The sequence below is a fragment of the Furipterus horrens genome, unplaced genomic scaffold (genome assembly GCF_987537825.1).
Source record: "Furipterus horrens unplaced genomic scaffold, mFurHor1.1.pri manual_scaffold_11, whole genome shotgun sequence".
Taxonomy (NCBI): Eukaryota; Metazoa; Chordata; class Mammalia; order Chiroptera; family Furipteridae; genus Furipterus; species Furipterus horrens.
In genome coordinates this window covers 14,710,160-14,944,388 of record NW_028327181.1, presented here as the reverse complement: position 1 = coordinate 14,944,388, position 234,229 = coordinate 14,710,160, and the positions used below count along the sequence as shown (strand labels likewise).

At 44.4% G+C, this 234,229-nt stretch overlaps 3 protein-coding genes and 1 non-coding gene across 5 annotated transcripts; 1 reads left to right on the top strand and 3 right to left on the bottom strand.

Moving 5' to 3' along the window:
- Positions 1-23,291: 23,291 nt before the first annotated feature.
- Positions 23,292-76,261, bottom strand: KREMEN1 (kringle containing transmembrane protein 1). Of its 2 annotated transcripts, none has more exons than XM_090291773.1 (9): positions 76,111-76,261; positions 60,134-60,296; positions 56,524-56,615; positions 41,155-41,279; positions 36,279-36,432; positions 28,314-28,646; positions 27,291-27,452; positions 26,094-26,178; positions 23,292-24,632 (listed from the first exon to the last, which is right to left on the bottom strand). In XM_090291773.1, exons 1-9 carry the CDS (start codon positions 76,205-76,207, stop codon positions 24,464-24,466), a joined length of 1,380 nt encoding a protein of 459 aa, XP_090147899.1. In that variant the 5' UTR covers positions 76,208-76,261; the 3' UTR covers positions 23,292-24,463. The 2 variants fall into 2 exon arrangements, with proteins under 2 accessions (XP_090147899.1, XP_090147900.1); XM_090291774.1 differs by having other exon boundaries at positions 27,294-27,452; positions 76,111-76,260.
- A 6,299-nt stretch (positions 76,262-82,560) lies between these two features.
- Positions 82,561-86,047, top strand: CUNH22orf31 (chromosome unknown C22orf31 homolog). Its single transcript, XM_090292482.1, has 4 exons — positions 82,561-82,566; positions 82,612-82,665; positions 84,236-84,685; positions 85,602-86,047. The coding sequence occupies exons 1-4, from the start codon at positions 82,561-82,563 to the stop codon at positions 86,034-86,036; spliced, it is 945 nt and encodes a 314-aa protein (XP_090148608.1). The 3' UTR covers positions 86,037-86,047.
- Positions 86,048-90,165: 4,118 nt separating this feature from the next.
- ZNRF3 (zinc and ring finger 3) lies at positions 90,166-223,604 on the bottom strand. Its single transcript, XM_090292115.1, has 9 exons — positions 223,314-223,604; positions 143,299-143,424; positions 98,790-98,864; positions 98,232-98,363; positions 96,779-96,889; positions 95,716-95,883; positions 94,016-94,118; positions 91,583-93,331; positions 90,166-90,283 (listed from the first exon to the last, which is right to left on the bottom strand). Exons 1-9 carry the CDS (start codon positions 223,602-223,604, stop codon positions 90,240-90,242), a joined length of 2,799 nt encoding a protein of 932 aa, XP_090148241.1. The 3' UTR covers positions 90,166-90,239.
- On the bottom strand, positions 105,961-106,128 carry LOC149996986 (U1 spliceosomal RNA). The gene has a single exon (XR_016507317.1). It is a non-coding gene; the product is annotated as a U1 spliceosomal RNA (small nuclear RNA).
- Positions 223,605-234,229: the final 10,625 nt, after the last annotated feature.

Sequence of the window (234,229 nt, the reverse complement as noted above, 5' to 3'; positions counted from 1 at the left end):
CTGGCAAAAAAAAAAATTAGGGTTTGGGGGGGGCAGGGGGCGCGGCGGCTCTGATCCATTCCTAGAAGCTGCCTTTTGAGAAGAATAAACAAGGAAGCAGAGATAGTCTTCAGATTGGTGGGACAGAGTTAGAAATGTCTGCCCAGGATAAATGAGTAGAAAATAGCTTCTAAGCCAGGCATCCAGCCACCTTCTAGACTGTGCTCCTGAGGATACACGTATGTTTCTATTTAATGCTACTTTTTAGAATAAGTAGGACTCTTTGAAAAACGCTTGAGCATAAATATCAAAATTACTAATTACTGTTTAAGAAGAGATGGTTATCAGAATTATTTTTTTGTAATAAAAGACATATAATTTAGGAATGGAGAGGCAGCAAGATACTTAAGAAAGCAACTGGCCTTTCTTACAGTCATGAATGGTTGAGAATTTCTATTCTTTCCACAATATGTTTGAAAAGAGAAACATGCAATACCTTTTTTCTTTTCTTTTCTTACACTGGCTTTTTGCTGTGTGTTCATAAGCAACTCATGTTCTTGCAGCTGAGATGCTCACGACTTCACTCCGGTCTGTAGCTGTCTGCTTGCTTGGCCTCTGTCTCAGTGAGCCAGTTCTTGGAAGAAACTATAAAGGAGCAAGAGAGCCTTTCTGGCTGCATTCTTCTTATGAATTGCTGAGATATCTAAAATCATTCTTTTTCATCAGTAATCCCTCAAAGGCTTCTTCGACTCTCTTTAGTGGTAAAATGCTATAATAATATAGTATCATTAAACATTTTTTTAAAAGAAAAGAAATCAGGTATGTTGTTTCCTGAGCCCACGCAGCCCAGCTGGCACACTTCTCCCACGGCTCACTCCTTTTATCTCTGTGACTTTCTAAAGAAACTTTTGCCCAGGTTTTTGTTTGGGGGGTTTTGCCTCCTTTCTTTTTAGTGCTTCCCCCACCCCCACAAAGAAATAGAGGTTTCACCGCTCCCTCCTTGAAAATCTTTCTCCCTACCTCCAAGAATCTGAAAATCCTCCTTCTCTCTCTTACTCTTAGCTGTTTGTCCTTTGAAGTCAAAGCTGGTTTCATTCCTAATCTGCACTGAATATTTTTTTTCTTTTTCTAAGTATATTTTATTGATTATGTTGTTACAGTAGTCCCCATTTTTTCCCCTTTGCTCCCCTCTGCCCAGTACCTCCCTTCTCTCTAGCAATCGAACCCCCCCTTAGTTCATGTCCATGGGTCGTGCATATAAGTTCTTTGGCTTCACCCTTTCCTATATTATTCTTAACTTCCCTCTGTTTATTTTGTACCAACCAATTACACTTCTTAATCCCTGCACCTTTTCCTCATTTCTCCCCTTTCCCCTTCCCAGCTGATAACCCTCCAAATGATCCCCATACTTATGATTCTGTTCCTATTCTGGTTTGCTTAGTTGGGTTTTGTTTTTATTTTTTAGATTTAGTTGATGATAGTTGTGAGTTGGTTGTCATTTTAGTGTTCATAGTTTTGATCTTTTTCTTAAATAAGTCCCTTTAACATTTCATATAATAATGGCGTGATGATGATGAACTACTTTAGCTTTAACTTGTCTGGGGAGCACTTTATCTGCCCTTCCATTCTAAAAGATAGCTTTGCTGGATAGAGTAATCTTGGTTGTAGGTCCTTGCTTTTCATCACCTTGAATGCTTCTTGCCTGCAAAGTTTCTTTTGAGACATCAGTTGATAGTTTTATAGGCACCCTTTTGTAGGTAACTCTCTTCTTTTCTCTTGCTGCTTTTAGATTCTTCCTTTATCTTTAACCTTTGGCATTTTCTTTATGATGTGTCTTGGTGTGGTCCTCTTTGGGTCTAGCTTGTTTGGGACTTTCTGTGCTTCCTGGACTTGTATGTCTATTTCCTTCACCAAATTAGGGAAGTTTTCCTTCATTATTTTTTCACATAAGCTTTCCATTTCTTGCTCTTCATCTTCTCCTTCTGGCACCCCTAAGATTCGAATATTGGCATGTTTAAAGTTGTCCCAGAGGTTTCTAAGCCTCTCCTCATGTTTTTCAATTCTTGTTTCCTCATTCTGTACTGGTTGACTGTTTTTTTCTTCCTTATGTTACAAATCATTGATTTGAACCCCAGTTTCCTTCCCTTCACCATTGGTTTTGTGTCGATTTTTCTTCATTTCATTTAGCATAGCCTTCACTTCTTTCCTTATACGTTTGCCATACTTAAGCATATCTGTCAAGCCTGTGAGCATCTTTATCACCAGTATTTTGAACTCTACATCTATTAGGTTGGCCATCTCCTCGTCACTTAGTTCTCCTACTGGAACCTTGATCCGTTCCCTCTTTTGGGCCATACTTCTCTGTCTCCTCATCTTGACAGGCTCCTGTGTTTGTTTGCCTCTGTGTCTTAGGTAGAGCTGTTGCACCTGTTACGTTGTAAGGGGTGGAGCTTTAGGTACTTGTGAATACAGGGCAAGCCATTTCACCACGTTGTGGTGCTGTGTGGGGAGGAGGGGCCTGAAAAGGAACAATGCTGCTTGCTCAGCACTCATCCATTTTGCAGGCATTTCTTCCACTTCCGTATGGGACTGGTGCCTCTCTAGCTGTTGCCCTGGCCATTGTTCCCAGAGTGGGTGGGTCTGCGGACATTCTAGGACCGTGGGGGCTCTTTAAACAAGCGGACTCTGCTGAGAGACAGGCAGTTTCTTTCTTCGCCCCAACCCCCCACTGGTTTGCACAGTCAGAAGCAATGAGGCTTTGTTTTCCCTGGCGCTGGAACCGTGAGCTGTGTGGTCTGGTCTCGTGCTGGGAGCGCTGCCCAGGTGTTTCTCCCTACTTTTTAAAATGTGTGACTGCACTTTCCACCAGCCTGCCACTGCTGCCGCTGCTGCCACCACCACACCATGTCCTCTCCGCTCTGGCTCCACGCCTCCTACCTGTCTGGATCAGTATTTCTTCTTTATATTTTTGTTTGTTAGACTTCCATGCAGCTCGGTTTTCTGGAACTTCTGGTTGTCTCTAGTTTTGAGGTATTGTAGTTGTATATCTTCTTAGTTGTGGAGGGAGATGCGGTGTGTCTGTTCATGCCTCCATCTTGGCTAGAAGTCCCTGAATGTTTCTTTATTAATAGTCACATGCGGGATGGAGGAAGCCAGACACAGGCTGTCTTCTGCAAGGGGAGGGTGTTCCCCATGCACTGCTACCTGTTCATGCTCCACTTAAATAAACATGTGCAAATTGATGTCTACAGGGCCAGACACCAGATATCTTTGGTGGGAATTATGTATGTGTCTATATATTCTTGTTTTTAATTTGTCACTTTGGTGATCTCTAATGTATCACGTTTGTAACTTAAAATATAGCTTATTTGCAATTTAAAAACCACATTCACCACTCCGAGGTATATACCCAAAAACAAAGGTTCACAAAAAAGCTTGCATGTGACTGTTCATAGCAGCATTATTCATCATAGCCAAAAAGTGAAAACTTCCAAATTTCCATCAACAGATCAATGGATAAATAAAGTGTAGTCTATTCGTACAATGGAATATTATCCAGCCATAAAAAGGAATGAAGTACTGCTACATGCTACAATGAGGGTGAATCTCAAAACCATTATGCTAAGTGAAAGAAGCTGATCCCAAAAGGCTACATGCTGCATGAATTCATTGATATGAAATGTTCAGAATAAGGAAATCTATAGATATGGAAAGCAGATTAGTGGCTGTTGAGGGTTGGGGAGGGGGCACAGTGAGAGGGAAATGGGAAGTGGCTGCTAATACGTATAGAATTTCTTTTGGGGATGATGAAAATGTTCTAAAGTTGATCGTAGTGATGGTTGCATAGCTCTGAATACATTAAAAACCACTGACTTGTGCACTTTAAGTGGGCGAATTGTATGGTAGGTAAATGATATCTCAATAAAGTTGCTATATAAAACACAAACACATTCAAACAGAACCTAAGATTTTAAAGGTGAGAAAAAGTGTCCCCAAGACTCCGAGGAAGGAAGATGCGCAGGAATGGGAGGTGGAAGAAAAGGTTCAACCATGTCCAACTTTCATGCCCCAACCCCCTCGTCCCCTGAAGACACACTACATGACACCGACTGTGCCCTTACAGTGGGTGGTGCCATTCTGTGGTGAACAAGACGGACGTGGAGACATGGGCCCTGCCCTGGCTGAGCTTCCAGTCCAGAGAGCAAAGACAGGTGAACCCAGATTATAATTCATTAGGCTTAGTTAGTCCCCTAACTAAGCCTAAGCTGTCAAGGAATGGGGAGGAAAGGGACAGCTAAACTGTGGCTTGGCAGATGAGCAGGTCATCCAGGTGAAGCCCAGGGGAAGGGTGCCAGGTAGAGGGAATAGCAGGAACAGCAGGGGGAGAACAGAGAGACCAGCAGAGACAGGCCATGGGAGCTCTGGGGGCCAAGTCTGGGCTGTGCACCGAGGCCCTGGGAACCACTGTGAGACATTAAGGGGAGAGGAACGTAGATCTGGCTTTTGCTTTTGAAAGATCCCTCTTTCACAAAGAGACAGGGGTAGTTGCAGTGGCTCAGGTTGGACTAGGGTGGCTAGGGCTATAAGGAGGGGTTGAATGATAGTCCCCAAAATGTATGTACCTGTCCTGGAATCTATGAGTGTGTCCTTCTTTGGAAAAAGACTTTGCAGATGTAATTAAGGATCTTGAGATGAGAACATCCTGGATTACCTGGCTGAGGACTAAATCCAACTACAAATGTCCCTGTAAAAGATACCCAGAGGAGAGACAGGGAACGCCATGTGAAGACAGAGGCAGAGTTTGGAATGATGCAGCCACAAAGCGAGGAACACCTGGAGCCACCAGAAGCCTTCAGAGAGAGCCCAGTACTGCTGACATCTTGACTTCAGATTTCTGACCTCCAGAAGTAGGGAAGAAGTTTCTATTGTTTTAAGCCACCAAGTTTCTGGTAATTTGTTATGCCAGCCCCGGGGCACTAATACAGGAAGTCACCATGGGGATGCAGAGAAATCACCAGATTCCAGCAATTTTTAGGCAGTAAAAATAAACCTCCCCACACACATCTCCTCTCCTGCCAGAATTCCCAGGCATTGTCTCTTACTCCAGCGGCAATAATTTGAGCCTCATTCCTCCAACTGAGAACTGCCAGTCACATATAAAATGCGACCGGAGAGAGTGTATGCCTAGTGCCTGGTACACAGGAAGAACTCAGATGGCGATGGTTATAAATTCATAAAACCTTAGGGAGTATTGAAATGACATTTCACTTTGTTAACATCGGGGGTGCTCAGAACCTTCCCCACCGGCCTCCTGGGAGGCTGAGTGGAGTGGTAGCATCGTGGAATGGGAGTTATGGGTTGAACTGTGTCCTCCCAAAAGGTTGAAGTCCTGATCCTGGGTGCCTCTTATTTAGAAATAGTCTTTGCAGGTGATCGAGTTAAGATGAGATCATGAGGTCATGTGGGCCCTAATCTAACATGACTGTGTCTTTATAAAAGGGGAAATGTGGACACACAGAGGGTTGCAAGCCAAGGAACTCGGGAGGCCATGAAAAACTAGGAGAGGGCCAAGGGAACCACCTACCTTCCCTGCCCTCAGAAGGAACTAACCCAGCTGACACCTTGATTTCAGACTTGCAGCCTCCCAAATCGAGACAATCCATTGTCGTTGTTTAAGCACCCCCAGTCTGTGTTCCATTGTTACGGCAACCCCGTAGCACTAATATGAGCAGAAGTAGGATGAGTCTCACCAGGCGAGGGAACTGGGCATTCCAGGGCTTGGCTGCCTCTCTGCCCCCCACTGCTCTGGCAGGAGGGCACCAGACACTTCCAGGACAGAAGTCTGGGATGCATTAGGAAATCCTGGCAGAGGGGTTTCAAGTTCAGCTCCATCTCGGTCAGCGGGAGAGCCACCATCTGGATCCTGTTTGCTGTCCTTTGGCAGGGAAGTCTGAGCAGAACTGTGGAAAATGGTCAGGGAGGGGGTGGCTCCCTCTGTGGCCTGGGCCTCGAGTGGGGAGCCAGAGGCCCTGCGGTCAGGCCCTGGGTTGGGCCCTGGCCCTGCCACTTACTTGCTGGGTGACATCAAGGCTGCTCTGTCACCTCCCTCATCTTGGTTTTCTCACCTATAAAATGAAGACAATAGTAGAATTTATTTAAGTGTTGCTGCTAGAATTCAGTGAGCTAATGTGAATAGGAGGAGGCTTGATGGAGACTTTACATAATCTTTATTATTTTTTTTTTAAATTGTGGTAAAATATACATAACATTAAATCGACCATTTTCACCATTTTAAAGCATGCCATTCAGTGGCGTTAAGTACACTCACATTGTTGTGAAATATCACCACCATCCACCTCCAGAACTCTCTTCCCTGTCCCCATTTAACACTAACTCCCCAGTCTCCCCCACCCAGAGCCCGGCAACCAGCATTCCTCCGTCTGCCTCGGTCAGCATGACCACTCTAGGTACTGCATGTGAGTGGAATCACATAGTATTCATCCTTTTGTGACTGGCTTCTCACTTAGCACAATGTTCGTGTCTTAGCACGTGTCAGAACTTTAGATTTCTTTTTTCTTTAATGAGAACTATATTCGTAGCTGCTTTGTGCTGTGGAGGCTCCCAGTCACCTTGGGTGGAGGCACTGAGCAGCCCCTCTGTTCATATGGCAGAGGCACAAGCGGGTGACGTGGGCCTGGAGGAAGGAAGACCTGTCACGGTGTCTACTCTGAGGCCACCTACCACCCTTCTGGGGAGCTAGAGGGAACATTTTATGAGAGGTTCTGGGGCTCCTGACCAACTTCCTTTCAAGTTTCTAAAGTTTCTAGAAGGAGATCCCAGGATTCTAGGAACCCACATTGGGCTGCCCAGGGATGGGATTGGGGTGGGAATGGCTGTGTGCGCAAATGTTATGAATATAAACCATTATAAATATAAACCTGTGTGAACTAAAAAGGGGGAGTGTCTAAAATGCTGGGTGTGGGGGACCCAGGCTAACGTGGGATGGCTCAGCTAACGTCTGATGGGGCCCTGGAAAACCCCCTCCTGGGCTACAGCTGAATCAGGTTCGGCCCTAAATGCACCAGGATAGAACATGTCTGAGAAAACCCTGAGGTCCCCTGATACAGGATGGAGCCCCTGGCCCCTGCCTCACCCTCTGCCTCACACACGGCTGGGCTCCCACGGCTCCCTCCTGGTTCTCCGGGGCTCAGTGGAGTCTCGTTCCGTGGAGGCAGCCCCAAGATGGAATGGTTCTGGGATGGATGGTGGACTCAAAGGCCTTGGGGTAATCCTTCCGCACGGCGATCTTTGTTGTCCAGGGAGAAGGGGACGCAGTGGAAGGCAGGGCCAAGTATGGCACCTGGGGGTCATTGATGTGAGCCACCCACTGGCCTGTGCAGGATGACTCCCCTCTCTTCACAGCTGCAGTGTTCCCACCTGTCAGTTAGGGGAAACGACAACTGTGGCCACCTGATGGGGTGGGCGAGGGGTCAGCGGGTGATGTACAATGTCACCCCTGCACCCAGTGGGCGATGAGTAAATAAATGGTTGTTGCCATTAAGGGGAGGATGGCTGTCTGAACTGAATGTGCATCGGGGTGCCCCCTGGAATTTTTTTTTTTTTTTTGATGTGTCAGCTCACTTTCTAGCCACTGGCCTCTTCTAGAAGTTGCACACAGATAAAAGGTCCCAGTTAATGAGGCTCTTGGTTAAAGTTTTAAAATTCACAGCAAGCCCACTCTGCATAATAATGTATCAGAAACACAACAATCCTTTAATCTAGAAGGAATTAATTGCTGGGCCCAGAAATTCAGGGCACACTGACAGAATCCTTAATTTCTCGAGCTGATGGTTTCAAAAAGCGACTGATTTAGACTGGCTTTTCTCTCCGCATAAGTAAGACTCCCACAGTTCTGACAAAGGGCGAGCTTGTCTCCATGCCTCCCTCAGTAAGATTCATGTATGTGGCGTCTGAATTAACGTCAGCTCTGAATTTTGCCTGCTGGGCGGAACGTGGCAGACTTGAATCCCCAGGAGATCCAGTGCCAGCTCTGTAGCCAGGCATACCCGACACCATACGGAGAATGTCCTCACTCGTCCCACACAAGTTTGCTGAGCCCACCTGGAGCCCAGGTCAGGTTTGGTGTTGGGATGCAGAAACAGGCATGGCCAGCCGCGAAGACAGACCACTGGGAAATTCATGGTCAGATAACTGTAACTGCATAGGGTGACAGGGAAACGATGGGGAGGAATGAGTCAGGGTATATGAAGGAACAACATGGACCTAATCTAGATGTCAGGGCTTGGTGGGGGTTGGGGGTGCAGGTCAAAGAAAATCGAAGTTGCTGAAGGATGAGGGGAATTAACTGGTGAAGAGGGAAGACATTGATGAAAGACCCTGTGCAAAGGCCCTGAGGTAGGAATCTGCTATCACAGAGCTGGGAGCTGTTCTCAAAGAGCTTGCAGTGACGGAGGCACAGGGGACAAGAAAAGAGAGGCTATCATTTTCATAGTAGTCAGATGAAGGGGAAGCAGAAAGGCTTCATACGGGCTCTGGGGGCCCGCCATGCCTAGGGGAACCTGAGCTCTGTTAAGATCCCAAAAAGGACCTCATTGGTGCAAATTGGAGGTGGAAGACAGTTAAGGCTACAGGCTTTGGGCCATGTGTCCCGGCTTTGCCTCCTGACTCCCCTCTTAAGACAGGAGAGAAGGCCTCCAACTCTGAGCACAGCAGATTCTCTATTTTAAAGTTTGTTTTATATTATGTCACATAGTATATGCTATTACTTATTTTAAAGTTTTAATGAGGTGCAATTAACACTTAGAGTGTCCAATTTGATCATGTTTGACATATGTCTGCATCTAGGAAATCCCCTTCACAGTCAAGACAACGAATCTATCAACCTCCCCACCCCGAAGTTTCCTTGTTCCCTTCATAATCCCTTCCTCCCACCCCTCCCACACCTCCGGGCAACCACCGATCTGCTTTCTGTCACTATAGACTATTTGCATTTTCTAGAATTTTATATAAATAAAATCATACCATCTGAAAAAAAGATTTCTTTTTTTTTCTTTTTTTACTTCTGAGTAATATTCCACTGTGTATATAGATCCTACATCTTCTTTATCCATTCCTCTATCGATGAACTCCTAGGTTGCTTTCATAACTTGGCTATTATAAATAATGCTGCAGCGAACATAGGGGCGCAGAAATCTTTTTGAATTAGTGTCTCGAATTTCTTCAAATAAATACTCAGAAGAAGAATTTCTGGATTGTATGGCAGCTCTATTTTTAATTTTTTGAGACTCTCCCTACTGTTGTCCCACCGATGTACAATTCTTTCCTCTCTCTCTCTAAGATCAATAAACATATCCTCAAGTGAGGATTAAAAAACAAAAAAGAATTTCTGTTTCTGGGTGAAAAGGTGAAGGAATTAAGAAGTACAAATTGGTAGTTGCAGAATAGTCAGGGGGACATACATTACAACACAGGAAATACAGTGAATAATATCGTAACACCTATGTGTGGTGTCACATGGCTACTAGATTTATCAGGGTGATCACTTGGTCAGTTATCTAAATGTCTCACCACTATGCTGTACATCTGAAACTAATATAAAATTATATTGAATGTCAACTGCAATTGAAGAATAAAATTAAAAGAATAGAACTACCAAAAAATAAAAAGAATTTTTGTTTCTGTGTTCATGAGGGATATTGAATTATAATTTTTTTATTCTTATAATACTCTTATCTAGTTTTGGTATCAGTGAAATAATGGCCTCATAGAATAAATTGGGATCTATTTCTTCCTCTTCAATTTTCTGGGAGTTTGTATAGAATTGGTATTATTTCTTCCTTAAATGTTTGATAGAACTCCCAGGCCCAGTGAAGCCATTTGTGCTTGAAGTTTTGTTGGTAGGAAAGTTGTTTTTTTGTTTTTAAATATTTTATTTATTTTTAGAGAGACTGGAAGAGAGGGAGGAAGAGAGAGAGAGAAACATCAATGTGCAAGAGATACATCAATCAGTTGCTTCTCACATGCCCCCAACTGGGGACCTGGCCTGCAACCCAGGCATGTGACCTGACTGGGAATCGAACTGGTGACCTTTTGGTTCACAGGCTGGTGCTCAATCCACTGAGTCACACCAGGCAGGGCTGTAGGAAAGTTTCTAACTACAAATTCAATGTCTTTAATAGATAGGGAGCTATTCAGGTTATCTCTTGGTTCTTGAATGAACTTGAGTAAATTATGTTTTTCAAGGAACTTGCCCATTTCATCTAATTCCCAGTTTTATTACCAAAAGTTATTTAAAATATTCCCTTTTTGTTTTTTAAGTATTTGTAGAATCTATAGTGATGGCACCTCTGTAGAATGTCTTTTTCTACTGGTCAGTCTGTCTAGAGGTGAATTAATTTTCTTGATTTTCTCAGAGACCCACCTTTGGTTTCGGCGATTTTTTCTCTCTCTCTCTTTTTCATTTATTTGACTTCCACTCTGATTTTTATGCCTTTCTTTAACTTACTTTGGGTCTTCCTAATTTCTTCCTCCTCCTCCTCCTCCTCCTCCTAGTTTCTTAAGGTGGAAATGCACTTCAATCCTCTCAAATTAACTGAGGTTTCTTTTATGGCTCAGAATAGGGTCTATTGATATGCAGTCTTCCATTGAATAGGGAGTTGTATAAATGTCAATTAGGTTGAAAGAATGTGGAGAAACCCTGAGACAGTCCAGGTAGTGAAGAGAAGTCTGGGGGTTGTTCAAGAAGCTGCAGGAATGTTCCTCAGCCACAGTGAAGGCTGAGGCCCTGCAGGATGGTCCGTCCAGGGCCTGAGGGCAAACAGCTGGCTCTGACAGGAGGGAGGTGCAGGTTCAATATCATTTTGGCCTGGCGTCTGTTTATGTAGTGGCCTCCCTGGCTGCTCGCATTATAGGTCCCCTTGGATGGGCTGGGCTGGTTCCCAACTTACAGTTTCCACCCCCTAAAGGCCGCAGACCTCGACATAGTGACTGGGCCTACCAATGAAGCTCTGGCCCAGAGACCCCCACTGGGTTTGATGACCACTCAAGGGGGGCGGTGCAGGCACTGTATGTTTGGGTCTCAGCTCCTCTATTTCCCAGAAAGGTGACCATGGCAGACAGCCTACCCTGAGCCATACTCTTTTCTGATTATGGGTCCTGTTCCCACACGCAGTTCTGTCTCCTTCATGCTCCCTCTTACTGCCTGCAGCCCCTTGACTCAGGCAAGACTAAACTGCTATGACCTGTTAGGAGCTGAATTGTGTCCGCCCCCAAATTCATACGTTAACATCCTAACCCCTAGCCCCTAACTTCTATTTGGAGATAAGGCCTTGAAAGAGGTGATTAAGTCAGAATAAAGCCATTAGGGTGGGCCCTAATCCAATATGGCTGGTATCCTTAGAAGAAGAGAAAATTTAGACACACAAGGACAACCATGTTTAGAGGCAGCAAACCCCGATCAAGTAGCTCAGTCGGTTAGAGCATTGTCCTGATACGTTACGGTTGCAGGTTTGATCCCCAGTCAGGGGACTTACAGGAATCAACCAATGAATGCATAAGTAAGTGAAGCAACACATCAATGCCTCTCTCTAAAAACCAATCAACAAATAAATAAAATTAAAAATGAAAATAGAGGTAGCGAGAGGGTGGCCATCTGCAAGCCAAGGAGAGAGGCCTCAGGAGAAACCAAATCTGCTGGCACCCTGATCTTGGACTTCTAGCCTTCAAAACTGTGAGAAAATAAGTCTCTGTTTAAGCCATCCAGTCTCTGGCATTTTGTCAGGGTACCCCTAGCAAATTAACACACGCCCTCATCCCCTCCTCACACACAACACAAGCCCTTCTTGTTCATTGAGGCAGATAGCTCAGCTGTAACCTCAGCCTGTCTTCAGAGCTGGGCACAGACTTTTCTTGCTCCTGGCAGGGCCAAGGGGCCACACGACAAGTATCATACAGAATATTTTCACTGACCTCTGTGCTTTGCCTAGTCATTCCCCTCCCCCCAAACCCCTGGACACCACCGACTCTTTTGCTGTCTCCATAATTTTGCCTTTTCCAAATGTCATATATTTGGAATCATACAGTATGTAGCCTTTTCAGGTTGGCTTCTTTCACTTAGTAATGTCCATTTAAGTTTCTTCCATGTCTTTTCATTGTTGGTAGCTCATTTCTTTTTAGTGCTGAATAATATTCCATTGTTTGGATGTACTACAATTTGTCCAGGGACCTACTGAAGAACATTCTGGTTACTTCCAAGTTCTGGCATCTAGGAATAAAGCTGCTATATAGATCTGTATGCAGGTTTTTGTGTACATAAGTTTTCAACCCCTTTTGGTAAATACCAAGGAGCTGAGTCTTATAGTAAGAGTATGCTTAGTTTTGTAAATCACCGAACTACCTTCTGCGGAGCTTGGCATTGCTTCTGGAAGTCTGAAAGGTGATAACTGCCATTTGTGTTTGTGAACACAAGTGGAATGGGACAGCTGGATGTGACTTTGAAGGCATAAAGCCCTGGGTTTCAGTTCTAGCTAGGTCATCACTCAACAGCTTAATGACCTCAGGTGAGGGACATATTCTGTTTGAAGAATAGAATATACCAAGCTGGGATTAAATTATGTCAGTAGTAGACTTTGTTTCTCTGAGACTCAAGTTCCTTGTCTGTAAAGTATGAATATAACCGTTCCCACCTCACAGGGTTGCTGAAGTACCGAATGAAATAACACACAGTGTGTAGAGTTTAGCAGAGAGGCTGGTCCTTAGGCATTTCATAGATGTTCATGATTAATACGACCAAGTACCTCCTCTTCAGCAAATGTTAGTCTGGCAGGGTTGGCTCCTCCTGACTCTGTGTGCCCACCCATCCCCGGGGGGTTCTGCCCAGAGTGGTTTGAATGCTGTGGCTACTCACAACCCATCACCTGTAGTGAGTGCTGGGGAGTCAGAGGCTTTTTGGGGATGAGTCCCTAGTGCCTAATGCAGAGTTTTGAAGAGGTAGCAGGTGCCCTTTCCAGAGAGCATTCCAAGGTCTCAAAGGCCCAGCAAATGCAAAGTTATAGCATAAGCCGGCATCAGCCACTCTGCCAACCTGCTGCAGACCCATTGGCGGAAGATCAGACCCAATTGCTGAGGGTTAATTACTTACTTGGCACCCATCTGCTCAGGGAGAACTTGAAAGTCTTTTTTCTCTTTCCAAAGGCATAAACATTTGTACGGCAAGTAGCCCAGGGGACTTGGAGATATTCATTTTGTAGGTAACAAAGAGAAGGACCTTTTTGTTTGGGGACCAAGGGGAGAGGCCTTTGGGAGACCCCCCACTGCACTAGCAGGTGTCTCTCAGGGTGATTCAAGGTGGGGTGGGACAGCTTCATTACCTGCTGATGGAAGAAGTTCCTTCTATCAGAAGAAAGATCTTCCTGTTGCCTGGTCCCATGGGGTCAGAGCCCAGAGGACTCACCTTCCTGCAGAGTTAGCAGGTCGGAGAGCTTCTAGGTGCCATGGTGAGAGTGAGTCTTGTGCGGAAGACCAGGCTTAAGGCTTGGAGTCGGTGGTTCAGGGCCAACCTTCTTCCGCAGCTCTCTGTGCCTACCACTAGGCGGCGCTAGTGAGCCAGGCTGCACGGGGATGGCTCCCGCGGCGGGAGCAAGGGTCTGGGGTCTGTGCGGAGGGGGAATCTCGCTGGCTGACAGCTCCTGGCTGCCTTCCCTCTGCGAGCTAGGCCTGGGGGCTTAACCTGCCTGTTTGCCCACTTGGGACCAGGGAAATATGAGAACATCCAATTTCTATTATTTGTTCCTGACCTGAAGCAACAGATAAAGAAATCCACTGCAGATGGAAGCCAGCAAGGAAGAGTATTTTCACCCCATAGATATGTCCCTGAGAAGGTGAAGGTCATTAGGTACTTTCATAAAATAGGGCCACATAATGGATGTATGATACCATGAAGGGAACTGAGTCAGAATTACTTTTTCTTTTCTTTTTTCTTTTTAAAGATTTTATTTATTTTTAGAAAGAGGGGAAAGGAGGGAGAAAGAGAGGGAGAGTAACATGTGTGGTTGCCTCTCACATGCCCGCAACTGAGGACTTGGTCCACATCCCACACATGTGCCCTGACTGGGAATTGAACCAGTGACCCTTTGGACCGCAAGCCAGCACTCAATCCACTAAGCCACACCAGCCAGGGCAGGAATTATTTTCTAAGGAGAGGAGCTGCCCTTCCTTTGTGCACTGTGTGCTTAGAGTTTGATAAATGGGTTCTCAAGCCCAAAGGCTGAGAGCATCCGAGATCCCCATGCTTTTGGGGGTCCCTGTGAGGTCTGGTGAGAACCATGTGATTCAACTCCCATTTGCAAAGCCAGAACTATGAGCCAAGCCCCTGAGATATTCACTCCTCTCCAGACCTTTGTGGTTAGGACTACCACGGCCCTTAGTTTACTAATAAAAATAATCAAAATGCCAGTGACAGAGCTAAACACTACATTTATTTAACCTTCACAACAACTCTGTTACACCTATTTTATAGATGAGTAGACTGAGGTTAGAAAGGTAAGTAACTTGCCTGAGGTCCAGGGACTAGTGACGGTAGAACCTGCATTGATCTCAGGTCCCTGAGTCTAGAGCTCAGAGTCTCAAGGCTCCTCTGATGAGGAACTGAAGTTTCCTAAGTGAAGCCAGGTTGCTTGGCCAAGGTCACCCACACAGGGTATGACATCAAGTCTGCCTCCTCCTCTGGCCCCTCGGGCTCCCACCTTCCTCAGCTCCAGCTTCCAGGCCCTGTCACCCTAAGCAATACACAGGTACAGCCTGGTGTGTGTTTCTGACATAGAGAGTTTGTTCCAAAGCCTTGGGCCTAAGTTGCAAATTAGTAAAGTGGGAATGGAGAAATGGTGAAGTGCACCCAGAAGAAAAGACCACCCTTGGCCATCTTCCTGAGCCTGGGTCAGCCAGGAAGGCAAGGAAGGAAGGCAAGGAGTTGGAGAAAGTTAAGCAGACCCTCTCTCCCCCTTTGCTAAGAGATTTGGATGGCAAATCTCAGCCAAGCAAGGCAGCATGCGAAAAGGCGGCCTATCCTGCCTCACAGGACTGAGAAGAAAGGCAAGTTTCTGAGACTGGGCTCCCTACATGGGAAAGGGAAGTGATTTTAGGGAAACTTTTGGCTGGGAGTCTGGCTCATGGTTCCAACTCATGGGTATTAGCAAAGGAGAACAAGGAATTGCTGAGGATGGCAAATTGCTTATAATTAAGAGGACCTGGGAGATGCAAAACAATGTCAGGGCCACCAGCTGTCCTGGATCTGGGTCTCTGTCTGGAGGAACAGCTCAGGAAACAAGCCGCCCTCCCCTGCAGTGCAGGCCATTCAAGCAAAGAGCCTCTTCCCTACCCTCCCTGATGCTCCCAGGGCCCAGAGAGCTGCTTGCCATGTGTTAGGGTCCCTGTTTCTGCTCCACCAGCACCTTTTCTTTTCCTTTCTCCACATTTTAAACTCACTGGGTCTTGCCTCTCAGGACAGCAAACAGGCTCTGGGGTGGGTCAAAGTCCTGACTCCAATGGTTCCTGCATGAGTTATATAATGTCTTTGAGCTTTAGTGTCCTCATCTGACAAATGGGGACAATAACGATGCTTAATGCATAGAGTTGTTGTGAGCATTACGTACGATGTGTGGAAGTGACTGGCATGGTGCAGGGGGCAGCCAGCCCAGGCCTGTGGGCTTGCCCCCTATGTTTGTATGGTGCATGAGCTAAGAATGGTTTTTACAGGTTTTAATTTTGGGGGTGAAAATCAAAAGAAGAGTAATGTTTGGTGACATGTGAATGGATATAAAATTGAAGTTTTAGTGTCCATAAATTAAGTTTTATCAGAATACACCCCACCGTTTGTTTAGATATTGTCTGTGGCTGCTTATGTGTGGGCCCTGATGCCCCCTCCCAATGCCCATCAGCTACCTCTCTTGGACTTACCTGGATGGCTCCAGGACTTGCAGTGATGGGGTCCTTGAGGGTCCCAGTGGGTGGGAACTGGTTCTAGTGGTTGGCCCCCAACAACCAGTGTGGGCAGAGTTGAGTAGCTGTTACAGAGATCAGAGGCTATATGGTTCACAAAGGGTAAAATAGTTACTATTAACCTTTTGCATAAAAAAGCTACCAAATCCAGGAATAAGTGCCTAACACTTAAGTGATCAGTTAAATGTATCAGTAATTACTATTATTATATCAATACTCTTGTTATTGTCCTTTTTGGGTTTAGTTTTAACTTTCAGGTACCAATGCTTAATGGAGAGATTCTAAACCTGAAGTCTCTGGGAGGGTTTGGGGGGTGGGTTGTCTTTAAATCTGCAGAATTTCTATGCAGATTTTTGTAGGTGGGATCTTTTTGAGGGTGGGGCTTGATAATATTTATCTGATTCTCAAAGGCATTTGTGTTTTCAAATAAGAAGTGTAGGTTTGATGCCTTCCTTGCCACAGGCAAACTGATCTGCAAGTTTCCTGGGCTGAATGGAGGCAATACTTGTGAGAGTAAGATATTTGGGGGCTTTGGGGCCTCCCTCAGAGCCCACCTGCCTGCCCTGAGGGGCCTGAAGTGCAACAGGAGTAAGGAACCCTGGCTGTGAAGCAGACTGAGTCCTGGCCTCACCTTCCACCGGCTGCACCCCTGCTCTGAGCCTCCGTTTCCAGCTGGGCTGTCACGAGTAATGTCCGTTGAGTGTTCAATACAGTGTCTCACACACACATAGGTCCTGCAGAAATGTTAGCTGCTGTTATTATTATCACCATCCTTGCATGTTTAAAAACTCTTTGCTCAGTTCACCTGGGGCCCATAAAAAGCTTCGGCATATTTGATTAAGTATGAGGTTTGAATACACCTCGAGCGCTCTTGATCTGATTCCTCTGTGGTACTAGCAACTAAGGCAAATCCATTAAACATATTCACATGATCAATGTGCAAAATACCAGGCCCCCAGTTGAGTTTTTAAGAGTTCAGTGGCCTCATTTGAACAGGGACAATGGTAAACGTTCCTCAGAGTGTAATAAGTGAAATCTGAAACTTTTGCTGTTGCAAAAGCCTTGGCTGTTTCAGACCTTTCTGGGTTTTTTTTCCCCTGAGGAGTTAGCCTGGACCTCAAACTTGGATCTATTTTCCTCCTAAAATGCTTCTCAGTGCAGCCTGGTTCACCAGCTCAGTCATGCACAGCTAGCAGGTTCATTCCAGACCAGCGACCACCATCAGGAGGGCCGAGGGTGTTCTTTCTGCCAGGCTGTCCTGGAGACGGGCCTCCTGGACACAGGCTGGTCCATGGCCAGCCCTGCCCGGTGCCGCCTGCTCCCAGGTGCCAGGTGTAGCCCCATTCAGCAGGGGCCTGGTGGCGCCAGACAATAGCTGGAGACCAGAAACGAAGACTTCCAGCTACAAGCAAATGTTGCTGCTTCTTGAGGCTGAAATGTTTTGTCCCCCAAGTGCCCCTTTCCGCCAAGCAAAAACGATCCCCCATAGGGACCCGACTCCATCAGAGAGGAACAAAAGCTCTCCAGTTCTGAGTCCCAGAGCCTGTCTGCAGTTTCAGGCACGCAAGGCCCAGTGGGGAGAGGAGATGATCATGTGATTGCCAAGCTTGGAGACAAGGTCACTCTTGTCCGGCCCTTTTTCATCTCCCCAGGACCCACAGGAAGAAGAGCCTTTGGTTGCCTGACAAAGGATGAGGCTGATGCTGACCTGCTGTTGGCTCCCAGGTAGGTGGGTTTTGCAACGTCCACATCGCTCAGGTTTGGGAAAACGAGATTAGGTCAGGGTCAGCAGTCCCCAAAGTCCAGTTGCATTTATTTATTTTTCTGCTGCAGGCTAATCTGTTTCTAGGAAATTTCACCAGTGACATTACCCCATTTGTCTTCCACAAGTCACTAAAAATATTTTCCCTCAGAATATATTCACAAATGACATATCTGATAAGGAGCTGATAACCAAAATATATAAGGAACTCATTAACAAGATGAACAATCCAATCAAAAATGGTTAGAGGACATGCAGGGACATGTCTCCAAAGAGGACACAGAAATGGCCAATAGACCTATGAAAAGATGCTCAAAGTCACTAATCACCAGGGAATGCAAATCAAAGCCATAAAGGGATATCACTGCACACCTGTCAGAATAGCCATTATCAAGAAGCCACGGGTTGGCAAAAATGTGGAGAAAAGGGAACGCTTGTGCACTGTTAGTGGGACTGCAAATCGGTGTAGTCACTTTGTCAAACAGTATGGAGATTCCTTAAAAGACTAAAAAACAGATCTATCATATGACCTAGCAATTTTACTTCTGGGTTTTTATCAAAAACAAAAACAAAAAGACACTAATTTGAAAAGATGTACATACCCCTATGTTCGTTGCAGAATTATTGACAATCGCCAAGCTATGGAAGCAGCCCAAGTGTCCACCAGTAGCTGAGCAGATAAAGAAGATGTGAGATATGTGGACTATGACTCAGCCATAAAAAAGAATGAAATCTTGCCATTTGAGACAACATGGATAGACCTAGAAAGTATTATGCTCAGTGAAATAAGTCAAATAAAGAAAGGCAAATACCATATGGTATCATTTATATGTGAAATCTAAAACACACATACAAAGGAACAAATAAAACAAAACAAAAACAGACTCAGGAACAGATCAAACTGATGGTTGCCAGAAGGGAGGAGGGCGGCAGGAATGAGTGGAAAAGGTGAAGGGAGCCTAGTCAGTAACGTTGCAGTAACTTCCCATGGTGACAGTTGGTGACTAGACTTAGTACATTGTAAGGTATATAGATGTTGAATCACTCTATTGTACACCTGAAACTAATATAATATTTTATACCAACTATTCCCAAATTTTTAAAAAGTCAAAAATAATTTTCCTTCAGGGAAGCAAAGAGCTTTTGGGACAGAGGGAAGGAAAGCTCAGAGAAGAGAAACAGTCATGTGAAGCGGGCCTTTCAGGGGCTGTCACCTTGCGATAGCCACAGCAGCATTAGGCTGGCTGCCGTGCGTGCAGGCCAAGGTCAGCTGGAGAGGGGGGCACAGCTCCATGCCAAGGTAACGGGCCTGCCGGAGAACTAGTCCGTCCTCACTTGTGTCGTTAATAGGGTCTTGGAAACTGCAACTTTACATGAAATGACATATAATGAAACCACTTTTACCACAGGGTAATCGATACAAACAAGAGTGAAGTTCCCTTGGCATATCACTGGTCACAAAAACAAAAAACAAAAAAAAAAAAATCACCAAATGTCTAAATAAAGGCCTTTCAAAACACTTCTAATGTAAACATTGAAATACCTGTGAGCTATACCCTAGACACTTCCTTGTTCTTAACCCCCACCTCTGCTCTAGAGTAACAAGGAGCAGCTACCACTGAAGGCAACCGTACTACAGGTAATAACTCCTCACAACCTGTGGGCAGGAACTGTAATCGCCCCCATCTGACAGATGAGAAAGTAGGCGCACGGGGTTGAGTCACTCGCCTGTGGTCACGTATGTGGTGGGGCTGGGCTGTGAGCCTAGGCAGTTGGTCCCACGCACCTGCCCCTGGCATATGGGTGTATAGCCAGCTTTCTCTCACTTAGGCCCTCCCTGCCCTCCACAGTGCTAGTTGGGGGTCCTAGTCAGGCCCCCTGAAATGTGTGATCGGCCTCCTCACCCACGGTCTTCCTCCACTCCGATCTGTCTTCCCTAATGCCAAGTAGGAAATCCTTCTAGACTAGGAATCAGATGTCACTCCTGCACCGAAACTGTTCAAAGTCTCCATTTTACACCTGCTGGCATCTCAGCAAATAAATGGTGGGAGACGAATCCTGCAGCCCGACTATCCTGATGCTCTTCTCTGAGCCTCAGTTTCCTTACTGGCAAAATAGGGGCGACAGTGTCTGCTGAAAGGGCTCTTAGGGAATCCACAGTGCCTGCAGGAGAGCACCTGGCACAGAGCAGGCAACTCACACGGCGCTCCCATTAGCATTAGGAAAAAGGAGAGGAAGAACTGCTTGCTCTGAACAGCAAGATGAATTCCACGTTGGATAATAATTACATTAGTGTTTTGGATACATTTTTCTCACTTAGTCTTCATCACCTCCGGAGGCACAGGTACTATTACATTCTGCAGGGAGTAGAAACTGAAGTGGAGAAGTGGACTGACCAACTCAAGGTCAGTGCAGACCCAGGTCTTTCTGAGTGCACAGCCACACGCTTGTCCCCCGGCTCCACTGTATGGTGTGTTGATTTGGAATTCCAACTTTTTCAGATCTTACCAGCTGAAGATCAACTGTGGGTCAAAGCCGTGATGAGACCCAAGGAAGCCTGGAGACACTTGGGGTGAGGCCTGGCATGAGCACAGAGGTAAAAAAAGCAGACGGTCTCCCAGCACGCGATGCCTTCCTGGTCCCGGGGCTCTGGGAGCGCGCCCAGCTACACAACAACAAGCCAGGGCCCATCACCTTGTTTCTACAACAATGAGAATATTTATTTTCTCCAGTAAAAATAACATTTTTCTCTCTTTTGTAAAAGTTAAGTACCATTACATTCCATTTTCTTAAATAACAAAAATCCTAAAAATATATATTAAATTGTATACAGTGCATCACACTTCATCTTATATTTTAAAATACATGATGTTTCAATTTTATTCTCAAAGTTGCATATTAAGAGCGTATTTACAAATAAAGCCTTGTCACCCGAAGTCAAGATCCCCACGGGACGTCGAGGCTGGACGTGGGCGGGTCTGGATGTGGTGTGAACCCCGCGGCGGCAGCTCCCCACTCTGTGCTCCTGAAGACACCTCCTTCTGAAGCAGATTTGCCTTGGACTTCCCTCCACACCCCATTTCTGTCTCACTGAGTATGCTGGACTCAGCAAGACAGAAGCCCATGCGATGGGCACCCCCTGGGGTCTGCAGGCAGAGGGTGAGGCCCTGTCACCCCTGAGCCGGCCAGCCTGAGGGGCGGCAGCTGCGGCTGGAAGGTTTGAGAAACACCCCACGCCAGGGCAGCTAAGCTGAGAGACCTGGCCAGGAGGTAGAAGAGTGAGGAAGGTAAACAAAGACACCAGAGGAAATAATCAAAAGGTTAAAATCCCCCAGGTCGTAACAAAAGCAGGCATCAAACACCAAATAGGAGACTGGAAACCCAGGAGGGTGCCCGTTGACTGGGCTATGGAGTGGGGAGCTGCCTGGCTCTGTGGGAGACCTGGGGTGGCCTCCTCAGGCAGGGCGGCCGGGATCTGGGAGGCCGTCCACTAAGTGCTCGTGAGGATTAAGTGCCCAGGACGCACAGAGGCTCGAAGGCCTGCGTGCCCCGCTGGTGTTGGGACGGCCTGGCCAGATCCTCAGCTGAGTCAGGCCGACTCCTGCCTTGGGCTGACAATGGGGCGTGTGGGTGAGGCCTTTCCCCGCAGGCTTGGCCTCAGGTCCAGGATGTCTGTATCACTAGTGCTTTGATCTTTGGGGGTTTCTGGCCGATTGGAGTCCTGAACCAGAGCCCACACTTCAGAAGTTACAGTAAGCAAGCAGGTTACCTTGCTTACACCCAGAGAGGCCTTGCCCTGCTCTGACATGGGGGCTGTGGGGAAGGTACCGGGGTTCACTCCTACTCTTTCTCTGCTCTGTAAGCAATGACACGTGGGGAAGAACACGGGGCACCGAGTGCCGTCTAGGCGGCAAAAGCCACTGTGAAGCATGGCTAAGAGAAGGTGCAACCAGCACGGGAGGCACAGGAGCAGCTGTGCGAGGGACCCCCCATGACCTGGGACACACGCTGAGAAGGCAGAGCCTGGGCACTGGCGGTGAACAGGGTGAGGCGGGCGCACAGGTCCCGAGGGAGGCGCAAGCTTGCAGTCCCCTGGGGCCAAGGCTCGGCATAGAATGCTTTCAGGGCCGCCGTCCATGGTGGTCCCCAGGGCCCCCACCCTCCTTCAGGATCTTCTGCTGTGTGATCTGTAATGAACTTTCCTCAGGATCACCTTTCCAATCGCTTCCAACCCCCACTTTCTCTCTTCTAAAGTAGTTTCTTAAAAGATCAAGTGCTTCCTCCTTCAATGCTCCTGAAAGCACAGCTCCCTTCTTCTGGGACAATTTATTTCGCAGGTGTTTACTTAGCCACAGGGGACCCTCTGCGGCATGTTGCTGACAGGTTCCAACCAAGACCGTGGCCAGATGGTGGCCGAGGAGTTTATGGAGGTTTGGCCTGGGACAATTTACGGTTATCTCCCCCTAGCTGTCTTGAGGCTGGTTTGGGTTACCCGTGGTCACTCCATGGACTGTAAGTTGATCCTGGTGGCACTGGGCTGCTCTAGGACCAGCAGGAAGGAGAGTACTGGGGTGTCGCCAGCACTTCCAGGATCTCTGAGAAAGGGCTGATCCGGCTGCAGGCTCAGGCAGCGCCCTGGCTCGGGGCTTGGCCCCTGTGACCAGAGGTAGGAGGTGAGCAGGGCAGGCAGTGGCCCTGAAGGCCAGTGGTCAGAATAGCCTTCGGCAGCTGAGCTACTGCCTCCGGGCTGGGCGGACCCTTTGCCGAATTCCAGTCCCTTTGTGCTGCGAGGGGATCTATTCACAGCGCAGGGCCCTTTGTGACTGCACACCTGACTCTTGTGTTTGAGGGGAGATCCCACAAAAGCCAAGAATAGCTCAGAGGGAGACTGCACATGTCAGTATATTTCCAGCGGTCCCTGCATGTGACAGACCTCTGTCTCCAGACTCAGGGGCCTGCAGACAGGACAGCTGCTCCAAGGTTACCAGCCTCTCCGGATCAAAGCATGAAGAGAGCACCACGCGGCTCCGTGCACGGGGCAGGCCTCCCAGGCGCCAGGGGTAGTACCCCCGCCCTTCTATGGACACCCTGCACCACCCCCCTCCTCTGGATGCCCCTCTGCCTGCCAGCTCCTAGCGTTTCCTGGTGTCAGGCGTTACCGCTCCCTGCAGACGCCTCCCAACCATCCCCACACGGCTGTCGGTTTTTCTGGCAGCAGCCGCTTTCAGACGGGTCGCCGATACGGCAAACCTGCAGGAAGGGCTGGGACAGGCAGTGGCTTATGGACTTGGGGAAGGCAGGCCAAGTGCTCCCAAGAGCGAGCCCATAAGGCCAGCAGCACAGCAAGGCCCGAGGCCCCAGTGCCTCTGGAGAGTCATGTTCCGACCAAGGCTCAGGCGGTTCTTCTCAGCTGCTGCTGACGGAGGCTGCTGTGGACGGCGGGGGCTCCTGACCTGGAGAGGGCACTGACCCTGCCTTCGCCGCTCTCAGGCCTCAGAGGCCGGTCCTCAGGAGGTCGCCAGTTCCCAGGCCCTCCCCCTCACTCCTCATGCCATCGCTGCGATTCACCTCCCCACTCGAGGGGCAGGGTAATGTGGGAGTGAGGATGAGAGCCCTTTCCTTCCCCACCAAGCCGTTCCAAACCCCACTCGGTCCCCATACGAAGGGGCGGAGAGGGCCGCAGAGAACACTGACTGTGGGGTGTTTTTCCTCTTCTTCTAAAATGAGGGACAGCTAAAGGAGGGGCTGCTGGCACCCTGTCTCACATGATGGTGCCTAAGCGCTAACCATGATCTTTACATGCCCTGTTCTGAATGGAGAGTCAGCTTAGGGCCTCACAGAGAGGTGAGGGCCTGGCTCAGGTTCCACCAGACCACAAGCTGTTCGGGGGTGAGGCCAGACAAATTCAACCCAACAAGGAGTTATTGAGCACCTATAAAAGCTTTCAGTCAAGTCTGTCATCTGTCATGAGAATAAATCAATGGATGTTTTATATGGCCACTCCACAAGCTTGCTTTGTTGGTCACCAAGCTATGGAGAGAAGCTCAGATGTGGAAGGTTTCGGGTTCAACATGAATTGGGGGCCAGCGGACCTAATTCTCAGGCCGTGCCAGGTGGCAGGAGGCCTGTTCTCATCCAGCGCCCAGAGAACAAAGCCCCAGAGTCGGCACAGAGCATGGGCCCTCTTTAGGGCTTTGGGATGCTACTGAGGAGTACAGGGCCAGGCCAACCATCAAGAAAACCTCACAATTCTCTGCCCGGCACTCTTCCAAACCGTAAAGACCAGGAGAGGGTGATCTGTGTGTGCACAACACAGAGAAGAAGCAAGCAAGACCCAGCATACACTACACTTACCCACCACCTGACAGTCATCTAGGATGTACCCGAACCCAGTGCCGGACACAACCATCTTTGTCATCTCAGCGCCAGTGCCCTGACACCCCTATTCCTAGGTCAGAGAGAGAGAAACACAGGAGGCCCTGGACCCTGGGACCTTGAGTCTCTCTCTGTGAAGTGCAGCCGATGAAGCAGGATGAATCCAGGCTACGCCTGCCCCTGCAGCAGGGTGCCCCTTCCCAGTCCGCTGGCAGGTGCCTCTGAAGAGGCTGAGGGAGAGGCAGGGAAGAGTTCATCAGAGGAAACCAGAGGAGAGGTGGTCCCCTGTGACTTTGTGCTCAGAGGACCCTCATGTCCCAGGCATGGGGAGCTTTAGTCACTCACAAGAGGATTACGGTCATCTTGTTGACTCTGACCCTTGAGCTTCTTCTTAAAGATGGAAATTGAAGTAGACGGCTTATAAAAAATGCTCCAGATTTCCCCTGATGTCCCTGGTTGATGACAATCTCTAAGGTCCCCTGAAGCAGGAACACGATGCGATCTGTCAAACAAAAATAACTTAAGAGTTCTTCATGCACAGTACCCCAAACAAGTTCCCACCTCATGAAATGGGACACTTGGTGAGGTGAGGTCATGGGCAAGACCTCAATGCTGCCTTTAGGGACCCGAAGGACTACTGGGCCAATGACAATGTGTCCTGTGGGATGGGAGTGCAGTGGGGCAGGCTCCAGTTCAGTATAACAGAGGACTTTCTAACTTGTAGAATTACTTAAATCTGGAAAGGGCTATCCTGAGGAATTATGAGTTTTCAATTTTTTTAAATAGAAGAACTCTTTTTTCAAATGACATTTACCTAGAAGCCAACCCAGTTAAAATGGGATAAAGGCAAAACCACTCTGCCTGAAGTGGGTCCTGCCTTCCCCCAGCGCTGCCTGGCAGGGCAGCTGCAGAGCGGATCCAGCATCAGACCTCAGCTGTGAGCCGCTGGGCCTGGGGGCAGGCCGCCTGCCTTCCTGCTGCTGGAGGAGACACATGGTCGGCACTGTGCCTGAGAGGCTTCCAGAACATGTGAATTGTGACTAAAAAGTATGTATGTGGCATGTGAGTGGGCTCAGTAAACAATAATGACATTGTTTTCACTGAAAAATGTAAAGCGCAGGGTGGAGAGGCCTCTGGGTGGTCCCAGTGTGGCCAAGGGCAGTGGCAGCGAAGGAGCTGTCTGTCAATGTATTAAAAAGTCCGTGGCAGAGGGCTAGTGGGAAGGTCGGGGGACACCCATGTTCAGGAAGGCCCTGAAATGGAGATCACTTATATATCAGTTGTATCTCAATAAAACTGGAGGAAAAAAGGGAACCATAGGAAAGGTAGAGTTGAAGTTTAGAAAAAATGAGAAAGAACCCCCCCTCTGTAAATACAAACTTCAGTAGCCCCTTTCCTGGAAGAAAAACTGTTAAACCTGGGCAGCAAAATAAAGCAAGGAAATGTTTTTTTCCAAATGGTCAGAATTGAAGGACGAAGCTTCTATACACTTCCTAAATAACTGCCTTAAAATGACTATTAAACATTGTATTAAACGACTGTTAAGCAGTAGTTAATAAAATGTTAGAATTCTCTTCCTAAGGATGCTTCCCAGTTTCTAGAAAGCACCCGGAACACACAAACGGTATTGTCCTAGCAATCTCTGCTCCTGCGTCAAAGTCTCTTTTAGGGGCCAGCACAAGGCAAAAAACAGAAATTGTTGCTTTTTATGCCCAGACTGTTTCAATCCTCCTTGAAATTGCATCCTTTGGACACAAGAGCAAACACAATTCCTCAAACTTTAGTGAAATGTGTCCAGGTGTACATTTCACTCTGTAAAGAATGAGGAATGTCTACTGTCTCATGCACTAAGGGCTTTGGAAGCATGTTCTGATGTTACACTTTTACCCAGGCAAACGAGGCAGAGCAGAAAAGGCGCTCTGAGCCTTCCACTCCTGGAAATAGGAAGCTCTGCTGTACTCACTTGAAGGTGACGTGCAGAAGTATCTTCGCTACAATGGCTGTGACTGTGAGGATGAGGAGAGTTGCCAGGCCATACACAGTCCATCCTGTAAGTGCAAAAGATGGGGTTTATCAGACCTGTTTGAGCTCAGCTTTCAGAAGGAAGAGCTTAGTGCACACTGGCAGCTCAGAGATGAAGGTCTGGCTAAGGAACTCCCTGCAGGTGGTAAGAGCCAGCAAATGCAGCTAAGAGCTAGGCTGGCATGGAGTCCTGGCCTTCTGCACACCTTGCCTGGCTTTAGAGGGGCAGGTGGTGTGGTCCAAAATGCGCTGGACTCAGAGGCAAAAGGGGTGGTGTACATTCTGTCTCTACTATGCAACCACAGATGAACTCTGGGCCTCAGTTTCCTCATCTGAGGAATGAGATGTGAGATCGTGAAATCCTATCGGGATACACCAACAAATAATGCAGGGCACCCGCTGGACAGACTCTCATCCCTGGCTTTCTGTGAAGGGTCCTTCAGGGGACCTGGAAAATAGTCTGAAAATCTCCCGAGGCTTGGTCATTGCTAACAGTACATGACAGCTCTATCAGCTCATAAAGGCTCCAGCGTCCTTGGCAGAAAAGAGAGAAAATGGAAGTCTGTACCCACCTAAGTTAGCCAGCTTAAACCACGAGGCCATCACCCACTCCCTGTCCTTCTCCTGCGGGTCTTTTCTTCATAGCTCTTACCACTATCTGACTTTTTATTTTGCTTCTTGTCTTTCTCTTCCCACCTATAAACCACTCACTGGAAGGCAGATTCTTTTGTTCCTTGTATATATACTCCAGTGTCTACAACAGTGCCTGGTACCCTTAGAGCACTTATGTATCTTTTGAATGAATGAATGAATACAGCTCTTAAAGTGTCTAGTGAATTTAGGGAGCTACAACTTGGAGCTCTACAAACATATTCTCAATGTGAAGAAACACTGGATTAGCTGATTAATCACAATGTGCAAAAGGTTCCCATGCTGGATCTATGGAGGTGAGCACTTTTTTCCTAAGGGCTAAAGAATCAAGCTGATGATAAAAATGTCCTTCAAAGGCCAGGAAAAATAGTGACAGAGCCAGGACCCTCAACTTGCCCTGAACCCCAAGAGCACTCTGGTTCTGTAAGTGCCAAGAGCTCTGCCCTCAAGCTCTGTGGCTTCCCCTTTGATGGTGTCTGGGAACTGCTACCTGGGATGGTCTGTGGAGGGCGGCTGGGGCTGGTGGTCATGACGTAGAGGACTTTGGAAGACCGGGCGGCACTGACGCTGAGGTTGGCCTGCTCCGTGATCACCTCGGCCAGCGTCTGATTGGCAGTGGGTCTCTCCTGTGGCGGTTCTTCCTTGATGGCTGGAAGATCAAAAGGAATTAACTGGGGAAAAGCTGATAAAGACAATGAAGAGCTATGGAGAAGGAGGCCCTGGTTATGTGGGAAGACTTTTCTCTGATCTAATTCTGGGTGCAATTCTCTCCACTGGCCCCACTGGCCCCCAAGCAGAACCTGCCAGGCGCTGGCCCTGAGGGAGGCAGAAGGAATGAGCTGTTGACTTGCAATCATTTGACTGGTGTCTGGGCAGACACTTGAGCACACTTCACTGTTTACTGTTTTCCTACCCTTGTGCCTTTGTAGCTATGGTTCCTTCTGCCTGGAAGGCCCTCTTCTTTCCTATATATCAACCCAGATCCCACCTGTTCTTCAAAACTGTCCATCTGCAGGGAGGCGTCCTCCCTCTGACTCCCCTGTAGTACATACTGACTGAACGCTTCTTGAGACCCTTGACATCTAGGACACAGATTACATTTCAGACATCCCGTGTTTCTCATGTGCCCAGAACACATGTGTCCACATTAGAGGGGCAGCGTGGGGCTCCACCTTAGGAGGATTTTAGGGTTGGCTGAGATCCTGAGAGGCAGAAGGATGGACCAAATGACCTCCTGAGAGCCTTCCAATTCTACCAACCTCAGCTTTTTCTTCCAGTTGTTCCTTTAACCCTCCCACGAAAACTGTTATTAGAACTACTAACATGGCAAAACTGACATGTTTCACCTCTTTTCTGTATCATAAAATGTACACAACCTGTGAAGCGGGAGGTGGGAAAATCTGGAAGCTGAGTCAGTAGCCTCTGACTCAGACCACCTGGCAGGAACTGCCCAAGGTCCACAGGTCACAGGGTGTGCAAGGGGAGCCTGAGGCACACGAGCAAGTCCTACCTTGGTATAAGACAGCAAATCCCTGGGCCTGGTTGATGCGATCAGAGAAGAAATACAGAATGACAAAATCCCGAGAGATATTAAAGGACAGAGGAGGGCGGTTCCGTCCATTGAACCGGACCAGGACTCGGTGGGTGTAGCCATCCAGAAGCTCCACCATGTCAGCGGAATCCCTGATGTCAAACAAGGTGAAGTTGAAGTGGATGTGGGAGGCGCCCGGAACCCGGATGGTCCAGTAGCAGACCCTCCCTGTGGCGTAGGTGTCGGGAAAGTCCGGGGAGTAGATGACTGAAGTCATGGCCGAGTAATTCCCTCCACAGGCACCAACCAGAGCTGTGGAAGACAAAGGACACCGGCCCTCAGCACGGGGCTCACTTTCCAACCATTTACAAACAAAACTCTTCTTAACTAATGTGATCCGGTTTAGGATATTGTGTTTTTGTCTGTAAAACCAGATTGTCTTCTGTTTCAGGATCAAATCACAAAATGAATCACTTAAATCCTGGACAAATGACTGTGGAAGCTATTTTACTTTTTGCCCAGGAGACCTCAGAATTAGCACACGGCACAGTGGTGTGGCCCAGGTGGGGGCCAGGCTGGAGTCAGAGAGTCTGGGTTTGGGACCAGCTGGGCCATGTGATCCCTCACTTCCAGGCCTCTCGCTTCTCTCAGTTTGGAGGATGGAGAGACCACCATCTGCTCCTGTATCACATGAACGTGTGAGGACGGATGAGATAAAGCACATGAAAACACTGGGACTGCTTTGCAGGGGAGGCACCCATGAGGTCACGTTGTAAAAAGAGAAGGACCATGCCTGCACGAGGGTTCACATTTATTTTTCAAGTGGGAAACGCATAAGAAGTGGCTTTCTGCACGCAGGAGACTCACTTGATCCTGATCACTGTATTAGCACACTGATTTCTCTGGACTCCCGTTTCTGATCTGCAGGTTCTAGGAAGGGGATACAATCTGCTGACCGTATCTTACATGGTAAAGTATAAACAAGATCCTGGAAGTGAAAGTCTTTGAGAGGGAGTGTAGAGCTGGGATTTAAAAATCTTTGGGGGAGTTCCACTTCCCTTTAGGATGTAGAAAGCAGTAAGAGAATGCTGCTTCCATCCAAACAAGAGAAAGTTAAAAACTTTTATCAACCTGTCAGAAAGCTTAGGTCTGAAGACAGAGGGAATTTTATTCTAAAGAGTAAGAAGCCCCTCCAAGGAGAGTCAGGCCACACAAGCCTGTCGTCTTTGACAGAGCATGAGAGGAAGAGGTAGCCGCCATAAAAGCAAGAAGGAAGCAGCTAAAATTTTAACAGATTTGTAAAGGCTGAGGGTGAGCCGGCCTCTCCGCCTAGGATAAATAACCAGGAGCCCTTGACACAATAGGGGTCTGCACTCACTGGCAAGCAACTCCGGGCAGGCCTCCGCCCAGTGCCCACCAGAGTGGGTCAGGGCTTGGCGGTGCGGGCGTGGTGGTGTGATAGGCTGCTGCTTGTGGACAGGCATGAAACCTTGCTGTTTCCCAGACTTTCCTCCAAAAGAAGCAAAGCCTTCAGCTGCCGGGAGAGGGGCACCAAACCCTCTTGCTCCCAGAGCCAGGGTAGACACAAAACCTGTTTGCCCCTGCAGGGAGGGAGTAGAAAACACTCTCCTACCTGCCAAAGCAACCAGGCAAAGGTCTACTGCTTCTGGGGGAAGAGCAGAGGCCAAGGCCACCAACCCCCGGTTGCCCTGAGCCCCGGGATCCTGCAGGGGCAGGAGACCCTCTCCTTCCCAAGAGCCACCAGAGCCGCAAGGCAGTGGGGTTAGCTGCCAGGGAAAGTGGGGGGTCTGCAGGGCTGCTGAAGAGGCCCACCCCTGAAACACAATAACGTATCCTGTTTAATACTGAGGACGGATAGAAACAAGAGGCTCCCGCGCCCCACCCCTTGACCTCACAGAGCTTAGCACCAAGGAGCCAGCAACAGGTTGTACACAGACTACACAAAACTGAGGGAAGAATAAAAGCATTTGAAAACAGGTCATTAGAAATTATCCAAAACGAAACAGAGAAAAAAAGAAGGGAAAAAAACAAACAAAACAAAAACTGAGCATCCAGCGCCTATGGGACTATATCAAATGGTCTAACAATATGCAATTGGAGTCCCAGAAAAAGCAGAAAAAGAGAACAGGGCAGAAGAAATATTTGAGGAGAAAATGGCTAAGAATGCTCCAAAGTCAATGAAAAGTAATCTAAGAATCTCAGCATGAAAAGTAATCTAAGAATCTCAGCAAACACCAAGCAAATAAATTTTAAAATAAACAGTAAAAAAAGAAAACACACCTAGACACATCGTAGTTATACAAAATCCTAAAAGCAGGCAGAAGATGAGAAAGGATTACACACAGGGGAACACAGACAGAACAGACACCTCTAGAAACTATGCAAGCCACAAGACAAAGAAGAAATATTTCTTGAAGTACTAAAAGAAGAAACACTGTCAGTATAGAATTAAATATTCAGCAAAAACATTTTCAGAAATGAAGGTCAGTGAAGGCTTTCTCAGACAAAACCTGAGAGATGCCATTGACAGCAGACCTGCATTAGAGAAAATGCTAAAGAAAGTTCTTTAGGCCAAAAGAATATAATACCAGACGGCAAATAAGAACAACAACAACAAAAAGTTCAACATGCTAAGTAATCATGGACATGCAAATTAAAATCAATACACACCTGATAGAATAGCTAAAATTAAAATAAAAAAAAAAACAAATAGACAACACAGAGGTTCATGTGAGAATGTGGAGCAAAGCAATTGGAAGTCTCATATATTGTTTATTGGTCAGAATGCAAAGTGGTATCTATAGCCACTTTGAAAAACAGTTGGCAGTGTCTTATCCATATTAAACAGTCACTTAGCATATGACGCAGAAATCCTGGACTACTAGGTATTTACTCAGGATAAATGAAAACATATGCTCACACAAACACTTGTACGTCTCTGTTTTTAGCAGCTTTATAAGCATCTCTATCATAAACAGATCAATGTTTGTCAACTGTAAATGGATGAACAAACTGGGATATCTTTGTGCAAAGGTATGCTTTTTAGAATAAAAAGGAACTACTGAAAAAACATAGGTGAATCTCAGAATCATTATTCTAAGTGAAAGAAGCCAGACACAAATAGTTCAGTAATGTATGATTTCACTTATATGACATTCTGAAAAGACAGAACTATACAGATGGAATACAAGATCAGTGGTTGCTGAGGGCTGGGGTGGGGGAGAGGACTGACCACAAAGGGGCATGAGAGAACTTCTTCCTTCTCTCCTTCCTTTCTTTTTAGAGAGGGGAAGGGAGAAAGAGAGGGAGAGAAACATCAATGTGTGAAAGAAACACTGATCGGTTGCCTCTCTGCCTAGGGAGGCACCATCTCCAAAATGGATCATAAGGATTACCATGAGGCAGTACTCGAGCTATTTAAACTATTTTACTCTCCAATAGATGAAACTTTAGAGATTATTTTTACAGTGCTGTATTTTGTACTTTTTTGTAAAGTTGTGGGGTATGAGCTTGTAGAGTTGGCTACAGCCAGGGGCCCCTGCCAGTCAACACACATCAGGGCCTCGGAAGACTGAGCAGGCAGCCTGTCTGAATGCCAGTCTTTGCAGGCCTGAGAGAAAGGAAGCCAGAGAGGGCAGCTTCTGAAAAGCTACAGAAGGGGCCAGTCTGATAATAATCAGAACTACATAAACTTTGTTCATTAAATTAAATCTGTAATTATGAGCTATTTTATTATTGTTAATAAGAGAGATTCTAGCTGCTGAAAATAGAAAAACAAAAAATGTGGCAAACCTGGGTTTGAATCCTGGCTCTAGTACTGGTTAGCTTGGACAAAGTATTCTATCTTTTGATGCACAGATTTCTTACCAACAGGGCTGTTGCAAGGATTAAATAATAAAATAAGCAAAAGCACCCAACATTAAGTCTAGCAAGCACTCAACAGACAGCAATTATTTTCATCATAATTAATTCATTTTAGTGCACCTTGAGATCTAGTACTATCTCCTAGATATATTTCTAGTACCAAAAATAATACTTGATACATGACTGAATTTAAACCAGATTATTTCCATTTGATGCCTCCAGCAGAGGCACTATACTAAATTAAACATAATTTTGTCACACAGCAGATACTCCAATAACAATGCGCTACAAGCACAAAAGATTATCATATAAAAACCATTCTCTCTTTTTCTTAATAAAAATTCCCCACTTAACCAGTTGAAAGTGTGTAATTCAGTGGCATTAGCACATTCACAGCGTTGTGCAGCCACCACCAGAATCTAACCTCAGAAGATTTTCATAAGACCCAAAAGAAAACCGTATCTACCAAGCAGTCACTTCCCTGCCTCCCCTTCCCCCAGCCCTTGACAAGCACTGATCTGTTCTCTGTCTGCATAGATTTACCTATTCTAAACATTTCCTATAAATGGAATCATACAATATGTGGCCTGATGTGCCTGGTTCATCATGTTATAGCATGTGTCAGTACTTTTGTGTATGTGTGTGTGGCTCATTAATATTTCCTTGTATAAATACACTGGCATACCTCAGAGATACTGCGCGTTTGGTTCCAGACTACTGCAATGAAGCAAGTATCGCAGTAAAGTGAGTATCTCAATAAGGTTGAATTTCTGGTTTCCCAGTACACATAAAAGTTATGTTTAGCCCTGGTTGGTGTGGCTCAGTGGATTGAGCACTGGCCTGAGAATCGAGAGGTCATTGGTTTGATTTCCAGTTGGGGCACATGCCTGGGTTGCGGGCCAGGTCCCTGGCTGGGGGCATATGACTGGCAACCAATCGATACTTCTCTCCTTCTCTTTCTCTCTCCCTTCCCCCATCTCAAAAAATAAATAAATAAATAAAGTTATGTTTATACTACACTGTCATCAATTAACTATACAATAGCATTATGTCTAAAAAAAGTACATACCTTAATTTTAAAGCTTTATTGCTAAAAAATGCTAACCCCCACCTGAACCTTCTTCAGTAAGTCAATTGTTATGCTTTTAAACGGTCTTACCTTTAATTTGTAAAAGAAATGCAGTATCTGTGAAGTGCAAAAAGTGAAGTAGGATAAAATGAGGTCTGCCTGCACCACATTTTGTTTATCAGTTGATGGACAGTGGGTTGCCACTTTCGGTTATAATGAATAACGCTGCTAAAACCTTTCATGTACAAGCTTTTGTATGAACATATGTTTCAACTCTCTTGGGTATATGCCTAAGAGTGGAATTATTGGGTCATAGGTAAGTCTGTTTCATGTTTTAACAAACTGTCCGACTCTTTTCCAAGGCAGCTGGCGCCATTTAACGTTTCCACAGCAATGTACGAGGATTGCAATTTCTCCATATCCTTATCAACACTTACTTTCCATTGTTAAAAACTGACACAATACTCAAATAGTTCTTCGATGCATAGCTCACCTTCTAAAGCCAGTAGGGCATGAAGGAGAGGTAGGCGGGTTCAGCGCGTGGAAGCTGCAAGCAAGTAGGCTCTTTATTCCTCAATTCCTTTCTCCTGAATAATGGATTTTAAATCTATATGTACCTATTTGATTTCCCCCCCTAAAACTTCAGCTAAGCAGCTGTTTTCTCCCATGTAATGTTGCATATTCAATTGTGTATAGAAGCTAGCGCGTGCCCTGCTCCTACATAAGCAATTGCAGTGTTTTGCATGCAAAATTTAAAAAAATTTAAATTGTCCCTAAATGGAGAAACATATCTTTCTAAGCAGCATCAGAGGAAGACTAGTGCTTTGTGCATTTTGATATATTTGAGTTCATTTCTTTTCACAATGTAATACTTTTGATACAATTGGTTTCTCACATGATCCCAGTTCATGTACATCAGAATACTTAAATACTGTTTGAGTTTCATGCTGCAAGAACAAATGAAATGAGCTTGAATTGTGCTACAAAAAAATTAATACAAAATTCTGTTTAAAGTAAAAAAACAAGCAATGAACCCACACACCCTGCTTCTGTTTACTGGCTAGCACTGCACGTGGCCCGTTGGCAGTGTGAGCCTCAGCAAGCTATTCATCCTCTTTGCATCCTATGACTCTTCACCTTCTGAGTAAAATCAGAGTGATAATAGTAACACCTCCCTCAGATGGCTGCTGGGAGGACCTAATATAATAATTGCTATAAAGCCTTAATGCATACTATGTAGTCAATGTTTATCTCCTTTCTTTTTTCACTTAAGAGTATACCAGGCAAATTGTAAGCTCAGCGAACATACTCTCCTGGGTTACAGCGTCAAGGCAGAGGATTTTACAATAACGAACTCTGGAAATGAAAGGTTAAATATGCAGTGCATATTATTTGCCAACTAGTCTTCCTTTAACATTAGCCAAGGTTCAGTCTTTAGCTTTAACAGAGGTACTAAAACCAAGCATTTGTCTTGACACAAGATGTACAGGAAGTCACTGGCAGTCTCCAATGGGCACATTTAACTAAAAAGGCCAACAATTAACCACATGAGCTCTGCTTGCAAATCCTTCCCTTGCCCAGCCCCTAAAAAAAAAAACAACAACAAAAAAAAAACCCTACACACTATACAATGTCTAAGTTACAAACTGCTACACACTCAGTTATAAACTTGGGCTGGGTTTTCACAGTCATTCTATGTAATAGTTAAATTGTATGCTCCAAAAAGATATGTTCAAGTCCTAATGCCTGGTCTCTGTGAATGTGACCTTATTTAACGATAGGGTCTTTACAGATGCAATCAAGTTAAATGAGATGATACTAGATCATGGTGGGCCCTAAAGCCAATAATGAGGGTCCTCATAGGGAAATACAGAGAGACAGAGAGGAAAGACGAATATATGAAGGATGAAGCAGAGATTGGGGGTGACACAGCTCAAGCTGAAGAATGCCAAGGATTACCAGCAATGACTGGAAAAAGCAAAGAAGGGTTCTTTCCTGGAGCCTTTAGAGGAACCATGGGCCTGACAGCACCTTGATTTTGGACTTCTAGTCTCCCAGACTACGGGGGAGTATGTTTCTGTTGCTTTAAACCACACCGTTTGTGATAACTTGTCATGGCTGCCCTAGGAAACTGATACACCATATGACATTTTTGCCTAAAACAGCCACTCTGCCTAGTGGAGATGTCAAGAGTGTAACAAAAACCTTACAGACTCTATAGTATGTTTTAGTAATCTCAAGTCTTTCTTTTGTCTGCCTCATTTGTGACTGTTTCCTTTCTACCATCTTAAAATCTAGGACTATAGTACCAGACAGTGGTACTATGGCTCTCCAACGTCTCACCACCGATGAGTGGGTGTGGGTAGATTACTATGAGGATCAGGTGGCCCAGAGGTTAGCACACGTTGTTGGAGAGGTCAAGGTCCCAGATCCATACCCCAATCAGAACATACTCTGCCTCCAGCCAGCGTTTCACAAGTGTGGCAGGTCAGAGAGGAGGTGGGTCAGGGCACACTCAGTACTGGGCCTGAAAGATGACTCGAAGCTTATGCTCTTCTCAGCGGCACATCATAAGATATGAGATATAAATCCCAAGATGCCTAAGAAAACACTAAAAGGGCTTGGTGGTTATCTTAAAACAAGCGGATCTTTTTTTTTAAAGAGGATTGTAAAGCTGATACTGAACTATTATATCAGTGCCTACATCAAATTGGAAGGTCATCTTTTCTAGGCTAAGTATCTCAATAGGCCACGGCTTGGAATTAATTACTTGTTAAATGACTGTCTTCACTTCTAGAGGGTAGGGCTTGAGTCTTCGAGCTCAGCACTGTATCCCAGGGTCTGGTCAGTGCCTGGCCTGCAGAAGGTGCCTAATAAGTGTTGCCAAGTGAATGAAAAGACAAATAGAAGGAAGGGACGGGGAGCAGGCTTATTCCCCTGGCCCAAGGGTTCCTGTGTCTTCAACAGTAATGGGCGCAGGGCACACTCACTGTCGAAGAGGATGATCCGGCCATCGCCGCCGCAGGGCTGGCTGTGATCCCCAAAGCAGACGCTGTTGCACTCGGTACTGGCTGCCTCCCCATACTTCCAGTAATCAGGATTGTTTCCACAGAAGCAAGCATAGCCCGACTCCATCCCAGCAAACTGCCACAACAGAGAAGCAGTATTTGGTAAGTGTCAATCAGTGATGTCAAGTGACCTGAAGGAGCCTGACAAAGTTGGTCCCCCGCCAGCAACCAGCCTCTTCTTCCCAGCCCACCTTTCTCCTGGGACCTCTCCTTTGTCCCATTCTTGTAACACTTCATTACCCAACGATCAGTAACTATGTATTACCACAGTGTTTCCCCTTCAGTGAGCATGCCCTTTAAATGTTTGCAGTTTTCCTGACTTCAACTGCATTTTAAGGGGGGGAATCCCAAAAGCTTGAATCAGTAGTAACAATAATAATAGCTAACTTTTCCTTATAGCCAGTCCCCTCAGCAAACTCATTAGAGGCCCCATTTAAATTTTATTTTATCTTTTTATATTACCATATAGTAAAACTCTTTATATGGTATATAACTATGAATTTTAATCCATGTACAGATTTGTGTGACTATGCCTACAACCAGGATATAGAACAAGTGCATAACCCCAATAACCTTTGTCATGATATTACCTTATAGTTTCCCCTCCTGGCAACCACTGATGACTTTCCTATTCCTAGTTTTTTCTTTTCAAATATGTCATATGCTATAGACTAAATGTCTGTGTTCTCCCCCACCAAATTCCTGTGTTGAAAGCTGATTCCCGAAATGATAGTATTTGAAGGCAGGGCCTTTGGGAGGTGATTGGGTCACGAAGGCAAAGCCCTCAAGAATGGATTAGTGCCTTATAAAAAGAGACTCCAGAGACACACATACACCCCCGCCCCTTCTGCCACATGAGGACATAGTGAGAATATGGGCATCCATGAACCAGGAAATAGGTTCTCATCGGACACGAAATCTGCCAATGCCTTGACTTTGGACTTCTCAGCCTATAGACCAATGACATTGAGTACCTTTCATGTACTTATAGGCCACTTGAATATCTTCTATGGAGAAATGTCTATTCAAATCCTCTGCTCATTTTTTAGTTAGGTTGTTTTCTTATTGTAAGAATTCTTTGTATATTCTAGGCATTAGATCCTTAGTCAGATATATGATTTGCAAGTATTTTCTTCCATTCTGTGAGTTGTTTTTTCACTTCCTTAATAGTGTTCCTGGCACAAAAAGTTTTAAATTTTGATGTTCAATTTATTTATTTTTTCTTTGATTGCTTCTGCTTTTGGTATTGTAACTATAAAACCATTGCCGAATTCAAGATCATGCATGTTTATACCTATGCTTCTTTCTAAGAGCTTTATAGTTTTAGCTATTACATTTAGATTTTTGATCTATTTTTAGTTAATTCTTGTATATGATACAAAGTAGGGGACCCAAAGTCATTCTTTTGCGTGTAGATATCCACTTGTCCCAGCATCATTTGTTGAAAAGATTATTCTTTCCCCATTAAATGATATGGGACCCTTGTCAAAAATCAGTCGACCTTAAATAAATGTATGTATTAATTTTGGGACTCTGAATTCTACTCTATTGATCTGTATGTCCAGTACCATAGCTCTTTTTTCAGTACAACTTAAAGCTAATTTTGTCTATGGTGTGTTGTAAGGATAGAAGTTCATTTTTTTCTTCCATAAAGAGCTCCAGTTTTTCTCCAGAATCACTGCTGAAAGACTATCCTTTCTGCCTCTGAATTATCTTGCCATCTTTGTTGAAAACCAACCGCCCATGCAAGTGCATGTCTGTTTCTGAACTCTATTTAGTTCCATTGATCTATAGCAGAGATTGGTGCAGTTTTTCTATGAAAGATCACATAGTACAGCAAATATTTTCAGCTTTGTGGGCCACATGGTCTCTTTTCAACTACTCTGCTGCAGTAGAATGAAAGCAGGCATGGGCGGTATGTAGATTAACGAGTGACTATGTTTCAATAAAGTTTTATATACAGAAATAGGTGGGTGGTAGGATTGTCCCACATGCCATTGTTTGGTGACTCCTGACCTATGGGATTATTCTTACGCCAATATCACTTTCTTGATTACTATATCTTTATAGAAAGGTCAGACAGGGTTAGTCCTCCAAAGCTGATCTTTTTCAAAATTATTTTTGTTACTGTTAAGTTCTTTGCCTTTCCATATAAATTACAGGATCAGCTGTCAATTTTTTCAAAAATAAGTTCTGATTTTGATTGGGATTATATTGAATGTATAGGTCAGTTTGGGGAGAATCGACATTGTAACGATATTGAACCTTCTAATCCATGAACAATGCCTGCATCTACATTTATTTAAATTTTCCCTTGCAATGTTACATAGTATACGGTGTATGAGTCTTTAAAATCTTCTGTTAAACATATTCTTGTTATTTATGCTATTGTAAATGGAATTTAAAATTTTTGTTTAAATTTTTAAAGTAAAATTTTAAGTTAATTTTTATTATTTAAATTAAAAAAGCGACTAAGTTTTAACTTTGTTGCTCATTCCTGTTTTCATTCATTTCCCACAGGTAGTCCTTTTGCTCAGGAAATCCTTGGGGAAGTTACGGATCTCTGAAGCCGTGAAATGGGTGACCATGTTACTGGTATCTGTCAGCTGCCACAGAGGCCGGTAAATGGACTACCCAAAATAGTTACGGAAATACTGAGACAAAGCTTGTTTTTTCTCATATTTGAATTAATTTCTTCTGTTTGATTGGAAGAAGTTTTCGTATGACTGAAACCTCACTTCTCACACATTCCCTTCTCTTCCTGAAGAGAGGGCTGGCTCAGTTACTGAATAAAGCCCCTTCCAGGCATTAATTTCTCAATTTACAATAGTGTCTGATCACTCATGTCGCAGTAGTATGGAGCGTTAGAAAATCAAAGACTTTTAGTTGATAGAAAGCCAGCTGAAATATCATTGGTAGAATTTTAGTTTTAGGAAAAATTGGTTGGATTTCTAGCTTTATTACTATTAGATAGGTGAGCCTGGACAAATCTCTTAACCTTTGAGTCTAGTTTTCTCACAAAATGAGGATATCAGGCTAAACGATCTCTTTGTTTCCAGCTAGTCCTAGAGTTCTATATTTCAACAAAGTTGGACTATTTTATCATGCTGCTCTGCTGGGAAATATGACTAACACTTTGGAAGCTACATAATTTTATGTCAAGTTTTAAAGTCCATAATTGTTATCTTAGGAAAATATTATTTAAACTACAGTGAGTCCAAATCAATTTAATGAAATCATTTTATAACAGAAAAAATTTAATTGTTCACTGCTAGCATACAGAACTGCAACTAAGTTTTGTATATGATCTTATTAACCTACAATATTGCTAGATTTACTTATTAGTTCCAGTAGCTTTTTCTTGATTTCTTAGAATTATCTACATACATGATCATGTTGTCCATTAATAAAGAAAATCTTCCTTTCCAGCCTAAGTGCCTCTTATTTCCCTTCCTCATTTCATTGGCAAGGACCTCTGGTACAATGTTGAATAGAAGAGTAAGAGTTGGCATCGCTGTTCTTGATCTTAGGTAGAAGGCACTAAACCTTTCATCATTGAATATGAATTTAGCTTTAGGGTTTTTAAATGCTTTTTTAAAAAAGATTTTTATGCGTTTTTAGAGAGAGGGGAAGGGAGGGAGAAAGGGAGAGATACATCCATTGGTTGCCTCTCATACCCCCATCAACTGGGGACCTGGCCCACAACCCAGGCATGTGCCCTGCCTGGGAATCAAACCAGTGACCTTTTGGTTTGTAGGCAGGTGCTCAATCCACTGAGCCACACCAGCCAGGGCCCTAGTTCTTTTTAATGGAGAACAGTGTTTATAAACCAAGATCTCAGTGCTACATGTGCTCTCTACAACCACTGTGTCATTGTTCCCAGGCCCTCTAAGTGGACAGAGCTAAGAAAAATACGCGTACACACTTCTATATTTATTTCTGTATCTGTCTGTCTATATATCAAAAACTATGCATTATGCTAATAACTTCAATCCCTGCCCAGCACTATCTACTTCATTCTGGTTTTCCCTGGCTCCCTTCTTCAATAGTGAGAAACCTGGCTCCTGTTATACTCAATATATTTACTTAAATAATCAATCCTTTGCAAGCAACCAATCACTTGATCATGTTGGGCCAATTTCCTTGCTCAGTCACCTTTCTAACACAGGCCCTGAACTCTGCCAGGCTATTGTTGCTTGGGCCTGATTAATAGACTTTAGACTGAATTATTAAGGAGGGAAGGAAGAAAAGAAGGGAGGGAGGGAGGGAGAAAAGGAAGGGAGGAAGGAAGGAAGGAAGGAAGGAAGGAAGGAAGGAAGGAAGGGAAACAAGTTAGTTTACCTCTTTTTTGATATAACAAACAATAGCATTATTGAATTTTAGTGGTCAAAGAATGGATTTCAGATAGAGGAATGGATAGGAAGAAAAAACATTTTGAACTGGTGTCCAGGCTGGGCCACTGAAGGTATCAAGGAAGTAACCACGTCTTTGGCTTATTCCCAGACCTCCCACAGAGCCAGAGGTATCCCGGCTCATAACATACAGGGCACAAATAAATACGTAACTGTCAGAAGTCAAACAGGGATGCAGATATTGGGGATGTTCCCCAAGGCACTTTTATTTCAGTCTTCCAAATCCTAAGCCCCACTCTTCCTCCAGCTTCTCCTTGGCAGAAAAATAAAGCTGTATGGCTTCACGGGTTGTGTTACAAAAATGCCTAGATATTTTTAAGTTAGCTCAGCAGAATGCACTTACATCTTTATCTATTTCTATATACATACAGCCACAGAACAATTACCTTGAACCTCTGACTCCGACAAAAACTGATGCAGGTTTGTATGGTAAGTTTGTTAGATGTTTTACTGGCGCCAGTTAGAGGAGGTGGGTTTCCATGATCCTTGTAGCAGCCGAGGTTTCCAGGCACTGGAGAAAAAAGAAAAACAAAAGAATTTCACAACAGCTGGCTGTGAAACACCAAGGAGGAAAAGCATTTTGTGCCAGGTACTTTCATCTCAGTCAACCTTTCCACTCCTAAGGCACAAATAAATAACAAGCAACAAGCTGTAAAAATGGAAGCTAGTGTCCTCTGCTAAATGCCACGCTTCTGTTCTATTTTGAAGAGTACGTGAGGCCCATATAACTAACCCTAAGAAATTTTTTACCTGTTCACTATTGACAGAACTTAGTATTGAAGGGAACTAGGAACACTTTCCTAAAAATAGAAGCTACAATATGTAAATTGTTTCAGAGTCACTAGAGGGCAGGAAAATCCTTTGGAAGCCCATCATTCTACCCCTTGTTCCTTAAAAAGCTCCACAAGTGGGTTTCCCCAAGGCCCTTTGGTAAGTGTATTAGTTTCCTGTTGCAACTAGAACGAATTACTAGTGACTTAAGACAACATAAATTCTCTATCTCACAGTTCGGGAGGTCAGAAGTACTAAATGCATCTCACGAGACTAAAATTAAGGTGACAGCTGATTTCCTTCTGGAGGCTTAAGGGGAGAGCCTCTGTTCCTTGCCTTTTCCATCTCCTGGGAGCTTCCCCTGTCCCTTGGCTTGGGGCGGCTCCACTCTATGCTCTGCTTCCATCAGCACATGACCTTCTCTTACTCCGATCCTCTGGCTCTCTGTTACAAGGACCTGCGTGATTACACTTGGGCCTTACCTGGATAATTCAGGATAATCTCTCCATCCCAAAACCCTTAACTTAATTATACCTCCAAAGTCCCTTGTACCCTGTAAGGGATTACACAGACATTTTTTTAGGTGTTGGGGGATACATTTTTTGGCCTACTGTAGTAAACATATTTGTGTTTCACAATCGCACAATCAGATGTTTTAGTCTAGTACAAAAGGCTGTCTCTGAGAATAAAGAAACCTGAATATATATACCAACTGTGGTAGATGGCTTTCAAAGATGGCCCTCAAGGATCCCTGCCTCCTGGTGGTCATGCCCTTGTGCAATCTCCTCCTCTTGAGTGTAGGTTGGAGTAGTGACTTGCTTTTGACCAACAGAATGTGGCAAAGTTAATGAAATGTCACTTCCGTGATTAGGTTACAAGACACTGTGACTACTGTTTTGCTAATAGTAGACTCTCTCCATTGCTTTCCTGGCTTATGTAGTTTGATGAAGCAATATGTCATGTCAGAGAGGTCATGTGGCAAGGAACTGAGAATGGCCTTCAGCCAACAGCCAGCAAGAAACCAAGACTTTCAGTTTCTGCAAGACTGAGTTCTACCAATAATTATGTATGCTTGAAGTAGATCCTTCCCTAGTGGAGCCCTCACATGTGACTCCAGATCTGGCAGACACTTTGACTGCAGCCTTCTGAGACAGGTAGAAGCAGAGGACCCAGATAAGCTACTTGCAGATTTCCTGACACACAGAAAGTGTGAGACAATAAATGTATGCTGTTCTAAGTCACTATGTTTTAGGATAATGTGTTATACAGAAAGAGCTAACTAATACATCAATATAATACATACTAAATATAAGTTTATTGAATGAAGGAATGAATTTATTGTAGCCCATGGACAAATCAACCTCTCTGGACCTTAGTTTTCCATCTGTGTTATTAATTTATGAATTACTCTACTATTAGATAAAGCCATTTCCCTATTTTCTCTATTTTGCTCCTCACAGTTTATGTAACTGAAGCTATGACGGGACACGAACGAGGCTTGATTCTAAAAGTACTTCTAGGTTAGTTAGGAGTTATATGCTATTCAACTCGAAAGTAAGCCATATAGACTCTTATGTTTAAGGCTGGAAAACAGCACAGTCCAGTTTAATATAAAAGCTTTATATTCACATTAGTCTTCTGACATATAAAAATATACACATGTATATGTGTGTATGTACACACACACACTTTTAACCAGCTCTGCATCTAATCAGCTCATTTTAACTTGGCAGGAAGTACCTCTGCTAACCCAGAGAGTCCCCCTTCCCCCTCTAAGTCAAGTGGTTACCCTTCTCCCTTACGTCACACATGGTTCAAATATAACAAATGTGGCTCACCACACAAATGCTAAAATGCATTTTTCAGAAACAAACCAAGTCTCTATAGTAGCAAATGTAAACAGAAAAACTAGGCAGTAGGAGCCTAGTGTTCAAGGGGCCTGGCTTGGGAATGGCTGGGTTTCAGAATTTAAACAAATGCAGTGAGCTAAGCATCTCTAGTTGGGAGCGTATCATATAAGCCAAGTTTGTTAAAGGGACCTTGTATATGGAAATGCAGGCCATGTACTTAAACGTTTTTAATGAAAACTACTTGATCATGATCATCTTGGTCATTCACTTTGATTTTTGTCTCATTTATTCCTTTATGCTCACCAGTAAGCATGTTATTAGGTATTAGTTTACAGATAGCCCAAGGCACATAATCATAAATGTTAAGATTAGACATAAACAAGGCCATGGGTTGCATTAATGCAGCTGGAATCTATAAGCTTTATTCACAACAATTCAGGGAGCAAATCCAGGCAGCTCATGTTCCACTGGGGCAGTGAATTCCCAAAACACATCGTGAGGTAGATAGATCACTGGAAATCTGATCACACCATGCTGCTGCTCTACCATTTGAATATCAATGGCCTGAGGTATCATCCTTGCCATCCAAGTCAATCACTTGCCAGACACTGTCAATTCCACCTCCTAAAACACTGCTGACATCTGTGTCTCTTTCCACACTGCCACTTCCCCAGTTTGGAACACCATCTCCTTTCTGAGATTCACTGCTTCGGCCTCCTATTCCACCCCCATTTCTAGGCTAACCTTACTCTAATCTAATTAGTGCACTGCCACCAGGATAGTCTTGACAGTACATTCCAGGCAGAAATAAGGGCAAGGGCAGAGGCCTAAGGCAAGAATGAATGATCTTGGCCTTTGCAGGAACAAAGAAGTGAGTACAACCAGTGACAGAGAGAGAAAAGCCACAGGAGTTGCAGAGGTATGCTGGGGCCCTGCTCAAAACCCTCAAAGACCCCTGGCTGCCCCTCAGGGGGAAGTCCAAACTCTCACATGTTACACAAGACCTTGCCCCATCTGTGCTGCTCCCCTTCCCCTTTTCCTTCAGGATGACTCCTCTATCCCTGGGCTCACACTCTATACGTAGGTCAAGATACATCAGAGTGTATCTGCAAGTTTCCCAACTGCACACTGTACTCTGGCCTCTGGACTTTCTTATGTTATTCCCCGTGCTTGGAATATTTTTCACTACTTAAGATTGCAGCCCTCCCATCACTTCCCCTGGGAAGCCCCGTAGCCCTCCCATCATCCCCCCCCCCACCGCCTGCCCCCCACACAAAGGTTACATGCCTCTGCTGCATAGTCCTGTAGCAGCCTAGGCTGAACTTGATTCCAAACACCTGTTTATGTCTCTCTCCCCAGTCACCTACGAACCACTTAAGGGTAAGACCACATCTCTCACACGCCATTGTGTTCCCAGGGCTGGCATGGTCCCCGTCACACAGCAGGTGCTCTAATGAACAACTGTTCTGCATCGACAGCTAAAATCACGGAGTGAGTGGGTAAATGAGGACAGCAGAGTAGAAGGGAAAAGCCGAGCTGATCTGTAACAACGTTCACTTAAAGCAAGTGACCATGGGGTTTGAGACCTGCCTGCTCACCGTCCTCTTTGCCTATCCAGAAACACCGTTTTAGATGACTGAGTTTTCCATAAAGGTTAACTTTAAAACTTAAAATTTTATCTTTATTATTTTGGATGAAACCTTTCTAAAATGCATTAGCTATTTCTTAAAAAACAACAACAACAAACATCACTTAGTTTGACCTACTTGAAAGTTTTCTTGGTGGTTGGAGGTTATCAAGCGTACTTTACCAAATGACCCCAGACTGGTGTGCTATTTTAATGCTCTTGTGTCTGACTTTAATATTTAATCTGTCTCCTTGGTTACTGTCACGGCTGCTGAACCCTCAGAACATTTGAACTGGAAGGAGTCTTAGCACCTACTTCTTTCCACTGTCAGTGCCTGCAGTCTTTACTCATCCTCGTCTTCATATGCTGCTTCTTAGGCGTAGGACAAAACTATCGAGCTTGCTAGAATTGAGTGAAAAATAAGAATAGTTTTTAAAAGTGGAGGACCTTTGTGCTCCCCACCTTCTGCCATCCATGTTATGGCTCAGGAGTTGTGTTTCCTTGCTCACTTCCCAGAACGTGGCACTACTCTGAAGGCACTGGTGCTTCCTCCATCTGTCCAGAAGCAGTCAGCAGTGGTCACAAACGTGGGTTTGGGAGTCAGACAAACCACAGGGTGAACTGTGGCCTCTCCGCAGCAGCCTTTCCAAGCTTAGTTTTATCAACAGTGGAATGAGGAACAATACTGCCTCACGGGTAATTAAAAGATAATGTAAATAAGGTAAACACCACAAGGCCTAGCAAGATAGTATGTGCTGAATAAACAGTGCTATTACCATTATTTGGAATAAGGCTTTTATCATTCAGCACACAAACAGGAACAACCTGCTTAGTAATAGAACAATAAAATAGCATTGAATTAAAGGACAAAAATCAAAGGCAGCCCCCTCAGAACACTGGCTTTGATTCCAGATACTCAAATGTTAACCTCTTACATCCACCAGGCTAGCATACAATGCACTTGCGTGTAAGCACCTTGCATGAAACTCACAGCCCTTTTAGGAAGGCAGGAAAGACATATTATTGCTACCTGACAGAGAAGAAACCAGTTTAGCGAGGTTAAGGGCCTTGCATGGGGGCCTACAAGATGGAAACGGAGAGTAGGGTAGAGCTCTAGGGGTGCAGATTCTCACGCCACGGTTTTTTTCTTGGTGTCCCGGGCCCCTTTTCCTGATAGGGCCCGTCCGGGAAGCTAACTGAAGATGACGCATTAGTCCCTCCACGCTCTGTGCACCACAAGGCTAGCCTCTGAAGCAGCGGCCAGCCAGCCTCAGGGGTGCCACTGCCCTCTGAGTCGCACTGGAAAGTGTGGCTCCAAGTCTCGCCGGAGAAGACACGTCATGTAGTCTTCAAAAGCATTACTGGTCAATTGAGTGGATTTCCAGGCGGTAACCCACCCTTAGCTCTTCCCAGAAGCAGGGAGGAAAACTCAATTTGAAAAAGGATATTTGTTCTCAAATTCCTTTTCACTTTCAATGCTATTTTAAAGTCCTGTGGCTTGGTCATGCATTTTTTTGTCTTACCAAAGAGGCTTCATTATTTTCAATTAAAAAAATTTTTTTTAAAGATTTTTATTTATTTATTTATTTATTTATAGAGAGAGGGGAAGGGAGGGAGAAAGAGAGGAAGAGGAACATCAATGTGTGGTTGCTCTTTGCACGCCCCCAACTGGGAGCCTGGCCTGCAACCCAGGCGTGTGCCCTGACTGGGAGTCAGGGCCAGCGACCCTTTGGTTCGCAGACTGATGCTTAATCCACTGAGTCACACCAGCCAGGGCTATTTTCAAATTTTAAAAAATTATCTTAAAATACAAATGGACCCTTTGTTTATCATAGTTGATGCTATAAAACACATGATGGTAATTACCAACATTCTCTTCAGATGTTCAGAGTTCTTGACAGAGGGAAGTTTTAGAGGTGACTGAGGGGAGACGGCCCTCTATTCCGACTAATCCAGAAACTGTTGTTCTTTTACTGTCCCAGGGAATGGCTGGGAAGCAACCAGGCAGGCTTATTAAACACCTGTTACGCTTGGATTTAAATGTGGCTTCCTGGTGAAGGTGCTACACGCATCTCCATGGGGGTCTCCATGGCTGACAGCCCTCTTCTGAGGACCACCTATGGCCCATGGCACCTTCTCAGGCGGTCTGCTCCCACAACTGCTGCTTGCTGGGGACAGGCCAAAGGACTTGCTCCTCTGGCCACAGCTGACTCCCACTAGGGCCACCAGGTTCTCTCTCCCAGGAAGGTGGAATTGGGATCCAGTTATTCAGTTGTAGGCACTGGACCTGTAAGGTTCTGTCAAGTAGGCATTAAGGCGACCAGCCAGGTTTGAACCACGTGAGTTGATGAGTGAGCTGATTCTGCCAGTCCACAAGCAGGAGGAAGAGTGAAAGCCATGCTGAGAGAGGCAGAGGTGGGAGTCATGTGGCCCCAAAGAGAGTTGGCAAGAGTAGAAACTTTCCAGGTTCTCGGGACACTGGAGTGGGGTTTTGTGATCTACTCCTAAAGTCCTTCCAATAAATCCCTCCTGTTCAAGTCAGCTTGAGTGAGTTCTACTCCTGGCAATCAAACAATTCCTTACAAAGACTGAAAGCATGCCCATTATGGTAAAAGCTCAATTTGAATGTGCATCTTCAGATGGGAATTTGCATAAGAATAAATCCTTACTGTGTTTTCTATTCCAGTGCTCTGGCCAGATATGGGATATTTGTTTAAGAAACTAAAAGCAAAGTTTTTGTCCTGCATTTTAGAAAATTCTTCCCTGGGTCTGCAGAACATCTTTTATTTTTTCTGGTAAGTTAAATCTGCTTCTTCAGAAATGATGCAGAGACTGCTTATTTTAAGTGTCATTTAACTATGTGTGGCAGAGACTATCTTTTGCCCCAGGCACTCAGCATTGGTGCCTGGGTAGCTGATGTCTCCTGTCTGTGGTATGCAGTTAGACAGACAGGAGCAGAGCAAGGAAGACAGGCCAGGTACAGAAGGTCACCGGGGCAGAAAGCCCCAGGTGCCTAGCAACTGGCAAAACTGGGAAAACAAGGACCTCACCCCCAGGGCAACCTTTCCTCCCCTAGCATATCCATGGTCATGCGCTTCAGATCCTCCCCTGAACTTTCCTTTCCTGGCATGTTGTTGTCATGTGGCAACCCCCCCCCCGCCCCCACCCCCTGAGGAGAAACAAGGGGTGAAGACTGGCCTCATGCGAAGTGGCCCTTGCATGACCACTCCCTTAAGCATTAACCCCTAGAGATAACATCAAGGCCTCAGTTCTGTTTCAGCTCCAGGCCCAAAAAAGCAGCAAAACCTGACAAGTGATGCCATGGCTGACATCAGGACCAGCTGCATTCACTGATGACTCCCTGCCCTGGTGCCAGCTAATCAGTGGAGACCATGGCCCTGAAAGGACACACCTGGAAAGCTGATGAATATTCTATTGAGATCCTCCCCTGCGACCTCCCCTAAAATTCTCACCCTTAAAAGGCCTTATGACAGAGGACCCAGAGCACTCTTCCTTCCAGAAGTGCACCCACCTACACCTTCCCCTCTCCTTCCTCTTCCCTTCTCCCCAAGGCCCGTGCCTTTACCCTTCTCTTCCCTAAGCTCCAAGGGCACCTTTCTTTTCTTTTTTTGTCTCTGTAATTTGTTTCCTGAGTCCATTTCTTCTACCACTCACTTCTACCTCTGTGACTTTCTAAATAGACTTTATCTTATAGTTTGAGTTTGGGCTCTAAAATCTCTCCTAATCAGAACTCAAGTACCAAAGTTGCTGAACCAAGGTCAGGTCTGACATCACTGTTCTCACACCTGGTGTCTTCTCACCGCCACCACTTCCGTGAGAACGAGGACTAAGTACACATGAAATTTTTGCCATGGAGTCCTATCAGAGGACCGATGATCTAGAATACTTTCATCAGAGAATTAATGGGGTAAGTGTAGATTCATCCACACTCTCAGCCTATGACCATAAGCATACTGTACCCAATCCTGTCTGCCTAAAACCGTTTCAAATCTGATAGCTGCCATCTTGGTCCAAGTCCTATCACAATATGGCCCCACCTTACCTCCATGAATTTATTTCTAAACACCAACTCTCCTTTTCAGTCACTCTGAGTCTTCAAGTAGTCCCAAATGTGTCTCTGAGTCTATAACAACTCACCCATATAAATAAGTAAACAGCCTTTTTTCACCTATGAAATTTTACCTCTAGGGGAAGGTAGTAAGAGATCCTAAGGATCCTGACCCCCATACAGCCCTGATGTATTACAGCAGTAGTTTTCTTCTGGTGGGAGTTCCTTCTCTGAAATGTAACTTCTGGTTATTTAATGTGATAGACAGTCTCCAAAGGAGACTCTAATATAATTTCTCCCCTCCTCTGTCCATACAAGTGTGTCGTTCCCTACTTTAATAGTTGGAATCAATTTCATCTACACTTGAATCTGAGCTGGCTTTTTGACTTGCTTTGATCAATAGAATGTGGTGGACTTCTGAGTTCATGCCTTACTTAAGAGGACTGGCAGCTTTTGCTTCCTCTTCTTTGAAACCAGCCAGGCACCATACAAGAGGTCTGAATATGTTGCTAAAAAGAACAGTCACCCAGATAGAGTCCTAAAGCCATCCTGAATGTCCTGCCCCAGCAGAGCCCCAGCTGAATGCAGCCACGGGACTGAGCCCACAGGAGAGTAACAGAAGAGCAGGCTGGATGAAACTCAGCCAACCCAGGGAATCAGGAGACACGATAATCTGTTGTTGTTTTAAGCTACCAGGGTTTGGGGTGGCTTGTTAGGCATCAGCAGATAACTGAAACACCTTACTCCACAAAAGTTCAGTCCAAGTTCAAGAGGAATGATAAAGCTGTGCCTCTGGGAAGAAGAGCTCAGTTTGTTGAGTTGAACTTTTTTTTCAGGGACACCACAAATACCCCAGGCAAGGAACCACAGAGTCATCTTTTACTTTTTTCTGCTGTTTCATCCCTTATATATTCCACTTGTCATCAAGTTCAGTCTTCTTTCTAAATATCTTAGATTTAACCCTTCCTGACTTATTTCACTGCTGCCATCATAGCCGAGGCCCTTATCCTTTGGATTTAGAAATCTGCACCCACCCTCTCCTCCCCAGACTTCCTTCCTCTGATCCGTCCTATAAAATGGACACCGGCTCATCTTCCTAAGCGAGGGCTTTCAGCACGTCAGGTCCCCATCTAATCAACTCTGGCTACCAAGGTCTGATCTGGTTCCTCTTTGTCCACTCTTCTACGTGGGCAGATTGGTTCCCAACCCACAAGCACAACAATCCTGTGCCCTCCCTCCAGGTCCTTGTCAGGCTGTTCACTGACCCATCCAGCTCCAACCACCTTTCTCTGTGATGATGACTCTAGTTTCCACAACTCATCCCGAGCCCTTTCATCTTCAAAACCTCACAGCACTCTACCTCATAATTCAACCTTATTTATTTAATTGATGGGCTGCTCCCCAATTTTCTCCTATGTTTATAACTCAGATTCCTAATTACATCGTAATACTGATGGTATGGACTATTTCATATATATATATTGCTTACTGTATATATCTGTCACTGAGGAAAATGTCTATTTGGTTCAGAAAGTCTATTTTTTTATAATTTATTTATCCTTTCTATTACAGTTGTCCCACTCCCCCCCCCCCACAGCTTCCCCTACCCTGCCCACCCAGAAAGTCGATATTTTTAATGGAAAATTAAATAACAGTCACTGCCAAAAACAAAGACTAATTGAGTATATGCCAGATATAAAGCCACAGAGCTGCCCTGTAAGAACAAATGCAGGGCCTCTTGTGTTCCCTGAGTGCAGTGCCACGTCAGTCCCCAGAGGAACAGCCACCACAGACACTGAGGCACCTCACTGAGCCCCATGGTCAATTAGATAAGAAGGGAATGGATAGAAATAACACGCAGGTTAGGCATGACCTACTCAGGAATCGGATGACAGGAACATGCCAATGGTAGTCTGTTTCTTGGAGGAAAGCACAGGTCACCACAATACCCGCCGATACTTTCTTGCCTACTGTGTGCTAGGTCCTGGACTGAGGATCGTTTGTATTTTACTCATTAATCTTCGAATTCCTGGAAGGCACAGATGAAGAAACCAAGGCCCAGGGGAGAGTCATTTTGCCATAAGCTATTAAATCAGTAGTGATTCAAACCTAAGCTAGTGTGACTCTCAAGTCCACATTCTTTTCACAAGTTTGTGTTTTCTCTTATTGGAAGACACACAATTTTATGTAATCAGAAGTACCGATGAGCACCTATTACGGCCCCCCCCACTGTGCTAGGAGTTATGGAAAATTGTTAAGAAATATGGCTTGATGGGGAAAAGCCCCCATAAATTCCATCAGCACCCCTCCATAAATAACAGACAATCCAAGTAAAATTAGGGTGTCTGCTATGTAAATACAGTTTTAAGAGAAATCCTTGAGTCCCCCTTTCTACCTTAAGCTTCTCCTTCACAGAAATTCCAGAGCTACCCCTGCTCCTATCATTGAAAAGCTTAGTCTAGTTGGCAAAACAAAACTACTCATATAAAGCAAGAATAAACAACAAAAAGCAGGACTCTGACATGGCTAACTTAGGCAGTCTAAAGGGTTCAATTAAAAACATAACCTAATTGTAATGGAAAGACAGAAGAGGTGAAAAAAATTAGTGTGCATAATTTATATTCACTTCAATATTGCTTTGGCTATGGGCTGAGTTTGAGGTTTCGTTTTAGCTGTAAAGGGTTAACAATGCACAGAGTTGTGTTTTTTTCAAGGTGAACTTCATGCGATGAAGAATGGAGAGACCCTGAGGCCGGGACAAGGCTGCCTGATGCAGCGTTTCATGCACAGGGTCCAACTCTGGGAGCCGGTTCCCAGCTGAGAACAGCTGGGCTGGGAACACCCGCGGAGACAGGAGACAGCGCAACATTCTACAGGGCCACTCTGCTGTGCGACAAATGCTTCCTGGATACCACTGTAGCCTGCTTTCCTCCTGGGGCCTGGGATTTCCCAAACCCAGAGAAGAAAAGAAAATGACTTAGAGCTAACAGCTTGAACTGCAGACCTTCTGTCGCCACTGAGTTAATCCTTTGGTTTCCACAATGTTAAAAAAGCAATCTTAATACTTCAGCATACTATCAGAATTTCAAACTCTAATTCCCAAACAATCCACAAAGAGAATTCTCAAGAATGACCTCAACAGTAGCCGGGATCCATCCCAGAATCCCGGTTTTCATGGAAATAAAAGAAATGGGGCTGTTCTCAAGTACTGGAAGGAAAGGCACTGGCCTTGCCATTGGGAGTCCGAGACTCAAATCCTGTTGGCTCAGAGTGGAATCCTCTTCAAACCACTCAACTACTCTAGCCTCATTTTCTCTTTAGAACAACGGGTAACGGGTGGTTAGAAGAGGACATACCACTGCTTCATAGGGTTATCAAAAAAGTTAAATAAGAAAATGGGAATATAAGTGCTTTGTACCCAGCAGATTCTCAGCAATAGCTCAAACAAAAGCTAAGACACACTAAAAATCAGTGCTGACATTACAATGCAGAAAATGTTAACAGAAACAAAACATTTTCTATAATTTAGACACTGTCCTGACCACCACTGCCAAAGTGCCCTTGGCTTTTTACTCAAGCCCTGAACACAGCTTTAAAAACTCTTATTAGGGTTCACAGTTGGAAGCTTTCAAATCCTGATTTTTGGGGCTCCATTTCTGTAAGGAACAGCAAACCCGTTTTAACAAGGTCAGGGTGTTATTTAATTAAAAGCAACTTGAGCCAGTAAGGTCATTGGCTGAAACTGACCAAAGGTCCCATATTGCTCAGGTGCTATCACTGGTACCCTTGTAGGGCTGGTCTGTGTGAACAATAAAATCTCCAGAAAACTTCTCACAGATAATAGAGTATCTTGCATATGCCTATCTGTTTATGTGTCTGTCCTTAGTTCTAGACTAGGGGCTCCCCCCGACAGGCTGCAGACCATGCCATCCTTGTGTTCCCCATGTTGTATAAGGTCTGGCTTATGATTGGAGCTTAAAAAATGTTGTCACAGCTAATTATCTCTAAAGTCCTTGTGATTCTAAACTTTAATAACTAACTTTAAATAACTATCTTTACTAGATAGCTTTAACTTTAATAATAACTAACTCAAATAACAGTTTTAATAACTTTAAAGGATACCTAATAGTTTTATTAACTTCAATAACAAAAACTCTAATCACTAATTTTAATAACTAACCCAGATACCTGTGAGCTACACGTAAAAGCATTACAATTTAGGTTACTCTTGTTACACATTTGAATCCAGGTACTCTGAATGCTGTATGTATGCATTTAATTTTTATAATATTTAAAATATTATAAAACTTTAAAATATTATAAAATTTATATTTCGCAATGGAAACTTTCAGATACACACAAAAGTAGGAAAGACTAATGAGCCTGTCACTCCACGTCAATAAATGTTCACTTTTTTAAAAAAAACATTCTCATTTCCTCTATTTCCCTTACCCCAACTTACTCACTTTTTGGAAGACTGGACCATTTTAAAACAAATCCCAGACATAATATTATTTCAACCACAAATATTTCAGTATACATCTGTCATTTAAAATAACTTTATTGTACCTAATAAAATTAACAGTGATTCCTTAATATAATCTAATAGTCTGTATTCAAACTTTGCTAATTATTTCAAAGATGAATTTTTATAGTTGAGTTTGTAGCAATCAAGTGAATGTTTTATAGCAAACAAACAATAGCTCTCGGGGACGAGAAGGGAAGTTTCTCACGCCTGTGGCCCAAATCAGCTATGTGTGAAGAAAATTATATTAGCCTTTACTACCATTTGTAGGTTCCTTCTCCCACTCACAACTAGATTATTTACTTAAAAAACAAAACAAAACACAACACCTGTTATAAAGAACCCATAGGTAAAATAGAGCAAAGCAAAAGCAACACTGAGGTCCACACAAGCATGTCCCTCAAAAGTAGTGAAATAAATGGGAATTAGAATGGTGAGGGTGGTTTTTTACAAAAGAGACAGAATTTGCTTTTAAAATCTGTGTTACTTCTGCCTGCACTAAAAACTTGGGGTTTCTGAGAAACGTACTGGTAGAGTAGTTTGAAGAGCAAATCCCATTACCTCAGAGCTGCTCTCCTTCTAACAGGAAGTTCTGATCCGTTCTCCATAGGTCAAGAGCACGGTTCAAATTTCTCTTGGCCCCCCTTTTGAGTCATACTTCATGTCCGCCTCCCTCCTTGTTTTAGTCCCTATGTAACGCGCCGAGGGGCAGAGATTCCGGTCTTCACACAATAGCCTACCATTCAACCACATTCTGCTTTGTCTCTAAACATTCATTCCCCCTGGCTCCTGCTGTGCCTGTTATATTCAGATATAAACTTTTCAAAACTCTGATCATGTCACAGGCCTTTTCCTGTATGACAAGTTCAGTGCTAATCATGAATAGTGGGCTTCACACAGAGGGTTAGTATTATTCATGAAAATTATGACTCTACTTCCAAAAATAGGGCAAAACTGGCTTAAAATAGGCAGGCTGTATCTCCGTTGAGTCCACTAGTCAATTACCAAGGTCTCTCGCTGCAAATGTCACAGGAGTTTTTCTCAACTATGTTAATCAGACAAACTGGATGCACAGTGTTCTGCCAGACTCAAGGCTTGAGGCTCGGCTTAATGGGGCACCCTGGTACCCACAGGGTGAACGTGAGGCTTTTCCGAAGAACCGAAGCCAGTCACTCCCTACCCCCTCAAACTCCAGTTCTTATTCCCAACTTCTGTAAGTCTCCCTACCCACACCATTTCAAGGCCAGCTTTAGAAGCTTTGAGAGGGTTACCAAAGGGCCATAAAAAAAGGAAATACCAGTAATATTAAATTTTCCCTTTTTTTTGGAACAGCAAGACACATCCAATAAATATTATGAATTAGAGGGGTACTAGGTGGCTTGTATAAGTTTTGCTCTAATTCTGTCTTTTGAAACTTAATTTCAGTGACCACATAAGTCAGCTCCCATTGGCCCAAATTATATTTTATAAAATGCAAGTTGAGGATTATCTTTCCAAATGAAAGCAACCAGATTGAAATCCCTTCTTTGCCGTTCCCGAGAGAATGACATAGGCTGGTACTAAAAGACTATCTTTGTGTAGAACAAATGGACCGAGAAAAATTTGCTTTCCTTTCCCCCTACCCCTTTCTTCTTTACATAACTAGAGCCAAATGAGATGTTTTTCATTTTAAAAATTTGATTAAGCAGACTGAGCAGAAGCCCTTTCTTCTGGTCTTTACTGTTTTCTCAGTTCTGGGACTGAATCAAGACATACTCAGGTTAGGAGGATAGTGAAGCTACGGCCTAACCGCCAGGCAGTGGTGAGATCCGGAAGTTTAACTTATAAAAGGTGAGGACTGGGCCTGCAGCCCCGGTTTAGAAGGTGCCCTTTCCCCATGAGGCATCAGAATCTGGACTGTTGGAGTGGGCGCGAGAAAGGGGGTCCCAGGTGCCATGCGAACCACTCTATATCCACAGGCTCCTGAACTGAGGAATGAGAAAAAAGGCAGGGCAAGGAGTAGGTTTAAATAACAAGGAAAAATAACCCGGAGGGAGTTTTTATGAATGAGCTGTCCTGCCTTCAGCTCTAGGAACTGAGAAACCCTGCTCCTTTGGCATATTTAGAAAGGTATTACAAACACTACATTAGTGAACTGCTTAGTACCATGTTTAGTTTTGGCTTCTGTACTTTAAATCTTCCTACAATATTTTGTACTTTGTTTTAGAGTATCTTTCTAAGAGTCTCTGTCACATCATTAATTTCCTGAGGGTCAGGGTATCTTCCTGCCTTTGCATCTGGCATAATGTAAACACTGAATATAGGAATAAATGAGTGAACTGTTAGAAAACAGGCCTCATAGTAAGAGACTGAGGAATTTTTTTTTTGGTAGTAGAAAGGGACAAGTTGTAAATTTTCATTAAAAAAATACCAGAACCTCTTTATGCTAATGTGAGGATAAAGGGTATCACATCAGCTTTGGGGGGTATTTAATTAGATATTTACTGAAAATCATTTTTTAGGGGACATAGCACATTAAATCCAAATAATAAGTAATGCCAAAACTTAGTTTTATTATCTTCATTCATTCTAAAACAAAGTCATTCACAAAAATACGAGGTGTCTCCCTGGCTTGCTATGGAGCTACTGTTGCCTTCTCTATTGATGGAAAAATAAGCATGAGGAAACTAAGTAGAAACAGAAATTCCGGTTGAGCTTATGCACCAAGGAAATGGGATCCTCAGGGAGCCAGGCATTTCCATTTCTGAAAATCCTCAACAAGAAAAGTGAAATCCTCAGGCCAGGGCGGCTTCTCCTTTTACCTGCTTCATGAAATCCACCTGCCTGAACTACGGGCCCTCTGGCAGTGGCCTTCCCACGCTCCACTCTGAGTGTTCAGTGTCCTGAAACCTACAGGTGGTGCATTAGTCTTACTCTGGCAAGCAGGTATCTCACAGTACTTCCAGTAGACGCCATCCTCATGCTCTGCCACGTAGCACCAGGGGCTCACATCTCCATCGGGGTTTCTGTTGGGGAAGAGGACACACCAGTAATATTTCCATCATTTTAAGTCAACAAGCTCATGGCTTTTCAGTTTTACCAAAAAGGAACGCTTCAGCTTCTGGTATTTTTCATAATTGGTATGTACCTCAATGCTACCTCTTACGAAGGAGAAATGCTAACACCTTTCTCCTCCAACATATACTTCAGAGCTTGGGGGCAGGAGGGGGTAGAAGGGGAGTAAGCAAAGGTGATATATGTTTATACAAAGACACTACAGTGTAACGGGGACAACTGACCGCTGAACAAATCATGACAAACAGCACTGGCACCTTAAGTGTGCATATGGAATTTCCATGGCTGGGAGAGCACAGGTACTCTTTCTGCTGTGGATAAGAATGTGAAGGATGTAAGTAGTCAGGATGGCTAAAAATGTGCAAACCCCCTTCACTTGGCAATTTCTCCTTTAGTACTTTATTCTACGGAAATCTTACAAAGGTGTTCATCACAGCATTTTTATAATACAAAAAGGTTACAAACAACAGTTAAGGATTGGTTAAATAAATATGGTATAGCCATATAACAGAATGCTAGGTGGTGTAGAGACACATTTTAGTAATATGGAAAATTTACATAATATAGGCTCCATTGACAAGCTTTTACCAGGATTGGGCTGGTCAACTTCTTTCAGGGAAATGGGTCCTATTCTTATTTTAAAATCCTAACTTCTAAGAGAATTCTGAAGAAAACTGGGCCAAAGAATTTCAGTCAGAAACTACAGTCTGGTAGCCCTGGTACCAACTTCTGATATAGCAATAATATTTTTAAAAGATTAGTTTCACATTTCTAAAAGCGCGCCTTGGAATAAATGCCCTGTAAGGTCTTTTCAGCTCAGCGATGCCATGACAATAATGGGCAATACCACAGAAACTAACAAAAAAATGGCAGGGGCTACTGGACACACAGAAAAGCCTCGCCTCTCTTCACTGCTTCCCAAGCTCCCTTTATTTAGACTCAGAACACTGGAAACCTGACACTCCAGTTAGGCCGGAAATGGGCATAAAGACCCAGCAGCAGGAGCTTTGGAGCAACCCCTATCAGGCTTGAGAGGGATAAGCCTATTGTGTGGCCCAGAAGATAAGACACCCTAAAGCACAAAGGGTCCTTTTATTTTTTGTGCCCAAAGGCAGGTGCCAGCGCCAATTCTGCTCCTCCCGTCTCCCTGTCTTCCCCTCTGATCCAGATATGCGGAGCCCAGAAAGTGCATTCCCTTCACTCGTCATCTCGCAGACCTCTCAGCTGTGATGGATCTGGAAACCTCACACAAGACAAACAGTGTCGGATGTCAGCCGAGAAATCAAAGTAGGAGAACTTGTACAAAGCCCTTCTTTAAACAGTACTTCACTGTCATCTTCCTCCCTCTATTCAGTGTTCGGCTTTGATGTAGTATTTGGTAAAGACCTTAGAAAACAACTGTTTGTTATCAATGTCAAAACCATTCTGAAAAGCATCAGAATAGCTTAATAAAGAACCAGCAAATTCATCTTTGACTTCACTGCAGTGCTAAAAGCAAAAGGCCCAGACTCTCCGATGTGATAACAATCAACAATTTCGGCCTCTCTTTTTGCAGTGTAAACTGGTAGTTCAGGCTGGGTGCGTTCCATCGAATCAATGCAGGGGAGGGCTGCAGCCAGCCGGGGCTGGGGGTGGGGGGGGAAGGTGGCCATCCCTGGCTCTCACTGGGCTCTTAATGAATCTTTACTAGTACATTTCTGGGAGCCTGTGGAGAGAACAGGGTGCTGACCTATGAGTAAATATTTTTCTTCATATAAATTAAACCTCAGTGGAAATTTCAAGTTTACCTTAAAGTCAGACTTAAAAACAGGCACTCTTCTGAGAAGACTTGCTTGATAGAAAGCAAGAGACACTTAGAACAAGAATGTAAGTAACTACGTAAAAACAAAAAACAAACACTGGTTTTTCTTCCTAAATACTCTTCCCAACCCAACTATTCCTATGAATAGAAAAACTAGGGGAAGGAAAATATCAGAAATGAAGTGGGATTAAATTTTTAATTATGCAAAAAATTTTAATGAACATGTATCGTTTTGAAAATAAATTGTAAAAGAATTGCTCAATGAGCTTGTATAACTTTAACAATAAAATATAAAAACCAGCAAAATGTGAAGTAGCATATATGCAAATTGTTACCTCTGGGAAGTGGGGCTTGGTGGGGGGATGGGTATTTGCCAGGAAAGAAGTAAAATGCAGCACTTTATATTTAAACAATATATGTCTGTAGTTTTGGGGAATTTTTTTGGAAAAGCTTTTAATACTATTTTTTTATAGTAACAAACTAAAAAATAATGCAACACAACCATGGGGAAATGGCTAGCTGGTACAGATTAGGACAGAGGTGAAGGAAAGAGCCCAGCAAATGGCAGGAGAAAAAAAAAAGAAAAGAGCTGAACGCACAGGGATAATAAATACAGACTATTGACCTGGTGACTTCAAGACAACCACAAGGGTCGTAGAGTGTTAACAAAAGCACTAGAGAGGGCAAAAGGTAAACAGTGTCACCTCTGCCATGCAGGTGTAAACATGGCGGCTCAGCTGGGTCAGCATGCCACGGTTTAATTTCCAACATACGGTGGGACCGGGGACACTCTGTGTGGCTCAAAGCGTAACTTAGGAATCATTTTGCCCTGTCCCAATGGCTCCAGAGGCTGTCTTTGCACCTGTCCTAATAATAATTAAATTCAACACATTGCTGAAATATGAGTCACATTACCAGGATCTTGGGTATAAATAGCTAAAACAAAGCTATAACCAAAAGTGCTTAGAACTGTTGCTCTGATCCCTACAGAACAGTAATTTTTTATTTGTCTTAGATCACTAATAACTGAGAATCTGGTCAAAGTCATGGATAATCTCCCCAGAAAACTGCAAGTACACATTTGAAGCATCATAGGCCTCAGGTTAAGAGCCCCTGCTAGAATCAGACAGGGGAAGAGCAAAGAAACACCTGTCTACTGAAAGGGAGCAAACAGCACAGATCTCGGCTGCCGCTGCTCCCAGAGAAGGTTATCCTGGGCTGGCAGAAAGTGGGTTAATGCGGGGCAGCTTTTTTTTTTTTTGCTCAGAAGCACAGGGAAGTATGGGACACAGATGGTGCTTTTGCTTGACCGCTACATTCACAGCAGCTTAAGAAGCTTTGCTGTCCGTGACTGTCCACTGGTGAAAGGGCCGGCTGACAACCTCCTCCCACAAAGAGACACACAAGTGAGCGGACAGGAAGGCAGAGCTCTGAAAACCAGCATCAAAGCAACCTGAGCTGAAAGGGTGGTAGATTGTGTGTGTGTGGGGGGGGGGGGTGCACACAAAGTGTGAGAGAAAGATTTTTAAAAATAATAACAAGGAAGGCCTTCTGAGTTGGCCAAAAGGAGACAAAGACGCTTTCCCTGGTTGTGAGCAAGGTTGGAAAAGACTGAAAGAGGAGACCGGAGATTTTTTTTTTTTTAAGTACTATGCAGCCCCATCTTACCTGCAATAGTTGTGCTCGCCCAGGCCCCCCTCCCCGTTGGGGTACTTCAGAGTGTTGTATGGGTGCTGGAAAGTCTCGTTCCAGAACAGACATGGCTTCCCGCTTTGTAGTGCGGTCCAGTTCTGCGTTCCCCTGTAATCTGCACCATTGGCTGTGAAACATTCTAGGAGAAAGAAAAGAGAGCAAACTAATTTTCTGGCAACATCTATGGTCTCCTCCCTCTCTGGTTGATGTTTTATTTGTTTTGCTTGGACCAAGCTGGAAATGGAGTGTCTTGGTAGATCGATCCCGGACACAGGAAAACTAACATTGTTAGGGCCGAGTAAATCTGAATCGAAATACCCTCCAAATGCTCATCTTGGCACTGGTTTGTCTATATACACTAGAACATCTTCCCTTAAAGCATACACAGCCCAACTAAGATATAAACAGGGAGCTGAAATGTATCGAAGCCCATGAAGTGAACCAGGAAACCCCCAAATCTGGTAACAGTTGGCAACAGCCACCCGTGAGGAGTTCTGGGTGCTCGGAGGGGGTCACTGCTCTTGCCAGTGTCTCTGTGTGGTAACTAGAACCAGGTCACCAGCTGTAACTGAGCTCTCCCCTACAGTCTGAAAGGCTGCACTGACACTTGGATTTAATAAGACCATCGGATACAGCAACGCTTTGGAATCCCAGTCGCACAAGTCTGGGAATGACTCACATTCCCTGGTAATGAAGAACAGTTTTCCCCATGCTGTTAAGAGATGGAGGTGCAACAAAACAGTCGACAGCAGGGAGGACAGGCTGAGCTGGCATTCTGTCTCACCTGTTTCTGGAATTTCTTCCTCCAAGACACACTGAACATGGTCTCAGCTACATTTTGTACTGTGGCAAAATCCGTGTAGGTGCAACGATGTGCTTCTAAAATCTCAGACTTTGGGGGGATGGGCACTGAGGCAGATAGCATTTCCCCCCACATATTGCACACATTGAATTCACAGAGGTTCATGAGAAAGGCACAGTACAAAGAGCAGTTTTTAAAAATTAGCTTAGCTAAAACAGAAGCACTTCAAACCCTTCTTTAAGATGTATCACTAGGAACCTGATGATCTGGAGGAGTTACACTAACATTCTGAACTTGACTTATTCCCTTCTCCTGGCATGCACTGACCTCTAACATCCGGTATCAAGGATCCCCTTGCAGTCCACGTGCCTACTCCAGCCGAGGCATGTGCACAATGTGAGCACATTTGTACTCTAGAAGATATTTCTTTTAATATTTAAAAGTCTATCTACAGACCACCTCTCTTCCTGTACCCCTTTCTCCCACTAGCTGGGCCCTGTGTTTTGTCTGGAAGAGCATGGTTTTATGGATAGCCAAAATAATCTGGAATTCCAGGCTGCACAGAACACTCTAGTGTTTGGTGGGACTTTCATATGTTACGATGTGTGACACTTCATGTACCATGGCAACCAAACCCTCTACCAAGAGTCTGAAAATATAAAAAAAATTCAAAGGTAATTGAAGGAGGCAGCTCAGTGTAGCATGAAATACACTGAACCAAGAAACTGAGCCCTGGCTTTTTATCCTGGACCTGCTGCTGACCAGCTGTGTGACCTTGGATGAATCACCACCATCCACATCACCACTAATGCTTACAGAGTGTTTTACCATGAGCCAAGCTCTGTCCTAAGTGCTTTACAAATATCAACTCACCACCGAGCCAGGCAGCAGGTCCCCTGACACCGCCATTTTACAGAGGAGGCAAGGGGCACTGAGCCCCATTCTGTACTGCCTCTAGTGGGAGCTCCTCAGCACCATCCCTGTTTTCTCTGTCTTCTCCCTCATGCCACTTTCAATCCTGTTGACTTCCTTCAAATATATATCCTGAAGCCACCCTCTCCTCTCCATCCTGGGTGCCACCTCTTCTGTCCCCTTCGCTGTCCAAGGACAGGACAGCCTTGTTCAGGTCTCACAGTTTCCGCTTTCCACTTCTGCAATCCATTCTCCACACCGGCCTCAAACGTCTCAGGAAGACAAGAGCACTGGGAACAAAGCCCAAACCCTCTGACCTTGTCTGCAAAGCTTCTGTGATGTGGCCCCAGCCCACCCTCCCAGCACACCCCAAGCTCTTCCCCGACTCACTCGCTGTGCTCCAGCGACGCTGGTCTGCTTTCGATTCTGTCAACACTCCACCCTAGGTCCTGCCCCAAAGGGTGCTCCATGGCACACTGAATGTTACCTCCTCAGAAGAACCTTCCCCAACATCTCCGCACCTATTTTTCTGCTTTTGTTTGTTTCATAGGATTATATATGATCTGCTAGAGAGAGAAAGAGAGAGGTGGGAAGAGTGAGACCGTGTGTACGAGTGTGTATACCACACTAGAGCCCTTTCCCACCAGCAGGGTTAGAGGGGGACCTGGGAACCTGAATTTCTATAAAGCTACCCAGGTGATTCTGTTAACTAATCAGGCATGAGAACCTCTAATCTTTGCCAGTTACTAGAATTTTAATTGCTATGTGTTATTATATCTCTTTCAACTCTGAGTGGTTGAGGAGGGGCCCAGGAGCCAGAACTGCAGGCCTTAGCAACAGACAGCAGCCTGTAGGGTGGTGGGTCAGTGTTCCCAGAGGCTCAGACGACTTGATTTGGAACACAAAAGAGTGTGGCGACCATCCACGCATGTGTCGGTCCTCATGAATGGGGATGAGGTGGCATCTGAGAGAGGGATGGGAAAGTGCAGGCTTGTTCGCTTTAGTCTGTTTCTCCCAGACTCAATCTTGTTCTCGTTACACTAGGGAAACTGAGGCAATGTACAAGATTTTATGATTATTTTTTGAACGGATTTGCCCAGGGCATGTCAATTTTGAAAAAGTGCAAGAAAAACAAACTTGAGTGGTGTAGATTACAGTTATGTGTGCATCTTGATTTCATCAGAATACTAGGTAGGGTGTGGTACTAGATAATGAGGACCCTGCCTTCCTTATTTTCTGCTGCTCTGAAACTGACATAAACTTTGGCTAGATAGGCAAGGAGTGGCTTAAACCAATAAAAAATAAAATATCACATGGCCAGCTGTATATTTATGCATTCAGTGAAAGCAAATGAGTAAAGGTAATAGGTATAATCTCTAGCGTATTATTCATTAATTCATTCAACAAATATATATTCAACACATACTACGCGCCTTGCGCTGCTCACAGCACTGGGTCTGCAGTGGTGGACACCGCATTCACGGAGGTTACACGCTGATGGCAGACACGCTCATCACAAACCAGTCAAAATTAACAGCACATAGTGAGAAGGGCTACAAGGAAAAATGAAGGGGATGGAGATCAACTGGTGGAGGTTTTCTTTTGGATAGAGTGGGTCAGGAAAGGCCTGGAGGAGGAGATGTTTGAGCAGAGATATGAGGGGATGAAGCAAACCATTTAAGTGATGTGGGAAGAGTGTTAACAGCAGAAGGCAAAGCAGAGGCAAAACCCCAGCAAGCAGCAATTTGCCTGGCAGGCGTGGAGAAATACAAGGCAGCTCCTCTGATCTGACTGAAGGAGGGCATGTGGTGGGGAAGGGTGGGTGGGAAATGAAGAGGAGGAGGCAGGCAAGGCCAGGACAGGTGAGGTCTTGAGGGCTGTTACGTAAATTAGGTTTTGGTTTTTGTTCTAAATGTGAGGGGAAGCCATTGGAGGGTTTTGAGCAGAGAAATGACATGATCTGACTTATCTTTTAATAGAACTGTCTAGCTGCTGAGTGGATGAAGAAGAGTAGAGAGACGAGAACTCAGCAGGGATACCAGTTAGGTGGCTGCTGCAGAAGACAGGCTAGAAAGAAGAACGGCCTAGACTAGGTTCTGGGTGTATTTTGAAGCTAGGGGTTTGAATACAGGGTCTGAGAGAAAGAAGAGTCAGGTAACAACATCAGGGGTTTGGGTCTGAGCAACTGGGTGAGTGCTGACACCATTTACTACAGTGGGGAGGACACAGGGGGGCGGAATACCTTGGTGTACAATGAAGGGTTTGGTTTGGATCAGTTAAGTTTGAGACACCTTTCAGGAAGTCGAGGGAGAGAGAGAGTAAGCAGAATGTTAAATAAGCCTGGAGCTGAGGAAAGAGGCTGAAGTTAGAGCTAGAAATGTGGTGGTAACAGCACTTACATGCAGAGAGAATAGGATTGCTGTGTGTGGAGAGAGAAGACACCTGGGCCTGAGCCCAGGGGCCCTCCACCATTTCAGGCTTAAAAAGAGGAAGCCTGGCAATGATCACTGAGAAAGTACAGCTGGAAAGGTAAGAGGAAAGGTAAGAGAGTGTGTGGGTCTTGGAAGTCAAGGGGGAAGGTGTTTTGAAAAGGAAGGAATCATAAACTGAGAAAGCTGAGGAACTTTTTTCCCCTCCCTGTCTTCTCTAGCTAGATACCAATTACTTCACAGAATTCATCTCTGTTCGACCTCACCTTTCCATTGAAAAACTCCAAATCTTTTGTATTGGGAATTGAATGAAAATAGTTCAATATAAGCCTGGCAGAAACTTAGTAATATACCAGAAAACTTCCCTGATAAAAACTTCCAAGGTCACCATCAAAGCACTCAGAAGATTAATTCTACCTTTCCAAGTTGGAAATTCTTGTCTTTTCCCTCATCACCAAAATCCTCTAAAGTATGGCAGGTGGCATTTATTTTAAAAATCAGAGATGCAAAGTTTTTTTAAAATTCTGAGATTAGTAGAATCACTGTAGGGTATACAAATCCTCAGTTGAGAATCTTAAGCAAATAGTTTTGTGCAGACCAATTGTTTTCTGAAGGACCTGCTACTGTATGAAGGCCTGAAGGTCATTCCCCTGGTAGTAATACCTGAGAGCAAAGACTACATTTGGGTGAAAGCTCAAACTCCTTCATGGCTAATAAAACCTAGCTGGAGTATTTTTATCATAGAACTATTATTGTTCATTCTGCTTGGAATTTAGAAGGGTTAGGTATAAAGAAAAGACCGACTGACGGCATATATGTTCTACACTTTAATACCTATACTGCAAATCCCATAGGATCTCACATACATGCTGTATGTAAAATTATTTGAAGATTTCAATTAATTTACAGGCACGGCATGCAGAAGACCTATAAATATTTCCAAACATATTTTACACATTATAATTCTCAAAGTCAGTCTATCTAATGATTTAATGGGCAATCATTTAACGTTTATAAATTGCACATACTGAACTAAATTGCAGCTAGTACCTCGTAAAGGCACCATGGTTGTTAAGCAGTGAAGGGGGCCTGGACTCACACTAATATGGCCGCCTGACTGCAGAGCTGAGCATTGCCTCTCTGTTAGGATAGGAAGAGCACTCATGGTCAGGGAAGAACACTGATAAGAAGAGCTTTGCTCCAACTCTGGCTTGGCCACTCTCTGCTGCCTTGGTGCGCAGCACATCCCTTTTGCAACTTGTGTTTCTTTATCTCTGAAATAAAGGGGTTGACTACATCAGGAGACCTAATTATTTTAGGAAGGTTATCAGGTCTAGACTAGAGAGAGGACCATTTTGAGACATGGGGGAGGGTTCCTCTATACATATAGTGCACTGAGAATCACTGGAATAAAGAGGAACACTAGTTAAGTAGCTTAAACTGTGTCATTTCAGGAAATCACCTAGACACCTTGGGCCTCAGTTTCTTCACCTGTGAAATGAGGGGATTTGAATCACATGTTCTCAATGTCTCTTTACTCTTAACTTCAAGATTCTAACGAAAAAGTCTGAGGTTATAATGACTAGAAAGGACTGATAGCTCAAAAGTCTGCTCAGGCTTAAAATCCTCCAATTCTACATGTTTCTCTAATGGAAGTGAGAATCCTACAGTAAAAAAAAGGTAACTCACTGCTCATATGGACCTTCCCTCTGAAAAGGTACTTAAGTACTCTTTTTGCTTAGAAGAAACTACATCTTCAACAAATAAATTGCAAAGAAAAAAGAAAAAGAGGGGAAACCTATAGCTTAATAGAGACTCAAGAGACACCTCACTTAAACACACCTTGCTTAGATCTTGATTTGAATGAAGAACACACTGATGAGGACAACCAGGGAAACCTGAACGCCGACTGACTGGGTATTTGATGATATTAAAGCATTATTGCGAATGTTTCTAGATGTAATAAGGGTAACAGTACTGTTACTATGTTTTTAAAAAGTTGTTATCATTTAGGGGTATATACTGAAATGTTTACAGATGAGATGATACAATATCTGAGATTTGCCATAAAATATTCTAGTTGAGGGAATGAAGGGGGTACAAATGAAATAATATTGGCCATGGTTGATCATCATGGAAGCTGAGAGATGGGCACATAGATTTCCTTATATTCTTCTATTTTTGTGTATGTTCTAAATTTCCTATAATAAAACTGTTGTAAAGGACATCTTGAAAATGGTTATTAACATGTTGTTTTACAATTAATCTACCTTTGTTTCTTTTCAAGAACTATAAACAAACTCAATCAGTCATCAATTCAGTCATCTAAAATGAAGGTAGACATTCACACAACATGTTCTTTGGCTACTTATTAACAGTTTAAATGACCACAGAAGAAGCCGTACTTTTGCCCAAAGTAAAACTGCCACAAAAATAATCACTGTAATTTTAAAGTTACTAGTAGTTTTTTCATTAAAATATCTTTGATATTCCTTTTCATTCAAGAAAACAGTGTCCTTAAAAACAGTAACAGGAAAAAAAGGCCAAGCTTTTCAAAGTTACTTTAACTAAAGAATTTATACTTTTGGAAGGGAACTTGAGATTTATCTCTTTGACTCTCCAGTTTATTTATCTCTATTATAAACAGATGAAATATTTAATTACTTAAAAGGCTATTCCAACAGTAAGCATAAAACCAGAAGTTTAAAATCAGAAGACCCATGAAAACACTTTAGAAAGGGGTCCTTATTAATTGTTATATAAAAATTTTTTAAAAACACATAATTATCGAGGCAGAGAGGTCCAGAATGCAGGGCTGCTTGGGTATCACTGTTTTCCCATCTGGCTCACATCTTAAATCTGCTTTACTCCTACCCAGGCAGGACCCACTGGACATGGTGAAGTACCAGTGTTTTTGCCAGGAAGTCACCATGAATATGCAGTAGTGCTTGAGGAATTTATATTTACCATTTAGGATATTATAAACACATACAGTCATCAAATTGAAAACCAAAAGGCAGTTCTTTGAGAAAGAATCTAGCTCTATAACATATACAAAGAGATTAGGCCAAGCCTCAGTTAAAGAATGGACTCAGCAGAACTCTTAATTAACCATGGATTTGACTGCCAATACCACCAGAACATTTTCTATCACACTTTGGTGATGGTACCTCTCTTGATACAATATTTGAGTACAAATAGATCTACTTCAATCTTGAAAAAAAAATTCACACTAGAAATAGTTTTCACATAAAGAAGCTGGAACCATAGATATTTTAAAGCTCAAAGTCCAGTTCTCTGGTGGACAGTAACTTAGTTCATTGTAAGTCAACTCTAAAGGAAACAAAGAACTAGACAAAAGATGGAGCACTATTTGGAAGCAAAGATCTAGAATAGTTAGCACTATACTCCGATAGAAACCAGGGGCTCTAAAACAAGCCCCCAATGCCTGCTGCCATAGCTCTTATAAGACTTGATAACCTTGACCTGTAATTGCTCAAGAAGAACCTGGCCCTGCTCCCATTAGCCCATGAGTTTCTTGAGCATCTCTCTCATCTCCATAGCCTTAAGAATTACAGACCACACAGACCATGCCTGGCAAATGCTAGTTTAATGAGGGAAGCAGGTGTATGGGGAGCTAGAGGATAGAAAAAAAAAAAAATTATAGACATATTCAGAGTGCCCCATCTTCCTTACCAATTTGTATCTCTATAGTAATCATGACTTACCTAGGGAAGTTTATGTAAATCAAGTATTTGAAAAGTGAAATACTTGCTATGTAAACTAGGGGAATCTGCTATTTTTAAAAAAGGCTATGGTGAAGCCAGTTGTAACAGGGAATAATCAACACATTTGCAATAAATGTAACATTTTTTATATTCTGAGTTTGCTTTAAGAGGAGATATCTGGCTCAAATCTACACTTGCTTCACCATCTCCTGAGCAACTGTATTTCACATTGTCTGAAGCTCTCAATCAGTCTAAAAGGAGATAAAATAAACTGACATAATCCAGCTTTCGGGCAAGTTCTATCAGTATTGCCAGTGCTCTATTTTTTTTTTAAAGCTTTTATTTATTTATTTTTAGAGAGAGGGGAAGTGAGGGAGAAAGAGAGGAAGAGAAACATTGATGTGTGAGAGACACACTGATCAGTTGCCTCTCACATGTCCCCAAGTTGGGACCTGGCCCTCAGTGCAGGCATGTGCCCTGACTGGGAATCAAACCGGTGACCCTTTGGTTCTCAGACTGGCACTCAATCCACTGACCACACCAGCTAGGGCTATTTTTAATTTCAGATGGCTAGAAATTTCTCCAATAATTGTGTCCTGGAGGGCAGGTAATGCTCCACGGAAGCCAGCCTTGGGGCTATTCAGCTTCCCCTGTTGGCATGAGACGGCCAAATAATACAAGAGTGCTTGGGTGGGAGCTGACTGCCAGGTAGACAGCATATCTCTAGAGCATGTCTTTAAAGTGAAACCTGAAGCAACAAAGTCGTAGTCTTCTGTGAAATGGCACAGAGATGAGTCCTACTTGATGATGTTGGGCATGCAGTAGGCATTTGATAAGCACTTGTTAGCTGATCTCAAGATAAAAATGACTTAAGTGACACATTTTGAAGTGCTGACCAGGGAGACAGTGTGGAGCAGAAGGAAAGACTCAGTAGTAGTGATGACTTGTTAACAGGAACAAGCGGTGCAGTCAGCTCTGGCCACTGGGAGCCATAAGGGCAGCAAGGGCCAACAGTTTGATTTGACAGTCAAAAGTTTAAAGTCTCATGTAATGTTTTATGGATGTAGAGTAGGGTTGCCAGATTTAGCAAATGAAATACAGGATGCCTAGTTAAATCTGAATTTCAGATAAACAAAGAATCATTTTTTAAGATACTTAAGTATTCATTGCATGAGACAGATTTACTTAAAAAAAAAAAAGATTCACTGTTTATCTGAAATTCAAATTTAACTGAGTGTCCTGTATTTAATCTGGCAATCTTAGTCTAGGATAGTAGAAACATACAGTGAATCACAGATCTCCTTATTTCATTAAGATTTCTGAAACACTGTTTACAAAAATCTTAAGGAGCTTTAATATGAAAAATAAAGAGTCTACTTTCTTGAGTTAAAAAAAAAAAAGATATTGATCAGAGTTGGGCTGTAATGAAAGGAAGAACAAAAGAATGACACAATTCCGACAGGGTTTCTCAACCTCTGCACTAGTGACATTTTGGGCAGGATAATTCTTTGCTGTGGGGCTGTCCTGTGCATTCCAGGGTGTTTAGGCAGCATCCCTGGCCTCTACTGGCTAGATGCCAGTAGTACATCCCACCCTACCCTGAATGTGACAACCAAAAATGTCCCAGATATTGCCAAATACCTCCTGGGAGCAAAATCTCCTCTAGCTGAAACCACTGAATTAGAAGAAACGGTCAAATAAACAGAAAGTGTCATATCCATTTACCAGTGGTCAGATAACAAACGATTCTTCTCAAGGGAGAGATTTTCAGCTTGCCCCAGGTCCCTTCAAGCCCCTAACAAGGATGAGAAGGCCTAGTCACTTCAGCTAAGACAATCAGAAACCCTTCATCTGCCAGAAGCGTCAAGAAGAATCTTTGGTGAGCCAAGCCAATGAGGCTCTGCATGGCAGTGTACACATCACAGCAAGCAGAGCGTCGCACCCAGCCTTTGAAGATGTTCCTTTTAAGTTAACCTCCCTTCCAACTAAACTTTTTCCAAATCTCTTCCTGCCGTTTGGAAGTTGAGTGATTCTCAGCTGAAAAGGCCTGTATATACGAGGTGCAGATGGCAGCAGTTACGGCCCTCACCAGATGCTGCAGTCTCTAATTTGATTGAAAGGATATAATTAGACAACAGAAACACTTTAATGAAAGAGCAAAACATGGAGGGAGGGAAGGATTGAAGGCCCTTAACTGATGCCAAAACACCACCAGTAATAGAGGCTTTGAGTCTGGGGAAAGGAAAGGGGAAAGCCCCTTAAAAGGACAGTCCCCATCCTGTTTATTTCCCCACAGAAATAGGAATAGGGATTTTATTATTGTAGATTTCCACTGTATTTTATGTGGGAACAATCTGATTAAAACCAGAAGGGTCTTCGGAAGAACATCAGAGAAAAACAAATATGGCTTCTGTGGTCATTATTAAAAATATTTTTACCAGCCCAATAATTTTCTTTGAAGATGAATTTTTATGGATTGCACAGCAGCAAGTAATTTACATACTGTGATGGCACTGGTTAACAAGCCCTACTATTCTAGAAGAGGACTACTTAGTCGCCATATTTTCATCCAACTTTAGGACCCCAAGGACCATGGACGGCCATTTAACAAATGATTGGGAGGGATAAAGAAACCACGTAGAGTGAGTCCTGTATGCTGATGCAGCAACTATTTTGAATCGTCTTTAAAAGCTGCCTATGCTGTTTTTACGATTTGTTAGCTTTCAAACTTCCAATGTGAGTATACCGTTCTGGTTCTAACCAAGACTCTGACCAAACTGAAAGAAATCCAGCCCTCAAAACCTGAAGTTTCTAATGTGGTGTGACACTGGAGTTCGAAGCGGCTGCAGCCTCCTCTGCCCACTAGAAGCAAGGCTCCACCCTTGTGGTAACTTGAACAATAAAAGTTTAATGCTTTGTCAGGGATTAAATCAGTGGCAAAAGAAACTAGACACTGGGCCCCGCAGAAGGGCAGCCCTGAGTGGGTCCTGTTATCACTGGGCGGGAGAGAGGCAACCCTGCACTCGAGGTGGCCCAAAACCTTTTGTCTGCTAGGTGCTTCCTAGCACCCAACTTCATTCCTCTTCAAACTGGTGCAAGTTCAGGCTAGGGAGATGTTCACCTAGAAAGAAGATTAAAAGTGGTGGCAGAGCCCTGGCTGAGTGGCTCAGTTGGTTAGAGCGTTGTCCAATATGCCAAGATTGCAGGTTTGATCCCCAGTTAGGGCACATACAAGAACCAACCAACGAATGCATAAATAAGTGGAACAACAAATTGATGTCTCTCTCTCCCTTCTCCCTTATGACATTTTTACAATGGCCTCCTTTCTTTCCTTGTTCAGTCCAAATCCAGGATACTATCTCAGAGGTGTGGTATGGAGAAGTACTGCCATCTTGACAGGAAGACATTAAAAAGGAGAGAGAGAGAGAGAGAGAGAGAGAGAGAGAGAGAGAGAGAGAGCGAGAACAGGCTGTTCCTCCTAGATTAGTACTTTCAGGTTCTAGCTGGATTCTCAAGGTCTTATATTGTTCTCAGGGACTGCAGAGTGGGCCAGCCAGGAACAGGGGCTTGAGGAGATCTCACTTCTAAACCTGTATAGGTAGTTTTCTAAGGGACAGATTCACTTCCTGCTCTGTTGTCTTTATTCAGGAGGCAAAAACTCAGAAAAAAGCTACAGATCCAAACTTCCGGCCTCTCTCAAGTGTTTTGCATTAACTGTTCCACAGTACAAACACAATCAACTTGGTATGTTTGAATGTTTCATTTTGTTTTTTCAAAAATGTTTTAATTAAAACAAAATAATCAGCCATGCTAAGCACATTGTTGTTTTTTAAAGGCCACTTTAAAAATGATGCTAGAATCATGGAAATAAAATTCAACTGTTTAGGAAAGTGATAGAAGCTTGTTTTCTTCTTCTTTTTTTTTTTTCCTGGCTGTTTTTCTAAGTCTCAGGGCTGGTGCCACCTGCTGCTTGGGCTTTCTCTGAGAAACAGATCTCAACCATTTGTTCCAAGCAACATCAGCATAGCTGAACAGACCATGGGCCACTTCCAAGGCAGGCACTATTTTCTTTATGTAGTGAACACTGAACCATACTGAATTTCTTTTTAAAGGCTTTTCTTTAAAAGTCTTTTTAAAGATCCAAATGTATGCACATGAACTTCCTCTCAATATGTACCTTTAAAAACTCGGTGGTAAAATGTACATCACATGAAGTTTACCATTTTAATTATTTCCCCCATATGTCTTTTAAAGTTAGTTAATAGTAAAAGGTTCACTCATGCACCAAAATCAAGCCTCCTTGTCACCTTTCCAGACCAGTGAAAAAAAATCAATACATATGGACCTAGAGCAAGACTTGGCAAAGTACAGCCTGCGGGCCAAATCTGGCCCACCACCTGTTTTTGTATAGCCCCCTGAGCTAAGAATGGTTTTTAAATTTTTAAATGGTTGAAAACAATCAAAAGAACAATTTGTGTGACATAAAAATTAACTAAAATTCAAATTTCAGTGTCCATAAAGTTTTATTGGAACACAGACATGCCAATTCATTTACATTTTGTCTGTGGCTGTTTCTGCCCTACAAAGTCAGTGTTGAGTAATTGCAACAGAGAGGGTATGTGTGGCCCACAAAGCCCAAATTATTTAGTCTGGCCCTTTATAAAAAATATTTGCCAACACCTGACTTAGAGCCTCAGATGGGATCATAGGCCCCAAAATTCAAAACTAAAGTTGGTATATTGCCCATCACCAAAAATCTCTAATCTGTATTATGAAGCTATTTAAAGCAATATATTTTATCTTCATTAATTGCTGTTGATCCAACTATGCTAAATCATACATAAGTGTATCAATAATATCTATATTAAGTGCACCAACTTGTTAATTAGTAATGAGACTAAATGGAACTTGTGTTAAGATTTATAAAAGGCCTCACTGCATATCTCAAACATTTAAATAGCTTTGTCTAGGGGCCAAACCAAATTGTCACAAAAAGACCAGGGTTCTTTGATACCAGGTGAGTTTTGACAGCTTTGTGTTTCTTAAAACAGTCAAAGCATAAAAATAACTGGTATGCATGTCAGTCCACTTCACTCCTCTTAGCCCCTTTGTTGCATACAAGCGACTATTTACATTAATGAAGTCCCCAAGAAGGATGAGGCTCTCTACAGTGTGAAGCTCTCACTGTTAACTGAACTCATAGGTTTTACGGTAAGATATACTACTGGCTCTGGCTAATGGGATGAATTCTAGATGAGGAGTTAGAGGAGAATGAGCAGCAACTATAAAATGCTGTTCACAGCATATGTTGCTGCACACCTGATAGCCAAATGTAGTGAAACACCTAAGCAGGTAGTTTGCCTTTGGCAGAAAACTCAAATAGCCAGAGTCTACCCAGGCTTCTCTGTTCTTCCTATCCCTTGGTTCTCCCCTGCAGGTCAATGAACTCCAGACGGGAGCTCACTCCGAAAAGTCCACCAGCCCCATCCATGGCCCTGGCTGCTTTCCTCTTTGAAAAGGGAGTCTAGATTCCACCATTAATCTCTATCTTCCTCCTATGAGTTGTGAAGGAAGGAGAGAATATTAAAGAAAGAATGGAGAGAAGGGAGATCATTTGGGGTTGGCTACACACTGTAATTAGAAGTAGCAATGATGGGGAATGAGCTAACTGTTTTTATAAAGTCAGCATTCAAAAACGCAAACCACCAGTAATTTAAATATTACAAAACTGTACAGAATATAAGTACTGAAATAATTTTTTCCATCCACAAAATTCTAGAGAAAAATACAGTATCAAAAAATATAAAATGGCAAGTTTGGCATATCCTCAGCATAAAACTTTTTTTTTTTTTAATTGGAAAGGATTTTTAAAAACTAGTGGGTAGGCTCTAGATAGGCTGTGCTGCTCAAGACCATGTGGTATCTTCCTAAAACTGCTTTCTGGAACTAAACAGTGAAAGTCACAAAAGCACTGATGTACCAGGACAGCAGAAAACAGAGCTAATGAGGCTCAATGAATTGAGATTTTGGGCCACTTATAATAAACCATTTCACAATGGTTATTTATTTGTCCCTTCTCAGACTCCCAAATAAAAGCACAGCAATGTTTGAGGTTCCAACTACATAAGAGATGCTGCTTTTGCCCCTTCCTAGGAAAGCAAAGGTGCCTGAGGAAAGGATGCTGCCTTCTAACAAGTGTAAGCATAGAGTGGTCCCATTTAACACTTTTCAGAGCTATTTCTCTGCCCTTTCCAGAAGGGGACCAGTTTCTTTCCACTAGTACCTTCCTCTCCTCAGAGGACATTAAATCCTGACCACCCGGATGGCAAAGTGGTGCTAAGGGGTTACTAGGTTACAGTTATGTTGACATAGCCTGGCTCTCAGAAAGTCCCTCCTTCATTCTTCACATTCGGCAAACAGTAGAAGTGATCAAACTTGTGTAGAAGTTCTTGTAGAGGTCCCCTAGAAGGCCACCACCAATCACTCAGAAACCGCTTCCTTAGCCTAAGGTTTAGTGTACTTGGAGACGCCCCTCCCCACCCCCCCAGCAACCCCTTCTACTGAACTAAAGCCAAGCTTTGCCTTTTACGGGGATTAATCAGACTGGACGCTCAGAGCATTCTCAAGGCAAATGAGTCTAGCACTTGGCGAACAGTGAAGCGCTATAAAAGTATCATTAAAATACGTTTACTGACCGCCCTCTCTATGTGGGTGTGTACCTGTGGTATATCATTTCACCTCCATAACACCCTGTAAGGGAGTTATTATCCCTCCTTTACAGACAGGGAAGTGCGGCTTACAAGGCTGAAAGCATGGCCAAAGTCACTGTAAGTGACAACGCCAAGTCCTATCTTTTCCACTGATCCAAGCTGGTAAGTAAACAAAGCAACTCGGAGCTTCCTGTAGCAGAAGCCTGTCTTGCCAACATCCCAGTTTGCGACTGTGGGTGGGGAGCCCCGGGGTCGGTCTTCACACTGGGGCCCACTGGTAATGGACTCTCCGCCTTCTTTTTCACGAATGCCCAGTTCTCACCACGCAAACAACCTGCACAGGAACGCAACCGGGCCGGACAACGCCCTCTCGCCGGCTCTTCCACTTGGAAAGAGTTCTGCTGCCAGGAAGGATGTGCATGGAAGCTGAGCAAAGTCCCAACTTCCATCCTGGTCCAGGGCCCCTCCTCGGGAAGCCCTGGCCTTGGCCGTGGCCTGGGGAGCGGGTGATCCTATCCAGAGCGTGGCGCTGCCCGGGGAACGGGGCTCTGCGCTGCACCCTCAGCTCCGCGGGGCAGGTTTCCCATCACTCCTTCCCTTCTTCCTCTCTCCGAGCTGGGCCGCACCTGAGTCCTGGGGAGGCCCAAAGCGGCCCGAGGGGGAGGGAGGGGGCGGTCCGGGGGAGTACAGCGGGTCGTCCGGGACCGGACCTGCCTCCCGCGGAGCGAGCAAGTCAAGCCGTTTCCTCTCCAGGCAGAAATTACAGGGTTGGGCCAGGGGAGCTGGGCGCCCGCTCCTCAGCGAGGAGGCGCTGGGGTTCCCGGGGTAGCGGGCGCGGGGGCGTCGTTGTGGGGCTTGCGGAGGGGACCCTGTCCCGGGAGGGAGGTGTCGCCGAGTGGCTCGGGGAGGGGGTGCAGCGTCCCGAGGCGGGGTGGGGGAGCGTCCCGGACCGAGGTGCGTTGCTGAGGGAGTCAAGGTCAGGATCCCGGGAGGTACAGAAGCCGAGGGGGGCTCCCTGCCCGGGGGAGGCACCGAGGGACTTGAGCAGGGATCCCGGGTCCTGAGACACAGAAGTCCCAGCCCGGGGGGCGTCGCTGTGAAGTTTGGTGAAGGGGTCTCGGGAGGTCCTGAGGCAGAGAGGGGGTCCCAGGTCCTAAGGCAGGTGGACACCAACCCGGCCCGGGGGCGTTGCTGAGGGGCCTGCGGAGAGTCCCGGGTCCTGAGGCGGGGTACTGGCCCGGCCCCAGGGGGCGTCGCCGAGGGGCTTGGAGAGGGAGCCCCGGAAGGTAGTGGCGAGGGGAATTGCGCCCCCCCGGGGGGCCCCACGGGCTCGTTCTGCACAGGGCCGGCGTCGGGGGTTACACTCACTCACCGGGTCCGGGGCCGAGGCCAGGGCTGGGTGCGGGCCGGGCCGCCAGCGTGAGCGCGGCGGCGGAGAGCAGGGCGAGGCGGGCGGCGGGCGGCGCCATGGGCCGTCAGTGCGGGGCCCCGGGGCGCGGCCCGGGGGAGAGGGGGCAGCGCGGGGAGCCGGGGGCGGCCATGGGAGCGGGACGCGGGGCTCGAACGTGGCCCCGCCCCGGCCCGCCCTCCCCAGCGCCGCCACCGCCCCGGCGGCCCCGGGCCCGCCCGGCTACTCTGCGAGGCCCGAGAGGCGGAGCCCACTGCGAACGCCCGCACCGCCCCACCCGCGCGCCGCTCCTGCCACTCACGCGCCAGACCCCGCCCACATCCTTCTCCTCACCTGAGCCCGCCCCCGCGGAGCATTTTATTGGTCCGAGCGAGGGGCGGGGCCAGCAGGTGAGGGCGCGGGGGTAGGACCCCGCCTTCCAGGGCCCTAGACGAGGTTTGGCCCGGCTGGACCGGGCTGGGCGCCCAGTGACCTCCGTTGCACCCTCAGTTGGGTCGTGACCCATACGCGGGTTCGACCGCAGGAGTAATACTCGGAGCAGCGGTTTGAAAACCGCGTAGCTCCTCGTAGTGGTTGAAAAAAGGGTGCTCTGGAGTCAGCCTGTCTCGGTTCATATACGGTTACCTGTTCATACCTTGGGCAAGTTTAAAAAGAAAAGAACTCCCTTATTTTTATGTCCTCCTCTGTTAAATGGGGGCGTTGATAGCAGCCTCTCCCGAAGCGGTGGTACGAAACGGGGCGACGCACGGAAACTTTTACACACTCACAGTAGGAGCTTGGAAAATGTTGAGCTCCGTTCACGTCCCAGTTCTTGCAGCCACAGAGGCAGCGTACGGACCCGGTTCCGAGTCCTATCGCACATCCTTTGTCAACTGGGGCAAGTTTCCTACTCTGAGTCTCAGCCGTCTGCAAAACGGGAATCGAAAAAGGCCTTCACAGTACTGGACGGCACAGAAGCAAGTAAAGCGCCCGACATAAAGTCCAGAAGCGGATGGGGCAATGATGCTTTCTTACAGGCTGGGGCTCAGAGAGCGCAGGCTTCTTTAAACTCTCCCCCGCCCGCCCCCCGCGTGGCAGGCCCTTTGCCCTTCTCACTCCCCCAGGTTTTCCCCAGCTGCTCTCGGGCCTGCGGTGGGCCTCCCTCCTCCCCCGCACTCCCCCAGGCAGAGAAGATTTTCCTTCAGCTCCCGCTTAAAGCGCCGCGGTGACGCCCCGCGAGGCAGGTCCGGGCGGCGCGCCGGGCCCTTTCAAGTCCCTGGTCCCGGACTTGCAAGTGCTGGCCTGCGCCCGGCGCAGCGGCAAGAACATCTGCCCCTGTGTGCCGACTCGCCGCGCCCAGAGTGGGGCCGGGCCGCTCCCGCCCCGCCTAGGTGCACCGGTCCCTATGCCCCTTCGCCACCCTGGAGCCACCCCCTCGCCCACTCCCAGGGTCCACCTCCCCCTATTCCACCCCCCAAGCTGTTCCCAGGGCTGGGCCTCAAAGGCGCAGCTCACCTCCCAAGAGGCCTCTCAATCTCCGTCCCTTTCCACCCACACAACCCAGAGCTGCGGCAAGAAGAATCTTGTCCAGTTATTGTTTTCATGGTATCATTCCCGAATTCAAGTATCCTCTGGGCTTCTTATTGGAGCGGGGGGACACCCCCCACCACGCGACACCTGGTCCCTGAGGACACACCCTCCACATCTCACCTGGCTCTCACCCTCTCTTCTCCACCATTTTGGGCCCTTCCCACTTCCAAAACCTCCTCCTCCGGTAGCACCTGGAACCCTTCACCTCTAACTTGTGCTGTCGCAGGCAGGCGCAGGCGCGACACAGAAGGAGCACGAAATAAGAACATGCAGGTGAGACTGTCAGCACAAAGTAAGCACTCAATAAAGGTAAACCTTTCCCCACTCAACAAATATTCAGTGAGGAGCAACGGAAGGAAAATAGGCTTTGGGTGGTGCACACGTGATAGAGTATACAGACAGGGAAATACAATGTTGTACACCTGAAATTTATGTTACCAATCAATGTTACCTGAATAAATTTAGTAATTAACAAAATATTCAGTGAGGAACATGCCAACAGCAGAAACAGCACAGCCTTACATTCTACCCAAGAGGAGAGAGCCAGCCAGCCAACATGAAAAGAACGTGAATTTCCCAGAGCAGCAAGTGCTACAAAGGAGAAAATGATGTTGACAGAGAAAGATGTGTGGATTGTTAAATAGAGAGTTGGGGAGAGGGTTCAGCAAAGCAGGGTACGGCTCTCAACAAGTTACCAGTTTCCTTCGTATCTTATTTCAGCATTTGAGGACATAGGAAGGGGCAGATAGGTCCAAAATCAGGGTTTTTTTGGCCAAATCTGCGGATTTGTGCCCTACGATAGTAGCTTTGGCCTGGCCTGCCTGCTGCAGGAAGGCACGCACCCCTGCTGGGTGGGTACCAGCCCCCCACCCCATTCCTTCACATGGCTCTCTTGGCCTGTGTACAGCCAGAATGGACTATGTGATTTGCAGGGCCCAGTGAGAAATGAAAATGTAGGGGGCCCTTGTTTAAAATGATTAAGAATTTTTAGATTGTGACCTCGGGGCATTAAACCAAGTGTGGGGTCCTTTCAAGTTTGGGCACCTGTGTCACTACACAGGTTGCATGCCCAATGAAGCTGGCTTGTCTAACAGACCTCAGAAATAGTGTGCAAGCCCCTGCCCCCACTCGCTGCTATGAGAAACATCCCTCATGCCTTCTCCAGGCCACCCTCCCCTCTTTTCAGGCTTAAAGCCCAGCACAGGTGATGGAAACAGTGCACAGAGGCTAAAAATACAGCTGAGCCAGTCCAGGTCAGGGCACTTAAAGGCTCAAGGTCTTTTGCTCAGTTATGTGGTCCTGGCCCCTGGCAAGGAGCAGTCTAAGATATTCATTTCAATGCTTCACATGCCTTGGTTGGTTAGCAGCTTTATTTCATGGAAAGAGTGAGGGCACTGACTGGAGCCCCTGGGCCTCCAGGAAGATGTTGGTGTTTGCCTATTTGCCTCTTGTGTTCTGCATTTGGACCCTTTGATTCCTCCATGGGCAGCAGGATTTGCCAAGAAGCTAGGAGATCGCGGCTAGTGGAGTCTGGATGATCTTGGTATCTTTGAAACTCTAGTTGGGGTGATTTCTGCTCAGAGGGCAGTCCTGTAGTAGTAAGCACTGAATGAGGAGCCTGATTATAATACTGTAACAACAACCACAGGAAACATGTATTAAGAATTCTACTAAACTCTGGGTAGGGTGCAGTGTTTGCCATTGCATTTCACATAATCCTCCCAACAGCCTCTATGAAGGAGGAGCCCTTACCACTCCCCTCATATATAGAAGTTAAATGGTTCATCCACAGGTCATATAGTAGTGGAGCTGGGCTTTGAACCCAGGCAGTAGAACTCTAGGACTACACTTCTAGTCACTGTGGTGAGTTGCCTTCTTGTCCTTAAAGGGTTCTGGTGACAAATGCTTACTGAGGTTTCCATGACCAAGATTAAGGTGAGGTGAGTGAGGCATTCACCTCAGGCACAAAATATCTGAAGGCCCCCAAAATTCAGTAATCAAGATAAAAAAATAAGTATTATTTAATAGGGTTTAACATATATTGACTTTATGTAATAAACAGTGCTTTAATGAAATATCTTTAAAAATCTAACCCTAACTAGTGTGGCTCAGTTGGTTGGGCATCATTCCGCAAAGTGAAGGATCGTCAATTCAATCCCTGGTCAGGGCACATGCCTGGGTTGTAGGTTTGATCCCTAGTTAGGGTGTGTACAAGAGGCGATCAATCCATGTTTCTCTCTCAAATTGATGTTTCTCTCCCTCTCTTTCTCCCTTCCTTCCTTCCTCTCTAAAAATAAATAAATAAAATATTTTAAAAAATCTAAATGGATGACAAAAAAATTCAAGATGAACAAAATATCAAAATTTTAAATAAAAACAAGATTTAGATTTCTGATTTTCCTTTAGCCTCAGGCTTGGCTCAACACAGGATTGATCCTGTCTCCCGGGTTTCTGAGCCAAGCAACGAGTGATAGAAAACTTAAGAGAAGTAGTAGTAGTTTACTTGTTCTGTTGGGGGTGAAGGGAGAGAGAATTTGGTTTGAACATAATGAGTTAGAGGGGTCTGTGGGACATTCAGGTCGTCATGTCTGAGAACTCAGAGTCAGGTGAAAAGGGGTGGCAGGGTGGGCAGGGCACCCTTATTTCTCATCCTTGGCCCATGATAGGTGCGTATTCAGTCCATGTGGTCTAAATCACTGGTCCTCAGAGTTTGCATCATTGTTCAGGAATGTTTTCGAATTCTCTCATCCAAAGTTTTTCTCTTGTTTCCTAAACCTTCTACATCACAAACCTCAGATATGTTCCCATATGGGTGTGGATGTTTACTGCTTGGGTGCTAAAATAAAAACATCTTCTGAGAAGGTTAAAAGCAACTAAACTCCACTAGAATTTGGGAGTGGGACAAAAGGGAAGAGACAAGAATTAACATAAATTGGCTCAATTTCCTCTTTATTAACTGATCCTCTAGAAAAAGAAGAGGAACTAAGAGAAATTAAAGAGGAGAAGGGTTGTAGGAAAGGAAAAAAGAAAGAAGAAACATTATAGGAGCTAAAAATACAGTGAGGAGAGTCTGGCTAAGCATCAAAGAAGGGCAGATGTGTTTCCAAATAGAAGTGGTGGTTTAGAGATGTCAGGAAGCACAGCTCCAAATGATGGGTGGAAAATAAAAGTTATTTAGACTGAGCTCAGCAGAATAAAAAAAGGTTCAATGGTGAATCCAACTGAGGAACAGGCCTTTGAACAATATGGAAGCCCTACTGCCTCAACCCCAAGTTCGTGAATCAAGTGTTGGCATCAACAATGGAAACTCTTGCCATGGTTTCAGGACCCTGAACCAAAGAGAGTCTTTCCATCTCGACTTTGTAATTCTGAACAATTGTTGATGGAACAATCTCTATTAAAGGTGAGTCACTTTCCTTAGGGTATCCTCAGGTACCTGCTTCCCATTCTGTCTAATGAAGCATGGGATGTTCTGAACCACTCCCACAACTAGGAGGAAATGTACTTCCTGTAAATATACCACTTCTGTGAAGTTGATGAATCTGACACATGCTTAGTGAAGATGGATTACAGGAAAAGAAATGTTGAGATACTCAAGTCAGATCAGAATCTTTCAAAAAGCTCGTTGTTTGGCCTCATAAACCATATGGATGCTCATGAAGGACCTGAGACAAAGTTCACATCAAATATTGGGTTATGTCACTCAGACCATGGGCAACAGGGGCTCAAGAAAGAGTCAGGTGGGCCAATGGGCCACAACATTAATATTGTTGAAAAGAACATTTATTGAGTGCTTATTATGTGCCAAGAGCCATGCCAAGTATTTCACATACATTGTCCCATTTCATTCTCCCAGTGATCCTGGAGTAGGCACTATTACTGTCTCCTTTTCACAGATGGGAAAATAAGGTTTCAGAGATGTGAATTCCCTTGCCAATGGAGAGATGGATCTGGGATGTCAACTTAGGCAGACTAACTCCTGAGCCCAGAGGACGTCTCGTGACCAGGGTAGGACTAGAACTGGGCCCAGGTGTAGTGTGTGGATGGGCTGACAAGATGAGAGGCAGAGCATCACAGCAATAGCTGGGGAAGAGCACAGCGGGAGCAAGGGTGGGGTGGTGTCCACCTTGGCTGCGTCCAGTGTTTGTTGGTTACTAGCTTTGGGGTATGGTTCTTGAGCAACTTGTGCCTCAATTTTTTTATCTGTAGAGTAGGGATGGCAATAGTATCCAAACTCATAAGACGGTTGATATCATTTCGTGAGATGATGCTTATAAAATGTCTAAAACAGTGCTTGGCCTATAGTAAGCATTCAATAAATACAGATTTTGCTGACATTGGAGAAATAGCACAGACCAAATTACGCTGGGTTAGTTCTAAGGAACGTGAGGGTGTCTTGCTGGGGTATAGTCCATTGATGGGACATAAGGTAAAATTTGATGGAGTGTGAAGAATATGTATCAGCTGCCATCCATGTGAACAGAAGGAGATTTAGAGTGCTTCTCGAAGTCAGGGCAACGTCACTTGGTCATTGAGTGAAAGGCCTAGGAAAGTAAATACAACAGATGAGTGTCTGGAAAAAGGATGTGTGGGAAGGCCAACCTCAACAGGGGGAAGGAGAGAAGAGAAACAGAAGAGCTCCTCCCAGGATACCTTTCTTGCCCAACTTTTCCCTTCTCTCTCCGCCATGCAGAGTAAAGGGAGACATTAGCCCAAGAGCCTGGTGCTGCCTCTGGGATTCACCGGCTTTGAAAGGATGATCGCCTGCTCAGTCTCCAGACGTTTGCAAACCCTTCCCAAAGACAAACCCTTTCCAACGCCCTGCTCTAAAATTGACCCACCTCCATGGAGGTGAGGCCAGGGCTCGCTGCTGAATGAGCCCCATTGTCCTCCCAGGCGTCGGTGGGTCCAGATGCCTTCGGCCTGGAGGTGGTTCTACCACGGCCTGTGGTGCGGTCTGCCTGCAGACTTTGATTCACTCCAGGGACAACACTTGAAAAAATCAAACAGGCAACACATGCGATTCCAGGAATGCCTGCCAGACTCATACTCTGTTTTTCCATCATTTTGCTCTCCTCCCCCTGGGGAGGGAGCCTCCTCTGGCATTTTGTGTATGAAAAATCAAAACCACCAACAAGACAAACACCTGATAAGGAGCTAGGCATTGCCCAAGAGTTCCCAGGAAGAGATGTCTTTGTTCTTGTTTCAAGCCCTTGACACTGCTAACAGCTCTAATTACTGCATTTGCCATGGGATGTAAAATAAAACCACATTCCAGAAACCATGTAGTCTTGGGGAGTGTGTGGGGTGGGGGTGGGGTGGGGAGGGGGGGGTGGAGAGACACAAGGGAGAGGTGCCCAGGGCTGCAGGAACGTGTTCTTTCATTTCTGGTCCCTAACCTTGGCAGCTAGTCTAAGAATTTAACAGTAAGTTCTTTATATGCACGAAGAAGGGCACTTTTGCACATGTAAGAATGCATCTCACTACCTGTATCCACAAATCTGGTCTGCATATTTGACTACATGGCGTGCAAAGCATACTTCTAAAGAATGGTGGGACCTTCAAAATTTACCCAAGCCATTTTGGGGGAAATAACAACTTCAGAAGTTTTTGAGACTATAAATACAACAAAATAAAACTTCTTCCAACATAATTTAACAACAAAATTCAGTGATGTAACACCTACCTACACCCACATCACAAAACAAAGTGACATCACAATACTAGGGACAGTGGTTCAAAACTGCCTGCCTGCGAGCCAAAAATCTAAACTGCAATCTGTCCATATGTGACTGAGGCAGAGAAAGATAGGTCACTAGAAATATTAAAACAAAATTTAAAAAGAGAGAGAAAAGGAAAATATATATTTCTTCCCCCCTACTAAGCTAGTTAAGATAAAATTTAAGGCAACCGAAATATGGTAAGGTGATTTAATTTTTATAGATAACATTTCTTAGGAGGCTAGCTCTCCCTGTAAGTATGATTCTGATCTATCCAGATTATTCTTATTCTTAGCTGATCCCGGGAAATGGAGACCAGCATCATTTACATTGTGTTTTTGCCTTTTTGGACCCCAGAGTGTATTTCCTTTTTTAGCAGCTTTTCTTGGCTCATGGCAGTCTGGTTAGAAAGTGTGCTCAGGGTTTGGCAGGACTTGACCTGCTGTCGTCTCTGTGAGGCAGCATGGTTGAGGAGTGACTATGGCTCCTACAGGAATCCTGAGTGATCCTGTCTCCCATCCTTGCTATGGATCCCCTTAGCTTTCCAGCAGATAGGAATTGTCTTTGATTCCTTGTAAAGCTCCCTGAGCTTTCACCTCTGGCCCAATATCATCGTGACCCTGGTACAAAAGGCTTTGGTGAGCAGGAGAGAGGATGTGTAGAAAGATTTCTAAGATGGGTGTGGAAGGAACGGTCTCTAAAAAGAAGTTAACACTGTGCCTCCCAAGTAGACCTGGTTTCTACTTGAGAACTGGTCTTTTTTTTGTTGTTGTTCCTTTTTACCCTCCTTATAATTCTAGCATCCAATCTACGTGAGACGAGACCCCAGCATCCCTACCTATGGACTCCGACAGTCTATCTTACCGAACACCAGACTTCGGGACTGCTATGTGGATTCGCCAGCTCTCACCAACAACTGGACGGCCAGAACACGTGCAAAGCAGAACATCGATTCCCCAGCACCAGGTACCACCTCTTCTTGGGAAGTTGTGAAGAACCCATTCACTGCTAGTTCATTCTCCCCGGTTAAGCTGGTGCTTAGGCGACAATCAAAGGATAAATGTTGTTCAGTACCAGGCAAGTTTGGAGAAGCAAAACCCTCAAAGAGATTCAAGCCCAAGGATGATTCCGCAGTAAAAGCCACTCAGCGGGGCAGGATAAGAAACCCCATCAGTCCCAAGAGCAAGCGGCCCATGGGGCAGCAGCTGGGCTCACCTCGGCGCAAGAGGCCTGCAGGAAGCACTGACGAGGTAGATTCTGGCTGGTGGTGGAGAAAATGTGATGGGGCAGGAAGAGGGAGATGTCAGCTAGAGAACAGTTAATGCTTAAGAGATTTGTACGAAGCGAAGGAAACCCTAAAGTTGAAGATAGTACTGTGGGGAGTGGGGGTGGGGGGCAGCATCATGATACAGTGGAGAGGGCACCAGATCTAGGGGCGTGAGGTTTGTACCCTGCCTAGTTCTACAGGATGAAGTGGCTTTTATGGACACAGATGAAAGGAACTTGACACGAAGGGAAAGTAAGGGTGGAAAAGGCCAGGATGAGGTTAGAGCATGCAGACACGCACACTGGCACAGCAGAGGTGGTATGAACTTCCACATGGAGTACTTGGCATCTAGAGGCTTGATGAGTCCGGCGCCATCACTCACGATGGCCAGCAAAGCTCAGAATACACCCTGGAGCTAGGATGTCGGGTTCAGATCCCAGCTTTGACTATAATTAAGGACAACGGTGGGCTTAGCCTTTTTCTGCCTTGGTTTTTGTCATTTACAAAGTGGGGGATAACAGCCCTTTCCTCATAGGGTTTCGTGTGGATTAAGTGAGTAACTACATGCAAAGGGCTTTTGAACAGAGCCTGGCACACTAAACGCTTAGGATCCTGTGTGGCATTCAATAGATGACAACTGTGGTTATTAACTTTCTAGCTGTGTGGCCTTGGGCAAACCAATTCCAGTTTCCTTGCCTTTAAAGCCGTCTCCCGCTGACCTTACAGGGTTACGGAGAACGCATGCAGTGGTACACATGAAGGAATTCAGTAAACTAGAACAGGCTAGACAAATGTTGGTTGTGGCTGTAACCAAGACTCTGGGACACAAATCCCAGATAATTATTCTGAGCTCCCTTCTCAAGTTTTAGCTTTGACTTCTCTGCTTTCTTCCTGGCTAGAGTAAAGAAAGTTCAAAGGAGAAAAAAGTAACAGTCAGCCAAGATCTTGGGAACAGATATGCTGAAAATGTGGCTGCCACCCAAGCGCTGTGCAGGGACATTGGGACAGAGGCCTGGGAGGGCCAGGCGTTGCTTCCTGAAGCCAGAGAGGGACCGCAGGTCTCAGACACGTTAACCATCCATGGCCTTCCCGTAGAGAGTTACCGAGCTCTGTACCACGCTGTGGTTGAGCCGATGCTGTGGAATCCTTCAGGGACCCGCAAGAGGTACAGCTTGGAGCTGGGCAGGGCCGTCAAACAAAAGCTCTGGGAGGCTCTGTGCAGCCAGACTGCCATCCGCGAAGGTGCTCAGAAGGACCCAGTGCCAGACAGGATGCGGCTGGAGGTCAACAAGGATCCTGTGCCCAAGAAACGGCCCAAGTTAAAGAGGGAGTAATAGAAACAGGAACTCACAGGATTAGGATATCCTCTGCTAGATATCTAAAAAATAAACACCACTTTGCATGTTATCTGAGTGCTTTACAAATTAGTAACTACCCTCCCTGGGAACATGATAAATGGGCGGGCACAAGGCTCATTTCAAACTGAGGTCCCCCTCCACTCTCACGAGAAGGTAATTTTGAGGGTTAGATACTTGGGGCTTTTTTCCTACACGTCCCTTTCCCTTGGGGCTTGAGGGTCCCTCAGTCCTCCAGGTAGGAAAAGTCCTAGCAGATGAAGCTGATGGTTACATCCAGCCTATAATCTCATTTTTTGTCATTTAAAAAATATTTTATTTTGGAAGAGGGAAACAGAGGGAGAGAGGGACAAACATCTATGTGCAAGAGAAACATTGATGGATTGCCTCTCAAACCTGCCCCAACCAGGGACCAAACCCCCAAACCAGGCATGTGCCCTGACTGGAATCGAACTGGCAACCTTTCAGTTTTCGAGATGACACTCCACTCACTGAGCCACACCAGTCAGTGCAGTTCCTACCTCTTAAAAGGTGGACTGCTAAGATTGAGTACCATTTCCCTCTCTCCACAAAGGGCTGAGCAGAAAAACTACCATCACCTCAAGGGCATAATCCCACACACTCGTCTATTGGATGCTCTCTCATGACACCACCTAAATCCCCAATAACAGGAACTCTATGTTAACCGGAGAGGGAATTATATGGATGCTCCCATGAGAGAGCTGAAGTTTTAAGGCACTGCTTCATGCAAACCTCTCCTCTGTGGAATGTGTAGAGCTTTTATCAAACAGAGCAAGGAGAACATAGAACATGTACTTGATAAAATTGTATTTTTTTTTTACAGTCATTTGTACAATTTGTTACAAAACCATAGAAGACTACAACTTGTTTTATATCATTTTTGGTCGGCAAAAATGTAAAATCTGTGTGCAATTATCATGTATTTACAGGGCCTCATGTTAGTCATTTTCAATGATTATTCCAACAATGTCACACTTTCAACATAAGACATGGCTTAAGATAAATATATTAGTAAATAAATATTCTGAGAACATATTTCCATAAATGAAATGTGCTGCTATACATATACAGAATATACATAAGTTGTTTTCTAGCCTTTAAAACATTTTTTTAAATGGTAATGTTGGAGGAGCCCTTAGACCACTTTATTACAAAATCTTTACAGCAAAGTCTTTACAAAATATCTTTTAAGTGCTATGGGAGAAAAATTTAAAAAACATTTTAAAATAGTGCCTTGTTAGACCAACACAATAGAATTTATATAAAGAATAGAAAAAGGCAGTTCTGTTTCAAAAATAATACTCTTGATTAGTAATTATTTTTTTAGACCTCATTTTAAAAGCATTAGTCCTGCATGAACTTGGAGTAGAAACTAGCAGCACAAAAGGGAGCGTCTGAGGAGGGGGGCAACAGATGGGGCTTTAAAAAATGGCTTGGGTTCGGGGGGCAGGGGGGGAGACTGAGTTAAATCCAGCATACTGGGGCTGTGTCTACAAAGAGGTACCTTGTTGGGCAGAACTCCCTACCCACCCCCCCATTTGAACTGGTTCCAGCACTCTTTAGTTTACTTGGCTGTCCCCCTACGAGAGCTAGACCATGAACCCCACCCAATAGTCATACCCTGACAAGGGGGCTGGGCAGGGATTCTCAATGGGAAATGTGACGCTCCCAGTTTCCACAGCTACATAAGCCCCGCACGCCACTGAGAGGTCACTGGAAAAGATACTTATCATTATTGGAGTCTTACAACTTCACAGGAGATATTTCTTTTGATTTTAATGGTGAGGCAATAGTAGAGCTGCTTACTATATTCTGGTGACCTCCCTGTCTGATAAGCCAACCACAGATTAAAGACAGTGGCTGATATTTAAGTTTGAATTTTCATTTTTCTGTTTCTACCACCCTGTAAACTACCAACTTTAAATGTGCTCTTTTGCCATCTGTAGTTATTGCTCTTTCAAATGGAATTTGGTCACATTTATTTTAATAAGCCCAGTTGAAGCCACATTCTCTACTCATCTATTCATTCTTAAGGCTGTTGAGGAGTGGTTTTCCAGCTAGGACCAAAGAAAGCCACTTTTGGGGTAGAGTTTCAGGCGAGGAAGATAATACACAATCAAAGGTATTAAAAACAAATAAAACCACAAACAATAAAAAGAAATCTCAACAATGAGAAGTTGCTTTTTGCAGTTCATGTTAAAAGCAACACCCCCGCCCCCACCTTCCCCAAAACTACTTAATGCAAGCTGTTGTCCTTCGCAGCTGCTAGTCCTGGCCCGAGAAATAAAGGCAGCCCAGATCACATGTCAACAGCTTAGGCGCTTCTCACACCCTCGCCAACAGGTGTGCTGGGCACAGGCCTGCGGGGAGCAACCCCTGAGGGACTGTACCTTAGAGGCTGCAGGACAAATCTTACTAAATGGCAAATGGATGAGTTCCTAAATGGCAAATGGCTCAATCATTTGACACTGGAATTTCCCTCTGTCAAATCCTGGCTAGAATTAAATAAATGTCCTCATCACAGGCTGAGGTTTTCAAGAAAAAAGGATTCTGATATGGTGAGATTCTCGTTCACAATTTTCTGGTCTGGACCCTGGGCTGACAACCCTACAGCCTTACTGGAGAAGAGTGATTATAGTCTCCTGGCAACCCAGGGTGGTCTCTATTTCCCCACCTACAGGGGCCTACCTCCTAGGTTTCCTATTTCACAAATGAGCTTTTCAGGTGGCACCAAATTATCTGAACAGACAAAAGGGACCAGAAGAATGGGCAAACATGGGGCTAATGTGATTAGTTTCTTTTTGAAGAACAAGAAATACATTGAACAAAAAGGATAACAATCCCTGATCTGAAATACCTTTACAAAGATTCTCCCTTTTATAATGGAAACATCTTTTAAAAAATGGCTGGCTTTTTAAACTCTCCCTCAATCAAAAACAAAACAAAACAAAATCACCAAAGGCTGGAAAGGTATACAAAAACTTGCCCTTTGGGTCTAAACTGTCTGATAGTCTTTCTCTGTCTCATGGAGAATCAATACACAATAGTGCATTAGGAAGGACAGTAGACACCGGCCGGGGAGATGAGCAACTTCAGCTGTGAGCAGAAAGCTGAATAACCCTGAAGCAGCGCTTCAGGGGGGAAATGGGATGGGAAACCTATCATTCAAAAGGAGCTTGGTGCAGACCAATGGGGTCCTGGCCATGCGCCCCCCAGGAAGGCAGCCCAAGGATGCAGCAGCCCCCGGGCACCCTCCGTGCCCAGTCCCTTCAAACACCAAAGCTGCAAACTACATTCCTCCTGGGTGTTTGTCCCCATATACCCCATCAAACCATTTCTGCAGCCAAAGGCAGGAAGCCCAAGACCATGACTGTGAACTCTCTCCTTTACCTTAGGATGACTCCAGGAAACAGACTGAGGACACTGGCAGAACTGTCCCTGGCACCCTGGGGCTTCTGTAGCAACGGCTTGTCCCAGATCCCCAGTGCGGCAGACCTCCTACCCTATTCCCAGCTGTCCCCACCTGCTGCCTGCAGGTATACGCTGGAGACGCGCGGCTTCTGAGCAGACCTGACATTTGTACGCTGGGACTTGCCGTGAGAAAGAGGCGGTATTGCATTGTTCCTCAGAGTCTGTACCCATATCGATTAGCTTTACTTCAAGTTTCTGGTTCATTTTCTAAGGCAGGTGTAGCCCTGAGCTTTTCAAAGGCCTGAGCTCCCTCCAGGGAGACAACAGTATCTACACATGATGTGGTTCAATTTATGCAGCAGTGATTTTCTTTTTTCAGCAAAAGTTGGCAGTTAGGGTTCTTTAAAATATATATTTAAATAACTTTTTACATTTACATATAATATCTTAAAAAACAAAGCCAAGAACTCAATCCCACACACCTCGGAACCCCAAGCACACACACTTTACAAAACAGAAGAATAACATGTTATCAAAAGAGGCAAAGACTCAAGAGAATTTTGTCTGTTGGTTTGTTAATGGGATAAGGGGTTGCCACGGGGGCTCACATTTTGGGCTGAGAAGGAGGGCTCTCTTTATTACCACTTTTGTGTTTGTCAAAGCTAAAAAAATTTTTCTTTTTTTTTCTGAATGAAGTCAAGAGTTTGGAGTCTCTGTACAGTTCCCATTTCCACAGAGTTCCTTCTGAGCTCAGGCTCCTATGCCACTGCTGTCTGCTGGCCGAGATCTCTGTCCTGGGAGAGAGAGAACAACCATCAGCGAGGAGCCAGCACCACAGGCTTCGGGGACAGTGCACGGGGGCCAGGCAAGGGACTTGGGTGCCCACCCCCAGCATGTGGCAGGCTCTCAGGAAGGGACAGGTCACAGCACTGGGCAAACAGTGCATAAGGTAAAAGGCTTAAACAGAGCTCCTCATTCTGTGCTGAGAGCACAGGTGCCTCCTAGAGAGCCGGCCTCCCTCATCTGGACCTAGAGGACCGTCTAGAGGCCCTTACGTAGCCTGAAGACACAGTGTGCAGAAGATGTGCATCAGGCACTGGGAAGAGCAGGGGAGAAGACCTCCCCCACAGACACAGAGCTTACAGACCTCAAAACAAAGCGATTTCAGGTTGTGAAAACCTGGGAAGGAAGCAGAGGGTGTGAGAGTAACTTGGGGCAGCTGCAGGGAGTCACTGAAGCTGAGGGCTGGGGGAGAGAAGCAACAGAGGCCTGCAGGCTGCAATGAGCTGCAGGAGTGTTGGAGGAACAGGATGGGGAGGCCACAGGCGGCTACATTTTCAAAATTCTAAAGGTCATGGCAAGTCATTAAAGAGTTCTCTAGTGTAAAGATGTAGACTCGTTCAAAAAAGACCACTTTGGCTCCCATGTGGAATAGAAGGGAGGACCAGTGGCAGGAGACCAGTGAGAAGGTTGCCACTTTCACCCTGGAGAGGAAATGAGCCGGACTGAGGGGACGGAGGTGGGGACCGGAGACCAATATGAGACAAAATTTGGAGGTGAAACATGTTGCAGTGCTACTCAAAGGTGCTGGTCTGCACTGTTACGAGACAGAATGTTTAGAAGCTTTATAGCAACCCCGACGATGTTGCTGAACCTAACAGGAATTCTGGACTTGGATTGCATGAGTCTTCCTAAATTATGCTTTTCTGGGAATTCAGTTTTCTAAACAATTCTCACAGACAGGTTGAGAAGCCCATGACCCAGTGTGAGAGGCATGGCAAGCTCAAGGACAGCTGGTACCTGGGCTATTGAGTGGGGAGCCTCGGAGAAGGGGAGTGCAGAGGGCGGAGTCTGAGAGGGCTGCTGTGGACGTGATAGGCTGGGTGCTTGTGTGACATCTGGGGGGACAGATCATGGAGGCAAAGGGCCCGAAGGGTCTGGAACTCAGAGGAAGGGGTGCGTTGTGGAATAACACTGGAAGTCATCAGGTATAGGTGCTGTCTCAAGTCAACGGCACAAAGGGCGTCTCAGAAAATGACCATGGAGAGGGAAGAGGACCCCGACTCCGGCCTACTGTCATCTCCCGCTCTCACCTGCAGCCTCAGTGGCTGTGGCGCTGGACTCCTGAGTGTCCTGGGAGGCACTGGGGAAGCTGGCCCTGGTGGGCCCTGCCTCCTCCAGAGGGCAGCCAGGCAGTAGTGGAGCCCTGGGCTGGCAGCGCAGAACCCGCTCTTCTTCCTGGGCTCCTCCCAGGCCCCTGTGGGGCTTTAGGGTGTCGGGGCCCAGCGTCCCACCCCAGGGGCCATGGCCATGGGTCCCCTGGCAATCCAAGGGCAGGCCCAAGTCACAGTCCACATCCTCCGGAATGATGGGGATGCGCTGGCTCAAGTCCCGGGCCCCAGGGTGGCAGCTGGGCAGGGGCTCCTGGGCAAGCGTGTACTGCACGCTCACTGAGCAGTCCTCGGTGTAGCAGCCGCTGCCCCCTCTGCCACCACGGGCCACCTGCTTCTCTTCATAGAAGCAGCAGGGCAGGCCCTCATATTTCATTCCATCTGTCCTGGGCAAATGGTCTGGGTGAAGGCCATACAGGGCCTGGGAGCTTCCTGGCTGTGACTCCACACCTGTGGGGCCACAGCCCTCACAGAGTGGGGGGCCCAGGAACAAAGCGCTGCCCCGGGCTGCTCCTACACCGGGCTCCAGTGCAGGGGGCTGGGGCTCACAGCAGCAGGCACAGGATGGCCCCTCGGGGCCCCCCTTCCAGGTCCTCCTGAGGTCTGGGGCGGCCCCAGAAGCCTCGAGCCCCACTTCTGAGGTAGAGCTGTTGGGCCCCCTGTGCTCCAGGGAGGAGTTGCTGCTGTAGTTCATCTCCAGGCTGCAGGTGGACAGCTGGTCCCCTGACGGAGAGGCAGGACCAGGCCAAGGCTCTTCCCGCCCAGCACCTTGACTGTGGGCTGCTGGGAGCTCCTCGGGCGACGGGGAGCCCTCGAGGTGCACGACAGGCCCCCGAACAGAGCTGCCTGAACCCCCCACGTCGCTGGTGCGACAGGGGCTCCGGCTGCGATAGATGAAGGGGTCATAGTCGCTGCTGAGGGAGCTGCGGAAGGTGGAGCAGCTCCCGTACACGCCCTGGTTGCTGACCTCCGTGCAGTCCACCACCGAGTCACTGGAAGAGCAGTGGCACTGGCCGGAGCTGCTGCTGCTGCTGCTGTCACTGCCCGGGCAGTCGGCCAGGTAGCCACTGCACACGGAGCGGTGGCCATGGTAGCAGCTGAAGCTGGACGTGCTGCCACTCTCCAGGTGGGAGGGCGGGGCCATGTGCACCACGGTGGGGAAGAGCAGGTTGCTACTGCCACTTGGGGGAAAGGCACGGGACGGGCCCCTGGGAACGAGGCTGGGTGGGGCCTGACCCTCCTGCTCAGGGTAGCTGAGGCCCTGGAAGTAGTAGTGTTGGAACATGGTCTCATACTGGGAGAAACAAGCTGCCTTGGAGAAGCTGCGGCCGCTGAATTTGGGCCTGCGGAAAGGGTGGGCTGGTGAGTAGGCCCTGTGCTCCAGGCCACAGCGGTGAGGGGCCAGGGTGTGGTCCTGGTGGAGGGGTGGGTAGCCTCGGATGTAGGTGGGGGTCTGTGGTGAATAGAGGCTCTGTTCCCCATGCCGGTCCATAGTCAGCAGGGTGACGGGGTTCCCGTGGGAGTCCATGCTTGTCCTTGTGGGATAGGCTGGGATGGCGTTGGTCCTGTGCACACGACCGGGGTAGTGCACCGGCAAGATCACCCTCTGCTGCCGGCTGCGTGCGAGGTTGCTGGTCTCCACGCATACAGCGCCTGGGTTTCCCTTTTGTTCTGGGCGAGTCAGAGGAAACAAAGTCAGCAGGGCTGAGCACACAGGTGACAAGGCTAGACAGACAGATGAATCAGGGAAGAACTGAAGCAGCGGAGTGCCTAGTCTCGTCCCCCGGACCTGCCCTAAGCTGTCACCGAGCTCAGCCGGCTGGCAGCTGCTGACCCACTTTTCTGTCTGAAAGGCAGTCACTGCTGCCTGGGCTCATCTCCCACCTCCCCGCGGCTCTGCCTGACAAAGGGACCATAGGAGTCTGTGGAGAGCAACAGGGCTACTGACACGAAAGGCACTGTCCCTCACGGAAAAGCGGTTCCATGGAGGGCACCATGCATTCCAGCCCCTCATCTAATACCCCGGGGCACAGGAGCAGCATCACAACCCTGCCACTCAGTCATCCCCACCTGTGGCCCTGGAACAACTCCGTGATACCGGGCATGGGCAAGCATCGTCATTGTCATTCCCTTTACAGGGATTGTAGGCCGGGATGCTGGTTCATGTGAAAGCCAAAACTCGAAATCAGGGCAATTCCTCATGCCAGGCCCTCCGAAGAGTTTGGAGGCCTGGTGACCTCCAAAATCTGAGACCCCCCCACCTCCAATTCCAGATGGCCATGCAGGTTACGCTCTTGCTAGGCACTTGGTAGAGACAGTGACTCCTCAGCAACAACCAAGGCAGGTGACAATTACCTATGATGTTGTGCCGACAATGGGGGCAGGTGTGGTGCTGCAGCAGCCATGGGTCCACGCACTTCCTGTGAAAGCGGTGAGTACAGGGGATAACCCGCAGCTCCTGGGAAGGGGGGTAAGACACGCAGCCTGAAGGGAGGGGCCAGGCAGGGGCAGTTCTGCCTTCAGCCTCGCATATGCTTCTTTCTGTGGGGCCCAGTGCGTACCTCGGAGCCCAGCTCACCACACCGGTGCCGGAGGCTCCCTCCCCACCTCCTCCATCTCTAGCTACAGGTGGACTCCGTTCCCAGGAGTCAGAGCCCGTGCATGGGTTCTAGGGAGAAGGAAAGAGCCCATCCATTGCCCTCAGTGTTAAGAGAGGAAGCACAGAGAAGTAGGCTCCTTTCTGGTTGCTGGAGGATGGCACGTTCATGGCGCACCTGAGGGAAGACCGAAGCCATGTGTTAATGCAGATAAGCAGCCTGGGAGTATGAGAGGGCTGGGTACGTCCCAGGACCTCGCGCATCTCTGGGATGGTGGCTGCCTCCATGTACTCCAATGGGGATGAGTAGAAAGGAAGAAGCCGGGGACTTGGGACTGACAGGTAGGGCAGCAAAGGGGCCAAGCTCTCTTGTCCTCTCCTTTGCTGGACCCTGAACACTCACCTGGGGCATGTGGTTTATAACAAAGCAGCCTATGTGGAGAGGAGGTGATGGGGTTTTCTTAGGCAGAACCACCTCTGGAGTTCCTGAGCCCAAGCACCCTCCAAATTTGCTATTTTTACTTCGTTTTTCCATTCTCTGACCAGCTCAATACAATAATATTCAAATTAATAACTAATGCTAAGCCTGACTTTGGCAAGAGTTCTAGCTGTATTTTCTCACAGAACCCTGTGATCACCTGGAATGCAGGTCAGTCTTGGGCCCATGTCACAAGCAATAGGCACAGAAAACTCAGTCATTTACCCAAGATCACAAAGCTAGAATCCAGTTGGGCAAGGAGTCTGCACCTAGAGACCATGCAAGACTATTAATGTAAAGGCCTCTGCAAAAACGCATTTTTCACCCAATAGTCTACATAACAATGGAACACTTTCATTAAAGGGGTGTCAAATGTTTGCAACTCTGAAGTGGTTTATTCCCCAAATGTGCAGGTATATATGCCTCTATCTAGAAAGAGATTAAGCAAACATGGCAAAATGTTGTTAACAATGGGAGATTCTAGGTGAATGATACAAGACTCATTGTATAATTCATGTAACTTTTCTGAAGGTTAGAAGTGTTCAGAATAAAAAGCTAGACGGATAAAAAGGGATATCACATCCCTTGACTCTTTAGAAGTAAAAACACCGAGTGTTCCACACAGCTTTCTAGGAGAGGTTTGTATCAAGTCAGGTTTCAGACTTTTCAGAAGAGCAATGCTACAACTAAGTCAACATGTGAGAATGTTCTCAAAACATTGTCTGGCCTCCCATATATTTCTGACCAATTTCCAATATCACCTACATTCAGCTGGGTCCTCTGTACCGTGGCCACCCCCTTCCAGGGGCAAAGAGCAGATAGGATGTCTCAGGCCATCCCCTTGAGACCTTGGTGTTGAAGCCCTTCTGCTCCTGCAAAGCTGGAGGGAAAGGACACAGGAACCTTCCCTCTGAGTCTTATGTTTCTCTGCTGACCTGCCTACTTCATCCCCGCCCAAGATGGCCCAGCCTCTGCTGTTACCTCTCCGTCGATGTACTTCTCAAGACAGATGGCACAGTCAGACGTGGAGCTGCTGCTGAGCGTGTCCAGGGCCCCACAGCTCCCCTCCCGGCGCCCCTTGTTCTTGGAGTTAAACTTTCTGGTTTCCATCTTCTCCAGAGCCTGCACAGCCAGCCTGTTCATGGAATTCTGTATGGCAGAATGAGGTTCGTGTTAGGGTCTGGCACATATTAACAGTGCTAGTCACCCCCAGGGCCATGACACTTGATAAATCAGGACAGGCAAATGCTGGTCTCTATCAGGCCAGAAAAGACTTTTGGGAAGTCCCTAAAAGTTCAGACTGCCACAGGACAGATGTGTTTGACTCCAGAATGGCCAGGACATCAACCCAGGGTTTTCCCAAGTGGCAGGAGCAGCAGGGGTCTACTTCAATTACTTGGCCAACTTTGCAAGACCCTGCCCTATTCCAAGGGTTCCTCTTCTTTACCCCGAAGAAAGTCGAGGGCAAATGAGATGGGGTGCATGAGGGCCCAGCACGCGGCAAATTGGACGTGCTTGGTAAACAACTGCACTGTTTTGCTGGTGGTGGCCACCCAACCCTTGTGGGAACGTGGTGATTCTCCTTTCAACAGATTGCCTGAGAAGGCCCCCCACCACTGTTCCGAGACATCACAGTGCTACCCATTTGAGAGTCTAGATTTCCGCTTATCGTCTGATCACCTCCACCTCCAAATCTTCGGAAGATATGGATTTAGGTTCAGCAGGTCTGGGGTGAGACCTGAGATTCTGCATTTCTACCAAGCTCCCCCAGGGGGAATTACTGATGCTGCTGGTCCCCAGATCAAGGCTCCAGGGCTCCATATTAACATTTAAGCATTTCTTTGGAAAAACAGCAGGCTGACAACACCCCCAATGTTCAGCCTTTGGAGGACTAGACCTTTTAGAACAGAGAAGACACAGTGCTATAAGCTTTGCTCTAGTTTTCCTCGATCTTTGCTGTTTCTAGGTCGCTGGTAACAGCCCTGATTTTCACCAACAGCAAGGCCGCTGGCATCAATGTTCACGGGCTACTCTGAGGTGTTACCTGACTGCGTCGCTGTTTCAGCTTGATTTTGACAAGGAGGATGAGGCAGACCAAGGAGACCACGACAAAGAAAGCCAGGAAAATCCCCATGTCGAAGTATTCCGTGGGTTGCTGGAACAGAACACAGACATGATGAGTCACAGCTCACTTGAGTCTAGGGATCGGCGCACGGGCTGTGTTGGTTGAGGTCTCTGGGTAAGGATGGGGCAGCTGGGGTGCACTCCCCCTCATGTGCAGGGAACACCTGGGGTTCTGCTAACATGCACACGGTGCTCTATTCAGGCCCAAGGTAGCACCAGGGAGAAGCTGCAGCAGTCTCAGCCAGGCCTCCTAACAGCCAACAAAACTCAGCTCAGAAAGCCTAGCTCCCGTGGAATACTGCAAAGTTCGCTATAACCGGTAGGAGAGGCCCTTCCAAATAAACACAAATATCACATTTTTGGGACAAAGGAATGAGTGTCATGTTTTGAGGGAACAGTGATTACTAACCATATAATTAATGGTTTTATAACAACTCAGAAAATTGTATGCTGCTTCCACAAATATCAGCTTCCACTATCGTGAGTCATATTTACCAAAGTGCTCTTTCCTTTAAAAATAAGCCAGCATGTCAGTTCTCCCTCTAGTTTTACTTCTTACCTTTTCTTCATGGCTCTCTGCCTCCTAAGACCTGGAAGTCACCTCATCTAGGTCATGCCTCCAGCCAATAGGAAGAGAGTTTTGCTAATTGACTACTGCAGACATGCAAATATTATGTGCAAGCAAAAGAATCATCCTAAATGTGAATATCCCAGTATTTGTGAGGAGAAAATAAACCATATATGGGGCACCTGTCCAAGGTTCCTAGAATCTTTAGCTTGAGCTTTGGGCAGAAGGTGCCAGACAAGAGTTATTGTTCAGCAGTGGCCCTTCAATTCACTTAAGAGAAGCCTTAAACACTACTCATTAACTGCCCAGAAGTCATGAACTTCAATCGCAGTTGAAAGTTTAACTTTTCGAGAATCAAATATCAATTAGGGATTTTGAATAATGCAATCGACCCTTTGAGAGGAAAGAAGTACTGGCTTTTTCCCCTAGTCCAGGTCTCATGGAAGGAGACATGAGAAGCCCAGTGCTGGGTATTGCCTCCTTTCAATCCTCCTCAGTTACAGGTAGCCTTTCAGAGGGAGATGGGACAGAAAAGAAGAGGTTCCCAAAAAAGAACACTGGGTGGAAGAGACCAGACAGAACTTGGCACAAATCATCTTTCTGGTAGGACTTTTCAAATTCCTGCTAAAGGGAAGTCTCTTCCTGGCCTCCAGATATTTATCTGACCGGAACCTATAGGAACCTGGGGTGCATCAGCATTTTATCAGAAAGAAGACAGGAACAAAAGCCCAAAGCCCAAAGGGAACAAAGGCTCAGGTAGCAGCCAAGAAGGTGTGGGGCATTGCCGGCCACAGTGGAGGCTCACTCGAGGTGGGCGATGCTGGATCCTTGCTCGGGCCACTTTCTGCTTGTTGACAATGTTCATCAGCTTGATGGCATCTGCACCCTTCACATACACCACCGGTCTCTTGAGCGGATCTTCTGAGCCCTGGTTTAGCTAAGGAAGAAGAGATGCTCTTGGTTAGAAGATGTGCTTAGTTTAAGAAATAGGGAAGAAGAAGAAAGGCCAGAGGAAAATAATACTAAATACCTGTTTGGAAATCATCAAACTCCTCAAGCATTACAGACTCGGAGCTCCCAGAATGAAAAGGATGAGAATGATCTTGCTTGTTTTAGGGTGGATGGGACAGAATGAAGGCCCAGAAGGGTCTCTGGAAATGTCCCCCAAGCCCCAACATTTCTGGCCCTTAACCCCTCTCTATAGTCTAGCCTTGGACTATGATGTCCAAACATGGATATCTAATGTCAGCAGACAAGTGCAAAGGCCCTGAGGTGAGGGTAACAGGACTGGGACAAGCCAAGTGAACTAAAGGCAGTGCTTGCTGCAGGAGAGCGCAGTGTTGACGTGGCCCGAGGAGGTTACCTGGTCGATAGCTTCTGGGTTTTCAGACACATCGAAGATGACTGCAGTGGCTCCCCGCTGCACGGCTCGCTTGGCCTGGCAGAATAATAAAGAGCACATTGGCACTCTGGACCTCTTACCTTTCCAAAGCTGGCCTTAGAAATCAGACCTATATTTGAATGTAGAATCTGACAGTTACCAACTTATGAGGCTTTGGGCAAGTTACTAATTTTCTTAAGCCTCGACTTTCCCACCTGTATAAAAAGGGGCAATGCCACCTGCCTTAGGGTTCTCCTAAGAACCAGGTGAGTTAGAATAGGCGAAGATAAATAACTGGGTACTCAAGTAACCTTTGTCTCCCTGTACAACCTAAACATTAAAAATAAACTACAAACTAACAACCTGCCCAGTCAGCATAAAGGTACACATTTCAGTATTTTCTACTATGAACGCAGAGCCACTGGCAACCAAAGCAAATATCTTTGGTCCTTCTCTCTTCCCATGTCACCCGGCACTGCAGTTAGAATAGCATACTGCATAGTCCTGAAGATATCTCAAAATGGTCAATTTTAATAACAGGCTGAAGACCATTGGAGAAGCTGTCAGAGGGAAAAGCTACGAGAAATCATTGTAAATGGGGATTGAGAGCAGTCGGCTGCCAAACCTGGCTGCGCATCAAAACCCACTTGGGAAGTTTGTAAAGCAGACTTTCTGGCTCAAACCACAGAGACTGATTCAGCAGGGCTGGAGTAAGGCCCAGGAAACTGAGTTCTGAAAGTTTTCTGAAGGATTCTGATGATTCAACCACTTGGGAGCTATTGATCAGAGAGATGAGATTAGAATGTTTTAGAAACAAATAAGAAGTGGTGAGATTCTTTTTTGGGGGGCGGGGAGGGATTCCTTTCCATCCCAATAAACCTTCTAATTTTATGTCCAGCTAAGTGGACGATGGGGTAGAAGTTATAGGAGAAAAAGACATAAGACATAACCCTTACTTTTAGGAACCCAAATCTTTTTAGGGAAGTAAGACAACCTCTATCATGGGGGGTGGAGAGGTGGACCAAAACCTCCTATAAGATGGGCAAATGATGGCCAGTGCTCAGAGGTCAAGATAAGTCTCTATGGCCAGGGTGCTTGAGAAAGTATATAATTTTAATTCTTTCCATAGAATAATCATTCTAGGCCCTGGCTGGGTAGCTTTAGAGCATCGGTCTCAGCGCACCTACAAGAATCAACTAATGAATGCATAAATAAGTGAAACGACAAATCAATATTTCTCTCTCTTTCCCTCCATCCCCCTCTCTAAAACCAATTAAAAAAAAAAAAAAACCACTTTACATGGATGTAGTAGTATTAGCAGGCAACACTGAACCTAAGTGGATGAGAATGTTGCTAGACCGATGGCTCCACCAGCCCACTGGAGGGCAGTCTTATCCCACTATTTTTACAACAAGCCCATTCCCTGTGCCTTGTACCAAACAGGCAGGTCAGTGAAGTCCTCAGGGATACGGCAGTCTTCTGCAACTTAATAAGCTTGGACACCCTGGGTGCTGTGCTGCAGAAGCTGTCCTATCTTTTGGGGACTCTTGTTGATTTGAGAATCAATGTGTTTAAAATCTCTTCTGCCACTTGTCTGTCCCTCCCCATTTCATCAACACCACGCCGCAGTCAGGAGTGACCCTTAAGGAGCTATTCCTGGCTCTGCCACTGAAAAGCTGCCAACAGTGGGGCAGTCACCGAATTGTTTTCAGCCTCAGTTTCCCCACCTGTAAAAGGACAGAGCCTATGTCATTAAGACCAAGGCCCCTTCCAATTCCAGTCTTGGAGACTCAGCTGTCTATCCAGAGCCACGGGGGAAGATCTGGAGGTCCCCTATCCCCTGACTCCAGCAGGAGAGGACGAGCTGCGTGCTGCACAGTGGCATCACTTTTCCTCAGTAAAGCTCTTCAGGGGCAGACTCCTTTGCCTGAGGCTCATAGCTCATGAACCCCGGAGTCAGCAGTAAAGTAGGTGCTGTATCTTCTGCTCAGTTTCACTCTCTTCTAAGATGGAGAAGTGCCGCAAGGAACAGCACGGAAAATGAGGTAATAAACAGGACCTCTCATTCCTTAAATTGGCCCTCATTCCACGATCAAGCACATCAAACGGCACCTGAGGGGAATGTGCCTTCAGAAGCATCTTGATTGTAAGCACCCAGCACTCCTGCTTTGATGCCGGCGCACCTGGGAAGTCTAATGGCCGTGGGATGAAAGCCTTCGAGACCAGGGGAATGTGATGCCTTCAGCCACGTGGCCTCCTCACGTTTCCAGCTCTCCCTGCTCCACAAGAACGTGGAGGCTTCCGGGTTCTGGAGGTGAGGCGTGACCCATTCAGGACAGGCACTCTTAAAAAGACATTTTAAACAAAATCTACAGGGTTGGTCAGTCTCCTGGTTTCTACAGTGAAGAGAGCAGGTGCTTAACTCCCATTTGTAGCCTGACTTCAGAAACAACCAGGCTCATGCACAGGATCCAAGCACAAATATTTAGTTTCAGAAAATGATAATTCTCACAGTTGACTTAACTTTAAGTATTACCGTTAATGTAAGCTGCTATTGAAATAAGGCTGCATTTCCTGCCAGGCTTGAGCAGGATCCTACTAGGAACTTGCCTGTTAGGAGCTGGCTTAGGATTTAAAATAGGTCACAAATAGTCTAAATTTAGAAAAGGACACTTTTTTTTTTTAGATTTTATTTATTTATTTTTAGAGAGAGGCAAAAGGAGGGAGAGAGGGAGAGAAACATCAATGTGTGGTTGCCTCTCGCACGCCCAACTGAGGACCTGGCCCGCAACACAGGCATGTGCCCTGACTGGGAGTCGAACCAGTGACCCTTTGGTTTGCAGGCCGGTGCTCAATCCACTGAGCCATACCAGCCAGGGCGAAAAGGAGACATTTTTTATACTATCCCCAAAGCAAATTAAAAAACACAGAACACTACTTGGTCACACTTTCCCCCTCGCCACACGCTTTCAGTTACATTGATGACACATATTCCTTAAACTAATCTTTGTATCTTAGATCGTTCACCATTTTACCTAGTCGTGCTTGGGCCAGACTATTCTAAAACCAATCTTAACCATAGCTGGGAGATTACCCAACTTTTGACTACCAGAATCACTATCTTTACAATGTCCAAATTTCTCAAGATAAGGCTGTTTCAAAGAAAGGATGGGAAAGAGGCAGCCTGGTGGATGTTGCTGGATGGTCACTGGTACACTGGGCTACAGTAGGGGAGGGCAGCTCCTCTTGCACTGTGCACAGAAGGGAACGGAAAGACGAGCATGAGAAGGGTGTGAGCAGCAGAAAACAGGGAGTGCCTCGGCAAGTCCTCCCAGAAGCAACCAAAGGCCTTGCCTTACTGACCTCTGCATGCTCTCCCCCTCGACCCCACCCACACAGATATTTTCACATCCTTCATCGCCTGTGCTGCTTTGATCAGGCCAGGACAGGTAGGCGCCAGCCAGCAGGTGACCAGAAGCCCAGCAGTAGAATGTGGAATAAAAGGTTGCCAAGCTTCTTTATTTACCTTTCCAGGCCTGCAGGCCGGGAGGCTAGACAATGCCCACAGCCATAGAAACAAGTATCAAAAGTGCAAACATCTGCACACTTATAGTTTGCAAAGTACACAATTTCAAGCCCTAGAAGATAGGGTTCTACTGTGGTTGGCAATTACTGCAATGCAAGACTCCTATGGTTATTCAATAAATGTTTACCCTAAATGAAAGAAAGCCTGCCTGGGACCATACTCGTGGGTTATTGCTCCCTGAATGTGGTGGATGTGGTTTTCTCCTAAGGCAGTGCTTCTAGCAATATGATTCTTGAATTTCCAGATGTGAATGGGCATTCTGATGAGAATATGCCCGTTATTACCTGTGGATGGGAAGACATAGTCTAGAGACTGCGTTAGTTATCTATTAAGTTCAGGAATTCCCATCAGGAACATATCTGGCATTCCCTGGGTATACTCAGACTTGGCTTGGGCTTGGGCCCACCCCATATTTACTCCCCGGAGGCCCTGGGCACAGACTTATTTATCTGTCAAGCGCTGGAGGTGGTGTCCTGAGTGCCTAATCTTTTATTGTAAGAAAACTTTTGGCAAAATACAACCTTAATGGAAAATAACCCAAAAGATGACTTTGTCCCAAACTCTTGACCATGGGACAACCAAGGAAGCTGCAGTGTTAGAGCTGAGGTCTTCAACCTCTTACAACAAGTTCTGACATATGGAGGCTCCAAGCAGATTTTTTTTTTTTTTTTGCCTCTATTGAATATAATTTTGCATTTTGAGTGTTTTTTTTTTTTTTGCACTTACCATAAGCTTCCAACAAGTCATTAAGTATTCTTTGTAAATATTTTTAAGGCTGTGATATATCCCTTCATATACTCTACTTACTCATGTGTTTTTGATATGTGGACTATTCCAGATTTTTATTATAATTAATGCTAGATTAAATAAATCTTGGTTTACATTTCCAATTTCCTTAGGATGGAGGTCCAGGGCCAAAGACTATAAAGATTATTAAGAATCTTAATATAACCCACATAGGATTTTAATGCCCCTCCTTATAAACCCATACAAATCAATGATTTGCAGTAATGACAGGATATGATGGTATAGACACTACAAGAGATTTAACTTCTGGGTAAACTGACCTGTTGGTAAGCTGGCTAGGAGAAGGAAGTCAGCTTGTTGGTAACTGCATGATACTTCACATGCAGAAAGACACTCCAGAGTGAACTATGAGGTGATCATACCTATCTTACTGATTCTTCAAGGTCAAGTTCATGTGTGACCCCCCCTCCCAAAAGACTGACAGGCGCTTCTCTTTACTTAAAACAGCTCTTACCCTTTCTGAGCTCTAATAAGTCTAACGATCTCTTCTGCTGCTTACCACTTTCTGTGATGCAATTTTCTCCCCAAATATGCCCATCTTTAGTGTTTTTGCTGCTTACAAAAGTAGTATGCACTCGATGTGAAAATTTTAATACAGAAGGTTCTTGAATAAAACTGTTTTGTTCTAGCGTTGATGAGAAGAACATTTTTTATTTTTGGCTGGGGCCGCTGTCTATGCAGAGTCTACGTGTTCTCCCTATTCTGCGGAAGTTTTCTCTGGGGATTCCAGTTTCCTACTACATCCCAAAAACGTGCATGGGAAATAAACTGGTGTGCCTACAATGTCCCCATCTGCCTGAGTATGTGTGAGTGTGTCCTGCAAAGCAAGGTGTCCTGTCCAGGGTGGGTTCCCACCTTGCACACCCTGAGCAGGCTCTGGCCACCTGCAATCCTGAACTGGAATAAGTGGGTTGGAAAATAATTCTCTTCTTGTTTTTATTCATCTTTCTTTCTTTTTTTATATTCATCTTTCTTAAATGTATGTATAAATGACATTTATTTCAATGTTTAATATTAGAAGTGCTTTGGGTCTTTATTTAGAAGTTGGGTGGTGTTTTGTGACCAGAACTATGTCATAGGAGCTTAACTTGTTTATATAAATTAGCCTATGGTCCAATTGATTTTGTTACGTTTTGCTTTAAGTTGCAGTTTCCAAGACCCTATGGATGACGTTAAGTGAGGACTTCTTGTGATTCTGAAATTAAAAACAAAAAATAACTCACCCATATCCCAGTTTTATAATGTAACAGTGTGGTTTATATCCTTCCATTTTTTAAAAAAAAACCTATACATTAGCAGGAATAACCCCCCCCCCACATGTATGTATATACTCATAGGTCAAAATAATACTTAAAAATAAATTGAATGTATATACTGTTCTATACTATGCTATTCTCCACCTTAACACAACAATTTACTCAACAATATTATATACGTTGATGTAGAAAAATGTTATTGGTCTTACCAGCTACACGTTATCCCATTATATGGTTGTACCAGAGTTTAAGACTGTCCCCTGACAGGGATTGGAGGATTTCTAATTTTTCTCTATTATAAACAACAATGTTATATTTATATTGTCATACTTACATTCTGATGAGCCCTGGCTGGTTTGGCTCAGTGGATTGAGCGTCGGCCTGCGAGCTAAGTGTCGCTGGTTCAATCTTCCAGTCAGGGCACATCAGAGAAGGAAAACTCTGATTCCAAAAAACCTCCGCTGCCTTGCGGCATACCTCTTCAGGGGAAAGGCTAAGGGAGTAAACCCCGACAGAAAATCCGGAGCCGGAGTCCCTAAGGCGGTTTGACGTTGTAGTCAACACCGGCAACTCCTGCGGCGCACCTGAAGCCAAGCTGTATTGACTCCGTCTTTCCCTTGGATCCTTCAGCTGCGAAGAGAGCGGGGGTCTGCTGCATGGGCAACAGCAGACCCTCCATATCACCCTGCCCAGGCTCTGTAGCTTCAGCTTCACTGGAGAGGACACTCCAGCGACATCGCAAGATGTCGATTTAACACGGGAGGAGACAGATACCGTGTCACTCCCGAGTCGGACTGCACAGCCATTCTCGGCAGTGCAGATAGACTCTTAAGAAGCTACACCATCGTCTCTCGAGACGGACGGCTGCCGACGACGACGACATTCTGATGGCATTCATCTTTAAAATAAATAGCCACAAGGGGTCCTGCTGAGTCAAAGGGCACAGACATCTTGCTGTGAATGCCTCACCCTGGTGCTAGGTGAACCCGCCCTGAGGGTCTAATTGAGCCAGGAGGTAGCTCTTACTGATGGATCTGTGTGCCTCATAAAGCCTACAAAGCAGACTGCCCCGGAATTGTCCATACTCAACCTATTAACATAGTAGGTGGGAACAGAGCTTAATTCGATTTGTAGTGCCATTTATGAATTTGTTTAACAGTAGTAATTAACCAGTTACTATGCGTATAGGCCCTGGGGATACACACAGCAGTGAGCAGCAGCGGGGCAGACCTCTGGAGAGGCCAGGGAGTCATCCAGAATAGTGTGAGAGGTTAGCTCCATGGGCAAATGAGTAGGATCTTCAACCATGGGATCCCTTAGCCCATGTCTCTGTAGCAGAATTCCCCAAGGTACGATCAGGGAATGACATTTTCTTGGCCACTGTCCTTTGAGAAATGCTGAATATTCTCGAGTTGCTACCCCTGACATTTACAGAGCACATTAGTATGCTAGAGGCTCTTTCAACCCGGCATCCCCAATTTTTTGTTGGACACAGATTTTTTTTCAGGGGAGAGCGTGAACACAGTCACCCACTATCACAAATGATGCAGCCGAGTTTCCCACGTTTGGGGAAATCGCAGGGGTCAGCAAACACACCCAGAGGGCAATGGGTGAGTCTCACCCTGGGAAAACCAGCCTCGTGATCGTGGCATCTCCCCTGCCAGGTAAGTATGGACACAGACGTGTTTTTACAGATACTCTCGTGGGAGATGTTTTGGGACCCAATGCTCCGTGGTGTATGGAACACTAACATAAGAGGGGAATCGTCCCCCAATCACTCTTATTTCTAACTCAAAGGTAGAAGGCTGAAAGATATGACACAGATCTACATTTTGATCTGGAAAACAACAATGTGTATAGAACATACACATTGCAATTTGAATGAGATGGTTATTGGTATGAAAACATTCAATTATACAGTTCAATCTGCCAAGTATCTAAGAGGGCCCCCTGTGTGCTGGGCACCCCAAGCAAGACACAAGCCAGGACCTTCTAGAAGTGGCTGTCATAACACAATTGCTGCTGTCCTGCAGGGAGAGCTCTTGCTCAGCAACGAGCAGGACGAGTGCGCTGAGAGGGCTCTTCCTTCTTATCCACCTGAGAGTTCACTTGCGGCTCTCCTGTGATGCGCAACTATAACAGCGTAACCCAAGGTCGCAGAAACCATGATTGTGGAGAATCCAAAATGGCACCAGAGTCCCAGGGCTTGGTTTCCATTACTTGGGATCAGCATTTTGCTTCAGTTTGGGTCCCCAAGTTCTTTCTGTGGCTATTCCCAGAGCACAACACACCGTCCCACCAGACATCTGTGGGTCATTTCTTGCTCAGGCTGATATGGATGCATGGGGTTTTGCAATGAGCCCACCCTTCACCCAGTCCTTACCTTCCTACAACGTGGGCTCCCTCCTCAGGAAAGTGTCCCTCCCCCTACTTCCTGGGGTAGAGGCTAAGCCAAACCAAAGCCCTTCGCCCTCACCCCCTATACCCAACTGCTTTCCATGTTTTGCTGATTCCATCTTCCAAATGCATCCATTTTCCCCCACCCCCACTGCTGCCACCCTGTCTAGGACACCAAACTGTTCACATGATCACAACATCCTCCCTTGGGGTTCCCCAGCCCATCCCGCCTGCCTTCCAGTACGGTCTCCCTGCAGCCACAGAGGGACCTTTCTAAGTCACTAATCTGGCCTGACCCACTCTCCTTGAATGACTCTGCACTACTCTTAGAATAAGATGTGCCTTCCCCACCGCTTACCACAAACTCTGCACTCCAGCCCCAAGTCTAACCAGGCTGAGCTTCTGTGATTCTCTGACCGCCTGTATCGTTTCCAATGAGGAATACACTACCTCACCCCCACCAACGCAGGCTACCTCTTCTCTCATTTGGCTCAGGTTTTATTCCCTCCACAATGTTAGTGCCTGTGGCCTGACCCTGTGTCCCACCATTGCAGCTCTTATGACATTACACTGTAATTGTTTACTTAAAGGGCCTCCCTCACTAGAGGGCAACCAATGTGTCAGACTTCTTTCCTGCCGAATCCCCAGAATCCAGCAAAGGGCCTGGCACAGGGTAAATGGTCAAGAAATGTTTGTTGATTAAACTAAAAAGGATCGGCTCTTGCCATTGGGATTAGCATCAAACACCCTGGGCCCTGGATTCTAAACAGACTATTACTCTTGGCCACCTGATCTCAGAAAGTCCATTTTCTATCAGACCTTCTCGTAGCTCAAGACTGTACTTTAGATTTCCAGGATTTGCTTTCTTATTAAGCATCGCAGGTCTTCTGCTATAGTGTTTGCTGACGGGCCTTTGATTGGTGATTGGTTCTAATGCAGATAATACTGTCTCTGGTCAACTTAGGCCCCAGCCACTATTAAGTGGCTCTGCCTGGTTGTGGATCTTTATCAGGCCCCAGGTCTCTGTGTGAGTGCATCTTTGATGTCAAAACTCTTAGAACACAAGTCCATGCACTTGCAGTGTTTGTTCCTTCCACTCTCAGGAGGAATGCAAGCCCCCTTTAGGACGCTCACCAAAGGGAAGCTGGCCAAATGACCACCCTGGGCACATCCACTGGCACAATGAGGATTTTTAGTTCCCTTCCATTATCACTTAGGGGACCTAAAGGACTGACGGAGTCAAGCCCGAAACCTGTGGAGAAAGATGACCTGTACCAAATGGGCCCATCCTGGGCAAGTTCGTAGATACTGTCCTGCCTTCCCCACCTGATGAGATGATCTGAGCTGGGCTTTCTGAGTAAACTGGCAGCAGATCCCAAACTCCTAAACACAATGGTTTGGGGCAATAAGAGACCAAAGCACAGGCTTGAGAGGCACATGCACCTAAAACCTGGGCCTTGCACACGTCACAGCCAGGAGCACAGGGTGCCAGTACCAAGCACTGCTCACGCTGCCACCGCCACTGCTGCAGGGCCTGCTCCTGTGGTGGTGGGGGTGGCGGGGGGGTGGGGGGGTTGGAGCAAGAGACTGTGAACCCCGATGGAGACCAAGCAGCAGTTCCAGACACTGGCCACACCTGACGCCCTTAAGTCTCTCTTGGCTGGTCCTACCCAAGTCCAAACAGCAGGAGCTCACTGGGGCCCTTCATGTCCCTCCCTCTGGAGGCCACTCAGTGGATTTCAAATCCTTCCTTTTCACTTTTTCCTCTCCCTCTTCTCCCATGTTCTTCACTTAGTAGTGACCACCCAGGCACCAGGCTCTTGATCATTCTGGTCAGCTGCTGTTCCCTGAAGCATGACTCACTGCACATCAGGGGACACACTTGCCAGGCACAGGGGCTTGTAAGGCTCATCTCACCTAGGCCCTGTTTTCCTACAGAAACCTTTCATTCCATAGGAAATGAGGTCACACACCATAGCACATGGGGAACCGGTGAGAAAATCCTGGTGCCCAGAAGGGGGAGGGTGTTAGAAGAAAGTGGGAGGTGAAGGACCTTAACACACACAAACCACCAGGAGAACCACCGGCCACTCTGGGGGAATTTGTAGGAGGAGGCAGGAAGCGAGGGAGTACACACAACTGAAAAGAATAACCTGGTTTCTGTTTTATAGACTATATAACATATATGATTTTACCAAACCAAACTTGTAGGGCGTTTGCTTCCTTTCATGACTTGGAGCCTCTAATCCACAGCCTGAAGGAGATCGAAGAGGAAGGGGGGGGGTGCGGGGTGTGTGTGTGGAGGGTGCGGGTAGGGGGTTTGCTGGGTAGCTAGGCAGTTTCACTTTCGGGGGTGCAGGGGGACGGTGGGTGGTGCAGCCCTGCCCGCTCCACCGACTCCTGGCTCCAGGGCTTGGCTGCAGCCCGGCTTGACCTTCCAGGTTTCCCTGGCAGGAGATCAAAGCCCCGAAGCCACAAACACAGCACAGAACTCCGAGGCCTGTGCCCCCCCCATCCCTCCTCCCCTTCCATCCCTCTGGCCAGGCTTCTCCACACCCTCTCCCAAGGTCCTGCCCCCTTGCTTCCCCACGCCCCCCAGTCCCTTCCCCACCCAGTGGGGCGGTCTTTGGGGGCGGACTCCCATCGGGCCTTCTTTGACCCTACCGGGCTGGCCGCACCCCTCCCACCAGGGTAAGGTATTTCTCGCCATAATTAAAGTCATTAAGCCTCCAAAGGCTCCCCTCGGCTGCTGGTTCTGAGCTCCGGAATGAAGATGATGCATGTTAAGTCCTAGTTAAGATTATGCTGATCTATTTCGGAGACATGTACCAGCGAGAATTCAGCGGTTAAGTTAGTGGTTAAGGGTGCCTAGGTTTAAATAGTATTATTTATTCTCAAAATATGTAGCAGCCCCACTTAATTTCTCCTAATTAAAGGAACTGACAGAAGCGGCTTCACTCCGCAGCCATGTCACGGCGCCATTACACAGGTTGGTACCCTTTCACAATCAGAAAATACTGGGTGTCAAAAGGAAATGCATTTCCCTAGATCTTAATCTTAAACATAGACATGTAGACCAGTTCCAGAAAACACAATGATCCTTTTTGTTTTAACACCTGACAAGGAGCACCAAAACCCAGGAAGCCTGTCCACACCCTCCTTTCCACTGCCACTGCTAGGTGCAGGGATGCTATGAAAAAAGGCTGCAGTTGGGCTGTTTTCATGAGACGTCTACCTGGAAGAAAAACTTCTGGAATAACTTGTATGCTGCTATCTTGAGTTGAGTCTCTAGAAGTCCCACTTCAGGCCAAATCATATAAAGTCAACAACTAGAAACTTCAAAAAGGACCACCCTCTTCTTTGCATAGGGCAGCTAACATTTGTTTTATTATAAACAAGTGTTAATTAGGTGGCGGAATCAGGCTTCACAAGGAACCTGCCTGCAAAGTCTGAAGACTCTAGCCGCCTCCCTTTTGCCAAGGTGGAGGACAGGCTCTCTTTGAGGGCTGAGGGCTGAGCTCCTCCCTGCTGGAGCCATCAAGCAGGGCAGACTTGGTTCTCAACCTTGGGCCACCAAACAGGCAACTGGGGAGATTTAAAAATTACCCATGCCCGAGCCCTGCCCCTAGAGATGATGATTTCATTTATGTGGAATGGAACCTCGGCAGCAATATTTTTCCAAAAGTTTCACTGTTAGTTTTAAAATTTAGGTAGGACTGAGAACTACTGGGCCCCAAACTACATGCAGCCTCTGGGATGACTGTCAAATGCACGTTCTGGGATCCTCTCCTGATGCAGTGGGACTATGGGAGGCCCAGAAGCTCTCTAATCAGTATCCTGGCAACACTTACAGTGAGGCAAAGGTAAATGTTAGAGAATTCCTGAATCAGGTGGTAAACTGAAAAAAAAAAAAAAAAAAAAAAAAAAAAAGGAAAGAAAAGAAAAAGGATTATTCTGATTACATGATTTTCTAATTTTTATTAAAGAGGAAGGGAACCTGGCTGAAAACATTTGTGCATGTCCAAAGCAGGCTTGCTCCTAACATTTGTAGAGCTTGGGACAAGAGCTAACAAACCATTAAATAAAATATATCCTGCCCCTTTTTCTTGACATATATACCCTCATGAAGACCTGAAGGGTCAGGTTCCGACTGGGATTTCTCTTAACTCCTTGGAGTTCCTCGATAGAACATGTCAGTGTGGAGAAAGCTGACTCCCCTCATTTCCAGGGGGCCTAACACATGAGTGGACATCTCAGCCTTGAGGCCAGGGTCTGTCCACCCTCCCTGGGAAGAGGGGTGTGCTCCCAGGGCAGTCTGCCCCCAGAAGGATGTCCTGGAGAAGTGGTCTGCAAGGTCCTGGAAGCCAGCACACAGTCTTCTTGGGGGGATTAGGGGATCCTGGGAATGGTTTAAAAGGGGGCTTCCCCTTAAACTCTTCACCAGGTGGGCCAGAAGTTTTAGAAGCAGGGCCTGACAGCAGGGCCTCTCTTACTCGGTCTCGGGGGAAGCACTGGCCCAAAACATCAGACTCCAACAGGGCAAAGTAAGGAAAGTACCTATTATGTACCAGGCAAGGCAGTAAGTGCTTTCAAATGGTACTGAGCCCACAGAGCAGCTCTGCAGGCAAGGCGGTGTTGATCCCCATTTAACAGCTGGATACTCAGAGGTTACGTCACCCAGCCACGAAGCAGAGAGGTGACATTTGACCTCAGTCTCCCTCCATAATCCCAGGCTAGAGGAAAATCATGTTCTCCTCGGGGTTTCCAAAATAAAGCATGATGGAGATGTGTGCACATAAATAAACATGAATGCTGAAACTCCAAGTATTCCATTAATAATTTATGCAAGTGCTGCACCTCCCAATCCCACAAGGAAATCCAAGATCGTTCTATCCTAACCCACCTGGCCTCTGTCATCTTTCAAACTCCCTTTATAAATGTCATGCAGTTCATAGAGTGAACATAAAGGAGGTTGTCAAGGTGGGAAGTGTTACTTTTGTCCAGGATTAGCTGCTTGAAAGCTCAGGTCTTTCGTTAGAGACTATTTCATTCAAAGGAGTTTTTCCCATTGCCATTTAGCCAACACAAGCTCACAAACAGTACAACTTTCCCTCGAGACTTCCAATGATCAATCTAGATTGTTTCAAAATGGTCCCTTGTATATTCTATTAACTCCTTGAATCTGTGACTTTGTATTAGTCAAATACAAATCTCTTCACACCAAAATCGCTGTTAACAGCAACAGAACCAAATCAATCTCTCTTGGAGCGCTGCAAGGCCCCCTTCACCTGCTATCCTTACCTGGGTGCAGTTTGATGACACCCCTAACCAAGGTGACCTGGAGGAAGAAAACAGCCTGAAGGTGACCTGTGAAGAGGGGGGCCAGCCCGGGTTCTTTTTAGCATTGACTGCCATGGGCGACATTGCTGGGGCTGAAGTCCTGCTCACCTTACTAGATCTCGTGACCGAGCAGATGTGATGACCTTCCATTTGTTCACCTGTACAATGGGACAATACTAACAGGAGGTGTTCTCACAGTCGTTGGGAGACCAGAGGAGAAGATGCCTGGCATGTGGTAAGCATTAAGGCACAGTCTCCCTCTTTCAGGCATGGTACATACACTGCATCTCCTTTGGGCACCAGGCCCTTCCCTTGCCTGTCTGAGCGCAGGACTCTTCTCTTCTCCAGGAAGAAGAGCTGAGGCACCCTGTCTGGTCCCTCCGGCAGGCCCAGTTCCCACAGAGTGGCAGAAACTCAAGAGTCACAGTCACTCTGCCTTCTGAAGGGTTCTGGAAGTTGATGTGACTGTGCTGCACATCATATACAATCAAGTTTAGGACAAGAAATGATGCCACGGCACAAAACAGGAGGAAGGTGGTCCGTGGCTGTCACCCCAGTGGCGTATGGGAACATCCAGGGGTGCTTTGCAAAAATGCAGGGGCAGACGCCTCCCTGGAGACTGAGGGGCGCTGGGATGGAGGTGGATCTGGCTCTGTAGGCTTGAAAGCTCTCTGAGCCATGATGGGTAACAACAAGACCAAGACCCTAAGGACGTTAGAGGAGAAAGGGTGGGGGGGAGTGTGCTCCCTAATCCCAACTCCTCGATCTCTTGTACCTCCCATCCCAGAATTGACAGATTCCTTTTGCAGTTACAGTACTTGGTTTCTACAGACCACTTACGCTATTCTAACTCAGACTGAAGGAAAGCAGGTGTTAAAAGGAAAAATACACTTCAAGGCAGTGAACAGTTGAGCTTCTTGTGATGTCTGGCTGTGGGAATGACACCCCCTACAGCAGAGACCTGGGCCCCTCCCGATCTGGGGAATCTTGGGGTCAGCCCCTAGCATGGCATCAGGAACCCAGCAGGTAGCAATTGCTGCCGGGCACAAATGCGGAGGGGAGAGGATGTGGGCACCAGAGCTACTGTCTACCATATGGGGCAAAGCTTTGGGGTTCACAGCAGAGGCTTCCTGGGCTGAGTCTTTGGCTTCAGCGATGTTTGGACTCCACAGGGGTTCCAGGACCTTGAACAAGGGCAGGACAGAGCAATAGAATGCAAGTTCCAGAAGTCTTCTGTGATAACAGAATGATAAAAATTCCGAAAGATGAGAATCTACCACTTTCAAGTTTAAGTCCCATTTTCTTCACAAAACACGTGCTTTCAAAGACACTCTGAGCTGAGTTAACTATGTTACATAGCTTGCATGCCAATTGCTCAACAAATAGCCACTTCTCTGCATAAGTCATGGCAGCTTTGCCATTAGGAGCAATTCTAGTGACAGGGACTGGGTTGTGGAGAGGGGATACTGGCAGTAGCAGCTGAGATCATGGGGTAGGCTGTTAAGCATAACACGAGTTAAACACAGAAAGGTCGCCTTTTAGTGTCTAAGTCAAAAAATAAGCTCGAAATCCCGTTTGTACAGGCCAGTACATTGAAACTATACTCTCATTTTTCCCAAATGCAGTCCAGTCCTGGTACTCAATAAATAGTCATGACAATGATGGTGATGATGGAAGGGGAAGGAAAAAGTGCTGAATAGGCACCAGGCTGGCCTTCTTCAGGCAAGAACAGACATGAGCTGGAGAACAAGAAGCTCTTGGGCATCTCTACCAGGGGTCAGCGCTGTAACAATAGTACTTCCCGCTCCCAGGATCACAATCCCATCCATGCCCCTCCATCTGGGATGCAAAGGAGTTGGGGGGAAGGATGAGGTCTCACCTGTGCAGGGTGAGCAACCTACTGACTTACATATATTTACTGATTCCAGAAAGAGGAAGGCAGAGAGAGAGAGACAGAGAGAGAGAGAGAGAGAGAGAGAGAGAGAGAGAGAGAGAGAGAGAGAGAGAGAGAGAGAGAGAAACATCGATGTACAAGAAATATCCATCGGTTGCCTTTCATATCGCTGCTACCAGGGACCAAACTGGCAACCTAGGCATATGCCCTGACCAGAAATCGAAACTGTGACCTTTCAGGTGGGACGATGTTCCAACCAGCTGACCCACACTCAGTTGATTTAGAAAAATAGAGTTAGACCAGCAAGGAACACAAATGGATCAAGAGCTCAACTGTGTGAGACCGCCTTGAAAGATGCTTATAACAGGTCTGGAATAGATGAGCTTGGAAGGGCTGAGTGTGTTATGGGCTGGCGTGGTCAGGAAGGGCCTCATGGAGACCAAGCTGCCTGGATAAAGAGGAAAGGAAGGCTGGCCAGGAGCTGGGCGCACAAGGTGCTGGCTGAGGCTGCAGACCCTTCGGACACACACCAAGTCCCAGAAGGGAGAGGTCTGGAACAGGCAATGCTTGGTTGCATGATGATTACGTATTATTAGTCCACTCACAGGGCTATCATATAAACACTGACTATTATTTATTGACTAACCTTTCTTTCGGAAGCAGTTAACATGCCCACAGGTTAGTTCTGGTACACAGCATCCAAGCAGCCCCTGTGGTTTACTGCCGTTTTTGGATCACTAACTAAAATTTTATTTTCTCTGGATAGGGTTTTCTGACCCCTACACAAGGTTCAGCCTGGCAGCTATGTGCTTCAAGGCAAAATGCTTAATTGTGACCATCTTTCCCAGGATTGATTAATTTAGCACATACTTATCGAATACCTACCCTGATGGTATAATCGTATGCTGAAAAGATCCAGTCATAAAAGATCTAGTTTTTCTTCTCAAGAAGCTCCAGTAGTCACACTAGGGACCCTGCACGCACAGCAAGAAATACTCCTTGGACAAAGTGAGAGAGAGACAGGGGGCGAAAGGTGCATGCTGACAGAGTCCACGCGTCTTCACTCGATGTCAGACTTCAGCTCATCCCGAGCGTGGCACACCTCAGCAGTACGGGCGCGCTGCCCTGGAACCCTCACTCGGCAAACATTAAAACATCTACTCAATACGAACACTCACATCCAACTACAAGAGGGCAGATTAATTTTAAAGTATAGTTTGATAGCCTTTAACCATGCAGAAAATTGGAAAAACCAGTTAAAGACTTTAAAAGTCATTACAATGAAAGGGACTAAAAGGGACTATGAACCACAGAAAGGTGGAGTTGGGCTAGATCACTTCCTTTGGTCAATAATAGGCTGATGAGTGTCATTAAGAAAAGGACTTCTTGTTAAGGAACACCTTAATCCCAGGAAAAGGAAAGAGTAAAAAGGTTATATTAAGGGAATCAGGGATAATCTCTATCAATTACCCAGAGCCTTTCCTGTTGGGGAAGTCTCAAAAAGAACAGGAAAAGAGCTGGGTCACGATCCAGGTGCTTACCCTTTGTTTTATGATCCAGGAGTTTGGCAGCCTGGTTTGCGGGTAAGAGGAGAGAGCTAAAAGCTACAGGTGCTACGTAACCCTTCCAAACCAGGCAGATAATCGTAAAATATGCCAACACTGGTTCAAGAGCATCCAACTATCGCAAGGGCACAGGGGACTGGCTGGCATCATTTTGAAGCTCAACAAGTCAAAATACATTCCTTCCCAGTGGGTGGAACTTGTGGAAGGACTAGTGAGTCAAATCCAGAAGAGAGACTGAGCTTGCTTCTCTGGCCTCAAGAGCCAGCCAACAGGGCCAATCTGAAGAGTCACTGCAGTCCTCATGCAGAGGGACAAAGGGGGCCACTTAAGCAACAGTGACCTTGACTATGGTCCATCTGAATGGTTAAGGGCCTCTCAGTCCTGGAATGGGATTAAAGAGCACCTAGTCCCATGTCCTAGCTTTTCAAAGGATGCAGTGACTTCCTGAGGTCAGAGTATGCTGGCAGCAGGGGAGGGTGTTCAACTGAGAGCAGACTGCATCCTGTAACCCTGCCCCCCACTTTTTTATAGTCCATTAAGTTTTGTCATGTCCATGTTTTTATTTTTGGGGAAAAATCATTACTTAGGGGAATCCAGTGTTAGTTTTCCATAAATAGCTGAAAAGTATATTTAACCAGCACCTATTAAGAACATAAATATTTTGTATATTATTTTAAGCAATCATTACTAAAACATTCCTAAACTAAGACATTTGAAGTGGAACATTTAAGGAAAGAATTTTAAAAAGATGATTTGTGAAAGGAAGAAGTTGACCATAATGGTCTTGCTTGAGGACACATGTATGTTAGCTTAGAGAGGAGATGAAATCTTGAAAAGAAGTGCAAATTAAAATAATTTCAAATGTACCAACTGGGTTCACAATTAAAAAATAAGTAAATCCTAAAGTGAGTACTTTTGAAAGACTAACAGAAGACCTCTCATTTCCCCCTAAACACTGAGTTTGCTTCTACTGAGGTTAGGGCATAGCAAACTTCTAAAACACAGAGCTGACTGAAGCCAGAGCTTTTCACAGAGCACCCAGTCCTTGCTGTTCTGCTGGTCACACCAACACACATTGTTCTCAGTATGCCATGAACATTTGCTACACTAAGATGTGATGATGAGCAGGGGCCAACTAAGACTCAGAAATACCAGGTACCCCAAGGCCCCAAGCCCTACTCCAGTTTTAGCTTCAAGAAAAAGTGTGCCCAGGATCAGGGTCTGACAGTCAAGAGGAGGTTAGGTTTGGGGGTCACGTTAACAGCTAACAGATGAAGTTATAGATTAACTCATCACTGGCATTAGTTGGTTAATGTACAATTTTGTAGGTAACTTCAATAGTGCTGGCCCAAGTTCAGAGTAAAAAAAGCAGTGTTCCCTTTTCAAAAGAAATAAACTACTGATACAACCAACATGGATGAATCTCAAAGTAATTATGTTGAGTTAAAGAAGCCGGATTAAAGATCAGATATTATATAATTTACTTATATAAAACTGTAAAATCCAAACTACAATAGGATAAAGCAATAATGATTGTCTGGGGATTGGCTAGGGACAAAGGGGAGGGGGAGGAAAGGGCTTCAAAAGGCACTTGAGGGAACTTTTTTTGGAGTGCTGTAAAGTTCATTATCTCGATATGCATGTGTGTGTACGTCAAAATTTGTCAAATTGTACATTTTAAATATGTGCTGTTTACTATTATCTATTATACTTCAGTAAAGAACTTAAAACAGAGGTGGGAGGAGAATACACAGATATTCTCCACCCACTATTGCTCTTACTGCTTAAAAGCAAAATTTTTATGACACAACTATCACATGAATGATGTTAAATTTTAGTCAGTATAGGGAAATTCTAGCCCTGGCTGGTGTGCCTCAGTGGATTGAGCACCAGCCTGCAAACCAAAGGTTGCTGGTTCGATTCCTAGTCAGGGCACATGTCTGGGTTGTGGGCCAGTTACCCAGTTTGGGGGTGGAGAGGCAACCAGTGGATGTATCTCTTGCACATTGATGTTTCTCTCCCTCTCTTTTTTTCTACCTTCCCGTCTCTCTAAAATAAATAAATAGAATCTTTAAAAAAGTATATAGGAAAATTCTAAAGCTAATTTTAAAAATTATTCAGACCGAACAAGATAATACCTCCTTTTGATATCTAAAACTATCTCCATATTCCGACACAAATTCATTCTCAGTGAATGTGGATGAGTGGGAAAGTTAGACCAGCAATGAGTACAGAGCGTACATGGATTCTGGGAAGCAAGGAGATTCCAGGTCAGTGTACTCGAGAGAATATCACATCCACGTAAGGATGGTCAGGAATGTGGGTGTGGGGGATGTGCACATGTTTGTGCACTGGCTACTGCTGCCCACAATCAGGGGAGCCTAGCAGTCCAAGGGATTTTTTAAATTCCTGATTCTTTTACTAAATAGATGCCCTTGGGCAAGTCACTTCGTATCTGGTCCTCAGTTTCCTCATCTGCAGAACTGGGATAGTGATAGAACCTTACAAGGCTTTTGAGGGGATCAACTAGTTCATGGGTGTAAAGTGCTTGGCACAGCCTGGGCACACGGTAGGCACCAATTAACAGCAGCTATGATTACTACTCATTGACCTAGTCTTAAATGATTAATGGCACTAAGAAGTGTTGATTTCTGCAAATCACACAGTGCTGCTTTGAGAGAGAACTCAGGTTTGAGTTTTAAACTGGTATATCAATGTCTTTAGTAATTGCTTTAGCTAGATGTCATGAATAACAGTGGCATTGTTTTCCCCTGCACTACCTTTAGCTTTCATTTGAAGTAGAACTGAAACAACCTCCTCCACAATTAGATGGGTCTTCAGAATTTAAATTGCTCCATTGTGATCTTCTGTTCTTTCTAGCTCAATTGAGTTACACCATTGATCTAAAGAATCAAATAACTTAAAGCCACAATACTTTGCAGCTCCTCCCATCAAGAGGTGGAGGTTATTTCCACAGCCCTTGAATCTGGGTTTGGTGATGTGACTTACTTTGGCCAGTGGTTCATTGGCAAATATGATGCATGCAGGGCTGTGAAAAGTGTCTGTGCATTAGGGCTGTCCTCTTTTGCTGCTGGGAACCCTGGGACTACCACGTGAAAAAGCCCGAGTTAGCCTCCTGGATGATGAGAGCCTGACCACATGTCGAGAGGGCACAACTGTTCCAAGGGAGGCTCCAGAAAACCAACAACAGACCACAGAGGTCAGCCAAGCGGGCCCAGACCAGAACTGCTTGGTTAATGCACAAAAATCATGAACAAATGAAGATGACTTCTGTTTTCAAAACACTAAGTTTCACGGCAGTTTGTTACACAGCAAAAACTAACTGATACACCTGTGCTAATTGAATGTTCAGCAAGATCATGTTACCTCACCTGGGCAGTCCTCTGTGCTGTTCCTCAATCCTGTTAACACTGCTTGGGCTCATGAGCCTGCTTTGCTTCTCTCTCTCAGATGTTCAGGTTTCTTTTTCTGACTCATACATGGTCCCATGCACTCACTGCCTGTCTCTGGAAATTTCCAGACACTAATGTCCTATTTACATATCTCTCTCCTTAACTCCTCCTCAGTCTCTTTTATTGGCTTTCCCCTCTTGTCATCCCCTATTCCAAGTTTTCCTTTAAGTCCTGTGCTGGCCCCCTTTCTCTTCCTAGTCTATACTTCCTTCCTGGACAAGCCCATTCAGATTCTTGGTTTGAACACACACTCCCACCTAATGACTCCCCAACCTTCATCTCCAGACCTGACCCCTTCCTTAAATTCCTCCAATTCAGCACAAACGAAATCAGTCACCAAGTTTCTCTAAAAGCAATAATACTTGTCTCAAATTAATGGAACAGTCATCGTGCAAATCAAGAAACCCAAGTCTTCTTCCCCCTCTCTCACAGCCCTTTTCTCTTCCCCTCTCCACGTCCACTGTGCTCAATTCTACGCCCATAATGGATCACTCCCAAGTAGGGTCTTCCTTTGCATCCCTGCTACCCTGTATCCAGGAGCGTCCCTGCCTCCAGTCTTCTTCCAGTTCCTCCCACACATGATGCCCAGTATTATCCCCTTACCCTTTTCAGATTCAGGCCCCCAACTCCTTTCCCCAGTCTTCAAAACTCACCTTAGTTTGGACTCATTCTACCTGGCCTACTTCCTCTCCTACTGTTTGCCTCTGAGTGCTGTGTGCTCCAACCACACAGCTGCCTCATTTCTAAAAACTTAAGACACACAATCACCTTCCTGCTTAGGTTATTCTTCTACCTTAGTTACTCTGCTGGACCCTTCTCTCCCTCTCAAAGCCCCTCTCACGCTCAAGGACAGCCTCCTTTCTCTGTGAAGCCTTGTTCAATTTTTTAGAATCATCTCTATACCATTGTAGCCTCCATGGGAGAACCTCTCATGAATCTTTACTTCATTCACCCTGGATGATGGAATATAAGCTTCCTGTTTTCATGTTCCATAGGACTATAATGGCTGTATTTCCTGTCCCTAGCATGCCCAGCACAGTCCTGGTTTCCACGTGTTTTCCCACCATAATGAGTAATGATAGCATCCCCTTCCAATCTCAAAAGTGCCCTGGCTTGGATGACAGATGATATGGTCACCCTACAGTATTCTTACAAGCTTGATACAACTCAGATGGCATAAAAGAAGTCTGCTAATCCAGCCCATCTTGGATCCTTCTTCATATTCATGGTCTGACCATCAGGAAATATTGGTCTGTTGCTCACACTTAATTCACTCAACCTTTTACTGACAACCTTGATGGTATTTCCCCAATAGTTTCAAACCATACAACGGTGATCACAAACTCAACTGCCCACAGGGGCCAGGTGTAAGACTGACGGCAATGGATGTGCTGCTGTAGAGTGAGGGAAACAGCAGAGTGGGTGGGGACTGTGGCAGACTGGACAGTGCACACCTGTCTGATGGGGGGTGGCTTCCACACAGCTCAGGCTACCCTTATCAGCGGGTTGGGCCGGCATTGTCAGATCTTCTAATTGGTCAAAAGGTAAAAGTGTGCATTTTTATATTATATCTTTCATTGTTAGTGTTGACAACTGATTTATACTTCAGACACCGCGCAGGTGTAGCTTGAATGGCCTCGCGTCTTTGACCTTCAACAAATCCACAGATCTCTGCTTGGAAAACATCCCACCTTCGGGAACGGGAATAAGTGAGTGGGTTCCAGAGGCAGGCTGAGTCTACCTCTGCACACAACCTCTGCCTCAAAAATCAGTTTAGCCAGAATACAGGGATTAGATAACTTGTCTTTCTAGCGAAGTGTTACTTTTCTTTCCCGTTTCAAGTCTTTTGCATGAAACATGTTGCAGAGGTAGCTTAACTGCCTCCCTGGGCACAATCCCTAGGACGCGATGGGGAGCTTCATAAGGGAAGAAAGTTTCTCCAGCGAAAGTCACAATGCTCTGAGCTACAGCAGCCCCACTGTGCTCACACCTCACCCTATAAAAAGCCGGCATTCAATTAGTAGAGGCAAGTTCTTTACACCAGAATATGAAAACGTCTCATTTGAAACTCCCTGGTTAATCAGTAATCACTCTTAAATCACTAACATATTAAGAAACAAATACATTTGTTTCCATTGCCTCTAACAGGTAATTTGCAAAAAATCCCTAAATTCAAGCTCTGTCTCAAATCTCATTAAATTAACCCTTAAATTTAAGAGCCTTAAATTAACCTTCATTGAACAAGTGAAGGGATGGCCTCATTTAGGCTTTTCTTACTATAATTATTCAGTGTTAGCAAGACTTTACTTAGTAGAACAAACAAAGGAAGTGGGTTCTCGAATAACCTTTTATTTGCTAGAGTTCCCACCCCTTGCCCTAGCAAAGCCTTGTTTTTCATTCACTTTTTTTCTAAAGAGAAAGTCCTTTAACCATTACAACCTGCCTCTACACTTTCATCTTCCTGAGGTGGTCAAATACCACTTCACCACCCAACTGCACCTACCATGGGCTGAGAGTACCCGTCCTTCGTCTCCAGATTTTCATGGGAACGTGAGGTCAATGCACTGGGAAGCTCTGCATGAACTGTGACAACGACCTTTGCCAGTACCACAGACATCATTTAGTAATGATCTGTTGACCTCTTGCAACATTTAGTTTGGAGTTTAAGACACAACTCTCATCAGCCAAGGCAGCTTAAGTTTTAATCAGTCACCTCCCCCCTGCTTCTTCCTTCCCTTCTTAAAGCCACTGGGAGAGGAAAAGGAGTAGAAGGAAGGATATTAATCCAAAGCAATACACTAAAATCCCAATTTTGATTGAACTTTGGATTTCTTAGGCTACAACTAAGTGTTAAAAAAACACCAAGTGGTAAGTTTTAGGCAATTATTAGAAAAAAGGTTCTGAATATATATCCTTCTACATCACATAGCATATTCTATAACTTTCAGAGGGTTTAAAAGCAAGTTGTCACAAAACAGTCAAGTAGATATTTAACAAGATACCTAAAGTAAGCAGTTAACTCTGTGTAAGATTTGAGTGCCCTATATGGTAGCAAAGTGCCATATGATGGTTAGAAAATGATAGGAAGCACAGGAAGAAAGAAAGTACACCTCACAGATGTGCCTGTAGAATGGATGATAGGCTGGTAGATGCGTGGAGGCAGGCAAGCTATGATGTGGTGAGGGGTGGAGAACATCGTCTTTTCTTCCCAAGAACCTTGACTCTGGAACGTCAGCTCCAGGCAGCCCGTGCAGACACTCCCCACTCATCCTCTCACCTGTTTATCAGTCTCACACTGCATACCACAACCTGCAGCTGGCCTGCTGTGTGTGTATGTGTGTACTTGATGTACTGCCTCTGTATCCCCTCTACTGACTGGGAGTCCCATGAAGGCAGGGGACTTGTCTGAGTCACCACTGTATCTGTAGCATTTAGCACATGGCACGGGACGTAGGGCATACTTAATGAAAGATGAATGAATTCCAGAGATGTATCTGTTCTGCAGTCTGTTAAGCAGCTATAAAAGGGAGCTGCTGAAAGTCAAGCTCATTGCATCTTTTCAGGAAACTCTGCTCTGTCAAATGAAGGTATTGAGGTAAGATGGTCTGCTAGGTCTTGTTCCCACCTTGGCTTTTGTGCGGGGCCATGGCTGAACTGCCCTTAGCTCAGGGAGCCCATACACATCAAGAATCAGGTCACCTGAGGTCCTATAGCTCAAGCAGGCCAAGGGACTATTGTTACCAGGGGAACTGCTGAGGGCATCTGGGGAATTAACTAACAACTTCAGATGACTGAGTGACATAAAAAATGCCACTACTATTACTTGCCTTGTCCAAAAAAACAAAAACAAAGGCAATTTTTAAAAATGGGAGGTGGGGAACCCAGCACCAAAGAAAAACAGCAGTGGTAATTAGAGGGACATTTCTCAGCTCTTCCTGGGGGCAAGGCTTTGGCTAGGATCCTCGCTTTCATGGCAGCACTTGGGATATCCGTATAACTTCACGGCCACATGGAAATGACCAGGGCAGAGGAAAAATACAGGGGAAAGATATTTGGGGAACAATATAAAGACTATTAAGACTTTTGCACAGTTTTTTCCCCTGAGCTTAGAGATATTTTTAACAATGCTCGGCTGTCCTGGAAAACCTCCCACCAAGATTCTGAGATGCTCATGGTTGTTTATGTTAGAGAATGGTGCCCACTCTACCCAGCTCCTCATGCTAATGTAGTAAAGCAGTGTTGTTCAATTTACTCCATATCACCATGTTTATGGCCTCCTTTGGCAATCTAAAAATCTATGATAAAATCTGGTCTTGACATCTGAATCCCTTCCCAAACCTGATGATCCAAACTGTTCATTAGGTGTAAGTGCAAGTTGACTTGCAAATTATCAGAACCCTCCCCTGCCCCATTTCAATTTGATACAGCTCTAATTTAGTTATGAGTATAACTTGGCAAAGATTTTTTTTTTCAAGAGAGAGAGAGAGGTGAGGGGAGGAAGAGAGAGGGAGAGAAACCTCGATGTGAGAGTGAGAGAGAGACATTGACTGTTTGCTTTTTGTATGCACCCCAACTGGGAACCGAACCTGCAACCTAGGCATGTGCCCTGACCAGTAATTAAACCTATGACCTTTTTGGTTTGCGGGATGATGCCCAACCAACTGACTCACTCTGGCCAGGGCCAAAGATTTTTTTTTATAACCACGAAAGTAAAGTTGCTGCCACACTATGTCATTAAGAATCAAACTTCCCCAAAAGCAAACGAATAAATCAAGGACATATTGGAAAGGTTTTCTTTTGTCTTATATTTTTAAAAAGATCAATATAGCATCTAAAAATTCAGTTTTCTTTTTATTCCTGGATCTACCTGTTTCCCAGTGACTTTAAGTACTTTCTGGAAGCCCCACTGAAAATTAAACCAGGAATGAAAAGTTGGGACAGGGACAGTTACTAGCACTGAAAGGATACTCTTCATAGTCATCATTTTGCCAGGCAGCCAGCAGACTGGGCTGGTTTTCTCTAAAAAAGCTGCAGCAGCCTAACCACAAGCATAGAACTGAAAAGGAAACATCTTGGGATTCCCTGAAACCTAACTTCAGACAGTATGAGCAAGCTGGGGACTGCTGGGAAATAAATGCAGCAGACACATCCATCTGGCATGTGACATTCAGAAATAGGTGGCTCTTGGGCAGCACTGGACTTCTCACCAATGGTAGCGTAGACTGTTGGTTAGGAATCTCGTCAGTCTACCTTTTTACAGATGTATATGTGAAACAACTATCTGTAGGCCTAACTTCTAACTCAAAGGACAGAACTGATGTGCAAAGAAGAGTTGAGGGGACCTGGAAAGAGCAGATCTGAGGTTAACCTGGGGCCTGGATGGAGCCATGTGTGGTGAATGGCAACTGCAGTCTCCCAAGACTCAGCGTAGTCATCTTAAAGCAGAGTATCAACCAGCTCACAGAGTTGTGAATATTAAAGAAGACTTTAGCGGGACAGAACCCAGCCCAGGACTCAGCATGGAGCAGCTGTTCAGAAGAAGCATCCTTCTTATATTTGACTTAAAAAAGTGTAATTTCCCCTCCCAAATTTTGAAGTTATTTGGGGACAAGCATCCTGCACTAAGCAGTGAACTTAATGACAAATAAGTTAACAGCCCTTGATAATACATAAAATACCCAGAATCACAAAATTCTCATGTACCCTTTCACTTTTACCAACATGAAGGATGATAGTTGCCTCAGAGAAGAACAATCCTGAAAGGCTGATTCTAATTATCTAGAATTGCCTAAAATTGGTTCTAAAATGTACCAATAGCCCAATACTTTGAGCCCCAAGAACACTGCTTATTTGTCTCTCTAGGACCAAAGAGAAATTAAAACAAGTGAGATCATCAGTTCTAAGCCCTGGAGGGTGCCTGGGTGCATTGATGATGTCCCCAGAGCAAAACTGGTATGTGCAGGTACTCCACTTCTGGATATTTTGAGTACTAAGTGGTGATCAATTTGAAAGGGAAGAAAAAAAAAAAAGCACAGCTCATTTCACTGCCTAGATCTAACAGGCAAAGAAGCATGTGGAAGGCTGGAGAGATGAGAGAGTTCCTCCGCTTGTTTCAAATTCAACGCTGGCCTTGGTGCCCCAGAGCTGCAATTCCCCCTTAATGCTTCACATTTTGTTCACACTTCTGTTCACCTTTGAGACTTAAGAAACTTTACTTACAGTCTAAGCATGGATCTGAGTGTTTCATGGGGTGGTGGGAGAGGGGGGGCGTTGAGATGTATGAGATCCAACTTGGCCAACAACTTCAAACGACTGGCTAATTCAGGTGACCCTGACTCTCCGGCCCAGACCAAGCTCTTTATTTTGGGTTAGGCTGGTGGTAGGGTCCCCTGGCTGTGGTGGGCCCACATTGTCAGCTTGTTGCTTCTTACCCAAAAGAGGATCTTGTTACAAAGAGAAGCTGGAAACTTCTTTGCACACAAGCAGAGACATGGCGGCCCTGCAAAGGCCCCAGGGTAAGGATTAAAGAAAAACAAAATAGAAACCCTTCCATCTCTAATTAGGGTCTTCATTTGCCAAAGTGCCATTCCCCAGCAGGAGGATTTACATTCAGGCCGTTGCTTGGAGTTACTTGGAAAACGTCTCCCAGCAGGTTGGTTCCTCAGTTCAGGCTCCTTTGAGCCAACAGTTTCTGGTTACTTGGAGGAGAGCTGCCTGCATATTGTTTTAACTGGCCTGGCTTCTGCAGCCAGCTTAGCTGTGTGAACAATCTCCCATTCAGAATTCAAAGATAAAAGCACAGTTTGGTTGAAAAATCCTTTTTTTAAAAAAAACTTGGGAATTATAGGTTTTGGAGCTAGCATTATTTCTCTCACACACAAGAGTGTTTTTCCCCCTCTGCCTTGGTTCTATGCCAGAAAAGGCTGCGTCCTGGAGCCCAGCCAGCCGCCAGCCCCTACTTCCTCGCCATTCACACCGCGGGGCTGGTGGCAGCTGGCCACGGAGGCGGACAGGAGCTCCCCAGTTGCAAGAGGTTGACCACAGAATAGTGTAGTCAGCTTGCTGGCCCCCTGCGGCCAGCCTAGGGCACCTTCTGTGCGGTTCTTATCATTCTTTGTATCCATACCAGCACACCTTCTAACACACCAAGTCCCAAGCCTGGCCCAGGAAGCAAGATTTCTTTTCCTTTCCAGAAATATCAGGACAACAGTACACTATAAATCAGATTTAGTAGCGAGATGGGTTTGTATAACCTTCCACATGTTAGGTGAAAATGAATTAAGGTGCAGACATGAGAGAAACCGAAAGAAAAAAAAATAAAGAAATTGAACTTGATCAGGATTAAAAACTTTTGTTTTAATCAAAGGATACTACCAACAGAGTAAAAAGGAACCCATGGAATAGGAAAAAATATTTCTAAATCAGACAAGGAATTAATATATCAAGATAAGGGATTAATATCCAGAAAGTATAAAGAACTCCTAAAACCCAACAACAAAAAAGCATACAACACAATTAAAAAATGGGCTAAGTTCTATAGTCCTTCTCCAAAGCAGACATACAAATAGCCAATAAGCACATGAAAAGATGCTCCACACCTCCAACCATCAGGGAAATGCAAATCAAAATCGCAATGAGAAACTACCTCAAATCCCTTAAGATGACTATTTTATATTAAAAACAACAACAAAACAACACATACACATACAGAAAAGAGAAAACAAGAAGCACTGAGAGGATGTGGGGAAACTTAAACCCTTTTACACCGTTTGTGGTGCAACTGTTGTGGACAATGGCATGGTGATTCCTCAAAGAATTAAGCATGAATTACCATATGACCCAACAATTCCGTTTCTGGGTATATAACCAAAAGAAACTAGAGGAGGATCTTGAAGAAACATCTGTATACCTGTGTTCAGTTACATTACTCACAACAGCCAAAAGGTGGAAACGAGTCAAAGTGTGCACTGATAGATGAATGCACAAATGTTATACATATAAAACGGATATTATTCAACCACCAAAGGAAGGAAATTCTGATACATGCTCTAACATGGATGAACCTTCAAGACATTACGTTAAGTGAAAAGTATACAAAAGGACAAATTCATAGGGACAGAGTAAATGGTGGTTGCCAGAGGCTGGGGGAAGTGGGGACTAAGGAGCTGGTGTTTAATGAGCATGGAGTCTCAGGTGGAGAAGAGAAGTTCTAGATGCAGATGGTGCTGATGGTTGTACAACAATGTGAATGTACTTAATGCCACAGAATTGCACACTAAAAGACGCTGAAATTGGTAACTTTCATGTTACATATATTGCAACACAACTTAGAGGAGAGAATTCAGGGTGAAAAGAATTAGCGCCACAGAGAAGGGAAATTAGAGCCCTGTTTGTGTTTTATGTTGGCAAATTCCACCAAGCACCACTTTAGTTCATTCATGTAAAACCTCTCCTTGATTTTACATTTTAAGGTCTCTAATATATTTAGTTTTATTCCTCTCCTTTACTTAAAGTGCCATAGAACAGCAATATTGATGACCTGTCCAACCTGGCAATTTGTTTCTGGGCCTAAGCACATCCTGTTCCCTCTGCTGGAAACCCACTCCCCACCCCTCCACCCCCCACTGCACACTTCTCTTTTGCACACCTCTTGATGTATTCCCTGGAGATGCCTTCCCTACCAAGGGGATCTTCTCTTGCCCTCTAAAATGATGAGGCCCAGCCCAGTCACTCTTTCTGACCGGCCCTGGAACACAACATGTGTTATTGCTGCTCCTGCTGGCCCTACTCCTGGAATTGTCTCCTCCATCCCTTCCGTCCGTCCGTCCTTCCTTCCTTCCTTTCTTTAATAGTAATGTTTCTTAAAGATTTATGTGCATGTGATAATATTGGTTTCTTTTCACCAATGGTCCAGCAAATCATACTTTGTAAAACTGTGAAACATTATAAGCCTGATGTAATGAATACCATAATACCCAAATACTACCTAAAAATGTAATCTCATTTATGAATGTCAACTGATAAAGTTAAGAAAAATATTGCCAGTGCTTTGAAAAATTACTTTGGCTAACTTGTGGAAGGTTATATACTGTATATATATATATTTATATTATATATAAAATAATATATATACATCAATATATATAAAATAATACATATACATTTATATATATAATATATATGTATATATATTATATATAAAATAGTACATTATATGTAAAGTAGGATAACTATTAATATTTGTTATTTATCAGTCTATTAATTAGCTTGGTAAACCCTTTTTATAATAAAATAAAAGGTACATTTTGGCCAAAATGTTATCTATCACAAGTCATATGTTAATGAGGCTTACTGCCCAGCCAAAACTTCCCCACCCTACCCTTTCTTGAAAGTTCAGTTTCATCTCCTCTGTGAAGCCTTTCTTGCTAACACACTATTAGTTCAGGAAGACTTTCAGAAGAAAGTGATGTCCAAGCAAAGACCTGAAGGAGTCCGCACAGTTCTCTTCCCATGGTGGCCCTGCAGCACTGACAAGGGTGGCTGGAGCACTGTGGACACTCCAAAGCTGCTTGCTGAACATCAAGGAACCTGGGCAACCGGGGCAAAGGAATGTTTAGATAGCTGTAGTTCTGAGATACTGAGCAAACTTAACATCCTGTACATGCCCGTGCCTTAAATTACAAACTCTGACTCAATGACTGAATAAACCTTCTTGGTTAACAAAAAAGATTAAGCGGCTACCTAGATTATCATGGCCACAGAACCTTGACAAACAATAGAACTGAACTGGAGACTCAGTTGCAAGTAGTGGAGACCTCCAACTTCCCTAATCCTTTAATTATAGCTGTGAACAAAGACACACGTTGGTGTACCTGATGAAAAACCAATAACCTTCTTCTGAATTAAGCTCAAGTCAAGAGCCATCACCCACGTTCTCTCCACCTGCACAGATCTATGTAGACCCATGCTTTCCCACATCCCAAGGACACAGAGAAAGAAAATGGTACTCATTCATTCAGCCTTGAAGAGCTATGTCCAAGTTAGACATGCTTGATGCTGCGGAGAAAGAAAAGAAATAAAACCCAAAAGGCTCAACTAAATCAGAACCCTAAGCCCCTTTTCCTTAGTCTCTTCAAGACACGTGCCTGACTCTTAAATAAGCCAGAGTAAATTATGCCACCATTAATTCTTCATGTTAAGTTAAAGAATCTCAAGAGCATTAGCTCAGAACATGGAATGAGCAAAATTATCACCTCCAGGGACAGCGCGCTCAGGGTGATGGGCAAACTTGTCCTCAGGAGACTCAATACCCGTGGCCCAGCGCTCTCAAATGTGTGGTCACGATGTCCTAGCCAGAACCTAATAGTTCAGGGTTTTCAACTCCCACTACACTAGTAAGAATAAAATTTGGAGTATATACTCTGCCCACCAAGCAGGAACCAGTGGTGATAATATTTCTGAATATAAAAAATTGGGCCACCCTCATATGCCCTTCCTCATCACCTGAGCATACAAATTAAAGTTATGCGATTTCAGATAGTTTTGTACAAGGAAAGAATTAGAGTTTTTATGGAAGTGGCAAATGAACAAAAGAAAATGAGGAGATACAATCAAATACTATAAAAGGTAGAGATTGGTAGCAAATTCACTGAAGAAACACCCAATTTTTTTTTTTGTGTGTGTGTGTGTGCGCATGTGTATGTATGTATGTATGTATGTATACTCTCTGTAGCTCAGTAAGCCCAAGGCAGAAATCAACATCTTAAGCTCCAAGTGAAGAAGGGGCAGGCTTGACCTCTAAGATGTAAGCTCTTCAAAGGATTTTCACCTTTTAATTCCAGCATCATCATGTAGCAGCCCTCCAAGGTCATTAAATCCCTGATTCTTTCTCTCCAATTAGATGTGAGAGGTTTTATTCCTCTGCATTATTCAAGAAGCAAAAACAAACTTCAAATCTGGTGTGCAACTGCTCAGGCATCCGTGGCCCTGGAGGAGTGAGCAGATACTGCCCTCATTACCCCAGCTCCTGGGACAGGAAGCCAATGCCACCTGCCTCAATCCCATTCTCTTCTGGCCCCAAAGACAGCTCTAGCTAAGAAAGTCCCACATGGCCTCCAGGTCCCACTACCTTCCCCAATCCAAGTCTTCCTCTTTCTTCCCCTTTCCCACCCCAAACGAGGCCACCTATTTTTCTATAAGGAGTTTAGGCTTTGTGTGCTCTTTTCTTCAATTTCAGAAAGGCCCCCAAACTCTCTCACCAACCTATAATCTCAACATCCCATCAAATCTGCAAGGGGCATGTGAGACTCATGTGCCATCAAGTGTGTACCTATGTGTGCCGGCTCTGTGCACATGACACGCTTTGCTGAAAGGTATGTCTGTGAGGTTTCACAGCCTCACTCAGCAAAGGCAAGGTTTTCCTCCTGGCAAGCAAGGGTCAGAGGCCTGGCTCCCAGAAACTGCTTATTGTGTGGCCGCCTGGGGCAGGCAGAGGCAGCGCTGGGAGGGGAAAGGTTCCCTTTGAAGCACATGGTGCTAAGAGCTTCCCAGTGACCATGGAAACAGGCGCAGTGGGTTCCCAGCCTGAGAACCAGGGAGAGCAGCCGTGATTCAAACACAAAACACACACAGGGTCTGAAAACCGGAGACAGGAGGGGCCAGGGTGAGGGGCAGGCAGTCCAGGCTGGCAGGAACTGAGCGGCTCCCTGGTAGGAAAATCCGGCCAATGAAGCCGAGCAGGTTCACGGGGTTTCCTTTTCATTCCCGAGGCTTTCTTCTAGCTCCCGTCACTGCCCCTTGGGTCCTATTCAGCACCTCATCAGATCAGTAGAGCTGGGCCTTTGGCTGGCCTGCTGTCGGCAGGGCCTGGAACCAGGCGGGAGGTGATCAAAGGAGCCGCCAGTGCAGCCGCCACCCTCCTCCGCTCCTCCCCGCTTGCCTGCTCACCCGCCTCGGATGAGGCCCTGCCAAGGTGATCCAGTGGAAGCCACTGGGGGAGGGCAAGGAAGAGAGGCAGCTTTTATGTCTGCCTTTCTGTTAGAAGAGACACAAAGCACAGCTTGAATGGAGACATGCCACTAGAAGGTCAGAACTCCCTCCTTCTGGGATGTCTCTGTTCTTAAACCAGGCGACGGAAAAGCCACCTCGTCTAGCCTGCTGGGGGTATACATGGATGCCCAGATCCTAAGCGCAAAAGACTAACAGCCCTGTGGTATGCTGCTTCCAGGTCCGCCTTCATAGCTGTCCACCTCCCAACCCTCACTAAAAAAAGTAATCTGAGATATTGTGCCCCATTTCTTCAGGTTCCAATTTAAAGAGAAGAAAGCTATCTGGAATTTTTTCAGCAAGGAAGAGGAAGCGATGTGATTAGAGCCTGTAAAGGAGGAAAGATCTTCCACTTAATGATGAGTATCTCTTCTCTCGGTCGGACCGAATCAAAGTCTAACAGTGTCCTGTCAGGCACAGGGCCAGAACCAGTGAGAGAATCGAGCCCACTTCTCGGCCGGGCCTTGCTGCCACCGTGCAGCAGGGCAGGCTTCGACCTTGACCAGCATCTCTTGAAGAAGGCAGTGTTTGGACAGGCCTGTAATTCGAGAAGCCCATTAGGTGCGTTCTCCCTTTCTTACCTTTGTTGGGCTGCCAAAATATTTACTTGACTTCTTAACTCTAAATCTCTGAAACACACCTGCATTGCCTAAAACAGGCAATTTTCTTATTTTCTTGTATTCACAGAAGAGGGCCCAACCTCAGCAAAGATGACAACAGCACAGAGGGATAAGGAGGGTGGGGGCCCGGTAAGCGATGCAGCTTTATATAATACAACCACTGCTTAAGAGATGGGGACTTACTGCATTTCTCTTTGGGGGGCGGCGGGGTGGGGGGGCAGTGAGTTGGTTTGCAGGGCAGTGTGGACAGTTGAAAGCAATTATACAGGTACTCCTTTTGCATTCTATCTTGACCTTTAGGTAAGAGTCCATATCTATGCCAAGTAAAAATTCTGTGTGGTAGCCAAGTGCATTCATTTACTTAACACAATCATGACATAAAAGCTATTGCACAGTAGTATCTAGTATCAGCAGACAGAGTGAAGACTATATAATAATAGGAAAAATGAAGTGCTTAAACAACAAACAGTATTTACAGGGTTTTAGATGAATTTCAAATGATATGAATGGCAACAAACTGCATTTTTTTTTTCTTCCTCAGTGCTTCTGGCATCGTGAAAAAGAACTCGGGAAAATAGTCTCAGGTCTAGAAAGCGGGAAGCCACTGCACGACCATTTCCCATTGCCGCCTGCGCCTATCAGCTCCCGTTTCTGCCAGGACCTTTCTGAAGCACACACTTGCCAAGGCTGAATGGCCCAAAGTCAGACCTTCCAGACAGGCTGTGGTTTGTGGGTAGAACTCAACAGAAGGTCCCTGTACTGCCTGTTGGTGCTATTCTTAGGAGCACAGCATACCGGTCAATGACCTTCACCCCCAAAGATACCAAGACAACCTTCTGAGAACAAAGGTCTGGCTATCAGTTAAGGGAATTATTTTCAGTTGGGTGCTCATGAGCAAATCTTTGAAAGAAAAATTATTTTAGAAACATTTTCCCGATCTTGAATATACTAAAATGGAATCTTTGAGCTGTTATCTTTTCAAAGGTACTAAAAAACACTGCAGGGGTAGGAGCCTTACTGACAGCTGCCACTCGCCTATGTCCTTTCTGTGCCATTTCCAAAATGGCACCTCTCTTGCCTGGATTTTGATAGACTGTCTTGTCATCCTCCTGAGACCTGAAAGAATGTAACCTTAAGCCCATAAGAAATTGGGTCCCTAAAGCTGGTCAGCATGGGGCATCCACATTCATGGACACCTGCTGGGATTCTAGGAAGTTCTTCCAGAACCATCATTAGCTAAAATAAGGAGGAGGATGGGCAGTGGCTTTGCTGTTTTTTTATATTTTTAACTCAGCCATTCAGCTTCTGAGTTGGAACTGAGGAGTTATGACCCACTGACATGTCTCCTGCCAGAAGATGTGTGAAGAGTGTTGTGGCTCAGATGTCGCAGGTGAAATCAGGGGATCTTGGAGGGCAGATCAGGGCTGGGACCAGCAATAAAGGGAGATCAACACTTCCTGGCCCTCTGTTGATTTTAAGTTAACTTTAAGCTTCTGGAAGGAAAGTGGGAATAAATTCTTTATTACAAATCCCAAAAGGGCCTTAAACATATGACCATGTGAAAGACCATAAGGACAACTAGTGGGTCTCAGTGAAAGAATGAATCTTCTAATGGTTTCTTAGACATGACACCAAAAGCACAAGCAACCAAAGGAAAAATAGATCAACTGGACTTTGTCAAATTGCAAACTTCTGTGCTACAAAGGACACCATCAAGAAAGTGAAAAGAAAACTCAGAGAATGAGGGAAAATATCTGCAAATCATATATCTGATAAGAGACATGTATTTAGGTTATATAAAGAACTCACACAACTCAATAAAGATATACGAACTTCCAATAAGCACATGAAAAGATGTTTAACATCATTAGCCATCAGAGAAATGAAAATCAAAACTACAACAAGATACCACTTTGATGGATGTAATAAAAAAGACTGATAATGACAAGTTGGCTGGGATGTGGAGAAATCACACACTGCTGGTGGTAATGTAGAATTTGTGGCCACTTTGGAAAACAGCTGAACTTCCTTCAAAGGGTTATGCATAGAGTTACTACATGATCCAGCAATTCTGCTCTTAGTTATTTTTACCCATGAGAAAGAAAAACCAAAAACCAAAAACCTATATCTATACAAAACCTTATACACAGATGTTCACAGGAGCATTATTCTTAATAACCAAAAGTGGAAACAATTTAAATGTCCATCAACTGATAAATAAACAAGTAATAAACAACTTACAATGGAATATTTGACAATAAAAATAATGAAGTAGTGACACATGCTTTAGAAACATGGATGAACCTTGAAAATATTATGCTAAGTGAAAGAAACCAGCTACAAAAGACCACATATTGGTCTTTTATATATTCCTTTCTATAAAGTGTCCAGAATGGAGGGGAGATGACTGCTAACAGGTCGGGGGGTTTCTTTCGGTAGTGGTGAAAATGTTCATATATCTGATAAGGGACATGTATCTATAATATATAAGGAATATGAAAATTTTACAAAATTGAAGAGATGGTTGCACGATTTTATGAATATATTAAAACTACTAAACACTTTTTGTGGTAGTTAGAAAAAATAAGTTAATGCTATAAATTAAAACTAGGGGTATAAAAAATTAAGATTCTATTAACTGAAACTTTTTTAAAAAAGGAAAAATATCCCTAAAAAACAGTCTACTATTTAAAAATGAAAAAGAACACTTTTGAAGCTAAACACTTTAAAATTCTATTTCTAAAAGTCAAGCCTTGGTAACAAAAGTTCCTTGCATATTCCACATTCTTTTCTCTGAGGTTCATTTAAGCGTTGATACATTCGTGAAAATCTCTCAGCAACAGGTCTCAAAATACAGCCCGCGTCCTTAAGACTGACTAGAACTTCATTTTATCCAGCAGTGGTTAGAACAATTAGAATGTGTTGAAAATGAAACGCTTTTATTTTTATAACTAGCAAAAAATGATGCAGAAATTTAAAGTATTTCAGTATCCCAAAGTAATTGTTTAAACTGCCTCAAACTTAAAACGGAGCACAAAAAGCATTAGTTAGAACACAAAGGCCAATATTTGATTTGGAAAACAAGATCACCAAAGCAGAAGGGTAACTTTTATCAAATAAAATATGGGGCTTTTTGGAAAGAAAACAAACACAAAAGACAGAACAAGAATAAGAAGTTGCATTTGTCTGCAGCCTGAGATGGTCTTGTAACCAAGGGAGGGCACACAGGATCTTGCCAACACCCCCCCCCCCCGCTTCTGCACCCAGTGCGAGTCTGCCACTCTCATACACAGGTGCAACTTAAGTCCTTTAAAACGTGCTGTGATCAAACCTGGTGTGCAGGTTTTCCAGGGGCTTGGTAGATGGTGAACCAATAAATTACACACAGTCACTGTCAAGACAGCCCCCCAAATCTGAAGTGCCCAAGAACATGGCCAGAAATGCACCCAAGGCGACAGACCATTTATTTGGGTTAACTCATGCACATGGCCAGGCGTGTGCAAGGCACCTCCATCTAAAAGAGAAAGAAGATGGGACTTTGGAGTTTGAGTCTAGATATGAGATTCAGATCACCAAACTTGGGACTGGTACTGTATGTATTATAACTTAATATGTTAGGGTCTAACTTCTTTTGTACTTCAAAATGGCCTCTCAAAGGTAGACAAGGTCATTAGCTATTTTTGACAGGCTTTTCTGCTGGCCTGTTACACTGTTTCTAGTTTCCTAGGATAGCCTCATTTGTGGCCCTTGCTTCATTGAGATCCTGGTTCAATTGGCAGGGACAGTGGCCAGAAGGAATGTTGCGAGCCAGGTTTCCCCCAGTCCGGGGAGGTGGCCAGTAGCCTGTGCTCCTTGGGTTGGCAGACACATTATTTGCTCTATTTATTTACTCTGTCTTATAAATTCCCTTAAGCCTCTCAGTGGTCTTCAAATAATGGTTTCGGTTGTTAGCCTTTTACAGCTGAAAATGTCTCAGATCCAGTAAAAAATATATATGTATTGTGTTTAATATAACCTATTAACCAAGAGATTTTTGGAAGGTTCGGGTATAGAAAAAAAGCATCATATTAAAAGTCTGTTACTTTCGGATCAGACACATGACCTCAGAAGGCAAGTGGTCTTCCCTAAGTTTTCCTTTTTCCATTTATATCATGCCAAACTTTCCTTCCGATCTGATTTCTCCTAAGGTCCTTTCTTGCTTTCCTTTTTAACCAAACATGGGAAGTATTTATCCAACCGTTCCTTAAAATAAATCTGAAGAGCCTTCCAAACTTCCTCTCCAACAAGAAACCCACCTCAACTCACCTTAGAAAAAAGGTTTTCATCCGCTTAGTTAGGAGTATGTTTACAGAGTGGAAGAAATTGCTATTTGTTGAATAATCACACATTTCAAGAAACTGACATACATTATATTTTAATTATCACATCTTACAGAGGGGAATAGAGAGAAATGGAAGCAATGAGAGGCTAACTGGCCCACAGTAACCCAGCTAACACACCAAAGTAGAAGAATTATCACTTGCATCTAGACCATATGACTCTAAGATCTGGGCTCTTTGTACTCTTCATGTGGAAACACAAAAGTGCTCTAACACTGATCATGCACTTCAACAGAACATACCACAGAGGCTGCCATGGACCTATCATTATACCGGTGGGCAGTGGGGCAGAGAAGGGAATGAAGGACGAAAGAAGTAGAATTTAAGGTCTTAGAGAGACAAAACCTGAATGCCATGGTAAGACAGGATTTCTCAACTGCAACACTACTGATGTTTGGGGCCAGATAACTCTTTATTGTGAGGGGCTGTCCCTGTGTTGAGCAGCATCTCTGGCCTCTACCCACTGGATGCCAGGAGCACCCCTAACCCCTCCTGGAGATTTTTGTCTGAAGACCAAAAGTGTCTCTAGACATTCCCAAATATCCCTTGGGCCTAGGAGGGCGGAGTGGGGACAGAAGATGGGGAGCAGAATGCCCCCAGTTAAGAACCACTGTGATGAGGTCATGGATTACATGACCTGGGGAAGTTGGACACAGCTAAGTGTCCCAAGCACAGGGTGCTCCCAGGGATCCCATAGCAATGAGCTGTAGTCATAGTGCCCTGTGCTCAGGTATGAGGCAAACACCACACTCACTTCCCTGGCTGGAGGAGGCCAATGCCCGTGATGCGAGCAGTAGCCTCTGAGACCCTGTTACAGTCACTGCTTCCTCCCGTTTCCCACAGCAAGTCAGAATCCAGGGTTTCAGTCCCACCATCCCTCTTGAGATGAGAATCTCACACCCAGAAGCGCTAAGATGGGCTCAGCATAAGGACCAGGACACTCAGGCATTGCAGGAAATGAACACCTGTGACCAAAAACCCAAGCGAGAAGGGCACGCTAAAGGAAAAGCTCCCCTCCACTCCACAGTTACCTGGCTCATAACTGAGCAGCTTTACCTAGTTCCCATGAGTTCCTGCCTCAAGTAAGAACCACCCGATCAGCCCTGTTTGAGAAGGTCAAGGCTGAAGGTTAGGTTATATACCAAGGCAAGCACCAAAGATACTCAGATCTTTCTTACCTAAGTTCTTCAAATCCATCATTTGGTTATTTGTTACTAAATGAGGAAAACAGCAACTCACTGACTTTATTCAAATTACTAACACTTCAGAACCAACAATCTTCTGGCTTGAATACTGCATAATAGAATAATTTCATAACAACACATTCACCTTTATTTCCTGTATTGTCTCCTAGTTTCTGCTCGTTTCCACTAACTTTATAACAAGGTTTCTCTCTCTGACAAGCTGTATGAGATGATCTTACAGCAGGGATATAATGCTAGTTTGGCACAATCAAATCTCTGGTTGACCTTCACATTCTCAAAATATAAGAACCCCAAAGCACTTCTGCTTCTGTGGGTCATATCTATCGATATTATCCATATTAGGAATTAAAACCGAGAAACCGTTAAAACACAGAATACATAAGCACACATTCCATGAGCTGTCAGAGAAATGAAGTCACCGCACAAAATGATGCCTCTGGAAAACTCCACTGTACCCTTGTTAGAAAATGAGAGTGAGAACAGCAAGTGGCACTTCAGTGTTATGAAAATAGCTCTGATCTGGTCGGTCTCCTTGGGAAGGAGCTTGAGGATCCCTCAGGGTGCCCTAACCACACTTTGGGACCCACTGTGCTGCGTTAACACCTATACCATGATTTTACCCATCATTATGGGGTGACGGCCCCCTCTCTGGATTATTCCTGAGTCCTTTGCTTCTTTTAAACACCAACTATTTATTACCTATCACTGTATTTTATCTCAGTTTCTCATTAATAGTGGGCAAAAAAATTCTAACAGCTTTGAATTGCAACTAGTGTCATTTTCCTGTTCTCCACTATCTCATAAGAAAAAAATACAAATTAAATTGTTTTCCCTTTACTCAGATTCTCTATTTTGGCAGTTGTTCTTTGAAAGATAAGTAAGAAATTTTCTTGGTCACAGCCTGAGGTGCAATGGGAGATGCGGTCTCTGTCCTGCTTCTGAATCCACCAGGATTTACATCTGCCTAAATGTGAAAACAGAAAAAGGGCAGATAAAGAGACTGGGACATCTGAAGACAAACACAGGTGTCCGTGGCAATGTTACTGACTTGGGCCTCACCAAAGCATTTAAAAGAATTGATGTCTGGGCCCACTCAGTTCCTGGAAACATCCAGCAGCACAAAGAAACATCCTCCTCTCCAACTAGCCTCGTTGCCACTGACAAACGACCATTTCCAAAACCGGAGGGACTCCATGGCACCTGTCCTTTTGTCAGAGACCTTCAGTGGCTCCCAGCTACCTAGGGGATGAAAAACAAACTCCTTAACCTGAAAGGCTCTTCTTTCCCCAGCAACTTTCAATGCTGCTTGAAGAACTTCTTGCTCCCTTTCTCTCTGCCCTGTTCTTGGAGAGATTATTCCCACACCTCACCCCGTCTCACACAAGCGCCTCTCTGTAAAACCCACCCAGCCCCTCCAGCCAGGTAGACTCACTTCCTCTTACACAGCGACCATCTGTGCCAGGGACTGGCCCTCGGTTCCGAGCAAGAGGCTCTGACTCTTCGTAGTACATGTGAACCAAGAGTCCCTTCCAACTGGGATCTCTCTGAATGCCTTAGGATAAACTGAGGACATCATCTACTGGCTTGGTGACTGGGGCTGCTTAGGAGATGGCAGCTCAGCACTGCCCCAACCAGCCTTCTTCTGGAGGGCACATCTTCCTTGCACTCCCCACACAAGGCTGGGCAGGAAGCTAAGCTCCAGTGGGTTCCCAGCCTCAGATCACAGCTGACCAGACTAAAGGTGAGCGAGCACCTGATCCAAGATGGCCGAAACAAGTCCCTTTTCTGGAATCCTTTAGACTCGAAATCAAGAGAGTGTCAGGCCCAGGGATAATGGGGAGCTGTGTCTCCCACAAAGCAGATGGAGGGATGGGGGTAATAAGGCAGATGCACAAAGGAAAAGACCTGGGGAGGGGCCACTGGCATTGAGCCCTGGATTCAGCTGTTCTAGAATAGCAGTACCCCATCATGGGTTCCCTGATGCCGCCCAGACCCTTAGAGCAATGTAGCTCGAGTTGGGCTTCTATGAACAGTCCTATCCACGCCAGTGACTACTGGAAAGAATTCGATTTTTAACTGGAAAAACTGATGAAGACAAAAGGATGCAAGGCGAAGAGACTAACATTGATGAGGCAATAGAACACTTCATCTCAGATCTCAGCTCAGCTACTTGGGAGCCATTCAATCCTATGTTATGCAGAGAAAGTCTCTGGGACTCAATTTCCATATCGCAAAATGGGAATCTGGACACAATCTGAGAGTTAACCTGACAATGAAAGGAGACACTGCCTATAACACTCTTAGCACATGCGAGCAGCCAAGCCAGGATGGGCCTTTACCCTGAGCCAGCTGTGTCAAATGTTCCACAAACACCTTGCAGAACCCCCACCACAATGACAAAAGCAGCCGAAGCCCCAATGAGAAGAGTAAGGGCCAACAGCTGCAATGACCTTTCCAAGGTCACTCAGCCAAAGGTGGTTCTCTGTGACTGAAAGTTCCCTGCCTTTTTGTCTTTCCATTAACATCCTCACCATCCTCTAAATACTGGAAAAAGCCGAGTCCATGTCTGTTGACTATCCTGTTTTTCAATATCCTCCCTAAGATTCCACTCCAATGTGGGGCGTAAAGGTGTGTGTGGGGTGGGGTGGGGTGGTGGGAGGGTATTCTGCCTCGATTTATGAAATCTGGGCCAGGCGGGCTTTGTTAAAAACTCCAGTACATCTTGTGTGTTCCCTGCCATGACTCTCCATGAGGTTGACAGGTCACAGAAATAGGTTCCTGCACTTTAGGAATGGTTTCAGACCCTTATTTTCAATAGCAAGCTGCTCAGAAATGTCAATTTTATTTTGTTTTAATTTCCTGGGACTTAAACTGTCACAGGTAACGAAGTCTGTCTTTCAATGCTGCAATTCAAATCTCCCCAAACTAGAATATCAAGGGAAGGTTTTAAATATGATACAGAAGCTCAAAATATTAAAAGAGCAAGGCACCCAGAACAACCTCTTCACATTCAGTGAAAAAGAGGCCCCCAAAAGCTAAGGTTTGCCCCAGGGCTGGGCTGAAGCAGGGCCAGGCCTGGTGCCCTGGCCTGCTGCCTCCCCGTGAGGGGCTCACCCTTATCACAGCTCTGCCTACCTAGCTGACCCTACTGTCTGTCTGTTCCATCTCCGACAGAATCAAAAAGATTACGAGGAGGGGATCATAAATCATTTCTCTCTCGAGTTTACAGTGTCCCTTTCTGAGGAGTTCAAAAGCACTCAGTAATAAACCAAGGTGATGAGTTTATGTCTTTTGCTTTTAAAATGAAACTTCATTTGAACTCCTGGAGCAGCACTTACTTTTTTTAATTTAGGACATACCTCTTTTATTCCAACTTTTTGCCCCATGGCATTTTCTGTGGGCGGGTGGGTAATGAGGGTAGGTAACCGGGGCGGGGGTTGGGGGGTGTCTGTCCCTCCCCTATACTCCCACAGGCTTTTCCGAATGCCTGAAAGACAGAGTCCTCTCTTCTATGGTTTTTAACAAGTCTCAACATCCATACAGAGAAGTCCCTCCCCCAACCCCAACACTGACTTGGCTGTTTCTCCTTTTTGTTTTTGTCTCCACTGCCCACCGCCTTGCCACAGCCACTAAGAGCAAAGAAATGATGGAAAGCCATGCTATCTGCAGATGAGTCTGTCCATGAGGACTACTTTGCTTTTCTTTACCCTAGTCTCTTGCCATTGCCCTTGGGGGATCAAAAAGGAAGAACACATAGTTAGAAGAGTTAATAAAATTGAAGTTGAGAACAACTACACTTTAAGAAAAAGATGAGAGAGAGATGGAGGGAGAAAGATGTGTGACTTTGTGCACCTCTTGCACCAGCCCAGGCTCTAAACAAATGCAAAACTGTCTTGCCCAAGCATTTTCACTAATGATTTTACTCGGGGATTAAGCCAAATTTCAGTAACTAACCGCATGTAAATACTGCCTGGCCACCACACAACCTTTCTAAACAGAAATGTGGGGTGTGTGTGGTGGGGTGCGGGGGCAGGTGCTGTTGCTTGTAAGCAGGTAGAACCACACGCTTAGCTTCTGGGCCCCTGCATTCAATAAATATTTGGCGAATGAATAAACCCAAGAGGTACTTAATGATTCAACATCTATCTGGGCTTTCATTCCCCCTGGCTTCACAGGCCAGCCCGGCCAAACCATACAAAACTCTCCAAGTAAAACCACTAGAGGGTTGTTCTAGGTAGAGGAGGAAACAATGGGAGAAGAACAGGGTGTCCCTGGGGGCCTTGTTCCAATCCATTTATAGACATAGCAGACATGAAGGTGGAGTCCCACCGAACTGGGGCAAAGCAAATGAAAACAAGCTGCTGAACCCTGCATAGCAGTTGCTTAAGTAAAGGAGAAAATATATTAGGAGTGTAGCACTTACAAGGAAAGCACTGTTCCTACAGCCTTTGGATGTAGCTGGCATTTCTCCTAGGAAAACACTAAAATATTCTCAAGAGGGTCACTGACCTCCTAGCATCATTAAGCAGTTCTGGCCAACTATTTAAATGACAAAGTATCAGCCTGGGCTACCTAAAACACCTTGATTCAACTTCGTGAACTGTAAACCAAACAGGTAATAACTCCTGTGCTTGTTTTTTTTTGTTTTTTTTTCTATAAAGGGGCAAAAGAATTGACAAGTGCTAGGAAGCGCCTCAGAAGACAAGTGGGAGGCAAAAGGTCACAGATTAGACCCATGAAGGTCTCCTGGGCCAAAAGTCTTTCAGGAGACATTGGTTGGGATATCTCCAAGGCTAGGAAATACTCCCTCTCAAGTATCCGGCATCAAAACCACCTCTTCTCTTGCCTGGATCTCCCAAGAAATCCTCAAGAGTCCAGGAACCAAGACCATATTTCCCCCAGCTGTCTCCCCATGGTATGTAGAATAGCAATTTCTGAAATAAAATATATCCAGACAATAACTCTCTCCTTAGGAGATACCACCCTCCCTCCAATCAAAATTCTAATAACCTTCTATAAGCCTTTCAACCTTTCACAAACTGATCCAGCTTGAAGCAGGTTATTACCTGTCATATTTCAAGATCACTGACAAATGGTCTTCCAAAATAAACTTATTTCTATCTTATATTGCAGTCAGAGGTAATGCTGCTACTCTTGGCTTAAAAAAAAAAAAAAAAAAATGTCTTTTTTAGTACTTCTAAGTGGGATGACAACAGCCAACGGTAGCGGACGTGTTTTGAGAGCTTATTCTGTGCTAGACGCTTGCGTCTCATCTCACCTCCTCACCATCCTATGAGGTAAGTTCTAATACAGGAGCATAATTGCTGTCTGCCATTCTGAAACCAAAAAAGCTCTAAGACCCAAAAGTTTTTCCATAGCTTACTTGGCAGCAAAACTTAATAGGCCTGAACTCATTTTGGAGGCAAACCTGCCCTGAACATGAAGCTATTTAGATTTTAGTTAACGTACTAATGTGAATATCCATAAAGTTTGCTACACAAACATGAATGTGTTTGACTACCAAGTACTGACCCAGATCTACTGATTATAAAATATGTACATCTTAACACCTTTCTAAACCCTCAAAGTCCCAGAATTCTGAAATATCTGGCCCCAAGGGTATATGATAAGGTATTTTGAATCTATTATAAATCCATTTCACAGATTAGTGTGAGGGGAAGTAACTTGCTTAAGGCCACAAAGTGGTCAAGAGGTGGAGGCTGGCAGTTTCCGTCAGAGATAAAGCTGGTAGTGCCACAGGGGCGGCAGTAAGACATGTCTTAGTGCTCAGCCCATGCTGTGTCACAGGGAAGACCACCGCCAGCAGGGATTTTCTCTGTAACCAACTGTTTGAGGAACTGAGGAAATGGGAGAGTAGAGAACAATGATCAGAACTGGAGCGAATCAGAGGGCCTGGTACTTACCTTGCCCAGGACAGTGAGGCATGGCTTCGGGTCCAGTTCTGGCTGTTCCAGCTTCACCACCCCTACCCAGCCATATTCATACAAGTCCTCTTCGTCATTGTTATTACACAGGCCCAGTGGGTGCATCTAGGAAACAAAAGCGCAAGAAAACGTCAATTCGCCGGCTGCAGATATGATTGACTCACACTATGCATTTCTCAGACCTGACAGTCAAAAGTAACTTCAAAACTTAAAATTGATATGGTAGGTCAGGGGTATGTTTTTCAGCCCATCGGGAACCCCATCTGAGCACAATGAGCTGAGCACTGGGAAGAAAACAATCAGCCGCTCTAAATATATTTTATGAATGCTTTCTCACTGCTTTATAAACAGTGGTCACGCAAGGTGGACACTACCCTAAGGGATGCAGGGAAAAACTGCAGAGCACCCATGCAGATGTCAATCTGATTTGCTTGCTGTGTAATACCGTAACATTAAGTAGCAGCTGCAGATGAGAGTATCTAGGTTAGTAACCAAGACTATTTGGCTTCTAGACCTTAACCACTTATGCCAGAGGACCTGGAAACACATTCAGGAATTTATGGAGAGACCACTAGAAACATGGCAGAATCACCCATATAATTAACAGGCTGTTGAACGGCTATCCCTGGTTACTGGGAAACAGATTAAATTCTTTGAAGCTTTTTCAGACTTTGCAAAGTACAAAAATCAAAGATAGGTAGAGGAGCACTGTCAAATTTTTGCTAGTAGAAGTGCAGTCCATGGAAACCTGAAAACAACAACCCTAAGGTTTGCACTCACAGTTCTATCACTGAGTTGTATCAGGTCCTAGACTTCCTAATAACAGTCTGAGAAGATGAAATCTCATGGATAAACATAATTTATCACTATGTTAATGAGTTCTTTAAATAACTAGGAGAAATCTGTCTTTAGATTCATGGCATTTTAGAGACACATCCTAATTCCCAGAACCTGTGAATATGTTGCCTTACATGACCCAAGAGACTACAAGATGTGATAAAGTTTGTGGTGGGAAGACTATCCTGGATTAACCAGGTGGGTCCAATGTAGTCACAATGATCCTTATAAGGAAAAAAGGGAATAATGGAAACAGCAAGTAAATGGAGCAACGGGCTTTGAAGATGAAGGAGGGAGCCATGAGCCAAGAAATGTAGACAGTGGGCCTCTAGAGGTTGAAAAAGACATGAAATACATTTCCCCTTGAGCCTCCAGAGGAATGTTGCCATGTCAACCCATTTTTGACTTCTGACCTCCAGAATAGCATATTAAGAAAATAAATTTGTGTTGCTTTAAGCCACTAAATTGCAGTAATTTGTTATAGCACAAAACACAGAACTAATACATCCTTTTTAACCTCCAGACATTTACAGATGAGAACAAAAGTGCAGGATAAGTAGTTTTTCCAAGACAACACAGCCAGCAAGTGGCTGCACCCAGAGGTGACCTGGGCCTTGGCATCACAGTCCAGTGCCCTCTCACTTTAACTACTTAACTTTATTGTCCCGTCTTCCAAGAGCTGGTCATCTGACTGGGGAGGAAAGTCTAATAAATCTTTATTTAAAAAGTTGCCCACCAGCTCTAAATCCTGTGGCATTAGAGTGCAGCATGAGTTTGGGGCAGGAAGCAAGGGTTGCTAGAATGTTTGGGGAGGCTTTGTGCAGCTGCTGAACCTTGAGCTGAGCTTCAAACGAAGTTAGACTGGTTTGGTAAGGGAAAGAATGAGAGACGGCAGGCAGGCAGTCATTCCAAGCCCAGGGAGGAGAAGCCACGGGCTTGACGGGGAAGAGGAATGAAACCAGCCTGGTGAGTATGGAGGCCACAGTCTGTACCAAAAAGGAAAGAAATGGGCTAGAAAACTAAATAGGAACTTGGACACCAAGACAATAGCACAGATTCTTCAGAAGAAGAGTGGCACATTGAAAATAGGTTATTTTAGGCAGAGGGGTGGCACACCTGCTAGCAGTACTGGGCCTGGACTTGACAGGCATCAATGAGTGGAGGAGTGAAGGGTGCAGCCTAGAGAAGAGAGATCCTGGGCAATTCAATGCAACAACAAGGAGGCTGCACAAGCCCCTGAGGCAGATGAGCACAGGGTGCCACAAGGGGTGTCCAACAGCGATCTTCAGGGTGGGTGGGGGATAACCACCCCCTGGGAATTCCAATGAGGCAGAGAGCCCTGGGACATCCAATTTCTGCTTGAGTCCTCAGACTTGAAGAGTGTGCCCAAAGGACCCATGAGGGTCCTGCAGTTCTATGGATGGCATGACCTTCCTGCCAGCTGCCCCTGAAGAATTCAGCCCATTCTAGGGTTTTCGATGGTTATTAAATGAACAGCTTGAAAAGTAGGCCTCACACTGGAGAAAGGACGGGAAAGGATGATAAGCTGATCATACCAACAATTCAGTCACCTCTGACCTCCAGGAAAGGGCTCCCAGCCTGGCTCAAGTCAGCTTCCTGAAACCCCAGGTCAAGTCATGTCACACTACTGACCCTCTTCTACAGTGTTCCATGATAGTTTAGGCTTGGTTCTGTGACTTGGAGGTGTCCAGATGGAGAACTGCTTTTTGTTACTTAAGCATGTATGGGGTTTGGCCAATCATAAAGAATTGTGTTGGGGGAAGCAGAGGAATCATGCAGTGTAAGACCTTGTATTTATATCAAAGAAGCCAGACACAAAAGACCACATATTAAATGATTTCTCTGATAGGATATATTCAGAATAGACATATCCATAGAGAGAGAAAGCACATTAGTGTGTGTTGAGGCCAGGAGGAGGGGGAAATGGGTACAGGGTTTCCTTTTGGGTTGATGCAAATGTTCTGAAATCAGATGATGGTGATGGTTACAGGACACAGGAAATGTACTGTATGCCTCTGAATTGTATACTTCAATTAAAATGGTTGAAGTGGTGAATTTTATATCAGTTTTACTATAATGAAAAAGTATCCCAAGAACTTCCTCAGAAGTGACTGCCTTCAGCTAACAGGGGGGTCTACAGTGGAGGATGAGGATGATGTGGTTTCCTCCCTCCCAGAGTCTAAGCCAATTACCACAGCCCTTCTGGAAACGGTGTCCTGCAAGATGAAACAGGTTCTTATATAAGTAAACAACTTGAGAAATACTTCATAGGGATTCAGGATTTACATTTATAAATTAAAGGTCTGTAGAGGCTTAAGGTTAAAAAAAAAAAAAGGGTTTTTAACCTTTATTAAAACCAGTATTTCCTACCTTTTGATTGTAAGCCCGTTTGGTGTTTAATATGATCGCACTGTTTCATGGGACAGGCTTTGAGAAATGCATACACACGTGACGGAATAAACCTAAAGAAAATATGATTCAAATGCTGAACACCCATGACACAAAGAATAGGGGCTATGGTGAAAAGAGGTGGAGGGATAGTTGAGGGCCACCTGGGAGGGTGGGCAGGATGTGGAGAGAGGAAGAGGAGGAGGAGGATCAGAATGGGAACCAAGAGCAGGAGAAGCAGAAGGTGAAGCTGAGGGCTGGCGCTTTGCAGCCACGGTGAGGAGGAAGTCGGTCTGACCACGCCAGAGGCTTCTGCTATGAGGAGCAGAACTCAGGGCCACATTCAAGAACATGTCCCTGAATATAGAAATCCGAATGAGGTAAGCCTCAAGCACACCTGCCGGTCCCCTTGGGCTTTCAGGACTGGTGCCCTGTGCTGCACTTCACGGTGGGCCCTCTGTCCTCCCCAGAAGTCGCACCCTCCCATTCTCCTCTAAGACTCCTCTATCAAATCATCCACTGACATTGGGGTGACTCTTAGCAGCTCAAAATGCCAGCCCTGTCAAGGGTGTTCACTCCAGAACAAAGATCAAAGACTTAAAAACCAAAAGGAATTTTTCTAAAGCGCCAGTGGGTGTGATTGATTGGCACAAGTTGTTTATTTTCCCATGGAGGGCAAGGAGGCCACCAAAATCACATCTCAGAGGATCGAAAACCTACTTCACAATCTTCACCACTTCCCAGCTCCATTTCTGAGTTCCTTATCTCTTGAGTTACTTATTCCAGTTTACACCTCCAACTGCCCAAACTACTTGCCCTGTTAATGTAATCTCAGCCACATTGGAGGTGTAACTGGCCTCTTCAATCCATATGCCTAATATTTTATGATTCAGGTCTCCGTCAGCTCACCTTGAAGGCAATATCAGCTTCCGGAAATGCCTGCCACCCCAGGCCTCCAACCATTTACACCTTGGGGTTCTCTTTTCCCAAGGGCTCCAAATTATGAGCTCATCAGAATATTTTATAGGGAAGCACAAGTAGCCATAACATGAAAATATCCTTTGTGAACTGATCTGTCTCAAAGAATGGAACAGTCTAGGCAAAGGCATAAAATGCAAATGAATGTGCCAAGTCTGGGGAAAGTGAAGAAGGGGATGACATCTACTATGTTAGTGTGTTTATACATTTTATTTTATTTTATCCTTTTAGTAACCTCTTGCAAACTTGAAATATTAGATGATATAATGACTAACTAGAGCATGTAAATAAATTGCAAATTAGAACTGTAAATCAGCCACTGATGCAGAATATTATGGAATCTACAAAAGTCATATTAGTCAATGACAGGATTCCACTTAAAGTCAATGACAACCAGTCTAGTGAAGGATTAAAGAAGAAATCCATACGGGAGTTTCCACTTAGAATGATCAAAGGATTAAGACAGAACTTTGGAAAAAGTGAGAGTTCTCTAATATTTTTGGAAAAATGACTTTTGATTATCCTGTAGTTGAAGTCAAACAAAAGAAGAATGCCACATCCATACTCTTGTACAATTTTGCTGAAAATATCCCAACACTGCCCCACATGGGATTCATTCTTTATTCTCAAAAGTCAGCACAAAGCTACTATTATAATTTAACTTGTTAAATTAAAACTATCATTTCCAGTTTCATTTTTCAAGATAAAGCTCTAATCAAACCTTTCTCTCTACTATTTACTAAGAAATATTAGCCCCTAATTTAAAAAGGTCCCTAAGTCCCTTTCTGGATAACAATCACATAGATAGATAATGAGGACTTTCTACATATGGAATGTACATACTCTCCTGAAGATTCAGCTAGATATTGCTTCCACACTATCACTCCCAACCGTCGTTACATAAAAACCAACTTGTTAATTCATACATGTTGACATCACCCAATGACACACTGGCAGTGACTACATATAAGACCTGTGTGTGCTTCTGAACACCTAATCATTCAAAATGAATCTTACAATAGATGATAGTTCAATGAATGAGGTGCAAGCAGGTTGACTTTGAACTTAATGTTGCACATAAGCATTTAAAAATTATAGCTGTTTCTGAGTTTATTTTCTTAAAATATATGACTATATGCAGTTTAACTGATCAAATGTTTAAAATTTAAGAAGTTTCTGTCTCAAAATTTTTAAGGTTAAAAATGGCTGAATTGTGTGTAAGAACTCAAGAGATGTCAGAAAGAACTATTAATAAAAAACATAAAATAAATAAATAAATAAACTGGGAAATCTAGAATGGAAATTGAGAAAGACCCCACTGGGTAGAGGACATTGAAGAAAGGGAAGGACAGCCTGAAATGAGAAGAAAAGCAAAATCCTGGGACAGATCCACAGAATACCACAAGTAATTAACAAGATACAATTAAAGTGTAAGGATATAATAGAAAATATGTCCTGTGTTATACCTTTGGTCTTATGCTATCATATCAGAACAATAACTTTGGGATGCTCAAACATCTTTGCTCAAGTCAGTTGAAGGAAAATGCCCAGTGGGTTCTTTAACATGAGGTTTGCCGTTATTATGAAGTTGTGGCTCCTCCTTCTTCCTCTTGATTTTGTTCCAAAGAGTGTTTTGGGATGGAAAGAATAGGAGATTTGGAATCATGCACCTTTGTGTTTAAAACTCCTGCCTCTTATGAGGCACATCTCCTTGGGCAGATGACTCGGTTTCTGTAAGCCTTGATTTTCCCATCTATAAAAGAGGGACAATAGAATCTGACTTAACAGAGTGCTGCTGTAAGGATTCAATTATATAAAATATAAAATCACTGTAGCATAGCAGATGCTTAATCAGTAGGAAAGCCATTTCTTCCTTCACTTTCTGTGGACCTGTCACATTTGCTTGTGCTTTATGGCTTCGCCTAGAATACCCTGTCCTTAAAGACCAGTTTAAATGGCACCCCTTCCATGGAGCTTTCCTGAATGCACCAATACAGCTAGGTGCATCCACCACTATGTCCCCAAATGCATAGTTTGGTGCTAACCACAGTTCTTTCAGCCTCCCCTCTAAGATAGGCACCTGCTTCTAGAAGGATAGTGTTACTCAAGAGGTCCCCTTACAGCCCACCCAGAGCCTTGTGCCCAACAGGTGCTCACGGAATGACTGCTGGGTGAGCAGCCCTAGGCCTGGAGGCAGGCCTGCTACCCTGCCTCATGCTTTGTTTCTGGTAAGCCACTTGGATCTCCACTCAGCTCAATGAGAGACCAGAGTAAATAGGTCAAGGTTAATTAAACTACTGCATGAACTTCAAAAGATCTGGCTCTTATAGTCACTGATGATCAAGTCAACGAAGACATTCCTGGGACAAAAAAGACTTACTGGCAATGGCATAGAAGCAAAGGCTGTTCCTCCTTCGTCCTGCTGTGGAAGCACAGCAGCCACGCATGCACAGGCTCTAATGCGTCCTACATGCAGAGAATACCGCACGGCTGCCCTTTGCTCGGCAGGCCCATGACAGCACTTTATAAGGGCACTGGAGAGGGAAAAAGAATAGAGGATGTCCCCTGCTAAAATGCAAAACCTCAAAATTTCCCTCCCATATCTGATCTTGGAAGCTGCTGTCGATGCCCAAAGACAAGGAAATAAACCAAGGAAGAGGCAGGCATGGGATGCAGGGCACAGGGAATCCAACAAAGAAAAGACACAAAGGGAACTCCCAGGATGGTGGAGATGGGAAGTCCCAGGGTGATGACTATGCAACCAGCCTGCCGGGTGACCAGTCCCAATGGGACCACAAGGATCAGTGCTGCAGGAGAGCCAAATGGAAAATAAACAAACAAACAATAACCTGAGTCACTAACCAGTGGGTTTTACAGTTCTGAGAAGAGTGTTATAGCTCTGAACAAGATCATGAAATGTGGTAGTTATATAGCAAACTGAAGTGATGGGGAGGGGGAAAAATTAACTCCAGGAAAAAAAAGAGAACAAAGTTACGCCAGAATGGCAGGCCATAATCAAGGTATGGCTTGTGTGGCCCGGTTGAGCAGAGTGACAACCATAATAATGTACAGTAGTCCCTCGCTATATCACAGATCACTTATCGTGGCCTCACTGTATCGCGGGATTTTTAAAAATATTATACATAATTATTTATCATGGATTTTTCACTATATTGTGGGATTTTGCAGTACTGTATACGTATGTTGTTAAAGTTATGTAAGTTTAAGAGTGTAGAATAAATGTAAGGTTCCTACGTTGCGGGCGGGGGGGGGGGGCGTGTCTGGAACATAACACCCGTGATAAGGAGGGAATACTATAAACCCTGACCTAAGCAATAAATTGTGATACAACTATTATGCAAAAAGGTAGAGATGGGAAGTGGGAAGGAAGGTAAGGGGGGGAGAGGGAAAGAAGAGAACAAAATCTTCATTCTTCATAGTAGAAGCCAATTTTTTTTTTCATGGACTGAAAATATGAAGCAGCAGTATGAACATTTAGAAACCACTCACAGAAATTTAGAAATATTTATAGAGGTGACTGGTAGAAGAAACTACTAAATAATTGAAAATAGTTGCCTGAGAATAGCAATCATAAATGACAATGGGTGGAACAGAGAAATGTTCTTTTTTAATTATAAGCCATGAAGTACTCCTTGCCTTTTTATAAACATTTCCATTCATTATTCTGATTAAAAACTTTATATGTACTGCAAACAGAAGTCCCTTTCTCCAGGTGTTCCAGGAAATTCTATGGGTTCTGTGGGACAGCATTCTGTTAGGCCAAAGAGAGACTCCACAGGCTCCCTGCAAGGGACAGTGGACACTGGGAGGGTATCTATGTGGGATGGCTGCTCTGAGCCATCCAGGGTCTGGGCTGGAGACGGCTGAGAACACAGCACAGGGATGACTCAGGGAGACGCAGTGTAAGGAAGGACCAGCTGCCTTCACCACCTCCACAACCAGAAATAACTCTCAGGTAAACCAGAGTGTGATGTAGATTTGGGCAGTATGGAGATGACAGGCATAACACCCAGGGTGATTGTTCTGAGATGCCCTGATTTTCTCCCAGGTACAGACAGATCCTATAATCTCCACAAGAGGAACTGGATGTCCTACTTGCATTTCCAAATAAGGAGCTGCTGGGGCAAAATGGCTAACGAGTAGTGCATATACCTGACTACCATCAGTGCCAGGTATTGAACATCCGGTTTTATGTTGAAATACGAAGATGAACCTTCTTCAAATTTCCCTGAGCCTAAAGAGGTTGACTCTCATGGTTTCACTGTTTTCTTAATGGACAAAGAACCCATGGTAACTTCAAAGCCAAAGGACTGTGTCAGACAAGGTTAAATATCTGAAGAAACAGAGCTATGATCCCTTGAGTACGGGACATCAAGCCAAGCTTTGAAAGCAAGACCAGCTCTTTAAGAAGCTTTCAGTACAAAATCCTTGAGTTATACTGGTGCACTTTCCACATGTCTGAAAGGGCAAAACTGAAACCCGGGCTGGTGGTGCTCTTATCCAAGGTTACAATATCTCTACACCCCACTGAAAGTTTAAAATAACTTCAAAAGGGCCGCCTGCTTCTAAGTGGGTTACTGTTACACAAGGAGCCAAACACAGAACTAACAGGAGGAGAGACATTTCACTCTGTAATATTATCTCATCAAAAAATTCCTGGGGATTTAAAAGGGAAACTTCCTTCCTTTTGTCCCTTTGCCGCTGTCGGCCAGGGTAGGATGTCACTGCGGTACAGGGTTTCACATGAAACAACAGTCCCAGACCTTAAAAGGTGTGGTGGCTAGCTAGAATCAAGCCATAATTTATGTGAAGGAATGGAAAAGGATAGCTCCACCTATTTTTCTCTTGAATCATAAGGATTTTTTTTTTCTCTTCTAGGCACAATGAAACAGACAACTCTCTTTTGCTCCTTGAACAAACAGCCTGAACCTTTTTCTGGATCTTGAATCCAGAAGTACTTGAATACAGGTTTTCCCCCATCATCATAGCAATGGGGGCGGAAACTGCCCCAGACACAGCAAAAGAGCTGGCTATGGCTGCTGTTTGCTGGAAACATCCAAATGGGAATTGCCTAACGATTAAACAAGCATTTCTTTGCTGAGGGCTCTGGTTTTCAGAACACTAAGCTGGACTCTTTGACAGTGGCTGTCGCCTTTTAGAGAAAAACCGAGAACAGCTTCTATCCTACTTGGTTACTTTGTATCAAAAGAACAACTAAGACGTTGCCTGTCAGAACCCGGGTATATCATCAAGTATTTCAAATCCACCTTTTCACTTCAATCCATTCCCTGGAACTTCATTTTTGTAGGATAATTATACAAGTTAGATATGGCCCTTTGTATATATCATGTCTGACATTATAAACCTCCACTTAGAACTTCCACTTCCAATTTCAAATAGGTAAGGGGCTGTTTTTCATAAATTAATATTTTTGGAGAAAGAATCTAATAGACCATAGAAAAGTGTCTGAAAACACTAAGCAAAAGTTGATTCTAAATCCATTCTTAAAGTGACTCATATGGCTACCAGATGACAAGTATTGATCTGTGCAGAGAAATTCACTGACATAGTTTCCACTACAAATTGCAAAGAAACCTAATAAAGGATATTTGATTATTCTTGTTTTTAAAAGGTAAGGGCTGGGCGCTTACACACACCAAAGAGTTACTAAATTAAGAAGAAATATATTGGGAGGGGAGGCTAAAAGTGGAATCCTCATTCTTCCAGATTAAAAAATACAAGTCAATAAAACTACATGGTGCTGGTCTGAAACTAGAAAAATAAAACAAGTAGAAGAGAAAGTTCAAAAATACATTTAAATTGTTGTAAGATCTTACTATGACACAAACCAGTACTAACATATGGATAAAGGATCATATAATAAATTCTGCTGGGACAGGTGGTTAGCAACGTAGAGAAAGTTCAGTTGGGCCATCTCTAAGTTGTTCTGAGAAATGATAAGGCAACATGAGTTAGGAGATTCCTGTAGGCCAATTATCATGCTAGATAGCAAAAAAGGGTACAGAAAGAATAGTGTTTTTAAAACGTCTCCATATGATCAATAACAAATGAATGGCACACACATATAAACAGTTTATAGTAAGGAAACAGAGACGCCATCAACCTTGTGGCTGATTAAGTGCACAGCAAGACCAGCAAAGTAAACCAACTGCTAAACCCCACTGAGGGAGGGCTGCAGGGACAGATGCATGTGAACACACCTGGCCAGGCTGCAAACAGGCTCAATTTGGGTAAAACTGGTCTGGCAACACACAACAAAGCCCATGATCCTTATGTCCTTCTTTTTCCCATAACTCCATTTTTAGAATAGATCCTGAGGAAGTAATCTAAAACAAAGAAGAAACTTTATATGACGAAATCTTAAGTAGTCCTCCAAACCATGAAAATTTTGAAAGAAAAACGCCAGGCTATATATAATCGAGAGAAAAAAAATACACAATTTATGGAATATATAATCACAAGAAGACAATAACAGAGATATCACTGCATAACCTAAAATATACGTATGTGCATATGCTAACACAAGAGGTGATTAAAATTTGAAGCTAACCAGTGCGTTTTCCCTACAAATCAGCTCTATGTATAACATAATTTAAAAGTAACAAATGGCAGTGCTAGGTGGTAACATACATCCTCAAACAGATATGCTCCTTTTCCACAACATATCTCTAATGGGCTGTCCACCAGGGCTCAGCACACCATCAAGAAAGCTCTCTGTGTGAGCTAGAAAGCCTGGCACCATGAACATGTGCTAGATGCCACAGCAAGTACAGGCTTCCTGCAAGCGCCCGGCAAGCAAACACAAGTGAAAGGTTTAAATCAGCATAGGGTGGAATCAACAATAAATACTATTTTAATTGATGACAGCAGTTTAGCTCTGGTTACCCTAACACCTTGACTTGCTCAAGAGGACCACTTGATCACAGAAATACTTTATGAAGTTACAGCATAATTTCGTTTCATTTCTTCCACACACACAAAATGGACAGATAAAAACACTCAAAATAGAAAGCTAAAAAATCCTTTCACCATATGCCTGAAAATACACATCCTCAAATATTACAATGAAGTACAAGTCAAGGGTTCTTCATAACATAAAGACAATGGCTCTTGTTGAGATTTGAGAATTTCTTACAAGAAATGGATCAAATAAGCCCAGCCTGCTCTAATCTTGAGCAGTTTCCTAAAAGCAAAGGAAAGTAGGTTTATTACTGCCCAATCAAGATTCTAAACTCATGTTTATTTGGAAAATTTATTTAATTGGAAAAACACAGAAAGTAAAACAGGAGGAATAATCCAACATTTGCCAAGCAATTGTTCTGAGAATAAGATTCTTACCACAGTGTTAAGAGCAGGTACTTCCGTATCCAGCCTCAAAGCAGAGCCTGTCATTCTGTGCTGACACCATTCTGGAACTGTGGCAGGGCCTCACTGTGTCGGACAGGGGCTTTAAGCCACTGGCTAGGGTGGATCCCCACACTGCCACTTAACTTCTGTGTGGTCTTGGAAGAGTCACGTAACCTCCGAGCCGTGTTTCCCCATCTGAAGGATGGAGCTGATCCTGCCTACCACGCACACAGACTGGAGGATTAATTACCAACTGGGCCCATGTGACTGGCATGTGGAAAGTGGGGCAACAGACAGGCTACCAAAGTAACCAAAGGAAAAAAATAGATCAACTGGACTTCCACCAAAATGAAAAACTTTAGTGCTGCAAGAGTCTCACCATTAAGAAAGTGAAAAGACAACCCACAGAATGAAAAGGAAATATGTGCAACTCATATATCTGATAAGGAACTCGGATATAGAAATAATACTTATAAGTCAATAATACAAAGACAAATTATCCAATTAAAAAATGGGCCAAGGATTTGAACAGATATTTCCCCAAGAAAGATAAGCAAATGCAAATAAGCACATGAAAAGCTGCTCAACATCAATAGCTATCAAGGAAATGCAAATCAAAACCACAGTGAGCTACCACTTCATACCACTAGGACAGCTGTAATCAAAAGGACAGAAGAATAAGTGTTGTTTAGGATGTGGATAAATTAGAACCTCCATACACTGCTGGCGGGAATGTAGAATGGTGCCTCTGTTTTGAAACAGTCTCGTAGCTCCTCAAATGATCAAACATAAAGTTACCATCTGACATAGCAATCTCACTCCTAACTATATATCTAAGAGAAATAAAACCATGTCTAAACAAAAACTTGTACAGAAGTGTTTACAGTAATATTATTCATAATAGCCTAAAAGTAGAAATAACACAAACATCCATCAATGGGGTGAATGGGTAAACAAAATGTGGTAGTCATACAATAGAATGTTATTTGGCCATAAAAAGGAACAGAGTACTGATACATGCTATAACATGGATAAACCCTGAAAACATTATGCTGAGTGAAAGAAGCCAGTGACGAACAGCCACATCTTAAACTACTCTATTCATATGAAAGTCCAGAATAGGGAAATCGATAGAGATGAAAAATCTAGATTAGTGATTGCGTAAGGCTGGAGTATGGAGGAATGGGAGGATAGGTGATAGGGGAACTCAAGAGTTAAAGATTTTAGCTTTAGTCATAGCTGATAGGCTTAACCGATTAATGCATGTGGAAAGTTGTTATTCCAGGAACTGGAATGTATGACTCTGTGATTCCAGGAGCAATTTGATCTTTGTGCATCAGGGTATCTGCAAAGATAGAGATAGTATCTGAGCAATTGTGTTCCAGGGAGAGAACAGGTAAAGAAGTACTAGGAAAATTGTCCCCGGACTGCACCTCTTATCTAATTAACCTTTTTTCCAAACCCCTTACCTACCCTTTATTCTCCTTGTAAAAAGGTCAGCTTGAGATGAGATGTTAAGACGGTTTTTGTGGGTACAACCTGCTGCCTTCTCAGATTGCTGGCACCTGAATAAAGTGCCCATACAGATTCAATCCTTGTCTCTACTTACTGTTTCTGGAAGTGACAGGCAGCACCAACACTGAATTTTCCGGTTTCACAGAGAGGTGGGAACTCAAAGGCATGACGTTTCTTTCTGAGATGATTTAATTGTTTTAAAATTGATTGTGGTGATGGTGTACAACTCTGTGAACATACTAAAAACAACTGAATTGTACACTTCATATAGGTGAAATGTATGGTATATGAATATCTCAATAAAGCTGTTACATTTATGCAAGTAAAAGGGAAGTAGGGAAAAAAGGAAAAAAATAGGCCAAAATTCTAATTATCATCTGGCATTGCGTGATGAAAAGAACACAGACCTGAGGTTCAGTTTCTTCATCCATGAAATAGAGACTGTACCACCTGAGTGAGATGGCACAAGTCAATGTACTTAATAACTTAGGATTCCAAGATGTGGGGGTAAGAAGGGTCGATTAGGGCAGACAGCCTAAGAGGGAAAGGGCTCTACTGGGTGCCCAAGGCAACCACGAATAGAGTAAAAACAGGAGGATCAGTGAAAGGGAAGTGAGGTGAAAACCGAAATACCCACATTTGACATCCCCAAGACCGTGTAATCAAGCAAGAAACCCATCACAGTGAAGGCATGAAAGCAGGGCAGTGATCATCTAGAGGGAAGAACTGTCAGGGAGGGAAAGGCACCTTGGGTTCCTTGAGGACTCCCGAGCTACACCCAGAGGCCACAGATTCACCCCATTCCATCCCCACTTCTCTGTAATTGCCCTGGTGAGTTTCCAAACCAGAGCACTTCAGGAAGGGACACTTGATGAAAATCGCCTGATTAAATATTCCTGCATAGTCTGTTAATAGCAGGGGAAGGCGGGGGGAGAGGGAGGAAAGAAAACCACAGGCTCAAGCGTTAAAAGCAATAAATTATATGCCCGGCTTTGCCACCCTGCATGACCTTGGGCTAGTCGCATAAGGGCCCCATTCTCTCTGATCCTGAGAGCAAGGGGAATGCCTGCCACCTGCCTACCCCATGGGGGTTTAGGGAGGATTAATGAGATAATGTCTGAGCTCTGCTTCGGGCTCCTTGGAGACAGTCACTATATATCAGGAATTATTAGCACAAGCTAGGACAGTTTCTTGCCCATTCCTCACCTCATTAAGCTACCTATGCTTCATTATGTCTGCGCTAAAAGTTCTCACTCAAAGAACGGTGGGCTGGGGAGGCCACAACCAAAGCTGGGTCTGCCCTGGCCGATCTTCTTATAGCTACTCCTTAAATCACACTTGTCAATAAGAGGGCACCTTGAAAATTTAGCAAAGTGCCTGACATTTGATACCAGAGATGAATGACTAAAAAGGCCCTCTGGACTTTTTGTTTTTAATTGAGATCTTTTGCTTTGTATGACCATTCCCACCCCCGACATTCTAGGGCACTTAGGAAGGCGGAGGTACACAGGGGACAAACTCCTGGACTCTTCAACTGCCCAGTTCTTAGGTGTCAGACTGATGGACAGGTTTTTGCTGTGTCTAATTTCAAAGAAACCAGGTGGCTCTTAGTTCACCTACAAAGAAACCTATATTTATGTTGTTTCTAAGGAAGGCAAGGCCATGTTAGTGAATGTGTATAATAGACACAAAAACCATACTCGATGGGGGTCTTCATCTTCAAGGGTCTTTATTCAGCTGGATGAATTTGACATTTATTCCTAGAAAGCTTACTAGCCTTGCTATGTACCAGGAGAGAAGTCAGAAAAGGCATCCCAAGAGTTTCAAGTCAAAAGATGAGACTGTGGACCTGCAGGCCTGAGGGGAGAGGGCAACAGCTCGGACATGCTACCCTCACACGTATCCACATGGGCCACCAGGCAAAGGTTTGGATGGCTGTGATCCTCAATGAACAGGAAAGGACTTGGAGAAAGGTGAGATTATGAGGTGCACTTCAAGGCCGTCTCCCTCTTGCCGCCCCATCCCATGTGGGAGGCTGTCATGAGACAGTTTCTCATCACCTCCCAGGTTCTGACGAGGAGGAGGCTTTCTGTCCTGCTCCCCTCAGAAGAGCTTAGCCATAATCTAGGACTGACTCCTTGGCAACCGGGTATCCCACAATTCACACTGCAGTTATCCGGCCCCTTCTGTCTCAGCGTCAGATGTTCTTGGTGTGTGGGACAAAGACCATGGGGAGCTGGCCCCTGTGGCTACTCTTCCTTTTACTTCTATGTAAGTAATAAGTTGTCTGAATCTGAAAGTGGCTCACTGTACCTTTACCAGTTGAATCGGTCAGGCCCTGGCCTTGGCCTTAGCTTGCCATGTCATGTGTGCTTTACTAAAGGGCGTGTCTACTTCTTATTTTGATTACATCAAAGCCTTAGGTCAAGAGGACTCCTCAGGGCCTGTCAGAAGAGAAGGCAGGGTAATAATGAACAAAGCCTTAGGCCATACAGATCAATGGCTCCTCCTAGCACCGATGAATTCTTTCCATCTGTTTTATCATCAACACATAAGGATTCCAATGCTGACATTACAAGGTTGTTGTGAAGATTAGAGATAACACACGTTGAACTTCCAGAGCAACGCCTGGCACTAAAAATCAGAGATAATAATAACCACTAATATTTTTGTGCTTGCTGTGTTCTATGCACTATTTTACTAAGTTTCATAGGTGTTAACTCATTTGATCCTGACAACCTTTAAGGTAGGTATTCTTAGTATTCTTGTTTGATACAGGAGGAACCCAAGACAGAGGAGGTTCAGTGACTTGCTCAAGGTCACAGAGAAGTAAGTAGCAGAGCTGGGATTTAGACCCAAGAAACCTGGGCTCTTTACCACCCTGCCACAGCAGACATCAAATACAGGGTGGGGCAAAAAGAGTTTTATAGTTCATTGTTCATATGAAAAATAATACAATATTAATAATATAAGAATAAACTGTGTTTCGCATACTCAAAACTGTAAACCTACTTTTGCTCCACCCTGTTACTTTCTTGCTGCTGAAAAGAAAGTAACATGTTTTATCTAACCAAGTGCTAATTATTGGGTTGAGCCTAAGTAAAAACAAAAACAAAAACAAAAAAACCATGAGACAAAGAGAAGGGCTGGCAGGCATCTAAATAAGAAGAAACTCTAGAAGTGATGGGTGACCCAGTGTGAGGGTGGCAGTATATATACACCAAGTTCACAGTTAAGGAAAAGCCCAGACTAAGCTTCATGACCCCTGCCTCCACAGGTCAAAGGACATAATTTTAGGACTATGCAAGTGTCCATAACACACTTAGCCAAACGCTGGACCAATTAAGATAAGATGCAGCAAGGAAAATGAAAATACCAAATTCAAGATCATGTCACATTTTTCAAGGAAAAAAAAAGGAGGAAAATACTATTTTATAAGCTAATTCACAAATGTCCAAGTATATGATCTATAATTTTGTATATTAATCCCTCAATATCTTAAGAAAGCATAAACTTGATGTCTTTATGACATAATAAATCCACTCCTAGAAGCCCCATCTTCAAGCATACTCTACCTATTCTACAAATCAGTGATCTTCCTAATATGTCTCCTGTCTGCTTTCAGGTATTTTTCCCCCAAAGCCCTGACTGACAAAAGCCTAGTTCCTATCGCGCAAAGCTCTTAGGTCCTTGTTTAACTGAAGGAGAAAGATGTAAAAAATTAAGTGTTTGAAATTCAAGAGGGTACCAAAAGGTACTTTGGAAAGAAGCCAATTAATGTATATCAATTTTCCTAACCAGAATAAAGTAATATATAATAAGAAGTAGTAAGTGTACTTAACTTGTTCTAGCAACACAATAATAAAGTAAAATAGGTCCTGATCGGTGTGGCTCAGTTGACTGGGCATCACCTGCAAACTAAAGGTCATTGGTTCTACTCCTGGTCAGGGCACATGTCTGGGTTGCAACTTTGGCCCCCAGTCATAGAGCATATGGGAGAAAACCAATCAATGTTTCTCTCTCTCTCTTTCTCCCTCCCTTTCCCTCTCTCTTAAAATAAATAAATAAAATCTTAAAAATAAATAAATAAATAAAGGAAATAGGTCTTTTCTCTTCTTAAAGCTGGGAGGCGGCCAAAGAAATAGAAAATATACCAGGTGTTTAGTTAGTCTGCTGGTGCCAGAGGACAACCAACCAATCTTTCCACCTCCTCCATCAGGATGCAGCTGACCCTGACCCAGAAGCCAGGAAACAACTCACAGCGCTGGCATAAAAGATCACCCACCAAAATAGAAGCCCCAGCAAGAGATCTATAACTTACACCTTAGCTTAGAGAACCAACTCCAGATCACTAGGGACATCTGCTTAGCTGATTTACCACCCTCAGGAGAGGTGGACAGAACGTGGGCTCTGGGTCACAGTCTTTTACAGCTGTGGCCTTGAGCCTGTCATTCAGCCCCTCGGTGGCTCAAGGTTCTTCATTTACAAAACATACGAAGAAACAGCCCAACTTGTACAAATTCCAATGCAGTATGTAACAGAAGGTGCCCACTCGAACGCAGGTCCCCTGCCCACTCAATGGGACTAAATTTGGGGCTGCCTAAGAGCAAACCTTTTAACTGGGATGTAAGCAATAACATATTGTCTTAGTATTTAGGATTAAAGCTTGCAATGAAGTAAAACTGTAGACAGAGAAAAAAAAAAAAGACTACCTTAAAATTGTTACTTATTTGTAGATTATTTGTCTTCTCTCTTTCGGTAGTTTTGGAGATTTTTGCTTTATCCCTTTGTTGGGTTATTTCACTGCAAAATGTCTGGGGTAGGCTCCTGGATTTATTTTAATCCATTTTGTTAAGCAAAGCACTCAGAGAACAAACTGGTGGTTGCCAGAGACCAGGGGTGGAAGAAATGGGTGAAAGGGGTCAAAGGTAAAAAATAAATAATAATGATTTATTACTGATCAACACCAGAAAGAAAAAAAAAAGCTCAAATCACTTCAGAGATTCAAAAACAGCTTTTCATCAGTTTGTTTCATTTCACCTTATTAAAACCTGATTTGATTTAGTCAATTTTGAAAAAAGGGATACATTGTTACTATACATTAAGTATGTTGATACATGTAGCAAAATCATTTAAAATGTTCTAACTTCAAAAATTTAATTCAGAAAAATGATGATCTCTTGTTGCCCCCCCACGAACCAAAAATGAATGGGCTTTTAATTCACAAATACATGATGACCTGGTGGAGAAAAAGGGACTTTCCTTTTCTGATTCATATCTAGCTCAGAACTGGGCCATGGACAACCCAATATGAGACAGTAACCCAATAATGGCCATGGAAAACCCAATAAAAGACAATGCCTTCTCTAGGCAGCTAGTATGAACATGCTTCTTCTGTTTCATAAACCCTAATTTTGGTAGACTACAATAAAGACTAAAACCTAGAGCAGAGCCCTTGGGATGTCTCAGCATTCAGTCAGAGGGAATGCACATGCTGAGACACAGAAGAGCCCTCCTTGCCTTGCCCTTCCAAAAGGATACTCACAGTATAAGCCACTGAACATAAAGTGACTTACATTGATGCACTTGAACTAAGAGCAGTCCCTTACCTGTAACACGGTTTTATGCTTGCAGACCCAAAGAATTTACAAACTAAATTCCAGTCAGAGACCAGCAGCCATAACAGAGGACATCCTTAAGGGCAGAGGCTGCAACACGGCTCATTCCTTCATGCAGGAGCTTTTCTGGCTGCAGCTGTCCTCCCCTCGCGCACCTCCCCAAAATACAGGCACGTATCTTCACACTTACACGCTAATCCATCTGCACTTGACCATGTAAATATGCACCGCTAACAGCACACGTAGCACGCCACACATAAATATGGAATAAATGATAACACACTGCTTCTAGATTCTATCAGGGCATGCTGCCCAGCCACAGCAGCACCAGTACAAGAGTCGGTACAACAGCCAAAGTTGGAGCTTTTCCCTCTCAGTGAAAAACAAGTGGCTGCTTGTGTCTTTTAGGGGAGATGAACCAGAGGACGTAACACCACGGCCTGAGACGTGTCTGTACCACAGACAATTCCATCACACCCCTCTGCACTCCGAGCCTACTTTATAAGGTCAGAAGTTATGGAGAAGTTAGAGGCTGGAGCTTACAGAGGGTCAGAGGTTATGGGAAGAGCGGTGCTGCCCACTAGTACCTTCTGCAATGACGGTGGTGTTCTAGTTCCGCCAAAAACCACATGTGGCCACTAAAACTGGGACTGAATTTTAAGTTTTACTTAATTGTAATTAATTTAAATGTAAGCAGCCACATCTGGCTAGTGACTGCTATGTTAACTGTAGGCTCTGAAATATCTTATATCCCTACAATCTCAACACGTTGTGTGTGGGTGTTTTGTGCTGACACATCATGGGGGGAGCAGGAGATTTTTAAAAATATGTGTGTGAATTTTGTCATTACGCAAAATCACTATAAATTAAAAACTACTTTGAATTTTCTTTATGAAACTTTGATTTTCTTACCTTAGAATGTATTTTTCATCGTTATTATTAAAGATAAAGGCACTCTATAAACTTTGCGAAAAACAAAATTTTATGTGTCCTACACACAATGTGTCAAGAAAGGAAAAAAAGTCTAAACATAGTCATACCCTGTCCTCCTCAAATTATTTAAAAGAATCAAATTAAAGTTGGGACCTGCTCAAACCTAGAAGATAAAAAAAATGTGTTTGATGCTACAGGTTACAGAGGAAATGTTGTTTTAGAGAGATTTTGTTTTAAGAGCACCATGCAGTGCAGAACAAAATAAAACATGGCAGGAAACCAGCAATGGAGGTGGTCTGGGGTCAGAGACCAGTGGGTGGTCAGGTGACACAGGAAATTGGAGATAACAAGAGTCAGAGGCTCTGGCTACCACTAATTTCACTGTGTAGTCTTGAGTAAAGAATTTTTCTCTCTGGACCTCAATTTCTCAACAATACATAAGATTTAACAACCTGCCCCATGTAATTCACAGAAAAGGTAAAGAACACTAAAGAGTATCAAACGCTATCTGAAAGCAAGATGTCATCACAAGCCCTGGCTGGTGTTGCTCAATGGATTGAGCACCAGCCTGCAAACCAAAGGGTCACCTGTTTGATTCCCAGTCAGGGTACACGCCTGGGTTGTGGGCCACGTCCCCAGTTGGGGGTGCACAAGAGTCAACCACACATTGATATTTCTCTCCCTTTCTCCCCCCCTTCCTTTCTCTCTAAAAATAAATAAATAAAATCTTTAAAAATATATATGTCTTCATAAACTCTCCTAAATCTCTTGAAATTCTTAATGCCCCATTTCCTGGCCCAGCCCATTCTTTGTGATCTACTTATAGCTTCATCACCTCTGTGTGATCTTTCCAAAACCTTTCAGCTCATTGTCACTGGTTCCACCTCTGCACACCTACCTGGTTTGGACTCTTCTAAGCTTAACTATTGCATATGTATTCTCTCCCTATTTGGAAAGAGGGCGGGGAGGGAGGTGTCAATCACTGGCTCAGGATCAAATGAGATAATGCATGTCAAATGACAAACTCTTACATCACAAAAAATAGACGCAACATTATAAAGTGAAGGGAGACAATGCACTCAAGTGACTCATAAGGCCAAAGCCAAGGATGATATTCTCTTCTATACTTAGAATGACTGGGAACAGCCACAGAAAAGGAGCAGATGGGAAATCCTAACCATGGACTCATAACTCAACACTCTCAAGAAGTGGTGGGAAGAATGATATGAAATGGCCAGTGCTTAACTTTTATTTGCAAAAATGGCACTTGCATAAAGTTCTAATATTTATTATGGCAATAAGATGCTATCAAAGGATTCATGGACATAGACAACAGTGTGGTGATTGCAGGGGGTGCTATAAGGGGTATAAATGGTAATGGGGAAAATACAATAAAAAAATAAAATAAGCTAAAAAAAAAAGGCTATCAGTTCTAGACAAAACAATGCACCTTGGTGAATGGGTTACATCAGCCATAGAAAAGCATCATCTTATCTGAGAGAGTTCCACTCAGGTCAGAGGTGTATTTCCATCCTGAACTATACCGCTCCCTTCAGGAAAGGGAGAGGAGGCAGCAGCTGAGGGGTACGACAGTCAAAGGGCAAAGCATTCACCCACCTGCCTCATTCAAAGCTAAGGTGGTAACTACCTACATGGGGATCCTCGGAGCTGCTGGGCCAGAGACTAGTGCACACTAGGAAGGCTTCCTTCTTCCTTCAAGAACAGCTTGTATTTTCTTGTTTCTGAACTTTACCTTTACAACAAAACCACAATTCTCATCCCAATGGTGGCCAAGACAAATTTGAGAAGCAGCTCAACTCTCCCTTGGGAAGGATAGGACAGTGAGTACACAAAAGGTTATTTTCACAAGCACTTGTGATCGGTGAGAAATCCCTCTGAGAGAGGAAGGTGCTCTCCTCTAGAGCTTGGCCTCCAGCTACTGCATTCTCCTGTTGATGAAGCTGGTGCTCACTTCGCCAGTTTCCAGAGTACCACTTCATCCTTGGCTGTGAGATGCAAGGACAAAATGTACCAGATGCAATTCATTCAGTTTTGAACACAGAGTAACTTGTTGACCTTGAGCTAAGAGAGAAGCCAAACTGGGAAATATGCCAAATGGAGGAAACTGGATGAATTGGTACCCAAGGAGGGTAGGAGAACCAAAGGCAGCGAGTCACATGCCTGAGGCTCCTTGTGCCCTCTGTGCCTCTCAATGGCCATTCTTATATCCTCTCCCCCGTGAATGGCAACCACTGTAGGGCGAACAGTCATTATAACTCTTACTGTGGGTCATTTCTGCCATATTCTCTGTGAGGTGTGCAAGACAGAGATTACTGCCCCTGTGTGATGAGAAGGAGCCTGGGCTCAGGAGGTCACACACCCAAAGTCACCTGGACCTGCATTCAAACTACCCACTCTTCCATCCCATGCCTGCATTATGCCATATACTTTTCTCATTAGGAAAAATAAATGACTTTTAAATCATTCTCTGGATTTGAGGGAGACAAAAGGAAAACTAACTGTTTTATCCATCGCTAAATCTATCAATCACTGACTTATGGCCTGCCTAGTAACCACTCAAATAGTTGTTGATGGATCAACTGGTTAGAACGTTTCAGCAAAGACAAAACTCATTCTAGTGAATTGTAACCTCAGCTCTTATTAACAACTAGACAGAAGAGTCTTTCACTTTTCAAAGCATCCTTCTTGACTGCACCCACCGCCCTGATTCTCCATACTCCCAAACTGAGCACAACAAACATCTGTTCCACCTGTAAACAAGGCACAGTCTCAGGGGATGCAGTGTATCATACAATCTCCCCAGACACAATGCAACAGACCAACTCTCAGAAAGACTGAGCATTATTATCTAATCAGAAAGCAATTTTTAAGTTTATAAACTCAATAAACTACTGAGCACTCTTTGGGTGACACATAAGGTGACTGGTGCTGTGAGTGACACAGTGAAGTGTCAGATCAAGGCTCCCACTCTGGAGTGGCTCCAGGTGATTATTATCAGCTTGGAATTTTCAAACTGTGAGCCTTCTCTTAAAACCAGTGCCACCAAAGCAAAATCTCAGAACTATAAAGAACCTTGACAAAGAATTTGGAAAGCACTGTCCTGGCTCCAAATCATAAGCCTAGGGTTGTAATAACCCCAAAGATGGTACATGTAAATATACACTATTCTATAATTTAACTTCTAAATGCAGGCAGCCTTGAACAAAAAGCCCCGTGTTCTGCACAAGATGTACATAACCTTCTAGACCTAATTTAAATCTACGTTCTTAACAAACTGGAAGGGGGAAGGGCCAGCCAAGACTCCTGGTGCCTCTGGACCCCACTTTGCCGCTAAGACCCTAAAGCTGAAGACATTTTGGGGTGGAATGAAGTCGTAGCTATTAGGCCCCATTTTCCTCCAGAATTGACCTGGCCTGATTCCAAAGCCCTCTGGGACTCTTATACCCCAGGCCTGAAGGGATGGAGCCCCTCCCTCCTCTACAGGAGGACTCCATGCCCAGGGAGGTCTCAAGAAGCAGGTATGCCTCACTCAGTTCTCAGCTCTCTCTGACATAAAGTTAGAGAAGGAAAGTGTGAAGCCTTCCACACTAACCTCACATACTGCTCTGGGCAATTATCATATTTTTTGCTCCATAAGACGCACCTTTTTCCCCCCAAAATGGGGGGGCGGGGGTGTCTATGCGTCTTATGGAGCGACTATTGCATCACAGACCATGATGTGTATTACCTAACCTGTCAGCGGTACTGACAGCTGTTAGAAGAGGGAGCGGTGAGCCCAAGCGAAACCCCTGGGGATGCTTAAATGTCCCACTTTACTGCTGAATCTGAGGGCATTTGGTCAGTATGAAGATAGCGAAGAAAGTGATATCGGGAATCATGAGCAACTGAGCTTCATACATTTCTGGGGTCCCCAGAAAACTAGAAGAGTACTTGAACCTTAAGGTCTTTCCTCATTTGTTAATGACAGTGATGATGGTTCTTAATATCGCTGTTGACTGCTATTTACTTTACATGGTTGAAATATTATTTTGTTATACTTTATTAAATATTTTAGTACACCATTTGGTTCAGAATATTTTTTTCTTGTTTTCCTCCTCTAAACCTAGGTGTGTCTTATGGTCAGGTGCATCTTATAGTGTGAAAAATACGGTAACTGATTTTTTTGCTAAGCTCAAGGTTCAAGAAGCTAGCAAGGTGACTTTGAAGGACTGAAAGGCCCCCTGCATTGTAGATACACCTCTTAGGAGAAAAGACAAAACTAGCTTCCTCAGATTCCCCATGCTGCACCCTCGGTCACACAGAAAGCACCAGCCACCAGAGCAGGGAAGGAAAGAAGAATCAGGAGGTCCCTTTGTTTCTATGAAGCTAAGGGTTTTATCCAATGTGGCTGCTGCTTAAAAAAGAAAAAAAAAAAAAAAAATCAAGAAAATAGAAATGTTCCTCAGAAAATCTGAAAAATGCCATCGGACACTTACATCTAACGGGAACGTCTGCAGTTATTATTAGCAGGAACTATCCATCGCCCCTCCCTACCTTATCTGTACTATATATCCATCAAGTCCCTTCTATTCAGGGGTAGGCCTTGCACATCACTTACCAGCTCAGTTCCATCCCAGAAAGCGGCCTGCAAAGAAGACACTCCCTCTTTGAAGGCACTGTTTGCCAGCCAGGCATCCCTGTCTCTAGCCATCTCTGTGATCTACAAGTGGACAGAGCTTCCTCCCATCAGCTGGCTGGGTCAATGTGCTCTTCCTGTCCTAGGGATAAAGACAGAATGTGCACTCCCATCCTGCCCACCCTGTGGAACCTCAGCAAGCCACATTTAGTACCGGAAGTCCTTTCTATAAACCAATGCTTCAGTAAAATGCTAATATAAAAGACGGACAAAAAGCAGGGCCACTCTGGGTGAAGAGGACCTGAAGCTACTCCTTTAGCTTCCTTGCTCCTGGCAGGAACCCCGAGGCAGCTCCACAAAACATGACCTGAAAACCATCCATGGTACTTGGTGCTTCCCCAAGTGCATGCCACGAACCACTGCCAATCCACAGAGGATTCTAGGTGGTACACAGGTGGACTTTAAAAAATAATAGACATCAATTCATTTCATTGAATTAGAAAAGATAACCAGCCCAAATTATTGATAAAATTTCAATCAAAAAACACCCTTTTCATCAAATCTAAAATACCATCAACCATAACATTTTTTGAGTGGACAAGGAAAAAATTAAACTAGGATGTGCTACGGATTTTAAGACATTCCAATTTCAGCGATGATAAGATACAAAAGAAGAAAAGCATCTAAGAATCAATAAAATAAGTTATTTCTGTTTTTAGAATTGTAGTAACTTTAAAGAAAAAGAAATGATGACTAAATAGGTGGCACTCAGATATGGCAGACAGTGGGCCAGTGTCCTAAGAATGACTAAATAACGTGTTGGGCCATGCCCTGCTCTAAGGGCTTTATATACATGGACATAATTAACCTTAAAAACAACTCTGCAATGTAGTGCACAAGCATTCTCATTTTCAGAGCAGTACACTGCAGTATGGTGAGAGAGGGTGACCTGCCCAATGTCACACAAGGAAGTACCAAGGCAAGAATCTCAGCCCAGCACAAGGCATGTAGTTCTCAGCTTCTGGCTCTTCTGAAGCCTCTCTAGAGACCTCCAGCTAGGACCATGGAAAACTGCCAATATTCAAGCATTTCTGATTTGCAAAAATGGCAAATTCATAGGTTCCAACCTAACAGACGTATGTGCCGTTTGTTAAATGGTTGATTAATGATTGACACGTGCCCGGCTGGAGAGAAAAAGATCCTTTCAGGATATAGAGGAACCTCGGTCACCAACGGCAGGCACATCACTAACCTCAATCCAAGATCTGAAACTTCTGAAATATTCTAGAATGTCTATCCAAAGCCCCCTTCATTTTCTTCACTCAGATTCCAGCCTCCAGAATCAATGAAGGTCAGGAATACTTTTAGCAGAAAGGTGTAAAATGAAGAAATATAAGCACACTCTTTTCCTAAACTTCAGCGTTGACCCTCCAGCAATTTTAAAGCAACCTTAAGAGACAACTAATAATTCTCCAGATTGATCTTTCACAGGCTGTGGCCTCACCCCTGTCAAGCTGTGGCTGAGCTAGTGGCTGGAGGGCAAAGCCATAACCCAGAGTTGGCCAAGTACTCCTCCAGATGAATGATTTGGAAGAATGATTTGGGTTAAGGACACAGAGTATCAGGGGTTATGGCTAGGGTCAGTTTCTAAAAATAATTATGCACTAATCAGCCCAAGAAGCAGGAACCTCCACCCACCATGCCTTGCCTGTCAGCACCTGCACACAAGGCCACACGCTGCCCAGCGCTGCCCGCGCCCTTTACACCCTGGTCTAATCCACGCACTCTAAGATGAATGGGGCCCCTGGAGTTGTGCAACATGCTGGCCCCCCTCCTGCATGTATGTAGAGAAGTATCTCAGGTTTCTAATAACACTGGGCAAATGCCCAAAGAAGATCTGAAGTTAAGCAGAAACCTGATACACACTTAATGTGATCATCTGGGAGGAAGACAAGGAAAAAAACCTGGATCTTATTTTAGGAAAATGCTACCTTATTCTGACATTTAATTCACAATACCTAATAGTCAAGAACTTTGTGTGCGTTAATACTCCTGGTTCTAAGACCAGCAGACCTTGACGTAGAAAACTCTTATGTTTATTTCTTTGTAACTTCTGAAGCTCATGCTCATTACTAATATAACTCCATTAACTCTTAATTCCAAAGATGTTTTAAATACACACATTCTCAAACATTATTTTTTTTAATAATCAAAGCTCTGCACAAGAAAAAATTAACTCAAGCTCAGAAGATTATCTTCCTAAACATTATGTTCCCAATAGAAGTAAACTGCTCTTTCCCCTTAAGCAAAATAGAACATAACTATGCAGTGCCTTTTGTATTTGGTTTCCAAAATGTGAATGGGGACACTTTTCTGAAGTCGCAAATACACAAAAGAACCAAATAAAAGTGCAAAAAATCATAGAAATGAAAAACCTCTCTCTGCTGAAAGGAATTGTTCATTGTTGATAAAGGGAGGTTCAAACATATTTTAAATATTTTTAAACAAAGGCCTAGCTGATGTCCTTTAATCCATCCATCCAGCTCAGCTTTCTGCCCAGGCAGCTGCTGCAGCAGAGCACCCATACAGAAGGGAGGGCCAGAGGCATTTCCTCAGCGCCCCACATTCCTGGGGGACACGGGACTTAGCAAAGTTAACAGCAATTTTCAACCTCCAATGCAAGTACAACAACATTTTCATAAAAGTTTTACAAGGACATCCTGGCAAGAACCAAACGACCACGAAGGGTAATGTTTCGGGGCCCTGAGCATTCCAGCAGCTCGCTTTTCTTGGCCACCTCTCCTAGCTGTGTGGTGGAATAGGCGGTCAGCTGGGAACCCACAGGAGGGTCCCACGGAGAAAGCACTTGGATAAAATAAAGCCAAATATACCCATGCTGGCTCAATGCTCCTTGCCCCCCAGGAAAGGGAAGCAAGCGGAGCCGGCCAGATTTCAGCCTCTCCGATTAATGCTAGGGAAGAGCAGTGACAGAAGGGATGGAAGCACATTCACGGCGCTGCCCGCCGCCGGGTGCGACGCCATCTCTCCATCCTTCCAGCAGACACTGCTCTCGGCCTTGCATTCCCATTAGTGTAAGCATTAACAGAGCTCTACTCTGAGCGGGCTCTCACTCGGCGGGGCACAGGTCACCGAGAGACCCTCCATGGTGTGACCTGTAGGACAAAGGTCCAAGGTGAATAATAGAACTATGGGGCCATAAGTAACAGCAGTCAGCCTTGAGGCCAATGTTAGTTTCCCAGGGCTGCCTTAATGAAGTACCACAAAGGGGGTGGCTCTTACAACAGAAATGTCATCTCACAGTTCAGGAGGCTAGAAATTGGAGATCAGGGGCTGAGGGAGAACAGTTCCATGCCTTTACCCTGGCTTCCGGTGGACTGCTGGCAATCTGGGGCATGCCTAGGTTTGGAGGATCATCAGCCTTATCACTGCCTCCCATCGTCACATGGCATTCTCCTGAGTGTGCCACTGTGTCCCAATTCCCCCATTTTATAAGGGCACCAGTCAGATTCGATCAGGACACCCACCCTAATGATCTCTTTTTAACTTGACTACCTCTGTAAAGACCTTATCTCCAAATAAGGTCACATTCTGACCCCTCAGGTTCTGAGGAGTTAGGACTTCAACATATGAGCATTGGGAGGACACAATGCAACCCATAAGAGGGCCCCCCTAAGAGAACCACTAGTGGCTGGGAAAGGAAGGCCCCTATATGAAGATAGTAGCATTTTCATTTTTCAGCAACTCTTTCACAATTAAGTTAACTACAGAAGCCAAAAGTCTAAATCACAATGCAGGAATAAGTTAAATGAATAATTTTTTTTAAGTGGGTGGAAAGATGTGGGAAACACAGGCAAGGTGCCATCACAGGGGGAAACAGGGAAAAATGAGGTGTAAAATTATACATTCATAGACTGCTTTTGGCAGAGACCTGTTGCCAGTAGCTATACAGTAGACTCTCAGCGTTTGGCAAGATATAAAAGAGGACAAGGCCCAAAATACATTAATGGCCCAGCTATAGCTTTAGATGGAGTCACAACTGGCTGGGAAACAGGACTCACCTTACAGTTCCATGAACTGCTAAGTTTGAGTCTCCTGCCATTCACTGAGGATTTACATGGCAAGGATTAGGTCATTGCCAGCCACTGGCCTGGGCTTGAACTAGACACCAGCCTATGGTTTTCAGAGAAGGGAGTGACCTGAGAAACAGACGTATGGAGGAAGGTCCTAAAGGGCCACTACATTTTCCAACTCAAAACATGAAATAAGCGAAACACCACTTTGGCAAAGGTGGGTGATAAAGAGGGTCCTTTTGTTGGAAGAAAAAAAAAAGGAGTAGAAAATGGGAAAGCGTTTTATTTTTCAAGAAGCCTTAATGGTAATGGCTTTGTGATTCTGAATCCTGCTGAAGACTGGGAAGAATGATATAACTACAAGATGCATAGTATACTATATATAGAATATATTATACCATATCTAATATATATAATCTCTATTACCATACAAATTTATGCTAACATTCTCACATAACAGAGAGGAAAGCACTTCAAAACATTTTAATCCCAATTTCCATTAAATGTCATCTAACTCAGTAGTTAACATGTAATAAGTTTGTTATTATTTTAAAAGGTATTTTTAAAGTAAATGTTTTTAAAGTTTCTGTTGGCAAATATGGATAGATATAACCCACATAAAGAAAATCTCATTGTGGCCTTTAATACTTTAATACGAGTATTACGAACTCTTACAATTCAATAATAAAAAGAATAATCCAATTTAAATGAGCAAAGGAGCTGAGTAGATATTTCTCCAAAGAAGATCTACAAATGACCAGTAAGTACCAGGAAAGATGTTCCACGTCATTAGCAGTCAGAGAAACGCAAACCAAAAACACAATGAGATACCACTTCACACCTACTAGGATGACTAGAATAGAAAAAGACGGAACAAGTGTTGATAAGGATGGAGAGATAAGGGTTTCAATGTAAAACAGTACAACCGCTTTGGAAAACAGGCTGGCAGTCCCTCAAAACATGAAAGACAGAGTCACCATATGACCTAGCAATTCCACAAGTTTATAGCCAAGAGAAATAAAAACATGTCCACACAAAGACTTGTACATGAATGTTCATTAGCAGTATTGTTTATAACAACCAGAGTGGAAACAATTCAAATGATTATCTATTGATGAATGGATAAATAAATGTGGTATCCATACAATGTAATATAACTCAGTAATATATGGTTGCTAACAGGCCACCAGTTGAAAAAGAATTCCATCTAGACACCTGTGGATTTCCACACGGGCGTATTTAAAGGATTCAAAGTAGAAGAGAATGTCAAATAATTGAACCCTCTCAAGAAAGCCAATCCTAACTTCACCAGTCCCCCAACATGATGAACCCAACATAAGATAGTTTTACCCACATTCCAGCATTCTGGACTGGCCTCTTAGTGCCTTCCCAGGAAATGTCTGCGGTACTCATCATCCTCCCACCCTTATGGATTTCCCAAGCAATGGGTGGCAATGAGGGCTGAAGAAGCATGCGGCTTGTCAGCCCATGATTTCACAGCTACTCATCCTTCTAACTCAACCAACCTCATAGTCAAGTTCACCACAGCAGACAATACAGACCTTTCTACCCTCAGCAGCCATCACCTCCTACTGCGAAAAACAAATGGAATCCACCCTTCAGTCCCCAAAATCCTCTCCCTCCACTCCAATGCCCCTAGAGAGCCTGCTAATAAAATCATCATCTACTAACACATCTCATTCTTCCCAGAACACAAATATTTCCAAATAAAGACAGGGTCCACAACTAGTGATTTCAACAACCAATAAGCAAAAGGCTTGCAAAGCCCACTGCCATTCATCCACCTTCAGCAAATGGACAGTCCCCCTGGACTGTGCCAAAAACAACTGATCCAAACACCAACACCCATAAGGAAGTCAGGCATCACTGCGTGATTACAAAAGATGATGTATTATTTTATTGAGTCCCTGCTAAGGGGTATAACTTCCTTTTGGATAAAACTGCACTTTCTTAAAGTTGCAAAGCCATTTCTCTGGTGGCACTGATTAAAGAAAAAAAAAAACACACAAGCACAGTCTAATGACAAAAAAGAAAAGAACAGAGGCATTTTCTTGCTTGACATACTAAAAATTACTTACCTTTAAATGAAAAATTCTCAATGTACTTTTAGGAGGGTGGGGGATAATTTTTTTTTTAACTTTCTCAGCTTATAAAAATAATACCTGATCACTGAAGAACTTAGAACATGAAAAAAATTAATGTACCCTAAAATCTCATTACCAGAGAAAAATTAGGAAGTAGAATTTTATTAGTCTTTTCTCAGTGTATGCCATACATTTCTTCTCATTTCTAAATTAAAATTAGCATTATGATATACTGCATTGTAATCTACTTTGTTCATTTAGAGCATTTTCCCTTGACATTAAATTTTCCTCAAACAATTATAATGTATGCATAGTACTCTACTATCTGAACAGAAGTTCTATTACTTAGTGAGTCCTTGATTGTTAAGATAGTCTCATTGTTGGTAATTTTCTATCATAAATAACATGTTAGTGAACATCCTCACACAAAAACCTGAATACGCATCTCTGAGGTTAAGTTCCTAGAAGAAAAACTGTTAAGTCAAGGGATATGGATATCTTGATACATTGCTATAAACAACCCTCCCACCAGCAGTGCATAAAAGTGTCTATTTTCTTTACCTTTACACTAAAATGGAGGCTAATATTATTTTAGCCTTTGCCACATGGATAGGGGAAAAAGGACTAGTTTTTGTTTTAATTTAGGGTTCTTTCAGAATCTTGATATCCCGCAAGGCCCTTGTTCCATCCTTACCCCCACCTTGTCCAAGGCAAGTCCACTGAGCTGAACAGAACCCACACACTAGCCGCACATAGCACACATCAGGAGCTGTCCGCGCAGGACGAGGGCCACATATTGGGGGATCCTGCTGCTTTAAAAAGAGAGAGAAAACTTGATGCTTTGGGGAAAAATAAGCGTGCTCAAAATGTGTGGCGATTTAAGTAATTTGGCAATTCCTAGAGCTCAGATTACATCAGGAAGCAAGCTTAGTGCCAACACACAAACACTTGGGGAGAAGAGAGAGGAGCAAATGGTGCCCTCCCCCTCCTATGTGTGGTAATCACATTATAATAAAATCGAGAAGGAAATCAAATAGCTTCAATAAGGAATCACTGCAGCGTCCATTTCCAAATTACTTCACAACTTGGGCGATCCTACACACTTAAAACGTTTGATTCAGCATAAATATTCCCTACACACACACACACATCCCTCCAAACCTCACATTCTGGAGGGAGAAAACACAGGCTGAGAGACGCTGGGAACCCTAAAAGAAATGTGCTAACAGCGGGCCCCTACCCCCAGCCTGGTAAATCTCTCATCTATAATCCAACATGAGAGACAACAGACAAACAGCAAGAGGTCATCTTCAAAGAACCGGTTGCTACGGGAAGCAAGAGTAGAGGCAGAAAGCATGTCCCCATCAAAGTCCGGCAGCTGCAGAAGAACCACAAAGGTACAGCTCCCCTCAGAGTGGAGCAAGAATGGGGGGTCGGGGGGCCTCCAGGGGAGTGGAGACAGGAGGCAGGGGAGGAAGGGAAGAGAAAAAAACATCAGACCAGCAGCAGCTGCCCAGTGGGACGTAAAACCTGGTAGTTTTGTGTCATTCAACCACTGGAAAAGCAAGGGGGAAGAGCAAATAGATAAAATGGCATTTCCTGAAGTTGCCTTTTTAAGTGCTAGTCAGATCTTTTGGCATACAGAAAGGTAAGGCCCACAGCTATGGAAAGAGATACACAGCCATTAATAACACAATGGCAAGAACCATCTCAGGACAAATATGATCTCCTCTTGGTAGAAAAATCTCTAAATCTTTATATAAAATGACTTCTTTCTAACAGGACTTCCAGTCTATAAATAGGGACAACTGAAGATGTTCCTTAATTTGAGTAGAAGCTGCCCTCATTTTTCCAGGCAAAAGAAATAAGTCAATAACTTCACAGCCCTTGATGGACTTCTCAAATAGTCCCTTTCACACTTGAGACCTCCAAGCCCGAATGTAGCATTGGCCCTGGTTATTATATAGAAACCCACAGGGAAGAGGACTGCTAGAGAATCCAGTTCCACTCCCTCATTCTGAAGACCAGGACATTAAGAGACTTGCCAAAGGGCACCCAGCCCAACTAGAGGTCAGGTCTCCCAGATCTTCCAATTATCAGGCTGAAATTCTTTCTACTGATGGGCAAAAACCATAAAGGTCTAGGGACAAGAAGGAAAGGGGCTAGAAGCTTGGTTTTCGCTCTTCACTTAGTTTCTAGCTGCTACTAAATGGCTTGATGTGCTTACATGAGAGTGCCGGATCTCTCCTCTTCCAAAGAAGAACCGTCATCTGTTGTTTTTAGTGGGTTTTCACAGAAGTCAGGCCCAGGCAGGTGGACACATCTGTATGGCCCTCGCCCCAGCTCTCTGCTGAGAAAGTGCTCAGTTCCTCAAAGTAGGTATCATTTTGCTCAAAATGATTTCCTGCAACAGGTGAGGAGTTCATAGGGCTAGACGTACACACACAAAGGGTTCAGGCCTGAAACTGTATCATAGAACCATAGCTCGTGTGAAAGGGCAAAGCTAAAATAGCGGGGGCGACTTTTTCCAGCATAAACACTCAGGAATCAAAGGTTTACGCACTCTGATTTTATCAATGGATCTGTGTTCACTACATTTTGCAAATATAAAATGTGCTGCGTTAAAAACAAAAATCAAACAAAACTCCATGGCTTTCAGTAGGCCAAGACTTTATCTGTATTTGTCCTTAGTCAAATGGAAATGCATAAACGTGAAATTAAAAAAATAAAAAACTCCTCTGAATGAAAATCAGTGAGTATATATTTGCACTTATTTCAGACACCTTATTGCCACACAGCTAATAAACACCAAAGCAAGGACATCATGATATTCTTCCTTAGCCTCCACTGCCACCACCGTCACCTCAAGGCTAATCCTTGCTGCAGTGACAGGATTTCTAAGAACCCTTTTTCCACTCTTGTTTTTTAGTGTCAGAGGAAAACAGAAGTGTGAGGAGAGATGTAGACACTTATTTACAGGACGAAAGCCTTCCTAAGGCCCTTCTACTTCTGACACCAAAGATGTTAGAGAACTAAAGACAGAAAAAGAAAAAAAGAAAAAGAAAGGATTTCATGACAAGTGATTCAAGTGCCTGAAAAGAAACAAATGTCCATAAAATGAACAACCCCAGTGAAATAAATCTGTTATATTTGGCCATATACGTGTGTGAGTGTGTGTGTGTGTGTGTGTAGGCTGGCAGCATCAGAAGCTTCCGGCTGCAATGATAAATTAGGGAGGAGCGGGAATCCTTGCTGGTGGGTCTCCTTTACAGTTCACAACTGGAGATTGAGAGACCCAACCCAACCTCCTACCCAAAGAATCAGACTTGCTCCTGCCCCCTTGAGCCTTCGAAGGCCAAGAGGAAGACCTCCATGGCCCCAGATCAGGCACAGGCAACCTCTGAAGGGGAGGGCAAAGGGCCTCTGAGTGACCAGATTAAGTCTGAATGGAAAAAGAAGCTGTGATTAAGTTTTCTGAATAGTTGGCTCTCTTAGGGGGAGCAAAGTCCTTCAAAAAAGGGGGGGAGGGCAGAAGCCTAGTACAGCTCTCTGTTACCATCCCTCAGAAAGGGGCAGCCTGCTCTTTGAATGTAGGAGAGTGGATTTTCACATACGTGACAAACCTACTTTTCAACCAAAGTGTGGAGTTCAGCTGATGTTCTAGGTGAGGGAGGAAGAAATAACACTGCCATACTTCTCAGGATTATTATTTAGACGGTTCAGGTTGACAGGGAACATGTTTTAACCACCAAATCCCCCAGGACAAACTTAGAAACTTCTCCAAGCCATTAACCAGCAAAGAAACTAGACTGGCCTTTAACCCACTTACCCTCATCTTCTACCGAAACTTCTTTATAAGATTATTCCAGCTTTGCTGGCACAGAATCGTTGCAGGATGCACAAAACGGGGAAGGAAAACAGCAAATGGCATTCTATCTAACCTGTGGCAGCCTGGTCAGAATTGTCCTGGCTACACAAGACATAGGCCTGCTGAGGTTTTGTTCTGCTTCTCTAAGTGGGGAGGAAATATCAACATAAATCTTTCCTCTCAATGAAAGAGCCAAGGATTAAGTTGGTTCATAATGCAGACTACTCATATATCAAGATATAGTTCATTAAAAATCTTTAACAAAATTTCAATGACCTTTCTATGTTAAAAACTCAAGTTTAGATATAAAAGGCTAATCTCTAAAAAACGGGCAGGGTGTGGAGGGTAGTTGGGAGAAGCAAAAAAACTTCGAAAACCCTAATGTTTGAACTTGACCCATCTTAGCATGTAGGATGTGAGCCCCTCCTCTGGTATCTGGTTCTGCAACTGATATTTAATGTGTTTCCATTAAACTGCGGGGGACACAAGGATGAAAGGCACAGATTCTACCCTCCAGAGACTGTAGTTACACAGACAGAAAGCGAATAAAGTGCATGCGAGTGAGGGTGAGTGCCAAGAGATAGACCCATCAAAAGAACGCTCACAGAATGCAAAGATGAGGGCCTAAGGAGTTCTGGGAGGGCTTCAGGATTTGGCCTTGAGAGATAAAAGAGAAGAAAGAATACTGTGACATTTGCTTCCAGCCTTATTTCTATCCTGAATTTTCCAAGGATTTTTAAAGTTAAGGTTTCACTCAGCAATTGATGGGACAGAGATTATACATTTATATTTATTAAATTCATTAAATACAGGGTGGGGACAAAATTAGGTTTATAGTTGTTCGTATGGAAAATAATACAATAAATAATAATACAAGAATAAATTGTTTCACATACTTACAACTATAAACCTACCTTTGCCCGACAATGTATATGAAATACATAGTATATATTTATTTATTAAGCATAATAGCTAGTTCTTAATACATAGTTATTTAATCTTAACAAACATAAGAAACATTTTAAAAGATAAACATAACAAAAACTCAGAGAGGTTAAGTGTCTTGCCCAGAGTCACTCACCTAAAAAAGTAACACTCAGAATTCAAAGTCACGTCTGATTAAAATCTGATGCCATACTTCCATTTTTTAAGGCATCAAAAATCCACCAGTAACATGAAACCTCTAGTATAATACTTGTCATATAATAATTTATTTATATGTATGTCTCCTCAATCAGATTGTGTTCCGGCAGGAAATCTCTCACCTTCATATTCCAGCACGGTGGATGCACAGAGGAAAGCTGAAAAAACAATGTTTATACTAAGCTAAAGGCTCAGGGCACCTAAAATGCCTGAGAGCCTGTTCCAGTTAGAAAGTCATCAAAGGGTTTTCCTCGCTTCACCTTCCTGACCCTCAGTTTCCTCATCTGTTAATAGGGATAATAATGCTAACCTATTTCATAAGGTTGTTTTGATAACTGTGTTAGATAATATAAGCTAAATGCTTGGCAGTGCCTGGAACGTGCTAAGTACTCCACAAGGAGGGCAAATAATCGCTAACCTCCAATGCAAGATAAAAGGAAGGTGTGCCAGACCTCACCTTCAATCTACCAAATTTAGAATCCGGAAACTGGTATTATTAAATTTTAAAAGGGTACAAAACAATGTATGGTACCCATTAAAACACAATGGGGAAGATCTGGATATACTGATATAGAAACACTTTCAAAACATATTTAATGAAAAAAGTATGTCCCAAAACAAGATGTGTGTGTATTATAATTACACGTGTAGACACTGTATAGAAAAATACTCTGAAGTATAAAAGGAGAGGGATAGGAAGAGTGAAGAGGTCTTTCATTTCTGTCTTTATGCAGTTCTGATATTTGAATCTTATTATGAAAACAGTTTCATGTATCTTCATTAAAAATAATAATATGGTGGGATCTCATTAATGTGCCAATGTTGGTTCCTTAGTTGTGACAAATGTACCACAATAATGTAAGATATTAACAATAAGAGAAACTGAATTCAGGGTATACAGGAACTCCCTGTTCTATCTTTCAATCTATCTGTAAATTTAAAAGTATTCTAAAATAAATGGCTCGTTTTTTTGTTTTTTTTTTAAGTAATAATATGTATGGCACAGAACTATCTTTGCTTTTAGGGACATACCCATAATATAAGTATTCACACTCTAAAATATTAACAGTGTTCTGAGTGGTAAGATGATGCTCATTCCTTGTACCTCCCAGATCAGTGGTTCTCAGGGGTGGCTGCCAGATCAGCAGCAGCATCTGGGAACTTGTTAGAAATGCAAATTCTCAGGCCCCACCTCAGAGCCATTGAATCAGACACTCTAGAGGTGGGGCCAGATGATTCCAATGCACACGTAAGTTTGAGAACACTGTTCTAGATCACAGAAACTAGATTTGTAACAAGTGTCACTTTTATAGTCAAAACAATAGAACAATGAAACTTGAAAAGGGGTCAGTATGCTGATGGATGAATAGCGCTTTAACCAGGCACATGCCCTGACACGGTACACGCACTGGGACGCAGGCATCGGCCAGTCCCAACTCAAAGGGACCCGTTCTTTCCATCCCCCATTCAGCTTCCATGGGGGCCTCTGGGAGACCTACAGAGACAAATCTCAGACAAACAAGTCTGGCATGGGGTTTTTTCTTTTAAAAAAAAAAATTTTATTGTAAGAGAAAAGTTTGTTGGCAGCAGCTTATCATCTTCATCTTCAAATTTATGGCCTCCAGTCTCAGTTTTATATTAACAGCACACGCCAGGGCCTGACAACTAACAGTTTTAAGAGGTAGAGACTCTCTCATCTTCATAATTAAAAATAAAAAATAGAAAAAAGTCCTAGGCCTGTATGTAGTAGTAGCTTAATCACAAGCCTTGGCTTTGGGAGGGCTCCTCAAGTCCTTCTTCAATCCTATTCCAAGGTTCAGGAAACTAAAAGATTCATGGTTTGTATTTCAGCTCCATTTTCAGAGGTAGTCAAGGGGCTGCTTTTGTCTTGTCTGATGGCTAAGCTCTATAAAAGCCACAGGGAAAAAAAGGCACAGAAATCGCACGTTAAAAAGTTACTTTAAAGATTACCATCTCCTAGAGCCAAGGGGGGTTGGAGTGGGAAAGGAGCAAGAGTAAGCTGATTGGAAGGAAGCCACCCATGACTAAGCAGCTACTCAGGATACCTTCATGGGCCCAGGGAGCGGAACCGTATTCCCAGGTACCAAGCCTGTTGCCCTGCCAGGGCAACTGGTGAGTGGCCTCAGGATCCAAAGAGAATTGCCACTGAGGTACTCCTGGGCTAGGGGACAGCTCATCAAGGTGGGGGCTGCAAACCTGTGGCAGGTTATGTGAGCAAGACAGCCACCAGACCCAGGCTACACAGGTAGGGATGAGAGATCGACTAAACTAGAAAGACCACCGCAGGTCCAGGTCTGGGTCATAGCTGAGTCAGGACAGGACTTTCAGTCAGAGGATGAGAATATGACTGTTCTTCTTGACCAAGAACCTATGGCTGAAAGTTTGGGAGCAGTGGTGAGAGGAGACTAGCAATAAAGGTGCCAAGATGAATGAAAATGATGGGACTTGGGAGTGACTGATGATGGAAAAAAACCTATGCCAAGGAGAACAGAAAGTCTAGCTCCCCAAATTACCTTGACTGTGCCTTTGGGCTGCCCCCCTGAACACTCCTCAAACTACAGAGGGCACTGGAAAAGGCCACCCGTCCATGGACTCAGAGCACATGAGTGGTGAAGGACAAAGATTCAAGCAACACTTCTTGAGACCACAAGATCATCTACCTGCCTCCCGTTCCCCCTCGACCCTGCCATACACATACTCGCTGGGTTAGTGAGGTGGCTGGGACTCCAGGTGGGAGAATCTCTGGAAGAGAATACTGCTGCTGGTGAAAGTAACCCCGTACCAGGTTTAGGAAAATGGATTCTCTCGCAAACTATAGTGCTGATCCTGTAAAGTATCATTTCTGCAGCCACTGGAACGCTACCACCCTTGGAGGAGGTGGGAGTACGCACCAGGCTGATGGGGGCAGCTGCCCAGTTATGTCAGTGTGAGCACCCCGCCCTCACATGGGTTCAGCAGCGAACAGGCCAGGTTCTAAGGGTACATAGCAGTCTTGACCTCAAGCAGTGGAGGCTGGTGAGTGTACTTCAAGTGAAGAACCCAGAATGAAGAGAGATAAACCAAGGACATGGGCAGAGCACCCAAAAACCAAAGCCATAGGACAGAAATGCTAAGGTTGGGACAGAGTGACTGGAAAGCTGAAAACAACGGGGCTTTATCACAGGGCACACGGAGGAGGGTTGTCTACAGGGACAGAGCAGATCACAGGACTGGGGCCCTCACAGTGGTGCCTCTAGGGACAAAGGGTAGACACGCACAGTCAGGGCCTATGCGCTCCTATCTGAGGTCGAAGGAACTGAGACACTCAGAAATTTCATTTCAGTACAGCCCCATTAGACCAACACAGGAAAAGTTGAGAATCATGACAGCCATATCCAAAAATGGGGCAATGCCTGAAGCTTAAAGAGATTAAGGTCAGTGCCATTCCCCCACAAATGCCTCCGAATGTGCCCTGCTTCACCCAACCTGAATCAAAGGACATGATGGGGATTGGTTTGGGTGCACCCAGCATACCCTACTATACATAATCAGAGAAGCCCTGCATGAGTAAGTAAGCCAAGGACAGGGTGCGCAAATAAATGCACAGAAAAGAAAAGCCAGATACCCAGCTGGTCACAGTGGTATCTACAGGAAGAAGAGTATGGTGGGAGGGTTTCTTCTTTATGATCTAAATACTTTTCATGTGTATATCTTCTTGCATTATAGGAGTAATTCCTTAAAACAAAACCCCCCAAAATAAAAACTTTTTAAAATAAAGTTTAAGGTCAAAAGGACAGGGGAAGCTGAGGGATGGCTCTCAATACAGGGCTTTTCATGCCAAGTCTCAATGCACCTCATCAGCTCTTTTTCCCAAGGGTTTTTAGCAGTAAATAAGAGGCACAGAGAAATGGCCACTCCAAAGTACTCTATATAGAAACATTCTAAAATTTTATGGGGCCCGCTAGGTTGAGAAGCTATTAGACGCCACAGCTCCAAAGCAGCTAGGTGGCAAAGAAAGCACTCCAGACAGCTATTCAAGAGTCACCAAGGTCTTCCCATTTTTAAGTTTGAAAGTACTTTTGTTCTTCTCTGGGTTTAAGTTTCTGGGTCACCCAGCCTTTTAATAACCGAATGAACGCATCAGCAGTAGAGCAGTCCCCCCCTTTACTTGTTTCGCCACATAGGAGTGACCTGAAGAGCATTAATACCTTCAGTACTTAAGCAAAAACCCTCGACTATGTTTAATTGCACCTCAAAATCACTCCACCTCCATGAAGCAACTTTAATGACTGTTGCAAATAGGAAAAAAAAAAGAGTACCATTTGTCATTACACAATAAAATAACTACTATAGCCCTCTCCTTTGGATCCAGACAAAAGAGGGAGAAAGAGACTGAGATTCTATGTGTGTGTGTGTGTTGGGGGGTGAGGGATGTTGACAGGAGGTTACAGAATGTCAAGACAGCCAACTCTGTGTACCCACGAGGTCAGTGTTTCTTTGGACATAATCAAGAATCTTCCTTGGTTGAGGCCTAATGTCTATTCTCATCCTGTTCTAGCATCTCCGTGGAGGAAAAACAAAGCTGTCTGCCAGAAAAAGTTTCAAGTAATTGTTGATAACAGATAACAGTGGAGGAAGCCTCTGGTTAATGTTTAAACACAGCAGAGGTAATGTTAACTCCTTAATAGTTATGATGCCTACCAGAAGACTAAGAACACTTGCTCAGTGGGCCTCTGGTTCATTAGGAACATTGACTGCTTCATTCAGGTTCAGGAATGCTCTTTTAAAAAAATCAGAACACGTAACACTTCTTTTAATTATCAGTTCAGGCTTGAACTGATTCATTTTTGAACAACCATAATGTACAATGCTCCAATTCTTATAAGGAGATTCCAATAACTTCTAAAGAAATTAAGGAGAGTAAAGAGAAGATCATGGCTGAATTGGGGTATGATTGAGAAGAATGCATTTGTTCATGAATTTAGATGATATTTTTTAAATCACAAGCTATTAAAACACAGCTCTGCTATGATACTTCATTCTAATAAACCTTGGCAATCTTTGTTTCCATATAGTTAGAAGTTTTGCTTGCTTGCTTTAAGGCAGAGGGAGGGAGAGGCAGGAGGCATGGGGGAGAGGAAAGAGAAGAAATAGTTTATCTCAGAGAAGATGCATACTGAAGATTTACTGCTGGTATAGAGAGGGTTGCAGAACTCCTGATGAGCAAGGCAGATAGTTGGTGACTTTCTTCTGTGAGTGTGCTTAGAGGGAGCCAAGTACAGCCAGTGACATCCAAGACAAGGCTTAAAAAAATACAGGTCATCCTGCCCAGGCTTTCAGGGTTCTAGATGCAGAGGCCCATTTTTCTGCTGGAGTTACTGCCAGGCAGGCCAGCCTGGTGACAGATTACAAGTACACACACAGCGAGACCCAGTGTCACTACTACACTCACACTGCATGAGATTCAGAATATTCAGATTGGGAACCGGTCATCTGCAGAATAGACATTCTCCATTCACTCCAATGACAGTGAAAACCAGGAAAAGCTAGGTCCCTTCCAATCATGTGGATCACTGATCAAAGATCAAAGAGGCAACTGGTTACATTCTTAACAATGTTAAGTTTTTTTTTTTTTTTTTTAAATTCAAACCAGGAGAGATTTTTGTGATGCAGGCCTCATTTTACAGACGAGGAAACCAAGCCCAGGAGAGGGGTCAGAGCTCTTCCTGGCTAAGATAAGCAAGCATCAGATCTTCCACCTCCCACTGCCCCAGGCAGACCTCCCTGCGCCTACGCTTTGATCTTTTATTTCAAACAGGCACTGTGTGTGTGTAGCTGAACAGGTCCCCTCCATATCTGAGCAGGGTATGGTTATTCATCAACTGAGCCTCAGCTACAGGTACCACACACACCTGTCCCTTCCACAGCCTTTGTTCCAAATTGGCCCCATGCCTAGCTGATGACCTGCACTGTCCTTATTGTTGTTCTCTGTGTCCTTTCTACCTTCTGACCGTAGGAACCTCACCTATATTTTGTCATTTAACCAAAGTTAAGATGTTCCTCGATCATACATTCTCTTTACATGTCTGGCTCAGTGGAACTGGGCAGGAAGAGTCCCTCTGATTCCAGAATGACAACGTGCTGAGACCCGGGTGAGGGCAGAGAATTTTGTCTTTTCCGTCGCAGTATCCCTAGTGCCTAATATAGTACCTGGCATGGATGGATGGATGGATGGATGGATGGGGTTTCCTAACAAAGCAGTAACCTCCTTGATTGTTTCGCCTACTGTCAATTCCCATGTCAAAACAGAAATGCTGGTTTAGGGACAGATATACTAATAACAATTTGCACTAAACCCAGGGTTTCCCTGATGCTAACTGCTACACAATCTGTCTTCTTTAGGTTACACAAGTACTCACAAAGTAATGTCTTCACCTACTAGGCGGATTCTAGCTTTCCTTGGGGGGCGGGGGGGAAGGGCTGCAAAGACCGATTGGATCCACTCCATTTATGAAGGCTCAGTTTCTCTGATGAAAACAAAAGGTTCTTCAAGGTACGAACATCACTGCAAGATTCATCTAGCCATTCGATGGCACAAGACTCTGGCAGACAGCTCCAACACTGTTCAACCTGCTAGTGAAAGAACGAAAGAAGTGCCCTGACAGAAATAAATAAAATTTCTTATTTTCCAGGAGACTCTAAAATGTGAAACTGAAACAGAAACAATTTATTCTTTTCCTCTAGGGTGATGCAGTCCTCACGAGTCGCCCACTTTGCATGGGCAATGGACCAGTGATGAGCCAGGCCTGGCTGCGTCTCACACTGCAAACCAAGCCACTGGTCCTCCCACCTCCTGCCCCCTCACCCCTGCTTGCCCTCCGGGTTCATCACTAAGAAGCTAGAAATCTCTATTCGAGCAAGACCTATGACAAAGACCCAGTCATGTCACATGGCATCACCATCAGCATGGCAGGAGCCCAGAGCTACTTAGGAACAGGTACGGATGTATACTGGGCAAAACCTCCCCCATTTCTTACTCTGACCAAAAGCTCTCACTGTGAGGGTTCAAGTGCTCTGCGGTCAAAGAGCAAGAAGCAGCCCACACATCCTCAGAAGAGCAAGTCTCTTTTCGGGCTCAGCAATAGCTGGTTCATTAATAACACGCCATTGTCCCATAGAATGTCTGCAAAGGCATGTCTTGTTAAGTGACCTGCACGTAACCTGCAGGATAACCGGCTCAGTAGTTAAGACAAACATTTCTATCATTACCACTTGATAGATGAACAAGCAAAAGGCTGGGGCCATTAAGGAGCTTGCTCCCAAGTCTTCCAACTCCAAAGAAAGCACACACTCAGAAAGGGTACCAGCTTCCTCCAGAGCCTCTCCACACACTTCAGAATATAGTAGGGACTATAAACAGACCAGCCCAATTAACCACTAACTGGTACCTGCTCCCACCACAGATGTCTGGCCCGGAAACTATAGAACCTCCACACACCACCTGGTGTTTCTAGCTCTGTTTAAGCCAACTCTATCTGCTGTAAGTGTGTAACTAAACTAAATCTTAATGTAAACAATAAAGTTTTATCCTAGGAAAACTAAGTCTAATACTTCAGGAAGAAAAATTAAATGAAGGCAAATAACTTTTAAAAAAGCTGAGAACTAAATGCAACTTTTAAAACTAGATTTGGGGGGTGGGGGTGCAAAATTCTAGAAGGCTTCCGATAGCTTTATAAGTGTCTATAAGGTTTTTTTTTCGCTTAAAAAAAAATAAATCAGACTGTAATTTTAAGTAAGGCTAAAGTAAGACAAGGGAGTCCAAATCAGCAGTCCCATTCAGAAAGGCCTAGACTTGAATGTCCACTTACAGGCTTTAATTAAAACATAATTTTAAACTTCCATTCTTTTTTCATCATTCCCTGCTTCAACTGAACTGACCTTTTTCAATTACCCAACCACCTACAGGTCCAAACAGTATCAGATAACCAGGCTCCTGCTAAAGTGTGAAAATCACAAAAGGCACACACTGGGTTGTCATCTGTCAACTGATTTCAATCTCTTGGCCAGTGACATCTAGAAATTTCTGGGTTCTCAAATGGGGATAGGGTTTAAAACAATTTAATTCTCATTGTAACAAAGTGTCCCTCCAGAGAAATTCATCACTAACACAGTTACTAACCCCAAAGAGTTCCTAAAGCGATGGGTCATAACTAAGGACAATTTTGCCACCCCTCCCCACTCAACCAGGAGACATGTCTAGTTGTCATTACTGAGAGGGCAGTTTGCTACTGGCATCTAGTGGGCAGGGGCCTGGGATGTTGCTCAAAACCCTCCAATGCGCAGGACAGCCCCCCCACAACAAGGAATTAGCCGGCTCCAAACGTCAATGATGCCAAGGTGGGGAAGCCACCTTGGAAAAAAGGAGTCCCCAGACCTACAGACACTGAAACATTATCTAAAAAGCCAGCTTTTAAACAATCAAAAGGAAGAGTCGATTTGATCCCTCTTGACTCAAACATTATTCAAAGGCCACTGGCTTCCTGGTATTCTTAATAAAACTCCAAATCTCTTAGCAAAAAATCTTCAAAGATCACAATTTTTGGTTATGTGGTGAAATAGCATAACAGTCCTGGTCAGTTTTCTTTTACATTCCACAATACCTCCAATTATTTCATGTATGGTTATAAAAATGAACTTTAAAAAGTTTGTCCTGCCCTGGCTGCTGTGGCTCAGTGGACTGAGCGTCGGCCTGTGAGCTAAGTGTTGCAGGTTCGATTCCCAGTCAGGGCACATAACTAGGTTGCACGTCAGGTCCCCAGTTGGGGGCGCGAGTGAGAGGCAACCACACAGTGATGTTTCTCTCCCTCTCTTTCTCCTTTTCCTGCTCTCTAAAAGTAAATAAAACAACAAACAAGTAAATAAATTATTAAAAAAAAAAAAAGTTTGTCCTAAGCTTCATTTCTAAGGAGAGATGGAAAGTGAAGTTGGTTTGGTTTACTGTGATAGTAGGATTATGGGAGAAGCCTTTCCTTTTATTTTGCTTCCCCTTAACATTATAGTATCTGTGTATCTATGCAATATGACTACTTTAAGTTAAATACTAGAGGAGGACCCTGAATGGATCCTGCATTTTTTAAAAGCCAGCTATGAACGACATTTCTGAGATAATTATAGAAATTGAAATACATCAAGGTCATAGGTGTGATGACAGCACAGTGGTTAGGAACATATCCTTAATCTTAGCAGATATATGTTGGAGTATTGGGGGATAAAAATGTCAAGATATTGGCAGCTTTTAAATGGCAAAGCCAAAACAGAACCGGAAACACACACACACACGATGTGTGAGAATACAAATTGAGCAATTGTTAACATGTGGCCTTAAATACATCAAAATAAAAAGATCTGGGCAAAAATTAAATACCCATCAAGATGGTGGGGAGGGAGACACCATTCAATTCACAATTGTCACTGGATCTAGACTATACAAAAAAAGTTTCTCAACAGAATCAAACTGGAGATAGTAGTCCTGACTTTAAATGAGACTATAGCTACAGCAAAATAAAGTAAGTCCAACACTGGCATAAAAGGCACAGCCAGCAGGTCCACTATATAACCCATGTCACAGACCTCTTAGCACCCTGAAGGCCACGGGAGACCACTGCAAAGTCAAGTCATTCTTCTGAATACACACACACACACACACTCCCTGAGACCTCTCCAAGCCCAAGTCCAAGCCCCTTAATAAGCAGGGAAGCCACAGGTTGGAAGAGCTTATCCATTCTACAAGGAGAACAAATCAGGTAAGCTTGTAGACCTTGTCCATTTCCTGTTTAAAACCATTAAAGAAAGTGTTTCTTCACTAAAAGGCTTGACAAACACACACCCAATTGCATCAGCTTGTTTTGGAGGAAATACAAATCAAAGCAAATCAAAAAAAGAGTTCACGCGAAGCCAGTCGAAGTGCAACACGTTGTGGTTCATCTTAGCTGTACAAAACTTACTCACTTTTACATACATAATAAGCCAAGAGATTCTAGGTTCCCAGGATCCTTTGAGCAGATTTACAAGTCAGAGCTAAAGCTTTTCTATGAATAGGATAAGCTGACTTTGCCAATTTCAATGAAATTCCCCTCAAAGCACAAGTTCATACTGATATTTCAAGAAACATGACTTGTCTTAGCCGCTTTAAAAAATAAAACACACAATATTGTTCAAACTAGAGATTTTTGAAACCAGTTTGTTTAAAATCTACCAGAAGTTCTACCCAGCTGGCTAACTGCACACTCTACAGTAGAGCTGTTGTATAAAAATCTCTGAACAAAATGAGCCCGTACTCTCTGCAGCCAGGAGGCCACACCACCAGAAGGCAGAGGGAGGGACAAGACAAGGAAGGACAATGGGCTCTGCTCCAGGAAATGTGAAGGGGCAAGTCATTCAAACACAACAGGGTTGCCAAAGCAAACTCCATGCCCCAGGTGGTCCTCTAGCCATCAAACTCCTCTTGGGTTATGCCCTCAGTGTCTGAATAATGAACCAAGATCCCCAGAGCTGCTTCCAACTTGAGAGAGAGAGATTTAGGAAGAAAATAAGATAGATCTATCTGGATGTAAAAGTAGTAGAAACACAATAAAAAAAGGAAATATCAAAAGCCCTGTCATATCCATTAAAACATGTGAGCATCTACCATGTGCGGGATATACATGTGCTCAAGTTTCAAATATTAAAGACACATCACATGTACAGATGCAAAGTATAATGCAATAGTCATGGTAGAATATAGGTGGTGTGTACATGGGCATTAATGATAAAAGTCTTTCACTTTTCCTGTATGTCTAAAATTTTTCATAATAAAATATGGGGGAAGAGCACTTCCGTAAGAGATGGGGGAAATCTGATTTGCTTTAAAAAAAGGGGGGGAAGGACCCTTGCCCTTAAGAAGCTTACAGACAATTTGATGTGCACAGGAAAAGAGGCATCTTGGGGCCTGAGGAAGAAGATAATGTAGAAAGATACCAGGTGTTTAGCTTGAGTAACAGACAAGAACACAAGAGAAACAGATTTAGAGAGAGAAGGACAATCTGGTTTTAAACATAATGGGTCTGGATGGGATGCCTGTGAGATGCCACGGTGGACTTTAGTCACCATGACTTAGACTGATGCGCAGCTCAGATCACATTGGTCCTGAACTCTGATGAGGGGAAGGAACTCAACATCCAATAAGCTGACTCAATAGCTGAAGGGTTGCTAGGTATTTGTACAACTTATTAAGCAAGAAAAGGGAATATGGCTGCAAGGTACATATGGGCAGAGGGTTTCATCAATGGGTGTGCTGAACACCTGCTAAAGGCAGGGACCCCAGCTGAAGCTGGGGACACCCGAAATATCAGGCACGTGTCTGATTTTTATAAAGACTGGGAAGATCTTCAGGCTGAGATAGTAAAGACCCTGGCATTCAGCTATATTCTTGGAGATCACCCCAAATGGGATGGCCCTACTTGCCAGCCTCACACAAAGCTCTCACACCCACTGCGGAAGGGACAGATGAGCTTCCTTTCTGGAGGCATGGGCAGGAATGAACACAAGCAGCCCACCTACCCCTTGCCTACTTCCCCAGGTGTGTTCCAAAGCCTGACTCACCCACCAGAGGACCTTGCTTTCAAAAATCTCAGGAGTCACTTGGGAACCAACCTGACCACGCTAAGGAACAAAAATCAGCTGCTCTTAACAGAAACAGTTTGTCTCTCATGGAATAATCTTCACATCCATTTAAGGCAACTCAGCCACTTGCAACATCCCTGCCCTTCCATGGATCCATCAGCCCAGAGTGGAGCCCCTCCAGATGCCATGTACCCTCCACGGCACACGCTTCACCTCTCTAAACAAACAAGGGGTGTCTTTGTTTAAATTTAAAAAAAAAAAAAGGAACCTGTCTCACAGGCTGAGATTACATCAGCAGAGTGCTCTCATTCTCTGCATCAATCTGAGCTGCTCCGGTGGCTTTGAAGCGCGGCGCCCTTTGATCTTGAAGTTCCCGCCCCGGGCAAAGCCGATACCATCGCTGCACCCACGCCTGGATCCACCATCCACAATCCAATCTCCAGCCAGCACCCGGTCAGTCCCCACCAGACCAGGACACCGACCCCTGGCCGAGGCTGCCGGTGCAGAGGCACCCAAGTGCACACTGGATGGATCACTTACAGAGTGTGGAGAGGGGGGATGTCCCTTGGGAGGAGATACCACTAACTTAATGTTAACCTTTTGTGGGAAGGGCATTGGGTTGTTTTCTTTTTTTAAGGCCTCTTTATCTTTTAGAGATACTGAAATATTTACAGAAAAAAATAATATGTCTGGCTTTGCTTCAAAATAACATGGGTGTGGGGTGCAAATGAAACAAGGGGGGGGCCAGGAGTTGACAACTTTTAAAGTGGGTGATGGTTGACAGTGGCTGTGGAAGTACATTGTGTACATGACACATTCTGTCTGCTTGTGAATACATGTAACGTTTTCTATAAAAAGAACCTGAAAAAGAAACTAACCTCTAACCCTTTGCTATTTTTAAAGGTTATTCCACACAGGCGTTTAACTTAAGAAGGAATTTGACACTGGATGGAGTGAGGACAGATGACATCCCACTTTCCTCCTTGCCCCCAAAGCAGTCAGTCACTAGTGATACCAGGAGAGCATGTGGCCCAAAAGGCCAGCTTCTCCAGTGGGATCTTAGACTTCTTTGAGAGATAGATCAGCATTATGGAGTCCATCTCCAGAAAAATGCCTACAAACACAGCAGAGCCTAGAAGAAGTACCAACCCACTCTCAAAATCCATTCCTTCCGGAAATTGGACGAGACATGACCCCTGTAGTAAGCACTGCAGGTTACTTCATTTGGACAACTTCCTTAAAGAGCCACTGGCACTTGACCCGCCAGTGGACTCCCAAGGCTGCCACATGGGGCCATTGTGGGGCATTGCACATCCATGGGCTGCCTCCCAAGGCCAATTTGGCTCCTTCCTGGCCCTGCGGCCTTGGGTAAATCACCTATCCTCTTCAAGCCTGTCCCCACATTTTATAAACAGGGAGCTATTAATGCCCCTCTGCGCTGTCATCAAATCTTCTGCTACACATTTAACCAGAAAGAAATGGAAAAGATGCCAAGAAGGAAAAGCTATATGGAGATGCAAACGTGATTCCATGCACAGCTGCAGCTGTGACAGCCGCCCCAAGATCAGGCACAAAAGAGTTAACTGGAAAAGAGACATGGCCCAGGACTGTTAGGTGTGTTCAAGGCCAGAATTTCATACACACAGGCCAGAAGGCAGAGGAAAGGACTGGGAGGGGGTGGGGATGGGAAAATAAATCCTTCTCATACAGGTGGATCCACCTTTGGGAGGTCAAACTAAAATTCCAGTGAAGACCATCAACCTACCTGAACCCCTCAGTCAAGGGCACAATCACAAACTACAGAAAGAGTCAAGGAAACAAAATACATTACCATAATAGCTAAATAATTAGAGATGTTTTTAAGAGAAGAACCCAATTCTAACAGTGTGATAGAGATCAAGAAATGAGTTAGGGGGAGAAGTTATAAGAACACTGAAATAAAAGCCTAAAAATAAAAGGGCAACTAACTGGGGAGTGAAATAACAACAATAGCAGATTTAAAACAGCATGTATGGTAGTGTTCAGCTTAAAGGGGTCTAGGTCAAAAATCCCCACTACAGACTGTTTCCCAGGGAAATCACACATATAAAAACGTATACTAACTCCCTGATTCACTTATAAAAAAAACTCCCGATTTAAAAGTATATTAATTCTGGCACAGCACAAACCCTATAAAAATCTGTGATTGATTTCTTAAAATTTTCTTTTAGAAACTCATTTATCAAGTCTTTCATTGAGTAAGTCTTTCGTTCCTATTAACACAAAAATGATAGGATTTCAGTCCCAGATCCTTACATAGCATCCAACCTAGGCCCTATGGAGTACTAGTGGGAAACGAAACAATTCACAATGCATGCCTCTGACCTCAGTAGGCTTACAATCTAGTGAGGAGACAGACACACCCAGAAATTAAACAACAAAATGTAACATTATTAAGTGTCAAATGAGTGACTGGACTAGGCTGTTTCAAGTTCGGAGGCAGCAGAGACAACTGGATAATGCAATGGTCCAGGAGAGCTAGTCCAAGAGGCAGCCTTGAAAGATGGCAGAATGTAGGCAAAGATACAAATAAAGGCCAAAGCCTGTTTGGAGGAGCAGTGTGACTGGAGGCGAGGGCTTCCACACTAGGATACCAAACTGCAAAATGACTAGGAGCAAAATGCCAAGGGCTTTAGAATAGCAGGGTGAGGCAGAATTTAGCCTCCATCCTATGAAGAGTAAAATAACTCTTAAAGATTTAACAAGAGGAGTGTGACATCTGGAAGCAGAGTAGCAGAATGGGAGAGGGGGTCTGGGCCCTAAGTGCAACAGGCCACTGTGGGGTGAGAGGTTTCCTGCCGAAAGAGAAATGACTACCCCTCAATAAACTAGAGCGAACCATGTGCTCAGGCTACCAGTTGGGGCGGGGGTGGTGGGGTGGTTTTTTTGTGTGTTTTTTTTTAACAAAGGGATGAAGATCAAAGGAAACTTTGTAAATGAGAGCCTTCCTACTCCTCTGACTTGTCATTTCCATTCCTTTCATCTACCCTCCTGTCTGAAATCCAGGTGAAAAGGCAAGGCATGTGGCCAGTGGACTGCCAGCCTGGCCCTGGGTTTGGTCCCATGTGCAACTGGGGGCAAATCATTCAAGATTTCCTGGTGCCCTCCCTCCCCTGCAGTTTATGAAGGTCAAGGATAGGATCTCAAGTCCCTTGAAGTAAGTGCCAAGTCTGGAGCTAGGCTGGGGAAAGACCAAAGCCTACAGAGCTAATGTTTCCTAGAGGTTCAGGCAACCCATCCATCCCCAAGACCAAGACCTTCAACTGTAAGAAAGCCATAGCTGCAGAGCCCTGCAACAATCTCCCCTCCTTCCCAAGGAGAGAGAAAAAACTATTTATGTTACAAAGGCAACAGAGAATCAGAAATTATAAAGGTTCCATTTCAGAAACCTCAAGACAAAAATGCATTTATGTCTATTGAAGTATAAACTGATCAGCAGCAAGTGTCAACTAATGAACATAACATGGGTCAAAACTGCCAGAATGAGAAGGGTTCAATGTTCCACCTCTTTCCCTAAAAACAATTTCTGCCCAGGTTAGGGGCACAAATTAAATGTATTCCTCCATCACTTACTGTAACTTGTAGCTTAAATTAAGGGTAAAGGGTCTAAAATCAGCTTGACTGTTATTAGTAGGTAGTAAGACCCTGGGTGAGTCACTTCACTTCTTCAAGCCTCAGTCTCCTCAACTATAAAATGGGGACAAAAGCACTTAACAGCATCGGACTGTTATGAGGAACAAATGAGATCGTTCAGGTCGGATGCTTAACGTAAGGCCTGGCACAAGTCATCAATAAATGTTACCCATGTAATATTTTAAATCACCGGTCCTCACCCCTTGTCTAAGGGAGACAGGAGGCAGAATAAGATGTACGAAATCCATATGATAAGAGCATTTCCCAGGGAAGCAAGGGCTGCAAACCCCAGTTCAGAAAGAACTTGTGTGGCCTCATCTGTGGGGAGAAACAGGTTGGCATTCTTCTCTAGAATATAACAGCTGCCTCTCCTCCCATCTCACCCCAACCCCTCCTCGGCTGCAAATACTCGGGGATTAAGAAGACATTCAAGCTTTGTTCCATCTCATTTCTGCTCTGGCATTCTTCTCTTTGGCCCCTTTATCCGAAATGCCATTTCTGCTCCACAGCGGGCCCTTCGTTAGAGCGGTGCCTCACACTTTCTCAAGGTGCTCCTAACCCTTTATTTCCGCTGGTCCTTACTTTACCAAAGGGGAACCCGAGGTTTAAAAAGTCAAAGCTTCATGCTGGGTCCGGTGGCAGCTTTTCTACCCCAGCAGGGGGCCAAGAAGCAGGGCTGGCCGCTTTAGGACCGAGTGGAAGCGCTTCAGCTTCACACATACCCCGGGATACCACCCCCACTGGAGCGGCCCCAGGGAGCAGTGCGGTCAAAGGGATTTCTGCCGCCAAGTTTGGCGGCCGCCTTCTAACTATCTCTCTTGTTGAGAAATACTCCTTTCGGGGAGACTTTAAACACAAACACACATACACAGGGAAAGCCAGCTGTGACTGGGCTGGAAGCTGTGAAATATGTGAGCAGAACCAACCAGCCCAGTGGGTTACAATGACGGCTGAGGGCTGAGTCGCACAGGCAACTCCCTGGGAGAGAAATGCATTCAAGCCCCACTCCTGGTTTTATTCTTCACCAGGTTTTACCCTTCACCGCTTCTCCCAACACTTCAAAGGAAGTATTTTTGTACAGCCCAGGGAGGAGTGTAAACTGGCCAGCTGCTTCCAAAGCAGAGACGTTAACCCTGAAAGGGCCGCTGGCCTCACGGGGGAGGGGGTGAGGAGAACAAGGTCGTGGGGAGCCTAGCATAAGTCCCCACACTCGGCCAGACCTGCCCTTTCAGCCCACACCAAGGGCATGGCTCTTAAACCACTACAGAAAGGCAGGGCCTCAGTTCCTCTAAACACGCAAACAGCTAGTTATAAATACCCTCCCAGGCTGGAGGTTCAAAGGATCCAGCAGTTAGCACTTCAATGGAAACTCCAGCTAACAGAACAGGCCTTTCTCAATGACCCTCCGTGAACCATGCAAGGAACTGAAGGGCCCAAAAGCTAACACAACAAAACCTGGCCCCCAAAGTCCAACTACTTCAGGCTTGGCAGCCAGGGGACAGCATTCTAACAACTGAGCCCTTTCTGAACAGTGTCTTGAAGAGGGGGCTAACCCTTCCCATGCATTCTGAATAGCAGGCCAGAAAATCTTTCCCAAGGGCCAGCTAAGATTAAGACCCTGTACACTATCAGGCCTTTTTAAGAGCTTTTACATACTCTTAAAATTCTTTACCTGACAGAGGTTGTATCAAACCCAAATTGAGATTCACTGTTCTTCAGTTACCTTGTTGAAATTCGAGGGGTCCTGCCAGGTCAAATTAAATGGATGTTACACTTGACAAACATCCCCGCACAGACCACCAAAAACACAGCCACCCGTGAAGCTGGCCTAGATCAGCATGGGCTTCTCTCAAGAGCACACTGGGTGCCTTTCGTTTTTTATTTGCAACTACTCCATCTCAAAGCACACTGACTTTACTAGAAACGCCTGAGGCATCCCAGCAGGCCCTGGCCCAGGGAGGCCCCGAAAACTCTCAGGTGGGGCTCGGCTCCTGCCACCTGGCTGCAAGCTTCTGGGCAATCGGAGAGCGGGAGGCAGGTGGGTGTTCGCCCCATCCCACTGGCAAGAGCATCCTATAATTTACTGACACTGAAAAGTGTACTATAAATAGTTGGGTGTCTGTAATGTTGTCGGGCCTCCAGAACAGAAGGGCCTAACAGCTGTGTGGGGCCAGAGCTTTAGGCATCTCAGGGCTACAATTTGAAAATCCTGGGGGGTGCAGTCAAAGCATCTTCAAAGAGAGGAAGGAGCTGCAGGAGTGTCACACTCCATCTGAAGAGACTGCAGTGGAGGGAGAAAGTCTGTCAAAACTACCAATCAGGATATACAAACCATAATTTAGCAGAAAAGTGAAGAGCATGGAGGGTCTCTTGGTGGCAAGTTCCACAATTCAACAGCAAAATAGAAAGCGGCCAGAATAGCACCCTAAACCCCAAGATGCAATTTCTGACACATTTACCTCTAATATACAACAGGATGCTCCTGATTAAGCAAGCACAAGATAATTAAAAGGATTTGTTTTGAACTTCATTCTGCTGAGTACTGAAAATGCAAAGAACAAAACAGATGTGCCTTTTTGATACAATTTCTAGTGGAGGAGATGAGCAATAAAAAGTAAAACAATCTCCAAAAGTGAATAGGATACCTTATAATTTTAAATCTAATTACACTACAGTTTGGCATAAGAGTATGTACCTAAAAGAAGTTACATTCAAGTAACTGAGTTACTTCTAGGCTCTCAGACAGCAATTACACTTCAAAAGAATAAAGACATCTCTACATTCATTTGTTCTTTTGAAGTAACTATCCCCACTGGCTTTCCTAAGCCAAAGAAGCATGAGGATAGGCAAAAAGTGGCAAATAAACTTAGTTCCTGAGCACTTGACTCTACACATAAATGCCTGAGTCAGAAAAGACCAATGGTTAGCACTGACCTCATGGGGGAACACGGGAGTAAGGGCAGGGAGGGGGCCTACAAGCATGTGTTTGTGTGTACACATGCACATGTGTTCATGATCACGATTAAAAGGCAAAAATTAAAGATGAATTTATTAAAGTTGCTACTAAACTTTACATCCATATAAAATTTTTTTAATTTTCAGAAAATCATCAAAACCATTTGTTGGTGCAGATACTAGAATGAATTCTATCTTAAATATTGCAAACAGTCCAGGGTACACTAATTTGTCTCTCTCCTCACCTGAAGCAAGTCCAGAAGAGTCCAAGATGGTAAGGGACCTCAAAACTATCTCCTGATGAATAAAAGAACTGGGGGTACTTCGCAAGGAGAAAACAAATTGTGTTAGTTTTATTGGTGGTGGTGGGCAAAGGATAACTCCCTTCAAAGCTCTGAGGAGCCAGCATGTCTTAAGTGGCTCTATGTTATGGTCTGAGTTGTGCCTCTCAAAAATTCTTATGTTGAGCCCTGGCCGGGTAGCTCAGTGGGTTGGAGTGTGGTCCCGATATGCCTGGGTTGCTGGTTTGATCCCTGATCCGAGCATGTATAAGAATCAACGGATGGGTACTTGAAACATGGATGGGTGGAACAAGTTGACATTTCTCTCTCTCTCTCTCAAAATCAATAGATTAAAATTTTTTTCTTAATTTCATATGTTCAGGTCACCACCTCTAGGACCTCGGTGTGTGGCTATCTGGAGATAGGGTCTTTAAAGAGGTGAGTAAGTTAAAACAAGGTCATTCAATTGGCCCTAATCTAATACGGCAGGTATCCTTACAACATAGGAAATTTGTACACAGAGGGAAGACGATATGAAGACACAGGGAGAAGATGGCCATCTATGAGCCTCAGAATAAATCATCCCTGCTATCTCCTTGATCTCGGACTGCTAGTCTCCAGAACTGTGAGAAAAATTACTTCTGTTGCTTAAGCCACCCCGTCTGTGGCACTTTGTTCTGGTAGCCCTGGGAAACTATTACTAATACACTCTAGGAGGCAGAACGAGAACTAAGGAGTACAAGTTTGGTTCTGTGTAAGGAAGAACTTTCTGACAATGGCACCTAGCAAAAAGAGGATGTCTCCTTAAGGCGCGGGGTGGGGGTTGGGGGATGTCAGTGTGTATGGGTGGGTGGGATGAGGGGTGCTGAGGAGAGACCAAGCCCTACCCTTAATGTAATAGCAGAGCCTGGGGCCTCATCAAAAGCCAATGAGGTAAAAGGCTGGATGCCCCAGGCTAGGGAGAGCTTAACTGATGACAGTAACAATCACTAAGGTCAACCCCAATTTTAAAAGTTTTTTAAAAAGCCCTAAGTCAACAATATGAAATATGACACAGGTTGAAGAATTTAAACTTCTCATCTCCTCTTGGTACCTCACAGGGGGAATATCTCAGCCCCGCTCATGTCGCATTCTTCTTATAGGCAGCTGGAGTCAGAAAAGCATATTTAATATTCCATGTATTAACCAAGGCAGACAAACCTGAAAAATGCATGTCCATTCAGCTCAGCCTAGTACCTCCAAGGCAGCAAGACCCCAAACTCACAGCGTAAGAATCAGACTTGGGGAGGACAGTCATCCCAAATCCAAGATGTTAACCCAGCAAGGGGTGGCTGGCAGACAAGTCAGAAAGCTACCATGCACTTCATTCAGCTCTAATGTGCCAGCTTCGGGGGGAGTCTAAGAGACTGTTCTACGTGACATGTGTAAAACACAGAGGTAAGCTTAACAAAATGTCATTTAGAACTTCCCAACCACTCAGGCACTGTTCTATTTTATCTTCCCTCACTGATAGTCCCCACGACCCCCACAGCTCACCAGGTCACCACACTCACTAAATCCCAACAAAGGGGCTCCTCCCTGACAAGTGCCCACAGGACAGGCTCTGTGGGGCTGGGACTAGGGCTGCGCTTGCTTTGGTATCATTTCCTACCCAGTTGGAGGGTATTTTTGTTTAATTCCTTCATGAGTCTTCCTGTGCCCATAGAAATAAAATTCCTCAAAGAGAGGCACTGTTTCTTGGATCTTTATTATAACTCCCTACCCTATCAGCCAAGCACAGAGAAGACCACGAACCTACTAATCTGAAAATAGAAGAAACAGTCCTCTCACAGTTGAAAGACATTCAGGTCACTTTTACTGGTGAGGACTCTACCCCAGTGCCCCACAGGCCTGGCCTTTTACACTCATAATTCAATGGGACACCAACTGGACAAGCACAGACCCTAAACCAATCTAATACCGGCAAGCTGGAGCAAAATTTCCCCACGCAGCTTGGGGCCTTTGGGAGAAAGAAGTTCTGTAAAGAAATAAGTGTATTTGGGAAATGCCAGATGGAAAAGAGTTCACTTAGACTCTTTTTCAGGATTTCTCGGAACCATGAATTCACTACTGTACAGCATGAATCTCCAAGAAGGAATGAGGATAAACAGTGTTCTCCGTTAGTTCTCCATGGAACCTCTTCCAGAAAATTCTGTAGGACTGGTGTTCTTCAGAAGATGCCCTGAGAAAAGCTCAACTGGAGGCATAATCGAGAGAAATCTGCACCTGGTTTTAGAAAGTGTGCCTGTTTTAATACAGGTGTGCCTGAAGGCCCTAAAAATGCACAACATTCCCAAGCCAACAGTAAAGACCCACATCAGCAAGGGCTGGGAAACTTGTGTCCCCAAGCCTGATGGTCTTTGTCAATCTCCAAAAGAACCGTCTCACTGGGACAGCAACAAAGGCAAGGCAGACTCAGCCTCCCTCCCCCAGTGTTTGCCCTGCACCTGACATGTTTCCTAGGGACAGAGAAGCAATAATTGAGTGCTCTGGTTACAGGAGGGCTCCTTGAGGACCAGATGTAATCCAACATGGCTAATAGATAAGAGATAAGGATCAAGTTTTAAAAGAAAGCTACTTAAGCAAAAAGGAATAAAGGTTACGAGGAGCTGGAACTATGAGAAGCGGGGGAAGATATAAACGGAAAATTAAACATCCTAGAGAAAATTCCGCCTGGACTGGCCCAGTTCATTCTGCACCTCTTGCCCTAAATAAAAAAGCTGACACGTGCTTTGGTCCTGGCTAGAGCGAGCAATGTTTCTGGAACAACTTCACCTTGGTTACATATTTCTACTTTAAACATTCCAAAGTTGCTAAAGGCCTCCCAGGAGCATCTGCTCCTGTTTCTTGGGAGGGAGTTAGTTCCTGTGGAAAGTGTTTGTTTAGTTTGATTACAACTTTGAAGAAGGGTAGGAATTCTGGCCCAGAAGAATTTAATGGCCAGGCCCTTCTCTTACATAATTTGTAAACAAACAGAGTTTATCCCAGTGTGGCTCATTTGGCTCAATAGCTGGATTTAGAAAAATATTGTCCTCATTCATTTGAGAGAAGCCACAGTAAGGCCTGTCAATAACCAGAAAACTGTCCCAACCAGCCTGTCACTCCATTGCCAAATCCTAAGAGACGTCGACATCTCTTCTGAAACCCCGGACTGTCAACAGACAAAGCCCAATCTTAAGGGTGATGGGCAAAACTTGAATGGCAGCTGATGAATCATTCTCCCAAGTTTCTACGTACTTGGGGTATATTAAAAACCCTTGGAAAAAAAGGCCACACAGCACATTTCCCCATGGTGTCATGAATGGTCAAGTGTATGGGTGGAGAACAATTTGTTACTAATAACAGTTAAAGGCCAAAGTTGGCATGTGATTTATTTATCTTTAATACAGTGAATTCAAGGTTGTCACTAGAAAGTCACTTACTCCCTTACATTCCAGGCTGCTCTCGGGGGAGGAGTGACTGCCAGGGCCCCCGACTGAGCCCCCTGGCTGCTGGAGAACATGGAGCAGAGGGAGGTCTTGTCATCAAAAATCCAGCCATACAAATGGACATCATCTCTCTTGCACAGCCATGGACTTGCTGGTCTCTATAATAAAAGTCCCATGTCTTTCCTGGCATTCAAAGACCCTCCCTTAGCGCATCCCCTACTAGCCCTCTGAAGTTTGGTTCCCTCCTTGATTCTCCAGTTTGAGTGATTCTTCCTTTCCTGTTCCGGCCTGGACGCCCAGATCCTCCCTACTCCCCTCCAGGGATCTCACCCAGCCCCCATGCCCAGTTTACAAATGTAAAGGCTGAGGATCAGGAAGACTGGCTCTCCTAAGGTCCCACTTAAGTGATAGATGGGAGCAGAGAAGGGCTGTTTTCTCCTGGCCATGGCCTAACAACACCAGCACATTCCACACCAGGCAGACTCCAGATACCCTAAAAGCTAGGAAAAGCACTGTCAGATGCCAGCCCAGCTTGGGTCTCAGAAATAAGAATGCCTTTCCCCTACCCAGGGCAGGCAGGGGCAAATCTAAATAGCAGCCTTCTTTAAGAACCTAGCTGGAGACCCGCTCCCAAGATGATTCTCAGCATTTCAAGGCACTTCTTCTCTCAGCTCCAGGCACACAGTGCTCCATCTCAGGGACACATTCTGTCTTCCCCACTGGCCCATAAGCCCACCCCTACAGACACTCAGGAGGAGGCCAGCAGTGATTCTGTGAACACTATTCAGAAAATGACAAGCCCAACATCCATCAAACCACTCCAGGAAAGAGGGCATTAAACACGGCCAGAAACACCTTTAAACATCGGAAGCCTATTGCAGGCACCTTCCCTTTCGTACCCAAGAATACAGTAGCCAGGCGGAGCACATCGAAGAAAGAGGTCAGGGCTGCTCAAATCCGCAAGAGGAAAAGAAAGCACTACGTTACTTAACCTGTTTTTACTACCTTTAAGATCCAAAGTCTAACAGAGAAACGAGGCTACCAGATTTCATCAAATTCACTGTGTAAATGAGGAAATTACAAGGACTAAGAGAAGGTGTGCTCTCTTCTTTTCCTTGAATAACATTTCTAGGAACATAAGCATTCTTTAACAGCAAGAGCAAATTCTGGTTTGGTTGTTTTCAGGGAAAAGTGATACAGTGAAAATCATCCTGGTTTAAAGGTGGAGTCCACAGAAGGGTTAGTAACAGGTCCTACAGGAAGCCCCCAGGACAAATCAGTGCTTGAAGCTGCTGGCTCCTAGCTGAAGCCCATCCTGAAAGGGCAAGTTTCCCATAGGTGACAACAAAAAGCTAAGAGCAGGAAGGGCTCTGAAGCTTTGGAAAGTGGTTCAAAACCATAAAAACTTCTTCAGACAAGAGTGCCTAAGAAGCCCAACTGAGACACTAGGCCCTCGCCCCGGAGCTGGTAGTCTCCGCTAGACTATTAACTTCATATTTACTCCCTGCCCAGACAACTCTATAAACACCGACTTAAAAATCCCAAAGTGAAGCACAGGTTCTATCAGAATATTATCAATGCAGGCTTTCCCTTTCTTGAGCAAAAACAAATTGCATCCAACTGACCGCACATTCAGCAATCCAGCTAAGCCTGAGGAAGCAGTGCCCATGCAGAATGAATTTTGCTCCTAATTTTGACAGCCGAGGGGAGGGACAGACACGTCCCATATGACATGGAGCAAACTGATGCTCCACAATTATCATTAGAAAATGTGAACATCACCTTGAACAGGTCCAAATTTTGTTAGTGAGAACCTCGAATCCCCTCCTCCAAAAGAGCTGTACACACTTCAAGATGTGCTCCCAGACACCACTGCCTTACGCAGAGCATGGCCGGAAGGACTGTGGCCCAAGGACAAAAGGATGCCACCAAGATGCCCCAAAGAAGGTAAATAAATGTAGAGGGTTTTCAGGGGTTCTCTGGGAAGAAGTCTGGGCTTCCCTTAATGCTCATGTAACTCTATGGAGCTGACCTGCAGCATATTCCAATTACATGCTTTCCACTCTCTGCCATTTACCCTTCTTCTGATCCACCCTTTCAATCACCTGTTGTCTTACCTGAAATTAGCTAGTTTTAATGAGAAATTAAAATGCTATTTAAAGCGATTATGGGCACCAAAGCTGAGTTATAAATGACGTACCCTCGTGGTACCGTCAAACAGAGCCAAATCAAAAATTAACAGTATCTTCATGGTTCGAAAGTAGTAGTATGAGCATCATCTTGACTTCAACAAATTTACAAAACATCCAATTCCCACTGAAAACTCCCTACCTCAACAGGAAAGACACAGAAATGACCTTAATTCTATATTAGCAAAAGGCTCATATGGATTCTTAAGAATATAAAGACAAAAGAAACCACCTTTCAATATCATCTTTTGTTCTAGATTAAATATGTTATCAATCAATTCAACAAGTGAAAAGTATGCTGACATCCACTCTGCATCATGCACTGTGGGCAGTTCAGAAGTTCTACTACACAACCGCCCCCACTAACTGCAAAGGGGTGGGCGATGTGGAGAATGAGGTTTATGTTTCAGGAGAGCGAATGACAGAGACAATGAAACTGAGCAGAGAAAAAAGCTACAGGGCCGGTAATCAAATCTGAATATGGTGCTGGGCTGGAAAACCAAATCAAAGCAAAATCTTATCAACAAATCCCCATGGAACCAGTCCATGAGAAGGCACGAACACCATCTGGGCACCCTGGGGAACAAAAGGATCGCCACCTGCTCCCTGAGCGAGGCACTTGTCTATTCTCAAGGACAGTAAAGTTCTCGTGTAGAAGAGGCCAGAAAAATTAGGGGAAAATTAGATAAGATTAAAACAGTAGTTGAAGGATAATGTGAAACCACACAAGATAAATTGTCAATTGGAGTGCCATTTGGCATCTTGGCATTTTATGCAAAAATGAGTCCAGGAAATCTTTCTCCAGGTGGCAATTAACATTTTAGCTCAAATTTCCCCAAAGGAAAGGGAAATTTCAGTAGGAGGGAAGGGAGTAATCAGTGACTCCAAGGCTCTGCCTAGCACAGAGTAAGCATTCAATACTTAACTGCTGAATGAAAAAATATAAAAACCCAAACCAGTGGCTCTGTCCTGGCCTGATACGCACCAGCACATCTCTCTGCTATAGCTGCCAGTTTCCCAGACTAACACCTGGTTTTCCTCTTTTCTGTAGAACTATGAACAACCTGAGGGTGACAGTTCTATGCAGCAACAGCCGCAGGTTCTAACATATATCAAGCACTTACTATATGCCTTACATATATTATCTCACTTAAAATTCTCATAATCATTTGGAGACACAAGCTATACTGTCCCATGTTGGAGATGAAAAGACAGAGGTTCGAGGAAGCTGGGTGACCTAGCCAAGGTCACAGAGCCCGGCAGGGACAGAGCCCGGAGGCGGAGACTTGCCTGCTCCAAGGCCTTGCTCTCCACTGCTGTGCTCTCTGCACAGCAAGAGCCCAGTCAGCTCTGAACTCTCAGAATCCAACACTCAGTAGATTTTAGCCTCACGAGGTTTTTAGCTCTAAGAGGTTTGCAGACTGCCATCAGAATTACCTGATTCAAACTACCTTATAGTGAAGTTGTAAACACAGCCGTGAGCTTCAGGACAGTGTTTCCATTCATTAGCAGTATTAAATCTCTCTGCACCTTGGTGTTCTCAACGAAAAACACAGGGATGGAACCTCTTATCGCTCTGAATCCTCCTGAGAATGTAGTGGGAGAAACAGTTTAAAGCGCCAAGGACAGAATCTAACACAATATTCATTCATTCAATTATCTCATCAACCACCTAAGTGACCTTCAGTGCTAAAAGGCTCCCATGTAGAAGGTAGAACCAGCAATGACGGAGGCAGCCACGAAAGGTTCTGGGCCCAGGTAAGCTACAACAGTGGAGAGTTCAATAACTTGGATTGTTTCACAAGCAGAATGTTTACCCAGCGTCCAGTCTACAGAAACCACTGTCCTGTGTTCTGTCATTTGTTTTGATTGGTACAAAGTTTACTTTTTCTTTTTCTTAATGGTTTAACAAATCAACATAGCAACTCTGTTTTTCCCATCCCCGAGACTGAAATCTGTGATTCTCTAATACGTTCAGTCAAGAAGTCCAGCAAAGCTAAAACAGAGCAAGCCTGCAACAATCAGGAGAGAGTTCTGTCTACCTGTATTTCCTGCCTTAAATACATTCTAATTTGCTGAGGCCAGGTCAACACGTGCAGGCAGAGTAGGCCGTTGCACCCTTGCCATCCATAAAGAGACACCTCCACACACATCGTCCTGGTCTCCACACTTATCTGAAAGCTTTCAGGTCAGCAAGAAAGCAGATTCTGGAGCCAAATCAGAAGAAACTCAACCTCTAGAAAGTCAAGGGACGGAGAGAAGTGCCTGAAGCAATCTCAGGCAGGCAGGATGATACAGAGAGGTGGCCCTTCCTAAAGAAGCAAAAAGAAGGGTCAACCTCGTGTGTGTGTGAATGCAGCCAAAGAGCCTTCACCAAAGCTGCAAAGGAAACAAAAATAAACTAACAGGATAAAAGGAAAGCTGTTGCATGAGGAAGAACTTTTGCTCCAGTTTAAAAAAAAAAAAAATAGAGAGAGAGAGAAGAAAAGAAAAGAAAAAGAAAGCACACACTGAAATGATCTAAAGCTGCCTATAAATATTTGGGAACATCAAAGGCAGTCCTGTTAAATTAAAAATGCTGTCACACAGATAGGAACTAGCCTCTAGCACTGCCAGCTTCAACATGTGAGCCTGTGATCTGAGGAGCGAGGCTCAGCTCCTCAAGAAATCTGATTCACTAAAGAAAAAAGTGAACGAGCAGTTGAGTTTTAATAAGGGCATTAAATACCTTAGGAATGAGCTAATTAGAGTTTAACTCTTTCAAGATTGTCCGAGCTCTTAAGAATGCTGTAAAGTAAGCTCCCTCCAGAATCTAGTTAAATCGGTCTCGAAACCTGCAATGTAAAAGTATTAAAATAGCACCTTAGGACTTCAAAGCTGATAAATCCTATGAGGTCCCCCCCACACTTCAAGGCAGAGGCGAAATGAAGGGAAGGGAAGAGGCTAACTTAGAATTGTTTTCCGAGGTGACATTAGGGGTGCTTGCTTGCTTAGAGGCAATTTTTTTTTCTAGTTTGGACTGCTAATACCAGATTCCTTCTACCCTATAAGTATGTTCTTTACACAAGATGCTTTGAGGGTATCGAGCAGGAAGCCTTCGTCTATTAATTTCACTCATTCGCTTGTATGCCACATGAGAAATTAACAGTTGAGCCTCCCCAGATACACTCAGGGTCCCTAAAGGATGTCACCCAACAGTTTCCCTACCCAAATTCTGGATCGGAATCCAAAGGAAACCAGGAAGAGTCCCCAGCTAGGGAAGTTCCATCAGAATGGCAAATTCTTTCAGGAGCAAGACTCTTTGGCCTTTAAGCAGAAAGAAGTGAAAGCGCTTAGAGAAAACAAGGAGAAAAGCACACGTGCACAGAAGGAGAAGGGGCATCACCCAGTCTCAGGAAAGTGCAGAATGCGACAGAGATGGCAACTACCTTCTCTGTTCAAAAAGAGGAACGCACAGTCCAGTCTTGGCAAGAGGAGGGTAGGAGTGAGTTAAAAGAAAGAAACAGACAGACAGACAACCAAAACATACTCCCATCATTTTCATTTTCAGAAAAAGTCAATGTGTCTAATTGGGGGTTGGAGGGGCGGATTAAGATTAATAAAGTACTTGTTTTGGCAAAATCACACACTGCATCAAACCAAACACTGAAGTGTCTTGTGCTTGCCACAGGTCCCATATAATTAGGCCCCCAGATCACAGCCTTAGCATATCACAACATTCCACGTGTCCTGGCCAGATCCAGAGAAGCAGTCAACCACCCAGCTTCCCTTCAGAGCACTCAAGCCCGTATGCAGGCCATGTGGCCTCAGGAACAATAGGCAGGCTGGCCCAGAAACCCAGCCTCCTACACACTGGACTCACAGTTCACATGTGTGTGTCTGTGTATGCACATATGCCCAACTGAAGGGCCTGGACAATGATCTAGCTGTAGAGCACAGGCATGAGCAGATAAAGCTCTGGCAAAACTCCCCTCCCAGCAAACGAGTTGATAAAGGGTACTGGGAATTGGGGAGAAATGAACACCCAAAGCCTCTCAAAGAGGGCTTGTGAGCCACTCTGGGGAGCCCACTGGCCCCACACTAGGGAAGAAGGGACACAGACGCAAGTAGTCAGGCACTGATTATATTACAAAATGATACCTACGATATGATCATTTTTCAATGAGTAGCACCTTTGAGTTCTTTAACCTTCGTAAACTACCATTTCAGAATTAAAATAGTCGACCATTTGGAAATGACAATATAAATGTTAAGTACATATGAGGGACACTGTGAAATTACATGCTATTTTCTTTATCTTCATCCTCATCATCACTAAACACAAATCGCATGCTATAACTCATGTAATTATTGCAACAATTCTAGGAAAGACTTATCTCCGTTACAGATGAAGAAACTGAGAGCCAGAGAGGCCAAGTCACCTTTCCATGGCAGGTAACTGGCAGAGTTGGGATCTAAACCTAGGCAGTCTGGTTCCAGACTCAGCGTTCTACTGCCTCTCCTCTAAGAAAGGGAAATCCAGAATCACTTGTTCTGCAAAATTTACAACACACTTTAAGTGAACTGACAAACCTTGGGTATCTGCACAGCATGGTTGGAAACTACTGCTTCTCATAGCAATATCAGCATCTGATGACACGGAAGTGTCTTCCTAACTCCTCCCAGATACAGTTGGCTTGAAGTTATAGTAGGAACACAGAACTAGAGAACTTATAGCTAACTCAGGTTATAGTCCAAAAGATAACTTAGAAGTTCCTTATTAGGAATACATTTATATCTTCTCCCATAAACTGGTAGTACCATGTCTGTTCTACAAAGGCCCACCTTTTAATTATTATGTACTGAAGGTTTGAGGACCCTACTGCAGTCAGCACAAAGCGGAAAGGCAGCCAAAGCAGATGTCAAGAATCTGTGTCCTAAACTCCTTACTCCCCTTTGGTTTCTTGTTTCCTAACTTTACACTCAATTCTAACACACGCGGTCCCTGGTTTTCTAGGAATGGAGTACAGAAATCAGAAGTAGCAAATCAGAATTGCTGAGAGAGAAGCACTGGAGAAGAGTAAACAACTTTTAGACAGATGCCACATTAACCAACAGGGATATGGCTTCATGCACTGCACAACTCTAGGGGCACCATTTACATTTATGGTCATCCTAGATCCACATTTTTACCCATTTATGGCAAACAGAAGACCAGTTTGCCTCTTGAGGAAGTCAGCTTTTCCTAATTTGCACAAAGAGATCCCCTGGGCTGGAGTAGGAAAAATGTCTAAAGACACCAGCCCTGCCCTGAAGGGGGATACAACCTAATGGAGAGTCACAGAGGTGCCTCCAAGTCAGCTAGAGAAGATTAAATTTCTGGTCAGCATTCCCTTCTGAAATAGTGAATTTTCATTCAAAGGAGTGAAGGGTTTGCTTTTCTGTGTGATAAATCTTGAGGGCAGACCCTCCGCATCAGGAGACCATCTGAGCTGTTGAACCTTCACAAATCACAGACTCCAGGAGCTCAGGAGACTGTGCCCGGGAGTCCCATCCTGCTTCACCATTCAGGGCTCCCATCTGGCTTACTAGGCCTGATCAATTCCCTTCTGGACATTTCATTGCACAACACCAAGGACCACAGAATTCAGGACAACATTTGCAAAGTGGCAAATGGCACTCCAGTGTGGGATGCCAGGGACACATCCCTTTTCCTCCCATGCCAGCTCTGACTGCCAAACCTTGAGAGCTGGGCATCCTAAGATCCCACTGATGAGTAATGACAACTGTGACCTCCAGGGTCTTTCCTTACAGAATATACAAGGGTGAGCAAAAGTACGTTTACAGTTGTTTATATGGAAAAAGACATGCAAGTTATGATTATAATAATACAAGAATAAACTCTGTTTCGCATACTCACAACTATACACCTAGTTTAGCCCACCCCTGTACAAGAATAGGGATGGAATGGGACAGGCCTTCTTGAGATAGGGAGTACGAAGGCATAAAGATAAGAAACTGGGAGAAGGCAGTCTCCCATCCACCTCCCTCCTTTCTTCTTTTCCTCCCTTCCCTCAATCAGGCATCACTAGATTAGAGTTACCACAGGGCAAGGGATGTGGGCTGGGGTGGGAGGATGGGGGTTGAAATATTAAGAGACAGAAGATACCCTATTTGCCTTGTAGCAGGTAATGAAGACATTCATACATGAAAGGCCCACCAACTTCTACAAGTTGGCAAGAGGACAATTAAAACAGCAATACATAAGTAAATTAAGAAAATTAATTAACGTTATCTGAGCATGTAGTAAGAATTCTAGAGTTTTCTACATCTTCTTGTAGGGGCACATATAGGCAATAATTTTACTTAGAATATTCAAAACGATTCTACCCCATCCCATTGCTGTTTTTGAGCCTCCCCCTTCCAAAAACAAAGTTGGCAAGGCAACCAAAGCACCAGTCACCGTGGTCCCTAACCACATCCGCCAGGGCTTGGCATGCTGAGACGTGTGCCAATTCTGTTGTCTGTAGGGCACTCCTGGCCACAGTACACGGCAAGCTATAATCAAGTCAGAAACCACCGTATTCGTATAGAACTCAGCTCAACATAAATATTCATTAAATGTGAAAACTTATGGTGATGCAATGTTGAGACTGCAAATTTAAACACAAGAGTCAGGAAATGCAGAAATTACCACTGCCACTAGAACTTGAAATCACCCACACGGCACATTTAATGCCACAAGCGAGTTTATGTGTCCTAGAGATTTAAACCAATAACACCAAAACTTCAAAACTACACATAAGCTGTTCATTTAACTTCCTGGATGAGGGTAATATTTACTGATGGGCACTGGAACATTTCTGGAGTGCAGATGCCATGAAAAGGCATGAAAACCCTCTAGTCTGGGTGAAATATAACATATCATGGGTAGACTCTTGACTACTCCTGAAGGTCCTAGTGCCCGTATAATAGCCACTGTTCCACAAAAAGCTAAAGATCTCAACGTGTCAACACATACAGAACTAAGCAACACAGTAGTCCCACCTCATCCACGGTTTCAGTTATCCACAGATCAACTGCAGTCCAAAAAAGTTAAATGGAAAACCCCAGAAATAAACAATTCAAAAGTTTCAAACTGCACACCTTTCTGAGTCGTGTGATGAAATCTCGCACCTTCCCGCTCCATCCTGTCTGGGATCTGAATCATCCCTTTGTCCAATGTATCTGTGCTGTATATGCTTAGTAACCATCTCGGTTATCAGATCAACTGTCACAGTATCACAGTACTTGTGTTCAAGTAACCCTTATTTTACTTAATAATGTCCCCAAAGCACAAGATGCTGGCAATTCAGAGATGCCAAAAAGAAGCCATTAAGTGCTTCCTTAAGTGAAAAGGTACGTTCAGATAGGAAAAATTAGAGTATATACGAGGGGGAACCCCAAAAAAACTTGGTAGTATCTTCTGAAGGGTGGGTATCTCATAGTCCAGGCTTCCCTCACTGGGTGTTCTAGGACCCATCTATATCAGTGTACCAGCTGGCGTTGTTGTGAGATGCTGTGTTCAGCTTCAGTGAATTTTTTTGAAGACACTTTCAATGCGTTTGTCCATTTCATGATGGGGGATATATGAGTGCACCTGCCCACACGGCACTGAGTGTGCAGCAGTTTTTGACCAAAAACGGCATGACCCCCCTGCCCCACCCTCCCTATTCAGCCGATCTCGCCCGGAGAAATGTTTGTTTGTATTTTTTGTTTCTCCAGCTAAAAAACAGTCCTCAAAGGGAAACGTTTTGCCGATGTGGAAGAGGTGAAACAAAAACCAGCAGAAGCACTAAAAGGCATCAAAATCGACAAGTTCAAAAACTTTTGAGCAGTGGAAAAAAACATCTCAATAGGTGTACTGCATCAAATGGAGAGTACTTTGAAGGTGACTGAAGTTTAAACATGTAAGAATAAATAAACAAATTTTAATAAATAAATTCTGTGGTTTTGCCCCGCTCTCGATAGCCTTTGGCACTATCTGTAGTTTCAGTTATCCACTGATGCGTCTTGTAATGGAATGGGGGATAACTGTAATTTATTAACTCCTAAAGCTTATAGTGGGCCCCACAAAGAGTAGAAAGTCAAATGTTTATTAAATTGAAATCTCAAGTTCTCCCACAGATAGCTTGCTGGCCTCTTTAGAAATACTACTCTAGTCCTTTAAAACTGCTTCCCACCAAACACTTAAGAGTACGGAGGATCATGGCCCACGCCAGAACTTCCAAAGCAGGGGGATGACTTGAGAAAACACTCTGGTACAAATTTAAATAAGGACCCACATACAGTTGCTTCTGATGGGTCATTCTGCAGCAGCTACATATAACTTTTGCTGTTCCCCAAAAGTACCAGTTTTCTAAGTGACACCAAAATATTATTCATATTTTAAAAATACACTCCCTAAAAGTCTACAGTCACATTGGAATGTTCTCTGCTCCAGGATTCTTCGAACAATGTACCCAGGCAGTCCCATGCTAGGCCTGGAGGAGTCAGATGGTGTCGTCTCCTAGTCCCACCTCTTTTTCCCAGAACTCCCTCCTGGAGAGCAGGGGCAAGGTGACATTACTTGGAGTCTGGTCCATCTCAACTATTGAGAATAGCCCTAGGACACACCCATGTCTGAAATCTGTTTGTGAATTATTTCTACAATCACAGAAAGTTCTGCCTCAGAAGCCAAGTCTTTTTCTGGCCTCATGAACATCCCCACCACTATCCTATCCCAAATTATTTTGATCTAGACGAATTTCAATTCAGTAAATATTTAAGAGTTATATTGCTAAGCAGCAGGGGGACGAGTAAGATACAATCCTCATCTCCTGGGAGCTGTGACCTTGAGGGGGAAAGAGAACATTAATGAACGAGTACCTACAATACGGAACCTAAGACTGGGTGAGAAGTGAAAAATGGAGGGCTTTGATTTGAAGGAGCACACCAGCAGAACTTAGCAATCAATGCTTGATGGGAAGGACTGGAAGTGCGAGAGTTGGGAGAAAAGAAGAGTTGAAGGCAAAGATGGGGGTCAGGAAAGTGAAGATATAGAAATGTAATTATAACACTGAAGGGTAATCCGAAACAAAGGGCACAGAGGGAGGAGAGCCCAGGACCCATTCAAGAAATGAGGGCAAAAACACACTGGACCCAGACCCAAGTCCCAAAGGCAACAGAGAGAAGAGAGGCTGGAGAAAAAGCTCAGGTCACTCTGTACTCAGCTTGGTAGTTAAACCATGGGACGGCACTGAAAGATCTGGACCAAAGGAGTGAGGAGATCAGAGGTTATTTTAAAAAGATGAGTGGTGGGGAGGGGAGGAATTGATGGGAGGGAAGAGAATGTGAAGCAGGGAGACTCTTGGCAGCACCTAGCATGAAGAAGTAAGGTCAAAAAGGAAAGCAAATCAAGCATCATCTTGAATCTTGAGCACACCAGTTCCCTCTGACTTGGCCAGAAGCTACCTTGATTTAAATTCTGAAATGGCTTTGCAAGTCAAGCTTGGAACATTCTTCACATGCCATTAGCTGCCTGCTTTACCACCACCTCCAAGGCTGAGGCACTTTCTGAAAAGATGCCAAGTCTCCAGGTAACCAGCAATACTTCCAAAAATCGCATAAAGGTGCTGAACACACGATGTCGAATGCATTTAAGTAAAAGTGTCCAATTAGGTCCCAAGAAAAGCATTCTATATCAAGTGTGGGACAAGCTCTGGCAACCGGGATAACCTGTACAGCAGATGGCCTCCTGAGGAGGAATCCAGGGAAGGGGCTCCTAGCTGAGAGCATAAAACAAGATAATACAAGTGGAAGTGCTCTAGGGACCCTCAAGCACCAGGTACATGGAGGGTTTTCTGGAACTCAACCATCAAATGTAGGATGCCATGCTAGCAAGACGAGCACCTGAAAGTGCTAAGACTCAAGTTCTAATCTCAGCTCCTCTTGTGTCCAAAGGCCTAAGGCCCTTGCTCACAGCTCCCTCACTTAAAAGGAGAGCTGAGCCACAGCATTTTCAGGGTGTCTGTCAGTTCAAACAGTAACTAGTAGTCAAAAGAAACCAAGGAGCAAAAAGACAGAAGGGACAAGGGTCTTAATGAAGACGCAGGCCAAATGGCTCCGAGACTTGAGCCTTCAAGAAGAACAAGTGTAAAAAGAGCACTCTGGTCACATCAGGGCCAGTCTGGCCTTCCCCAGTAGCATAACTTGAGGCTTATGGGGTCCCCTGAAGTGTTATAATGCCACTACTAGGCATCAGACACACTGGATGGTTGAGATCTTTCAGAGATAGAAAGGTGGCAAACCCCAGTGCCTACAAGGGGCAGACACTGGTAAATGCAGTTACCAGGGAGTCAAGTACACTGAAGCGATGCGATAGGGATTTGTGAACTGGAGGGCCCATGTCCCGTCTGAAGGGAACAGCTGCAACTTTAGTGCGGCAAGCCAGGCTATGCCCATGCAGGAATGTGGACCCAACATTGCCAAACTTTTAATTTTTCAAGAGGAGCCAAAGCCCCAGATTTTTGTGTAATATTTCTAGATTTGTAAGAGGGAGCAAACAAAATATCATGAAGTCATTTTCAGCCAGGGACCTGCTGTTAAAATGTAGCCCTGATAGTCTGATAGACGGCTCTACTTGCGTCTCTGCCTCCCACGGACTAACGGCATCACTGAATTGAGGGGAGAGATTTATACTGTCTTTCCAAAACCAGCCTGTTCACAAGCAGACAGTCTGCCTATGGGGAAGAGGCAGGGCAGAAAACAGGGAGTGCAGAAGCACCCTCCTGGGCCACAGTCTGCTGCCCAGCAGTGTGCCGACCACACAGTGGTCCCTTCGGTGAAGTCTTCTCTAGGCCTCCGAGCACGGCCATCTGCCTGGACAGCCACCGTGTCCCCAGAACACAACGGCAGCTTACTGCTCATGAACTGTGCTCAGACACACCTACAAGGGAGGTTCCAGATATCACACCAGGTACCTTCCCTTTGATGTGGACATTAGTAATGAGAGGAAAAAAGCCAGTATTTAGTATTCACTAAATGACTATAATATATATATACACACTCATATCTATAAAGTTGTTTTTTGGTTCTGGGGTTTTTTGTTTTTTTTTTAGAAACACATATGACCCACTGTGAGCAGGGGTACAATGGAAAAATGTATGCCAGCCTGGTAGGGGAATATAAATTTAGAACCACTTTTCTGAACACCTAGCTGACAAAAGGTAGTAAGAAACATTAAAAATGTTTATACCAACCCTGGCTGCTGTGGCACAGTGGATTGAGCGTCGGCCTCGAACCAAGTGTCGCTGGTTCGATTCCCAGTCAGGGCACATGACTAGGTTGCACGTCAGGTCCCCAGTTGGGGGCGCGAGAGAGAGGCAACCACACAGTGATGTTTCTCTCCCTCTCTTTCTCCTTTGCCCTCTCTCTAAAAATAAATAAATAAACAAACAAGCTAACAAACAAATATTTTTAAAAAATGGTTTATACCGACTGACCCAGTGATTCTAATTCTAGAACTTTATCCTATGAAAATTATCAAGAGATAGAAAAAGGATATTCCTCACAGCATTACTTATAATAATGTAAAACAAACATGTTACACAGACACTAAAACTGTTTCAGAGCATTAAATAACAGGAAGATACTCAAGGTAGATGAAGGGTTAAAAATATCATGTTATGTTTTTACCAGTTTTCTTTAAAATCCCTCCCAGCTCAAGAGAAAAAAAATGTTACACCAAAACACGAAAAGTTAACAGAGGTTACCTGTAGGTTGTAGGATTGATTTTTTTTATACTTTTCTGTATTTTCCAATAAGCATGTATTATTTTTATAATTAAAGCATAAGTTTTAGCCCCAACTGATGTGGCTCAGTTGGTTGGGTGTTGCTCCACAAAGCAAAAGATTGCTGGTTTGATTCCCAGTCAGGGCACATGCATCAGGGCATATGCCTGCATTACAGGTTTCATTATAGGTTCAGTCCCTGGTCAGGGCACGTACAAGAGGCAACTGATCAATGTTTCTCTCCTTCTCTTTCTCCCTTCCTTCCTTTCTCTCTAAAAATAAATAAAATATTTTACAAAAATTAAAAATAAATAAAATGTAAGTTATAGGTGATTTTCTCTAAAGGAAGCCATTGGCTCCAATTAGAAGTAATGTAAAATGAATCTATTCTAATACTTCTGCCTAATCTTACCAGAATACACCCAGTTCTCAGGTAAGCATGTCAGTAAGTTTTGGCTTCAGGTGACCCAAGTTCAATCCCAGCTCTGTGGCCTTGCTAAGCTTACTTAGACTCTCAGCCTCGGCTTCCTCTGGGGCAAATTCAACTGCCCATATTTGTACGGAAGAAATCACAGAAATAACATCTGAAAAACACACATCATGGTTGCATAAAAATTTTATCATGGGTGCATAAGAGCTATGTTTCTTCTCTCAACTGTACCCACAGTAGGAACTCAATAAATGTCTGCTGATGAGTTACTGTACTCAAGTTTAAGTAAAAACTCATGTTTTAATCAAATTCTTTCACAACTGGATGGGACCTTATACACAACTAATTGACTATGACCCCCACTCTTTTGTTTTAAAAATGCAACAGCTTCTACACTAGGAGACTGGAAGTTCCCATTCGAACATACTTTTTCACATCAAATTTCTAGGATGATCAAAGTTTGTCACACTGAATCCACTCTACACATTGAGTTTCTAAACAACCACATCACACTGGCTACTGGGGAGAGCACGGGAGTAATACTGTCTTACAACACATCTTAAGGGTAATAAAAATAAAATGCTCTTCTCCTTGAACCACAGTGGGCCAGCTGACCTCATTCTCTGTACACTACCATGAGTCAACAGAGCCGCCAAAAGTCATGTTTTAAAACATCTCATTCAAGCTACAAATGGAAGAACCTCTACTCTTTTACCTCCTCCCTATACCATCTGACAGATACAAAGGCAAGTCTCCACAAAGGGGTTATGGGCTTTAACCTCAAAGGTAGGTAAAAATGAGCTGGAAGAGGCCAGAAAGCACAAATCCTGGTACTGTGTCATGAAAGACAAGTTTCTTCAGAATGGGTTGCCCAGGCCTAAACTTAGCACCCCGGGCCAGGTGCTCCCCAGTATCCTATGAAAGTGGCCTACCAGACAGCACTGTGGTTCACATGCCGTCCGCCCCTGCACTCAGCTGCCTGCGGCCAGGGACAGTGTCTTACTCATCCCCACCTGCTGCCTCGCCTCGCACAGCGTCTGGCAGACAGAAGGCAGCACTGAACGTCTGCCTGCTAGAGGAATGCAGCACCCATAATACATTTTAACAGCCAGGAGGATGAAATGAGCAGGGAGAATCCACAGCTTTAGGTTCTTAACAACCTTTTAAATCAAATAGGGAGCGTACAGCCTATGTGAAGAAAGGTGATGAACACAAGATGTGACCTTTCTGGAGAAAGCCATGCAGAATCCAAAATGGCTCTTAACAAGTCAGCCACAACAAGGTGGTATGTCTCACACCAGAAAGTCTTTTAAATGCCAGGACACTACAGCCGTTCCAACTTTCCAAATAGCAAAAAATAAAAAGGAAGTGCCATCGAGTGACAGCTGGATACTCCAAGTCACTGGTCCCTCTTTCCAAACTTACCAGATTGGCTCTTCATAGAAAAAAACAAGTTAGAATGAGACTTCTGTGATTAAAAAAAGAAAAAGAAGAAGAAGAAGAAGAAGAAGGAATAGGGAAGGAAGGAAGGAAAAAAGAAGGAAGGAAAGAAGGAAGGAAAGAAGGAAATAAATCTCTGTAAGGGTAGTTTTCTCAGTTCAAGTTACAGACTCAATTCTTGGTCAATCAGTCTGGGTTTATACTACACTACTCTAAATTCCACCATTAATTCCTATATTCTCATTTGAAAGAGAAGAAAGTGCCAAGGGAAGCACTCTTATAAAAACAGAAATGGCTTAGAATCAGTCATATCGGGATTTGAATCTCAGTCCTACTTCCAATTTAGTCAGTGACTTGGACAAGTAACTACCTTTGCAAGCTTGGTTTCGTCAACCTGGGTCATGCCATCTACCTCACAGGTTAAATGTGGACAAAGCAATATGACTATCTAACCAATATGCTGTACACCTGAAACCAATACAAAATAATATTGAATGTAAACTGTAATTGAAAAAATTAAAAATTAAAAAAAGAATTGTGAACAAAGCATTGTACCCAGTGTATGGCATATAGGAAGCACTTGATTCCTAGTAGCTATTTTTAAATGTCTGATAGAGAGGAAAACAGAGCAACTCAAAATCTAAATTGGAGGAGAAAAGAACTGCTTAAACTCAATGTGCAATTTAACAAGAACTGGCTTTCCCCAATTATACACCTGATCATAAAGCACACTTTGGCAGCTGCTCTCTCTGGTACGCTCAACCGAGGTGCAGCTGAAATGACAGAAAGGCTCCAAAGCCTAGCAGTCAGGAAACCCAAATATTAATCCAGGTTTATCTCTACCTTGCCACGTGGCCCTGGGCAAGGCGCTTTACTTCTTTGGACCTCTGTCTCCTCAACTAACACATTAAAGGGCTGAACCTGTTTTTTCTGATTATTATTTAAATGTCACTTTTGTCATGAACTATAAATCCATTCTACAGACTTGAGGAAACAGCATCAAGAAGCAAAGTGTTCCCATGACATATATTCAAGTTAATAATGATTCTGAATACCAAGTCTTTCAAAGTTACTCCCAGGGACACTAGGGCTTGGCCATGAACTACTCTACTCTTCATGTTATGTCCATCCATAATAGCTGTCCACATTAAAGCCTTGTCAATATTCAGTATTTTATCAAACAAAGACCATCATCAGACCTTTATAATGCCAAGTGTTGTGCCCCTGAATTCACACACACACAGATCACTCTCACACAGTTTTGCATAATACCAGTGACCGTACCAGAACCAGAGAGAGGTCCATTCTTTCCATCTAATCAAGCAAGTTTCTGGAAATAACAACCAAATAAAAAGAGAGCCCCAGAATTTATTAACAAAAACAAATGAAATTGTTCTCATCAATTAATCCAAGCCCATCACGATACACTGCCTGCCTGATGTCAACTCTAAATCCATCGTTCATTCACTAAATATCAAGTGTCTGATAAGTAGCAGGCACTGGGGGCCCGGGGTAAACCCAGGGATGGACAAAACCAAACAGATGCAAACCCATAGAGCCCAGGTCCACAGGAAAGGTGTGAGAAGTTGCTCTTCAGGCACTGCAACACTGACAGATGCTCCATTTCATTTTTCAATGAATGGTGAAAGGGAACACATTTACACACTGCTCTCCCACATTCTGCATTCGGGTTGCTGCCTCCTTGTACTTCACCATCTAACTGCAAAATATTCTTTGAATGAATATTTTCTCATTTCTCCCAAAGATGATGCATTTAACTAGTACCAGACAGAAGCACAGGAGGGAAGTTAATCCATTATGGACAATGGATGTCTTGGGGACTAAGGGCTCAATTCTGTGAGGAAACCAGGTTGGGAAGGATTATCATTTATCCACACACATCTGTCTTTATAAGAGAGAGTGAACTCCAGAAGACCACAGCATTACAGTGTCTGGTATAGACTAGCGCTTCGGTAAACATCTGTCAAATAAATATGCTCAATGGAGGCATGCAAACCTGTAGACTTCTCTACAACTCCTGCCAGCCTCAGCTGACATCACTCCACTCAGATTTTTACTAATGGACTATTTGATGACAGGTACTAGATTAGTGCCTCCTTTTTTCCTCTTGGGGAAGAAAGGCATCACAGAACCCTCCAAGAGGCAAAACTGTCTATCTTCTAAGGAAAATAAAAGTACACATACACAAGACTGTATGCATTATTTCAGGGTTTCACATGCCATCACTTGCAGTCTGTGACCCTCAAGTTAAGAACCTCTATACTAAACTATTAAAAAGTTAGACTTGAATTAATGCCAAAATCCTAACCAGCCAAATCTATTTATTTGGCAAAAATAAGAACAAAGGAGCCATACAGACCTGAGTTTTAATCCAGGTTTTATCATTTGCCAGCTGTGTAAGAATGGAAAAGTCAAATTGCCTTTCCCAGCCTCAGTTTCCTTGTCTGTAAAATGGGTTAACAGTGGTTGCTAATTCCATGTTAATGTCATGATGAGACCAGCAAACATGTGGCAAGCTTGGCATAGTGCCCCATACACAATAAATGCTCACAAATGAAAGTCACCACTTTCCCTTTAGTCTACAGACTCCACACTTACCTCCCGCTCCCATCTTCATCTCCATTAAGAACTCTATTAGTAAATCCCATGAGATCTCAGGGGAAAAGAAAGAAAATAAGAGCCCTTAAGATCACAAAACACAGTCCTAATATTTTCAAATGTTTGATTTTAACCTATGAAAGCCCTTCTGACAGGATAGTCAGCAATCCCTTTCTGCATAAACCCAGATCAGTTGTCAACACACAATTGTCCTATTAGGCCAAGTCGATTTTTAAAGGCAAGCCTATTAACTTAAAATGGAGATGAAAAGAATGTGTTTGATCCAATGCTAAATTGCAGAAACACACTGACAAGGAAATAAGGCAGAGGAATTAGTTTCCTAAAATTATTCTCTGTGATACCCTTAGTTAACACTGGATATTTAAGGACCTCATTCAGCCTTTCTAACACACCACCCAGCTCTCCTCCCAACCCTCATAGCTAAAGGCACCATATTAGTTCTTCATGTTTTTCAGCTCTTCTCTGCTTCCAAAACCATTCAACACTTAACCTAGCACCCAGCTCTCCTCCCCACCCTCATACTAAAGGCACCATATTAGTTCTTAATGTTTTTCAGCTCTTCTCTGCTTCCAAAACCATTCAACACTTAACCTAGGATCCAGAAAGACGGATTTTAAAGTTAGACAAAATCTATCATTCAGATTCCTTCTAAAATGAATTTCTCAAGCATTTCTAAATATTTGAGTTCAAACAGAAAAAAAAAAAAGCAAGGATTTCCACTTTAAAACAATCTTTTATCTCTAGTGATGCAAATTTTCTTTGTTTAACAAATCCACAATTGTTACCCTAGCCAGGGTTTAATCGGGCCTTTATTTAATATCACCAACCATGTGAGTTGCACAGCCAAGTCTGAAAGTTTCAGATAATAATCTCATTAATAGCAACAAATTGGTTCAAAGATGAAATATGTATCAATATGTCTAAGAACCCTGTAAAGCTCCACACTTCAGAACTACAGGAAAAGTGTAATTAATTCCTCCAGCATTCACACTGTATGCCTGACACTCTTATAAGCAAATGGGCTTTGATGTTGCTTGAAAAGGATAATAAAAGTAATTAACAGCATTTCATATCCACACATTGTTTTCAGAACTTTCACAGATGATGTCAAAGGGGGAAAAAAAAGTTCTCTGTTCTAACAGAGCACACTGTGACCTTGGGAAAGTTATTTAAGCCTAAAATGCACACGAAGAGAACCAAGAATCCTGTGACTAATCCCAAGGTTTGAATTACTCTCTCTCAAACACACACTTCTTAACCAGGCCTCCCCCTACCCTAAACCATGCAAATGACTGAACAGGTACTCTGTAAGTATCTGGGCAACCCAGGCTATGATAAGATATCTACTGTATAAACATAAACACACACACACACACACCCCTTCATTGCATGTAACAGGGAGGGAAACAAATCAGTAATACAAACCAATTTCCTATCTTAGAATTCTTAAGAGAGAGACTCCCAAACTAGTTTTTTTTCTCCCCTCAACCATGAACAGTGCTACTGAACCCCACTGGAAATAGTAAAAGCAATGTTATAGTGCTACAATTTAGGTTAATTGTAGAAAATGAACTCTGCTCTGAAGACCAGAAAGTATTCGATAGCAAATCCTGCAGAGGTTTTTAAAAGATAATAAAAAATAAAAGGAGATTTGAAAAGTTCACCCAGGGCACCTAGAAAATGTGATTAATCTGAAGGTGAACACCAATTTGTTTCTTCTGCATTCTCATTTCTCATGAAAAAGGTTACATTCCCTCTAAGCAGTCCTAAAAAACATTCGCTTTCCTTACAAAAACCTTTTTCAGGGCTGACAGGGCCCACATTAGTTCCTTAAATTGGGTAGTGTATTCGAAGAACTAATAAAAGCATGCCAGCCTCCGCACACACAGCCCTGAAAGCCACACTGCACTCCTTCTGCGCATAGAGGCTCGGCGAGTAAGCCCCCACAATAAACTTATTAAAGATATAGACTAAAGAACACCAAGAAATGACTATTCAAACAGCTCAGATAAACTCACTAATACTACTGCAGTTATAAGGGAATTAAGGACACCTATTAGTGATTGCTTAACAGGTAAACTTATTAAATGCCATTTAAGTCATTTTTCTTTAGTTAGCAATTGTTAACTTACTTTGGGGGGGGGAGGCTAGGCTAATGGACTACAAAAGAGTTAGATAAGCACTTCAAAAAGTTTCAAAAGAGAATGGATTCCTTCTGCCAAAGTCACACATTATCTCTCTACTCACAAGGATAAAATAGTTACAAATGGTGTGTTTAAACTGCTAATTTTGTATTAAATGGTGAACCCAAGATTATCTCCAAAGCACAGCACTACTCATAATGGCTAGCTTGCCAAACTACCACGGAGAAAGAGCACAAGTTAAAAAACACTGCAGATAAAAATCGCAAACTTCAAAAGTCTTCTTCAAAAAGTGGAGTGCCACGTTAAAACACCTTTTCTCTTGGGAGGCCATAAATCAAACATTTCTAAAGCCATCAGGGCACAGTGGAATCCTCAAAGAGAAACAAGAAGTCACAAATAGTAAGCCCTAAGATTCAAACTCCTCTTCAAGGCTGCGGACTGAAATGTGTAGGGATCTTCAGCCGAGCATCAGCAGTCTCTAAAGCTTATAAACTAAAGACCATAATTATAATATTATTAAAGAAGAATGTCCAAAAGCCTTTTACGTATGTAGCCACAGGACTCAAACGACATGTGTTTCCCCTCCTATTTACCCCGCAGAAGTTTAAGATGGGAATAAGAGCACGGTAAGGCAATGCTGCTAATGAATCGTCCAGCAGAGGTGCCTCCCCAGCTTTGTAAAGACACACCTCTAAGGAGCCAACCTGCTCAGCTCTCTGTCCTCTCCACGCGGAGCTTTCAGTCTGCACCAGGCGACAGGAAAGGAAGAGGCTGCTCTGCCGTCTTTCCATACAGCCCCCCTCTCTTCCTTCACAACTCATCCAACGGTAAAGCGCACAAGGCCCAAAGCTTGGGCCCTGCTGCCATCCCCATCACCCGAAAAGGTTCAAAAAACAAGCCCTTTCCGATCGCCCCATCCGAGGCATGCATATTAACCACCATAAGCGCGCTGACCACCCACCAGCAAGTTGATAAAATCAGAGCCAGGGAAGCAGGAAGGCATCCCTTTACCCAGCTCACCGTCCGCGGGGGCCGGAGCTCAGCTGGAAGCTCTCCCTCGCCAGCTTGCTCTGAAACACAGACCTCTTTCCCGAGGAGCAAGGTGAGGCCCTGTCCGTGAGCGACCCTGTCTCCCTATTCCCAGGCCCTCCTGAGAAGCTTGGCCCTGCAGCGGGCAGGCAGTCGCCCTGCCACCGTCAGTAATCGGAGGCACGCAGGGAGGGCTGCGTGCCCCGGCCAGCCCAGGGCACTCCTCCTCGGCCAGCTCCCCTTGCCCCCCTGCCTGCCGTTGCCCGTCCGGAGCCCTGCAGAAGGATCGACCCCCAGGTGAGGCAGCCGGCAGGCTCCAGGGAAGAACCTGATTGCACAGCCCCTCGGACGAAGCGGGCTGCTCCCCAAACGAACGTGCATGGATGGAAAGCAAAGCCTGCTACCTGAAACAAGCCACCCCATCCTTCATCACTCATCTTTCCAAAGTTGGCATTCAACAGGTAGTTCCCGGGACTTCCACCTGAGGCAAACCAGAATGCCCACGCCGCCCAAGGGGGCCGCCCCACTCTGGGTGTCCAGACCCGAGGGTCTCCTCACCGCCACCAGACTCGCAGGAGGCCGAGCCTCCACGTGCGCTTGCCCCCAGCTTTGGCGCTCCAGAGGCCGCGTCCCGCCCGCCCTCCCACAAGGGAGGGATGCCGCCGGCCTCCTCGCCGCCCCTCCCGCCCGCCAGCCCGCGGCGGGGTCGGCGGGCGCAGCCCCCGGAGCCATCTTGTGGCGACGGCGGCGCGGGGCCCGAGCGGCGGGCAGCTACCTGCACGATCTCGCCCTCCGCGCTGAGCGTGGCTCCAGCCCGCGAGAAGCGGCCCGTGAGGCCGGTGGTGTAGGTGGTGTAGTCGCCGCTCGGGCTCGACTCGAACAGCACCACCTCCACGAACGCCGTCTCCTTGGCCCGCGCCGCGCCGGGCCCCGCGGCCGCCAGCAGCAGCCCGAGCAGCAGCGGCAGCGGCGGCGGCGGCGGCAGGCGGTGGCCGCGGGGGCCGCGGGGGCGGCGGCGGCGGCGGCGGCCCGGGGCCCCTGGGCGTCCGCCCGAGCGTGGCCTCATGGTCCTGCGGCGGGAGGGCGCGGAGGGCGGGCGCGGCCGGGCATAGTCGCGGGCCGGCGGCGGACCGAGTGCAGGCGGACGCCTCACAGCCCCATCGCAGCGGCAACGGCGGCAGCAGCAGCAGCGGCAGCAGCGGCTTTGTGGGTCGCAGGCTCGGCTCGGCTCCCCCAGCCGTCGCGCCGCGGCCCTTTCATCTGCTCCACGTGAGGGGTTATCCCCGCCCCAACAGCGTCGTGACCCGCTCTCCCCTCCCTCCCGGCGCTCCACTGCCGCGGCCTCCGGGGGGAGCGGGAAGGCAGAGCGGGCGCGCCTGCGGCGGGGGGTGGGGCCCAACGGCCGGGCACGCCCCCGCCCTCGCTCCGCCCCGGCCTGCGTTCCACCCCCTTGCCCCAGCCCCGCCCCGTCCGCGCTCCACCCAATGTTCTTGCCCCGCCCACCTTCTTGCTCCGCCCATTTTCCTCGCTCCGCCCCCAGGTCTACCACGCCCCCTAAGCCTCGCCCCGCCCCTTCGTTCCCGCTCCGCCCCTGCTGCGCTTGGCCTTCAGCGGCAGACAGTTCTCTTCGTGGTTGACAGTTAGGCGGGAATGGGGATTGTGTCCTGCTCCCTGGCGATGTGCATCCTCTCTGAAAGCCCTACGCCGCCTGATCCCGTACTGGAGTTAGGAGAGCCTTGTCCTTCCCTACTCCCCCACCCCAATCCACAGTTCCCGGGAGCGAGGCGCCCGCACCTAGCCCTTTACCCTCACCCTCACGTCCAGGATCAAATGCTAAAGGCTCTGGCGGTCCGGGGCCCTTTGCACCTCGGCCTTGTTGGCATGTATCCGGTTCCTGCACCGGGTATCGCTTAGACAAGTTACTCAACGGAATGGAGGGGGGAGTCATTTATGCATTTGAATTGTAATGAAGTTCATTTTTATGCAGCCCCAGAGACTATAACTCAAACACACCCCTCAAGAGAAGTTCTGAAACTTTGAGTCTCTCCTTGAGCAGGCCAGAGGATTTCAACTCATCGCCCTTCATGCACAGATTGATGGCTGCCAGATTAATGTATGGAAGACATGTGCTACAAGGCCTAGAGATTCCCAGTTCCCCAGAAGATTCGTTTTCAATTCCCTGCCCCTCTTTGGAACGTGCCATTTCCTTTCTCACCTAGTCCTCTATGAGAATGAAACACTTCCTTTAAAATTCAGTTTCAATTCCTACTTCCTCCGTGGAATCTTTCTTTACCCAGCAGAGTGGCTTTGTTCAGATATTTGCAAATATTTGATTAGGATGATCTGCTTCTACTTGCTACTACACACTAAATATGAAAAGACAAAAAAGAAAGAAAGAAAAGAAAAACCTAATTGAGAATTTTTCTTGGGTAAACAACTTACCAAGGTTACATTTTAAAGTAGGAAAAAAGATTTTCAAGATACAAAACAGAAAATACACTTTAAAAAATCCACAGGTCTCCATTGCCACATTTGGACCACCCTGAGCTTCTGCTAAAGAGGGAGATACCTGGGAAAGCAGGGATCTGTGCATGGAGGCTTTTTAGTTTTTCCAGAACCAAGCCTAACTAGTGCTAACTGAAACTGGGCAACATCAGTCCTGACAACAGTATCCCACTAGGCAGCACAGTCCAGTTCTTATTGGGGAGATCAATTACTGCAGCCCATCCATGACATTTGCACTATTTAAAATTCAAGGTCACAGTCAACTGATGAATGGATAAACCAATGTGGTATATCCATAAAATGGAATACTATTTGTCAAGGGATGAAGTACTGACACATTGATGAACCTTGAAAGCATTATACCCTGAAAGAAGCCAGTCACCAAGGACCATATAGTGTATGATTCTATTTATATAAAATGGTCAGAATAGGCAAATCTACAGAGACTGAAAGTAGATTAGTGGTTGCCAGGGGGTGGGGGAGGCAGGCCTGGGTAGTGACTGCTAATGGGTTTCTTCTGGGAGTGATGAAAATGTTCCGGAATTAGATAATGTTGATGGTTGCACAACTCTGTAAATATACTAAAAACCACTGAGTTGTATACTTTAAAAGGGTGAATTTATGATATGTCAATTATATCTCAATATAGTGGTTAAAAAGTTTAAAAGGCATTAGTGGTATTTTCATGCAAACATGCATACATACATGTACGCAGGATACTTTGTAAGGAGATTCTCAGCTTAGTTCAAATACCACACCCTCAGCAAGGCCTACCCAGGCTATTCTATTTAAAATGGCAATGCACACCGTGTCCCTGACTCCCCACCTCCCTCAGCCTGCCCCATCCACCCTCTCTCCCCCACCCCCGCTGTGGCATTTATTACCTTCTTACATACTAAATAATTTGCTTATTTATTTTTGTCTCTCTTCCACGCCCCACAACACACATGCCAGAGAACACACTCTATAATGGCTAGGATTTTGTCTTGTTCACTGACATAGGCTAAGGCCGCCTGGCCCAGAGTAGGCACTCAAAAAATATTTGTTGCATGAATTAATGACTAAATGACTTAGCGATAAGCTCATCCTCATGTATCCCTTCCATTTTGCAGACATTTGGGACAGCTTGTTAACTAACAGCTGCTTAGGAGCACTGGGCTTCATGGGACCAAAATAAATTCTGAACATGGAGAAGAACAACAGCCCTTTTCGCAGTGACTTCAGTGAAAACCCAGATAACGGTCAAAAAGAAACAAGTTTCAATTTCTAAAACTATGCTTCAAAAAGATATGGTTAATAAGACACAGCCCAGCAACACAAAGGTAACATGATTCATCTCTCAACAGTATAAAGCTGTTTAGAAATGGAGGTATTTACTGAGTAATGAAATTTCACCAAAATCTGGCAGGCAGTAAAGGCACATAGAAAATAACTTCAAATAAAAGATAAGGCCTATTGGATAGGAGCAAGGACTGACTGGATAAGTGAGCTGGATCAAGTGATAGGAGTGAAGAAAAGTAATGCACTTTCATTATCTTTCATGACACATTCCTAGTAGACCATCTTGAGTAGAACTTATCTTCTTCCTTTCCTTACTTATCGGACTCAGATGAAAATAACCGACAAGTACATCAGCATCAGTTAAAACTGCCAGACCTTTGGCAAATTTCTTGTTACACTTTTTAAAGATTTTACTTATTTACTCTTTAGAGAGAGGGTAAGGGAGAGAGAAAGAAAGGGAGAGAAACATCAATATGCAAGATATACATTGATTGGTTGCCTCTAGCATGCCCCCAAATGGGGACCTGGCCCACAACCCAGGCATGTGTCCTGACTAGGAATCAAACTTGCGACCTTTCGGTTTGCAGGCCGGCACTCAATCCACTGAGCCATACCAGCCAGAGCTGGCAAATCTCATTGACTTAGGCAAAAAATGACAGAAAGCTTCAGGAAATTTTCTGCCATCAAAGTTCTATTTATATGACCAAATAGAGAAGGCCAGGGATTTCAAATCTATAAACCTGTGCTTTATCACTTAAAGAAACTATATGTATATTTGTACCAAATAAAAACAGACACGGATATTCACTGCAGCATTGTTTTTAATAATAAGCAATCTGAATGCCCACCATTAGTGGATTAGTTAAATAAATTATGGTACAGCCATTTAATATATGATGGAACACATATTAAGTGTCCATTAAAAAGAATGAAAAAGCACTCTGAACATATATAGAATTATCTCCAATACATACTGCTAAGTGAAAAAGATGTGCATACGGTATGCTGCAATGGGGTTGGGGTGGCAAGAAGACGACATGAAGGTTTGCAAACATTAACTGTGTGTGGAAAGAGGCATAAGAAATGAATAAATGGTTGTCTCTGCGTGACTGGGAGGCAGCATTTGGACAGAAACCTACGAGGGAGACCTACTTTTTTTCTGTGCACCCTTTGTACCTGTTGAATTTGCTCCAAGTGCATATATTACCTACTCAAAGATAATAAAATAAGATAGACTAATCTGCTTAATAAATTAACAGGTGATAATATTAATTCTCTATACAAAAGCATATCCATTTAATAAACATTGAACACCTACTGTGAGACACTGGAATACAAAAAAGAATTGGCCTAAAGTTATGGAAGACGTTAACATTGGGGGAATCTACGTAATAGGTACACAGGATCCCTCTGTAATATTTTTGCAACTTCTTCAAATTATTTACAAATAGAAACTCAATTTTTAAAAAATGGATTAGCCAGTCCCTGTGTTCAAGTAGTTTCCTTCCTTTTTCCCCTCCTTTCTTTTTTCCTTCCTTCCTTCTGCAAATATTTGTTACTATATGGCACAATTAGAGAAGTCATAAAGGATGGAAAAATATATACTTTAACTGTTTTACAAAGGATTTTAAGAGTTTAAATTTCATTTTGCTTTTTTAAAGTGATTCAAACTTAAGACATGGTAGCATTCTTCCACGGTATTTATATCTATTTCTGGAAACTTTCATTTATTGTATTTAAACATCATATAATTCTCTTGAAAGGTACAATAGATGTAATACAGACAAGTAGCGGCAGTTCTTTCAAAACTCTTAGAAGTGTCTCTTCTGCCTTTGAAGTATACCATCAATCTATGTCTACTTTACCCTTGAGGCAGAGACCAATCTGGGCCCCGTTTCATCAGTGATTTAAACTCTGCTTCAACCTGTTCCTGCTTTGCAATGGCCACCCAACCAGGAGTCACAAACTCAAACAAAGCTCCAGGGGCCAGGCAGGGAATGTGACTGAGTGAGGTGGGCCAGGTGTAAGCAAAAATAACTAGCAAGTGAGATGGTAAATGGCAAAGGCGCCTCGGGCAGGAACACCCTTAGGAGTGTTGGCCTGGGAACACACAGCTAGTCCGGAGGGCCGATGAGCGCATTGTCGCCCTTGGGAACATGGGCCCGTGATTCATAGATCCTCTGATTTGTTCAAAAGAACCAAAAATTTGGGTATGTTTGTAGTGTCTTCTGGTTTTTAAATGTTTGTAATAGATTTTAAAGATTTGCATTGTTGTGTGGGGCCAAATAAATTCATCTACAGGCCATTTTCGGGACAAAAGACATGGAAGAGGAGTCTGATTCTGAGTGGATCAGGTTGTAAAACTATGAATTCCAGACTGTTAAGGTGGAGGAAGAGCCAGAAGCTGCAATATCTGAAAAGTATAAATACTGCACTCCATTAAAGAGAGATGTGGGCTACACACTTGACCAGCAAGGGACACCTGTCTTCAGGATGCAATATTTAATTAAAGTGGAAATGTAATCACATGCCTCTTTACCAAGAAAGGCCGTTAGTGGACGAGCTTTGAAACAGATAAGTCAGGTTGCTTTTACACTGATTACACCTCTATTTGAAGATAAAGAAAGAGAACTGAGAGAAAATACTAGAAGAAAATAATGGTCAATCACTTCCTTTTATCCAACTGTATAGGGCAGTTGGCTGAGAACAGCAGTGAATTAGTAGGAGAGAGAGAGAAGAGGGAGTTGGGTGAGAATGTAGAAATGTACATACACTCCATTCTCACCCAGGGGATGGGGGGGCAACATCACTTTGCAGGGAGGTGATAATAAACAGGAATTGTTGACTCAGCATCTTTTCCTGTGAGTAAAACTATCTCTTCCTGGCCCATGCCAGCACTCTGTCACTCACAGAGCTCAGCTCCTCATCATAGGTGGGAATAATGATTGGTTCCGAGGGGAGACATGTTACTAAAGCCAAACCAATCAGAGTCTTCCCTAAAATTTGATCTACTGAAAACTGGGGGAGAGAAGTTCTGTGTTCTGTAGGATCTCGAACAGTAAGGATCATGCAAATTTAACTTGTTTATAGATATTTTCCCCAACTACATAGAAAATGGTGCTGCTGTAGGAGAAGGAAAAAAGCAGAGACAAAATGACATGAGATAAACAATAAGAGGAAATGTATTACTGTATTCTTTGAGCCCATGGGTCCATCCTTACCACAAACACTCCTAAAAAATATCAGAGTAAAGCTGACTGGTTCAATCACCATGGCAGCAACAATAGGAAGTACACGTGCACGCACACACACACACACACACACACACCCGCCGCACACACTCCATAAAACCAGAGAAACTCTGAGATGGAGGTAGGTCAAGAAAATGAAATTTTGGTAAAAGCAATTGAGTACAACAAACACTAGTTTCATCTTAAAAAAAAAAAAAAGAATTTATTTATTTTTAGAGAGAGGGGAAGGGAGGGAGAAAGAGAGGGAGAGAAACATCCATGTATGGGTGCCTATTATGTGCCCCCAAACGGGGAGTGCCCTGAATGGGAATCGAACCAATGATCCCTTGGTTCACAGGCCAGTGCCAAGGCTAGTTTTATTTTGAGATCTTTAGTATATAACCCCTGCCCCCAATTTTTGCAACTCAAGAAAAATGAAAAAGTATTGCAAAGCAAAAACAAAACAAAACAAAAAAAAAACCTAAAAGAAATGTGCAATATATTAAGTAAATAGATGAATGAATGAATGAATGCTCAGACTACAGTTTCTTACCATTTCAATTTGAGAACACTTAGAAGAAATAATTTATTATGTAGAAAATAACAAAGCAGTAATATTCAAATACGACATGGAATTCAGAGAAGCCTCACATTTTATTGCTGAAAGACGCCTTGGAAGTCATATAATAGAGTAGTTATTGTTGTTGCTTTTGTTTGACAGGTGAGAAAATCAAAACCTAAAGCCCACAAGCTAATAGGTCAATACGAGTTATACAGCACAGCTTCCCCAGCTGCCTATACCTTCTCATTTGTACGCAGATGATATCTGGCAACAATTAAACACTGGGCGCAGATGTGATGTGGAAGAAAGATAAACCACAAGTTTGCTTTCTTTTTTTGTGTTTGGGGGCACTGGCTTGCAGCAGTCCATCTTCTCCCACCCTGGTCAGCTAGAGCCTTGAGGGTCTTGGAAGCCACAGCCACCGGGTCTCAAGAAATTAACAATCCCTTTCCAAGAACAGCTGCGAGAGTGGCCTCACTTTTACTGCTCTTACTTTTTTCCATTGCTGCAGGCATCTTCCCTCTTTCCATTTGAGATAGAAGAAAGAAAAAAAAATTAGGAAGTAGGGACCTGAAATGAAACAAGAATGAGGATGAAGTCTGAAAGTGAGCAAAATCTATCAGAATTTAGAATTCTCCACTCTTGGATCAAATAAGCCCACTAATGTAAATGTATTCTACAGATGCTTTTATACCTCCACGAAAAGGTTTATTTAAAAAGGACCTTAATTTTAGCTCTGTTGATAGAAGCCAAAGAGTGGAAGAGCATGTGGGTGGAGGTAGAGATGAAACAAGATGGGCACATGTTGATAATTACTGAAGCTGGGTGTTGCATACATGTACATGTTTCAAATTTTCCATGATAAAATATTTAAACATTTAAATCATGTGTCCATTAACAGAATATTCTGCAACAGTTAAAAATTCAATAGACCTATGTGTGCAACTAGAGCAAGAGTTCTGAGACATATTGCTCCATAAAACATACAGGGCACATTACCACATATGTAGTATTTTTCCAATTTATTTTTATTTTTATTTCATTTTTCTCTCTGAACCTTAGGTTTATAGAATTAGATTGGTGATGGGACACACATCTTGGTCCATGTGTGGAAAGTTTTTATTTAATTAATTTAATTACTTTTAATAATGTAATAACACCCATGATCCCACCATTCAAAATGAAAACTAGGACTTTAAAAATAACTACAATAAAACATGTACCATAAGTTAAGAGAAGCACGCTTTTTTCAAATTATGTTTTATTGATTATGCTATTATAGTTGTCCAAATTTTCACCCTTTGCTCCCTTGCATCCACTACCCACCACTCCCTCAGGCAATCCCTACACCATTGTTCATGTCCATGGGTCATGCATATAAGTTCTTGGCTATTCGTTTCCTATACTCTATTTTATATCCCCAGTTCTATTCTGTAACTACCTATTCATACTTCTTAATTCCCTCACCTCTTCACCCATTCCCCACATCCCACTTTCATCTGGCAACCATCAGAATGCTCTCTGTATCTATGATTCTGTCTCTGTTCTTCTTGTTTACTTAGTTTATTTTTTAGATTTGATTGTTGATAGATATGTATTTATTGCCATTTTAGTGTTCATAATTTTGATCTCCTTTTTCTTAAATAAGTTCCCTTAACATTTTATATAATAATGGCCTGGTGATGATGAACTCTCTTAGTCCTTTCTTGTCTGGGAAGCTCTTTATCTGCCCTTAGATTCTAAATGATAGCTTTGCTGGGTAGAGCAATCTTGGTTGTAAGTCCCTGCTTTTCATGACTTTGAATGCTTCTTGCCAATCCCTTCGAGCCTGCAAAGTTTTTGAGAAATCAGATGACAGTCTTATGGGGACTTTCCTGTAGGTAACTAACTTCTTTTCTCTTGCTGCTCTAAAGATTCTCTCTTTCTCTTGAACCTTTGGCATTTTAATTATGATGTGTCTTGGAGTGGGCTTCTTTGCATCCATTTTGTTTGAGACTCTCTGTGCTTCCTGGACTTGCATGTCTATTTCATTCACCAAATCAGGGAAGTTTTCATTCATTATTTTTTCAAATAGGTTTCCAATTTCTTGATCTTTCTCTTCTCCTTCTGGCACCCCTATGAAGTGAATGATGGAACTCTTGAAGTTGTCCCAGAGGCTGCTTCCTATCCTCAGTTTTTAAAGTTCTTTTTCCTTCTTGTTGTTCTGATTGGTTGTTTTTTGCTTCCTTGTGTTCCAAATCCTTGATTTGATTCTTGGCTTCTTTCACTCTAAAGCTGTTTCCCTGTAAATTATTCTTTATATCAATTAGCATATTCTTCATTTCTGACTGGATCTTTTTTATGCTGCTGAGGTCCTCATTAAGTTTCCTGAATATCCTTATCACCAATGTTTTGAACTCTATATCTGACAGATTGTTTATCTCCATTTTGTTTAGTTCTCTCTCTGGAGTTCTGATCTGTTCTTTCATTTGTGCCATGTTTCTTTGTCTCCTTACTTTGGCTGCCTCCTTGTTTTGTTTTTATATATTAGGTAGAGCTGCTATGACTCCCTGTATTGGTAGCATAGCCTAATGTAGTAGGTGTCCTGTAGGGTCCAGTGGTACAAACTTCCCTATTAGCCAAGCTGGGTACTCAAGGTGTGTCCTTTCATGTGGGCTGAGTACATCCTCATCTTGCAGTTGAGCCTTGATTGCTGTTGGCAGGACAATAGGAGGAATTTCCCCAGGCCAGTCAGCTGCAAGAATTGTCTGTGACCACTGACCGCCAATCTCTACCCTCTGTGGAGGATCAGCTGTGCAGGGGCATGGTGGTGGTCTATAGCTGTACACGGGGTGTGCTGGCCCTGGAGTTTCCTGGGTGGTACAGGCCAAGTTCATCTCCCACCTGTGTTCTGCCCGGGGCCACCCTGCATGAACTATAAAGCCACCTGAGATGGCTGCTACTTGTGCTGAGCTTGGAGATTTCCAAGTGAAGCCAAGCTGTGAATCTAGGCTGGCTGCTGCTAGTGCCAGACTTAGGGCCATTTAGCAAGAGGTACCAGGGCTGAGGGCTGGAGACTAGGGCTTACCCAGCCTGGCTGTTGCTTGTTTGATAGGATTTAGGAACTGGTGAAGCGTGAGCCAAGACCAGCCATTCCACCTTGGGTGGGCCCATAACTTGGGTGGGATGGAGTCTCAGAGGCTCTCCAGGGCGAGGCAAACAATGTTAGCCAGGTTGATGGAGTCTCAGATATGGCTCCCACCTGCTCTCTCTGTGGCTCTGTGGGGAGAGGGTTCAGAAAAGGGACAATGGCCTCTGCCCACCTTTCTGTCTGGGAGAAAGCTGTCCCCTAGTTCCCACCTTGATGCCAGATTCTTCAGTTCCTCCCTATATGCCAGTAGTGCCTTTCAAGCTGCCACCCCAGTGCTGGAGCTCAGAGGGAGTGAGTCTGAGTAAGTCCATGTGTGGATTCTTTAAGAGGAACTGCTTGGGACTGCAGAAGTTTCTTCTATTGATTTGATCCCTGCTGCTTCTTGCATCTAGAAGTTATAGGGACATGTCTTCCTGGCACTGGAACCCTGGGCTTGGGGCCTGGTGTAGGTCTAGGACTCCTCACTCCTGAGCTATCCCTCCCAAATTTTTATCCAGCACATGTGGGTGTGGGACGAGCCCCTTCTGCGTCTCCATCCCTCCTACCAGTCTGGATGGGTGTGGTTTCATTAATTCCATAGTTGTCAGACTTCCATTCCACTCACTTTCCGACAGTTCTGAGTGATCATTGTTCTATATTTTGTTGTAATTTTGATATGGTTGTGTGAGGAGTCGAGCCATGTTTACTTATGCCACCATCTTGACCAGCAGTCAAGAGAAGCAATCTTCACAAGAGCAAACACATGGAAATAGACCAAATGCTCATCAAGAGAAAAATGGAATGAATAAACTCTGATATATATCCATGCAATTAAATACTATACAAGGGTCAAAATGAGTGAACTTCAATGACTCATGACAATACAGATGAATATTAGCAACATAATATTATGTGGAAAAAATAAAGGCCCTAGAGATTATATTCATTATGACATTCTTTTATGAAGTTAAAAAGCAACTAAATTGACAAAATACAAGTTTCAG

Bases quoted from the DNA above. Each gene is read 5' to 3' on its own strand.
- KREMEN1 (XM_090291773.1), bottom strand. From the start codon at position 76,207: ATGGCGCCGCCCGCCGCCCGCCTCGCCCTGCTCTCCGCCGCCGCGCTC. The intron at 60,297-76,110 runs GTGAGTGAGTGT...TCTTTCTCCTAG, and splicing joins TGGCCTCGGCCCCGGACCCG to AATGTTTCACAGCCAATGGT. The intron at 28,647-36,278 runs GTGAGTGTGCCC...TGTCTTCCACAG, and splicing joins CCGGATCATCCTCTTCGACA to CTCTGGTTGGTGCCTGTGGA.
- CUNH22orf31 (XM_090292482.1), top strand. The intron at 82,666-84,235 runs GTGCGGTCTGCC...TTATAATTCTAG, and splicing joins TGGTTCTACCACGGCCTGTG to CATCCAATCTACGTGAGACG. The intron at 84,686-85,601 runs GTAGATTCTGGC...CTTCCTGGCTAG, and splicing joins CTGCAGGAAGCACTGACGAG to AGTAAAGAAAGTTCAAAGGA.
- ZNRF3 (XM_090292115.1), bottom strand. From the start codon at position 223,604: ATGAGGCCACGCTCGGGCGGACGCCCAGGGGCCCCGGGCCGCCGCCGC. The intron at 98,364-98,789 runs GTAACCTCCTCG...CTTCTTCCTTAG, and splicing joins ACCCAGAAGCTATCGACCAG to CTAAACCAGGGCTCAGAAGA. The intron at 96,890-98,231 runs GTGAGCCTCCAC...GTTCTGTTCCAG, and splicing joins TCCAGCATCGCCCACCTCGA to CAACCCACGGAATACTTCGA.